Source organism: Dendropsophus ebraccatus, chromosome 1 (assembly GCF_027789765.1).
Source record: "Dendropsophus ebraccatus isolate aDenEbr1 chromosome 1, aDenEbr1.pat, whole genome shotgun sequence".
NCBI classification, from domain to species: domain Eukaryota; kingdom Metazoa; phylum Chordata; class Amphibia; order Anura; family Hylidae; genus Dendropsophus; species Dendropsophus ebraccatus.
Window position 1 is genome coordinate 138,563,416 of NC_091454.1, and position 241,119 is coordinate 138,804,534.

The 241,119-nt window shown below is 42.9% G+C and overlaps 6 protein-coding genes, 1 long non-coding RNA gene and 4 other non-coding genes across 21 annotated transcripts in view; 7 read left to right on the top strand and 4 right to left on the bottom strand.

The window, feature by feature from the left end:
- IMPDH1 (inosine monophosphate dehydrogenase 1) overlaps positions 1–4,582 on the top strand; it is a 110,686-nt gene extending 106,104 nt beyond the window's left edge. For all 4 annotated transcript variants that reach the window (XM_069979526.1, XM_069979536.1, XM_069979531.1 and 1 more), the window contains one exon: positions 3,006–4,582. In XM_069979526.1, the coding sequence (XP_069835627.1) occupies positions 3,006–3,027 (22 nt within the window). In that variant the 3' untranslated portion in view covers positions 3,028–4,582. The remainder of the gene's footprint in view (positions 1–3,005) is intronic.
- Positions 4,583–13,644: 9,062 nt separating this feature from the next.
- Positions 13,645–31,060, bottom strand: LOC138777359 (uncharacterized). Its single transcript, XR_011360829.1, has 3 exons — positions 30,770–31,060; positions 26,577–26,687; positions 13,645–13,726 (listed from the first exon to the last, which is right to left on the bottom strand). It is a non-coding gene; the product is annotated as an uncharacterized lncRNA (long non-coding RNA).
- Positions 20,233–20,304, top strand: TRNAP-UGG (transfer RNA proline (anticodon UGG)). Its single transcript has one exon. It is a non-coding gene; the product is annotated as a tRNA-Pro (tRNA).
- Positions 20,473–20,544, bottom strand: TRNAP-UGG (transfer RNA proline (anticodon UGG)). The gene has a single exon. It is a non-coding gene; the product is annotated as a tRNA-Pro (tRNA).
- On the top strand, positions 23,449–39,161 carry OPN1SW (opsin 1, short wave sensitive). The gene is made up of 5 exons (XM_069956288.1): positions 23,449–23,794; positions 30,760–30,928; positions 34,316–34,481; positions 37,543–37,782; positions 38,811–39,161. Exons 1-5 carry the CDS (start codon positions 23,449–23,451, stop codon positions 38,937–38,939), a joined length of 1,050 nt encoding a protein of 349 aa, XP_069812389.1. The 3' UTR covers positions 38,940–39,161.
- On the top strand, positions 31,442–31,515 carry TRNAT-AGU (transfer RNA threonine (anticodon AGU)). Its single transcript has one exon. It is a non-coding gene; the product is annotated as a tRNA-Thr (tRNA).
- TRNAP-AGG (transfer RNA proline (anticodon AGG)) lies at positions 35,717–35,788 on the top strand. Its single transcript has one exon. It is a non-coding gene; the product is annotated as a tRNA-Pro (tRNA).
- Positions 39,162–42,342: 3,181 nt separating the features above from the next.
- Positions 42,343–58,137, bottom strand: CALU (calumenin). 2 transcript variants are annotated; one of them, XM_069979589.1, is made up of 7 exons: positions 58,030–58,137; positions 55,700–55,936; positions 47,220–47,413; positions 45,908–46,074; positions 45,163–45,223; positions 44,582–44,781; positions 42,343–43,434 (listed from the first exon to the last, which is right to left on the bottom strand). In XM_069979589.1, the coding sequence occupies exons 2-7, from the start codon at positions 55,918–55,920 to the stop codon at positions 43,330–43,332; spliced, it is 948 nt and encodes a 315-aa protein (XP_069835690.1). In that variant the 5' UTR covers positions 55,921–55,936; positions 58,030–58,137; the 3' UTR covers positions 42,343–43,329. The 2 variants fall into 2 exon arrangements, with proteins under 2 accessions (XP_069835690.1, XP_069835681.1); XM_069979580.1 differs by lacking the exon at positions 47,220–47,413 and adding an exon at positions 47,468–47,661.
- Positions 58,138–58,243: 106 nt separating this feature from the next.
- GCC1 (GRIP and coiled-coil domain containing 1) lies at positions 58,244–89,101 on the top strand. 2 transcript variants are annotated; one of them, XM_069979570.1, is made up of 4 exons: positions 58,244–58,292; positions 82,967–83,461; positions 85,134–85,656; positions 86,768–89,101. In XM_069979570.1, exons 2-4 carry the CDS (start codon positions 82,989–82,991, stop codon positions 87,878–87,880), a joined length of 2,109 nt encoding a protein of 702 aa, XP_069835671.1. In that variant the 5' UTR covers positions 58,244–58,292; positions 82,967–82,988; the 3' UTR covers positions 87,881–89,101. The 2 variants fall into 2 exon arrangements, with proteins under 2 accessions (XP_069835671.1, XP_069835663.1); XM_069979562.1 differs by lacking the exon at positions 58,244–58,292 and adding an exon at positions 80,142–80,237.
- Positions 89,102–108,955: 19,854 nt separating this feature from the next.
- Positions 108,956–161,259, bottom strand: DENND6B (DENN domain containing 6B). Of its 4 annotated transcripts, none has more exons than XM_069979655.1 (21): positions 161,118–161,259; positions 153,995–154,033; positions 152,533–152,575; positions 152,206–152,315; positions 146,838–146,918; positions 146,259–146,364; positions 141,543–141,622; positions 139,826–139,885; positions 138,994–139,035; positions 138,083–138,138; positions 135,581–135,703; positions 134,687–134,782; positions 134,510–134,604; positions 124,862–124,927; positions 123,444–123,508; positions 120,731–120,820; positions 120,123–120,176; positions 119,077–119,186; positions 118,236–118,338; positions 115,052–115,126; positions 108,956–110,546 (listed from the first exon to the last, which is right to left on the bottom strand). In XM_069979655.1, exons 4-21 carry the CDS (start codon positions 152,281–152,283, stop codon positions 110,424–110,426), a joined length of 1,503 nt encoding a protein of 500 aa, XP_069835756.1. In that variant the 5' UTR covers positions 152,284–152,315; positions 152,533–152,575; positions 153,995–154,033; positions 161,118–161,259; the 3' UTR covers positions 108,956–110,423. The 4 variants fall into 4 exon arrangements, with proteins under 4 accessions (XP_069835756.1, XP_069835746.1, XP_069835731.1 ...); XM_069979645.1 differs by lacking the exon at positions 161,118–161,259 and adding an exon at positions 160,572–160,891; XM_069979630.1 differs by lacking the exon at positions 161,118–161,259 and adding an exon at positions 154,278–154,644.
- On the top strand, positions 161,025–226,102 carry PPP6R2 (protein phosphatase 6 regulatory subunit 2). Of its 3 annotated transcripts, none has more exons than XM_069979609.1 (24): positions 161,025–161,297; positions 172,671–172,787; positions 174,197–174,442; positions 182,749–182,935; positions 184,397–184,534; positions 185,838–185,903; positions 188,401–188,513; positions 191,101–191,214; positions 193,828–193,957; positions 196,158–196,310; positions 197,684–197,884; positions 199,220–199,284; positions 201,919–202,034; positions 203,148–203,233; positions 203,498–203,578; positions 203,768–203,865; positions 206,713–206,770; positions 207,713–207,834; positions 210,241–210,428; positions 211,224–211,389; positions 213,669–213,757; positions 214,374–214,578; positions 221,861–222,016; positions 222,867–226,102. In XM_069979609.1, exons 3-24 carry the CDS (start codon positions 174,216–174,218, stop codon positions 222,916–222,918), a joined length of 2,811 nt encoding a protein of 936 aa, XP_069835710.1. In that variant the 5' UTR covers positions 161,025–161,297; positions 172,671–172,787; positions 174,197–174,215; the 3' UTR covers positions 222,919–226,102. The 3 variants fall into 3 exon arrangements, with proteins under 3 accessions (XP_069835710.1, XP_069835702.1, XP_069835718.1); XM_069979601.1 differs by having other exon boundaries at positions 161,025–161,272; XM_069979617.1 differs by lacking the exon at positions 161,025–161,297 and adding an exon at positions 171,728–171,795.
- The last annotated feature ends 15,017 nt before the right edge of the window (positions 226,103–241,119 follow it).

The window sequence follows — 241,119 nt, forward strand, 5'->3', positions numbered from 1 at the left end:
CTATACATAGATAGTGATGTCTCGATACCAGAATTTTGAGTTCGATACCAATACTTGATTTTTTAGTTCGATGCTCAATACCAGTTCGATACCTCGAAAAAAAATACAACCCCCCTCCTCTCCTGACATCCTCTGTGCTGCTGTGACCTCCCCATTAAGATCAGCACCCTGCTCTCCTGACATTCTCTGTGCTGCTGTGACGCTGTGACCTCCCCTATAAGATCAGCCCCCTCCTCTCCTGACATCCTCTGTGCTGCTGTGACCTCCCCTATAAGATCAGCCCCCTCCTCTCCTGACATTCTCTGTGCTGCTGTGACCTCCCCTATAAGATCAGCACCCTCCTCTCCTGACATCCTCTGTGCAGCAAGGGACCAAACATTGTGTTTATTGGGGACAGCATGGGGGGGGCAGTAGTGGGCGGATTGACGGGGGGGGGGGGGGGGGGATCCAGGTTGGGTGAACAGCCCAGGGCCCAGGGTACATTTAATCCGCCACTGGGTACAGACTACAACCCCCACACTGCAGGGAGCTGGTGAAGGCTGCCAGGTCTGGACGGACAAGAGAGGGTTACTCTGCCTGGCAGGTCAGTTCCTGTCAGAGGGCAGGGGTGTAAGGGCAGGAATGTTAGGGGCACACCAGAGGGCAGGGATGTGGGGGGGGGCACACCAGAGGGCAGGGATGTGGATGTGGGGGCACACCAGAGGGCAGGGATGTGGGGGCACACCAGAGGGCAGGGATGTTTGGTATGTCTGCACACGTCCCCTACTCTCACTGCGGTACCACTCAAAGCATGAGGCTTGTCAAAGCAGAGGGGAGGGGGGATTTGTAAAGGGAGTTTAAGGTGGAACAGACAACCTGAACCTCAGCCAGCAGGAAGATTAACCTTTGCTGCTGGCCAAGATTCAGGCTATCTGTTCCACCTTAAATAAGCTCCCAGCTGTCAGGTCTCCGTTCCTCCGTGCATATTCATGTGAATATGCATAGGAACAGCTCTGCAGATGGACGGAGAGCAAGCCGGCATCAGTCAGTCTCACCAACCTCACACTGAGTGCAGCCCTAGACGCAGCTCCTCACACCGGCTGCATGACGGGGGACAGGAGGCTGAGGTGTGACGGGCTGCAGGTCATTAGCAGCGGGGGTCTGTTACACATAGTAGCCGACCCCCACTGCTTCTGGAGAGGCTCAGGATGGGTCAGATGCCGCTGTCCGTTGTGACAGCGGCATCTGCACAGTTATATAGCCGGCACTAGCGATCGTTATGTGCCGGCTATAACTTCTCACTGCAGTGAGCGGAGGAAGGGGCGGGCGGAGGAGGAAGTGACGCCAGGGGGCAGGGGGCGGCACACAGAGAACATGGCCGGCGCTTTGCTAGTCGCCGGCTAGTCTCTGCTCTATACTTTATGTTAAGCTGCGTTATTAGGCAGCTTAATATAAAGTATCGATACCAGGAAATCCTGGTACCGAATAGTTTTTTTGCCCGAAATATCGATAGTAGTATCGATATTTCGGTGTATCGTGCATCCCTATACATAGATCGCAGATCCGACAGGATGAGGTAAGGAGCTTACCCCCATCTGTCGGCACATGCGATCGGGACCCCCGCAGCCTGTCACTCAGTGACAGGTGCTTGATCTGTCACGGAGTACCTTTAAACGCTGCGATTGCTGCGTTTAAGGGGTTAATGAGTTGGCTGCAGGATTGCAGCTGACTCTCATTACCTGTGGCCCCCGGACACAGATGAGAGTGGGATCGCTCTCCCTGCAGCACTCCTGCACACATCAGAAGCCCTGTCATTGCAGGAACGTATGTATACATTCCTACTGCACGGGGTATGTGCAGAAGGAACTTATTTATACAGATTGCTGATGGGAAGGGGATATAAAATAACAAAGCACCACTCTGTCCACAGGTTAAACTGGTATTGAAGCTCCTCTTTTGAAGTGAATGCCATTGAACTGCAATACCACTGCAACTGCAATACCACATACCACATGCAATACCACCTGTGAAGAGGTGTGGTTCTGTGGAATAAAAGCGGACATGTTTTGGACAAACCCTTACAATTCCCACCCAAGGAAAACCACTAGAGGAGTGGGGACTTGTCAGACTCCTATGCCAACAGTTCTTAAGTCCTGCATCAGTCTGTTCTTACTGTTCCAGCAGTGATTTAATCACACCTGTGGTCAGAGATGGGCTGCAGTGGTTGCATGCCATGCTGACACATCAACTGATCCAGCTTGTGACTCTGGAAGCATTAACATGGAAGTGACTAAATGATTATTACTCATTTTTGTTATCTCACACTAGTTTGTTTGTGGAGGGGGGGGGGCACACACTCACTCACACACACTCACACTTCAAATTTTAGGGCATGTAAAGTTTAAAAACTCTCAAGTTTTTATACACACTGCTTGTAGTCTGCTACCAAGGATCATGTAAGAGCTCATTGTATGCACCTTGAGCTTCTTAGAGCCTGTTCCTCAATTGGTTATATACATGTATTTGGAATTTTAGTTTACATCTGAAAACCCATAGTATAAACTTGTGTCAGGAACTGCAGAGGCCAAAACTGGTGCGAAGAATAGCTGGTGAATAGGGAAGGGGGAGGGAGTTACTAAACAAGTGCTGGAATTAGTGAAGCACCAGCTAGACAAGCATGCTGGCAACAATGTCATCTTGATCTTAATGAGGTCGTCTTCCCATAGAAAAAAACAATAATTTGTACGCCTTACCTTACAGCAGATACGGTTTTAAGCATTCCAATCTAAGCTCTGGATATTATTACTCATGGCTCTTCTTACTTGGTAGATATGTAATGTTGAGTTAAATTATGAAGCCATGAGTATATTAGGATGTGTGGCAATATGCTGGTAATATATGGGCTGCAGCATTCCGTTAGGGTAACAGTTCTATGCTACATAACAACATAACAAGTGGATTTATTAAAGCAAAACAAATATTGCTTATCTATTGTGCTGTGTTCATTCTTTCTCCTTCCTCTGCAGTTACGAGAAGCGGCTATACTGAAACAGGGAGACGTAGCCATCGCCAGTCTACCCCCAACATCCCAACTCTGGTCCCGACCAAACCTACGTGATGCTTTGAAGAGTACCTCCTCTGTTCCCCAAAGTTCTTCGCCTTTACCCTTCTCCCTATGATGCAGGAAATCCAACTCGGCAATGTTTACCTACTCACTGCGTGGCATAGTATTTGCACTAAGGACACCATTCTATGAGTGTATGAGAGAGACTTTTAAAGAATGGAACACCAAACTACTGCCATGCCGACCTACTCGTTTGTTTTCATAGATTAGCAATTGCTAATAGTTTTGTTACATTTGCAGCAGCTGCTTGTTCTGTGTATATACATTGATGACCATTGGTGTTAAGGCCTTTTCTAGGCATTGAAAAATACAGTGCTATTTGATGGCTGCAGTAGGCAGACTCTCTTTTTTTTTTTTTCTCACACTCCTAATGTGAAGTATTGGAAGTGATACAATACAATAATGCTGACAATCTGCTGGCTTTATTTCCCGTGTTTTTGTCCTATGTTCTGGGTTTAGAATTGTCAAAAGTAATCTATCTCCTCACAATGTAGTACTGCAGACATGGGGACAGTGTTCTATAGTATGCACCAGTGGTGGTAAACCATATCCCTTAAAGGGAATCTGTCAGCAGTTTTTGAACCCTATGTAGAGAGCATAGGGAGGGGAGTGCCTCAGAGGCAGACCTGTATGTTAAGCACCCAGGAACTGAGCCCTCTCATAGGGCTATTCAATGTGGACACTAGAGCTCACTCGACCCCTAGAAGGGCCAGAGAAGTGCTCCGCTATAGCCACTGTACATAAAGAGGCTACTGGGCACTTATAAGGCTAGTTTCACACACAGTAAAATAAAAGCTATACTAAAAACTTTAGAGTAAAAATGTTTGAAGATATGAAAGAAAAGTCTGTATTTTTCAAAAATTAGGTCATCAATGAGCATGTTAATTTTTTTAGAAGATCGTAATGTATAGTGGTGTATAATGTATATTGTGTGTGAGTTGTTGGCTAATTTCCCAATTACTTCAATTGAGCGCATAATTATATTGAAAATGTCTGTACTTTACCTCAAAATTTACAGTGTGTGAACATAGCCTCTTAGCGATGCACAGGACACAGGTTTTTTTCTTTTTTTCTAAATGCCCCTCCCCATACTTGATATAGGACTGTTGGCAGTTTTGAGGGCTGAAAATTGCTGATAGACTCCCTTTAAACATCCATGACTAATTTTATGTGTTTCTTGTTTAACCAGTCATTGTTCTAGAGATGTGCAGCAGGGTCTGTACACAGATCAGCTGTAAGTTGTCACTTCCTTGGTCACTTTGCTAATTACTGGAATCTTGTTATTTTAAATGAATGTTACAAGGTAGAGACGAACTTTTTAAGAAAGACCTTTAAGAAACAGTAGTTTCATTACATATTGTTTTTCTTAATGTTGCAATTCTTTACATCTAATGAATTGTGAACAATATATATAATATATTTATTACCATGTCATTAAGCTGATAAACATCAAGCAATAAATCTGAGCTTCGCCTGCCAGTGTCTTCTGATATATATACTGTACTATTTGAACAGTCGTTTCTACATAATGCTACCAGGGCATCTCGAAAATTTCTGTTGGCACTTTACTACTTGTATTGTTTTTGATAATGTCTGTGTCCGTGGTTTTTTTTTTAAATGGCCCCTGAAGTGGCTAATACGTATTTTCATTCCCGCTGGAGAAAAGTTTTTGCTGGAAGCTGGTTGGAACAACTGAAAGCAAGGATTACTTTCAGTAAAGCTTATAAGATACTGCTCCAAAGGTAGAGTGTTTGTTTGTGTTTGGTAAACTATATTAAACAGCCGTGCAAATATCAGTTGGGGGGAAATGAATTTATATTTTTTAAAAAGAAACTCAAAAAAAAAAAAACTCAATCGTTGTCACTTTCATAGAATATCTGTAAAAGACTAAACTCAAAGATATCCATATGGAATTTATCCATACATCCATGCTTGTAGACACTAAAGGTCCTATCCGGTACAAGGTAAAATGTTAGGTCTTTTGTGGCATTATAAAAACACAAGCAAAAAAACAAACAGCTGTAATTATAATGCTGTTCTCCGCTTCATTGCCATCTGGGGCACTCCTTGCCTTTTCAACATTTCCACAATGCATGTTCAGTACAACAATGGATACCATTGGATGAGAATGAGCATAATGCACATTATTGCCCAGTGCTTGGGGAAAATAACTAACCTATACTATGTATTGTAAAAGAGAACCTGTCAGATTGCCAGGGCCTTACAAACTAGCCCTAGGACCTGACCGGTTAGGAGACCAGTGTTCCCCTGCTGTTCTTTTGAGAGCATGTGATGTGAATGTAAGCATAGCCTAATATTTAACAATCACAGGGTAATTCACACTGTTTCTAGTGCTATCTAATCTATCACTATCATATTGTAGAGCAGAAAGAACTGAGCAGACTTATTATCTTTGTGGGAAAGGATTCAGTATAACTTTGTATAATTCTGTGTTAAAGGGGTTATCCAGCACTACAAAAACATGGCCACTTTTGCCCCACTCTTTAATGGAACTGAATTTCAAACTACACCTGAACTGAAGAGTGGGGCAAAAGTGGCCATGTTTTTGTAGCGCTGGATAACCCCTTTAAGGAGTCCAGTAAGCGGTCTCACTTAATGGACTGGACTCTTTAGCATGGAAACATCAGATTTCAATCAAAAAATTATACTGAATCTTTTCCCATAAAGATAAACATCAATCTGCTTAGCTCCTTATGCGCTAGAACATCACCATGAAAATACAACCTAATTGCCATCATGTTTTCCCTTTTTAAAGGAAATGTTAGTTATCTATCTTAAAGCCCCTATTACACAGGGCAACTGAGAAGTGTAAACTAGCACTGTTAGCGCTCGCTTGCTCTTTGTTCCCCGCTCTCTGCTGGCGCTATTATACGCCATGGGGAGCTGGGGGGGGGGGGGCTGCCCGGGTGATCTCTATGCACTGCCCAGGCGATCTAGTGGATAGTGGTGGTCTGCTGCCGCAACTCCTATTCCATGTAGCGACTGCAGCAGATCGCTGCTATCACAGTTATTTATCTTTCAATGTGTTGCAAGACAAATGATCAGCCGACATCAATCATGACGGCCGATTCAACATGCCTTTCTCTGCCTGGCGTAATCTTTTGTGGGCCCTGTCTTGCAAAAAGTGGTGGGTTGGAATAACTTCTGTGTGTGTGTGGGAACAATTAAATGTGTTTTCTGATTAAAACTTGTCCCCTATTCTCAGGAAAAAAAAGGGCAAGTAAGAAATTGCAGGGGATCTGAACTCCATGTTCTTTGGCAATCTCCAGATTGGCCCCCCAGCTTTTTTGTTTTGAATAGAACCGTGGGTTTACCTGTGACCTGCAGCTTTATTCATTCTCTATGGAGCCACTGGAAAGAGTGGAGTGCTGTGCTCTTTATTCTATATGGAGCCACTGGAAAGAGTGGAGTGCTGTGCTCTTTATTCTATATGGAGCTGCTGGAAAGAGCATAGAACTGTGGGTCACATGATGACCCGTGGCTCTATTAAAAAAATAAGTTTATCAGAAAAGTTTTTATTTTAAGTACATTTTACTCGGATATGTAGTACAATGTGTACTGAAAGATGGCTTCTCCAGCAGCTTCTGTTTGCCCCATCAACCTATGATACATTTTTCCCTGTTTGTGTATAGGTAGAGATTCAAGGCTGGTAGGGTGGGCAGAAGCTGGCAGGGACCACCCCAATGAAATTTATGACTGGTTCTTTTTTAGCTTGATCAGGTGTACTGTGTAAACTGGAAAATATGACAATGTTGGGCTGCATTCCCACGTTCCGTGATCCTGACCGTTCACGGAAGTTGAATGCATGTACCGGAGACCCCCGCGCCTGGACAGCATCTGTAATTAGATGCTGGGAGCGGGGGAGACTGTATTCATAAGCGCGGCGCTGTAATGAATCAGCCACACGGTGCTGTTACTACAGCGCGGTGCTTATGAATATTGTCTCCCCCACTCCCAGCATCTAATTACAGATGCTGTCCGGGCGCCCTCCGGTACATGCATTCCACGTCCGTGATCCGTCAGGATCACATAACGTGGGAATGCAGCCTTAATGTGATTAGATGTTAAATGGCTTATAAAAGGTCAACTGAAAACTCTTCTATATCTATAAACAGCTATCAATTAGTTTTGCATGTTAAAGCCACCCTAGATAAATATTTATATAGCATTTTTATATAGGATATGTTCACACTGAGGAATCGTGCAGCTGCCTCTTAAAATTCCGCCCATAAAATATTGAACAGAGCAATGTCCCTTGTGTTCAATGAGATTTCTGCTTTGTTGTTCACACTGCAGAATTTTCCAACATAGATGCGCTTTCCACCCAAAGAATTGACGTGTCAATTCTTTTGGCGAATTCCACTAGAGAAATCTTATAGAAGTCAATGGGGCTTGAATTCTGCACCTATTCTGCCAGAGCTGAATAGGTGAGAAATTTAAAGCAGAAAACTATCCTCTTCAATTCCTCAGTGTGAACATACCCTTAGGGCCCTTGCACACAGAGCAAAAGAAGTGGAGACTTCAAGTGGAGCCTGTGCCATGGACGCAGATTGAAATTCTGTGCGTCCCACTGATTCAATTTATTTTTTAATGGGCATGAAAAATCCCACTGAATCAATGAGACAGGCAGAATTTCAAGCAACGTGGGCTCCACTTCGTTTCTGACTTTTTTTTTTTTTTTTTTTTGCTTTGTGTCCATGGGCCCTTAGTGTGCAGACAATTTCCATACCACTAGCTGTTGCATGCAGAAAAATGGCGGGTGAAAGCAGTTTATGATTAACCTTTTATAGCTGTGTTTACACATCGTTTTATTTTGCATTGATGCCACAAATTGTGCAATTTGCTGAAAAGACTCGTGTGAACATAGAGTGTAGTTCTCCTGCATTGTTACTAAAAGAACCAACCTCTTCCCTGGTGGAGAGTGATCTGGCCCCAGTACCTTTTTATTGCGAGGTATCAATTTAACTTTTTTTTTTATCTTTTAATGCTTTGTCCTGACTCCCAGTAACTAGGCATGAGGGCGGAGCTGAAATGCCATTTAGTTACACAGTCTCTGCCCTCTTCCCAGCCACTCATGCTTGATGGGCAGTCTGAGTGTTGCCTCTGCACAGTTTCCAATGGTCAGGCTGCCATTCAAGTGTGAGTGTCTAGGAAGAGGGTGGAGATTATTGAAGCCAAAGCCAGGACAGACTATAAACAGAACAGACCATAAAGTATAGACTTTTCAAATTTATTTCTGGATTTGGCTGTAATAATCAGATAAGTCTATGTAAGTCTGATAAGTCTTTGTAAGCACACAATTAGACCCACTCCTAGTTTTGACTTGCAAATACCAAAATATGGCTGTGTGAATGGGATCAAAGAAACGTCCTAATCTGGTTCCTATATTTGTTTTTCCTGTTTGAACTCCTGTCCTGTAATGTGTATTTCTATTAAATTCATTTATTCCAAAGCTACTAATGGGTCCTTTTTTGTACTTTTTTAAAATTAAGAAATAACGAAAAAATAAATAAAATAAAAAGCCACCCATCACATGGTGTCCATGACAGGCTTTCAGATTTCTTCTTTTCAAAGTTGGGAACTTTTGATTGGTGGTGGATGCTCCATGTTGAACTATCCAGAGCAGGAGAGGTTTTCTATGAGGATTTGCTACTTCTGTGGACAGTTCCTGACCTGGACAGAGGTGGCGGCAGAGAGCACTGTGTCAGACTGTAAAGAATACAACACTTCCTGTAGAACATACAGCAGCTGATAAGTACTGGAAGGGTTAAGACTAGAGATGAGCAAACCTCGAGCATGCTCGAGTCGATCCGAACCCGAACTTTCGGCATTTGATTAGCAGTGGCTGCTGAAGTTGGATAAAGCCCTAAGGCTATGTGAAAATCATGGATATAGTCATTGGCTGTATCCACGTTTTCCAGACAACCTTAGAGCTTTATCCAGCTTTATCCAGCTGTTAAGTTCAGCAGCCACCGCTAATCAAATGCCGAACGATCGCCCCATAGCCACTGTAATTCAGTATAACCTGACCTGCTGGCCTTTTAATATAGAAATGGAATAAAGAATTGGACTTTTAAAGGGGTTGTCCGGCGCTAAAAAATTATTCACAGAATAACACACATTACAAAGTTATACAACTTTGTAATGTATGTTATGTCTGTGAATGGCCCCCTTCCCCGTGTCTCACCACCCCCACCCGTGTACCCAGAAGTGTGGTGCGCTATACATACCTGTCACGTGCCGACCACGGTCTCCGATCCTCAGCAGTGACGTCTTCTTCGGGAGGCCGGCGGATCTTCCCGAGTGCCGGACGCCCTCTGCAGCGTTATCCGAAGCTCAGCCGCGATTGGCTGAGCATAACTGTGCTCAGCCAATCGCAGCTGAGCAGCTGATGACGTGGCCGCGTCATCAGCCGCGATTGGCTAAGCACAGTTATGCTCAGCCAATCGCGGCTGAGCTTCGGATGACGCTGCAGAGGGCGGCCGGCACTCGGGAAGATCCGCCGGCCTCCCGAAGAAGACGTCACTGCTGAGGATCGGAGACCGTGGTCGGCACGTGACAGGTATGTATAGCGCACCACACTTCCGGGTACACGGGTGGGGGTGGTGGGACACGGGGAAGGGGGCCATTCACAGACATAACATACATTACAAAGTTGTATAACTTTGTAATGTGTGTTATTCTGTGAATAATTTTTTAGCGCCGGACAACCCCTTTAACTAACAAGCGCTGATTGCTGCTTTGAAACATGGGGCATAACTGCTGTGAATCTTATTCTCCCCAGCTGCAAGACTCAAACTTAGAATGTAAAGCAGCAGGTTGATTGCCGGACCCGCTGCTATATAGTTAGGCTCCATTCACCCGGAGTAAAACAGGCGGAATCCTGCCAGTCTCCGTGTCATACTGGGAGTCTATAGGAGACTTGCGTGCCTCCTCTCTCTACACTAAAGAATGGACGTGTCAGTTCTTCAGTGCCGAGGCACACAAGCCTCCCATAGACTCCCTGTATGACACAGAGGCTGGCGGGATTCCGACAGTTTTCTTCCATGTGAACGGAGCCTTAAAGTGTAGCAGCAGGTCCTGCAATCACCCTGCTGCTTCACACTCCAAGTTTGAATCTTGTAGCTGGGGAAAATGAGATTCACAGCAGTTATGCCCCATGTTTCAAAGCAGCAATTAGCATTTGTTAGTTAAAAGTCCAATAGTCTATTCCATGGGTCTCCAAACTGCGGCCCTCCAGATGTTGCGAAACCACAACTCCCATCATGCCTGGACAGCTAAAGCTTTGGATTTGGCTGTCCAGGCATGATGGGAAATGTAGTTTTGCAACAGCTGGAGGGCCGCAGTTTGGAGACCCATGGGTCACTCTATTCCATTCCTATATTAAAAGGCCAGCAGGTCAGGTTATTCTGAATTATTGCTGTTGCCATTGAACAGCAATCAATGGCTGTTATTGGACATGTGACTCTGCTGTAATAACAGCGGCTGCCATGTATCCCGCTGTCATTCTCCTAGGTGTACTTGTATGCTGGTTTGATAAATGTCCCACTCCGTGCCTATTTTGAGACAGTGGGCTTTACCTTAGTTGCTTAAAAGTTATTTTATGAGGCGCAATTGTACCGTATTGATGAATATGATAGAGGCTGACATTCTTCAGAATATATTTTAAAACAAATTTGAACAACTCTGGGTAAAGAAAAATTACATAAAAAAAAACAAAAAACCTGTTCAATGATGTCTCCAGGGTTATCTCATTTTCTTTTCCTATTAGGTCAGAAGAAAAACGCGCAAGAAGATTTAGTAAGAGTAACCAGTTAGGGAGTAGAGTCCTTTTAGCATTGATGTTTACATCCCTTGTGTTGTTCTGCCAAGGGACATCATGGTAAGTTTCAATTTACTCACCAAAATTTCTTCTTTCTATTACTCCCAAGGCAGCACAATTCCTCTCAATAAATGCATTGCTGCATACTTCATATTGGAGCAATAGCTGTGAGGAGACAAAGGCAGGTATCGCTTACTCCTTTTTTATTTTAACTCTGTCCCCACACAAATAAAATGTTTTGAGGGTTAAACAACTATTGAATAAACCATTGACTGATGAACAATCATACTCGATGCTTGCAAAGTGTGTGCTGGGAGAATGATTTAACATCCCTAGAAATGACCCTATTTTGAAAACTACACCCTTAGGCTATGTTCACATGGTAAACTGTGGCCGCTGTATTACACGTTCCTGCGTCCTACCCCTATCGGCTGTAGGAGCATTATCTTTTTTCCCTTTTAGGCTGCATTCACACGTTCCGTGTTCTCTCCGTAAAAACAGGCAACGCGGACAATGAATGCATGGCATGGACTTTTTCTGCGCACAGTATGATGTATCAAGATCATGCCAAGAGTGGGGATTCAAACTATTTCCCCGCTCCCTGCATGATATTGATACCCCATGTCGTGCAGGGAAACAGGGAAAATGTCCAGGATAGACATTTACGTCTGTGTCATCTTTGTTTAATGGAGAGAACACAGAACGTGCCTCTATCGGGCACCTTTGGGTATACCCACAATCCAATAAAGCATCGGCCAGAAGCCGTACTTTACATTGTGTCCACAACTATTTTCTTCGGCGGTAGTTCCACAATGGCTGTAATGTATACTGTGTGTATACACTATGGCCATTGTTTCATTGAAATCAATGCAAACGTATTAATTTAATTACCAACACATTTTTTTCACTGAAAAGAATGGCCGTTGTTAATTAAATTAAAACATTGTGTGGGCATAACCTTAAGGTATTCATATAATGGTAAAGTAAATAGTCTGAGCACACATTTAGTTGTAAAAATCAAGCAAGGAAAACAAAATCTATGTTATTTCAGTGTTTTTGTACTATATATTGCAATCTGATAATACACATTGTAAATGTAACATTTCTATTTGTATTAAACGGAAACACACAAAATGTGACCCAATAGTATTAGGCATATACTGTAAATTCTAGGAAGTTGTAGTTTGTATACTGATCTTAAAGCTTGAGTTTCCCTAATAACTTAATCTCTAAGCTGCTTTTTCGATTGCGATTGCCATGTTTACTTGCTTTAAATAGATCTTCTAACCTTAAATGGCAGTTTGCCTAGGATTGTTAGCATACTAAGGGTGTTAGCATTTTAAGAGAATTGTCAATGTCAAAACTGCATTTTAACAACTCTGTAGGCCCAAAAATTACATAATTTTACATATCACATGCGCTAATTTCTTGGATGATATAAACAAACAGGTTTGAAACTTTATATGCATTTTAAACGATTTTTTATCCCAATTGGTACTAGATCTATATTGTAAACCTCTAAGGAAGCTGTTATGATAAGAGATGAGCACGGCTTGAGCACGCTCAAGTACAAATGTTCGACATTTCAATACCGGTGGCTGAAGAAGTTGAATGAAGACCTAAGGAGTCCTGAAAAAAAATGGATACAGCCATAGGCCATGTTCACACTTTGTATAACACCGGCTGTTCTGTGATCCACACACACTCGCTCCATTGTGTGAACTGACAGGTTCTCTGTGGCCGCTATTCTTTAAATATGTCAGCTTCCTGCGTGGCCGCTAGCGATCCTGGCCGGAGTGTATACTATGTGTATACACTCCGTCTGGGATTCCCTCTAGCTGCAGCACAATGTAAGTTAAGTATTAACCACGGCCGTGTTGCAAATCGGCAACAACAGCTGTGATTAGTAAAGCTAAATCAATGGACAGGCACACATGATGATAGATAAAAATAATGATGAGTCAGCACCCAAATATTAGTTTTTCTGATCGCTTTTGTGCATTTCTATTGCTTCTATAACCAAAAAAGTGACTCTGTATATACAGGTATATATAATAGCTAGGCAACATATAGAACTGTAGGTGTAGAATCATAGATGTTTTGGGGCTGAATGCCCTTTCCTCAGGCCACTATGCGGATACCTCATTCCCAGTTCCTTTCCACCTCCATGCAGGTGGTTTTGCTATATCTACTTGTATTAGACACTTATTCTTTAATGGCTCTAATTGCCTGAGGAACAGTATACGGTCCTGAAACGTTGAATGTTGTTACTGTTCCATCTGTTACCTAGCTATTACCTGTATATACACAGTCCCTTTTTTGGTTATGGATCAATAATGATGCACAAGATCAATTGGAAAACTCACATATGAGTGCTGACTCATCTTTAATTTTTTTTATATGTAGCTTTGGTGGTATACAGTTGAACCACCAGTGTTGTGCACCTGATTAGTCTATCACTATAGCCTAGAGTGCTGCCATTCAATGTATTTGGGCACACATGTTCAGTCACTGTTCCTGTAGGCAGTTTTTCTGCATAGCAATCCTCTGTTCTTTACAGGGCAACCAATATGAATATCTTTCTGCCTGTCAGAGAAGAACTAGAACCTGTGCAGTAGCGTCTAAATATAAGTGAGCAGATTCCTTTGGCATGGGAAGTAAAGAGTGACTATATTATAAACTGCTGAAGAGGGAAGGAGGCTTTATTTCACAACTTCTCTCTGTAAATCCTGCTGGCCACTCATCCTTGGCTCTTCACTTTTCCAGCACTCTTTCCTCTTCTATTAAAAAAAAAAAACATAGTTCCTCAGTTGGTAATGATTATGCATATATCCCCTACACAGACAGAGTCTTTCACACAGTAACAGTGACATGATTCTGTGCCCCCAGACAGTAATAGTTTCCATTTTTCTGCCACAAAAAGTAATAAGCCACCACACAGTAGTTAGGCCCCTTATGTACCCCCATACTAGGGCCTCTATGAACCACTCTTCTCCTCTTAACCATTGAATCAAGTATTATTTTCTTTTTTGCACAATTCATAGCAAAAACTACACACAGCTAGAAGCTGTGATGCACCAGCTACAGCTTAGGCCTTATGCACACGTTCCGTAATTTTTTCGGGTCCGGAAACCACCCGCTAAAAATTACGGGTTGGACATCCGTATTGCTTCCGTATTGCATCCGGAAGCACGGAAGTCTGATGATGCCTGCAATCACCACCGAGCACGGAACCATCCCCAGTTGCCATGGTGATCGCAGGAGGACACTTCTGTGCTCGGTCTTTACAGGCATCATCAGACACCTCCTGCGATCACCATGGCAACCGGGGACGCTTCCGTGCTCGGCCGGGATTGGCATCATCAGACCCCCTCCTGCAGCATCATCAGACCCGTCCTGCGGTAATGATGCGATCTCCTATGCGATCCTCCTGTGCCGTTCTGCCTTCAGTGCTCTTAATTAATTAATTGATACTTTCCTAACTACATTGTAAACACCCCAATTTATTGAGGTAATTGGTACTTGTACCTTTGTAGCCCAGCTGCCAATCATCATTACCAATTAGCACAATAAATTGGTGTTTACTATGTGGTTAGGAAAGTATCAATGAATCAATTAAGAGACTGTGAGCAGTGAATGAATGGCCTGTCAGCTAAATTCGGCACAATATAATAGATCCCAGCACTTCTATATACTGCTGTGCAAATAGGAGCATGAGTTATCCATATTTTTCTACGGAAATACGGATGCCAAACATGTTGCAATCCGCAAACAATCCGTAGACAATTGATGTCAATGAGAGCATCCGTGAAAAAATCTGGGTCCGCACCGGGTCCGCACTAGGACATGTCCTTTTTTTTTACGGATTGATTTTCATCCATTTCTGCTACTGATCGTGTGAATAGCCCAATAGACTTCAATGTGCACTAACTCGGATACGGAAATACGGATCCATAAATTACGGAACGTGTGAATAAGGCCTTAGAAGAGCCAATCAGCAACTAAAACCTTAAGGACCTTTGCATGAGAAAGAGGATGAAGGCAATGAAAAGTCTGTAAGGAAGCTTTGCTAAAGGGAAAGTGGGTCACAGAGACAAGTTGGGGGTGCTGAGAAGGGGTCTAAGAAAGAAGTCTGTATGAGAGAGGGGAAACCATAAGCATGAATCAGGGACCTTGGAGTCTAATGAGTCTAATGTCTACATTCTAAGCCAAAATTACAAGTCAACATTTTAAGCCTATATTCTATGTCAACATTCTAAACCTACATTCTATGTCAAAATTCTAAATCTACATTCTATATCAACATTCTAAACCTACATTCTATGTCAACATTCTATACCTACATTCTATGTCAACATTCTATACCTACATTCTATGTCAACATTCTATATCAACATTCTAAACCTACATTCTAAAACTACATTCTATGTCAATATTCTAAAAGTACATTCTACGTCAACAGTCAACATTCTGGGGGAGATTTATCAAAGCGTATAAAGTAAAACTGGCTCAGTTGCTCCTAGCAACTAATCAGATTCCACTTTTCATTCTTCACAAATTCCTTGGAAAATGAAAGGTGGAATCTGATTGGTAACTAGGGGCACCAGTTTGAAAAATCTTCCCCTGTAAGCCTAAATTCTATGTCAAAATTTTAAACCTACATTCCATTTCAACATTCTATGACAGCATTGCATGTCAGAATGTTGACATAGAATGTAGATTTAGAATGTTATGTCAACATTCTATGACAGAACGTTGGCATGGTATGTTACATAGTAACATAGTAACATAGTAAATAAGGTTGAAAGAAGACAAGAGTCCAAGAGTCCAACCTAGGGAAACCCTACTGTGTTGATCCAGGGAAGGCAAAAAACCCCACTAGGGAGACGACAATCACCCCACCACAGGGAGAAAACTCCCCCCCCCCCCCCCCCGAATCCAATGGCAGCCAGAATAATCCCTGGATTAACGTATCAGCGGAAATCTAATGCCCATAACTTGTAATATTATATTGTTCAAGAAAAGCATCCAGGCCTCCCTTGAACTTATTTAATGAATCGGCCATGACAACATCATGTGGCAGAGAGTTCCACAGTCTTACCGTTCGTACAGTAAAGAACCCGCGTCGATGCTGATGATAAAATCTTCTTTCCTCTAGACGTAGAGGATGCCCCCTTGTCATGGTTACAGACCTAGGAGTAAAAAGACCACTACAAAGATCTCTGTACTGTCCATTCATATATTTGTACATTGTGATCAGATCGCCCCTAAGACGTCTTTTTTCTAGCGTAAATAACCCCAAGCTTGATAACCTGTCCTGGTACTGTAACCCACCCATTCCCTTAATGACCTTTGTTGCCCTCCTCTGCACCCGCTCCAGTTCACCTATGTCCTTCTTATATACCGGTGCCCAAAACTGTACACAGTATTCCATATGTGGTCTGACTAGTGATTTATAAAGAGGCAAAACTATGTTCTCATCTTTAGCATCTATACCTCTTTTGATGCACCCCATTATTTTATTAGCCTTGGTAGCTACTGCCTGGCACTGATCACTAAAGTTGAGTTTACTGTCCACCAATACCCCCAGGTCCTTTTCGGAAGTAGTTTTACCCAGTGTTTTATTATTTAGCACATAAGTGTATTTATTATTTCTATGGCCCAAGTGCATAACCTTACATTTATCCACATTAAACTTCATTTGCCATTTCACCGCCCAAGCCTCTAGCTTCTCCAAATCCCTCTGTAATATGATATTATTATCCTCTGTACTGATTGCTCTACCCAGTTTAGTATCATCTGCAAAAATGGAGATTCTGCTCTGTAGCCCCTCATAAAGATCATTAATAAAAATATTAAAAAGAAGTGGACCCAACACTGACCCCTGTGGTACCCCACTAGTAACTAAAACCCAATCTGAATATGTTCCATCAATGACCACCCTCTGTTTACTGTCACACAAATAGTTACTTACCCATTTGCATACGTTTTCCCCGAGTCCCAGCATCCTCATTTTGTAGACCAACCTTTCATGCGGCACAGTATCAAATGCCTTTGAAAACTCCAGATACACAACATCCACAGCCTCCCCCAGGTCCAGTCTATAACTTACCTCTTCATAGAAGCCGATCAGATTAGTCTGACAGGATCGATCCCTCATAAATCCATGCTGGTGCTGAGTCATAAGATTATTTTCATTAAAATACTCCAGTATAGCATCTCTTACAAACCCCTCAAATACTTTACCTACTATAGATGTTGTTATAGAAGCATGACATAATTTTCAAAACCTACATTCTATGACAACATGCTGTGACAGAATGATAATGTCATGTTGCCATATAATGTTGTCACAGAATGGTGACATATTATATAGGTTTACAATATTGTAAGGCAACATTTTAAAGCAAATGTACCACTAGGTACATAGCTTTGTGTTTTTTTGTGGTCTGTGACGTGGCTCCATTAGAATCAATGGATCCACGTCACAAAGGGGAGGGGGGATTGTCACACTGGGGGCCAACCGGCCAGCCCCCAGTGCTTCATGCCGGGCCGGTACTTGGGAATAAATTGGCGCTTTGCACAGGAACCTGGCCACGGTTAAAAAAGAAGGACTTCTGCATCAGCATCCCCGTGCCGGTCCAGTCATGTAAAAAACCTTAAAGCGACGTACCTAGTGGTACATTTGCTTTAAGCCTACATTCTATAACAACATTCTGTGTCAGAATGTAGGCTTAGAATTTTGAATATTCTAAATCTACATTCTTTGTCAACATTCTATGACAACATTCTAATGTTGTTATGTGGGCTGGTGGGGTAGTTTGTGTGCCAGGGCTGATTTTTTTGTCCCAGTCCAGTGCTGCCCCACACTGTAGTAAGACCCCCTTTCTCCGCCCCCGCCCCCCTTCACACACACACACACACTGTAGTTTGCAGTCTGTACCTACAAGAAGACACTACAGTGCAAAACTTCTGTTTTGTGTGATTTATAGTCATATGTAATAGTGGAACTATCCCTTCAAACAAATAAAGAAACCAAGGTTGCATCCCATACACATAGTGGCATACATACATATGTAATGATAGGTAACAAGATAACAAACAACTGCCGGATTATCCAGCTTTGCAGAGTGGGATTAATTAACCCAAAGACTCTCTAAGTATCTTACAGGCCAAAATCAGAGTGGTCTACAATAAACTTAGTACAACCATTATCTACGTCAGATTCTTGTAATCCAGTAGTACAGCAGCTCAGGGACGGCTCAGTTGGAATAGGATTGTTTACTCAGTTATCATAAAATTAAACATTGGAATAAATGAGACAATTTGTCTCCAAAAGATTATTTCTGACGTGTTTCCTTTCCACTGTGATTGGCAGTACAGGATAACCATTACAGAAAATGAGAGCAGCTCTTCGTGAGAATCTTCACAATAAGAGGATTTAAAATTTCTACATTTGCTTACAGGTCAACCTTCAGGCTCCTCAGCTCCCCAGGTAACACGTCTCATTAGATAACACAAAAGTCTGAATTTAAAAGAACATTAAAAAAAAAAAAAAAAAAAGAATTTTTGACATTTGGTTTTTATTGCATGATCCATACACCGCAGAGATGCAATGCCCTGATTATTAGCCTATACAGTGCTGGTGTCATATACAGTCGTCCCCATAACAGCACCACTTGTTTGGTATGTTTTATAACACCACATATTTCCTTCTATACAGCCCATTCCTTCTAATTAGAGATGAGCGAACCGGGTTCAGGTTCGAGTCGATACGAACCCGATTGTTTGGCATTTGATTAGCTGGGGCTGTTGAACTTGGATAAAGCTCTTAAGGTTGTCTGGAAAACATGGATACAGCCAATGACTATATCCATGTTTTCCACATAGCCTTAGGACTTTATCTAAGTTCAGCAGCCACTGCTAATCAAATGCCGAAAGTTCGGGTTTGGATCGACTCAAGCATGCTCCAGGTTCGCTCATCTCTACTTCTAATCAAAGTGTATGAAAATGACCATACGGCACTTAGTTCACATTTTAGTTTAACTGTACGCACCCCTTCCCATGTTCATGACAACCTCTCTCTAGTAGGCCCCAACTCTACTAATGTAGCCCTGCCAAATGACTGCCACCATCGCAACAACGCCTGCAGGGGAAAGGCATGGTAGCCCTGGTGTTACCAGGTTATGCCCTCTTGGTTCTAGAACACATCACCCACAGCAACAACAGCCATCACCACACAGTGCCTCCACCTAGTAAACAGATTACTAAAGTTCCCTTTTTAATTTGCTACAGCACAAACATATTGGGGGAGATTTATCAAACATGGTGTAAAGTGAAATTGGTCCAGCTGCCCCTAGCAACCAATCAGATTCCACTTTTCATTCCTCACAGACTCTTTGGAAAATGAGAGGTGGAATCTGATTGGTTGCTAGCGGCAACTGAGCCAGTTTCACTTTACACCATGTTTGATAAATCTCCCCCAATATTCTTACTTTCCCATGCTCCCCGGTGTCCTCCTGCAGCGTCTCAGGGCCCCCCTCTGACCACAGCCCCCGCCACATCCCAGATGAACTCTGCCAAGAAGGCAGTGACGCTCCACTTGGCCAATTACTGGCTGCAGTGTATGGTGGAGCATGGAGAGGTAAGAATAAAGGGGGAGATTTATTAAGACGTACTGATACACCAGTCTTAATGGGGTTATCAAGCGCTATGGGGTGATCCGTGCCACGATCTGCAGTAGGACATGACCTATTTTGTTGCCGTGCAGGTGACGGCACGGATCATGTGAATGGCTGCAATCACTTTAATGCTACCAAAAATTGTCCGTGGTTGTGAATCTGTGACCATGGACAATCTTACAGTGTGAATGCAGCCTAAATCATTATAAATCAGCCTCAGAAGAAGGCCACGTTCCTCCCCACCTAGGTGCGGTCTTTTTTTTTTTTTTTTTGTATTTTTCAAGCCATAAAAGCTGTGACTGTGCTGTTTAGAACTGGAGGTTACATTTTTTGTGTGCTCTGAGCTATACAGACATAAACATTTTCTTTCCTTTTCCTATCTGTATGAGTGGGGGGAGGTGACTTCCAATATCCTATATTGTGCCAATGCTGTAATGAAATCCCCTTGTCATGTGTTCTCAGCTGGATTGTGTTCTATGAGCAGCAGTGACTACATAGTGTGCGGAGCAGACAGCTCACTGCAGCCGATGGGGTTATTATGGCGTCAGTAATCTGATAGGCAGATGAATATAATCTTTATGGGGATGATTTCACTTCTATATGATGGCTCGTTGGTCTAGGGGTATGATTCTCGCTTTGGGTGCGAGAGGTCCCGGGTTCAAATCCCGGACGAGCCCTATTATTGCTTTTTTTTTTTTTTTGCAGTTCTTTAAATACAACTCTTTTTCCTCTCTAGCTCTAATGTTAAAGAGAGTTTTGATTTTAAAACATACATAAGATTAGTTACAATAAAGAATTTACAATTTAGGTATACAATATGTTCTCTTTTAAAAGACAAGAAAACAGGGCTCGTCCGGGATTTGAACCCGGGACCTCTCGCACCCAAAGCGAGAATCATACCCCTAGACCAACGAGCCGCTCATACAAATCTTTAGGTTCTTGAGCTTCCCGTGATACATCCCTTTCTCAAGCTTCTGGTTATGCTACTGTATATAATCATATATACCTGCTGTGAGGTATGCTGCTGTATTTAATCATATATATATATATATATATATATATACCTGCTGTGAGGTATGCTGCTGTATATAATCATATACACCTGCTGTGAGGTATGCTGCTGTGTTTAATCATATATATATATATATATATATATATATATATATATATATACCTGCTGTGAGGTATGCTGCTGTATATAATCATATACACCTGCTGTGAGGTATGCTGCTGTATTTAATCATATATATATACCTGCTGTGAGGTATGCTGCTGTATTTAATCATATATATATACCTGCTGTGAGGTATGCTGCTGTATATAATCATATACACCTGCTGTGAGGTATGCTGCTGTATTTAATCATATATATATATATACCTGCTGTGAGGTATGCTGCTGTATTTAATCATATATATATACCTGCTGTGAGGTATGCTGCTGTATATAATCATATACACCTGCTGTGAGGTATGCTGCTGTATTTAATCATATATACCTGCTGTGAGGTATGCTGCTGTATGTAATCATATATACCTGATGTGAGGTATGCTGCTGTATGTAATCATATATACCTGATGTGAGGTATGCTGCTGTATTTAATCATATATATACCTGCTGTGAGGTATGCTGCTGTATGTAATCATATATACCTGCTGTGAGGTATGCTGCTGTATGTAATCATATATACCTGATGTGAGGTATGCTGCTGTATTTAATCATATATATACCTACTGTGAGGTATGCTGCTGTATGTAATCATATATACCTGCTGTGAGCTATGCTGCTGTATATAATCATATATACCTGCTGTGAGGTATGCTGCTGTATGTTTCTGTATATAATCCTACTGTATATACCTGCTGTGAGGTATGCTGCTGTATATCATCATATCTACCTGCTGTATGCTACTGTATGCTGCTGCTGTATATAATCATATATACCTGCTCTCATGTATGCATACAATCTTATATGACTGCTGTGATGTATGCTGCTGTATACAATCATACATACATACTCTCTGGTAGCTGCTGTATACAATCATACATACATACTCTCTGGTAGCTGCTGTATACAATCATACATACATACTCTCTGGTAGCTGCTGTATACAATCATGCATACATACATACATACATACATACAGTACATACTCTTTGGTAGCTGCTGTATACAATCATACATACTCTCTGGTAGCTGCTGTATACAATCATACATACATACTCTCTGGTATGCTGCTGTATACAATCATACATACTCTCTGGTAGCTGCTGTATACAATCATACATACTCTCTGGTAGCTGCTGTATACAATCATACATACATACTCTCTGGTATGCTGCTGTATACAATCATACATACATACTCTCTGGTAGCTGCTGTATACAACCATACATACATACTCTCTGGTAGCTGCTGTATACAATCATACATACATACATACATACTTACATACATACTCTCTGGTAGCTGCTGTATACAATCATACATACTCTCTTTGTAGCTGCTGTATACAATCATACATACTCTCTGGTAGCTGCTGTATACAATCATACATACATACTCTCTGGTAGCTGCTGTATACAATCATACATGCATATATACATACAGTACATACTCTTTGGTAGCTGCTGTATACAATCATACATACTCTCTGGTAGCTGCTGTATACAATCATACATACATACTCTCTGGTAGCTGCTGTATACAATCATACATGCATACATACATACAGTACATACTCTTTGGTAGCTGCTGTATACAATCATACATACTCTCTGGTAGCTGCTGTATACAATCATACATACATACTCTCTGGTATGCTGCTGTATACAATCATACATACATACTCTCTGGTAGCTGCTGTATACAACCATACATACATACTCTCTGGTAGCTGCTGTATACAATCATACATACATACTCTCTGGTAGCTGTATACAATCATACATACATACTCTCTGGTAGCGGCTGTATACAATCATACATGCATACTCTCTGGTAGCTGCTGTATACAATCATACATGCATACTCTCTGGTAGCTGCTGTCTACAATCATACATACTCTCTGGTATGCTGCTTTATACAATCATACATACTCTCTGGTATGCTGCTGTATATAATCATACATACATACTCTCTGGTAGCAGCTGTATACTGCTGCTGTATATAATCATACATACATACTCTCTGGTAGCAGCTGTATACTGCTGCTGTATATAATCATACATACATACTCTCTGGTAGCTGCTGTATACAATCATACATACTCTCTGGTAGCTGCTGTATACTGCTGCTGTATATAATCATATATACCTGCTCTCAGATCGTCATCTTGAACATCACAATACTTATAATAAGTGCAAACAGTAAATATAATTTGCTTTCTCCCAGTGTACTACCAGCAGCCAATATGACATCCAAAAACTGGTCAAACAGATGCATAAACTGACACACAGATATCTGAAGGTCACAAAAAACACTACAGAGGAGTTAAAAGTTATAAGGCAGAAACCTTCCACCTGACTCCATCTACGCTGTAATAAATGGTTTCTACAATGTTATAATTCTTAATTTGTATCCTGCAAAGTGGCTGGTAAACACTTTACTCCCATTAATGGCTCCAATCCTAATCCGCCCTCCGGCAGACATTACTTCTACTTCTACAGCCATAAGACCACAACATCCATAAATCCTTGGGGTGAGTAGGATTATTGGCTGATCCTGATGAGGACTTAAAGGGATCATACAGAGAGTTGTCCCTATAAAACAGTGCAACAGGGCAACCTGAGGATAGACTGTGTGTACACAGAAAGGGTGGGATGTTGGGGGACGAAGATTTCTACCTCTTTAAGAACATTTCTGATGTTAGTCCTTGGGATGGCCCTCAGTATCATATTGCACCAAAATGGGCATTCCACCTACAGGCCATTTTTATGGGGGTGGTGTTCATCTTTGGCACCCCCTTAAACTCTGTTGTTCTGGTGGTGACGGTAAAGTACAAGAAACTGCGACAACCACTCAACTACATCCTAGTGAATATCTCGGTGGCCGGGCTCCTCATCTGTATCTTTTCTATTTTTACTGTTTTTGTCTCCAGCTGTAATGGCTATTTTGTCTTTGGAAAGATCGCCTGCGCCATTGAGGGCTTTGTCGGCACACTCTCAGGTAAGACCATGCCATGCTGCAGAAACCTCCCGAAATGTGTTGCAATGTCTTTTGTTAGGCACTGTTCACTTATGCGTCAGAGGCTCGGTGGTTTTTTCCATTCATCTGAACCCGGCCTAAGGCAAGGTTGACACTTCTCTCAAGTATCTGTCTGCATCAGTTGGTGTCCGTTCTTGAATGGACCATCCAGTTCTGTTGTGTGGCGCCAAATAAAGTCTCTTTCTGAGGCTCCTCAAACAGAGCTGCAGTGGAAGTGTGAACACAGCCTTAACAGGGTCCATCAGGTCTCCGGGATGGTGTATGTCATTTGACTGGACAATAAAACACTATATGCTGGTTTTTTTTTGTCCAGTATTTTAAACAGATTCCAGACGGAGCCTCGGATGCAGATGTCAGCATTGCCTTCTGTATATTCTTTGCACAGGCTAGATGAGGAAACGTGAGAAAAGTTGATGGCTCTCACTAAATAAGGCCAGTGTATATGATCCTGGAGAGATGTGTGACTAGGATTGGACCAGGGCTACACACTGTCATCACTATAGTCACTCATTGCAGCTTCCCAACAGCCGCAGCTCCACAGCTTGGAGACTACCGGCCTAGATCAATAGACTATCGAAAACTCCAGTGTGGCAGAAGGCGCATGTCCCCCCCACATTGGATCTAAATCCACTAAGGATTTGGGGGCTACGCCTGCAGGATTAGCCCCCCTGTCATTCATTGGGAACTCTGTGGTATTTCTGTTGGAAATAAATGATATGCTTCTGATTACCGCAGTGCATTTTCCCAGTGACTGCAATAATCTGTGTATAAATATTCAGCTGCATGTGAATAGAGTCTAGAAAACCCCATTGACATGCTTGGGATGTGGATTGCCGTCAGATCTGATGCAGGTTGCATGTCCAATCTGAGCTGTTTGAAGGTACCCTCAGGGTATTTCCATACACAGCAGGAGTGCTGCATACATTGCTGGGCCTGTCTGCTTTATTTACATGAGGTATGCCGATGGACAGTAGCAGAAAGCAGCACAAGAGTGTGACTATGAAAAACTGATGGGCCAGAATCTTTTTGGGTATTGGCTAAAACAAGCACAGATAAGTTTAATGGGAGGCGGCATAGTTAGGTTTAATAGGGGACAGCACAGTAAGGTTCAATAGGGACACTACAGTTATGTTCAATAGGGAACAGTACAGTAAGGTTCAATAGGGGACAGTACAGTTATGTTCAATAGGGACAGTACAGTAAGGTTCAATAGGGGACAGTACAGTTATGTTCAATAGGGGACAGTACAGTAAGGTTCAATAGGGACAGTACAGTAAGGTTCAATAGGGACAGTACAGTTATGTTCAATAGGGACAGTACAGTAAGGTTCAATAGGGGACAGTACAGTAAGGTTCAATAGGGGACAGTACAGTTATGTTCAATAGGGACAGTACAGTAAGGTTCAATAGGGACAGTACAGTAAGGTTCAATAGGGACAGTACAGTAAGGTTCAATAGGGGACAGTACAGTTATGTCCAATAGGGACAGTACAGTAAGGTTCAATAGGGACAGTACAGTTATGTTCAATAGGGGACAGTACAGTAAGGTTCAATGGGGAACAGTACAGTTATGTTCAATAGGGGACAGTACAGTTATGTTCAATAGGGGACAGTACAGTAAGGTTCAATAGGGACAGTACAGTTATGTTCAATAGGGGACAGTACAGTAAGGTTCAATGGGAAACAGTACAGTTATGTTCAATAGGGACAGTACAGTAAGGTTCAATAGGGACAGTACAGTTATGTTCAATAGGGACAGTACAGTAAGGTTCAATAGGGACAGTACAGTTATGTTCAATAGGGGACAGTACAGTAAGGTTCAATGGGAAACAGTACAGTTATGTTCAATAGGGACAGTACAGTAAGGTTCAATAGGGACAGTACAGTTATGTTCAATAGGGACAGTACAGTAAGGTTCAATAGGGACAGTACAGTTATGTTCAATAGGGGACAGTACAGTAAGGTTCAATAGGGGACAGTACAGTAAGGTTCAATAGGGACAGTACAGTAAGGTTCAATAGGGGACAGTACAGTTATGTTCAATAGGGGACAGTACAGTAAGGTTCAATGGGAAACAGTACAGTTATGTTCAATAGGGACAGTACAGTAAGGTTCAATAGGGACAGTACAGTTATGTTCAATAGGGGACAGTACAGTTATGTCCAATAGGGACAGTACAGTAAGGTTCAATAGGGACAGTACAGTTATGTTCAATAGGGGACAGTACAGTAAGGTTCAATAGGGACAGTACAGTAAGGTTCAATAGGGGACAGTACAGTTATGTTCAATAGGGGACAGTACAGTAAGGTTCAATGGGAAACAGTACAGTTATGTTCAATAGGGACAGTACAGTAAGGTTCAATAGGGACAGTACAGTTATGTTCAATAGGAACAGTACAGTAAGGTTCAATAGGGACAGTACAGTTATGTTCAATAGGGGACAGTACAGTAAGGTTCAATAGGGGACAGTACAGTAAGGTTCAATAGGGGACAGTACAGTTATGTTCAATAGGGGACAGTACAGTAAGGTTCAATAGGGGACAGTACAGTAAGGTTCAATAGGGACAGTACAGTTATGTTCAATAGGAACAGTACAGTAAGGTTCAATAGGGACAGTACAGTTATGTTCAATAGGGGACAGTACAGTAAGGTTCAATGGGGAACAGTACAGTAAGGTTCAATAGGGACAGTACAGTAAGGTTCAATAGGGGACAGTACAGTTATGTTCAAGTATAGTTACTTACATAGGACACTATGGTCAGGCTCAGTAGGAGACAGGGCTGCACATTACGGCTTATGGGGAACACCAGGATCAACAGGGGACATCACTGTCAGGTTCAATAGGGACAGCACAACTAGGATGGAGAGAGCACAGAGTAGTTGGGTTCAATAAGGGACGGCACAGTAGGAATATATAGGGGACAGCACAGTAGGAATATATAGGGGACAGCACAGTAGGACTATATGGGGATATATAGGGGACAGCTCAATAGGACTATATGGGGACAGCACAATAGGACTATATGGGGACAGCACAGTAGGACTATATGGGGATATATAGGGGACAGCACAGTAGGACTATATAGGGACAGCACAGTAGGACTATATAGGGACAGCACAGTAGGACTATATGGGGACAGCACAGTAGGACTATATAGGGGACAGCACAGTAGGACTATATGGGGATATATGGGGACAGCACAGTAGGACTATATAGGGACAGCACAGTAGGACTACATGGGGATATATAGGGGACATCACAATAGGACTACATGGGGATATATAGGGGACAGCACAGTAGGACTATTTGGGGATATATAGGGGACATCACAGTAGGACTACATGGGGATATATAGGGGACAGCACAGTAGGACTATATAGGGGACAGCACAGTAGGACTATATAGGGACAGCACAGTAGGACTACATGGGGATATATAGGGGACAGCACAGTAGGACTATATGGGGATATATAGAGGACAGCACAGTAGGACTATATAGGGGACAGCACAGTAGGACTATATGGGGACAGCACAGTAGGATTATATAGGGGACAGCACAGTAGGACTATATAGGGACAGCACAGTAGGACTATATAGGGACAGCACAGTAGGACTACATGGGGATATATAGGGGACAGCACAGTCGGACTATTTGGGGATATATAGGGGACATCACAATAGGACTACATGGGGAAATATAGGGGACAGCACAGTAGGACTATTTGGGGATATATAGGGGACATCACAGTAGGACTACATGGGGATATATAGGGGACAGCACAGTAGGACTATATAGGGGACAGCACAGTAGGACTATATAGGGACAGCACAGTAGGACTACATGGGGATATATAGGGGACAGCACAGTAGGACTATATGGGGATATATAGAGGACAGCACAGTAGGACTATATAGGGGACAGCACAGTAGGACTATATGGGGACAGCACAGTTGGACTATATAGGGACAGCACAGTAGGACTATATGGGGATATATGGGGACAGCACAGTAGGACTATATGGGGATATATAGAGGACAGCACAGTAGGACTATATAGGGGACAGCACAGTAGGACTATATGGGGACAGCACAGTAGGACTATATAGGGACAACACAGTAGGACTATATGGGGATATATGGGGACAGCACAGTAGGACTATATGGGGATATATGGGGACAGCACAGTAGGACTATATGGGGACAGCACAGTAGGACTATATGGGGACAGCACAGTAGGACTATATAGGGGACAGCACAGTAGGACTATATAGGGACAGCACAGTAGGATTATATAGGGGACAGCACAGTAGGACTATATAGGGACAGCACAGTAGGACTATATAGGGACAGCACAGTAGGACTATATGGGGATATATAGGGGACGGCACAGTAGGACTATATAGGGGACAGCACAGTAGGACTATATGGGGACAGCACAGTAGGATTATATAGGGGACAGCACAGTAGGACTATATAGGGACAGCACAGTAGGACTACATGGGGATATATAGGGGACAGCACAGTCGGACTATTTGGGGATATATAGGGGACATCACAATAGGACTACATGGGGATATATAGGGGACAGCACAGTAGGACTATTTGGGGATATATAGGGGACATCACAGTAGGACTACATGGGGATATATAGGGGACAGCACAGTAGGACTATATAGGGGACAGCACAGTAGGACTATATAGGGACAGCACAGTAGGACTACATGGGGATATATAGGGGACAGCACAGTAGGACTATATGGGGATATATAGAGGACAGCACAGTAGGACTATATAGGGGACAGCACAGTAGGACTATATGGGGACAGCACAGTAGGACTATATGGGGACAGCACAGTAGGATTATATAGGGGACAGCACAGTAGGACTATATAGGGACAGCACAGTAGGACTATATAGGGACAGCACAGTAGGACTACATGGGGATATATAGGGGACAGCACAGTCGGACTATTTGGGGATATATAGGGGACATCACAATAGGACTACATGGGGAAATATAGGGGACAGCACAGTAGGACTATTTGGGGATATATAGGGGACATCACAGTAGGACTACATGGGGATATATAGGGGACAGCACAGTAGGACTATATAGGGGACAGCACAGTAGGACTATATAGGGACAGCACAGTAGGACTACATGGGGATATATAGGGGACAGCACAGTAGGACTATATGGGGATATATAGAGGACAGCACAGTAGGACTATATAGGGGACAGCACAGTAGGACTATATGGGGATAGCACAGTAGGACTATATAGGGACAGCACAGTAGGACTATATGGGGATATATGGGGACAGCACAGTAGGACTATATGGGGATATATAGAGGACAGCACAGTAGGACTATATAGGGGACAGCACAGTAGGACTATATGGGGACAGCACAGTAGGACTATATAGGGACAACACAGTAGGACTATATGGGGATATATGGGGACAGCACAGTAGGACTATATGGGGATATATGGGGACAGCACAGTAGGACTATATGGGGACAGCACAGTAGGACTATATAGGGGACAGCACAGTAGGACTATATAGGGACAGCACAGTAGGATTATATAGGGGACAGCACAGTAGGACTATATAGGGACAGCACAGTAGGACTATATAGGGACAGCACAGTAGGACTATATGGGGATATATAGGGGACGGCACATTAGGACTATATAGGGGACAGCACAGTAGGACTATATGGGGACAGCACAGTAGGATTATATAGGGGACAGCACAGTAGGACTATATAGGGACAGCACAGTAGGACTACATGGGGATATATAGGGGACAGCACAGTCGGACTATTTGGGGATATATAGGGGACATCACAATAGGACTACATGGGGATATATAGGGGACAGCACAGTAGGACTATTTGGGGATATATAGGGGACATCACAGTAGGACTACATGGGGATATATAGGGGACAGCACAGTAGGACTATATAGGGACAGCACAGTAGGATTATATAGGGGACAGCACAGTAGGACTATATGGGGACAGCACAGTAGGACTATATGGGGATATGTGGGGACAGCACAGTAGGACTATATGGGGACAGCACAGTAGGACTATATGGGGACAGCACAGTAGGACTATATAGGGGACAGCACAGTAGGACTATATAGGGGACAGCACAGTAGGACTATATAGGGACAGCACAGTAGGATTATATAGGGGACAGCACAGTAGGACTATATAGGGACAGCACAGTAGGACTATATAGGGACAGCACAGTAGGACTATATGGGGATATATAGGGGACGGCACAGTAGGACTATATAGGGACAGCACAGTAGGACTATATGGGGATATATAAGGGACGGCACAGTAGGACTATATGGGGATATATAAGGGACGGCACAGTAGGACTATATAGGGACAGCACAGTAGGACTATATGGGGATATATAGGGGACAGCACAGTAGGACTATATGGGGATATATAGGGGACAGCACAGTAGGACTATATGGGGATATATAGAGGACAGCACAGTAGGACTATATGGGGATATATAAGGGACAGCACAGTAGGACTATATGGGGATATATAGGGGACAGCACAGTAGGACTACATGGGGATATATAGGGGACAGCACAGTAGGACTACATGGGGATATATAGGGGACAGCACAGTAGGATTATATAGGGGACAGCACAGTAGGATTATATAGGGGACAGCACAGTAGGACTATATAGGGACAGCACAGTAGGACTATATAGGGACAGCACAGTAGGATTATATAGGGGATATATAGAGGACAGCACAGTAGGACTATATGGGGATATATAGGGGACAGCACAGTAGGACTATATGGGGATATATAGGGGACAGCGCGGGGTGATGGGGTGTCAGCACTCTGGCTCTCTGCTCTTCCATCCTCCCCCTTGCTCTCCCCTCAGGTCTGGTCACCGGATGGTCTCTGGCATTTTTGGCCTTCGAGAGATACATCGTCATCTGCAAACCCATGGGGAACTTCTGCTTCAGCTCCAAGCACGCGCTGGCGGTGGTCCTGTGCACCTGGCTCATTGGCATCGGGGTCTCCGTCCCCCCGTTCTTTGGCTGGAGCAGGTAAGACACGCCCCCCGCCTGCTGTCTGCTTGTCTGTGAGAATCGAGAACTACGTCATAACAGATATTACTGTGACCGGTGATGACTGCAGGTGACGTCATCATAAGAGCTATTACTGTGACCGGAGATGACTGCAGGTGACGTCATCATAAGAGCTATTACTGTGACCGGAGATGACTGTAGGTGACGTCATCATAAGAGCTATTACTGTGACCGGAGATGACTGCAGGTGACGTCATCATAAGAGATATAACTGTGACCGGAGATGACTGTAGGTGACGTCATCATAAGAGCTATTACTGTGACCGGAGTTGACTTTAGGTGACGTCATCATAAGAGCTATTACTGTGACCGGAGATGACTGCAGGTGACGTCACAAGGAGAGATATTACTGTGACCGGAGATGACAGTGTAGGAGCTCACGAAGCGTGTGGCGTACAGCAGGGAGAGAAGAGCCGGCAGCATGCTGCTGTGTGTCCGTACTACATTAAAAGAGGCGGGCAGGGAGTGTGCGGCGCTGTGGCTTAGTTGGTTAAAGCGCCTGTCTAGTAAACAGGAGATCCTGAGTTCGAATCTCAGCAGTGCCTGCTATTTTCCTCATCATTATATTTTGTTGAAAGAATTTTGCTGGCAGGTTTATTGTAACACATTTGCGTTATTGCCTAAACATTTCCCTATCCAAAGAGGTCTGATGCGCTCACACAGACTGTACATAGCCCTAGGACTGGTCTGTCTGTGACCACATTAGTCTTGGGTACAAAGGAGAGATAATGTATAACTGGAATCTATTGTAAACAAAGTTATATCGGTACAGTATTTAAAGGGGTTCTCCGGGCAAAATGTGTTTTTAAATATGTTATTACATAAAGAAAGTTATACAAATCCCTAATATACACTAATTATGGGAATTGCACATATTCTGCTATTTCCCTCACTTTAGTAGGTCAGGCAGGGTCACTTCCTCAAAAAAATGTGACGTCACGTCTCAAGTGTATGCAGCAGCAGGGGGCGCATGTAGAAGTATAGAAAGGGAATAGACGTCTATTCTCCATCCCTCCCTCCCTCTGTCCCACCCCCCTGCCCAGTCCTATTATACTTGCTGCAGTGGCTCACCCCAACTAGCTGCCCCCTCTGAGCCCATCTCTCCCCTGGCCGGTCCCCTGCAGGAGCACTCATCCGCCTCCCCGTTTGGGCGGGGTGAGAGCTCCTGCACCTACCCCCAACTTGCCGCCCCTCATCTGAGCACTGTGTCCAATCCCTTGCACGAGCGCTCACCCGCCGCCCTTCGGGGTGAGCGCTCATGCTCCCCTCCATCACAGCCTGCTGCCTGGCCCCGTGCAGAACGCTCAACCACCGCCGCCCCGTCCCGGCGGGGTTAGCGCTTATGAACCAGGCGGGCGGGTGAGCGCTTGTGCAAGGGACCAGGCACAGTGCTTAGATGAGGGGCGGCAAGTTTTGGGTAGGTGCAGGAGCTCTCACCCTGCCGGAACGGGGCGGCGGGTGAGTGCTCCTGCAGGGGACAGATGCGCTCAGAGGGGGCAGCTAGTTGGGGTGAGCCACTGCAGGAAGTATAATAGGACCGGGCAGGGGGGTGGGACAGAGGGAGGGAGGGATGGAGAATAGACGTCTATTCCCTTTCTATACTTTCTATACTTTTCCCTTTCTATTACTTTCTATAACTTTCTTTATGTAATAACATATTTAAAAACACATTTTGTACTCTGCTGCTATTATTATTATTATTATTATTATTATGATTATTATTGCTCCAATACACCTGTTACTACAAATAACTCTTGACATCTCATCAGAGGTGTGAAAAGTTAGTGATCACAGTGGGTCTCACTGCTGAGACCCACCCTGATCAGAAGATACAGCCAGGGAGAGATTGCAGCAGTGCCAGCCACTGATTGCATCAATATTTTCTCATAGGCTTACAATGACAAAGTATTGACGGGATGAGTGGCCAGTCAGGGAGTTGATCACGATCTCTGCACTGCTATATCTTTGACCTATGGTGCATTTACACAGATTGATTTATTTGTCAGATTTTTGAAGCCAAAGCCAGGAACAGACTATAACAGGGAATAGGTCATAAAGGAAAGACTGAGATTTCTTCTCTTCTTAAATCCATTCCTGGCTTTGGCTTCAAAAATCTGTCAGATAAATCTCTCTGTGATCAATAACTTTTGACATGTCTAGTGACAGTGTCCATTTAAACATCAGAATTACCATTTTAGACTTTACACACACATTTATCACATAACCAGATTTAAAAAGAGAAATTTTAAAGTATGTCCCTACAAATTATTGAATGCACTTTGGTAAGAAATATGTCACTAAAAGAACTTTTGACATGTCAAAAGTTATTGATCCCACTGGGTTTCACTGCTGAGGCCCACTGTGTTTGGCAAATACAGATGGGAAGAGACCACAGCAGCTGTGCCATTCACTTCCTGGGCGTATCTCTTTTACGGCTGAGTCCTTCAATTGAAGTCTATGAGACTACCTAGGTGGACAGGGCTGGTGGATAGTACTGCTGCTGCATCCTCTCCCCAGCATCTCCTGATTCTACCCCACCAGCCCACATAACAACATTAGAATGTTTACATAGAATGTCGACATACAAAGTGGGCTTAGAATGTTATGCCAACATTCTAAGCTTACATTCTCACATAAAATGTTGCAATAGAATGTTGTTAGTAAGCCAACAGACTTAAAATTCTATGACAACATTTTATGGCAACTTGACATTGACATTCTGTCATAGAATGATGACATAGAACGTAGCTTCTATAACAACATACTATGCCAATATTTATTCATAGAATGTTTACGTAACATTCTAAAGCTACATTCTATGTCAACATTCTGACTTAGAATGCTGTCATAGAATGTTGACATAGAATGTACATTTAGAATGTTGATATAGAACGTAGGCTTAGTATGTTGACATAGAATGTAGGCTTAGAATGTTATTCGACCTCTGTACCCCCCTGTGATCGCCATATTGGCTTGTGGCTCCTTTGTTTGGAATAGGGCCGTGGGTACGGCACGTGACCGGTGGCTCTATTTATTCCTATGGAGCTGTTGGAAAAAGCCACGCTGTACTTGTCTCTCTCCAGCAGCTCCATTTATTGACAAACTATGCAAAGTGCTGTGGAATCAGTTGGAGCTATACAGGTAAAAGCATTATTATGGATACAGCCATAGGCTATATCCACCTTTTCCCAAGCCCTAAGGCTGCACTAACTTCTTCAGCCACTAGTGTTCAAATGCAAAACGATCAGACTAAAGCATGGCAAAGTTGTGCTCATCTCTGCTCTTTATGCCATTGTTTATGTTTTCCTTCTTATTGTCCTCATTTCATGTTCTATTCACACCCAGGTATATGCCAGAGGGTTTGCAGTGTTCCTGTGGTCCAGACTGGTACACTGTTGGCACTAAATATCGCAGTGAATATTACACCTGGTTTATATTCATCTTCTGTTTTATCATACCCCTGACCCTCATCTGCTTCTCATATGCACAGCTCCTGGGAGCACTTCGAGCGGTGAGTGAAATAATGATGGAACTATATTACCGTTGTATTGGGTCACTATATCAGAGGGGTCCCTTAATCTTGTTTTGAAAGAATCCTTAACATGCCGGCTGTGAGTTTGGGCCTTGTGGTACAATGGTGGCAGCCTGTAAAATAGCTGGTAGGTCAAGGAGACACACAGTAACTACCATAATGTAGAAAATGCTTTTATTCTCTGCTGCAAAGGGGGCTGTCCCCATCTCCCAAAGTGCAGCAAGCTAGAATGCCTCATCTCCCCATCCCTGTCCCTGCTTGATTGACAAGAACGATAATTCGCTCAATCGTACGATTAACAATGTTGGAGTAACGTTTTTTTTCGTAACGATCAGCGTTTGGACGGTACGATATATCGTACGGAAATTCGTTTTCCGATCATTTCGCGATCGCTTAAATCTCACACATTAGTTAAATCGGCGAACGACTGTTCACACAGAACAATCTGCAATCATACTGTATCATAAAACAGGAAGTGCCGTGTTTTCTATGATAACTGAAAAAAAAAATAATGAATGTAAATTGCAAACTTGCTTTATATCACATCTACTGCTGATTTAGATTTTGAAAGATTAAATTTTTTTATGTGACACTTTAAAATATAAAGGGCACAGGTCTATGAGTTTCTATAGGAACATTGGACATAGTTTTCCCCGGTTGTGCCTGCAAAGGTTGAGCACACAGCACAGAAATGTTGCCAAAAGAAAGTCCCACTAATGCCGCAGCTTGTAAAGTAAGATAGATGTTACCAATGAAAAATGATGGACATGGCAATCTGCAGTAAGCTAGCTCCCCACCAACCAATTTTTGCTAAATTCCATAATAGTGGTATGGATAGGCAACTTTAAAGTTGTTTGGCTAATATCAGATCAGTTTTTTAATCTTATGACAGACTATATCTTGGTGTAATACCTGTGCAAAAGTGACACCAATTTGGTGATAGGGACAAGGTTACTGGAGTGTAATTTCCTTTCATAGGCACAATTCAGCATGCAGTGACCTTAGAATGCTGCTGTATAATATGCTGGTGCTACAGGCATAATGGATAGTAATAATAACAACATAGAAGATAAGATAAGTTTTAGCTTCATTTTATTGAGGCTATACAACTATCTACTTCCTTGGGGAAGAAAAAAAAAAACAGTCTGAAATGCTGATGTGGCATCCAGATGTTTTAGGTTTCTGAAAGTCATAGAATCCTGACTTAAGTATCTGGCTCGTTGGTCTAGGGGTATGATTCTCGCTTAGGGTGCGAGAGGTCCCGGGTTCAAATCCCGGACGAGCCCTTATTTTTGTTTGAAGACTTATACAGTGGTGCCTTGGATTATGAGCATAATAAATTCCCGGACCACGCTTGTAATTCAAATCACTCTTAAACCAAAGCAAATTTTCCTATAAGAAATTAATGATATGCAGAAAATTGGTTCCACACCCTAACAATTATGATTTTTAATAAATTCCGAATAACATGTAAAACAAATGAAACAAACGTTTAGAAACTGCTAAATATGTCACATTATAATTTACTTTACAGTATAGCAATCAGCATGTGGAGTATAATGTATAGTAAGTGCATACACCTGAAAAAACAGCAGCAGTTTACAGATACAGGATGGAGCTGCAGATCCCCATAATGCAGTAGTGTAGTACAAGAGGCTAGAATAAAGAAGCAGGGCTGCTGTCAGAGGTCTGTGTGGTCACATGACATCGATGGGGATGGGGTGTGTTCAGCATGGACCAATCAGGAAGTGAGAATCACAGAGCTGTGCAGGAGGACAGTGACAGAAACTTTTCTATACAGCAGTGTGAGTGGCTGAGTGTGAGTGCAGGCACATAGCAGCAGTGTGTATAGCTGAGTGTGAGTGCAGGCACATTATAGCAGGAATGGAGAGGATGGGAAACACAAGGGCTAACAGAGACTGCAGGGAGCATGAAGGAATGAGCAAGGCAGATGTGGGCACATACATGCAGCACTCTCTGTCTGGGGAGAGAGGGGTTACAGCTATGGAAAGATTACCTCCGCAGTCCTGTCCCCTGATGTGTGCCCCAGCCTGAAGTGGATCTGCTATGATTTGGAAGGTGAGGGAGACTTCCTTGGTCCAGTGATGTAGACCCTGCCCCTCCCCCACTCCCCCTCACACCCAGTACAGGGAGCTCTTAAACTAAAGCAATGCTCTTAAACCCTGTTACAATTTAGAAAAACTGTGAGCTCTTCTTGCAAAACTCTCTCAATACAAGTTACTTTTAAACCGAGGTAGCATTGTATGTGGTTTTTTTTTATTTATTTTATCAGCTATGAGTTAAAGAGGATGTACCACCAGGTACATCCTCTTTAATCTGACACAGGAATAGAACGGCGCCGTCACGGACAAGCCTGTGCCGTGGTCCGTCTTTCGATCCGCGGCCTGGTTCCCGTACGGCGCCATTGTATCCACGGGTCCCGGGCCAGTGCTCAAGCACTGGAGGCGGGCCGGCCCACCCCCAGTGGGAGGGAATTCCCTCCCCTGTATGACGCAGCTCCGTTAGAATCAATGAAGCCGCGTCATACAGGGGAGGGAATTCCCTCCCACTGGGGGCGCGCAGGCCCGCCACCAGTGCTTGATTACCGGCCAAGGACCCGTGGATACAACGGTGACGTACACGGGAACCGTGCATTGCCCACTTAGCCAATCATTGTCTAATGGTGCATTTACACAGGCAGATTTATCTGACAGATTTTGAAAGCCAAAGCCAGGAATGGATTTGAAAAAAGGAGAAAGCTCAGTCTTTCCTTTATGAATTTGCATGGATCGGCTGATCGGTGCACTGAGGAATTGGGGAATGCCCCCAGTGCACCAAACTACCTGATTTAAATATTTTGATTTTGCTCAAAATAAAAATGTTGCAATAGATTCGGCAACAAAAGGTATAGTATGGATCAGCAAGTAATGGCATGTATGTTCAAACCTGCTGTTAGTTTCACTTCAAAGCTGCCCTGTATATTTGCATCCTAGTTCTGTTGGATGCTGTTCTTGTATAATGCTCTTGTTTTCCCTTCTAGGTTGCTGCACAACAGCAGGAATCTGCCAGCACCCAGAAGGCTGAAAAAGAAGTTTCTCGCATGGTGATAGTCATGATTGGGTCCTTCTGTCTATGTTACGTTCCTTATGCAGCTATGGCCATGTACATGATAACTAACAGAAATCATGGGATGGACTTGCGCTTTGTAACCATTCCCGCTTTTTTCTCCAAGAGTGCTTGTGTTTACAACCCTATCATATATTCCTTCATGAACAAACAGGTAAGTAGTAGGATATTGCCAATATAACTGTGTCTTATCTCTCAGCAGCTTTAGGCTATGTTCACACTATGTAAAAACAACGGCTGTATTTCATAACAACAGGTGTTGCGTAAACAATGGCCGTTGTTTTTACAGTGTGAACATAGCCTTATGCTGCCCTCTGCATTCTGGTGGCTGTAAAGTATCAGTATAGTGGAGGCTTTATAGCGAATCCTACAAATATAACTATTAGCCAAGATCGGAATACCCCTTAAATGCGCAACTCCACTGCTCCCTAAGAGTCTTTTACATGGGCCGATTAGGCCAGGATCTCTGCTAGAAACACTCCTTCGAGCGATAATTGGCTCTTGTAAAAGTGACAGCGATCAGCGGAGGAGCGGGAAAATGCCTGATACTTGGTTGATCGCATCTTTTGCATTGCTTTACAATTCATCATTTTCTGCCATACATCTCCCCAAGGAAAACTGACAGCATAGATATGCATATATCCGTGCTGTCAATTTTCAGATCACACAGGCAGTGGATATAGTCAGCAATGCTGTGTTATCTGGCACTGTTAGCTAACGTCCTGCTCTGTGGCTGCCTGTAGTTGCAACAGAGAGTAGGATGGTAGCTGACAGCGCCAGATCTTACAGCAGCCCTTATGGTAAGTATGCACTGCATGTGTCATCTGGAAACTGACAGCATAGTTTGCATGGCCGCACGAACAATACAAGGATAGTTTGTGCGGCCAGGCCACACTGCAAACGAGCACTGAACTTGACATTGAGGGTAGCTTCACACATACCATATGGTAGGGGATTTTCTGCTGCGGATCCGCAGCAGATTTGACTAAATGAATGAACACAGCATGTAATCCGCAGCAAATTTAATGGTGCAGATTTGATACCGTGTCCATTCATTCAGTCAGATCTGCTGCAATATGGTATGTGTGAAGCTACCCTAAATGTGTAATGTAATAGGATCCTTAGCATACCTTCATAGATAAATGACACATTGTGATAATTAAAATAAACACTCTCTTTTAGTTTCGGGGATGCATCATGGAGACTGTATGTGGCAGACCTATAACTGATGATTCTTCAGTTTCCTCTACCAGCCAAAAAACGGAGGTGTCTACAGTATCTCACAGCCAGGTCAGCCCATCTGGAAGTTAATTTCCAAGAAAATTACCTTGATACCCGGCATCAAAGATGGTAGTCTACATGTTGAAAACTGATCAGCATTCAAGTGGCGCTGCGGTTTTTATACTGCCCGATGGATCTACCTCACTGGGCACTATTAATGGATCAATATTTATTTTCTGCAACTGTACATGTAAAAAATGACATTGCATTGTATAAAATAAATTGTTCTGCTGTCACTTTAAATTCACAGAATGTATCTTTATATTGCTAGGATATACCATTAGGTTCACTTGGGGTTCAATTTCTTGGCACTCTATGTTCCAAAGGAGGGCCTCCACTTTCTGCACAGCAGCCACTTTAAACCTGACTGTATGCGGAATTCCGCCTGATTTACTCAGTGTGAACATACCCTTACTAAAGGGGAAAAAGGAGTTTTATTCCGGTGCACGAGACCAGGTGAGTGGCACTGTCAGCGCACTCTGCTGCGATGATTAAAAGACAGAGGCCACTAACCAGTCTCTCTGCCTGTCAATCAACCCTGCAGAGCGTGCTTACAGGCAGTCATCTGGGCTCTCCACCCAGATGACTAGTTGCCCCCCTCTCCTGGCTCGCGCAGCAGAATAAAACTCATTTTTCCCCCAATGTAACGCTACCGCTGCAGGCGTGACTGGTATATCCATGAGCTGCACAGTAGATCTATACGGTGCAACTGGGAACCATATCAGCACAATTATACAGATTTTTTTCCCTTTAAAGGGGCTATCCAGATTAAAAAAAGAATAGGTGATTTGTACTGAAAACAGTGCCACACTTGTCTGCAGATTGTGTGATAGAACTGAGCTGCAATACAACACAGGGACAAGTGTGGTACTGTTTATAGTACAAAACTGCTATTTCTCTAAATATCAAGAATCCCTTTAAGTGATTCACCAACAATTAAATGTGTATGGGAACAGCCTAAGGCTGCAGTCTCACACTGCAGGGTTTTTCTTATTATTAAAATTTTTAGCAACAAAACCTGCCATTAGTCACAGGGGTAGGGAAAGGTGTGGGAAATATGGAATGGGAGAAAAATGGGGGTGGGGAGGGAAGTATGGCGTACATTTACAGGAAATAGGTTCACTCGCAAAATATGTAATTTCAAGTCTCAAAATAAAAATGCGTAAACACTGCCGAAAGAGAGACCTTGTCTAGTCCTCAGTTAGCATACCAGGTATGAGAGCAGAATGTCTACATGCAGGGCCGTATTTACCACTAGGCACCCGTGGTCCGGTGCCCAGGGCAGCACCTTGCAGGGGGGCAGCACCAGGGAGCAGGGGGAAGGAAACAACTTTTGTTTTTATTTTCTTAGTCTCCCATCTCCCATTCAGACTTGCCAGTAAATCTGGTGTCTTTTTAGGGGGGGAAGGGAGGTGGGAGGTTATGGTGGTATTCAGGTGTAGTGGGGCGGTGTTAAATATGACGCCTGGAGCGATCAGTTACCAATCCTGTGGTGAAAAGTTGTTTATGTTTTAAGCAGTTAAAAAACATGAAAAACACGATTCAGACAATGTTTCTGTGTAGAAATGCATGTGGCCGAAACCAGGTTCCCATTTCTTCATGATGCTAACTGGTGCGTGAATATGGGGCGCCTTTAGGTTTAGTGCCTAGGGCGGCAGCAGCTATTAATATGGCCGTCTACATGTAAATTTCTGAAGCCTTACTTGCCTTACCCGGGGAGGCAAACATAAAAAAATATAAACCAGTAATGTAAACCATAATAACAAAAAGTGCAGGGAGCACAGTGTGGGAACAAGAAGAAGAAGAGGTATAAGGTAGGGGTAAAGTTTTTAACTTTAAAGTGTGACTGTTGTTTGGAAAAACGTTTGACATGTGATCAGTCGGGGTCTAAGTCTTTAGATCGGGAGAAGGAACAGGGAGAGAACCACACTGTAGCTATCCGCTCCCTGCTCTGTGTCAGATGGAATCAGTCAGGCTCCATAGATTTACATAGGCAATCAGAAGGAGCCCAATTCCACAAGTGACGTGTAATGTTCGATTAATCTGTAATCTGGATCATTGGGGATCCAAAAGGTGAGATGGGTAATGGCATACCAAACGTACATGCTCTTTAAGGGTATGACAACACATACCATATGTACTGCAGATTTTATGCTTTGTTCAACTATTTATTTATATTGATCTACACAGCACTAAATCTGCAGCATATACAGTACGCATGAAAATACACTAAAGTGATAACTGAACACCCTAATCGTAAAGAACAACAAAAAAGGAGTATTTCAAATTTCTTTTATTTGTAAGTCATGTGTGGAGTTCAACATGTTAGGCTGTTTTAGCCGCCATAAAAATACTGCAGTTTAACAAATATGGGTGTAAAAGTGTTAAGTAGTGACAATGAGCAATCAGAGTTAATGATTGTTGGAAGGGTTTGCATAAACATCCACTCTCAATGTAGGCCAACGTAAATTGTTCTTATAAATACATATAAGTGAATCTGTCTGCTGCAATTCAGGGTTCAAACTGCTGACACTGTTAGATAGCTGTTAGGTCATGGAGACACATGGTATCTTTCATGTATCCTGCTGTGCTTCCAGGATGTAGAGAAAGGGTTTTATTCTTCAGTGTTAACATTTAAAGAGGCTTTCTTAAGCTCCTGAAGAGCAAGTACTGAGGGCTCTAATGCCTTTTTGCCTCCCTTCCCTGCTTCATTATCAGTAAGTGCTAAGCTTCATGCAGGAATGGGGCTGGGCAGAGGAGCGAGGAGGCTTTAGGGACCTCAGTACTTTCACTATAGGAGCTTGGGAAAGCCTCTGACTCTCTGCCCAGAAGAATAAAAGCATGTTTTACATTCTGGAGGCACAGATGGATATATGATAATTATCATGTTCCTCCCAGTGTCAGCAGTTTGAAACATGACTTGCTGCTGACAGATTCATTTTAAGGCCAAATTTACAGCGGCAGTTCTGTGACATGGCCGCTGTCTGTGAAGTTCAGCCCAGCCGGTACTACAGTACCATTCAGACGAACCTAATTTTTTTAAAAATTGGAATGCGGGCACATTTGGGTGTTCCCGCACTCCGATTAATCATAGGAGACAATGTAAAGTGTGGCTGGAGCCGCACTTTACATTGTCTGTACTGTCAATTTCATATAGTGTATACAGTGTGTATAAACTCTGGCCGGGATTCCATAGAAAACAATGCAATTGTCCGCTGTCATTAACCTGCAACAACGACCGTTGTTTAATGAAAACTTATGTGAACATGGCCTCACACATGCAGTCTGTACTCACACATGCAGTTTTTGATGCACGTCTAAGCCAAGCGTGGATATGGAAGAGACAACTGCATGTGTCATTTCAGGCAAAATTCCAACATCTACACTGAGTTTATTAATTTACAAGAAAATATTTTGGACAAACATAAGTGGATAAAGAAAAATTACACATTTACTTGTGGCTGATCGGCTTATGGCTGAAAACCGTTAATAGTTTGATGTTCTGTTACTTTCCATTGTATTTAGTTTATTCAATCCGTATGTAATTATAACTAAATAGCCGACAGAAAATGGTACATTAATAGCCCTCTAAAATAATACTGGCAACATTGAGGTTAACTAAACTTATATTCTATAAGATGACTTCTAAAAATATGCATGAAAAAATAAAAAATAAAATTCCCTGCAACATCTTGTGTAGATTACTGGACTCACTGTGTAATAGTCTAACTACAATAACCTAGTGCTCTGTGCACAGAAAAACAATATACATATAAAATGAAATAGGGGCGAGAGTTTTGGACTTGTAATCCCAAAGGCCATTCAGTAACATAAAATTTATAAAAATAATGTAGGCAGCAAAAGTGACCTCTATGAAAAGGATTAAAATCTCACGTAATACTCTGAGCAAGCATACAATACTAATTCACAAATAAGGCTCTAGGTTTTGTTTGGGCGGTGATAGAAACACATCCCTCACTCAAGATCTGAATCTGGTATTGGTCCCTGACGACTAGGAAAATTCCACATCAATTTGTTCTTTATGACGTTTCTGGCAAATTTATTACAAAACATTAAAAAAAGTGTCATTAACAAAGACACTTTTGGATTGCCAACCGATTTCCATAAATCTAGACAATGAGCATAACATGGGACACCAATAACCACTGAAAATGTATGCATCTTAAACACTGCATAATAATAATCCCAGGGATACAAAAAAAAAAGTAGTGTCATCATTGTGAGGCAGCCTCAAGATTACACAGATTTGTGTGTGCACATGTCCTTTTCTCTCTCCTGTTTCAGAAAGTCAGTTTACAATAAATTACTTTTGTTCAGAGTTACACTCTCCACCCGCTGAAGCCCTACAAAAGGGCGAGGTTCCTGGATCACTGGAGAGATAGATAAGTCATCCTCATAGTTAGAATTCATCATGTCTGACCAGTGCCTCTCCAAAATCTGTAGCCTGGCTACCCACGAATAAGTCATATTTATCCACAATCTCTTCTCGTGTCAGTTTTCCATCCTGTAAGGTAAGTAAACGCCTGTGTAAGTAGCCAATTTCCAATCTTTTAATGCAAACAATACAAGACAATAATAAAAAAAGACAGACATGATAGGTCCAACAGAAACTATAGCAATGAGCTGTTACTATTCCTACTAATGACTGCATCAGTCTTCATGAACTTTATAGTTTTATTTTTAAGATATCACCCTCACATACTACTTATTCTATGTATACCACACAGTGTTTCAAAAAGGTCTCTGGATTAAAGCGTTGGACCTATTACGTCTGTTATTGGTAAATTTGTCACCAATAAACTGCTCCCCTTGATTTCAATAGCACAACGTGATACTATATACATCCTTTCTACCATGTTGTACAGTAGATGGACCATGACAATGCTGTGTATTTCCACTGCAAGAGTATCCGAGTGTGACCCTTCCACAGTTTTTTTTTTTAATAATAAAGAGAATCAGTGAACAGAAAGGGATCGGACTGGATTCTATGGGGAATGGTACCTTTATGTCAAAGCAGCTGTATGGTAAGGACAGGCATGTTTTCCACCACTCATTACAAACATCTTAAACTTATCAAGGCTTGCTTACCAGATTTCTGGCATGAATTTTCAGTACTGTGAAAAACATGCTTTTTAAGTATGTTTTTTGGTGTAAGCATTAATAAATACATAGGATCTATAGATTTCAATACTTTTTATCCAAGAGGAATTTGCAACAGGTAACAACCAAGTGAACCACAACTACAAAGAGTTTTCGATGTTGCCTCTAGCAGCAGATTCCCAGTTTCACTTCATCAAGGCATGAAGTCAGAATAGGGCAGAAAGTCAGATTGTTAAACAATAATGTTTTACACACCCTGTATATCATCATCATGTTCTGTTTTGGCCAAAGTTATACTGTTAGCTCTTCAGGGCATGGGCGAAGTGTTTGGCTGTTTCTATACAGAAACTTACATAGCTTAAAGTAATAAATCTTTTATGGCCTGTTTTCGCTCTACCTGCAGTTGATGGCATGTTAACACTACTCTTAAAATATGTATGAAAAATTTTTTAAAATAAAAATATAAGTCAGTGTTAAAAAGTGTTGTATCTTCCTACACGTGCACCAGAGAGTAGAGCGCGTCCTACCACACACACTCTAATAACTGTTACCTTGTTTTGATCAGATTCATAAACAAGGTGTCGAGCTTCAGCTTCAGCGTGGTCATAGTCAGATGGTAGGATCCAGTCTTTGGTTTCCTCTTTATCCATTTTGCCATCACGGTTCTTGTCCCTGAACTCCACAAACTGTTCCCTCTCTGTTTTCACCCACTCTGGCTCATCAGCATCTCCATCATGGTTGTACATGTCACCTGTGTAATACATAAAGTGCATAACAATCTCTTTGAATATTTTGTATAATTGCTGATCAGCACTAAAGGAAGTAGACTAGTGCTCACTTTCTTTTATTTACATACTGCAATTACAATGCAAGCACATAAGATGTGATCAGCCAAGGAACAAGCACTTGCTCATCTATAGACTGATGGCTGGTGGGTTTACATTTGGCAATTATCAGGAAACCTTCATAAGATTTTTTGCCCAAACTGAAAGGCCTTAAAGAATATATTCATAAAGGTTTTGCAAAGAAAATTAAGTAAGTAGTGACAACACTTCTTTAACAGTGTGTGAGCCTGAAATTTATTTTTGTTGCCGTTACATTTCCCATTATGTATTTGTGTGTGACGGCTCACCTATATATTCATCCAAGTCAATCACGCCATCTCCATTTTTGTCAATATCTTCCATTGTTTCCTGTACAGTATTAAAATACAAAATTTTAGGGAAAAGTGATACATGGTAATGCTTTATTTTTGTGCATGTTGGGAATAACAAGAAAGTGTAAGAGTCTAAAAACACACAGTAAGGATTGCAAGGCAGTTTGGGATTTTCAGGACACCCAACAATCAGGAGAATGAGCCAGAAGCAAGCAATAGCCCATTTTATTATCTGACTTGCAGCAAATCCATCAAGGCAGTTCCATTCTAAGCCTATAGAGCTACCTACATGGAGAGGATTGCCAGTCAGGAAGAGCAGCACGCTAATCCCAGTTAATTCTCCTGATCTCCTGGGGGGCCTCAGTGATGTCCTTCAGAAGTTTATTTATTTAAATTTATTACAACAGGTACACTTTTAACAGAATGCGCCGACAATGGTATAGTCAACATAAATGCTTCCTATTATATATATATATATAGCAGCTCAGTGTTTAGTCAGCAAGTATAGTATATGTTTGAATGCGTCTTTTAATACTACTTTTACCATGCACCAGTTGCACAGAGACACCTGTGTAATAACATTTCCAGAAGTTAAGGAAGCTGAATAAACACTGAACACCTCATTATATGGTTTCATTCTGAGTAACCGTGTTCAACTGAGAATCACTCCCAACTTCCATATGTAAGTAAAACTATTTAATAAAAGCGTAAAAGTACTGACCAGCACAACTATATCTTTCATGTAGTCATACTCTTCAGGGTGAAGGAAGGCAGTGAACTCCTCTTTTGTAGCAATAAGATCACCATCCTTATCAGCCATTTTAAAGCGACGCTCATCTCGAACCATCATCTGTTTATAATTGAAACTGTTGTCAGGATCTGGATCATCTGGAAAAGGAAAATGAAAGCAGCAATTACAGGCTGAATAGACTAGGCCTACTGAATAAATGGTCAAAGACAAATACTTAACATTATATTTGTCAATTACCAACCTGAAGCCCAATATGCTATTTAAGGGTATGTTCTAACTGAGCAAATGTGGCGGAATCCCGCCTGCCTCAGTGTTTCTATGGAAAGGCGCACGTGCCTCCGCTCCCACTGCTTTCCGCAAAGAATTGACATTTGGCCAATACACAATTAACAGAGAGAACTGCTTTCAGCCTGTTTAGTGTGTAGTGCAGGCACCGAACAGTAGATCAGTGGGGGTGCCGGATATGGCAACCCACCGATCAGTGACTGAAGAGCTATCCTAGGGATGGCTCATCAATATGTTTTGCCTAAAAGAAAAATCCCTCCTTCTATGGTTGACTGCTGTTAGTAAAGACATGGATGCTAGTCTGATTGAACAAACAAGTGTGCGCTGTTACACACCGTCAAAGATACTATTCGTACATTCTAACCTGCTGTTGTTAGGTACCTGTATCAGCTGAGCTGATTATTCCGGCGAGCTTCTTTCTTCCCTCAGGGGCGCAGTTTTCCAGTAGTTTCATCAGAAGCAAATATGTAAATTATTCTATCTGGTGCACTAGAGGTGTTCTTCAGGCCCTCGGTGCACTCCCCCCCCCCCCCCAACCTGCCAAGACTAGAGAAAGAGAGAGTGTGCATGTGTGTGCACGAGGGGACGAAGGAGGCAGCAGTGCACGCCCAGTGCACCGAACAGAGTAATTTACATATTTGCTTAAGATTAAACTACTGGAAAACTTCACCACAGAGGGAGAAAGAAGACTGGTGCCGAAATCACCAGCTAAGTAAGTACAGGTACATATCAGCGGTTTTCGTATGTACCTGTATGTTTCCCTTTAAAAAACACATTACCTACAGATGGAAAGACTAAACTGAGAGTCTTGTTGTTAAATAACATGTTCAATGTAATGGTTCCCAAAATTTAAAATGTTGATTCAATTAGGACACTCTGAAAAATTAAATTGTCAACCTTTTTACCTAAAACAGAGCAGTTTACAAGTGAACTTTCCTTTGTCAGCCTAGGCACTGTACCCATCCTTTATCTAAATTTCGCTCTCCTTCTCCCTTACCCAGGTAAGTGCCATAGGTGACATTTCTGTACTCTTCCCATGATATGAGTCCATCCTGGTTCATGTCAAACTCCTGCCATTGTCGCTCCACGTTGTCGTACACATATCTCCTTTGAGCTTTCTTGATCCATGCTGTGAGTTCCCCCTCCGTCACATACCCATCATTATCCAAGTCTATTTTACTTACAATGATTCTACAAAGACAAAATAGCACGAATAAAGGTGATGCAACAAAGACAAACACCTACCGAGTATGTAACCATAGGTGGCATTTTTATATTCTTCCCACGACACCAGGTTGTCACCATTGAGATCATGACCCTTCCACTGTCGCTCAACGTCCTCATAAATCCACCTCTTCTGTGCAAATTTTATCCAATCCCTTAGCTCCTCGACTGTTACAAGACCATCCTTGTCTGCATCTATCTTAACCACAATCTTTCTGTGGGGCCATAGCAGCACCCAACAAGAAAAGAAAGAAAATGTTAGAAGGCATTAGGTATGATGCTGGAGAACATTGTTTCTCAATGCAGTCGTCAAGCACCCCCAACAGTTTATGATTTCAGGACTATAGAGAACAGCTGTGGTAGTACCTGATGCACAGACTTGAATTATATCTAGTGAAATACCTACAAACATGACCTGTTGCGGGGAGACTAGAAGACTGGAGTTGAGAAACCGTGCTGTAGAAAGAATAGTAAGGAAGGACAAGTGACGATATGAAACACAGAAGATCGCACAAATCAATTTAGTTTTATGTGCACCTAGGGCTGGCCGATTAATTGAAGTAAATTGATTAATGCGTCTTTAAAGGCAGCAAATTTGTTTTATAAAGTGGTGAAGCCTATATGGGGGGGGGGGGGGTTGCCTAAAGGTGGGTCCTGTCTACAGAGGGGGCATTACCTACAGGTGAGGGTGTAAGGATCACCTACAGGGGGAATACAATATACTGTGGGGCTAACAGCATGGGTGTTTTTACTTACTGGGCAGGCTAAAAACATGGTGAGGGGTCTACCTACATTGATGCACACAAGGGCCTAACTACGATATGGATGCACAAAGAAGGACTCTTATACTATATGGGGGCGCATAGGAGGCTTGACTACTATATGGGGGATGGCCTAAATATTATTTGGTGACACATATTGAACATAACTGCTTATATAAGGACCAGAGAGGGCACTGTAACGGTGTGAAGCGATACAGTTGCTGCCTCACCATTAAAACAGTATCTGAGGCGCCTGCAAGGAGAAAAACGTTCTGTTTATTTAGCAAAAATTAATATTGAGATCTAAAATTGTGCTGTGCCCATGTTAAAAAATATATATTTTTTTTTTTGGCCATATGGCCCAGCCCTATCTGTGCCCTATGTATTCATATTGTTACTTTACCAATAAAGCGTGCTTCTTGTCTAATATTAGTACAAGCAAATATTTTTCTAGTTTAGTACAAGATAGATGTTACCGTTAATACTCTTTAAAAGCAAAGAATCAATATATTTAGATTAGTCAATACTATTATAAACTACATACAAACGTTTAGCCAGATTTTTAAAAAATATGCATTTACTTTAGATAGCAATAGGAGATCAAAAAGTGTTCTAATATACATATAAATATCTTGAACTGAAACAGACTAAACATAGTGTCAGTCATATCATCTCTTCCACATCAAGTGTGGGCTTGTTTTGGCAGGAATATATGTTGTTGTTTTTTTTATCCCGTTCCCCGATTATATGTGACTTCTTAATTTACAGAATACTATACTTTATGTTTTTTTTTTAATATATATATATATATATATATATACACACACACACACTTTTTTTAACCTTCATCAGTGATCTCCTGATCAATACACCGTACTAGTGTCTTCAGCATAGCTGTATAGGAGCATATAGAATACAGGGCAGGCCTGGCGACTGGCCTTACATGACCTTATTCTGATCCTGCAGTAAAATGGCCCCCTTAGTGACTGCCATAAAAAGGCATAATAATAATAATTTATCTGTATAGCGCCAACAGATTTCACAGCGCATATTGGCCTCATTGGAGGTGGAGAAGAATGTATGATTTGCTTCTACATGGATAGGTTGAGATACAGTTTCAGAAAGTAATACTAAGGCCTCCTTCACAGTCCTTTATTTGTGAAACACTTAATGGGTCTTTGAAAAGTGCTGATTCCATCCGTATACTGTCCATATTTGCGCATTGTTTCTCTAGCAACCTCTGGATGTTCCAAGGCTGGGACAGGCTATGCACATCATTGCAAGCATTCCACTGTTATTTAAAGTGTCACTGTCGTGAATTTTTTTTTTGCAGAAATCAATAGTCCAGGCGATTTTAAGAAACTTTGTAATTGGGTTTATTATCCGAAAAATGCATTTTTATCATGAAAAAGCAGTTTGAAGCTCTCCCCCCTGTCTTCATTGTTCTCCTATGGAGAGAGCTAAAGAAAAGACCAAAACAGGACAACAAAGAGTTAATCTACAAATCCCTCACCCGTTATCTGTTCTGACCATCACCAGTGACCTGTCTGAGCTCGGATTACAGCTGTCACCCAGCTCTGTGCCTGTAATCCTCTGTTATCTGCTTTCTGCTGCCGGCTAACTCCCTCCTTCCTCCTCCCCCCTCCCCTCTCCCTAGAGCAGACAGGGCACGTCTCCTGCAACAAGTCACAATTTTCAGATTTTTCAGAGTGGATGAAAAAGAGGAAGGAGGGGGGGACCTGGGAAAAGGCTTTTTACATGCAGATAATGGCAGATTTGGCTAATAAACCCAATTACAAAGTTTCTTAAAATCGCCTGGACTATTGATTTCTGCAAAAAAAAAAATACGACAGTGACTCTTTAAAGTGTCACTGTCGTTTTTTTTTTTTTGCAGAAATCAATAGTACAGGTAATTTTACCCTTAGGGGACACAGCCAGTTTTCATTTTTCGTTTTTTCCTCCTTGTGTATATAAGGCCATAGCGCGTGCATTTTTCCACCTAGAGACCCAGATAAGCCCTTAATTTTTGCTCCACTAAATGAACTTTGCAATGGCAGACGTAATTTTTGCCTAATATATGCCGTGAAACCAGAAAAAAAATTATGTGTGTGTGGTGAAATGGAATTTGTAACTTGTATAACATTTATTTGATGGCTTTTAAAAAATTAAAACTTTTAAAAAAATATATGTTCCTTAGGGCCCTATTCCACCGGACGATTATCGTTCAGATTATCGTTAAATCGTTCGAATTTAAACGATAATCGTTCGGTTGAAATGCAGTTAACGATTAACGTCCGAACGAGAAATCGTTGATCGCTTTATAAGACCTGGACCTATTTTTATCGTTGCTCGTTCGCAAAACGTTCGCATTGATACGAACGCAATAAATAGCAAAGAAAAACGATCGCAATTACGATCGTAAGTAACGATTATCGTTCCATGGAAATGAGTGAACGTTTTCAGGTCTTTCGCAATAAAGGTCGTTTGAGATCGTTAATCGTTAACGATTATGCAAACGATAATCGTCCGGTGGAATAGGGCCCTTAAAATCTCTCCATTCCCAGGCTTATAACACTTTAATCCTTTGGTCTATGGGGCTGTGTGAGGTGTCATTTTTGCACCATGATGTGTTCTTTCTATCGGTACCTTGATTGCACATATGTGACTTGTTGATCGCTTTTTATTACAATTTTTTCGATATTTGATGTGACCAAAAATGCGCAATTTTGCACTTTTGAATTTTTTACGCTTACGCTGTTTACCGTATGAGATCGGGAATGTGATAATTTATTAGTTCAGGCGCTTACGCACGCAGCAATAACAAACATGTTTATTTATTTTTACCCGGGATCGCAGCACGACCCCCTTCTGAACTCCCCTAGCAGCACCAGGACGTTCAGTAACGTCCTGGTGCTGCTAGGGGTTAAGAAACTTTGTAATTGGGTTTATTAGGCAACTATGCCATTATCTGCATTCAAAAAGGTCCCCCCTCCCTCCTCTCTCTCATTCACTGCTCATTATCAGGAAATCTGGACTCTTTTACATCAGTCGAGTCCTGTGTAACCTATGGAGAGGGGAGGGGGGGGGGGGAGAAGGGAGATTAGTCGCCAGCTGAGAGCAGAGAACAAAGAATTACATAGCAGGACCTGTTTGAAAGCTGGTATTCAGAGGTCAGAGAGGTCAGTGCTGACTTCAGAGGAGGCAGCCCGGTGATGTCGCAGTAAATTAACTCTTTGTTGTCCTGTTTTGGTGCCTCATCACCTTCAACCCCTCCCCAATGAACAGTAAAAACAGGGGGGAGAGCTTCAAACTGCTTTTTCATGATAAAAAAATGCATTTTTCTGCTAAAAACCCCCGAATATAAAGTTTTTAAAAACTCGCCTGTACTATTGATTTCTGCAAAAAAAAAAATTTAAATGACAGTGAGACTTTAAGTGCACTTCCCCTTTTTTGCAGATCTGCAAATATAGATGCAGGATGGACTCAATACAGATTTTTTTTTGTGTGTGTATCACAAAAGAAAAATGTGGACAACAGATCCACATTGTGCAAAGCACTCATGGTCGTGTGAAAGAGGACAGTGTAAACTGAGGCCTGGAGGATACCAACTGGAAGGTGCGGGGGAAGAGAGGCAGGCTCAGCGGCAGCTCCCATAGGAGACTTCTGCCGCAGGGATGCCGGCTCTAAGGTAAGCGAGAGACAGTTGCCCCAGTCCCCTCTCCTTTAACCCTTAGGTGACCCTGGACGTACCTGTACGCCTACGTGTGTTCAGAGCGGGGCCGCGGTCCCGGGTGCGGCATGTAGCCCGGGGTCGCGGCTATTAGCGGGTACGGTCCGATCGCCGTGCTCGCTAATAAAGTAATCGGATGTAGCTGTCAAAGTTGACAGCTGCATCAGATTACTTGAATGCAGCCATCCCTGGTGTCTAGTGGGATGGATCACTCCTCCAGCGATCCAAACATCCTACTCCTGCCAGGCCCAGCGCCGTAATGGCGCTGATCCCGACACGGCATTCAATTGCTTCCGGCTGCAGCAGCCGGAAGCAATCAAAGTGCCTATCTCATCGATCTATCCTGCATTAGTATAGAGGATAGATCTCAATGAGAGATCAGTGTACTTATACTAGAAGTCCCCCAGGGGACTTATACTAGAAGTCCCCCTGAATTGTATCAGGACCGACGACGACTCCAGACTCCTGCTTCTTCATAAATGGCCAGTCATATACCAGGGGAGGTATTTATCACACTGGCTTAGCAGCTTCTCCCTAATGTCCTACATGATCCTGGGGCAACTTCTGAGTGAATAAAGGAATACTGTATATAAAGCACATTCTCCTGTGTGTGCAGTGGATGCAGCCAGTCTCCAGCCTCCATGTCCTGAACTACTCACAACTACACTAGATGAAGCAGGTAGTCTTTTCCTGCTGACAGTCTTCTAAGTTTCTAACTAAATATTCACCATACTTAAAGAAGCACTGCTAACAATGCCAGATACCTGTAATATAGAGGTCAGCCATAGTGATATACAGGGGGTCACACAGTGATATAGAGAGGGGTCACACAGTGATATAGAGAGGGGTCACACATAGTGATATAGAAGGCCACTGTGGGGGCACGCAATAGCACGCACACGCGCACACACACACACACACACACAGCCTGCTGCAGCCATAGCATACACACACACACAGCCTGCTGCAGCCATAGCACACACACACACACACAGCTTGATGCAGCCATAGCGCACACCAGGCACACACACACACTGCTTGTTGCGGCCATAGCACACTGCTTGTTGCGGCCATAGCACACATACACACAGCCTCCTGCAGCCATAGCGTGCGTGCGTGCGCACACACACACACACACACACACAGCCTGCTGCTGCTATAGCATACACACACAACCTGCTGCAGTCATAGCAAGCACACAGCCTACTGCAGCCATAGCGCGTGCACACACACACACTAGAGATGAGCAAACCTGCCAAGGTTCTGGTTCGTATAAACATGAACTCTCGGCATCTGATTCCCGCTGTCTGCAGCCTCCGTGAAGAGGGTGTATACAGCCGGAGGACCGCCTGGAAAACTGGGATACAGCCATAGCCATAGGCTGTATCCCAGTTTTCCAGGCGGTCCTCCGTCTGTATCCACCCTATTCACGGAGCCTGCAGACAGCAGCAATCAGACGCCGAGAGTTTAGGTTTATACGAACCCGAACCTCGGCAGGTTCGCTCATCTCTAGCACACACACACAGCTGCAGCCATAGAACACTGAAGAAAAACACACAATCTTCTCCCAGAGAGAAAACACCACACTGAGGACAGAGGTTACCGCTACATTACTTATGTCTCCTCCTCCTCTATATTACACAGGATATCTTCATATTACACTGCTGCTCATATACAGTCATCCAGGAAGAGAACAGCACAGATCTCCCCCCACACAATGGACTCTTCCAGCTCAGAAACAAACTGCCAAATAGTGACCGACAACTTTTCCATGACCACCCTTAGGCCTTATGCACACGTTCAGTATTTTTTTCTGGTCCTGAAACAACCCGTGAGAAATTGCGGATTGGACATCCGTATTCCATCCGTATTTCCATTTTTTTTACTACTCATTGCTTTTCAATGCACTTCATCCGTATTTTTTTGCGGAAATACGGATGCCAACATGTTACAATCCGTAAACGTTCCGTAACCAATTGATTTCAATGAGAGGATCCGCAAAAAAAAAAAAAAAAAAAAAAGGGTTCGCTCCGGGTCTGCACTAGGACATGTCCTTTTTTTTTTTATGGATTGATTTTCATCCATTTCTGTTACTGATTGTGTGAATAGCCCAATAGACTTCAATGTGCACTAACTCGGATACGGAAATACGGATCAGTAAATTACGGAACGTGTGAATAAGGCCTTATGTAATAGGGCCAGTGTCCTATTACTGATATATTCCCCGACCACCCTTATCTAATAGAGCCAGTGTCCTATTAGAATGTTGCTCATAATATATATTTATGAGCAAAACTTGTAAAATTCATATCAAAGTTCAATTCTACATTTTTTGAAGATTTTTTTTAAAGCTGGAGTCGGAGTTGGTACTTTTTTTTCCGACTCCAGCCAAAACTAGCTTCAACTCCACGACTCCGACTCCAACTCCACAGCCCTGAATAAAAGTTTGAATCACCCCCCTTTTCCCATGTTATAAATAATAATAAATAAACAAACAAACATGTTTGGTATCGCCGCGCGCGTAATCGCCCGAACTATTAATTAATCACATTCCTGATCTCGCACGGTAAACTGCGTAAGTGTAAAAAAATCCCAAAATGGAAAATTGCACATTTTTGGTCGCATCAAATCCAGAAAAATTGTAATAAAAAGCGATCAAAAAAATCGCATATGCGCAATCAAGGTACCGATAGAAAGAACACATCATGGCGCAAAAAATGACACCTGACACAGACCAAAGCGTTATAAGCCTGGGAATAGAGCGATTTTAAGGAACATATATTTGTTAAAAATTGTTTTGAATTTTTTACAGGCCATCAGAAACAATAAAAGTTATACATGTTATATATCGTTTTAATTGTAGCAACTTGAGAAACATATATAACAAGTCAGGCGTAAAAACGAAAAAACCCCAAATAAAAGAAATGCGTTGGTTTTTTTTTCAATTTTACCACACATTGAATTTTTTTCTGGTTTGCCAGTGTACTTTATGCAAAAAATTCAGCCTGTCATTGCAAAGTACAATTAGTGGCGCAAAAAATAAGGGCTCATGTGGGTTTCTAGGTGAAAAAATGGAAGTGCCATGGCCGTTTAAGCACAAGGAGGAAAAAATGAAAATGCAAAAATTTAAATTGGCCCGATCCTGTGGAGAGGTAGAAAACCGCCTCCTGTCTCAAAGAACAAGAAACAGAACTGGCATTGAAGGGGCGGATCCAGGTACTGTTTCCTGTCCAATAGGAGTGGGAGGTGGACCTCTCCATGGGTGCTGCCATAGGGCCAGGAGGAAATATTAAATAAATGTATTCCTGTCACAGACAAATCTGTATAACTTTCTGACACCAGCTGAGTTGAAAGAAATAAGAGTACTCTTTTAAAAAGCAGCTGTCACCTGGAAAACCATTAACAAACCACCAGAGGCAATGACAGCAGAAGGGAAGGTATTACTAGTAACCTTTTTTTCAGGATCTCTGTGACAATGCCGGCAGTTTGTAATGCTTTTGCTGTATAAGACAAGTACATAGTTTATATTAAGCAAAGCTAAACTGAAATACCAGTGTCAAAAGAGTGTGATGTCCTTTAACAACAAAATGAACTGTGAACAGGTCAGGTTTGTATAAAGACTGCAAAAATTAGATAAAAGTTTGGTAGTGTTATTGATTCTAAAAACGTATTGTATTAGTAATCCTTTTATATGTCTAGAGACCTGTCCTACTGGTCAGTTAATATGGTATATTTAGTACACAAATATATCAGTGATCATACCCCAGCCTTTCCTTGCTCTCCTCTGGTGTCAGCTGGTCAAATGTTTTGGCTTCTTCCGCTCCAAGAAAAGCATCATGGTCATAGTCAAAGTTCTGTGCATCATTATGCGTCTTATCACTCAGCTGTGGGTCATGATGAACACGATCTTTCTTCTCAGTAGGTTTGGAAAGAGTAGAAGATGCCCAAAGGCCAAGGCACAAGAACAGGTAAATGTTTGCCATTACTTGCCAACGTGACCTGTGAAACAATAAAGTCCACTTAAAGTGAATCTGTCAATGACCCAGGAAGCATTAAAGTGATGACAGCTTCACTTTACATTCTGTGTACAGACAGATGTAGTTGATGTACCAAGACGCCTTCAGGGCTCAAATCCAGACAAAGTACAGGAGGGTGGCCTGGTAACACCATGTAGTGTAATGTACAGGAGGGTGGCCTAGTAACACAATGTAGTGTAAGGTTCAGGAGGGTGGCCGGGGAATACAATGTAGTGTAATGTACAGGAGGGTGGCCTGGGAATTCAATGTAGTGTAATGTACAGGAGGGTGGCCTAGTAACGCGATGTAGTGTAATGTACAGGAGGGTGGCCTGGGAATACCATGTCGTGTAATGTACAGGAGGGTGGCCTGCTAACACAATGTTGTGTAAGGTACAGGAGGGTGGCCTGGTAACACAATGTAGTGTAAGGTACAGGAGGGTGGCCGGGGAATACCATGTCGTGTAATGTACAGGAGGGTGGCCGGGGAATACCATGTCGTGTAATGTACAGGAGGCTGGCCTGGGAATACAATGTTGTGTAATGTACAGGAGGGTGGCCTGGGAATACCATGTAGTGTAATGTACAGGAGGGTGGCCTGGAAATACCATGTCGTGTAATGTACAGGAGGGTGGCCTGGGAATACCATGTAGTGTAATGTACAGGAGGGTGGCCTGGGAATACCATGTCGTGTAATGTACAGGAGGGTGGCCGGGGAATACCATGTAGTAATGTACAGGAGGGTGGCCTGGGAATACCATGTCGTGTAATGTACAGGAGGGTGGCCTGGGAACACCATGTCATGTAATGTACAGGAGGGTGGCCGGGGAATACCATGTCGTGTAATGTACAGGAGGGTGGCCTGGGAATACCATGTAGTAATGTACAAGAGGGTGGCCTGGGAATACCATGTAGTAATGTACAAGAGGGTGGCCTGGGAATACCATGTCGTGTAATGTACAGGAGGGTGGCCTGGGAATACCATGTAGTGTAATGTACAGGGGGGTGGCCTGGGAATACCATGTAGTGTAATGTACAGGAGGGTGGCCTGGGAATATCATGTAGTGTAATGTACAGGGGGGTGGCCTGGGAATACAATGTCGTATAATGTACAGGAGGGTGGCCTGGGAATACCATGTCGTGTAATGTACAGGAGGGTGGCCTGGGAATACCATGTAGTAATGTACAAGAGGGTGGCCTGGGAATACCATGTAGTAATGTACAAGAGGGTGGCCTGGGAATACCATGTCGTGTAATGTACAGGAGGGTGGCCTGGGAATACCATGTAGTGTAATGTACAGGGGGGTGGCCTGGGAATACCATGTAGTGTAATGTACAGGAGGGTGGCCTGGGAATATCATGTAGTGTAATGTACAGGGGGGTGGCCTGGGAATACAATGTCGTATAATGTACAGGAGGGTGGCCTGGGAATACCATGTCGTGTAATGTACAGGAGGGTGGCCTGGGAATACCATGTCGTGTAATGTACAGGAGGGTGGCCTGGGAATACCATGTCGTGTAATGTACAGGAGGGTGGCCTGGGAATACCATGTAGTGTAATGTACAGGGGGGTGGCCTGGGAATACCATGTAGTGTAATGTACAGGAGGGTGGCCGGGGAATACCATATAGTAGAGAAGCAATTGTCATATCTAGAAGCAGAGACAGGACTACAATAGACTTCGGAAAGCCAGGGTTCAGGTTCTTGCCCTAGCCCGCTGATTAAAGACGCAATACAAAGTATATAAACCACTGCCTCCCTGTATACACCCAGAGTACACCCTAGTATATATGAGACGGACTACAGAATCAGGACAAGTGAAAGGACGTCTCACAATTCCTAACAGTGTACTGGAATATAGGTAATATATGTAATATAGTATATTGTAAAGAATGAAAGTCATTCCAGCCTACAGCCCTGCACCATTCCAGGACATACAGCCGCCTATGGAAGGTGCCCTGTACCACTATAACCGAGCATACACACTACAGTAATAGCCAGCACTACAATCACCCCATACGCCTGGCCCAAGCACATAATAACAATACATGAGCCGGAGAGCTACCTGTCCCGTTACCTTAACTGTACTGTACAGCACAGCTCCGCCCGTCCTGCCCTCACACGCCGACACCGGAAGCGGCTGCTCTGCTTTGTGGGCGTGGCTTCCTGCGCCAACGTTGCCCCGATAGCCCACGCTCATTGGTGAATGTCTGGAAATGGGCTGGTCGCATTTGCTGGTTGGTTGGGGAGCGCCACGTCCACACGGGAGCGCGCAGAGACCAAGGGTCCGCGAGCGGGGCCTGTGCGCGTTCTCGCTTGGCGGGAGATTTGTGAAGCGGCGTAGGGGACAGCACAGGAGGGAGCGCCCAGAAAAGCTTCGCCCTCCTGTGGCGTCTTACTCTTGTTGAGTCTCAGTAAAATATCGTTCTTCTTATAAAGCTCAAGGCTTTTATGGTTAAAACGGCGCAGACGTTCTTAATTCCATTGGTGTAGCTGAGTTATACTGCACCGGAGGCAAAGTTTTCACTGCAACCTCCTAAATATAATAGTGCCACAAACTGCACTTCCTGAGTATAAAACTGCACCCTCTGAATATAATCCTGCTACACACTGTCCACTGAATATAATCCTGCCACACACACTGTCCACTGAATATAATCCTGCTACACACTGTCCACTGAATATAATCCTGCTACACACAGTCCACTGAATATAATCCTGCTACACACAGTCCACTGAATATAATCCTGCTACACACTGTCCACTGAATATAATCCTGCCACACACACTGTCCACTGAATATAATCCTGCTACACACTGTCCACTGAATATAATCCTGCCACACACACTGTCCACTGAATATAATCCTGCTACACACTGTCCACTGAATATAATCCTGCTACACACTGTCCACTGAATATAATCCTGCCACACACACTGTCCACTGAATATAATCCTGCTACACACTGTCCACTGAATATAATCCTACCACACACTGTCCACTGAATATAATCCTGCTACACTGTCCACTGAATATAATCCTGCTACACACTGTCCACTGAATATAATCCTGCTACACACTGTCCACTGAATATAATCCTGCTACATAATACCCACTGAATATAACCCTGCCACACACTGCCCACTGAATATAATCCTGCTACACACTGTCCACTGAATATAATCCTGCTACACACTGTCCACTGAATATAATCCTGCTACACACTGTCCACTGAATATAATCCTGCCACACACTGTCCACTGAATATAATCCTGCTACACAATACCCACTGAATATAATCCTGCTACACTGCCCATTGAATATAATCCTGCTACACTGCCCACTGAATATAATCCTGCTACACACAGTCCACTGAATATAATCCTGCTACACACAGTCCACTGAATATAATCCTGCTACACAATACCCACTGAATATAACCCTGCCACACACTGTCCACTGAATATAATCCTGCTACACACTGTCCACTGAATATAATCCTGCCACACACTGTCCACTGAATATAACCCTGCTACACACTGTCCACTGAATATAATCCTACCACACACTGTCCACTGAATATAATCCTGCTACACAGTACCCACTGAATATAATCCTGCCACACACTGTCCACTGAATATAACCCTGCTACACACTGTCCACTGAATATAATCCTACCACACACTGTCCACTGAATATAATCCTGCTACACAGTACCCACTGAATATAATCCTGCTACACACTGCCCACTAAATATAAACCTGCTACACACTGTCCACTGAATATAATCCTGCCACACACTGTCCACTGAATATAACCCTGCCACACACTGTCCACTGAATATAACCCTGCCACACACTGTCCACTGAATATAACCCTGCCACACACTGTCCACTGAATATAATCCTGCTACACTGTCCACTGAATATAATCCTGCTACACACTGTCCACTGAATATAATCCTGCTACACAATACCCACTGAATATAATCCTGATACACACAGCCCACTGAATATAATCCTGCTACATAATACCCACTGAATATAATCCTGATACACACTGTCCACTGAATATAACCCTGCCACACACTGCCCACTGAATATAATCCTGCTACACACTGTCCACTGAATATAATCCTGCTACACACTGTCCACTGAATATAATCCTGCTACACACTGTCCACTGAATATAATCCTGCCACACACTGTCCACTGAATATAATCCTGCTACACAATACCCACTGAATATAATCCTGCTACACTGCCCATTGAATATAATCCTGCTACACTGCCCACTGAATATAATCCTGCTACACACTGTCCACTGAATATAACCCTGCCACACACTGTCCACTGAATATAATCCTGCTACACAATACCCACTGAATATAATCCTGCTACACACAGCCCTCTGAATATAATCCTGCTACACACTGTCCACTGAATATAACCCTGCTACACAATACTCACTGAATATAATCCTGCTACACACAGCCCTCTGAATATAATCCTGCTACACACTGTCCACTGAATATAATCCTGCTACACACAGCCCTCTGAATATAATCCTGCTACACACTGTCCACTGAATATAACCCTGCCACACACTGTCCACTAAATATAATCCTGCTACACACAGCCCACTGAATATAATCCTGCTACACACAGCCCTCTAAATATAATCCTGCTACACACTGTCCACTGAATATAACCCTGCCACACACTGTCCACTAAATATAATCCTGCTACACACAGCCCACTGAATATAATCCTGCTACACACAGCCCTCTGAATATAATCCTGCTACACACTGTCCACTGAATATAATCCTGCTACACACTGTCCACTGAATATAACCCTGCTACACACTGTCCACTGAATATAATCCTACCACACACTGTCTACTGAATATAATCCTGCTACACAGTACCCACTGAATATAATCCTGCCACACACTGTCCACTGAATATAACCCTGCTACACACTGTCCACTGAATATAATCCTACCACACACTGTCCACTGAATATAATCCTGCTACACAGTACCCACTGAATATAATCCTGCTACACACTGCCCACTAAATATAAACCTGCTACACACTGTCCACTGAATATAATCCTGCCACACACTGTCCACTGAATATAACCCTGCCACACACTGTCCACTGAATATAACCCTGCCACACACTGTCCACTGAATATAACCCTGCCACACACTGTCCACTGAATATAATCCTGCTACACACTGTCCACTGAATATAATCCTGCTACACAATACCCACTGAATATAATCCTGATACACACAGCCCACTGAATATAATCCTGCTACATAATACCCACTGAATATAATCCTGATACACACTGTCCACTGAATATAACCCTGCCACACACTGCCCACTGAATATAATCCTGCTACACACTGTCCACTGAATATAATCCTGCTACACACTGTCCTTTGAATATAATCCTGCTACACACTGTCCACTGAATATAATCCTGCCACACACTGTCCACTGAATATAATCCTGCTACACAATACCCACTGAATATAATCCTGCTACACTGCCCATTGAATATAATCCTGCTACACTGCCCACTGAATATAACCCTGCCACACACTGTCCACTGAATATAATCCTGCTACACAATACCCACTGAATATAATCCTGCTACACACAGCCCTCTGAATATAATCCTGCTACACACTGTCCACTGAATATAACCCTGCTACACAATACTCACTGAATATAATCCTGCTACACACAGTCCACTGAATATAATCCTGCTACACACTGTCCACTGAATATAATCCTGCTACACACAGCCCTCTGAATATAATCCTGCTACACACTGTCCACTGAATATAACCCTGCCACACACTGTCCACTAAATATAATCCTGCTACACACAGCCCACTGAATATAATCCTGCTACACACAGCCCTCTAAATATAATCCTGCTACACACTGTCCACTGAATATAACCCTGCCACACACTGTCCACTGAATATAATCCTGCTACACACAGCCCACTGAATATAATCCTGCTACACACAGCCCTCTGAATATAATCCTGCTACACACTGTCCACTGAATATAATCCTGCTACACACTGTCCACTGAATATAACCCTGCTACACACACTGTCCACTGAATATAACCCTGCTACACACTGTCCACTGAATATAACCCTGCTACACAATACTCACTGAATATAATCCTGCTACACACAGCCCTCTGAATATAATCCTGCTACACACTGTCCACTGAATATAATCCTGCTACACACAGCCCTCTGAATATAATCCTGCTACACACTGTCCACTGAATATAACCCTGCCACACACTGTCCACTGAATATAATCCTGCTACACACAGCCCACTGAATATAATCCTGCTACACACAGCCCTCTAAATATAATCCTGCTACACACTGTCCACTGAATATAATCCTGCTACACACTGTCCACTGAATATAATCCTGCTACACACTGTCCACTGAATATAATCCTGCTACACACTGTCCACTGAATATAATCCTGCTACACACTGTCCACTGAATATAATCCTGCTACACAATACCCACTGAATATAATCCTGCCACACACTGCCCACTGAATATAATCCTGCTACACACTGTCCACTGAATATAATCCTGCTACACGCAGCCCACTGAATATAATCCTGCTACACAATACCCACTGAATATAATGCTGCTACACAATACCCACTGAATATAATGCTGCTACACAATACCCACTGAATATAATCCTGCTACACACTGTCCACTGAATATAATCCTGCTACACACTGTCCACTGAATATAATCCTGCTACACACTGTCCACTGAATATAATCCTGCTACACAATACCCACTGAATATAACCCTGCTACACTGCCCACTGAATATAATCCTGCCACACACTGTCCACTGAATATAATCCTGCTACACAATACCCACTGAATATAACCCTGCCACACACTGCCCACTGAATATAATCCTGCTACACAAAGCTTCAAACATGCCCTCAAAACACATCTGTTCAAGCAGGTTTACCAGGTTCCCTAATTTTGACTCAACCCTCAACCCCCCCCCCCCCCCCCCCCACACACACACACACAGACACATACATACACACAGGCTCGGACTGGGCCACCGGGGGGCCGGGGAAACCCCCGGTGGGCCCCGAGCTGGAGTGGGCCCCCCCGCTCCTAGAGGGGCCGGACCTCCCTTTTTAACTGGAAGCGATCGCAACAATCGCTTCCAGTTAAATGTAAGGAAGTGTTCTGATTGACAAAGCGGGAAGCCGTAGGCTTCCCGCCCTGTCAATCACTCTTGTGACCGCAAGCAGAGATTTGCTTGCGATCACAAGAGTGTCGCAAGCTCCGTTGCGAAGTCCCGGCAGCGTCATCACTGACCTCAGTGTGCGCCGCGGCGGCTAGGACTTCCGGTTCATGGAGCGAATACCGGAAGTCCCAGCCACCGCGGCGCACACTGAGGTCAGTGATGGCGCTGGCGGCACTTCGCAACGGAGCTGCTCACCTGTCAGGAGAAGAGAGAAGAGGAGGCCGGCGACCGACAGGGGATCGTGTGGTTAGGTGAGTAGTCTTGTGTTTTTTGTTTTTTTTTATCAGAGGGGGTAAGATAAGGGGGGGGGGGGGGCTGTATACAGGGGGAGGACAACATAGGGGGTATATACAGGGGGAGGACAACATAAGGTGGGGGGGCTATATATAGGGGGAGGAAAACATAAGGGGGGGCTATATACAGGGGGAGGACAACATAAAGGGGGCTGTATACAGGTTGGAGGACAACATTAGGGGGGCTGTATACAGGGGGGACAACATAAGGGGCTGTATACAGGGGGAGGACAACATAAGGGGCTATATACAGGGGGAGGACAACAGAAGGGGGGGCTATATACAGGGGAGGACAACATAAGGGGGGCTGTATACAGGGGGAGAACAACATAAGGGGGGCTGTATACAGGGGGAGGACAACATAAGGGGGGCTATATACAGGGGGAGGACAACATAAGGGGGGCTGTATACAGGGGGAGGACAACATAAGGGGGGCTATATACAGGGGGAGGACAACATAAGGGGGGCTGTATACAGGGGGAGGACAACATAAGGGGGGCTATATACAGGGGGAGGACAACATAAGGGGGGCTATATACAGGGGGAGGACAACATAAGGGGGGCTGTATACAGGGGGAGGACAACATAAGGGGGGCTATATACAGGGGGAGGACAACATAAGGGGGGCTGTATACAGGGGGAGGACAACAGAAGGGGGGCTGTATACAGGGGGAGGACAACATAAGTAGGGCTATATACAGGGGGAGGACAACATAAGGGGGGGCTGTATACAGGGGGAGGACAACATAAGTAGGGCTATATACAGGGGGAGGACAACAGAAGGGGGGCTATATATAGGGGGAGGACAACATAGGGGGGCTGTATACAGGGGAAGGACAACATAAGGGGCTATATACAGGGGGAGGACAACAGAAGGGGGGCTATATACAGGGGAGGACAACATAAGGGGGGCTATATACAGGGGGAGGACAACATAAGGGGGGCTGTATACAGGGGGAGGACAACATAAGGGGGCTATATACAGGGGGAGGACAACATAAGGGGGGCTATATACAGGGGGAGGACAACATAAGGGGGGCTATATACAGGGGGAGGACAACATAAGGGGGGCTGTATACAGGGGGAGGACAACATAAGGGGGGGCTGTATACAGGGGGAGGACAACATAAGTAGGGCTATATACAGGGGGAGGACAACATAAGGGGGGCTGTATACAGGGGGAGGACAACATAAGGGGCTGTATACAGGGGGAGGACAACATAAGTAGGGCTATATACAGGGGGAGGACAACATAGGGGGGCTATATACAGGGGGAGGACAACATAAGGGGGGCTGTATACAGGGGAAGGACAACATAAGGGGGCTATATACAGGGGAAGGACAACATAGGGGGCTATATACAGGAAAGGACAATATAAGGGGGGCTGTATACAGGAAAGGACAACATAAGGGGGGCTATATACAGGGGAAGGAAAACATAAGGGGCTATATGGGGCAAGGACAACCTAAGGGGGCTATACGGGGGAATAGACAACATAAGGAGCTATATGGGGGGTAGGGATGGCCAACATAAGGGGGCTATCTATATGGGGGGATGGATTACACAAGCGGGCCAGTTATAAGGGGGATAAGACAGGGAGCCATCTATAAGGGACACTGGTTGGGGGCAATTTATAAGGAGGACAACACTGAGGAGGCATCTATAAAGGGCACTACACAGAGGGGGACAACAATGTATAAGGGTAACTATACTGGGTGCGGTGTGTATACAATAGGGCATGCACAGAGAGAGGCATCTACTTTAGTGGACTACACAGAGGGGTCATCTATAAGGGGACTACACAGAGGGGGCTATATACTATAGGGCAGGAATAGGGAACCTTGGCTCTCCAGCTGTTGCAAAACTACAGCTTTAGCTGTGGCTGTCCAGGCATGATGGGAGTTGTAGTTTTGCAACAGCTGGAGAAGTTCCCTACCCCTGATATAAGGAATGCACAGAGGTTGTCATCTACTGTAAGGGGATTACACAGAGGGGGATCTCTACTATAGTAGAGGCACACAGGGCCATCTATATGGAGAACTGAACAAGGGGCCATCTACAAGGTGTGTACAATATATATATATATATAATATATATATATATATATATATATATATATATATTATACACACACATACACACGCTACAAATAGTCAGGGCTAATCACTGAGAGAAGGTGTAAAGGGGCCAGTACAGATGTGCAGTGTGTAGAGAGATGAGGATGGTGACAGAGTGAGGAGCCTAATATATTTCTCTGGCAGATTCTGTGGATTCGTGGCTCGGAGAAGTTCTCATAAGGGCCCAGGACAGATGGAGAAGAAGATGAAAAGGGAAGAACTCCGATCAGAGAAGACGTCCCCTGTGAGTCACTAAATCTATGTGCACTGTAACGTATATAGTGTAGAGCTGGGGCTACCTCTATATGACTGTATGAGGGGATATTTATCTTTTGTTCAGAGGATTTTATTCAGTAGCAGCGGTGGTGTTAGTCAGTATTTGGTGGTGTTAGTCAGTATTTGGTGGTGTTAGTCAGTATGTGGTGGTGTTAGTCAGTATGTGGGGGTATTATTTGTTACTTGTAATCTGGTGTGGTGTTCATTGGTCTTAGTATACCAGATTTGGTCAGTAACAATATGGTAGCAATGGTTGTGGTGTTGCGGTAATATTTCCCCCTTGTATACTGGTAATATTGGTCTCAGTATACAGGATTTGGTCAGTAACAGTATAGCGGTAATATGTATGGTGATACTATTTCCCTCCTGTATACTGGTTTATTGGTAATATCGGTCTTGATAGACAGGATTTGGTCAGTTACTATATAGCGGTAATATGTGTGGGGATATTTGCTCTTTGTATACTGGTGTTATTGGTAGCTGTATGACTTGTATCTAAGTATACAGTGCTATCATGCAAAAAAAAATTGTCTTATAGCCCAATTACAGCGGCCAATAATCGGTAACAAGTGCTCCTAGGAAGTCTATTCAGCCGATGATCGGCCCATGTAAAAGTGCCAGAGATCTGCTGACATGCAAGCAAATGTCCCATAGTCGACTGATTTGATCTTTTGTGCGGCTAAGATCATTGCTGTCGGCTGCACATCACCTGCCCTGCTGATTAGCAATCATTTGCAGCCCTACACTGCCCCATATCACCCCATGTTAATGGACCCTTATTAATGTTACCATAGATAAGTGCGGTGGCAGAAGGGTGGGCCCCAAGAATGATTTCCCCTGGTGGGCCAAGGCACTCCAGTCCGACACTGCATACACACACACACACACACACACACACCAAGCATTTAAGCACTTAGACCTGTGCATGCAGGCATTGGCTGGTGACAGGTTCATCCCCCCTTACCTGCACTCCCTTATTTATAAAGATGGCCATAAGACCATAAGAACAATGATGCACTTTGCCCCTCTGCCATACTGTCTCAAACCCCCTCCCGTTAGTGTGTAAACTCCTGCATGTGAGCAGGGACCTCACTCCTCATGTATGGATAATTATATGTATCTCTGTAATGTCTATTTTTTGTCTATGTATGTACCCCCAGAATTGTAAAGTGCTGCGGAATCTGTTGGCGCTATATAAATAAAAATTATTATTATTATTACACAATACCCACTGAATATAATCCTGCTACACATTACCCACTGAGAATAATCCTGCTACACACAGCCCACTGAATATAATCCTGCTACACAATCCCCATTGAGAATAATCCTGCTACACACAGCCCACTGAATATAATCCTGCTACACACTGTCCACTGAATATAATCCTGACACATACTGTCCACTAAATATAATCCTGCTACACACTGTCCACTGAATATAATCCTGACACATACTGTCCACTAAATATAATCCTGCCACACACTGTCCACTGAATATAACCCTGCTACACACTGTCCATTGAATATAATCCTGCTACACACTGTCCACTGAATATAACCCTGCTACACACTGTCCACTAAATATAATCCTGCTACACACTGTCCACTGAATATAATCCTGCTACACACTGTCCACTGAATATAATCCTGCTACACACTGTCCATTGAATATAATCCTGCTACACACTGTCCACTGAATATAATCCTGCCACACACACTGTCCACTGAATATAATCCTGCTACACACTGTCCACTGAATATAATCCTGCTACACACAGTCCACTGAATATAATCCTGCTACACACAGTCCACTGAATATAATCCTGCTACACACTGTCCACTGAATATAATCCTGCCACACACACTGTCCACTGAATATAATCCTGCTACACACTGTCCACTGAATATAATCCTGCCACACACACTGTCCACTGAATATAATCCTGCTACACACAGTCCACTGAATATAACCCTGCCACACACTGTCCACTGAATATAATCCTGCCACACACACTGTCCACTGAATATAATCCTGCTACACACTGTCCACTGAATATAATCCTACCACACACTGTCCACTGAATATAATCCTGCTACACTGTCCACTGAATATAATCCTGCTACACACTGTCCACTGAATATAATCCTGCTACACACTGTCCACTGAATATAATCCTGCTACATAATACCCACTGAATATAACCCTGCCACACACTGCCCACTGAATATAATCCTGCTACACACTGTCCACTGAATATAATCCTGCTACACACTGTCCACTGAATATAATCCTGCTACACACTGTCCACTGAATATAATCCTGCCACACACTGTCCACTGAATATAATCCTGCTACACAATACCCACTGAATATAATCCTGCTACACTGCCCATTGAATATAATCCTGCTACACTGCCCACTGAATATAATCCTGCTACACACAGTCCACTGAATATAATCCTGCTACACACAGTCCACTGAATATAATCCTGCTACACAATACCCACTGAATATAACCCTGCCACACACTGTCCACTGAATATAATCCTGCTACACACTGTCCACTGAATATAATCCTGCCACACACTGTCCACTGAATATAACCCTGCTACACACTGTCCACTGAATATAATCCTACCACACACTGTCCACTGAATATAATCCTGCTACACAGTACCCACTGAATATAATCCTGCCACACACTGTCCACTGAATATAACCCTGCTACACACTGTCCACTGAATATAATCCTACCACACACTGTCCACTGAATATAATCCTGCTACACAGTACCCACTGAATATAATCCTGCTACACACTGTCCACTGAATATAATCCTGCTACACACTGTCCACTGAATATAATCCTGCCACACACTGTCCACTGAATATAACCCTGCCACACACTGTCCACTGAATATAACCCTGCCACACACTGTCCACTGAATATAACCCTGCCACACACTGTCCACTGAATATAATCCTGCTACACTGTCCACTGAATATAATCCTGCTACACACTGTCCACTGAATATAATCCTGCTACACAATACCCACTGAATATAATCCTGATACACACAGCCCACTGAATATAATCCTGCTACATAATACCCACTGAATATAATCCTGATACACACTGTCCACTGAATATAACCCTGCCACACACTGCCCACTGAATATAATCCTGCTACACACTGTCCACTGAATATAATCCTGCTACACACTGTCCTTTGAATATAATCCTGCTACACACTGTCCACTGAATATAATCCTGCCACACACTGTCCACTGAATATAATCCTGCTACACAATACCCACTGAATATAATCCTGCTACACTGCCCATTGAATATAATCCTGCTACACTGCCCACTGAATATAATCCTGCTACACACTGTCCACTGAATATAACCCTGCCACACACTGTCCACTGAATATAATCCTGCTACACAATACCCACTGAATATAATCCTGCTACACACAGCCCTCTGAATATAATCCTGCTACACACTGTCCACTGAATATAACCCTGCTACACAATACTCACTGAATATAATCCTGCTACACACAGCCCTCTGAATATAATCCTGCTACACACTGTCCACTGAATATAATCCTGCTACACACAGCCCTCTGAATATAATCCTGCTACACACTGTCCACTGAATATAACCCTGCCACACACTGTCCACTAAATATAATCCTGCTACACACAGCCCACTGAATATAATCCTGCTACACACAGCCCTCTAAATATAATCCTGCTACACACTGTCCACTGAATATAACCCTGCCACACACTGTCCACTGAATATAATCCTGCTACACACAGCCCACTGAATATAATCCTGCTACACACAGCCCTCTGAATATAATCCTGCTACACACTGTCCACTGAATATAATCCTGCTACACACTGTCCACTGAATATAACCCTGCTACACACTGTCCACTGAATATAATCCTACCACACACTGTCTACTGAATATAATCCTGCTACACAGTACCCACTGAATATAATCCTGCCACACACTGTCCACTGAATATAACCCTGCTACACACTGTCCACTGAATATAATCCTACCACACACTGTCCACTGAATATAATCCTGCTACACAGTACCCACTGAATATAATCCTGCTACACACTGCCCACTAAATATAATCCTGCTACACACTGTCCACTGAATATAATCCTGCCACACACTGTCCACTGAATATAACCCTGCCACACACTGTCCACTGAATATAACCCTGCCACACACTGTCCACTGAATATAACCCTGCCACACACTGTCCACTGAATATAATCCTGCTACACACTGTCCACTGAATATAATCCTGCTACACAATACCCACTGAATATAATCCTGATACACACAGCCCACTGAATATAATCCTGCTACATAATACCCACTGAATATAATCCTGATACACACTGTCCACTGAATATAACCCTGCCACACACTGCCCACTGAATATAATCCTGCTACACACTGTCCACTGAATATAATCCTGCTACACACTGTCCTTTGAATATAATCCTGCTACACACTGTCCACTGAATATAATCCTGCCACACACTGTCCACTGAATATAATCCTGCTACACAATACCCACTGAATATAATCCTGCTACACTGCCCATTGAATATAATCCTGCTACACTGCCCACTGAATATAACCCTGCCACACACTGTCCACTGAATATAATCCTGCTACACAATACCCACTGAATATAATCCTGCTACACACAGCCCTCTGAATATAATCCTGCTACACACTGTCCACTGAATATAACCCTGCTACACAATACTCACTGAATATAATCCTGCTACACACAGCCCTCTGAATATAATCCTGCTACACACTGTCCACTGAATATAATCCTGCTACACACTGTCCACTGAATATAATCCTGCTACACACTGTCCACTGAATATAACCCTGCCACACACTGTCCACTAAATATAATCCTGCTACACACAGCCCACTGAATATAATCCTGCTACACACAGCCCTCTAAATATAATCCTGCTACACACTGTCCACTGAATATAACCCTGCCACACACTGTCCACTAAATATAATCCTGCTACACACAGCCCACTGAATATAATCCTGCTACACACAGCCCTCTGAATATAATCCTGCTACACACTGTCCACTGAATATAATCCTGCTACACACTGTCCACTGAATATAACCCTGCTACACACACTGTCCACTGAATATAACCCTGCTACACACTGTCCACTGAATATAACCCTGCTACACAATACTCACTGAATATAATCCTGCTACACACAGCCCTCTGAATATAATCCTGCTACACACTGTCCACTGAATATAATCCTGCTACACACAGCCCTCTGAATATAATCCTGCTACACACTGTCCACTGAATATAACCCTGCCACACACTGTCCACTAAATATAATCCTGCTACACACAGCCCACTGAATATAATCCTGCTACACACAGCCCTCTAAATATAATCCTGCTACACACTGTCCACTGAATATAATCCTGCTACACACTGTCCACTGAATATAATCCTGCTACACACTGTCCACTGAATATAATCCTGCTACACACTGTCCACTGAATATAATCCTGCTACACACTGTCCACTGAATATAATCCTGCTACACAATACCCACTGAATATAATCCTGCCACACACTGCCCACTGAATATAATCCTGCTACACACTGTCCACTGAATATAATCCTGCTACACGCAGCCCACTGAATATAATCCTGCTACACAATACCCACTGAATATAATGCTGCTACACAATACCCACTGAATATAATGCTGCTACACAATACCCACTGAATATAATCCTGCTACACACTGTCCACTGAATATAATCCTGCTACACACTGTCCACTGAATATAATCCTGCTACACACTGTCCACTGAATATAATCCTGCTACACAATACCCACTGAATATAACCCTGCTACACTGCCCACTGAATATAATCCTGCCACACACTGTCCACTGAATATAATCCTGCTACACAATACCCACTGAATATAACCCTGCCACACACTGCCCACTGAATATAATCCTGCTACACAAAGCTTCAAACATGCCCTCAAAACACATCTGTTCAAGCAGGTTTACCAGGTTCCCTAATTTTGACTCAACCCTCAACCCCCCCCCCCCCCCCCCCCCCACACACACACACACAGACACATACATACACACAGGCTCGGACTGGGCCACCGGGGGGCCGGGGAAACCCCCGGTGGGCCCCGAGCTGGAGTGGGCCCCCCCGCTCCTAGAGGGGCCGGACCTCCCTTTTTAACTGGAAGCGATCGCAACAATCGCTTCCAGTTAAATGTAAGGAAGTGTTCTGATTGACAAAGCGGGAAGCCGTAGGCTTCCCGCCCTGTCAATCACTCTTGTGACCGCAAGCAGAGATTTGCTTGCGATCACAAGAGTGTCGCAAGCTCCGTTGCGAAGTCCCGGCAGCGTCATCACTGACCTCAGTGTGCGCCGCGGCGGCTAGGACTTCCGGTTCATGGAGCGAATACCGGAAGTCCCAGCCACCGCGGCGCACACTGAGGTCAGTGATGGCGCTGGCGGCACTTCGCAACGGAGCTGCTCACCTGTCAGGAGAAGAGAGAAGAGGAGGCCGGCGACCGACAGGGGATCGTGTGGTTAGGTGAGTAGTCTTGTGTTTTTTGTTTTTTTTTTATCAGAGGGGGTAAGATAAGGGGGGGGGGGGGCTGTATACAGGGGGAGGACAACATAGGGGGTATATACAGGGGGAGGACAACATAAGGTGGGGGGGCTATATATAGGGGGAGGAAAACATAAGGGGGGGCTATATACAGGGGGAGGACAACATAAAGGGGGCTGTATACAGGTTGGAGGACAACATTAGGGGGGCTGTATACAGGGGGGACAACATAAGGGGCTGTATACAGGGGGAGGACAACATAAGGGGCTATATACAGGGGGAGGACAACAGAAGGGGGGGCTATATACAGGGGAGGACAACATAAGGGGGGCTGTATACAGGGGGAGAACAACATAAGGGGGGCTGTATACAGGGGGAGGACAACATAAGGGGGGCTATATACAGGGGGAGGACAACATAAGGGGGGCTGTATACAGGGGGAGGACAACATAAGGGGGGCTATATACAGGGGGAGGACAACATAAGGGGGGCTGTATACAGGGGGAGGACAACATAAGGGGGGCTATATACAGGGGGAGGACAACATAAGGGGGGCTATATACAGGGGGAGGACAACATAAGGGGGGCTGTATACAGGGGGAGGACAACATAAGGGGGGCTATATACAGGGGGAGGACAACATAAGGGGGGCTGTATACAGGGGGAGGACAACAGAAGGGGGGCTGTATACAGGGGGAGGACAACATAAGTAGGGCTATATACAGGGGGAGGACAACATAAGGGGGGGCTGTATACAGGGGGAGGACAACATAAGTAGGGCTATATACAGGGGGAGGACAACAGAAGGGGGGCTATATATAGGGGGAGGACAACATAGGGGGGCTGTATACAGGGGAAGGACAACATAAGGGGCTATATACAGGGGGAGGACAACATAAGGGGGGCTATATACAGGGGAGGACAACATAAGGGGGGCTATATACAGGGGGAGGACAACATAAGGGGGGCTGTATACAGGGGGAGGACAACATAAGGGGGCTATATACAGGGGGAGGACAACATAAGGGGGGCTATATACAGGGGGAGGACAACATAAGAGGGGCTATATACAGGGGGAGGACAACATAAGGGGGGCTGTATACAGGGGGAGGACAACATAAGGGGGGGCTGTATACAGGGGGAGGACAACATAAGTAGGGCTATATACAGGGGGAGGACAACATAAGGGGGGCTGTATACAGGGGGAGGACAACATAAGGGGCTGTATACAGGGGGAGGACAACATAAGTAGGGCTATATACAGGGGGAGGACAACATAGGGGGGCTATATACAGGGGGAGGACAACATAAGGGGGGCTGTATACAGGGGAAGGACAACATAAGGGGGCTATATACAGGGGAAGGAAAACATAGGGGGCTATATACAGGAAAGGACAATATAAGGGGGGCTGTATACAGGAAAGGACAACATAAGGGGGGCTATATACAGGGGAAGGAAAACATAAGGGGCTATATGGAGCAAGGACAACCTAAGGGGGCTATACGGGGGAATAGACAACATAAGGAGCTATATGGGGGGTAGGGATGGCCAACATAAGGGGGCTATCTATATGGGGGGATGGATTACACAAGCGGGCCAGTTATAAGGGGGATAAGACAGGGAGCCATCTATAAGGGACACTGGTTGGGGGCAATTTATAAGGAGGACAACACTGAGGAGGCATCTATAAAGGGCACTACACAGAGGGGGACAACAATGTATAAGGGTAACTATACTGGGTGCGGTGTGTATACAATAGGGCATGCACAGAGAGAGGCATCTACTTTAGTGGACTACACAGAGGGGTCATCTATAAGGGGACTACACAGAGGGGGCTATATACTATAGGGCAGGAATAGGGAACCTTGGCTCTCCAGCTGTTGCAAAACTACAGCTTTAGCTGTGGCTGTCCAGGCATGATGGGAGTTGTAGTTTTGCAACAGCTGGAGAAGTTCCCTACCCCTGATATAAGGAATGCACAGAGGTTGTCATCTACTGTAAGGGGATTACACAGAGGGGGATCTCTACTATAGTAGAGGCACACAGGGCCATCTATATGGAGAACTGAACAAGGGGCCATCTACAAGGTGTGTACAATATATATATATATATAATATATATATATATATATATATATATATATATATTATACACACACATACACACGCTACAAATAGTCAGGGCTAATCACTGAGAGAAGGTGTAAAGGGGCCAGTACAGATGTGCAGTGTGTAGAGAGATGAGGATGGTGACAGAGTGAGGAGCCTAATATATTTCTCTGGCAGATTCTGTGGATTCGTGGCTCGGAGAAGTTCTCATAAGGGCCCAGGACAGATGGAGAAGAAGATGAAAAGGGAAGAACTCCGATCAGAGAAGACGTCCCCTGTGAGTCACTAAATCTATGTGCACTGTAACGTATATAGTGTAGAGCTGGGGCTACCTCTATATGACTGTATGAGGGGATATTTATCTTTTGTTCAGAGGATTTTATTCAGTAGCAGCGGTGGTGTTAGTCAGTATTTGGTGGTGTTAGTCAGTATTTGGTGGTGTTAGTCAGTATGTGGTGGTGTTAGTCAGTATGTGGGGGTATTATTTGTTACTTGTAATCTGGTGTGGTGTTCATTGGTCTTAGTATACCAGATTTGGTCAGTAACAATATGGTAGCAATGGTTGTGGTGTTGCGGTAATATTTCCCCCTTGTATACTGGTAATATTGGTCTCAGTATACAGGATTTGGTCAGTAACAGTATAGCGGTAATATGTATGGTGATACTATTTCCCTCCTGTATACTGGTTTATTGGTAATATCGGTCTTGATAGACAGGATTTGGTCAGTTACTATATAGCGGTAATATGTGTGGGGATATTTGCTCTTTGTATACTGGTGTTATTGGTAGCTGTATGACTTGTATCTAAGTATACAGTGCTATCATGCAAAAAAAAATTGTCTTATAGCCCAATTACAGCGGCCAATAATCGGTAACAAGTGCTCCTAGGAAGTCTATTCAGCCGATGATCGGCCCATGTAAAAGTGCCAGAGATCTGCTGACATGCAAGCAAATGTCCCATAGTCGACTGATTTGATCTTTTGTGCGGCTAAGATCATTGCTGTCGGCTGCACATCACCTGCCCTGCTGATTAGCAATCATTTGCAGCCCTACACTGCCCCATATCACCCCATGTTAATGGACCCTTATTAATGTTACCATAGATAAGTGCGGTGGCAGAAGGGTGGGCCCCAAGAATGATTTCCCCTGGTGGGCCAAGGCACTCCAGTCCGACACTGCATACACACACACACACACACACACACCAAGCATTTAAGCACTTAGACCTGTGCATGCAGGCATTGGCTGGTGACAGGTTCATCCCCCCTTACCTGCACTCCCTTATTTATAAAGATGGCCATAAGACCATAAGAACAATGATGCACTTTGCCCCTCTGCCATACTGTCTCAAACCCCCTCCCGTTAGTGTGTAAACTCCTGCATGTGAGCAGGGACCTCACTCCTCATGTATGGATAATTATATGTATCTCTGTAATGTCTATTTTTTGTCTATGTATGTACCCCCAGAATTGTAAAGTGCTGCGGAATCTGTTGGCGCTATATAAATAAAAATTATTATTATTATTACACAATACCCACTGAATATAATCCTGCTACACATTACCCACTGAGAATAATCCTGCTACACACAGCCCACTGAATATAATCCTGCTACACAATCCCCATTGAGAATAATCCTGCTACACACAGCCCACTGAATATAATCCTGCTACACACTGTCCACTGAATATAATCCTGACACATACTGTCCACTAAATATAATCCTGCTACACACTGTCCACTGAATATAATCCTGACACATACTGTCCACTAAATATAATCCTGCCACACACTGTCCACTGAATATAACCCTGCTACACACTGTCCATTGAATATAATCCTGCTACACACTGTCCACTGAATATAACCCTGCTACACACTGTCCACTAAATATAATCCTGCTACACACTGTCCACTGAATATAATCCTGCTACACACTGTCCACTGAATATAATCCTGCTACACACTGTCCATTGAATATAATCCTGCTACACACTGTCCACTGAATATAATCCTGCCACACACTGTCCACTGAATATAATTCACAATTGGTATAATGCACAGTGCCCCCTTATGGTATAATGCACAGTGCCCCCTTATGGTATAATACACAGTGCCCCCTTATGGTATAAAGCACAGTGCCCCCTTATGGTATAATGCACAGTGCCCCCTTATGGTATAATGCACAGTTCCCCCTTATGGTATAATACACAGTGCCCCCTTATGGTATAATACACAGTGCCCCCTTGTGGTATAATGCACAGTGCCCCCTTATGGTATAATGCACAGTTCCCCCTTATAGTATAATACACAGTGCCCCCTTATGGTATAATACACAGTGCCCCCTTATGGTATAATGCACAATGCCCCCTTATGGTGTAATGCACAGTGCCCCCTTATGCTGTAATACACAGTGCCCCTTTATGGTATAATGCACAGTGCCCCCTTATGGTGTAATACACAGTGCCCCCTTATGGTATAATACACAGTGCCCCTTATGGTATAATACACAGTGCCCCCTTATGGTATAATACACAGTGCCCCCTTATGCTGTAATACACAGTTCCCCCTTATGGTATAATACACAGTGCCACCTTATGGTATAATGCACAGTGCCCCCTTATGGTATAATGCACAGTGCCCCCTTATGGTATAATACATAGTGCCCCCTTATGGTATAATACACAGTGCCCCCTTATGGTATAATACACAGTGCCCCCTTATGGTATAATACACAGTGCCCCCTTATGGTATAATACACAGTGCCCCCTTATGGTGTAATACACAGTGCCCCCTTATGGTATAATACACAGTGCCCCCTTATGCTGTAATACACAGTTCCCCCTTATGGTATAATACACAGTGCCACCTTATGGTATAATGCACAGTGCCCCCTTATGGTATAATACATAGTGCCCCCTTATGGTATAATACACAGTGCCCCCTTATGGTATAATACACAGTGCCCCCTTATGGTATAATGCACAGTGCCCCCTTATGGTGTAATACACAGTGCCCCCTTATGGTATAATACACAGTGCCCCTTATGGTATAATACACAGTGCCCCCTTATGGTATAATACAAATGTGCCCCCTTATGCTGTAATACACAGTTCCCCCTTATGGTATAATACACAGTGCCCCCTTATGGTATAATGCACAGTGCCCCCTTATGGTATAATGCACAGTGCCCCCTTATGGTATAATACACAGTGCCCCCTTATGGTATAATACACAGTGCCCCTTATGGTATAATACACAGTGCCCCCTTATGGTATAATACACAGTGCCCCCTTATGGTATAATGCACAGTGCCCCCTTATGGTATAATGCACAGTGCCCCCTTATGGTATAATGCACAGTGCCCCCTTATGGTATAATACACAGTGCCCCCTTATGGTATAATACACAGTGCCCCCTTATGGTATAATGCACAGTGCCCCCTTATGTTGTAATACACAGTGCCCCTTTATGGTATAATGCACAGTGCCCCCTTATGGTATAATGCACAGTGCCCCCTTATGGTGTAATACACAGTGCCCCCTTATGGTATAATACACAGTGCCCCTTATGGTATAATACACAGTGCCCCCTTATGGTATAATACACAGTGCCCCCTTATGCTGTAATACACAGTTCCCCCTTATGGTATAATGCACAGTGCCCCCTTATGGTGTAATACACAGTGCCCCCTTATGGTGTAATACACAGTGCCCCCTTATGGTATAACACACAGTGCCTCTTATGGTATAATACACAGTGCCCCCTTATGGTATAATACACAGTGCCCCCTTATGCTGTAATACACAGTGCCCCCTTATGGTATAATACACAGTGCCCCCTTATGGTATAATGCACAGTGCCCCCTTATGGTGTAATGCACAGTGCCCCCTTATGGTGTAATGCACAGTGCCCTCTTATGGTATAATGCACAGTGCCCCCTTATGGTATAATGCACAGTGCCCCCTTATGGTATAATGCACAGTGCCCCCTTATGGTATAATACACAGTGCCCCCTTATGGTATAATACACAGTGCCCCTTATGGTATAATACACAGTGCCCCCTTATGGTATAATGCACAGTGCCCCCTTATGGTATAATACACAGTGCCCCTTATGGTATAATACACAGTGCCCCCTTATGCTGTAATACACAGTGCCCCCTTATGGTATAATACACAGTGCCCCCTTATGGTATAATGCACAGTGCCCCCTTATGGTATAATGCACAGTGCCCCCTTATGGTATAATACACAGTGCCCCCTTATGGTATAATGCACAGTGCCCCCTTATGGTATAATACACAGTGCCCCCTTATGGTGTAATGCACAGTGCCCCCTTATGCTGTAATACACAGTGCCCCTTTATGGTATAATGCACAGTGCCCCCTTATGGTATAATGCACAGTGCCCCCTTATGGTATAATGCACAGTGCCCCCTTATGGTATAATACACAGTGCCCCCTTATGGTATAATGCACAGTGCCCCCTTATGGTATAATACACAGTGCCCCCTTATGGTATAATACACAGTGCCCCCTTATGGTATAATGCACAGTGCCCCCTTATGGTATAATGCACAGTGCCCCCTTATGGTATAATACACAGTGCCCCCTTATGGTGTAATACACAGTGCCCCCTTATGGTATAATACACAGTGCCCCCTTATGGTATAAAGCACAGTGCCCCCTTATGGTATAATACACAGTGCCCCCTTATGGTATAATGCACAGTGCCCCCTTATGGTATAATGCACAGTGCCCCCTTATGGTATAATACACAGTGCCCCCTTATGGTGTAATACACAGTGCCCCCTTATGGTATAATACACAGTGCCCCCTTATGGTATAAAGCACAGTTCCCCCTTATGGTATAATACACAGTGCCCCCTTATGGTATAATACACAGTGCTCCCTTATGGTATAATACACAGTGCTCCCTTATGGTATAATGCACAGTGCCCCCTTGTGGTATAATGCACAGTGCCCTCCTTTGTGCCTCCTACTAGTGAGCTATAATGGATTCTGTCCTTCCCCTATGAGATAGACAGGTGATATCTTCTCTGAGTTTCCATTTTCGTTGCCAGCTGTCCTTGCCTGCCATGATGAGTATTTGCAGGGACTGTAGAGCCAGTCCTCGCAGTATATACATATAAGATATATAAGATGCAGTGTTCATGAACCTCCTTCATTGGGGTCAGACAGCTCTAACCAATAGCAGGACAGAGACTCGTCCACCACCGCCCTCCTATCAATCACTCCCTATGCAGCCACTGCAGAGACGGGACCGGAAGTCCACTGGCGGACATATTGGTACACCCTGACATGAAGTAACCGGAAGTATTACATACCGGAGATGGATCCGGGTAGGCACAGTTGACCGGCCGGGGAGCGGACACGTAAGTTTCACGTCCCCGGTGCTTACAGTCTTATGGGAGGCCTAGGAGGTAAGGATCAGTGTGCAGCACCGCATCCACAATATGGTGTCTGGTTTAGCGACATACATTAACGAGAAAGACAAGTAGAATTCCCTTGTGGACGTCATGTATAGGAATTGTACCTGATGGAAGGGGATGGTGGTCCTGTGTACCCCACAGGGCTCTAGTGACAGCTGTGTCTGTCTCATCTATCATCTATCTGTAATGAATGTGTATATTGTATGGTGTGTAATGTATGTGGGGGGCCTTATATAGGGGTGGGAGGGCAGGCTTCACACAGAGCTTCTCCTAGAATACAAGTGTGCATGTGTAATATAGCATGTGGGGGTGTACAGTACAGTATATAGCATGTGGGGGTGTACAGTACAGTATATAGCATGTGGGGGTGTACAGTATATAGCATGTGGGTGTGTAATAGATCTTGTGGGTGCATACAGTATTTAGCATGTGTGTGTGTGTACAGTATATATCATGTGTATTAAATTATGTAGGTGTGTACAGTATATATCATGTAGGTGTGTACAGTATACATCACGTGCATATGTAGTATATTGTGTGGGTGTGTACAGTATATATCACATACATGTGTAATATATATCTTGTGGGTTTGTATAGAATATATCATGTGGGTGTGTACAGTATATATCATGTGGAGGTGTATTAAATCATGTAGGTGTGTACAGTATATATCATGTAGGTGTGTACAGTATATATCACGTGCATATGTAGTATATCGTGTGGGTGTGTACAGTATATATCACATACATGTGTAATATATCTTGTGGGTTTGTATAGAATATATCATGTGGGTGTGTACAGTATATATCATGTGGAGGTGTATTAAATCATGTAGGTGTGTACAGTATATATCATGTAGGTGTGTACAGTATATATCACGTGCATATGTAGTATATCGTGTGGGTGTGTACAGTATATATCACATACATGTGTAATATATCATGTGGGTGTGTACAGTATATACCATGTGGGTTTGTATAGTATATATCATGTGGAGATGTAATATATCATGTGGGTTATCTTGCTATTGTAGTACCACCATCCCTGGCGGTGCCTATAAGCAGTATATGGAGTAATAATGTCTGTTGTCTGTGCTCATACATTTGCCCCAAAGTCTATAGAAGAAACATGTAAACTAGTAACTTTCCTTCCCTACAGTTATCACAGACATCAATGTTGTGAAGATGGTAGAAAGCACAGTCATCAAGATTGTGGGCATACCTTTTATATCTCCTTTCCAGTGCTGAGATATATACCTGATGCAAACATGCTGGTTGTTGAGAAGCTCTTCACCTCATCCCCGCCATGCGTTTCCACGGAATGCAGGCAGTCATAACACAGGTCAGAGATGAGGTGGAGAGCTTCTCAACAACCAGCATGTTTGCATCAGGTATATATATAATCCTTGATAGTTTTGATGTATATGCAGCACTGAGTATATAGAGGACTCAATAGTGAGTTACTCTGTTAGACAAGGACCTGGTGCATGATACAATTGTCTGTACTACCATCATTGCTGAGAGCTGCACTCTCTCCATCTGAGTTCTGAGTGGTACATGGGTTTTTAATAGGGGTTGGAAAGCATGGGGATCTTGTTTGTCTGATGAATTATAATAAAGTGATTTAATGTAAACTTGTGCACACTCAGCACAACTAAAGTCTAGGTTAGCCTACCAATCTCATCCTTTACATATTAACAGGCTTAATATTAAAAGGCTTTTATGTCGGAGAAGACTATAGAGTTAAAAAGGTGTGCCTCAAATCCTGATTAGAAGCCCTATGTAGCCATAGACTTGAGATCATGGTATACGGAATCAGGCTAATTGGGGCAGATATTGCTTTATGTAATGAATGCAACGATCAGCCTAAGAGCTATCTAGCGTCCTCTCGCTGGCTGATTGTGGTTAAAATTTTTTCTCAAGCTGGTACCTTCGTAAACAGTAATAGCAGAGTCACGTGTTAATTGGGATGGTGCTTCCAGTGGGGACCAGAAGTGGCCGTATACTCACTACCCAGGGAGCATCAAAGACCTGCTGGTAAAGTGTCCAGAATAATGCAGTGACTGGTGCTGGACACTACAAATAAAAACAAAAAGGGAGTCGTATGAGAGCCCTGCTCAAGCTGTGTTATGTAAGGTAATGCTTTGCCATACTTACTCTAACAGCAGGAAACAGCTGGTACCTTTCAACCTTTGTCTTTTTTCCTCATACGTTGCATGTTATGGTATCTAAAAGGACTTCTGGTCCTTTTCCACCCATTCACCCAATAATCAGCCAGTGTAAAATGGCCAAAGATGAGGTGGCGAGCGAACAAGCTGATTGATTTTTTGTGTGGCCAAAAATCATTTTTGCTGCACGGGTCTTTGTCTAAGCAGGAGATGTGCGTCCAATAACAATACATTTGAAATGGCCCCACAAACGATACATTGTTTGAAGCCCATTTGAGGCTGCACATCGGGCTGTCTAAATGGACTCATACACAGGCCAGTTTGTTGGTGCAAATTGAACATGAATTAGCTAAGTATCCACCACCAGTTTCTTTTCTTCTACTACTCTGTTCTCTGTGACATAGCTAGCAATTACTTGAAGTGTGAAGTGGTTGCTACTGTTTTTTTTTTTAATGTATTTATTAAAAAAAAAAAAATTATAAACCAAAAAAATGAGGATAAAATATTTCCAGCAACTGGGATGTGTGACCCTTTTTGCTTTATTTTTCTGCAGGTTGAGGAGTTGACTAGCTACCATGGAGAAGCTAGGCATGAATTTTGGAGGTGGTCCCAGTAAGAAAGAACTGCAAGAGTTGGTGGAGACTCAGAGAAAGCAGCTTCTTCAATATCAGACTCGGCTTAAAGATGTTGTGCGAGCGTACAAGAGTCTCTTGAAAGAAAAAGAGGCTTTAGAGGCCAGTCTTCATGTACTGTCAACTTCACAGGAGCCTGCAACACTATCCACAGATGTTGAGGAGTCACACGATGACCAGCATTCTACACACAGTGAAGATAGCATAGATACAGCAGGGAGCCTACCCAGTGCTAGAGGGGGAGAGACCAGTGAAGATGAAAGACAGGAACCTGCTCAGCCAACTGGTGGTATAGAAGAGGCAAGTGGTTCAGAAAGTGGGGTCAGCACAGCCAGCGGAGATGGTGGTCCTTCTACTACAGCAGATACAGACAGAAGGATAGCGCAACTGAAAAACCAGCTTGCCACTCTAACCAGGTGACAATTAATTTGCATTTACAGACCTCCCTTTATGTTTTGTTATTTAAAAAAAAAAATCTGCAAAAAAATTCAGCAGGCATTCAGAAAAGTGTGGAGTTTACCAGACCAGCAGGAATTCTTTTAAAAAGTGTTTTGTTTTTTTTTTTGGTTGTTTTTTTTTTGTTGTTGGAACCCCCTGCGTGTTTGAAAGAGAATTTAGAGACATTATTTGTGTGTACATTTATGGTTTTATAGACTAAATTCACTTGCAAAATTTGTCTCCCAACCATAAAATATACAAACTGCTGCATTTAAGAGGACAGTCATCCCTCTCATGTCTTTACACAGTTTGTCTATATAGTGCTGGCCAAAAGGGAATGTGTCATTGGAAAATTACCTGTAGTTTAAATCAAGTTCATATGTGTCTCTTAAGAATATTTTATAATAATTTTTTTTTTAATTCTGAAATCTTGCAGTATTTTGTCTGTCCACTAAACTTAACAATAAGCTTACACTTCCTGCTCTGTAGAGAAAACCTCTCAGTAGTCTACATCTTTACACGCAGGATTACAATGAAAGGTAACACCTATAGGCTATGTTCACACAACGTATTTGATGTAGAAGTTACGGCCGTTGTTGCAATTTGCAACAATGGCCGCGATTTATACAGCACACACGTTGTATGTGAAAGTATAGAATCCTTTTCGGAGTGTAGACACATGGTGTACACTCCAGCCGGGATCCCTAGCGGCTCCGCAAAAAACTGACATGTCCGTTTTCTGTGGCTTTTATTTATTGAATAGCGGTCGCAGAAATCCTGTCAGTGCACACAATGGAGCGTGCGGCTCCGGCCGCATGCTCCATTGTGTGCAGTGGCGAATTCGATGCGGGCGCACGCGGATGGGCCGCATCCGAATTCAGCTGCAGTAAAGATCATCCGTCCGGTACTGCAGTCACGTAATGGCTGGTGTCTTACAGAGTAGGAACATGGCCTTATTCTGTATAAATAATGCAGGATCCACAATGGATGATCCTGGCTCCTGCTTCTTTTGCGTTGAATACTCACGCTTCGCTCCAGAAAACAGGATCCTATTGTCAATGTGGCTTTTTTAAACATATCTTTGAATACTGTTAACATGAGCTCAGGCAAGATGGTTGCCCCCATAATCATGTACAGAAAACGGAATAAAGAAAATCTATAATCAGAAAATAAATACAGAATAGGAAAAAAAAGTGTCGTCATCTGGTTTAAATTGGTAAATAAAATGTATGGGATGCATTCTCTTCAAGATCCTGCTTTTAATGGTCTCCGTATCAATCGCAGAAGGGGCTTTTACAGCATTCATATTGAAGGCCTATCCCTAGAATAGTCAGTTCGTAAGGGATTGGTGCACCTGTATGTTTGGCTGATTTCAGGAACACTGACAATTTTTTTCTTTTTTTTTTTTTTTTTTTTTTTTTTTTTTCTTTTTGTGTCAGTCTACAGTTACATTAACTGTCACAGTTGGTTTCATGAGAAATATAATGACTATATTCTTAACCTACAATAGTTCTACATTCTTTTTTTCCCCCCGCTTTAATTTTTCTTCAATGCTTTTACATCCTTACTTTCTGTGACATCTAAAGATGGGATTGTAGGTAGAAGAACATTTTGGCTGTTCTCAGTTCTGATAATTTTTTCTTCCCTTAGTGCTTTGGCCACAGTTACGCAAGAGAAGTCTCGAATGGAGGCCTCCTACCAAGCAGACAAAAGAAAAGCAAAACAGGAGATGGAGGAAATGGCACAAAGAATGGAGGAAGAACATAACAACTTACGAGGCGAGATTCAGAGCTTACAAGTCCAGTTAGCGGAGAACAGGGCCAAACTTATCAGTCACCAACATGACCGTGCACTAGAGCAGGCAGATCATGCAGTAATGCTGAAGGAGTTGCAATGCTTAGTGCAAGGAGAGAGAGATCAGAGGCAAGAAGTGGAGCTGCGCTTGGAAGAAGCTAGGCAAGAATTGGCGGGCAGAACTGAACTAACAGTTAGAGCTGAGACAGCGGAAGAACAAAGTAAAAAGCTGCGCAAAGAAATTGAAGACTTGAAGAAGGAACTTCTTGAGGCAAAAAAGCAGAGAACAGAGCCTGATCCGATAGTTCAGAAGTTGCAGGAAGAACTTTGTGCAGTGAAGAAAGATCTGGAAGCTCTATTACAAGAGGAGAGACGTAAGGTATGCTCCATGGAACCTGTTAAAACTAAGGGATTTAGCAGATTGCCAAGGTCATTACTGATACTACAAACTATATTAGACAGCTGCATTACTACTTCAGAATTCACAATTAAAGTTTATTGGTGTATAAAATGTAAATCCTTCTTAGTTGCTCCTAGCTAGTCTGTGAGTGGCTTTTCTCACAACTGATGCATGGATTTCAAATGCTGTATGTTTGAGAAAGATGTTAACTACAGTATCATTCTGCTTAGTAATTTTCAACATGTGGATTACTGTTCTACATCATACTATTAATCATAGCTAGATTTTTCTAGATGACATTCAGTGTTAAATATGACTTTAGTGTGATATTGTCACCCCTTACATTTAATATATACCAGTTTAACTCTTGTCTGTGTCTTCTCTCTGCTCTAAATTTCTTCGATTTTCTCGATGGACAGTGGCAGCTGGGCTCTATATCCCGGGTGAGTAGAGGGCCTAACTGCCATGAAGCCCCACCTAGGTGCCACCTTTTATCCATCGATAAAAGGAAGCAATTTTAGAGTAAAAAGAAGAAGCAGACAAGTGATATTCAGGTATATGTTGAATGTGCAGCATTTAAGCTTGTGGATGGTGTGGAGAACTGCACATAGAGTAAGGGGGTGACAATATCACTTTAAGTGATTATAACAACTAGCACTTTTGCAAACGACCTGAAATCATTCACCATAATACACGGAACAACAGTCATTAGTTGCAATCATAATTACAATAGTTAGTATACTCTAGTATACAATCAATTGTACTAACAAAAAAGTGATGTGTATATACACCTAAAGATTTGCAAACAATTAACAATAATTTTATGGTCCGCTTAGACGATGTGATCAATGACCCACAAAGTTGTTTGATCGTTGCCTGCACACAGATGGAAAGATTATCTCTTAAATCTGGACAATGTAACGATTTTTCACACAATAATCTTTCTGTGTAATGGTGCCCTAGATGGGGCATAAATCTTGTGGACAAGGGAGTTGACAACCCGTCTTATTTGGGAATACTGTGCAGTTCTGACCATCAAAAGCACTCATAATCTTTCATTTTCTTATTTTCCTTGCTTTATTTGTTCCAGAGGCTGGAGGAGGATCAATATAATCAGCAGAGATTCCTCCAAGAGGAGGAAAGAATACGCACTCTGGAGTCACAAGTTTCTGAGCTATCTGAGCTCTTGGGAGCAGCTGAAACAGCCAAACAGAGGGACCAAGTTACAATTCGTAAATTGCGAGAGCGCCTTCTGCAGTTAGAAACTGAGAACAAAACAATTGCTATGGCCACCTCCATGCATCCACCACCAGAAACCCTAGTCATGAAATCTTCAGTAGGTGAGGATACTGAGGATAGTCCAGAGCAGCGTGGATCAGCTCTCTTTTACCAGCAGGAACTTCAGCAGGTAAAAGAAGAGTTTGAGCGTTACAAAGCTCGAGCTCAGGGAGTGCTGAGAACCAAAGGGGCCCGTGAAGGAGAGTTGGAAGCTGGCAAGCAGAAGTTAGCAGAGTTGAAGGAAAAGTACCTTGCTCTGAGATTGTTTTCTGAGGAAGCAGAGAATAAACACAAGGCAGAAATGGAGGCTGCCCGCAAGGAACTTATGCTAGTAGCTCTGACTCACAGACAAGAGCTGGAACAAGTGCGGAAAGAAAGTCGTGAGAATATGGCACGAATGGAGGAAGAGTTAAGACAACACAGAGAACGTGTTTTGGCTGTGCTAAATGAAAAGGAGCAAGAACTGGAAAGGCTCAGAGAAACCAAGATTCCAGTTAGCATATGTCCACCTTCACCAGACCCTTTGGATAATGGTCTGGAGCTTCCTCAAAACAACTCTTCTGCTTTCCTTGTATATGTAGATCAGCTGTCTCGGAAAGAAGCAGAAATTGGGACTCTACGACGTAGAAAGCATGAACTAGAGGCAGAATTGCAAGGCATGCAAGAACGGCTAGCAGAGAAAAACGAGGAGACTCGTACTTTACGTGAACATGTTGATAAGGCTATGCGAGACAAAAGCAGGGAGGGGGCAAACATGGAGTATCTAAAAAATGTTTTGTTGGGATTCTTGACTCTTCCAGATTCCCTCGGTAGACAGCGTACATTAAGCGCACTTCTAACGGTCCTGCATTTCTCCCCAGAGGAAAGAAATGCGGCCCTTCGAGCACAGGATGGGAGTAGCTGGTGGGCAGGGACTAAGAGGTGATGGAAGGTACTACACAAGGAGTGTTAACACATTGTCATTAACAGCACTTTTAACAAGTGATTTTGATATTTCTGGAACTATATGGTGTTTTATCTAGGGGCCATGAATATTACCTGACAGTAATTGATGGTGGGAAATACTGTGTAACATAGAATACAAGTGGAAAATACTTGTATTATAATGTAGCTCTATGTTTTACATCCTCCTGCATGTAGCATCAAGTTGTATGAGATTGTGTACTGTATGGGCACAACTTCCATTAGTGTTGAACAACACAGCCCAGTTGCAGAGCATTATTTTACCTGATTCTGTGCAGGGAGGAAGACCAAAACACCTAATTGAATCTTATAATGGACCTAAAATTTTCTCACCTAAAATATTATTTTTTTATGCATTGCTCTGGCATATTTTGAAGATATTATTTTGATTGTCCTTAAGTTATTAATAGCACAACACAGAACTATGTAAAATTACCACCTTGCTTCTTGAAAGTCTGGGTTATAATACAATTTTAATTGTGCAAATGGATTAAGGGTTGTGCAACACAGAATTGAAGATTTTTTTCATATATGAATTGTATTAAAGCTGGAAAGTGTTAAGCTAGTGCTACACAAAGTCTGGTCATTCAGTTATGGACTTCCAGAGAAAACACACTTTATGGAGATTATTAGATTTTTTTTTTACAGTATTAGAAAAAATGGTTGCATTCTTTCACAAACAGCACCAAACTTGTCCCCAGTTCCCATGTAGTATTGCAGCTCAGCCACAATACTGGACACTACCCATAAACAGGTGTAACACTGTTTTATGGAGTAAAACACCATGTTTTCTAATCCTGAACAAACCATTTAATTTTTCGGCAACCTCTGATTACAAAGGTGTTGACGACCAAATGTGGCAACTTAATGATGATCAGATACCTAAAAGATACGCAGCCAAGTAGCATATCTGACTGTGACCAGAAACCACACAGCCAGTCATTGTTTAGCCTTGGCTTTACAATTTCTATAATCCAAATTCAGTTGCTCATCTTCAGTCATAGTATAGTCTTAACCTAAGTTTTTATTTGTGACACTGTTAGGCTGTGTTCACATGTATTAACTGCAGCGTGTCCCAGATATTGGCATAAACTATTTCAATGTATACTGCAGCATATATGCAGCAGGCCTGTGATAGGCTAAATTTAGTTTATAGCTTATTTCCACACAAAAAAAACAAACAACGAACCACATTTGGGGTAAAATCAAGAGGTTTGATGCAGCATACATCAGAATACCTTTTTAAGGTATTCAGATATATTTCAGCGACAATGCCGTCAATAGATGTCAACATAGCCTAGTTAATTTTAAGAATTTTTTTTTTTTAAATAAAGTATTTTCTGCTACCTGGGTAATACATTGATCAGTCAGCATTATCTGTAAATATAATAAAAGGTTACATGATTTTAATGTACAGTTGTTTGTGTTAATATATCAAGCACAGTAGACAGGTTGATGACCACTCTTTAAAACTTTCAGCATATCTACCACCATGTATTTAGCCATATCTTTAGAAGCTTGAAATCCTTTTTTCCCCTAAGATTACAAAGTATTGTTAAACAATGGCCCAGATTTATCAGTCTGTCTGAGAAAAAACTCGGACACATATTTATCAGCGAGATCAGCACTCATTTGCGGTGCCTTTACACGGCAGGAGAAATCTAGTGGCCGGGCTGCACAACAATCCCATGTATTGTTCATGCATGAGTGCACGGATATACATATGTCTGTGCTGTCAGTTTTCATATCACACAGCAGTATTTACTGCTGCTGGTGTCCAGCTCACCTCCTCCAGAATAATTGACAGCTGGGGAGGGCGGGGCCTGAAGATACAGCGGCTGGACGGAAGAGTCAGGGAATATGATGTGTTCTGCTCTGTGATATGGAAGCTGACAGCACAGATATATGTAGGTTTACACAGGAAGATGTGTGGCCGCTTACAATAAATTTGAAAGCCTGCTCTAAACAGATTATCAGCTAATGATCGGGCATTTTGCCCCTCCTCAGCTGATCGCTGTCACTTTTACACTGGCCAATTATTGGCAAAGAAGCGTTTTTTGCAATGCTCCTGGCTGATAATCTTCCTGTGTAAGGGTACGTTTACACAGAAAGATTTATCTGACAGATTTTGGAAGCCAAATCCAGGAATGGATTTGAAAACAGGATAGATCCCAGTCTTTCCTTTATGACCTGATCCCAGTTTATAGTCTGCTCCTGATCTGTCAGATAAATCTGTCTGTGTAAACGCACCATTAAAGGCCCTTTAGACATCTAACAACCAATCACAGTCCATTCTGAGAAATGAAAGCTGAGCTGTAATTGGTTGCTATTTGAGACAAAAATCTGAAACATTGACCCAGATTTATCAGTGTGTAACACGGAAGAGTCATCTCATCAAATCCTACTGGGGGTCATCCATCATGAGTAGCTACTATGAGGGGATTTATCAATCTGGTGTAAAGTAGAATTTTCTCAGTTGCCCCTAGCAACCAATCAGATCCCACCTTTCGTTTTCCAAGGAATCTGTGAAGAATGAAAGGTGGAATCTGATTGGTTGCTAGGGGCAACTGAGCCAGCTCTACTTTACACCTCTGATAAATTTATTTAATTTCCCCCTATATGTGTCCCTCTTCCAGCTGTTGTAGCTTTAGGATGAAGCCATTAGCACTCCAGTGTTGCCATAACATCTTGCACAACTAATTGCATCTTGCAAGGTTCTTGAGATGCGCAAACAAAAATGTTTACAATAGAATCCAATAAAATAGATGATTTTATGCCAATAGAGGAATGCTTGTGACTCTTAAAAGGGAATGTGTCACAAGTTTATATATAAAAAAAGGATATGACTAAATATGAAAAATGAACTAAAAAAGTTTTAATAATTCACAATGATGGCCACTGGCACAGCACTAGCAGAAAACAAGTCTTTTATTGCATCCTGAAATTACGGTTGCTGAAAAGGAGGCTTTCTCTGCTGTGACGTCACTGCCTCCCTCCTCAAAGAGGGGGAATACCTCAGCAGTCTTAAATTAAAGTAGGACTGCGGCCAAAACGATAAGTACAATGTGCGCAGGTGGGTGCGGAAACATAATATTCAATACTTACCTATCCCCATGCCCCGCAGTGCCACATAATAGGCTTACCGACTGCCACTGGGCCCCAGTTTCTCCCGGTTTCCAGTGTTGTCACAACTCTGTGAAAGGGGCCCAATCAGCCAGTCAAATTGTTCAGCAGTATCCTGACAGTCAGACTGTGACATTGCAGGAGATACAGGAGGCCAGTGGGAGTTTGGGAGCAGTGATGCAACTATATGGGGGCACAAGGATGGGTAAGTATTGATTTTTTTATTATTTTCCTGCACACCACCTGCCACCACAAGTGGCAGACTTCCCCTTTAAAGGACAACTCCGGCCAAAACGATTTTTTTAATATGTTATTACTTATGGAAAGTTAGACAACTTTCTAATGGACATTAATTATGGGAAATGCACATATAGGGCTATTTCCCTTAATTTAGTAGATCAGGGAGACTTCAGATTCTCTAAAAAAAAAAGTGACGTCACAAAGCAGGGGTGTAATTACAATGAAGTGTCCAGCAGGGGCGCACTATATATAGAATGAGTACCATTGACTTCTATATGTAGTGCGCCCCTGCTGAACACTCCATTGGAATTACAATGGGTGTGTATGTAAATGTAATATACAGTATTTTTGATTGAATACATTTATGGAATACTTTGGGGAGCAAGTGTCCTTGCTCACCAAAGTATTCCATAAATGTAATCAATCAGTACATCACAGTAAGCCCGCCGAACCGCTGCCGCTATGGACTACACTCAACTACTACTATCATCACCTGCTCCTAGCATGAGCAGGTGATGGGAGAGTAGTAGCTGGGTTACATTGCGATGAGATCGCCGCCGCTGATGCTGCGCAGGGGAGCCGCTCATCACTGTGCAGCTATCATCCCCCTCTGCTCCCCCCTCCTGCTTCTTCTTCCTGGATCTGGCCAAACTTTACACTATGTGATGGCTGACTCCCCGCCCGGCAGCCGCTCTCCGATCACACATGCCGGCTCCCGGTGCTTCCTGGTGTCCGTCACGTGTGATCGGAGGGCGGCAGCCGGGCAGGGAGTCGGCCATCACATAGTGTAAAGTTTGGCCAGATCCAGGAAGAAGAAGCAGGAGGGGGGAGCGGAGGGCGATGATAGTTGCACAGTGATGAGCGGCTCCCCCTGCGCGGCATCGGCGGCGATCTCATCGCAATATAACCCAGCTACTACTCTCCCATCACCTGCTCATGCTATGAGCAGGTGATGATAGTAGTAGTTGAGTGTAGTCCAGAGCGGCGGGCGGTGGTTCGGCGGGCCTACTGTGATGTACTGATTGATTATATTTATGGAATACTTTGGGGAGCAAGGACACTTGTTTCCCAAAGTATTCCATAAATGTATTTAATCAAAAACACTACATTTACATACACATCCATTGTAATTCCAATGGAGTGTCCAGCAGGGGCGCACTATATATAGAAGTCAATGGTACTCCCTGATCTACTAAATTAAGGGAAATAGCCCTATATGTGCATTTCCCATAATTAATGTGCATTAGAAAGTTGTCTAACTTTCTGTAAGTAATAACATATTAAAAAATAGTTTTGGCCGGACTTCTCCTTTAACTAAAAAGTAACATTTATTAGTAATAAGGAAATTAGCCAATAGAAAATGTCAGTGTGAAAAGTGGCAGTAATCTTATCTAGCTTATATCTGCTAGTAATGCTTTACACTTTTGTCATTTAGACCGAACATCCAGTAATATAGTTCTGCCATTCTTACCAGAATTGTTTACAGTATTCCTACAACAAATTTTATGAATATGACCTGTGTCACTTTATTCAGTAATAACTTGGGAGTGCTTTTACCTATCCAGCTGATTCTGAGATTGTTTTCTCGTGCTATATGGTACTTTCCATTTCTGGTAAATTGGAGTCGATACTTTTAACGAATCTTTATGAAAAAAACAAAATGGTGAAAAAATGCATTTTTCCAACTTTGAAACTTTTCTGCTTATACAGAAAATAGTTATGCCACATAAATTATATATTAAATAGCATTAGCAACATGTCTACTTTATATTGGCAGCATTTATTAACCCCTAGACGACCCAGGACGTACAGTTACGTCATGGAAGTCTGTCACCAGACGACCCTGGACGTAACTGTACGTCCTGGGTGTTTCTCCCGGTATGAAGCGCGCTCCGGAGCGGAGCGTGCTTCATAGCAGGTGGGGGCCGGCTGCAACCAGCAGCCGGCACCTCACCATTCATGACACGCTGCAGCGTGTCATTAACTCCTTAAACGCCGGCGTTTAAGTGTAAGTGACAGGGGGAGTCCCCTGTCACTTACCGATCTGGACCCCCGCAGTGTGACTGCGGGGGTCCCGATCATTGAAACGGACCGCCGGAGGTCTCTCACCTGCCTCCGTGCGGTCCGATCGGCGATCTGCTTCACTGAGCCTGCACAGGCAGGCTCAATGAGCAGATCGCCAATAGCACTGATCAATGCTATGCCTATGGCATAGCAATGGTCAGTGTAGAAATCACACTAGTGTATGTAAAAGTCCCCTAAAGGGACTTCAAATGTGTTAAAAAAAAAGTTAAAAACAAAATTGTCCGATCTATTAAAATATAACAAGCGTCATTGTGAACGGCGTACATGGAAAAAGGGAAAAAAGTGCGCGGATTACCGATTTAATGGTACATTATATATAAAAAAAAATTAATAAAAAGTGATCAAAAAGTCCGATCTTCACAAATATGAAATTAATAAAAACTAGAGATGATGGCGGAAAAAATGACACCACATACAGCCCCATAGGTAAAAAACTAAAACCGTTATAAGCGTCACAATAGGCCCATTTTATTAATAATTAATTGCCAAAAAAAAGATTTCATAAAAAAATATATATAACATTAGAGAATCTTGTGTAAACCTGCATATGGTTGTGTTTGGACTGACCTATAGAATAATAGTATAATGTCGCTTTTACCATATAGTGCATTACGTAGACACAGGAACCCTCCAAATGTTACCATATTGCATTCTTTTTTACGATTTCACCTATTTATATCTCCATAAATAATATATTTGGGATTCCATCATACATGTTATGGTAGAATGAAAGACGCCATTACACAGTACAACTATTCCTGTAAAAAACAAGCACTTACATGGCCCTGTAGATAGAAAACTGAAAGTGCTAGAGCTCTTAGAAGGGGAGGAGTGAAAACAAAAACACTAAGATCAAAATTTGCACGGTCCACTGGGTCATTTTGGGCCTGGTCCTCAAAGGGTTAAACTATCTTTCATTTTTTTAGACAATAGAAAGCTTAAAACTTTAGCAGTAATTTTCCAAATTTTCAGTAACATTTCAAAATCAGATATTTTTAGGGACCTGTTCAGGTTTAAAGTTTATTTGAGGGGACTGTATGTTAGAGAGTCCCACAAAGCACCCCATTTAAGAAACTGCACCCCCCAAACTCTGCAAAAGCACATCCAGAAAGTTTTTTTAACCCTTTAGGGGAGTCACAGAAATAAAAGCTAAGGGTGTAAGAAATTTGACAATTTTAATTTTCTGTGCAGAGATTTTATTGTAATCCAATATTTTTCATAATTATAAACCTATTGCCAGAGAAATGCACCCCAATATTGATTGCCCCGTATCAACAGTTTATAGAAATACCCTATATGTGTCCCTATTGCGCTATTTGACGCAACCACAAGCCTCAGATATAAGGGAGCGCCTAGTGAATTTTAATGCCTCCGTTATATTTGGCCATGTTTGACTGTACCACTTCAGGTTGGCAGAGGCCCTGGGGTGCCAAAACCTAAAAAACACCCCTAAAGGGCCACCATTTAGAAAACTACACCCCTCGAGGAATGTAACAAGGGGTGCGGTGAGCATCTGGACCCCACAGGTGCTTCACAGATTTTCAGAACAATGTGGCGTGAAAAAGGAAAAATTCAAATTTTTACACTAAAACATTGTTCTAGCTTTCATTTTTTCATTTTTACAAGGGGATACAAGAAAAAAAAACACCAAACGTGTAGCGCAGTTTCTCCTGAGTACGGAAATACCCCACATGTGGACATAAATAGCCAAGCAGGCGCAGGACAAGCCTCCAAAGGGAAGGAGCGCCAATTGGCCTTTGGAAGCTGAATTTCACTGGAATGGATTTTAAGGGCCATGTCGCATTTACAGAGCCCTCGTGCTGCCAAAACACTTTACACCTCCCCCCACAAGTGACCCCATTCTGGAAACTACACCCCTCAAGGAATCTAACTAGGGGTGCAGTGAGCAAATGGACCTCACTGGTGACGGCCACAAATGTGAAACAATGTGACGTGAAAAGGAAAATTTTCATTTTTTCACTTTCATGGCACAAATGTGCCCGTCATCAAGGGGTCCATATCCTCACTGTACCCCTTGTTAGATTCCTTGAGGGGTGTAGTTTCCAGAATAATCCGGATAACCTCGCTCCATAGACTCCGGGATCGGGTGAGTATAGTACACTTACACTACACACACCTGTTCTGCACCCCTCAGCTACCTAGCTGAGGGGTACAGAACCCGGCAACACTTTTTTTTTACACTTTAATCGCCGTGATGGGCCGGCCGGTACTGTCCGGCCTATCGCGGCGATCGTGGGGGGTCACCGGCGCCATCTTTTGCTGGGTCACTAATGGCGAATGGTGCTGTCTCGGAAAGCACCAATCGCCATTGCTTTCCGGGTCACCAATTACCCGGAAAGCTGTTTAAAGATGCTATATGCTGATCTGTATTGATTAGCCTATAGCAGCGATCGTCGGCATGGGAGGGGTGAACCACCCCCCGTGCCGACAAGCAGAGATGGCCTGCTATACATTATAGCAGGCCATCTTCCCCGATCGCTGTGTGTGTACACACAGCAATCAGGGAAACATCGGGCGTAAATGTACGTCCGTTTGCATTAAAGCCCACCCTGCGGGGGCATACATTTACGCCCGATGTCGTTAAGGGGTTAAATAAGCATACAACAAGAACAAAGGACGTTGAGTCCCCAAAATCAAACATTAAAAACAGAAAAAATTAATCAAGGGTAGTACCCATACATTTCAAATTAGGAGTAAATATCTAATTGGGTACAATCTGAATATAGTATAATCCAAAAATAAATACAAATATATTAACAATAGGCATGGTCCGAACCGAGTTCGGTTCGGGTTCGTACGAACCCGAACCCTCGGTAATGATTCCCGCTGTCCGCGGATCCAGCGGGAGGACCACCTGGAAAACTGGGATACAGCCATAGCCATAGGCTGTATCCCAGTTTTGCAGGCATTCCTCCCGCTGTATCCGCCCGCTCCACGGAGCGGGCAGACAGCGGGAATCTTCTGCCGAGCGTTCGGGCTCATACGAACCTGAACCTCGGCAGGTTCGGACCATCCCTAATTAACAAGATGACTTCTCAGGTGTGTCCAGAATAGTAGGCTATATAAATCACTATGACATATGCTACTTGTCAGAAGCAGAAATGAGTCAATTAGAGGACATCCTGAAGGTGTCCAATTAGGCTAGATGAACCATAACAACTTATGTGAACATAGAAAATAATATCATGGAGTTGTATACACCCATGAAAACATAGAAAGATGACCTATCAGGAACAAATAAACATACCTAGGACAGGATCAACTGCGAAACACTATGAGAACAACATGGGACAAAGACAAAATCAAGGAAAAAAGAGGAGGTGAGGGTTCCATTACTCAGTGAGATGATGTATATTATATTTGTGGTGGAAGACGATAGGAAGATCTGATCAGCGATGCCCACCACAGAAGCAAAAAGAACAAAGAAAACTAGGGGGGAGAGCACACCCCAGGAAAGAGAAAGACTTTATACGGTCGTAGCTCAGTAGGAGTCAGTGAAGCGAAAAAGTAACCATGGGCTCCAGGTGGTGGTGTATTTCTTTACGGCATTTGGAGTAACGGCAATGACGTTTTCCATACCATGGGTCTGGGTAACCTCACCGTACCAGTCATCCAGAGTTGGGGATTCTGTGGACTTCCACCGTCGGGATATCACTGTCTTTGCTGCCTGGGACTTCTTAAAGCGGTATTGGGCAGTGGGAAACCTGTAACTGTGTGAATAGTATGGAAAATAAAGGACCAATCTCTGTGCAGTCATGGGCAGTTCCATTTGATATGCGTCATCCAGCCTTCCCACCTCCAGCCTCATCCAGTTCCACCAGATTTGCGTCATCCAGCCTCCCCACAACGCCAACACTCATCAGGCACCGCAGGGTACCACTTCTGTAGAAGAGCAGGGACACAATACCATCGGGATATAATCTCGTAGCTGGTTTCCTGTGCTTTTCAGGCCAGCGCTGCTTTGTGCGAGAGAAAGAAGGCTTTAGACCATTGTTGTGGCGTAAAGCTTTTCCCTAATTCCGACTCCCATGCAGAACAGAATGATGGTAAGTGCTGGAAGTCTATGGACAAAAGCTGTTTCAATGTGTGTGTGTTGGGTGGTTGTTCCAGAAGATCATTGAAGATATTGGACAATACAGCAAATAGGTCAGATGAGGCCACGGATTCAGGGAGGCCACGAATCCTGAGGTTATTACATCTGTTGCGTTTCTTAATGTCTTCCATGTGTTGCTGGAGAACAAATAGTTGGTCTGAGTGCAATTGCACAGTATTTTGCAAGGCAGAGTGTAGTAGAACACTCCTGAGCGGTTTCCAATATCTCAACTTTGGATGAAACAGCTGTGAGTTCTGTGCAGAATTGTGCACATTCTTGTTTACATTCATCCACCAATTGCTTGGCTAAAGTGGAGATATCATTCTTAGTCGGGAGAGATTGGGTAAGAACTCTGAGGTTCTGCCAACGATTCTGGCCTGTTGTCATCTAACATTGAGGAGTGGCTTGAAGATATTGGCAATGTCAGTCCTGGGACCGCAGAGACAGCGGGCTGGGAATGTGACCGAAAGATAGGATATTATCAACAGAAAGGGGTATATCTGGCAGCCGCCTAGGAGATATGGTGAGATCCTTAGGTGATACAACTGTGGCTGGAGCGTGGATTAGAGCCACTGTATGGGTTATAGCGGTAGCATTATCTGAGGGGGAACTTCCCCATGATGAGCCTGAGGACCAGTGGGGTAATGAGGCTGTGGATAATCCTTTCTGTGCTGATGGTATCAGAGTTAGGAGTCCTCCAGGCGGGGTTGGGGGGAGACACCGGAGGCGCAAACCAGGAGCAGTCTGCATTGTTATACGCCCATGTTGGCACTTGCGGGTTAAGAGCTGAGGCGGTGGTGTGTGAGGTAGGATCTTGGGCTGTGCTAGTGGGGGAAGGTACCTGTCGGACACCCGTGTCCACATGGTGCGGTTTCTCCGCCAATAAACCCTGGGTACCATCGGGTTCCGAGGCAAGATGGCTGCCGGAGCACATGATGAGCTGCATGGACGGCTGTGGGGGGAGCGGGGCGGCTAGGTCCAGCTGCTGCAGAGAAGTGTCGGCGTCATCTGATGTGTCGTGCAGCGATGTGGCTGTAGATGATCTTTTACGAGCCGCGGCAGGGAGATCAGGTGTCGTGTCTGCATGGCGGCGGCCATTTTCTGGGTCATGCAGCTCCGTCCCCTGTGAGAAAGCAGACGCCTCCAGGCGTACAAAATAAGCCTCAATATCTCCCTGGGGAGAAGAGGAGCAGGTGGATGAATGTCCCCTGTTCTTTTTAGCAGTTTTCCCCATGATAAGTAGGGGCTGATGCCTGTGGATAAGGGTCTGGGTCTGGAGAAGCTCAGAGTGATGCGTCCTGACAGGGCCATAGCTGGTTACGCCCCCATCGGCATAGATTTTAATTGAATTCTGAAATTGATGTTTACCTTTAGTTTAAAGGGGATAGCCAGGATTTTATTATTAATGGCCTATTCTTAGATGTACCATCAATATTGGATCAGTTGTAGTCCAACTCTTGGCATCCTCACCAACCAGCTGACTAAAGAGGCCACAATGCTATTGCAAGTGCTACAACATCTACATTATTTACCAGACATGGATAGTGGCTGTGCCAGGTAATACAGCTTTCTGCAGCTCAGTTCCATTCAAGTGAATGGATTCAAGCTATGAATATTAAAATCTTGAAAACTCCTTTAATTAGTCATCTATCATATTAGTTTGTATACTGCTTTTTTTTAGCTTCCTTTTTTTTTTAAACTGTTTATTTTCACAATTTTTCCATTTTATAACATCAACACACAAAGAGGTGCCATACTCAGTGAGAGCAGTTCTCAAACAAATAACAAGAAAACAAGGCAACATATTACAGCTACAGCATAGGTATTACCCTTACAGTCATCCTGATCTTATACTAGAAAATGTACCCGGCGCTGCCCAGGTATAAAGTGTCAGTGTGTTAATTAGATTTGTTCTAAGGTGCCCAGGAGGCCAAGCTAAAGGTATTGTTTCATCTGAGTTAATCAGTGAAATTAGTGTATACCTGTAGTGCATAGTTGGAGGGGTTCTGTATACCCACAATGTATAGTTTTTAGGGGTCTCGCATATCTGTAGTGCATAGTTGGGGGGGCTGTATACCTATAGTGTATAGTTGGGGGGGTCCTGTATACCTGTAATGTGTAGTTGGGGGGGGCTGTATACCTGTATTGTATAGTTGAGGGAGGTCCTGTATACCTGCAGTGTACAGTTGGTGAAGGTCCTGTATACCTGTACTGTATAGTTCGGGGGTCCAGTATACCTGTAGTATATAGTTGGTGCTGTATACCTGTAATGTATAGTTGGTGGAGGTCTTGTATACCTGTAGTTTATAGTTTGAGGGTCCTGGATACCTGTAGTGTATAATTGGTGGAGGTCTTGTATACCTGTAGTATATAGTTCGGGGGTCCTGTATACCTGTAGTGCATAGTTTGAAGGTCCTGTATAACTGTAGTATAGAGTTGGTGGAGGTCCTGTATACCTGTAGTGTATAGTTTGGGGTCCTATATACCTGCAGTATATAGTTGGTGGAGTTCCTGTATACCTGTAGTATATAGCTTTGGGGTCCTGTATACCTTAAGTATAGAGTTGGTGAAGGTGCTGTATACCTGTAGTATATAGTTGGTGGAGTTCCTGTATACCTGTAGGGTATAGTTCTGGTATGGCGGTGTTATCCAGTCACAGTATGGCGGTATTGGTCAGGTCTGGTGTGGCGGTGTTCTCCAGTCACAATGTGGCGGCATTGGTCAGGTGTGGTATAGTGGTGTTATCCAGTCACAGTATGGCGGTATTGGTCAGGTGTGGTATGGCAGTGTTATCCAGTCATAGTATGGCGGTATTGGTCAGGTCTGGTATGGCAGTGTTATCCAGTCACAGTATGGCGGTATTGGTCAGGTGTGGTATGACAGTGTTATCCAGTTACAGTATGGCGGTATTGGTTAGGTCTGGTATAGCAGCAGTTTTTTCCAGTGATAGTATGGTGTTATTGGTCAGGTGTGTTATGACAAAGTTATCCAGCACAGTATGGCGGTATTGGTCAGGTCTGGTATGGGAGTATTATCCAGTCACAGTATGGCGGTATTGGTCAGGTCTGGTATGGTAGTGTTTTCCAGTCACAGTATGGTGGTATTGGTCAGGTCTGGTATAGCGGTGTTATCCAGTCACAGTACGGTGGTATTGGTCAGGTGTGGTATGACAGTGTTATCCAGCACAGTATGGCGGTATTGGTCAGGTCTGGTGTGGCGGTGTTATCCAGTCCTGGTATGGTGTATTGGTCAGGTCTGGTATAGCGGTGTTATCCAGTCACAGTATGGCGGTATTGGTCAGGTCTGATATGATTGTGTTATCCAGTCACAGTGTGGTGGTATTGGTCAGGTGTGGTATGACAGTGTTATCCAGCACAGTATGGCGGTATTGGTCAGGTCTGGTATGGGAGTATTATCCAGTCACAGTATGGCAGTATTGGTCAGGTCTGGTATGGCAGTGTTATCCAGTCACAGTATGGTGGTATTGGTCAGGTCTGGTATAGCGGTGTTATCCAGTCACAGTATGACGGTATTGGTCAGGTCTGGTGTGGCAGTGTTATCCAGTCACAGTATGGTTGGATTGGTCAGATCTGGTATGGCAGTGTTATCCAGCACAGTATGGCGGTATTGGTCAGGTCTGGTGTGGCAGTGTTACCCAGTCACAGTTTGGTATACCTGTAGTGCCCTGTATATACATGTCCTGTATAGATGGAGTAGGGGGCCCTGTATATATATGTACTGTATAGATGGAGTAGGGGGCCCTGTATATACATGTACTGTATAGATGGAGTAGGGGGTCCTGTATATACATGTACTGTATAGATGGAGTAGGGGGCCCTGTATATACATGTACTGTATAGATGGAGTAGGGGGTCCTGTATATATATGTACTGTATAGATGGAGTAGGGGGCCCTGTATATACATGTACTGTATAGATGGAGTAGGGGGTCCTGTATATACATGTACTGTATAGATGGAGTAGGGGGCCCTGTATATACATGTACTGTATAGATGGAGTAGGGGGTCCTGTATATACATGTACTGTATAGATGGAGTAGGGGGTCCTGTATATACATGTACTGTATAGATGGAGTAAGGGGTCCTGTATATACATGTACTGTATAGTTGGAGTAGGGGGTCTACCAGTTATTACTGTGGATGTTGTGAGGCAGCTTCCCAAGCAACCACAACTCCCTGTGAAAATGAAAGCAGTAATCCTATTGGTTGCTAAGGCTCCAACTGCCGTTTTCTCTGGGCAAAGCTGCAGCTAATTATATCACCTGTGTTTGCAGTGAGTAGATTTTCCCATTCATCTCTATGGGGCGCTCTTTCCCCTCCCCCTCCTCTCCTGTACATCTGGTGGGGACGGGACCTTCGCTAAAACCTTCCCGGGCACCCAATGTATCTGTGTGCCAAATTTGGGGTCAAATGGTTCAGGCGTTTGGAAGTCTATTTGGGACAGAGAGACAGACAGAAAGACAGACAGACTTTCATTTTTATTATATAGACTAGAAAATGTACCCGGCGCTGCCCGGGTATAAAGTGTCAGTGTGTTAATTAGATTTGTTCTAAGGTGCCCAGGAGGCCAAGCTAAAGGTATTGTTTCATCTGAGTTAATCAGTGGAATTAGTGTATACCTGTAGTGCATAGTTGGAGGGGTTCTGTATACCCACAATGTATAGTTTTTAGGGGTCTCGCATATCTGTAGTGCATAGTTGGGGGGGCTGTATACCTATAGGCTGGGTTCACACACTGTATACTTCAGGCAGTATTTGGTCCTCAAGTCAGGTCCTCATAGCAACCAAAACCAGGAGTGGATTGAAAACACAGAAAGGCTCTGTTCACACAATGTTGAAATTGAGTGGATGGCCGTCATATAACGGTAAATAACTGCCATTATTTCAATATAACAGCCGTTGTTTTAAAATAACAGCAAAAATTTGCCATTAAATGACGGCCATCCACTCAATTACAACATTATGTGAACATAGCCTTTCTGTGTTTTCAATCCACTCCTGGTTTTGGTTGCTATACAGCCTCACAAATACAGCCTCAAATATACATAGTGTGAACCCAGCCATAGTGTATAGTTGAGGGAGGTCCTGTATACAGTACCTGCAGTGTACAGTTGGTGAAGGTCCTGTATACCTGTACTGTATAGTTTGGGGGTCCTGTATACCTGTAGTATATAGTTGGTGCTGTATACCTGTAATGTATAGTTGGTGGAGGTCTTGTATACCTGTAGTTTATAGTTTGAGGGTCCTGGATACCTGTAGTGTATAATTGGTGGAGGTCTTGTATACCTGTAGTATAAAGTTCGGGGGTCCTGTATACCTGTAGTAAATAGTTTGAGGGTCCTGTATAACTATAGTATAGAGTTGGTGGAGGTCCTGTATACCTGTAGTGTATAGTTTTGGGTCCTATATACCTGTAGTATATAGCTGGTGGAGTTCCTGTACACCTGTAGTATATTTGGGGTCCTGTATACTTGTAGTATAGAGTTGGTGAAGGTGCTGTATACCTGTATTATAAAGTTGGTGTAGGTCCTGTATACCTGTAGTGTATGGTTTTGAGGTCCTGTATACCTGTAGTGTATAGTTTGGGGTCCTATATACCTGTAGTATATAGTTGGTGGAGTTCCTGTATACCTGTAGTGTATAGTTTTGGGGTCCTGTATACCTGTAGTGTATAGTTTGGGGTCCTGTATACCTGTAGTATATAGTTGGTGGAGGTCCTGTATACCTGAAGTATATAGTTGGTGGAGGTCCTGTATACCTGTAGTATATAGTTTTGGGGTCCTGTATACCTGTAGTGTAAAATTTGGGGTCTTGTATACCTGTAGTATATAGTTTTGTGGAGGTCCCGTGCACTTGTAGTGTATAGTTTTGGGGTCCTGTATACCTGCAGGGTTGTATTTACCCGTATGGCAGTGTTATTCAGTCACAGTGTGTCGGTATTGGTCATGTCTGGTATGGGGGTGTTATCCAGTCACAGTATGGCGGCATTGGTCAGGTCTGGTGTGGCGGTGTTATCCAGTCACGGTATGGTGGTATTGGTCAGGTCTGGTATAGCGGTGTTATCCAGTCACAGTATGGCAGTATTGGTCAGGTCTGATATGATGGTGTTATCCAGTCACAGTATGGTGGTGTTGGTCAGGACTGGTGTGGCGGTGTTACCCAGTCACAGTTTGCCGGTATTGATCAGGTCTGGTATGGCAGTGTTATCCAGTCACAGTATGGCGGTATTGGTCAGGTCTGGTATGACAGTGTTATCCAGCACAGTATAGCGGTATTGGTCAGGTCTGGTGTGGCGTGTTATCCATTCACAGTATGGCGGTATTGATCAGGTCTTATATGACAGTGTTATCCAGTCACAGTATGGCGGTATTGGTCAGGTCTGGTATGACAGTGTTATCCAGTCACAGTATGGCGGTATTGGTCAGGTCTGGTGTGGCAGTGTTATCCAGTCACAGTATGGCGGTATTGGTCAGGTCTGGTGTGGCAGTGTTATCCAGTCACAGTATGGCGGTATTGGTCAGGTCTGGCGGTGTTACCCAGTCACAGTATGGCGGTATTGGTCAGGTCTGGTATGGAGGTGTTATCCAGTCACAGTATGGCGGTATTGGTCAGGTCTGGTATGGAGGTGTTATCCAGTCACAGTATGGCGGTATTGGTCAGGTCTGGTGTGGCAGTGTTATCCAGTCACAGTATGGCGGTATTGGTCAGGTCTGGTGTGGCAGTGTTATCCAGTCACAGTATGGCGGTATTGGTCAGGTCTGGTGTGGCGGTTTTACCCAGTCACAGTATGGCGGTATTGGTCAGGTCTGGTATGGAGGTGTTATCCAGTCACAGTATGGCGGTATTGGTCAGGTCTGGTATGGAGGTGTTATCCAGTCACAGTATGGCGGTATTGGTCAGGTCTGGCAGTGTTATCCAGTCACAGTATGGCGGTATTGGTCAGGTCTGGCAGTGTTATCCAGTCACAGTATGGCGGTATTGGTCAGGTCTGGTGTGGCGGTGTTACCCAGTCACAGTATGGCGGTATTGGTCAGGTCTGGTGTGGCGGTGTTACCCAGTCACAGTATGGCGGTATTGGTCAGGTCTGGTATGGAGGTGTTATCCAGTCACAGTATGGCGGTATTGGTCAGGTCTGGTATGGAGGGGTTATCCAGTCACAGTATGGCGGTAGTGGTTAGGTCTGGTGTGGCAGTGTTATCCAGTCACAGTATGGCGGTATTGGTCAGGTCTGGTGTGGCAGTGTTATCAGTCACAGTATGGCGGTATTGGTCAGGTCTGGTGTGGCGGTGTTACCCAGTCACAGTATGGCGGTATTGGTCAGGTCTGGTATGGAGGTGTGACGTTATCCAGTCACAGTATGGCGGTATTGGTCAGGTCTGGTATGACAGTGTTATCCAGCACAGTATGGCGGTATTGGTCAGGTCTGGTGTGGCGGTGTTACCCAGTCACAGTATGGCGGTATTGGTCAGGTCTGGTATGGAGGTGTTATCCAGTCACAGTATGGCGGTATTGGTCAGGTCTGTAGGGGTTATCCAGTCACACTATGGCGGTATTGGTCAGGTCTGGTGTGGCAGTGTTATCCAGTCACAGTATGGCGGTATTTGTCAGGTCTGGTGTGGCAGTGTTATCAGTCACAGTATGGCGGTATTGGTCAGGTCTGGTGTGGCGGTGTTACCCAGTCACAGTATGGCGGTATTGGTTAGGTCTGGTATGGAGGTGTTATCCAGTCACAGTATGGCGGTATTGGTCAGGTCTGGTATGGAGGTGTTATCCAGTCACAGTATGGCGGTATTGGTCAGGTCTGGCAGTGTTATACAGTCACAGTATGGCGGTATTGGTCAGGTCTGGCAGTGTTATCCAGTCACAGTATGGCGGTATTGTTCAGGTCTGGTATGACAGTGTTATCCAGCACAGTATGGCGGTATTGGTCAGGTCTGGTGTAGCAGTGTTACCCAGTCACAGTTTGGTATACCTGTAGTGCCCTGTATATACATGTACTGTAAAGATGAAGTAGGGGGTCCTGTATATACATGTACTGTTTAGATGGAGTAGTGGGTCCTGTGTATACATGTACTGTATAGATGGAGTAGTGGGTCCTGTGTATACATGTACTGTATAGATGGAGTAGGGGGTCCTGTATATACATGTACTGTATAGATGGAGTAGGGGGCCCTGTATATACATGTACTGTATAGATGGAGTAGGGGCTCCTGTATATACATGCACTGTATAGATGGAGTAGGGGGTCCTGTATATACATGTACAGTATAGATGGAGTAGGGGGTCCTGTATATACATGTACTGTATAGATGGAGTAGGGGCTCCTGTATATACATGCACTGTATAGATGGAGTAGGGGGTCCTGTATATACATGTACTGTATAGATGGAGTAGGGGGTCCTGTCTATACATGTACTGTATAGATGGAGTAGGGGGTCCTGTATATATATGTACTGTGTAGATGGAGTAGGGGGCCCTGTATATACATGTACTGTATAGATGGAGTAGGGGGCCCTGTATATACATGTACTGTATGGATGGAGTAGGGGGTCATGTATATACATGTACAGTATAGATGGAGTAGGGGGCCCTATATATATATGTACTGTATAGATGGAGTAGGGGGTCCTGTATATACATGTACTGTATAGATGGAGTAGGGGGTCTTGTATATACATGTACTGTATAGATGGAGTAGGGGGTCCTGTATATACATGTACTGTATAGATGGAGTAGGGGGCCCTGTATATACATGTACTGTATAGATGGAGTAGGGGGTCCTGTATATACATGTACTGTATAGATGGAGTAGGGGGTCTACCAGTTATTACTGTGGATGTTGTGAGGCAGCTTCCCTAGCAACCATTGCTCCCTGTGAAAATGAAAGCAGTAATCCTATTGGTTGCTAAGGCTCCAACTGCCGTGTCTGCTGCAGCTAATTATATCACCTGTGTTTGCAGTGAGGAGATTTTCCCATTCATCTCTATGGGGCGCCTCTCTTTCCCCTCCCCCTCCCCTCCTGTACATCTGGCGGGGACGGGACCTTCGCAATAACCTTCCCGGGCACCCAATGTATCTGTGTGCCAAATTTGGGGTCAAACGGTTCAGGCGTTTGGAAGTCTATAGAGGACAGACAGACTTTGATTTTTATGATATAGATATAGATAATGCTGGTCCGTGCAGAGGACCTGATAGGCCTCAGAGCTAGTGTTGACCCCTCAATCAGGAAAACTTCTGCAGCTGTTATGCTAATGGATTCACACATCTTAACCTAAACAATAACCAGAATAGGGCCTCCAACACGGGTCTTTTTAGCTGCCCTTTAAAGCAGTGGAATATTAGATATTAACATTTAACATTAACATTTTATTAGCATGACATGCATACAAGAATGAAAACAATGTCCTTTGAATGAATTATGTAAGTACTGTTAATTATTTGGAACATATGTTTTTATTTTAAAAGAATTGAATTGGCAGTTTTAAAGCATGCATACAATGTAATATACAGAACTACAGAGCACATAGTACTACTAATAGCATATCATTACAATTGTATATGATTTATTTTTAAAGTTTATGAATCCCTGGACAACCATTTAAATCTAAAGATATAACTTTAACCTATTTAAAAAGCCTCTATTTTAAAGGGAATACACCATCAGTACATTTGCTTTAAGTTTTGCACATGAATAAAACGGCGCAGTCCCTTTTTTGAACCGCACCCGGTTCCCGTGCAGCGCCGGTCTATTACTGAGCACCAGTCCAGGCTGAAGCACAGGAGGTGAGCCGGGCGTGACAGTGTCACTTTAAAGCAGGGATGCTTAAAATAAAATTTTACTTTTTCACTTTAAAGCAGGGATGGGAAATAAAATTTTATACATATATATATATATATATATATATATAAAAGCAGGGATGGGGAACTCTCAGCTCTTCAGCTGTTGCAAAACTACAATTCCCATCATGCCCATCAGCTCTACACAGCTGTAAAGCCTAAATTCTGCAGTTTTCATACCTTACTTTATAATACATTTATTGGTGCTTGGTCCATTCGCTTTAAAGAAACACATACCAGTAAAGGCAAACAATATTATCAAGAAAGCTGATAGACAATTATAAATACTGCAACATGTATAGAGCACATATGTCTGACTCTGAGTGGTATTATTGTGCTAGGTTAGCACTAGTAGTACATGTCTCCATGAAAGTATATATGCTTTTGCAGTGGGTAGAAATAGTCACCATAGTTATATATAAGGGGCACTGATTTTTATATTCAAGAAGATGACATACCAGGGAACTTCACCTTAAGGTTACAAACCCACTTGGCGGGTCTGCAGCGAGTCTCCATGCTGCGTTTTTGCAGCGAGACTCGCTGCAGATCCCGGCCCTATGCTTTTAATGGCAGACAAACACGCAGCAGGGATGTACATCCCTGCTGCGAGTTTGTCTGCAGCCCTCCCCATTAACCCCCCGGCCGCCGGAGCTGATACTTCACCTGATCCCGGCTCCGGCGGTTCCCGATGTCTTCAGCAAGCCGGAGCGGGGACCAGGCGGGCGGCCGGGGCTGCGGGGGGCGGCCGGGGCTGCGGGGGGGGCGATCGGGCGGCCGGGGCTGCGGGGGGGTGATCGGGTGGCCGGGGCTGCGGGCGGCTGGCTGAAGCATATACTTCACCTGGTCCCCGCTCCGGCTTGCTGAAGACATCGGGAACCGCCGGAGCCGGGATCAGGTGAAGTATCAGCTCCGGCGGCCGGGGGGTTAATGGGGAGGGCTGCAGACAAACTCGCAGCAGGGATGTACATCCCTGCTGCGTGTTTGTCTGCCATTAAAAGCATAGGGCCGGGATCTGCAGCGAGTCTCGCTGCAAAAACGCAGCATGGAGACTCGCTGCAGACCCGCCAAGTGGGTTTGTAACCTTAAAGCTTCATTTTTATTGTATTCAAAAACACATAATAGGATGCTGTTATGTGGAATGCTCACTCCATGCCGACTGTTTCATGCTTGAGAAAGCAATGAGGATGAAGATTTTAAGGTGAAGTGTCCCGGTATGTCATCTTCTTGAACTTATCTTATACTTATATGGACCTATGTGTTAAGCTGAACACCACCTGTAGCACGCCTGTACAAACGCCTGGGACCAGTATTGCCGGTGAGACATCTATGTGTGAACACTGACTTTTATTATTATACCTAGCAAAGAAAAGTGAGATTAAACTAAATAAGGAATATATCAGGAAATCTGCTGCATGAGAAAAAAAAAGTCTCTTAAGGGTATAAACCCACACACCGTATATGCAGCAGATATGCAACAAAAACGCAGAGGATTTGTTGGTACAGATTTGATGCTGTGTTCAGTTATTTAGATCTAATCTGCTGCGAGTTTGCTGCGAGTTTGCTGCGTATCGCAGCAGCAAATACGCTGCATATACGGTGTGTGGGTTTATACCCTAAAAGAGAAGTCCCATGAAATAAAAAGACTGGCAGGCAGGGGGGGGGTGCGGGAAATTAATAGATAATGCACCAAACTGCCTCATTGCAAATGGAATAAACTCAAGATTTGCCCAAAACAATGCTGAGGATCAAGGTAAGTAAATATACTTCATTCTCAGCCCCCTGTGTGCTATGGGAACATAACAGCAGAGACTTCTAACCTGCTGTTAGTTTCTCGCTAAAGCAACATGAAGCAACATGAGATCATATTATTGGAAATAGATGCTTGAAACAAACTTCCAGCAGATGTGGTTGGTAAATCTAAAGTAACTGAATGTAAACATGCCTGGGATAAACATATATCTATCCTAAGATAATAAGAAGGGAAGTAATACATGGACGGACTAAATGGACCAGGGGGTCTTCTATTTTTTTGCTGACAATCTTCTGTTTGTAGGAGGGGCAGCAGGAATGATTGTTCATTTGTTCATGTGGCTGTTCACGTTTCTATCACTGTCAGCAGACCAGCCCCCTATTTACACATGGAAAAGTGCTGCCACCAAATAATTTATACTCACATAAAACATGCAATTAGCTGACCAACACATATTTGCTTGTTCATACAAATACAGTATACAAATATATAGTCTTATTTGTAAATGAGCCTTTACATGAGTCTGTTAATGGCATACAGTCACTTAAGATCCCTAAAAATCGAAAAAAAAATGGGGCACTAAGGACCCTATTCCACGGGACGATTATCGTTCAGATTATCGTTAAGTTGTTCAAATCTAAGCCAAAATCATTCGGTTGAATAGCAGTTAATGATTAACGACCGAACGAGAAATCGTTGATCGTTTAATAGTACCTGAACCAATTTTTTGTTGTTGCTCGCAAATCGTTCGCATTGAATAAGACGTTGTTCGGTCGTTCGCAGTACTGACGAAAGCAATAGCGACGACAAGACGACCGCAAGAACGATCATAAGTAACGATTATCGTTCCATGTAAATGGGTGAGCGATTTCAGGTCTTTGGCAATAGCGGTCGTTTGAGATAGATTATAGTTAACGATTATGCGAACAATAATCGTCCCGTGGAATAGAGCCCTAAGGTCCATAATGAAGTTCTGATCTTAATATTAAAGTAAAAGGGAAAAAATGTGCAAAGATTTTGACTTCTGCATATGCTCTATGGAGTAGTGTCTACATGTAACAATCAGCACAGCAATGTTCTACAGATGTGCATTAGATGGCTATTCCACATCAGTTTTGTTGTGCTTGTCATTTCAGTGAAAATTCATATAATTTTCTGCAATATGTTCTGTGCTTTATTGTAGTTACTGTAGTTGCTCTGCAGAAAATCGTCTCGGAAAAGAAATTACCATTCTGGATTCCGTATTGATGGTTATGGACCAGAAAGATGTATAGTAATATCACAATGGAGATATATGGTATACGCTGATGACTGGTATATTTTGGGATGTGCTAGTATTCAGTGAGGATGCAAAATACTTTGAAGGTCTTCAGGGAGGGAGCCAATAACTTCATCAATATGAAGTTTCAGTCTGTTCAGTGAAACAGGGCTGACAGGAAGATGTTGTCTATGGGCCCGAACCTGAAAATAGAGACCATTAATACAAGTCACAGTTAATTTCTCATCGGATGTAATGTGTTAAAGATACTTTGAAGCAGGGATGGGGAACCTTAGTCCCTCCAGCTGTTGCAAAACTACAATTCCCATCATGCCTGGACAGCTAAAGCTTTGGATGTCCAGGCATGATGGGAATTGTAGTTTTGCAACAGCTGGAGAGCCGAAAGTTCCCCTTCCCTGCTTTAAAGTGACACTGTCACGCCCTTTCTGTATGTGGACTTCTCTACACAGCTGTAAAGCGTAAATTCTGCAGTTTTCATACCTTACTTTATAATATATTTCTTCGTCCTTGGTCCAGTGAAAAATGCTTTTTATTGTTGGAGGATTGTGCCACCTGGGTGGGGCTTCACGGGGGATGTTCCAGTTTGCCCCGCCCACGGCGGCACTGTAGGCCCCACCCTCCATGACATCATCGGAGTCTAATATGCAAAAGAACACTGCAGAGACACCATCACATGTCTCGACGTCAGTGAACTAGCCAGACCTTCCCTCCAGGAAGGAACAACCGAGCCAAAGGCGTTCCCCAGTCAAGGAAACCACCTCAGCAAGGTATCCATCCACAGACAGCTGTTTCGGGGTTTTTGCCCCTCATCAGTGTGGAGTAGGTTTCTGGCTAGTGGGAGCAATGACTAGTAAGTTCATGCAAAAGGACGCTGGTTGACCTCCAGGGAGATCAACCAAAACACCGCAGAGACACCATCACGTGTCTTAACGTGAGTGTATTCTAGAACTTTGCCCCCTGGAAAATCAAATATGCAAAAGAACACTGCAGAGACACCATCACATGTCTAGACGTCAGTTAACTAGCCAGACCTTTCCTCCGGGAAGGAACAACCAAACCACTGAACACTGCAGTGTTCTTTTGCATATTTGTTTGCATATTTGTTCTTTTGCATATTTGATTTCCCAGGGGGCAATGTTCTAGAATACACTGACATTGAGACACGTGATGGTGTCTCTGGGGTGTTTTGATTGATCTCCCTGAGGTCAACCAGCGTCCTTTTGCATGCACTTACTAGTCATTGCTCCCACTAGCCAGAAACCTACTCCACACTGATAAGGGGCAAAAACCCCGAAACAGCTGTCTGTGGATGGATACCTTGCTGAGGTGGTTTCCTTGACTGGGGAACGCCTTTGGCTTGGTTGTTCCTTCCCGGAAGAAAGGTCTGGCTAGTTGACTGACGTCGAGATATGTGATGGTGTCTCTGCAGTGTTTTTTTGCATATTTGATTTCCCAGGGGGCAATGTTCTAGAATACACTGACGTTGAGACACGTGATGGTGTCTCTGCGGTGTTTTGGTTGATCTCCCTGAGGTCAACCAGCGTCCTTTTGCATGCACTTACTAGTCATTGCTCCCACTAGCCAGAAACCTACTCCACACTGATGAGGGGCAAAAACCCTGAAACAGCTGTCTGTGGATGGATACCTTGCTGAGGTGGTTTCCTTGACTGGGGAACGCCTTTGGCTCGGTTGTTCCTTCCCGGAGGGAAGGTCTGGCTAGTTCACTGACGTCTAGACATGTGATGGTGTCTCTGCAGTGTTCTTTTGCATATTTGATTTCCCAGGGGGCAATGTTCTAGAATACACTGACGTTGAGACACGTGTTGGTGTCTCTGCGGTGTTTTGGTTGATCTCCCTGAAGTCAACCAGCGTCCTTTTGCATGCACTTACTAGTCATTGCTCCCACTAGCCAGAAACCTACTCCATACTGATGAGGGGCAAAAACCCAGAAACAGCTGTCTGTGGATGGATACCTTGCTGAGGTGGTTTCCTTGACTGGGGAACGCCTTTGGCTTGGTTGTTCCTTCCCGGAGGAAAGGTCTGGCTAGTTCACTGACGTTGAGACATGTGATGGTGTCTCTGCAGTGTTCTTTTGCATATTTGATTTCCCAGGGGGCAATGTTCTAGAATACACTGACGTTGAGACAAGTGATGGTGTCTCTGCGGTGTTTTGGTTGATCTCCCTGAGGTCAACCAGCGTCCTTTATCATCGGAGTCTAGGCCCCGTCCCCTTGGCAACCACTGGAATGGGCCGGCCTAGGCGGCGATGACATCACGTAGGGGCGGGGACTACCAATGTTGATGGGCGAAGTGGCACAGCGGTTGTTAGGCTCCACCCAGGTGGCACAATCCACCGATGATAAAAAGCATTTTTCACTGGACCAAACACCAAAAATCTATTATAAAGTAAGGTATTAAAACTGTAGAATTTAGGCTTTACAGCTGTGTAGAGAAGTCCTCATACAGAGAGAGGGTGACAGTATCACTTTAAGGCTATGTTCCCATACAGTATCTTGGTCAGGATTTTGCAACCAAAACCAAGAATGGATTGAAAACACAGGGGGAGATTTATCAAACATGGTGTAAAGTGAAACTGGCTCAGTTGCCCCTAGCAACCAATCAGATTCCACCTTTCATTTTCCAAACATCTGTGAGGAATGAAAAGTGGAATCTGATTGTTTGCTAGGGGCAGTTTCACTTTACACCATGTTTGATAAATCTCCCCCACAGGCTATGTTCACACACTGTTGAAATTGAGTGGATGGATGGCATTTAATGGCAAATAATGTCTGTTTTTTTTAAATACCAGCCATTAATTGCCATTAAATGGTGTCCATCCATTCAATTTACCTATAAAATGTATGTTAAAAATTGTCTAAATAAAAAACAATCGCCACCAAAATGTTATTATAATTTTTTTTTTTCTTAACAAGCAAAAAGAAAAAAAAAATGCAACAGAATAACTAAAAGCAGTATTCCATACCCTACTTTGTCCACAAGAGAGGGGATAAGTGTCCAATTGTGGGGTCTGACCTCTCACCACCCCCCTTCCCATGCTATACGCAGATCGTGACCCCGACCCTACCCGCTACATAGAACAGTGGATTGTCTATGAAGGTGATGGAGATACTAGAGACAATGCATGGAGCATGTGCTGACAAAATGCCCCATACAGCAGGGAGTTGGGCCCTCCACAATCAGACACTTATCCCCATCCACCTTCTAAAAAAATAAAAATAAGAGTTTTAAAGGGGACTACTGCGCATGGGGTGCTGAGGATGAAGGTACATGTAAAAGGTATGTTACCTTTAATTCTCAACGCTTCTCCTGTGCATTTTTTATGTAGTGCTTGCTCCGGTATAGCTGTTTGGAGCACTGCCCTGCCCGGCCCTGGAGCGTAAAGCCGTCCGTCCCTGGCCAGCTTACTTTTTCAGTGGGGTGGGGCAGTGCTTCATATGGCCTTACCGGACAGAGCACCACAATAAAACTACAAGGGAACAGTGCCGAGGATTAAGGTAAGAGGGAGCTATCAGGTTAGATTTGTCTAACCTACTGATAGTTCCTATTTAAAGTGTCACTGTCGTGAATTTTTTTTTTGCAGAAATCAATAGTCCAGGCGATTTTAAGAAACTTTGTAATTGGGTTTATTATCCGAAAAATGCATTTTTATCATGAAAAAGCAGTTTGAAGCTCTCCCCCCTGTCTTCATTGTTCTCCTATGGAGAGAGCTAAAGAAAAGACCAAAACAGGACAACAAAGAGTTAATCTACAAATCCCTCACCCGTTATCTGTTCTGACCATCACCAGTGACCTGTCTGAGCTCAGATTACAGCTGTCACCCAGCTCCGTGCCTGTAATCCTCTGTTATCTGCTTTCTGCTGCCGGCTAACTCCCTCCTTCCTCCTCCCCCCTCCCCTCTCCCTAGAGCAGACAGGGCACGTCTCCTGCAACAAGTCACAATTTTCAGATTTTTCAGAGTGGATGAAAAAGAGGAAGGAGGGGGGACCTGGGAAAAGGCTTTTTACATGCAGATAATGGCAGATTTGGCTAATAAACCCAATTACAAAGTTTCTTAAAATCGCCTGGACTATTGATTTCTGCAAAAAAAAAAAAAAAAATACGACAGTGACTCTTTAAGGCTATGTTCACATTACGTGAACAACTGGCCGTTCCGTGACCCCATTAAGTACCGGCCGGATGATCTTTCCGGCTGTGGAGCTCTGATGCGGGCGCATCAGTGCGTGCCCGCATCAGAGCTTGCGATTCACTGCATTCCGGCCGCAGAAAACTGACCTGTCAGTTTTTTCCGGCGCCGCATGGGCTCCCGGCCGGAGCGTGTACGATGTGTGTACGCTCCGGCCAGGATCCCATTGCACATAGGTCCCACCTATGTCCCACCCCGTAAAACTACGGCCGTAGTTCTGCAGCGAGAACTACGGCCGTAGTTTTACGCAGTGTGAACATAGCCTAAATGTAATAACATACCATAAAAAATGTGAATCTGCCTGTGACATACAAGATGAAAATTAGAAATGTGATTGAATGTTTGAGACATCTGTCGGTGATCCGTGACAGATTATTCAAATGGCAAAAGTCTGATCTGAACATAACCTAATGATAATTCTTGCTATTCAGAATACTGTGAAAAATGTGACATTAACCGAGTAATTGAATTTAGAAACAATACCAGTTTGTCTCTTAGTTTCAGTACTAGATCCACAATCTCCACCTCTGATTTGTTCTTTATCCATGCTGTTATATTCTGTGTAAAATGCACACAAAAAAAAAAAAAATACATCCGTTATATACATATCATGTCATATTTGTTTATATCATCCAGGATTTCATTGTACAGTGGTACCTTGGTTTAGGAGTATATTAGATTGAGAGCGTCTTGCAAGAAGAGCTCACAGTTTTTAAAAATTGGAACTTGGTTTAAGAGCATTGCTTTGATTTAAGAGCTCCCTGTACTGGGTGGGAGGGGGAGTGGGGGAGGGGCATGATCTGCATAGTGGTGTCTACAGCACTCTACTCTGACCCATCCTTTCCATCCCTGCTATAATCTGCCTGCACGTACACTCCGCTATACACACTGCTGCTATAATAAGCCTGCACTCACACTCCGCCATTCACACTGCTGTATTGAGAAGTTTCTGTCACTGTCCTCCTACACAGCTCTGTGATTCTCACTTCCTGATTGGTCCATGTTGAACACACCTCCTTCCCTATTGCTGTCATGTGACCACACAGACCTATGCTACTACATTATGGGGATCTGCAGCTCCATCCTGTATCCCTGATGCTGTTTTTTAAGGTACATTATACACCACATGCTAATTGCATCGGGGTGGTGGCGTCCCGGAAAAGTGCGATTGTCATTGACTCATAGGTAATATGTCTATCCTGTCCCAAACCTTTGCGGGGTAATAGAGATTGAAGGGCGAAATGTAGTCCAGCTATATCAGTGGGAAGTGATGTGAAGTATGTAATTATTTGCATATAGCACTTTATACATTGAGACTCCCAGGTAGCTTATATTTTTTTGCACTTGCACTTTATTCTATTTTGATATGGACCCTGTAATGATATGTGTGATATGATGCCCTAATTTTTGCAGCTTTTGAAAGGTGGGCAATAATATTGTATTTTGAACTTTTATATAACCTCCGGGATTGCCACTATCTTTTTAATGCATGGTTTTCCCTCTTTTTAATAAATTGTATTTTTAATGCTATAAAATAAAAGATTTATTTGCTACTGAAACTTAGTATTGTGTGGTTATATTTGACCTATATTAAGAAAACCAACCAACCAAAAATTACATTGCATTACCAATTACTTGGTAATATGTGATAAAGAAATACCCTTAAGGGTGGGTTCATACTGAGGAATTCTCGCGGATAATGTCTGGAATTTCGCTGTCTGTCCGCGCGCACGGCCGCGCGCCTTTCCGCCGGCTCCATACACACCATTCTATGGGCCGGCATATTCCGCTATCCGCCGAAAGAAGCGACATGTTACTTCTTTTGGCGGATAGCTGAATACGCAACCCATAGAGTGGTGTCTATGGAGCCGTCGGAAAGGCGCGCGGACAGACAGCGGAATTCCGCGGATATTATCCGCGAGAATTCCTTAGTATGAACCCACCCTAATAGTAGTTTTCATGGATATGCAGGACAAAACTCTGTCCCTGTTACATGCAAAATCAAAGACTCAATAGCACTGAGATAAAATTAAATGTCACAAGAGAGAAGAAGGATGCGCGCTGATCCGCCACTAATCCACAATACAGGTAAAGCGGTTCCATCAGCATCCAAGTAGGGAAAATCTTCACATCTTTATTAGAAATCCAAGTACATACATGCTGTATTCTGACTTACCAGGGTCTTTATGAGGTAAAGACCTTGCTAGGCTAAAATATGGCATGTATGTACTTGGATTTCTAAAAGAGATGGGAAGATTTTTTCTACTTGGATACTGATGGAACCACTTTATATGTGCCTGTGACATGTCAAAGGTTCTTCTAAATCAGGGGTCTCAAACTCGCGGCCCGCGGGCCAACTGCGGCCCTCGGGACACTAGTTTGCGGCCCCCACCTCAATGGTAGCTTTTCTGTAAGTGCGGCCCTCATCAGCTGCTCAGCCGCGATTGGCTGAGCTTAACTTTATGCTCAGCCAATCGCGGCTGCGCAGCTGATGACGCGGCAGAGGGGGGCCGGCAGTAGTGGATTACAATAGGGGCGTTCCGGGCGGCAGCCCGGGGCCCTGAGCTCCTGGGGGGCCCATGACCACCCAAAAAAGACTTATACTTTCAGTGGTGTACTGTCTCCTGGCTACACTTCCGCCATGATTTGCAAAAAAATCACTGTTTTTTTTATGGCAATTTTGCACAAATCAGGACATCATGACATTATCTATACTGTACTATGAACGCCAGCCTAGTGCCGCCATAGTTACAGTGGGCTGGGGGGGCCCAGGCTTGGTGAACAGCCCGGGGCCTATGGTAAAGTTAAGCCGCCCCTGGGGGCCGGCATCAGGGACGGCTGCAGCTGTTTGGCCGGCCTCCCAAAGACGACGGAGAGGTGGGCGGCGGTGGTGGTGGGAAGGGAGGTGTGCAGTGCAGGGGCCTACAGCCGCATAGCAGAGCCGCCGCCGCTAGCGTCCATGCCGCACATGCAGCTCCCCGGTCTCTGGAGGAGGAGGCCGCAGGGACTGCAAGGTGATCGCATTGCTGCAAGTCCTGGGGCTGTTCAGCAGGATCGGGGGATGTAGTGCAGACCCCCGATCCTGCTTTACAGCCCCAGGACTTGCAGCAATGCGATCACCTCACCCTGCAGTCCCCACGGCCTCCTCCTCCAGAGATCGAGGAGCTGCATGTGCGGCTGCGAGGAGAGCGCCGGTGCCGGGAGGAGGAGGGGTGTGTACCCAGCTCCCCCCAGTCCCCTGTGTCACCCCCAGTCCCCTCTCAGAGACCCCAGTCCCCTGTGTCACCCCCTGCTCCCCCCAGTCCCCTATGTCACCCCCTGCTCCCTCCAGTCCCCTCTCAGAGACCCCCAGTCCCCTGTGTCACCCCCAGTCCCCTGTGTCACCCCCTGCTCTCCTGTGTCACCCCTACTCCCCCCAGTCCCGTGTCACCCCCAGTCCCCTCTCAGAGACCCCCAGTCCCATCTGTCACCCCCAGTCCCCTGTGTCACCCCCCAGCTCCCCCCAGTCCCCTGTGTCACCCCCCAGTCCCCTTCTTGTGGAAAACCGGATGCGGCCCAGCCTCACCCAGACTCTACCTACAGCGGCCCCCGGGCAAATTGAGTTTGAGACCCATGTTCTAAATGTTATAAATGACAGTGCCCATTTAAATGTTGTAACAACACTCACTGCTTCACAGATGACTTTGAGATGTGCGGTTTCAAGTCTTTCTCTCATCTCTTTTTGCTTATGCCGATACCAGCCATCAAAATGGGGAGACTTTAAGAACCGTCTACAATAAGCATGGGATCAGAGACAGTCAAGCAGTTTAAACAAAACAGGATCCTACTAGAATATATTATTTGCAACGGCCGTGATTAATACAAAATTTAAGTTGTTCTGCAGTCAGAGGGAATCCCAGCAGGAGTGTATACATATAGTATAAGCACCGGCAGGGATCCCTAGCGGCCGCACAAAAAAACTGACATGTCAGTTTTGTGCAGCCACTATTCATTGAATAGCGGCTGCACAAGCCTGACAGGTCACACAATGGAAAGTGCGGCTCCAGCCGCACTCTATTGTGTTCAATGGTGAATTGGGGTGCAGGCGCACACGGATGCGCCTGCATTTCAATTCAATAGAATTGAAGTTTATCAGGCCAGCACTGGCCGGGATAAACTTCACTGACACAGAACGCCCGGTGTTTTACGTAGAATGAACCCGACCTCAATGTGGACAATTGTTCAGCTGACAGTTCTCTCTCCTGACTTCCCCAAACACAGGAATGTTCAGCACAACCAAGCATTTATGTGTTCTCTATGAGGAGACAGCTCTGGTGGTAGTTTATCTATCTGAATTTACATCACGCCCAACCCCTATCTCTATGGACATCATCTGTCTGTGTCAGTTTTTCCATACACTTTATACTAATGTATGAAGACTTTAATGCCCTATGAAGATTTAGATCTCCCTTGTTCTCTGCTGGTAACAATAACATCCCTTGTTGCATCTAAGAATCTTCCCGACTCACCTGTAGAGTCCAATCCAATCCCCCTTTATTGTTGAGGTATACTGTGGACCTGTATGTTCTAACATCTTCATTAGCTCTTCTTGCTGAAATGGCCGTACTTGTGGGGGATTCTGTGTATCCAGACAGAGATTTACAAATGTAGTCATAATTTCTCACCATGTTAGCACAATATGATATACTACATGAACATAAGAACTGAAATTCAGTAAGGATCACTGGTGGAAGAGCCCACACTACAAACTAGGGGACTGGGGAAGGTAAGCTATTGATGTTAAAAAGAAATTATTTTTCAGCTGTGGAATTTTAAAATGCAAGAGTGGTACATAAAGTAGTAAATAAAGGAGCAATTTCACAGTTTTCAGGGGCTGCTGTGTCCATGTTTGCATGGCTCTGCTCATTGTGTAGCAGCTCAGCTTACACTTATTTGAACATAAACAAAATGGATCGATTAAAATCGAAAAAAAATTTTTTTTTTTTTTTCAGAACATAAGTAGATGCTGCTTGCATACAGCAGCATCTATTCTTTGCATCCATTTTTACTTTTTAACATATTTGTTAAATGGACAGCAAAAACACAGTGTGACCCTCACCTAACAGACAGCAGCTTAACAGTTTGATTTTCAATGCATTGTTATAATAAAAAAAAACACCCTAAAAAGTCCTCCTATTTATACAGCTGAAGGCTAGGTTCACACTACGCATATTTCAGTTAGTATTGTGGTCCTCATATTGCAACCAAAACCAGGAGTGGATTGAAAACACAGAAAGGATCTGTTCACACAATGTTGAAAATGAGTGGATGGCCGCCATTTAATGGCAAATATTTGCTGTTATTTTAAAACAACGGCTGTTATATTGAAATAATGGCCGTTATTTACTGTTATATGGCGGCCATCCACTCAATTTCACCATTGTATCAACAGAGCCTTTCTGTGTTTTCAATCCACTCCTGGTTTTGGTTGCAATGTGAGGACCAAAATACTGAGCAAAATACTGTGTGTGAACCCAGCATAGTGCATTAAGTAGAGAATAGTGCAGTGACTAACCTTCCAGGGTGTAATGGCGCTATGATGTGGCATTAGGCTTCCCATATAGCGTTCCTGAAACACACAGAGAAATGCTTTAGGGTGTGTTCACACAATGGGGGAGATTTATCAAGATGCATCCTAGGCGTATGCCACAGAAGAGGGGCAGATTTGCCCATTTTCCGTGGCATATGCCAACCGTATCCTCTGGTCGCCTTATAGATGGGCACAGAGGGCTCAGCAAAGTGAGGAGAAAACATGACCTCCTCCTGCTCCTGATTTATCACGATTTACGATTTCACAGGTGTAAATCATGATAAAAATCTATATCTTCTCCTGAGCAGGTGTAGATTTGTCGCGCAATGCCTGCGCAAGGCACAGGGCTGGCCAGAGGCGTGGGCCTCTTAGTAAGTCCAGCTAGAAAAAAGGGGCAGGGATCTTGATAAAAGCCCCCCCCCCCTGAATGTTTTTTGAGGTGAAAATATGACTGTATGTTGATATTTATGGCATGATAATAACTATCATGATTATCAAAATACTGCCATATTTTTACATCAAAAAACATTGTTTGGACATACCCTTAGACTGCATAAGCTTAAAACAGAATAGAAAATGAAGCTGATTCTTACCAGGGGGAGAATAAAGCTCTGGGTTAAATCAAACATATGTTTCTGCAGCAATGAGCTGAGTGCGGAAGAAGGGAGTTTTTTCTGCAGACCCTGTAAGGAGAAGTCCAGTAGTTTTAAATCAAATATATCTATCTATATACAGTGTATAACTAATAGATTGATGAAAATGTGTTAATAGAGATATTTATGACTCCGGCTGCCATCCAAGAAAGTCACTAGCAACTAGAGGCACCACTTCTCCTTTCTTCCCACCACCAGTAGTATACTTGGTTGACAAAGGTCCAAGTGACCGAAACGCCCCAGGATTGGGTATACTAACACTGTATGAAACGATTGTTAACTAACAAGTAATGTCTTGAAATATGGCTTTTAACTTTTAAATAAAAAGGTGGCGTAATAGGCATAAACTTTGGAGTCGAGTGCAGTTGTTATATACCATATATTTGACTACTATTTAACCTGCACCAACCTAACAGAGTGCATGGACATGCTAAACCTAAATCAAATAACTAATTGTTGATGATTGGTTTAAAAAGTTGTCGTTTGTAACTTTATGACAAGTAACTTTAAGGGGACGTTCACACTTACCGGATCCGCAGCGTATTTTCTGCTGCGGATCCGCAGCAGATTTCATTTAAATAACTGAACACAGCATCAAATCTGCTGCGGATCTGCTGCAGATCTGCTGCGGATCCTGTAGGTGTGAACGCACCCTAAAGTAACTTTTTGACAGAATTGTCTGTCTGGGAAAACATGGTCTCACATGTAATGTGCCTTTAGTCAATCTGCTACCTGCTGTTCTCTTTTCAGAGACCTGGTTACGGAAGAGGAAAAAATTATTGTTGAGTCTAATATTACCACTTGTTATTTGCAGCGTTTTAGGTGAAATATTAGTGCAGCTCCCTGTCATTCCTCTATTTCTTTGTAAAATTAGGCTCAGATATGACACATCCATTTTGCAACAGATCCTGACAGTTTCAAATGACTAAGGTTACAAACCCACTTGCCGGATCTTCAGCGAGTCTCCTTGCTGCGTTTTTGCAGGGAGACTCGCTGCAGATCCCGGCCCTATACTTTCAATAGCAGAGAAACTCGCAGCAGGGATGTACATCCCTGCTGCGATTTTGTCTGCAGCCCGCCCCATTAACCCCCCGGCCGCCGGACAGTATACATTACCCGGTCCCCGTTCCTGCTTGCTTCGGGGCTCCCGGTGTCTTCACGGCCCGCCCGGCCAATCAGTGCGCTGCGGCGGGGCAGCGCACTGATTGGCCGGGCGGAACGTGCCGGGAGCCGCTGAAGCAAGCAGGAGCCGGGATCAGGTAATGTATATCCTGCCCGCCCCCCTGCAGCACGATCGCCCCCGGCCGCACGATCGCCCCCAGCCCCGCAGCCCCCGGCCGCACGATCGCCCCCAGCCCCGCAGCCCCCGGCCGCACGCTAGCCCCCAGCCCTGCAGCCCCCGGCCGCACGATCGCCCCCAGCCCCCGGCCGCACGATCGCCTGCAGCCCCGCAGCCCCCGGCCGCACGATCGCCCCCAGCCCCGCAGCCCCCGGCCGCACGATCGCCCCCAGCCCCCCGCCGCCCGATCGCCCCCAGCCCCGCAGCCCCCGGCCGCACGATCGCCCCCAGCCCCCGGCCGCACGATCGCCTGCAGCCCCGCAGCCCCCGGCCGCATGATCGCCCGCAGCCCCCAGCCCCGCAGCCCCCGGCTGCACGATTGCTTGCTGGGGGCGATCGTGCGGTCGGGGGCTGCAGGGCTGCAGGCGATCGTGCGGCCGGGGGCTGCGGGGCGATCGTGCGGCCGGGGGCTGCGGGGCTGTGGGCGATCGTGCGGCCGGGGGCTGCGGGGCTGGGGGCGATCGTGCGGCCGGGGGCTGGGGGCGATCATGCGGCCGGGGGCTGCAGGGCTGGGGGCGATCGTGCGGCCGGGGGCTGGGGGCAATCGTGCGGCCGGGGGCGATATACATTACCTGATCCCGGCTCCTGCTTGCTTCAGCGGCTCCCGGCACGTTCCGCCTGGCCAATCAGTGCGCTGCCCCGCCGTAGCGCACTGATTGGCCGGGCGGGCCGTGAAGACACCAGGAGCCCCGAAGCAAGCAGGAACAGGGACCGGGTAATGTATAATGTCCGGCGGCCGGGGGGTTAATGGGGCGGGCTGCAGACAAAATCGCAGCAGGAATGTACATCCCTGCTGCGAGTTTCTCTGCTATTGAAAGTATAGGGCCGGGATCTGCAGCGAGTCTCCCTGCAAAAAAGCAGCAAGGAGACTCGCTGCAGATCCGGCAAGTGGGTTTGTAACCTAATAGTGGATCCATAACATTTCTGTCTGGCTTGTGTTTTCTATTCTGGAAAGAATAGCATGCTTTAAAGGGGTTATCCAGCACTACAAAAACATGGTCACTTTCCCCCTATTGTTTTCTCCAGTTTGGGTGGGGTTTTGAAACTCAGTTCCATTGAAGTAAATGGAGCTTAATTGCAAACTGCACCTGAACTGGAGACAACAGTAGGGGGAAAAGTGGCCATGTTTTTGTAGCGCTGGATTACCCCTTTAAGATTGTGTCTATAAAATGACATTGAGTGCCCTCTAGAAAAAAAAATAGCATGTATGATGAGTTGTGCATCTTTTGAGAGTAGCCAAAAGGCCTAACATAATAAACGAAGGTAAAATTACCCTACATAATACTATACATTTCTATATCCCCCAGTGGTTACCTTTAATAACTGTTTAATAAGGACCTTGTCTTTGTGAAGAAATGGCTTATAGGAGGTGTACATCCCTACAGAGAATGAAAATAGACAAAAATAAATTTTAGTTTACTACAGATACAATATCAAACTCCCTACTCTCCATGTGCTAATACACTGTTACTACATGCTAACACACTATGCCACTGTGTTGTGAGAAACAACTCTAATAAAGCACAATTGTGGGAATAACTGAAAACATAACCTTTATTATATTGATTAAAATACACTCTATTGTGAATCCATCATCATCACCAACTAAATATGCTGCTTATATCCAAGCTAGATATAGTACACCAATTGCAAATGATGTGAATCAGCTCAGGTATTGCCAACCGTATACAATTTATATCATACAATAAACCACTGTAATGCTTCAAACACTCTCAACGCATTTCTACCACAATTTGGTGGTGTCATCGGGGGAAATTATACAAGAAACACATGAAGCAGTAAGCATTTATTCTCAACCATAGTATTACATAGCAAGGGGGACAGTAGTTATAAAATGCCAGGGGCATGTGAGGAAATAGAATGCACAGCCCAGTTGCTTATGTTATTGCCGCCAGGCGGCTACTCACTGACTCCCCAGTCCACCAACAGAACCTCCATAGGAAGGCTGAATTGTGTCTCTGCACTGCCTCGTACTATTCATTATGCAATGGCAATGAGTACTTGGGTGGGTTCTGTGAGTAGGATGCTTTTATCAACGATTCTCCACTGCCCCCACTGCTATGTATACAAGGGGAGGTTTGTACTACCAGCGTACATGCTCCCAATTGAGCGCAAACATCGCTGTTATCCTTGATCTGTATATAGAGAACACATATTGGTGCTAAAGTGACATTATATGTTATGCGTGCATACATATTTGGCACTGCAATGCAGGGAAAACTAGTGGACTCGTTTTTGAGGTAAACATTAATCATTCAACAAACAGCCATAAAATATATCATGAAAAAAATCTAGAAAAATTATATTTTGTGTCAAATTTCTGACCACTTTTCCCATTAATACCCGCAAAGATGGCTGCCATTTTTAGGTAGTGGGAACATAGCCTAAGGGTGTACCATTCCAAAAGGGTAAACTTAATTTTGGTCACAAAGGCCCAAAACAGCTCTGGCCATGGAGTTGTTAAACATGGTTAGGTGCAACTCTATACATAACCCCTGGCTACTTATGCTGAATATTCAAGACCCTTTAAGTAGTTCTAATTTTTTAGACCGTGTTGCCCATCTGAACTAATTGCAGCTTTATCAGCATTTTGTATACCAGTTGGTAGTCCATTTTGTAGTACAGTTTGATTCATAACATAATTTACTTTGATCTCCTTACGAGACTATAGGTACAAGGTTAGAATAATAGTTTGAAGTATTCAATCTTACCCATTTTTGTGTCCAGTGTCTTTAACTTTGTTATCTTCTTTAACTTCACTTGTTTTGGCAAATCACCTACAGGTAAAAATAAATTCACACTGCATTTACTATTTTTATATGGTTTGGGTGAATTGTTTATTGCATTTATTTCTTACTGATGAAAACGCACAAAAAAATTGTGCTCAGCCCGGTTATCTGCTAGTCAGACGTGTAATATGAAGTTCCTGGGCCTCCTACTAACAATGGTGAAATAGATTCTGCACATTGTCAATGTTTGGGTCCAGAAAGCAGTAGGCATGCGATATTCCACAAGAAAGTTATGTAAAGCATCATACAGGACTGGTAATCCGGTAAGTTTTGTTCAAGAAACCATGTAGTTGCCTAAAACAATCCTGAATTTAATATGTGACGACTAGTGTCTTATGATTGGAAATTCTTGATGTGATTCTTTTTGTAGAGAATACCTGGCATGTGTTTTTAACTCTCTTGTTTCATGGTATTGTTTATTAACATCAGAAAATGGGACATTATTCAGCACTGCACTCCCGAGAATGCCACTTCAGAGGATGAAGTCTTTAGGCTCCTCTCTCTCCAACATCTGCACTAATCACCCTATTCCAGTCTCTCTCCCCTGTTGCTACTACCCAACTTACTAAAATATTCAACCTCTCTCTTTGATCTCTTTGATCCCTCTAGGATCTTTCCCTCATCCTTCAAACATTCTATTACAATCCCTGAAAAAAAATCCCTGGACCCATCCTGTGCAGCTATCGGATAGGTCATTCCATCTGTCTCTTGGAATGCCTGGTCTACTCTCAACTAGTCTGCTTTCTATCTGATAATTATCTTCCCAACCCCTTAAAGGGGTACTCCGGCCAAACACTATAATCAACCTCTTAAAAAGGATGTACCACCTGGTACATCCTCTTTAACCTGAATCCACGGATCGATAGGCGCCGACACGGGGAAGCCGGTGCCACGGCCCGTTTTTCGGACCACTGCCCGGTTCCCGTGCACGGCGCCGTTCGATCCAGTGGTACCGGCCGGTGCTGAAGCACTGGAGGTCGGCCGGGCCGCCCCCAGTGGGGGGGAATTCCCTCCCCTGTATGACGCGGCTCCATTCATTCTAAGCGAGCCGCGTCATACAGGGGAGGGAATTCCCTCTCACTGGGGGCGGCCCGGCCGACCTCCAGTGCTTCAGCACCGGCCGGTACCACTGGACCGAACGGCGCCGTGCACGGGAACCGAGCGGAGGTCCGAAAAACGGACCGCGGCACCGGCTTCCCCGTGCCAGCGTCAATCAATCAGTTGGTTCAGGTTAAAGAGGATGTACCGGGAAGGCTTGTAAAAGGGGTGGGGCTTAACCTGTTAAGGACCAAGCCAATTTTCATTTTTTGCGGTTTTGTTTTCTCCTTGTGTTTAAAAGATCATAGCACTTATAGTTCCATGAGATCAGTACTTGATTACTATGGGCTGCTGGAACCCATAGTAATCAAATGCCAAGCCGGAACCAGTGTCATTGCGGCACAGAGCCCCGGCAACAAGCAACAAGCACGGATCACCCCTCCACGATTGCATTGTGCATTTAAGTGTCTAATTGGTCGCGTTTGGCAGTGCCCGGCAGTTCAGAGCGGGGTCTCGGCATGACCCCTATCTGAACTCCCCTAAGAGCACAATGATGTACGGGTATGTCATCGGTCCTTAAGGAGTTAAAAGGGCGGGGCTTGTTCATATGGAGCTACCTATGGCAGGAAAGCTATAGAGAGCATGAGTAAACCCCCACACAGCAGTTGCGGAGTTTGCAAGGGGCGGAGCTTGCTCAGAAAAGCTTCCGCGACAGCTGTATGGGAATTTGCTCATGATCCATATAGCTTCCTCACGCCCGCCCACACTACCCCCTGGGGCAGGACGCCCGCCCACATCCAGTAACTCCACGCTGTGACGTCACATCCCAAAATGGCATGAGACGTTTTAGAAAAAAGTGGGTAAGGACACCACACTTGAAATGCATGTACATTACAAAGTTGTATAACTTTAGGTTATGGTCGCAATACTTATAGTGTTTGTCTGGAGTACCCCTTTGACATTTGTTTTCTGCACTCTACATTTCACAGAAACTGTAACTGAGGTGTCAAATGACCTCCTGACAACTAAATCTCAAGGCAGCTATTTTATGATATTCTTCTTAGATCTTTCTGCAACATTTTGCACTGTAGATCACCAATTCCCCAGTTCTATTGGCCTCAAGGATTCTGCTCTCTCTTGTTTTTTTCCTACCTGACCACTCCTTTAGTGTATATTAGCTGGCTCTACTTTTTCTCCTCTTCCCCTTACCATTGGGGTTCATAAGAGATTAGGGCTGGGCGATAATGGCCTAAATCAATATCGCGGTTTATCGTACATGTAGCGGCGGTAACGATAAATTGAACAATAATTACGACACGCCCCTTTTAAAAGCCACACCCCTTTTGAAAACCCCATTTTCCGATGGTAATACAAACGTGGATTTATTCCATATAACAATGTGCAGCAAACTTCACAAGTAGTACACAACGTTTTGGCATCTCCTACACCATTTAAAAGTGCCACTTGAAAATGGTGTAGGAGATGCCAAAACGTTGTATATTACTTGTGAACTTTGCTGCACATTGTTATATGGAATAAATCCAAGTTTTCACGTTTGTATTACCATCAGAATATTTTTACTAGCTGACTTGATCCAAGGTCTGGGATTCATCTGCTGCCACCCACAGTTTGTTTATTGTGCTGCCTATATTTTTTGCTATATCTATCTATATACTGTGGGGTAGATTTCTCAAACATGGTGTAAAGTGAAACTGGCTCAGTTGCCCCTAGCAACCAATCAGATTCCACCTTTCATTTTTGAAAGAGACTGTGAGGGATGAAAAGTGCAATCTGATTGGTTGCTAGAGGCAGCTGAGCCAGTTTCACTTTACACCATGTTTGAGAAATCTACCCCAGTGTGTGTGTGTGTGTGTGTGTATATATATATATATATATATATATATATATATATATATATACACATACACACACATACAGATAGGAGATGGATAGATAGGAGATAGATAGGAGATAGATCGATAGATAGATAGGAGATAGATCGATAGATAGATAGGAGATAGATCGATAGATAGATAGGAGATAGATAGATACAAAAAAAGAGAAAAAGCAGCACTGCTCAATTGGCGTTGGGTTGGTGCCAGCGGACCTAGGTCTTGACTCTTGACCGTATTCAAATAGTAAGTAGATAGCCCACTGCACTCAAAGCGTTAACGGTGCAAAACGCAGATTTATAAAAAAAAAAACGATGTGCTGCACTATGGTTTTTTGAATAAATCTACAGTACATTACGCACCATTAACCCTTTGAGTGCCGTGGGCTATCTACTTACTAGATAGATAGATAGATAGATAGGGGATAGATAGGAGATAGATAGTAGATAGATAGATAGGTAGACAGTATATAGATAGATAGATATCTCCTATCTATCTATCTATCTCCTATCTATCTATCTATCTATCTATCTATCTATCTATCTATCTATCATTACATCTATCATTTATCTATCTCTCTAGCTCCTATACCTTTCTATCTAATATCTGCCCCCAGTCACCCCCCCCCCCCTCTCCCGCACATACAGTTGGGGTCAGCTATAGGTCAGCACCTCCATGCTCCCCCGGCCTCTCTCTCCCGCACAGGAAGGAATCCTCTGCCCCCTGTCACTCAGTGCTGTAGCACATATATCTGCCGGCAGCGTCCCGGGCAGATCGTCACACACGGCTGCTTCACCACTGCCAAAAGATGAGGCGAGGAGGATTCCTGTGCGGGACAGAGTGCGGTGCCCGGTGGGGGGAGGATGTGCTGACCCATACCTGACCCCAGCAGCCACTTTATGTACGGGAGAGGGGAGGCAGGGCACACCGTGCAGCTTCCAGAGCCGCCCGGAAGCAGCAGCAGCACTGAGCACACAGCACGCCTGTGCGCAGCCTGTCACATCTCCAGTCTTCCTCCTCAGGAAGATTAACAGAGGGGAGCAGAGCATGCGGCCGCAGGGTGAGGAGGAGGGAGGGGAGAAATACCGCAGATACCGTCCTGACAGAGTTGAGGTCGGTTAACCGACGCCAGAGACGGTATCGGTATTTTGACGGTATACCGCCCAGCCCTATAAGAGATCACTCCTGGATCCTTTCCTGCTTTCTTTTCACACATGCCCTATTGGACAAAGTTGATTTGGCTTTCAGTATCATCTCAACATTGATGACACCCAGCGATATACCTCTTCCAATTACATTGCTCCTGCACTCCTACAAAACACCAGTGATTGTCAGTCCACTGTTTCAAATATCACATCCTATCTAAATCTGAGCTTCTTGTATTTCATTTTTCTACTTACTCACCTACTGACATTTACATCTCTGTTTGTAGCACTACCATAACTCCTAAGCAGAATACCAGCTGTCTTGGGGTTACGCTAGACTAGGCCTCTTCTTTTAAACCTGTATTCAGTTAATTCAATGCTCTTTTCACCTACACCTCAAAAACACCCGCCTTTGCTTACGGTTAAAAACCACGAAAACTCATGCTGATGCTTTGATTTATTCTTGTGTTGAACACTGAACTCTTTACTAATTGGCCTCACCCCCCCCCCCCCATGTCAGCCATTGCACTGGTTACCCATCAAATTCAGAATACAGTACAAAATCCTCACCCACAAAGCTCTCCACACTGCCCCTCCCTGCATCTCTCTCATTTCTATCTACCTCCCCATTCTTTGTGTTCTTCTAAAAATCTAAAACTAAAATCATCCATATTCTGAACTTCTCATTGCCACCTCCAAGACCTTTCTCATGCAGCACCTGTTCTCTTGAATGCAATACCCAAACACTTAGGCCCAGATTTATCAATCTGTATGAGACAAGAAAAAAGTTACTTCTTTTCCTTTAGTAGTCCATCACAGCCCAGCTTTCATTTCTCAAACTGTTCTGGCAAAATGAAACCTGAGCTGTGATTGGTTGCTATGAGCAAGGCAGACACTTTTTGTCTCATGCAGATTGATCAATCTGGGCCTCAGACTCATTCCCATTACTTACAGTTTTAAGCATACCCTAAAGTCTCATCTTGTTAGGCAGGTTTATAACATTTCCTAAATGGCTTTCGTTACCATCCCCTCACCTTTCAGTCAGCAGTGTTCCCTTATGTTTAATGGACTTGCATCGCCACACAAATAAAATCCTTTCTGCTTTTGTCCTAACCCCATTCATCATAGACTGTAAGCTTTTGGGAGCAGGGCCCTCATTACTCATGTTTCAGTAAGTAGGCTCTGTTCACACGGAGCAAAACTGGCGGAATTTGGTGGCGGAGAATCCCGCCAGCCTCCGTGTCATAATGGGAGTCTATGGGAGGCTTGCACGCCTCCTCTCTCCGCGCTGAAGAATGAACATGTTGGATGAGTCAAGTGACATGTTGTATATAGTGTATGATCATGATTGCATTATTGTGATATATTGGCCATAATGGAGTGTTCGCCGAGTGGGACAGTTTAACATTATATTGGATTTGGATCTTCATTTCTAACATCATGGGATAGATTGCGCATGAGATAGAGAATACTGACAGTGACAATGACAGTAGCTGACAATGACAGTGACTTTCATGCATTCATTTTTTGGTATTGTTCCTGTTGCAGTGGGATATATTGTTAAAATTATGAAATCTAATAGATGCGCAAGCGTTAACCATTAAATGTATAATATAACAAAATATACATATATATAAGTATTACCTATATATAAATAAATAACATAAGATAAGATACATAGTGGTACTTGGTTGGTATGAATATAAGATGGTTAAAAATATGAAATGCATCAGGGAATACAAATGGGTCCGGTCATGTGACGGGTAGAAGGCTGTATATGAAAACAAGTATGGAACGCACTGTAAAACGCATATATTTCCAACCATAGTCTTTTAGATGTTCAGTTGTTTAATTAGATGATGCAACATTTTATTTACTCATGCGCATTAGAGAGCATAGACGCTAATGGCGCCATTTTGATTTGTAATAGATTTTGAAACGCATAGTGGAACGCTGTTTAGTTGTTCAATCAGGTGATATATTGTCTTACTCGCACATGCGCACTGGAGGACACAGACGCTGATAGCGCCATTTTGATTATGGTTTATATGTAATAGATGTTGAAACGCACAGTGGAACGTATGAGCTCATTATTGGATAACACTTTTTGTTCTACTCATGCACACCACAGCACTTGGACGCCACTGGCGCCATGCGGACCGCCATGGTGCACGCTCCATGTCTTTTGGCCACTCAGGTATTTTTTTATGTATCATTATGTAAATTGTATCATGAATTCTATGTATAATGTTGGGTATAAAAAGGACACCGTAGCAACTAATCTCCACCCCTGACGAAGTCACTGTGTGTGACGACACGCGTTGGGTCTCCACCAGGTCATCAGTGTCACGGCCGCGGCGGTGTCCCGTGTTCCGGGCCACCGCCGCGACCTCCTCCTGCCCCATGCAGCCGCGGGGGTCCTTGTGCAGGGACCCGGCGCTGCTGCTAGTTCGGCCCCTGGGGGCGCCTCACCTCTCCTCCGCTCCTGTCTCCGTCTGTGCCGGCCGGCGCGCGCGTCCCCGCCTCCTAGGGCGCGCGCGCGTGCGGGCTGTCTCAGATTTAAAGGGCCAGTCCGCCCTTAATTGGTTAATTGCACCTATCACTCCCTATAAATCCCAGCATGCCCTGTCCCTTGTGTTGGAGCCTCTACATGCTTCCCATAGCGTTTGGCCCAGCCCCCTGTTGTTCCTGTTTCCTATCCGCTACCTGGTCCCAAGTCCTTGTTCCTGATTCCTATCCGCTACCTGGTCCCAAGTCCTTGTTCCTGGTTCCTGCTCCCCTGTCACAGCATTGCTCCTGTGTTCAGCCTGTCACCTGCGGTTACGCCTGCAGACCTCTGCCAGAACCATCTCCTGCCTACTGCTCCTGCCACGCCTCGCCTGCCGTCACTAGCAACCAAGCCAGGAGTAGCGACCTGGGGGTCGCCTGCCGCAGCAAGTCCATCCCGCCTTGCGGCGGGCTCTGGTGAAAACCAGCGGCCCCTTAGACTCCGCTCCCTGGTGAGGTTAGTGCCATCGCTGGTGACGGTCCAGTGGATCCACTACTCCAGATGTTACAGTAGGCTCCAACCATGGATCCCGGCGAGGTGCCTGATATCCGTGACATAGCCCGAGTGGTCGCCCAACAGGCGCAACAGATCCAGCAACTCACTGCCGCCTTACAGCAGCATACTACAGCCCAGCGCACACCACCTCCTGCTGCTTTTTCTACACTTCGACTGGCTCTCCCAAGCAAATACGCTGGTGACTCCAAGTTGTGCAGAGGATTCCTGACTCAGTGCACCATGCATATTGAACTTTTAAGTAGTCAGTTTGCCACCGAGCGCTCTAAAGTGGCTTTCATCATCAGCCTATTGGAAGGAAGAGCTCTGGCCTGGGCCACACCACTGTGGGACCGTGATGATCCTGTGGCTGCTAATCTCCGAATTTTCCTGGCCGAGTTCCGCTCTGTCTTTGAGGAACCTGCCCGTGCCTCTTCAGCTGAAACTGCTCTCCTCAACCTCTCTCAAGGGAGCTCCTCTGTTGGTGACTACGCCATCCAGTTCCGCACCCTGGCGGCAGAATTAGACTGGAATGAGGCCGCTCTAATAGCCACCTTCAAGAGGGGTCTGTCCAGTCGGGTGAGAGACGTGCTTTCCGCCCGAGACCTACCTACCTCCCTGAACGAACTCATCCTACTGGCCACCAGGGTCGATACTCATTTTTCTGAGAGGGAGGAGGAGGTCTGGCATGAACGGCGACTAGGCCTGTCCCGTCGCCATCACCAGCTAGCGCCGGTCTTCCAGTATCCTGACGTTCCGGAGTCCCAGTCGACTCCTGAGATTCCTATGCAGGTGGAACGGGCTCACCTGACGCCTGATGAAAGACTTCGTCGTCTGGAGCTGAATCTCTGCCTCTACTGCGGTGGTTCGGATCACTTTCGGCTGAGATGTCCCCAACGTCCTCAAGCGTCCGGGAAACTCCAGCACCTAGGTCCGTTGGGAGAGGTCTCCCTGAGTGTGAATGCCACCTCTCCAAGTTTGTCTGTGCCAGTTTCCATCCAGACACCCTCAGGACAAACTCACCAAACTACTGCCTTTCTCGATTCTGGGTCAGCAGGCAATTTTATTGCAGCTACATTGGTCCAGAGATGGCGGCTACCCGTGACCCCACTAGCCAGACCCCTGTCTATCTACTCGGTCACAGGCGAGATTCTTACCGACCATGTGCACTACCAGACCGCACCTCTAGTCCTCCAGGTGGGCACTTCACATCTGGAGAGGATCTCCTTCTACGTCCTGCCCCATTTTTCTTCCACCATCCTCCTGGGACTCCCTTGGCTGCAATTACATGCCCCTAAACTGGACTGGAGAGCCGGGAAGATTCTCAGTTGGGGTCAGGACTGTTCCAACCAGTGTCTGAGGTCACCTCAGCCTAAGCATTCTATGTTGTCACCCGAGCCCGCCAAGCCTTTGTCCGCCCTACCGGCGGAATACCAAGATTTACGCCTGCAGACCTCTGCCAGCACCATCTCCTGCCTACTGCTCCTGCCACGCCTCGCCTGCCGTCACTAGCAACCAAGCTAGGGGTAGCGACCTGGGGGTCGCCTGCCGCAGCAAGTCCATCCCGCCTTGCTCTGGTGAAAACCAGCGGCCCCTTAGACTCCGCTCCCTGGTGAGGTTAGTGCCATCGCTGGTGACGGTCCAGTGGATCCACTACTCCAGGCGTTACAATCAGTTCCCATGGGTGTAGGGTGATTAGACCATTGTTTTGTGCATACATCTCTGGCATTTTTAATTAGTACCTATATATTGTTCATTTGTTTCTTCTTTATTGCAAATTGAATTTATTGGGATTATATTGTATTTTGGATTGGTTTTTAAAGGACATGTATTTAATATTGATCATCACTTTTTTTCTCCTCCGATCTTGTTATTCAACAACATAATTTAATGCCAGTTTTTGTACAGTTTTTTTTCACAGCAGGATTAGGGACATATGTTTGTACTTGATTTTGATCATGAGCACAAGATGATTAAATGAGGCCCTGGTGTAGTGGGAGGATCATTATATCCTCTCACTTCTGGTTTCCATATATACCTATGTGGTTTTTTAATTGTTTTTAATCATGGTTGTTATGGTGTTTTCATTTTTGTTGTTCTTTTTTTGAATCATGTAATAATAAAATTTGATTATACTTGATCTGGAGGTGTGCGCTCTGATAGTGTCTGGCTTTTTTCTTTGGTTTAGTCAGTGTGGAGAGAGGAGGCGCTCTAGCCTCCTATAGACTGTCATTATGACAAGGAGGCTGCGGCGGAGAATTCCGCCACGGAATTCCGCCTGTTTTGCTCCGTATGAACGGAGCCTTAGTGTGTGTAATGTGATTACATATTTATATACCCTCAGTATTGTAAACTGCTGCAGAATTTGTTCCATATTAAGTAAATAAAAATTATTTTTATTACGTAGAGATGCTATAAGAATAGGCATGCTGCGTCACCACTGCTCTTTTCTTACCTGACACTCGGGGTTCCCCAACACGAAGGATGTGAGGCCAATGCTGCAATGTCTTGATGAAGAAAGGATTTGTTACTCCAAGTAACAAGCTAGGGCTGCAGAGTGAAAAAGAACCATAACTATTCTAGAACTTTTCTTGAGAATAAAAATAGGAAAGTAGCATAAACATTTACTCACGGCGCTTGTGTTTTTGTTGTGTACTCTTTGAATTCACTGTCATGAATAGTGAAATATGGGCGGAAATCAGAGCAGAACTTTAAAGGAGAAATGCATCTGTAAATACACAATCCACAAACCAATCAGTTGTTGAATACAGTTTATGCATTTGTATTTTGTATTTCAGTTGTTTATGGGTTGTCTCACTCCGATAGAACCTTATAAATAGTCTTAATAAAGCATTGCTGCAGCATAATTGAACATTAGAAGCTGGGTCCTTACAACAGTGACTGCTATTTGCAATAAGGCATGGAAGATTTGGGGATTGTAAGGATATGTACACACAAAGGGGGAGATTTATCAAAGGGTGTAAAATTTAGACTGGTGAAACTGGCCACAGCAACCAATCACAGCTCCTCTTTCCTTTCACCAGAGCTGAAAGCTGAGCAGTGATTGGTTGCTGTGGGCAGTTTGCACCAGTCTAAATTTTACACCCTTTGATAAATCTCCCCCAAAGTGTAAAAATTACGCTATGGAACTGTCACAAATCTGCAATGAAATCCACATATGTTACATGCAGAAATTACTGTGTATGTTGGTGTATATTTAGCAGTGGATTTCGTTTACTGCAATTAATGAAATATAGTGCATTTCCACAACAGATGGGACATTCTGTAGACCATAAAGCAACCAAAGATTATCAATGCTACCAAAATGTAAAATTTCTAGACTACAACAACAAATCCCAGCATTGCTGGAAAGCATACACCTCCTCTAGAGGGGCTGATTCAATAGAATGCCTCAGTTTATTTGTATTGATGAAGTGCATCTGTAAAAGCACCTTGTGCATTAAACTCCAACAATTAAGCTATTGTTTGTCACATGAAATTGATATAAAAATAAGGAACTTATTACCCAGTCAAAGCTAGTACAATTTCAGATGAAATAGTGGGCGAAGGAGCCATAATAACTAGTGGCTCTCCTAGCAGGACCAACTCCCACAACAACTGGAGGTTCATCAGAACAGACTGCAGGGCCCTAGGTAAACACAGAGAGGGCATTACATACAGAAGTAATACAAAATCCAAGATTAAACTCTAAATGTTAATGTGTTTTCCATTAGTCCCATTAGCAGTACATTAATGGGGTATTCCCACCCATGTGAACTCACAGGACAAGAGAAATGTTAATAAACAGAAAAAAAGGAAAAGTCCAGCGGATTATAAAAGCCGGCAGCCAACAGGGGGGAAATTGATTACAAGTACAGTGGTACCTTGGTTTAACAGTAACTTGGTTTAAGTGCGTTTTGGTTTAAGAGCTCACATTTTTTCAAAATTGTGACTTGGTTTAAGAGCATTGCTTTGGTTTAAGAGCTCCCCGTGCTGGCTGGGAGCGCGAGTGGGGGAGGGGCATGGCCTGCATAGCGGGGTCTACAGCACTGTACTCTGAACCAGGAAGTCTCCCTCACCTTCCAAATCATAGCATATCCACTTCAGGCTGGGGCATACATCAGGGGACAGGACTGTGGGGGTAATCTCTTCATAGCTGTAACCCCTCTCTCCCTGGACAGAGAGTGCTGCATGTATGTGCCCACATCTGCCCTGCTCATTCCTTCATGCTCCCTGCAGTCTGTCAACCCTTGTGTTTCCCATCCTCTCCATTGCTGTACAGTAACTTATAATATCACATATTCTGCTGTTTCTGAATGTTTGTTTCATCAGTTTTTCATGTTATTCAGAATAATAAATCATTATTTTTGGGGTGTGGAACCAATTGTCTTCATTTCTATGATTTCTTATGGGGAAATTTGCTTTGGTTTAAGAGTGGATTTGGATTACAAACACGGTCCCGGAACTAATTATGCTCGTAATCCAAGGCACCACTGTTCTAACTTACCTCTCCTTGTGCCCGTAGTGAAGGGCAGGACTAACCGCGGGACCCCCGCTGGGCTTTGGGATCTCCAGAGCTGACACATCACAACCCGGCTGATGGACTGGCTGCTTAGAGATAAGTTAGTACTTGTTATTTTCCCCCCTGCCCCTGCCGGTTTTTATAATCTGCCAGACTTCTTTAATCAAAGAGTCACTGTCTTTAAAAAATAACTTTTCATATGTTATCAGGCATGTCAAAAGTTAAAGATTGCAGTGGGTCTCACTGCTAAGACCCCCTCTGATCAGATTATATAGATGGGGAGAAAGCGCAGCAGCAGCAGCACACTACACTCCTCAGCCATATCTCCGTAACAGCTAATTACAACAATGTAAGGGCCATAATACACCAACAGATTTCTGACCACTTTATCTGATGGATTTTTTAAGGAATGGATTTGAAAAGAGGAGAAATCTCAATCTTTCCTTTATGACCTGTTCTCTGTTTATAGTCTGCTCCTGGCTTTGATTTCAAAGATCTGTCAGATAAAGTGGTCAGATATCTGTTGGTGTAATAGGCCTCTAAGTCTATGAGACTACAGTGTCAGAAATAGTGAGCAGTCAGGAGTTAGGAAGCAATCTAAGCAGGACAATATCTGGTAGAAAGGCGTTAAACAGCTCAAAAAAGAACCCTCTATGCTCAAGTGACTGCTAGGAGTAGAGCAGTCTCTAGGAGCATGTATCTTATAGGAACCTTCTCCAGAGGTTCTAAGGACTGTGAACAAAAACATTTCAGGACTAGATATAAGTGCCACTGTGTAACTTGTCTGGTAAGACTTGGCCGCAGACAAGAAATCACTCGTAAAATTTCACCTCCTGGACCTGTAGAAACGTTATTACACAAATAATATCCAAGATATCATCGGAATTAGCGGAAAGATGTAAACTAGTGAGAATGACCAACAAATGGACATGGCATCCACAAATGCAGGGTGGAGTTTGACCTGCAACACAAGGATAAGAAAAATACTCACTGGCCAATAGGGCTAGTTATCTTATTTATGTTCATCAAAACTTCTCTTGTCTTGTGAGCTTACATGGGAGAAAACACCCAATAACTGCACTGCTGGGGGACCTAAGGGAACAACCTCTCACTTGAACAGATAATAAGGGGTGTGTAAAGGCGATTATCGGCCGTATTTGGCCGATTATCAGCCATTATGGACGTTAATCGCTTTGTGAATTAAAAGGCAACGATCAGCTGACATGCACAAAGTTGGCTGATTGTTGTCTTTTAACATCTGTCAACATGTTGAAAGACGAAAGACAACAATCTGTGCAATAGGAGCGGCAGCAGACCGCTGCTATCTCCTATGGGCTGCCCGGACGATCCCCGCGCCCCCCACGCATTTACCCACTTGCTGTTGGCGTGTGTAATAGCGCGAGTAGGGAACAAGGAGCAAGCTTGCTCTCGGAGATTGCCCGGTGTAATAGGGGCATAAAGATATATTAAGGGTTGTATTACTTATCTATCAATTACACCTTTTACCTGAAAAGATCTAACTCATGAATGCTGGCGATGTGGCACGGAGGGTCAAGCCGATCCTGTGTATCAAAAAAATGAAAGTACATTCAGTGTATCTCAAATTAGACATCATGCAATACATAGCTTTGTTTCAGTATAAACTTTCTCTATTTTTGGGGAAAAGGTTTTTATCTAATGATGGAAGCAAATAGCTTTGTGTTAGAGAGCTGTTCCTAAATATATATTAATGGTAAATGTTTGCTAGGGCAGCATCTTAAATGATCCAACACAGTAGGTGGGACTAATATGTATTAAATGGTTTTATTAGGGTGCATTTACAGAGAGATTTATCTGACAAGGCGGGAGAAGGTGTGGCCTCCTCCTAGCCGGCGTAAATCATCGAGAAAATCTATGGCTGCTCCGGAGCAAGCATAGATTTTTGCACCTGTCTCAGGGTAGCCAGATTTACTAAGAGCCTTAGGGCCCTTTTACACAGAAAGATTATCTGACAGATTATCTGCCAAAGATTTGAAGCCAAAACCAGGAACAGACTATAAACAGAGACCAGGTCATAAAGGAAAGCCTGAGATTTCTCCTCTTTTCAAATCCAGTCCTGGCTTTGGCTTCAAATCTTTGGCAGATAATCTGTCAGATAATCTTTCTGTGTAAAAGGGCCCTTAGTAAATCCGTCTCAGTGCAGGTGGATGGGGATTTTCATTAGACCGGCCCTAAGTCTATTTCTGAAGTTTTCCTAATCAGTGCTGCAAAAATCCAAGGATTCTTTACTTTATCTTACTAATGTATATGAATGTATTTATCAGGTGTAGTTGTGTATACATGCAGAATAGAAGATGGATGACAGTGATCACATGATGTGTTATGACCACATGTGCAATATGGGAAAATAACCAAGTGCCTTAAAAAAATGCTGTTACCATCTGTAGAACACTTTCATTTGTTGCCCTGGTGAGCTCACCCTATAAAAGATATAGTATCGGCTACCAATTAAAACATACATACTACATACTCCTATGTGTGGATTGTATGTGAATATGTAATCCATACATTTTACTCAACATTTTTAGGACCCATTCTAATTTACTTATCGTCACTTTTTTTTGTAAATTGTTTTTATTATAAAGTTTTGCAAAGACGTGTGTAAAGCATTGCCAAGTACACACAACATAGCATTAGGACAACTTGCAGAAAATTAAAAAAAACCTGGCTATGAAATGCGTGCTTTTTTAAATCACAAATTCCCCATTTTTGCAATGTTATTTTCAGCCCCATAGCAAGTACAGATAAAGTGTTGCGCTGTTAAAAGCTGCATTGCAATACAGCACAAATTTGGTTTGCCATGAGGTTCCACACAAAAACAGATACACTATGTTTATGGGCTTCCTTAGAGATACTGAGGATTACCATAACCGCTGATACTAATTACAACATGTGCCTGGCAAAACAGATGAGTTCTTTTAGAGGGATTGTCCTGGTTTCTCCTATCTTCTGATTCCTGTGATATCATGTCAACACAGGAATTGCCTGTTCAGTCAGTAAATATTGTGGGACATTGTTGCAGCCACTGATTGGCTGAGCAGGCAGTTCCTGTGGAGATGTGACATCACAGGAACCGGGGCATAGAGAAGAGCAGAGAAGGATCCAGAGTGTGGAGGTTGCTGTCTTTCAATTTTTTTATTTTGCTCAGTCAACCTGCTTAGGTTCTGGTTACATAGCTTATGTAGCTTGCATAGCTTATGTATCACTCACCTTGGGGTGATCAGTAATAACGTTACTTTCCATTATATCAGTCTGGCTTGGAATTTTGACCTAAAAAATTATAAAGAAAAAGGCATGTGACTGCACTTTATCCACAGGATATGTCAATAATGTCTGAAAGATACAGGCCCAATTTTGGACCTGCTATAATCTTGACAACGGGGCTGTTTAACCCCATTTGGCCTGGTTGTCATAGGCAGAAGTGGCCGGGCGAAAAAAAAGCAGTATAGTAAAAAAAAAAAAGGAAGCTGGATCTCCTGTTGTAACGCTGCTCCACAAAAATCTCTGAGAAGCACATAAAATGAATGCACATAAAATAAATGCATGTTTTAATTGTGTATAAAAACACAGAAAAACATTAAAACAATAAAACCCAATCTATAGGGGATAAAAAAGGTTTCAGATAATGTGTTTCAGGACCCAACATCCCTTTATATCTATAGAAGATTGGTATAGTAAATGTATTTATAGGTGACTAAGTATTTAAAAAAGGGCGTTAAGACGACCGCTAGAGTGATGCAGTATAGTCTCAATGAAAAAGGACTGTGTATGTGCAATTATGCCTAAGGGACATAACTCATTTAATAGAGTATTAAATTGGTATAGGTGATACAATGAGTGAAAGAGAGAGTGATCGGAACATCGCTAACTGTAGCATCCCGAAAGCGATGTTATAAAAAAGGGGTCACAAGACCAAGCGATCCCAACAGGAAAAGAAAAGAGCAGAACTGGCTGTCCTGTGCTGTATTCTCAACTGAACAATGTATCTTCCTACAGTAGGTAGTCTCTCCTGAACAGGACACAGTATTCCAGATGTGGTCTCACTAGAGCTTTACACAGCGGGATCACAATTTCCCTCTTCCTACTGGATATACCTTTAGCTATGCAGCCAAGCATTCAGTTTGATTTCCCTACAGCCTGGTTGCATTGGTGACTCATTTTGACTCAGTCAGAAATCACTACCCCTAAATCCTTCTCTTCTGAAGTCTCCGATAACACAGAACTGCCAATACCACGTTAGTAAAGCAAAACATACACATCTAGGAACATCAATCCTATTGTATTTTGCATTACTGAGAAACAAGCAAAATTTACTTACCAAACCTTGTCCTATCACTGAACTATACAGCGATTAAATCCAAGCTTCAATAAATTATCCATCAGCTGTATAAGGAACTATATAACTCTGTGATAGACACATCTAGACCCATTGCCTGACTTTTTAGTAACTTTAAATGGGCAAGTTCCCCTAAAACATTAGTTTCCAATAAAAACAAGAATAAAACCTAACTCTTACAACTATAGGTAAAACCATGCCCAAACACATAATCATTTTGATAACCACCGTCTGAAAATTCTAAACAAGTGTAGCTATTGAAATTGTCATGTACTGCCGTATCCACATCAACATATTTATTTCCACCTTACTATTTTTTGTAATGCCAGTTTTTCTTTGTTATTTCTTTCTGTCCCTAAAATATCTGAGCTCCTCCCTCTATAACTTATTTGCCTATTTCCTTCCCTAAGATGCTTTAGCAGTAATGTTTTATACACCTCTCTATAAGATACACTTCCACTTCCTTTATACAAGACATATAAATCTTCTTTTGAACAATAAATTGATCAAATTTCAAACTGCATGAAACTTTCTGATTGTATAATAGTACAAGATACATGTGGGGTTATAGGTAGCCATTTAACTCAGTACCTGCAAGACAATTCCCATGATGGGTAATGACAATGAAAGTCCTGGCTCAGGAAACGGCCATCGATCAATCTGATTACAAACTGAAGCAAATGAAAATAATGTTATTATGCTATATTAATAATTAGTATAAGGTTAATAAGACATCCAGTTTACAATTTTTAGCCCAGCAAGTTATCATCACTGAAGAAAATGGATCTAGTCTTGCAAAAGAGTAGTTTTCAATGGATCTGATGTACAGTACAGAAGAAGGAGAACCAGATCGTATAGGTTCTTCTAATTCATTTCTCATTACCGGACTCCGCCTAGATAAAAACTGTCACTATGACATACAAAACATTTTTATATAGTTTATAGGTACTCCACATTTACTACAGTTTAAGACACTGAGAAACACCAACATACAGTACATATGTAAATGCAGGCTAGGGAAACACAGCATTAAAACTGCTCACAGTTTAAGGCTCCGTTCACACAGAGCAAAACTGGCAGAATTCTGCAGCAGAATGTTTCGCCAAGGAATCCTGCAAGCCTCCATGTTATAATGACAGTCTATGGGAGGCTTGCGCGCCTCCTCTTTCCGCGTCTCTCCGCACTGAAGAATGGACATGTCCATTCTTCAGCGCAGAGAGAGGAGGGGTACGAGCCTCCCATAGACTGTCTTTATAACATGGAGGCTCTTTATAACATGGAGTGTGAACGGAGCCTTATGGCAATCCTTGCACACATAGTAATGGTACCTGATGTGCCTTGGGCTACATCACCTCTCTCTGCTCCACTACCATGTCACTGTCACATCTCCAGGACACTTTGACCAGCTGAATAAAAGCATTTATTCATGTTTGGGACCCAAGGTCATAAACAATAAAGGTACCATTAGTCTGTGCGAGCATCAATATGAAACTGCTTACACAGGTTCACCTTTTACGTGAGAGTTACCCTTTAAATGTTTCACATTAGTGAAACAATTGGAACTCCCTCTATTAGCCAGCACAGCATTACACCATTTAAATGGACTATCTGGGGTTAACCCTTTGAGGACCAAGCCCAAAATGACCCAGTGGACTGCGACAATTTTCATTTTTGCATTTTCGTTTTTTCCTCCTCCCCTTTCATTTTTCTATCTACAGGGCCATATGAGGGCTTGTTTTTTTCAGGAATAGGTGTACTTTGTAATGGCATCTTTTATTCTACCATAACATGTATAATGGAACCCCAAAAATATGATTCATGAAAATTTAAACTGGTGGGGGGTTCCTGTGTCTACGTAATGCACTATATGGTAAAAGCGACATGATACCATTATTCTATAGGTCAGTCCGAACACAACCATATGCAGGTTTACACAGATTTTTTTTTTAAATTAAATCCTTTTATTGCAATTAGTTATTAATAAAATGGTCCTATTGTGACTCTTATAACTATTTTAGTTTTTCCCCTCACCTATGGGGTGTCATTTTTGCCCCATGATTTCTAATTTTTATTAATACCCTATCTGTGTAGATCGGACATCTTCATCACTTTTTATTAATTTTTTTTATATATCATGGTAACAAAAATTCTGCAATCCCAGCACTTTTTTCCCTCTTTTCGTTTACAATGTTCACCATTTGCGATGACGATTGTTATATATTAATAGATCGGACAATTACGCACGCTACGGCATATATATAATATAATAATATAATATAATAATATATAATATAATATAATAATAATATAATGTTTATTTATTTAATTATTCTATATGTTTTATTTATAAAATGGAATAGGGCGGTAATTTAAATTTTTATTGGAGGAGGGGCTTTAGGGTATTTTTTTTTAACTTTTTTTTTGTACACATTTTAGGTCCCCCTGTAGGAACTTTTACATGCAATCATCAGATTGCATTCACTGTACAATGCTATGGCATAGGCATAGCATTGATCAGTGTTATAGGCGCTCTGCTGATGGAGCCTGCCTGTGGCAGACTCAATCAGCAGAGCGACGATCAGACCGCACGGAGGAAGGTAAGAGACCTACGGCGGTCCGGCACAGTAATTGGGACCCCCGCACTGTGACCCGATCGGTAAGTGACAGGAGCTGCTCCTGTAACTTACACTTAAATACCGCAATCGCGCCAAGATCACAGCATTTAAGGGGTTAATTAAAGGCTGCAGCGTGATCACTGCAGCCTGTTATTAACGGTGAAGGCCCGGCTGCTAAACAGCTATGAAGCGCGTTCCACTCCGGAGTGCTCTTCATAGCTCCTTAGAGACCCAGGACATACAGTTACGGCCAGGGCTGTCTGGTGACAGACACCTATGACGTAACTGTACGTCCAGGGTCGTCTAGGGGTTTAAGGGGTTATGCGGCATTAGAAAATTATTTATACAATGCTGCCCTGTTGGAAAACATAATAAACATCTTACTGCTTATGCCCCTATTCCACGAGTCGTTTGGAGGAGCAAACGAGCGCTATTAGCGCTCGTTTGCTCCTCGTTCCCCGCTCGCTGCCACCGCTATTCAACGCGGCTGCAGCGAGCGGGTGAGTGCGGGAGGGGCTGCTCGGAGGATCGCTGATCGTCCGGGCAGCCCATAGGATATAGCAGCATCTGCTGCCGACGCTCCTATTCAACGGAGCGACGGCAGCAGATCGCTGCTATATCAGTCGCTTATTTTTCAACATGTTGAAAAACAAGCGACTGCAACGATCAGCCGACATGAACGATGTCGGCTGATCGTTGCACTCTATTCCACGGGATGAATATCGTTCGTAGCGGCCGATATCGGCCAAATACGAACGATATTGCTCCTTTAAACGACCCGTGGAATAGGGGCTTTACCCCTCTGAGCTCCCCTGGTGTCATATTACGGTGTTTCCATTGTCTCTGCTGATGCCTCTACTTCTGAAACAAACTCGTCTCGGGTGTGACAGCCGTCTTAAGGCCCTATTCCACAAAACGATTTTCGTCCGCATTTGGCCGATATCGGCCGCTACGGACGATAACCGTCCCGTGGAATAGAGTGCAATGATCAGCAGACATCGGCTGATCATTGCAGTCGCTTGTTTTTCAACATGTTGAAAAACAAGCGACTGATACAGCAACGATCTGCTGCCGTCGATCTGTTGAATAGGAGCATCGGCAGCAGACGCTGCTGTATGCTATGGGCTGCCCGGACGATCAGCGATCACCCGGGCAGCCCCCCCTCAGCTCTCCGCCGCCCCTCCCGCACTCACCCGCTCACTGCCGACACGTTGAATAGCGGCGGCAGCGAGGAGCACCTCTAGACGACCCGTGAAATAGGGTCTTTAGCCAATCACTGACTGAGATGGGACAGCACTGCAGTCAGTGATTGGTTCAGCGGGCTGTCACTCCTGAGATGAATCTGTCCCAGAAGTGGTGATGGCTGCAGTCAGTGGGGACAACCTGGAGATGCATCAGGACACAGGGGGAGCGTGGAGAGGCATAAGATGTTTATTATGTTTTGCAACAGAGTCTCTTTATATAAAATGCCGGGTAACGCCTATAAGTAGTTATAAAAGTTCTACAAAATGGTGATATATGCTTAAAGATATTTTAATACCTTGTGTTTTTGCTGCTTCCTTTTATCTCCTCATTATGGCAGCTAACACTGCTCACTATACACCAACACTTCCTGGTTCAGGGAGTGTCAACAGTTCCTGCTCCCTCCACTACTCCTCCTAGCAGTCTGCATCCCCACCTAACTCATCCCATTGGCAAGATGGATCTATCACTAGAAATATCATGCGCTGCACCTTTCAGACTTTAGGCTGTGTTCACACTCGTCGTTGTGTCTCTGCCCATAGGCTGCTTTATAACAATTCATGCAGTGTTAATGTCATATTAAAAGGAAAGAGTGTAATTTTACAGTGATCTGCATAACTGAGCTAAAAGTATTGCTTACAACTATTGTGAAAAAAAAAACTGTTTGGCAAGCTGTTGCAAGATTTTCTTGTGCAAACCCCTTGGGTTGTGCCAATCTATGCTGTGTGCACCAAGTGGGTAGGGGGAACAAAACCCTTCTTTTTTTTTAACGTACACAAAAATAAGGTCAGCTACATTTTTGTACATGTTAAGAAATAAAAACAGATGGGTTTTGATCCTTTTATTTGTAATGGAAGTGAATGGAAAAACGGATTAAAATGAGTTCACACAAATGTATCCATTCTTCATCCTTTTTTTGCAAAAACATATGAAAAAATGTATGAAAAAAAACATAGTGTGAACCCAGCCTAAAACAGAAGCAGATTGAGATAGCAATGGGCAGATGCTACAAGATGAGGCAGATACTTGTCAGTTAGCTCTGTGTTGCAATACATGCTGGGAGATGTAGTTTCCTGGCCGTCTCCATCTTGTATATAGACTGACTTTTAGAAAAACCTGTAACTCAGGAACGACAGCAACTAGCAAGACAGGAGATGGCTTAAAATACTCAGGGGGGGCTTAGTGAGTAAGCTAGTGATAAGCTAGGTTTGGGAGCATTTCATTTTTTAGCTTTTAGGTGGAACACCCCTTTAAAACTAGTTTATGAAATACCAGTCTTAGCAAATTCTGGCAGTCTGTTTAAATATGCAATCAGGTTTTTAAAGGTAAAGTGGCTAGATAAAAATATTTATCTGATGAGTGTTTCTACAAAGAGGTTATAGAAAAGAGACACATGAATTTATAAAATTCACCCCATAACCCCATAACATTTCTCTATTCACATTCTTACCAGCTTCAAGACAGGGCTCCAACTTATTAAAATATTCTGGTGCTATGAGTTGCAGGAGTGTGTGAAACAAGTTGTTGTAAGGTAAGCTGGAGAGAAGAACTAGAGACTGAAAGGAAGCAGACAAATATGTTTCAGGCAATTTGACAGGTACTTATTGCATGTAAGAAGCTGTTCATTACATAGAAATGGTATGCAATGCAAAACCAGATTCCCTAGTAGTATGGAATGGTTGAAAGAACTATGGACTTGCATAGCTGAAAAGATTATAATACTGTATTTGAAATATGTTGTAAATTTTGCTTTGCAAATAATCTTTTCTACTGTAAATACCCCTTATCCTACCCTTCTTTAATTTCTGTTGCAAGAGCAAACAGGGTCTGTGCAGCGGTTTCATCCATACAACTGCAAAGCTTACATGATGAGCCTGCAGAAGTAGTCACACAGTGTGCAGGTCAGCCCAAGTATGCCTACAGATTTATCCATAAACGTAGAAAAAAGATTCTAAACCTCTATAATACTCATGTCAGTTTTGTTAATGTCTGTTTGCCAATTAACATTATTGAAAAGATAACTACTCACCTTCTGAAAGTATCCTCTCTTCACAGAGCTGTCTCTCACCTGTCGGAAGTATACATACCCAAAGTAATGGGCAGTATCCCTCTGTAAGTCAAAATCAAACAAATTTTCAGCTCACCCTTTCTCAGCTGTTCTTATCTTTGTGCAGTTCTCCTGTTGGGAGCACGTGGAATAATAGAGCGGGCCGTGCTCCGTATTCAAATATAGTCAAAGATCGTGGATCCACAGCTCCATAAAAGTTATAGACTTTATTGAAGGTACATTAAAAACTTCACACAATTAAAAGTGCGCCGACGCGTTGCGGAGGCTCCCCTCCTTAATCATGGCTGAATCAAACAATACAATGAGAGATTTTATCTTGTGAAATGTACCTCCCCCAGTCAGACACTCCCACCTCCGTGGGTAGTGCTGGTGAGGAAACCACATGACTCACATAACAAGTGGCTAAAGGGAATGCAAAAAACATGAACACCCGAAAAAGTTAATGTATATAAAATAAATCTGTTTTAGGCTGGGTTCACACACTGTATACTTCAGGCAGTATTTGGTCCTCAAGTCAGGTCCTCATAGCAACCAAAACCAGGAGTGGATTGAAAACACAGAAAGGCTCTGTTCACACAATGTTGAAATTGAGTGGATGGCCGTCATATAACGGTAAATAACTGCCATTATTTCAATATAACAGCAAAAATTTGCCATTAAATGACGGCCATCCACTCAATTACAACATTATGTGAACAGAGCCTTTCTGTGTTTTCAATCCACTCCTGGTTTTGGTTGCTATACAGCCTCACAAATACAGCCTCAAATATACATAGTGTGAACCCAGCCTCAAGGTTCATGCCCATTGGGAATCTCGTTGCTAGGTTTAAAATCCAAAATGCTTCCCTTTTTCTGAGTAAATGTGTCCAATCCCCCCCCCTCCGGGGTTTATGCACCTTCTCAATAACACTAACCTTCAGGCCCTCTGTCTCTCCATTATGGGTCTCTAGAAAGTGTCTCGTAAGACCTGACATGGCTTTTTTCTTAATACCTATGTTTATCTGAGTACGGATATCCGAGAGGTGTTCACTAAAGCGAGTTTTAGCTTTTCTAATAGTTGATCCTATATATTGGACACTACACTTAGTGCATTCTGCTAGGTTTATCACATGCGCTGTGTCACAATTAGTGAAATTTTTTATTTTAAAAGTTCGACCCGTGTTGGATGATATGAACACATCCTGTTTATTAGCATAAGGGCATATAGGGCATCTGGATGTTGCACATTTATAGAAACCTACTGTTTTTAGCCAATTGGTTTGTAAACCGGCTAACTCATCAATATTTTTTAGTGTACTTGGGGACAACATATTACCTATAGTCACTCCTCTTCTTGCTACACATCGTACCCCTCTAGCTAGAACCCGTTCACACTGACTGTCTTGGAACAACATAGGTATATATTTGTTTATGATTTGTTGTATTTGTGAAAACTGAGGACTGAATGGTGTTGAAAAAGTAAGTGGAGTAGAGGTTTTCATATTGCTGTGATAATGTTTTTTATGTTGTTTATCTCTGTCCTGTAAGTGATATGTTCTATCCTTACTCTCTGCTATTTTCCTTGCCCTATTTATATAATATTCTGTATAGCCTCTCAATCTCAACCTATTTGTAAGGTCTATGACCGTTTGAGTGTAAGTCGCTTCGTCTGAACAGCTCTGACGAGCCCTGATAAATTCTCCTATTGGCAAGTTTTTTATCACATGAGTTGGGTGCTGACTCTGTGCGTGTAGGATCCCATTACTTGAGCATGGTTTCCTATATTGTTTGGTGATAATTTTATCCTCCTTTAATGTTAAAGTAATATCCAAAAAAGCTATTGTATTTTTGTTGTATTCATGTGTAAATCGTAAGTTTAGCCTATTACCATTTATATATTTTACAAAATTTTCTGCTTGTTCTTTGTCACCTGTCCACACTAGGAGGAGGTCATCCAGGTACCTGCCGTACCATTTAATAAATCCCTTGTAAGGATTGTTGGCACAGTACAAGATGACCTCCTCCCAGTACGACATGAATATGTTAGCTAGCGATGGTGAAAAAGCAGCACCCATAGGACAACCCTTTATCTGTAAAAAAAAATTGTTCCCCAAATTGGAAAAAATTGTGAGAAAGAAGAAAAAATGCAACATCCAAAATGTATTGACATAAAGACTCATCGTAGTTGCTATATTTATGTAAATGGTATGATAGTGCAGTCAATGCTGTATCGTGTGGGATTGATGGATAGAGAGCGATCACATCACAGGACAACCATGATGCGTCTTCAACTGGTGGTAATGTATTTAAATTAGCCAACAGGCTTTTGCTATCTCTTATATATCCTATGCCCCTCTTGGCTAACGGCTGTAATAAGTCATCTAGCCATGTACACAACCGTTCTTGTAGGGACCCGATACCTGATACAATTGGGCGTAGAGGGGGGGGGGAAGATTCCCTTATAGATTTTGGGTAGGGCGTGGAAAACCGGTATTCTAGGATACTCTGGCAATAGGTATTCCCGCTGTTTTTCAGTAAGAAAACCCCCCTCTACACCTGTATCAAGGATATCTGTAAGTTTTTTCGTCACTATTTTTGTGGGGTCAGAAGAAAGCGGCCGGTACGTGTTATGGTCCTGTAAAATAGTCATCACTTCCCTCACATACAGATCTCTATCTAAAACCACAATCGCACCTCCTTTATCGGATGGGCGTATTACCAAATGTGAATTAGCAGCTAGTTCTTTAAGCGCCTGTTTTTCCCCTCTAGTCAAATTATTTTTACTTTTATTATTATGTGCTTGGTTGGATAAAGCGGTAAGTTCCTCCTCAATTTTAGTTTGAAAAATATCCATAATGGGGACCCTAGAGTTAAGTGGATAGAAATTGGGATTAGGGATCCGTCTTATAGCTGTATCTTTAATTGTGTTACCCCCCATATTTCCATCCCCCTGTAGGTCCAACAATGTTTGTATAGAAACCTGTTCATCAAAAAATATATTTAATGGAATTTCATTTAAACCAATGTCATTCAGGGCTGCATTCACATTAGTATCCTGATTATATATATTTGAGTCCACCTCCTCATCCATGTTCAAAAAATGTCTCTTTACCGTGAGTAACCTCACAAATTTGTTAACATCCTGCAAGGTAGCATATAAATCAAATGTCTTAGTAGGCACAAAATTAAGACCTCTCGACAGTACCTTTAGTTGGTTCTCTGATAGAATACCTGCAGAGAGGTTATAGACATCGCTCGTCTCAGTTTTCGAGGTTATCTCCACCGACTCGTTGTGCGATCCCCTCGGCCGATGTTTCCGCACAGCGCATGTGATATACCTAGCAGAATGCACTAAGTGTAGTGTCCAATATATAGGATCAACTATTAGAAAAGCTAAAACTCGCTTTAGTGAACACCTCTCGGATATCCGTACTCAGATAAACATAGGTATTAAGAAAAAAGCCATGTCAGGTCTTACGAGACACTTTCTAGAGACCCATAATGGAGAGACAGAGGGCCTGAAGGTTAGTGTTATTGAGAAGGTGCATAAAACCCGGAGGGGGGGGATTGGACACATTTACTCAGAAAAAGGGAAGCTTTTTGGATTTTAAACCTAGCAACGAGATTCCCAATGGGCATGAACCTTAAAACAGATTTATTTTATATACATTAACTTTTTCGGGTGTTCATGTTTTTTGCATTCCCTTTAGCCACTTGTTATGTGAGTCATGTGGTTTCCTCACCAGCACTACCCACAGAGGTGGGAGTGTCTGACTGGGGGAGGTACATTTCACAAGATAAAATCTCTCATTGTATTGTTTGATTCAGCCATGATTAAGGAGGGGAGCCTCCGCAACGCGTCGGCGCACTTTTAATTGTGTGAAGTTTTTAATGTACCTTCAATAAAGTCTATAACTTTTATGGAGCTGTGGATCCACGATCTTTGACTATCCCTCTGTAAGGACGGCAGTAAACGGTATGTACGTTAACACATGGATAAGGTGAAGATGGCGTGTTAAATGAATAACATGGTTTTAGGATGTTTACTGTAGGTTAGACTATACCATTTACAATTACATCTAAACCATTCCTGCCATTTGTAATAACTTTTGATTAAAGATGAGTGAACCTGCCGAAAGCATGAACACAAAGATTGGAATTTAAATCAATTTGCCTGGAGAAGGTGAATGCAACCTGAGAACTGCCTGGAAAACATGGATGGGATACAGCCTATGGTCCATGGCTATATTCATATTTTTCGGACAGTCCTCGGGCTGCATCCACCTGCTCCAGGCAGCGGGATTCAAATGCTGAGCATTCAGGTTTGTCAGAGCCTGAACTTTTGGCAGATTCGCTCATGTCATCAAACATGAGATCCTCAGATACAGCCCAGGAGGCGCACTGTCAATAAAATCAACCTCTTTTGCTACATTATAGTCTATAAAACTAAAGAGTCGGATCAACAGTTATTACAAATGACAGTTAAAGTGATACTGTCACACCCTTTTTGCATTCTGACTTCTATACACAGGTGTAAAGGGTAAATTTAGCAGTTGTCATACCTTATTTTATATCATACATCATGGTGCTTGTTCAAGTAAAAAGTGATGTTTTATCAACTGCAGATTGTCGTGGGTGGGGCTTCAGGACAGCAGCAACACTTTGCTCCGCCCACTGCACCTCCATAGGCCCCCACCCCTCCATGACATCATAGGCACATAGGACCTGCCCCTCGTCGACCATTGGAACAGGCTAGCCTAAAGGTCTAGGCCCCACCCACTCTAGGTCGGCCCATACCAATGGGCGTCAAGGGGCCTATGTGCACTTGACATCACGGAGAGGTGGGGCCAATGGTATTTTCTCTATATTTTGTCGGTGTGCTCCTATATATGACATATCTCTGTTCTCTTAGTGGTTTATGCATATTGGTTTTGTCTTAGGAAGCACCCTACTTTCCTACTATTCGGTAGTGCAGGCCCCCTATTTTTTTTTACATAAAATAAGGTATGAAAACTGCTAAATTTACCCGTTACACCAGTGTAGAGACATTAGAATGCAAAAAGGGGGTGACAGTGTAAGTAACATATTAAGAGGCAATACATCCTTAGGCTCTGTTCCCACTGGCATACATGTTTCCAGATCTGTTTTGATTCATTTTGTAACCTTTCCTAATAGATTATATGACATATAATGGGTTTATCAGCTTTCTGTGGTTTTTATACCATGAAGTACGGCAGAGTTATTTGGCGGTAAAAGAAATTACCACCAGTGTGAACATGGCCTCACCAATATTAGCTGCATTATATGGTTATATCATATCTGGCTGGGTATGGTCAATAACTGAGCTCACCTGCAGAGTAACAGGAGCTTCCAGATTATATTTCTCAACATCATGAAGGGAATTTCTATGTCCTGCTGAGCGACGCATACGAAATGTGAACTGTGTATCACCAAGACAACCTGTAGCAGGAATACTGTTATAAGTAAATGGCAGCACATTGCTTTCTGTAATGTAGGGGTTATGCAGTAACTAACGTGTGTAAAAAGGTGGGACAGTAAGGGGTGGGGACAGTGGGAAGGGGTGGGGGGTCAGGGTATTTTTTTTTTATTCTTAATTACTATATATAATTTTAGTGTCCTTTAGTTGACTGTGTCCTGAAAAGAAAGGTCTGCCTACCTGAATAAGAGTCTGGGAAGGACAGATAGCAGATACTGGTTTTCTGAAACACACAAAAAAAGGGAAAGGTTTTTAGCATAAGATAGACATCACGATCTGATAGCTGACCATAAAGGCTATATAAACAATATACATTAGTGGCAAATTTTTAGCTCCTCGTCCTTTTAAAAATAAGTTCTTGAGCAGCTGCAAGTGTTGTACAAAACTCTTTTGCAAAGTAACCTAATTCCACACCTTAGATGCTGCAGCACTTCTTGAAAAGATTGGGTGTGTTTCATATACATGTTAAGGTCATGTTCACACTAAGTATTTTATCATTAAACAATGGGCGTTGTTGCAGGTTACAGCGGCTGATTACATTACAGCCTATGGAACCACAGCTGTAGTGTATACACACTGGGGACATGTATGAAAAAGCGTAAATGCCTTTTTTTAGGCACAGATGGGGCAGATCAGCGTAAAAATATTCGCAAATGGTAATTTTGTGAATTCTTTTTTCACATTTGCCCCATCTGCGCCACCTTCACCAGTGGGGCGGAGAGGGGGCATTATGGGGGTGCGGCAACATGCAGAGGGGGCATAGCCTCTGCGTGCGCTGCATTTATCATTTTTCCATGGAAAAATTATACTGAAACCTACGCCAGCTCTGAGCTGTTGTAGGTTTCAAAATTTTCACACGGACGGGCTCCGTGCGATCGGGATTTATGTATAGGCAATGCGCCTCTACATAAATCCCCTGAGCTCCAGAGCTGCGGGGACATTTGTAAGCCCGGCGTAAGAAACACCGGACTTCATAAATGTCCCCCACTGTATACACTATGGCATGGTTTCTCTGCGGCCACACAAAATTACTGACATATCTATTTTGTGCAGCTGCTATTCATTGAACAGCAGCTGCACAAGTTAGCCTGTGCACACAATGTAAAGTACAACTCCCGGACGTACTTTACATTGTGCTCTATGGCTAATTGGGGTGCGGGCACACTTGAATGTGCCCGCATTTCAATTAAAATGAAGTGATGTGAACATCTGAGACATCGGACGTTGTTTGACACTGCAAAGAGCAGCAGTGTCAATTAACGGCCGATTTTCTCACTGTGCGTGAACACGGCCCTAAAAATGTTAGTAGTTCGATGTGCTGTCTAAACCACAGGGCCTGCCATTTTATTCTTTTAAATGAACGTGAAGCATTTTACTGTTCTTCTCATTTACAACAGGGGTGACATTTCCCATATATTACATGTAGTTAGAGTAGAATGATATGTGTTCCCTGTTATCAGCCATTTCAGAAAGAACATCTGGACAATATTATGATCCAAGCAAATGACTGACCAGAAGTCCATTAAACATATTTTTATATTAAACTATTATTTCGGCTGGGTACATTTCTATGTATAATTGTGAGTATTGTGGCAAGCTGTGGCTTTTGGTCTATACCTAGATGGGTCACAGCAATGCTTACCTCTTTTTCTGTGATCTGGGTGTTGTGGGGATACACCAGCTGGAAAGAAGAGAGAATAGTGTTACCAGTAGTTCTCTTGCTGGTACTTGTAGTCCCCAGCTGTGGGCTCCCTATCAGCAGCCCTGCACACAGCCTGTATCCGGAGGCAGCCTCCATCTTTCCTGCAGCTCCGTGCAGGCCCCTGCCCACCTATTCCACTCACACTGCCCAGGCCCGATACACATGCCAATCAGTGCTCGTGTAATAGGAAGACTATGGTCCATGTCCCCCGCTCTCATGTTACCTCCATGGCCTGGCCGAGCTCCAGATCGAAGGTAACAACGCACACCCCGTCCAGCCATGCTGAGAAGCACTCCCAGGGCAGGCGGCCTCCTCTCGGGCTCTCGGGTCCCTCCATGATTGCTCTCTGCGCCCCCTCTCCAGCCCACTCAGCGCCGAGCATCCTGCCGGGTTACCATAGTGAGAGACCCACCCTGGTCCTGACAGTGACAGCTCTGGGCGGGATACTACAGCTCCACCGCTAGGGGGCCCTATCACAGCAGTGATGTCTCACATATACACGCGGAGAGCCTGTGCTAGAGCGGGTCACGGAGGCTATAGGCGGTGCACATCCCTTGTATCAGATGGAGGAAACCATGAGCTCATCTCCCCACATGTGAGCACAGGATCACGGCAACCAGATCCTAAGGAATCCATGGGATTTACTGCTTTGCTAGAGGTCAATAATAGCTGATCATGTGACCAGATAATGGGGTACTTTTATTAATGCACATGTCATTTATTGTGTCATTTATTTCTCATTTTATGCAGTTTACATATAGAGAATCCTTCCTTGTAAAGCCTTTTCCTAAATGCCTAATATGTGCAGGTTTTTTGGTTTTAGGTAATGTACAATCTATAAAATGTTTTTTTACAGTAAATAATGACTTTTTTGTTGACTGTTTACTTCTTTGCTATTCAATTAATGTATTACTATTTTACAGCTTTTTTTATACTAACATACATTATACTCCTGTATACTTAGTGATGATATGACACCGACTGCTGCTAGGGCTGACAGAACAGACAGGCCTGGTGTGCCACCTAGGTCTTCAGGGCTGACTGCAGAGAATTTCCTCAGTTCCTGGGTCATTGATCAGAGCGCTGAATCCCCTTTGATCACAACAGTCACAAACCATGGCAACCAAAGAGTTAATGGGATCTTGCCTGTGCTCAAGAGGATGCCTATGGCCTGGAGCCGTCATTTACAGCTTTGGTTCTTCGTGTTGTAGTGGCCAAGAAGCCAAAACTTAGCTGCACCAACACCAAAATACATTGTTATAGATAGAGTTCACAAACTGCTCTCCATCAAATCATAGAAGGTAGTGTTGAGAGGACTTGCCAAACTGTTCGGGTTCGGCAACTTTCTCCTAACCAAATGCTCGGCATTTGACTCTTGGCGTCTGGAGAAATTGGAGGCCGCCCTAGGGAGTTCTGGAGGCCATAGGCTGTATCCATGTTTTCCTGCATCCAACTTCTCCAGCCATCAGTAATCAAATACCAAGTGTTTGAGTTTGGAGAAAGTCCTCTCATCTGTAATTAGTAGGCAGATAAAACACCAGTTTTCTGACATATTTCCAATAACCCCTTTATGGAGCCAGGAAGCTAAAACCAGCTGAGCTGTTAAAGTTGCAATTTTCTGTGCACTCACTTCATTGTGCAAAAATTGGTGACTCACATAGTTCTGGTTGTACGTATATGTTCAGTGCATCTGATTTAAGAAATGCACCTTTTTACTTTAGCGCACAAACCAGCGCAAATTGGTACAAAAGAGTACAAATCCACTCTAGCCTGCACCACAGTTACAAATGGCATAAGTTGTGCCTTAAAGGAGAAGTCCGGCCAAAATTATTTTTTTATATGTTATTACTTATGAAAAGTTATACAATTTTGTAATGTACATTAATTATGGGAAATGCTCATATACTGCTATTTCCCTTAATTTAGTGTATCAGGAAGTGTTAGAATTCTCTCAGATCCAGTGACGTCACGATGAAAGGTGTAATTCCTATAGAGTGTCCAGCTGGTGGCGCTCTTTATATAGAAGTCAATGGGTACCATTGACTTCTATATATAGTGCGCCCCTGCTGGACACTCCATAGGAATTACAGTGTATGTAATGTAATGTTATGCACTGTACTTTTGGGGACTTTATGAATACATTTATAGAATACTTTGGGGAGCAAGTCCTTGCTCCCCAAAGTATCCCATAAACGTATTCAATGAATAGATTTGCTGGGCACCGAGCAGGGAGGGAGAGAGGTGCAATCTACCTCCCCCCTCCCTGCTCGGTGCTGGGAACATATACAAAGTACTACTCCCCCATTATCTGCAGATAATGGGGGAGTAGTACCTGTGCTATCCCTATCACCGCCGCTCACACGGGCTGCCTCTGACTGCCGCTCACTCCCACCCACCCGCCTGCGCCGCTACTTACTATCCAGCCGGCCGCGCCGCTCCTCACTATCCCTGACTGCCGCCCGCACGCCCCGTTCCTCACCGCTCCTTACACTATCTGGCCGGCCGCCGCGCTCTGCTCATGCATGACGGCCGCGTCAGCCCGCCTCCACCCCGGCCGGGAGCACGGCACTTCCTGGTGTCCCCAGCCGGGGTGGGGGCGGGCTGACGCGGCCGTCATGCATGAGCAGAGCACGGCGGCCGGCCAGATAGTGTAAGGAGCGGTGAGGAACGGGGCGTGCGGGCGGCAGTCAGCAGTCAGGGATAGTGAGGAGCGGCGCGGCCGGCCGGATAGTGAGTAGCGGCGCGGGCGGGTGGGAGTGAGTGAGCGGCCGGCTGGATAGTGAGTAGCGGCGCGGGCGGGTGGGAGTGAGTGAGCGGCCTGCTGGATAGTGAGTAGCGGCGCGGGCGGGTGGGAGTGAGCGGCCGGCTGGATAGTGAGTAGCGGCGCGGGCGGGTGGGTGGTAGTAAGCGGCAGTCAGAGGCAGCCCCTGTGTGAGCGGCGGCGGCGGTGATAGGGATAGCACAGGTACTACTCCCCAATTATCTGCAGATAATGGGGGAGTAGTACTTTGTATATGTTCCCAGCACCGAGCAGGGAGGGGGGAGGTAGATTGCACCTCTCTCCCTCCCTGCTCGGTGCCCAGCAAATCTATTCATTGAATACATTTATGGGATACTTTGGGGAGCAAGGACCTAAAAGTACAGTGCATAACATTACATTACATACACTGTAATTCCTATAGAGTGTCCAGCAGGGGCGCACTATATATAGAAGTCAATGGTACTCATTGACTTCTATATAAAGAGCGCCACCTGCTGGACACTCCATAGGAATTACACCTTTCGTCGTGACGTCACTGGATCTGAGAGAATTCTAACACTTCCTGATACACTAAATTAAGGGAAATAGCAGTATATGAGCATTTCCCATAATTAATGTACATTAGGAAATTGTATAACTTTTCATAAGTAATAACATATAAAAAAATAATTTTGGCCGGACTTCTCCTTTAAAATGGCGCCAATGAAAATATATGACGGTGGTAAATTTATTAATTAACAATAAGTACACTCAAAGGTGTCATAATAGAGAGCCCTCTATGTACCAAACGTTTGTGAATAGGAATAACTAAATGACCTTTATTAATACAAGGTAACAAATCAATTAAAATCACTGCCCAGAAGAGATCCATACATGTTACAATGCTGTAGCACCTAGTAGGTTATGTCTGGAAAGCATCCTACAGCAGTTATACATTGGCCTTTCCTAAATGCTCTAAAGGCAAAAGGCATAATATAGAACACTTTCTATTTAGAACAATTTTGTTTTAAAATCAGATATTGCAGGGGCTACAAGTAAATTAGATATATTTACCCCTATGTTTAGTCAATCAATAGTCAATTGGTCGGTGGATAGGTCCTGCTCTGGCCTCTTATCTTTGAAGCAGAAAGAGAGGAAGACTGGAGGACCAGAAGAAGCTGAACAGGAGCTGCAAGGGACCAGTGATGGAGCAGCGAGTAGACAAGCATAGTTTTTTCTTTTTTTATGCAATCCCAGCAATATCTGATTTAAAGCATTTCATAAATCGTTAGATATAGCCAGGCGAAGCACATGGCTGTGCGCTTTACTCCCTGGCTCATCACTGGACTGACTCACTGTGGTAGAAGGGCTCAAAAAAATTATAATGAAGCCCATCTCCTACAATAAGTAGGATCAAGTGGTCAGCCAGGCTGTAAAGCTTACACCTGTGTACTTCTCCTGGCTATGTCTAAAGATTGTGGGTGTCTCAGCATTCTGAGACATCCAGATATGTTGTTCTTGGGAAAACCTCTTTAAAGCGACTCTGTACCCACAATCTGTCCCCCCCCCAAACCACTTGTACCTACGGATAGCTGCTTTTAATCCAAGATCTGTCCTGGGGTCCGTTCGGCAGGTGATGCAGTTATTGCAGAATCACGTATAAAATCTAACTTTTATTAGATATGCATTAAAAGTAAAAAATCTATTAAAACAAGTGTTCTACACATATGAAATAGGCACTTTACAACAGATCTAGGGTGTTGACCCTCTGATAGACTGGTATACTTAGGGATAGATTAGCCCAGATATATAAGGATAAAACCAGACTTCAGAAAAAATTGAGATAAACAAGTATCTCTGTCTCAATCCAAGTCTCTACGCGTTTCACCCAGATATATCCCTGGGATCATCAGGAGACCTTCACAAAACACAGTGGTTACTGTTTAGAGATTATATAGAATTGTTGTGTTTAAATAAATAGAAAAATCAAATGAATATAGAAAAGGGTAGGATGTTCAACCTGGCCCGGCCTACGATAAGCACTTGGAGCGACAGGTCAGGACAACCCCAAGACACAGACAAACCACACACAATCAGGAGTACACTTTTATGGCTGCAGTATAACACGTCAGAAACTGTATGTATGACAAATAGGAATAGCAATGACCCTCAGAGACAGTCCTTTGGGGTTCAGGTTAGATGCCAGTATCCTATGATGTCACAAGCCACATGTAAATATGATAACATACATAACCTCTATGATAATCTATGGCAACCATGCATATACTAGCTATGTCTGCCAAGTACTAGAGGAACATCCAATCCTGGAAGATGAAAAAGGTCTCATACAGCAGGTACAATCACAGAAACTGGCAAGTGCATGAAGCATATATACTGACAGTGTTTGCCAAGACAGCCATCATGATAGAAAGTCACAGTGCAGATATGGTGCACTCATCCCCACAAGGATTACTCACTACCCCCAGCATGCCCAGGATGGTGATTCTGGTGCCAGAATGAACACCTGACGCACGCACAGAGTACACACACTATATATACCCCCACTTGTCTCCTACCCTTTTCTATATTCATTTGATTTTTCTATTTATTTAAACACACCAATTCTATATAATCTCTAAACAGTAACCACTGTGTTTTGTGAAGGTCTCCTGATGATCCCAGGGATATATCTGGGTGAAACGCGTAGAGACTTGGATTGAGACAGAGATACTTGTTTTTTGCAATTTTTTCTGAAGTCTGGTTCCATTGGTATAGTTTACCAATTGATAAAGGCCAGGTACACCTCCACAACCTGATTATTTTTTATTGTTCTAATAAATCTAAAATGAAAAATGGGGCAATGTTGCAATGGGTAATAAACATGTCATATTGTTTAGTTTCCACAGCTCTAGCATCTTCAAGGTAACTTTCTTCCATTGCCCCCTAGTTGTAATCCTGTATGTGGTTGGTTAGCCAGAAGTAAAGAAGAGACAAGAGTAGGTTCACACAGGGGGATATTTATCAGGTCTGGTGTGTTCATAAGCCAGTGTTAAATGAAGCCCTGCGTCCTATTTACCTGGACGTATTACTAAGGGGTCATTCACGTCTGCAAACTTGCGGACAATACGGATGGGGAAGTAATGTCATAGATTTATTCCCCGCCAGTGTCAGTATCATACCGGCAGCGGGGAAACTCTTTGAATCGCCCCAGCACTGTAGTGAGGACATTCCATGACATTCCTTCCCTGTCCGTAACGTCCACAAATTTGCAGATGTGTGAATGCCCCCTAAGGCCATGTTCACACAACGTATCTTTTGTATAAGTCACAGTCATTGTTGCAATTTGCAACAACGGCCATGATTTATACAAAGCATACGTTCTATTGTAATGAATAAAATCCTGGCCAGAGTATATACACATAGTATACGCTCTGGCTGGGATTCCATCCAGCCGCAAGAAAAACTAACATATCAGTTTTCTGCGGCCGCTATTCATTAAATAGCGGCTGCAGAGAACCTGTCAGTTCAATAGAGCGTGCAACTCCGCATCTGAATTCAGCAGAAATCATCCGGCTGGTCCAGGGCGGGATGATCTTCAGTAACACGGGCCGTCCTGTGATCCGGCTGGGTCACAGAATGGCCGGTGTTATACATAGTGTGCACATGGCCTAAGAAAGGTATGCCTCTGCATCTCTGGAGCAGGTGTAGATTTCTGCTTCTTTCCAGACATAAACCATGATACATTAGGTGCAGGAGGCCATGGCTCCTTCACCTTACCAGGACAAACAGGAGTGGGACTACAGGGTCGGCTTGTTTGTTGTCTGTTACCATGGAGACGCCACCTTGTAAAGTTGAACACTTTTCATTGTAGATTGATTGGGAAGATAAGAGCCCATGCTGTGCTGGTGCAGGGGGCTATACCGGGGGGAGGGGGCTATACCTGGGGCATTCTGTGGCGGTGTCTGGGTGCCTAAGGGATTTATTACTGGTTAGATATACAGTTCAGTATTTCCTATAACAGACATGGGCAAAGGACACCGGGAGGACGTTCTCCGCGCCCGCTCACAGTGCCCCCCAATGTCCCCAGCTGGGGGTCCTCCTGCAGCATTCCTCCCCCGGCGGTAGGGTGCCACCATAGCGCCCCCCGACATAGCACCCCGTCATTCCGCGCTCCTCAGCATTCAGCGACTCGTCGTCCTCTCCGCTCTCCCTCCCCCGTGATGTGGCGCCTCCCCCGTGTCCGCCATCTTGCGGCCGGTGACTGAGAGAATCTCGGCCCGTGAGAGTAGGACCGAGCTCACACTGAGTAACCGGGGATCTCACCGTGCGCCTCCGCCACCATCACCAGGGAAGCAAACCCGGCTGCAGTGACCCTACCCGGACTCCTCCTCGTACACAGGGCCGGCGGAGCAGCACCGTGCCACACGGAACCTTCAGACCGGGGAATAAAGTTCCGGCGAGGCCGAGCACCGCTCCCCGTATGTGTGTCTGCACAGCAGCACGGTATTTATGGCGGCGTAGTGCCCGGCTGTTGTCGGCCGTCAGTCCTCTGGAGAGGAGGGCTATGGTTGTGTGACTGTGCTCCTAGTCTCCGCTCACATATTAGGATGGAGGGGGTGACGGCTAGCAGTGAGCGCAGTCACTAGTGCCCATAGTGCCCGTAGTCACCACTGCCTCCCCAGCTCTGTGCTGCATCCATTGTGCGGGGGGATCACTATACTACATCTGGCTGAGCACAGGTGACAGCACTGTCACATATATACAGCTCTTCATGGTTCTCCCCATCCTCCCAGCTGCCACTGCAGGGAGAGATGGAGTTTACTTTTTTTCAGTTCTATTTATCCTGCAACATTGTTCTTCTTACCTCAGTATTTATCCCGCAACATTGTTCTCCTTACCTCAGTATTTATCCCGCAACATTGTTCTCCTTACCTCAGTATTTATCCCGCAACATTGTTCTCCTTACCTCGGTATTTATCCCGCAGCATTGTTCTCCTTACCTCGGTATTTATCCTGCAACATTGTTCTCCTTAGGGTGGTATTACACGGCCGAGCAGGGCCCAATAATACCTGTAAACGAGCACCGATCTGCTAGATCGTCGCTCGTTTACTGGGCCTATTACACGGCCCGATAATCGTTTAACAAGAGCTGCGAGGACATCGTTACCAATGTCCTTGCAGCCCTTGCTAAACTGGCATACATTATCCATCCACGTTCCAGGGCTGCTCCTGCCGTCCGCTTCTCCCCGAGTCTCACGCGCGCTCTAGCTTCACAGCGGCCTGTCAGCTGGAACGTGGATGGGTAATGTATATCGTTAGTCGCCACCCGTGTACCGCTATTACACGCAGCGGAGCGCGGTCGGCGCCCGAAAAAAATAGGTTCTAACCTATATCAACGATCAGCCGATAATCGTTGTCATCGGCTGATTGATGCATTTATTACACGGAGCGATAATCGGCCGAATCGGGCCAATTCGGCCGATTATCGGGTAATAGTACCCTTATCTCAGTATTTATCCCGCAACATTGTTCTCCTTACCTCGGTTTTTATCTATTTATCCTGCAACATTGTTCTCCTTACCTCAGTATTTATCCCGCAACATTGTTCTCCTTACCTCAGTATTTATCCCGCAGCATTGTTCTTCTTACCTCAGTATTTATCCCGCAACATTGTTCTCCTTACCTCAGTATTTATCCCGCAACATTGTTCTCCTTACCTCGGTATTTATCCCGCAACATTGTTCTCCTTACCTCGGTATTTATCCCGCAACATTGTTCTCCTTACCTCAGTATTTATCCCGCAACATTGTTCTCCTTACCTCGGTATTTATCCCGCAACATTGTTCTCCTTACCTCAGTATTTATCCCGCAACATTGTTCTCCTTACCTCAGTATTTATCCCGCAGCATTGTTCTCCTTACCTCGGTTTTTATCTATTTATCCCGCAACATGTGAGTCATCTCTGGATGGGATTTCAGTCTCTATTGTTTGTGGTGATCTTAACTTTTGAGCTTGGTCTGTTCTTCTGTATTAAAATCTCTAAGAGTAGTGGAGATTTGTGAGCACAGTGACTTTTAGGCCGGCTTACACTAGCCTTATTTAGTCTCAAGCCCTGGCCTGACCTAAATTGACAGCAGTGACATCTGGTCAGTGGGGCCAGGACTTGCAGGCCTAATATAGATGTAAAAATGATTCTTGCTTTAGTTATCACCTTTCCTGTTTTAGCTGATTCAGAAAAATATGGATTACAGATGCAATACAGATGAATTTTCTTGCAGATTGCGGACCATTGCAGACTATGGCTGGGTTCACACTACGTATATTTCAGTCAGTATTGTGGTCCTCATATTGCACCCAAAACCAGGAGTGGATTAAAAACACAGAAAGGATCTGTTCACACAATGTTGAAATTGAGTGGATGGCCGACATTTAATGGCAAATATTTGCTGTTATTTTAGAACAACGGCTGTTATATTGAAATAATGGCCGTTATTTACTGTTATATGGCGGCCATCCACTCAATTTCACCATTGTGTGAACAGATCCTTTCTGTGTTTTTAATCCACGCCTGGTTTTGGTTGCAATATGAGGACCACAATACTGACTGAAATATACGTAGTGTGAACCCAGCCTATATAAGGTGTGAATGTGGCCACCAGGTTTCGCATGATGTGTTACGTGCAATATATTCAATGGATACATCAAAAGAAAGTAGGCATATGGTAAAGAAGTACACAGATTTTGGAACTTCTTTTACTAGATACTTTGACGTAAACTGCCACTATATAATGAGATGTGGACCTAACCTTATCTGTAGAGAAAAAAAAAAATTGGCAGCACCCCTATGCCTCTGTTCACACTGTAGGTTGCATGCTGCATGTGCATTATTTTTTTTAACACCTATAGAGCAGGTTTTTATCATGTGTACGCAGGGGGGAATATGTGCGGAAAGCATTTGCACCTTTAGGTTGCTGTTGCACTTTCAGTTTTTTCATCTGTACCTACAGTGTGAACAGAAGCACAGTGATGCTGCCAATTTTAATTTTTTTTTTCTGTTGTATGTGGGGGGTGTTGCTACCTCCTATTGGCTTGCACTCCACCCATGTCCTGTGGGAGCTATAAATAGAGATTTGGCTCCTATCTGCCAATTTGTAGGCTTGTTAGTCCAGGAGAAGCCATTGCTATTGTGAGAATGCTAGAGTAGGACCATGTCTCTGAGGACACCTTTAGGCCCTGTTCACACAGAGCAAGAACGGCGGAATTTTCATTCCCCTGCAGATATGTGACCTGGCCCCTTTAACCCCCTGCCGCATGCAGCCCCGGCCCAAGAGCATACATTACCTGCTCGGTGCCACGGCTGTGTGAGGCTCCTGGATCCCCTCGCTCCCTGCACTGATTGGCTGATGGGGAGCTGGGAGCATCACACAGCCGCGGCGCCGAGCAGGTAATGTATGCATCGGGGCTGCGGGCGGCCAGGGGTAAAGGGATCGGGACGCACATCTGCAGCGGAAAGAAAATTCCCCTGGGGGTATGTGACCCCATAGAACTTCACTATACTAGGATCCGCAGCGGATTTCACTGCAAACTTGCAGCGTGAAATCCGCTGCGGATCCGGTACGTGTGAAGGCACCCTTAAAAGGTTTCCCTGCTACCGGCATGATATTGTAACATCATGCAAAACTGGAAAACATTCCATGACAGGGCTTCCCTGTCCATAGAGCTCGTAATTTTTGGGACGTGTAAATGCAGCCTTAATTATTAGCCAGAGCAAAAAGAAACAATAAAAAGGTTCAAAAATATAAATATGGTGGTTCAGCTCTCCTTGGCGTTTTCTGTTTGCAGCAGAAGGTGCACGGGCGGGCGGTGGTGGCCAGGCACTGGTAACGTGACAGTTCAGTCAAAGTATAGGTGTGAATCCCGGCACTACAAATGTGGTAGTTAAAATGTAACTTTTAATAAAAATAAGTTAAAACGTTGTCAAAACAAGCTGCCCCACACATGTACTATAAAAAGGATCCTTCCTTTCCTCATTTACACAGACTACTCTATTATTTTAAAAAAGAAGTCTTGTGAAAATAAAAAAAATCATTGGCTGGCAGGAGGGTGCCGGAACGTAAGAAAGAATGTATACCTAGCCATCCCCGTGTTCCCACAGCACTGCCTTTCTTATCTCTTAGTCGCTTGCCTCCTGAAGCTTCTGCTGCTGCAACGCAACATCTATTGTCCACCCAGCCAATCAGTGACTGGGGCAAAACACCACTGTAGTCACTGACTGGCTAAGTGAGAGATCAATCAGTGGTGCAGTGAGGTTGCCGGAGCTGGGTCTGCGATGTAGCAGGAAGCCATGAGAAAATGACTTCCGATGGTTGCGAGCAGCGCTACCGAGGCACAGGAACGGGTAAGTAAAATTTTTATTATTTTTTATTATTTATTATGTTTCCGCACCCTCCTGCCTACTGGTGATTTTTTTGTTTTCACAGGACTTTTCCTTTAACTGCAAGTTGTGTAATTGTGCTCTTACATTAGTGGTATTAGGGTCCTATTCCACGCGCCGAGGAGGGCCCGATCAACGATCTAAACGAGCGGCGATCTGCTAGCCGTGCCGAATGTCACTGTGTTTGGGAAGGAAGGGCAGCAGGTGGGAGAGGTAAGGGTCCATTTACACAGAAAGATTATCTGACAGATTATCTGTCAATGATTTGAAGCCAAAGCCAGAAACAGACTATGAACAGAGATCTGGTCATAAAGGAAAGCCTGGGATTTCTTTTCTTTTCAAATCCATTCCTGGCTTTTGCTTCAAATCTTTGGCAGATAATCTGTCAGATAATCTTTCTGTGTAAATGGGCCCTAAATGCCCTATTACACGGTACGATTATCATGCGAAAAATAGTTGGAATTTAAACAATAATCGTTCTGTGCAATTGCAGGCAAAATCGTTCGGATGTCGTTGATTGTTGATTTAGATCTGAACCTAAAATTATTGTCAATCGTTCGCTGTAATTCCACATTCGTTCGCACAAGTTCCGCATTTGTTCACTAATTGTTCAGTGTAATTGCACATTGTTAATTGTTTTGCTGGGATCAGAAGAAATAAACCATCGTAGCAATGATGGTAACTAACGATTATCGTTCTGTGTAATATGGTGAACGATTTCAGGTTAACGATAAACAATCTCGTTTGTGATCATTTATCGTTAATCACTAAAAATCGTGTAATAGGACCCTAACTTTCTAATTGTTCGGCTGTCAGTTTTTGAAGTTGTATGGCCAGCTCGAGATCCCAGTTATATAGTATCACTAAACAGTATAACAGTATATTTCTATTTCATTTTATTTAAAGAGTCACTGTCGTATTTATTTATTTAATTTTTTTTTTGCAGAAATCAATAGTCCCAGATGATTTTAAGAAACTTTGTAATTGGGTTTGTTAGCCAAATATGCTATTATCTGCATTCAAAAAGCCTTTTCCCAGGTCCCCCCTCCTTCCTCTTTTCCATTCACTGCAAAAAAACAGGAAATGTGACTTGTTGCATCAGACACAACCCAATCTGTTCTAGGGAGAGGGGAGGAGAGAGTTAAGACCCTATTCCACCAACAGATCTGACAACAGATTATCTGCCAAAGATTTGAAGCCAAACCTAGGAACAGACTATAATTAGAGAACAGGTCATAAAGGAAAGACTATTTTCAAATCCACTCCTGGGTTTGGCTTCAAAACTTTGGCAGATAATCTGTCGTCAGATCGGTTGGTGGAATAGGGCCTTTAGCCGACAGCAGAAAGCTGAGAACAACGGATTGGAGCTGGGTGAACTCTGTATTCAGAGGTCAGAGAGGTCAGTGCTGACTGTCAGAGGAGATAGAGGGTGATTTATTTGTAGATTAACTCTTTGTTGTCCTGTTTTGGTGTTTTATTTCCATCTCTCCATAGGAGAACAATGAAGACAGGGGGAGAGCTTCAAACTGCTTTTTCAAGATAAAAATTCATTTTTCAGCTAATAAACCCAATTACAAAGTTTCTTAAAATCGCCTATACTATTGATTTCTGCAAAAAAAAAAAAAAATCACGACAGTGACACTTTAAAACTTTAAATAAAACACAATGCTCCAGGAAGGTTTACTTTAGGGGAAAAACAAACCCATAATGCTTCGCCATACGGTGGCACAAAGCCAAGGGGATCTCTTAGGGTCCTATTACACTAAGCGATTTTTAACAATTAACAACTATATATAAACGATCGCAAACGAGATTGTTTATCGTTAACCTGAAATTATTCACCATATAACACAGAACGATGGTCGTTAGTTACAATCGTTAATGCGATCATTTTTGCAATCGTTACAATGATTGTTTATGTTGTGTATATCGTGTATCTGTACCTAACTTTGCACCACCCCCTCCGTCCCTCCTCCCCGCCCTCTTCATCATTAGGAATGCCACTGGAACATTTACCCCTGTTTGAACATTGCACAGGTGTCTTAATGATCCAGCCCATGTGCTGTGGTAACACAGGTGGGGAATAGGAAGCAATCTAACTGGAGCATTCCTAATGATGAGGAAGAGGGACGGAGGGGTGGTGCAAAGTTAGGGCACAGATACGCCCATAGGGCTGCAATTTTAAAAGTAATTTTTTATGACAATAACTGCATCACCTGCCAAACGGACCGCAGGACAGATCTTGGAATAAAAGCAGCTATCTGAAGGTACCAGCGGTTTGGGGGGGGGGATTCAGATTGTGGGTACAGAGTCGCTTTAAAGAACTTGGGACTGATTTTTCATGCTATGGATGTTTACAATAAGAAGATAAACCATGCATTGATCTACTAAATAAGCCAGATGCTTTCTAAAAAGCTGCATTAGAAAAAAGGACTTTGAAGATATATTTTCAAAGGTTCTGTTAGCGGATACAAGTGTATAGGCATCTGCTAGTGAATTATGAATTTATAAAGCTCTGATTGAGAATAGATGATGTTACTAAAACATAAAAGTAATTGGTGAAAACATATGTATGTATGCTACCCACAACCATATGTGAAGGGAGGTAATTTTAGTCAGTAATAATTTATAAAATTGCATGTATTAACCCTGTAGAAAGCATGTCTCTCTTTCTCCCCCAATAGCCACGCAATACTATAGGAATTAATGGCGCCATTTTACTGCTATTGGAGGAGAAAGGGTGTCCCACAGTTTGTTTGGATTACACTCGTATGTGGAAACACACCCTCGAGGGAGATTTACATGTGACCTATTTATTTTTCCACTGTGAATTTGGCTGCACTTTGCAAACCGTGGTATCCATAGGAAGGTTAAAAAAATAACACATCCAAATCTGTATGTAAGGGGGCATTCACGTGTCTGCAAATTTGTGGATGTTAAGGACGGGGAAGGAATGTAATACATTTGTTCCCCACCCGCCATGATGTGTCAATATCATGGCGGCCGTGGGGAAACTCTTTGAATCACCGCGGCACTGTAGTGACAGAGTAATTTTTCTTACATTTTCAAAGTGTGTGTTGTGTCGCTATATTCTGAGAATATATATCACTTGAGCAGTGGGTGGGGATGTTTATTTTTTTATATAATAAAAAAAACAGCAATTGTGGGATTGGTTTATTGTGTACAGGATAAATTAGTTGGTATTTTGAATTGTAACAGATGTGACAATAGCAATTATTTTCTTGTTTATATTTTTTAAGTAATGAATGGGAAAATGGTTTATATTTGGATTTTTATGTTTTAGAACTGTAACTTTTTTGGATTTTTTTCCCATTAGAAAACTTTCCTTCTGTTGCATAATGAACTTCAGTATTTATGTACTGCAGTGTGTTGTGAATACCACATAACTTACTTTCACTTTATTTACCTTCCTCTTTCTTCTTGAGCTTGTAGTGACTTAGGTGTCTTTAATCACATGGTGTGGTAATGTGATGCAGCAAATGTACTGTGTACCTGTCATAACAAATGAGAAAAAAAACAAAACCTAAAATATATAGTTAAAGGAAGTCAAGCCAAGTCATATATTTAAGTAAAAAAAATTATACAAATTCTCAATATACACTAAATATGGGAAATGCACATACAGTGCTTTATTCCCTCATTTACTAAAGCTGGAAGTCTTGTATTCCTAGTAAAAATGGTGATGTCACCACCCACTGTCTAACATACAGAGGTGCGGGCTGGGCTGTGCGGCGGCAGTGACGGGAGCGTGAAGCAGGGTAACCTCTGGTAACAGCCCGGTGCGGACAGGAGAGAGACCACCAGATGATGTGACATGTGAATCATCCTTATCCCTGTGGTCTCTCTCCCATCCCTGCCCTGGAGCTGTCATTATCTGTATTGTGTGGGCGGCCAGTAGACCTGGATAGACAACTGCTCGGGGAGCTGCTCTCACAAGGCCTCCTCTCCTCTGTTAGGGCCGTATTACACCAGCAGATTATTTTACAGATTTTTTGAGCCAAAGCCAGGAATGGATTATATACAGAGAACAGGTAATAATGGACAGACTGAGATTCCTCGTCTCTTCAAATCCACTCCTGGCTTTGGCTTACAAAAACCTGTCAGATAATATGGCCCACCTGTCAGCCCGTGCTCTGTCCCTGCTGCCCATGTAGCTGACCCGCCATCTGGACCTTCTGTGTTGCTTTGCGCTTGGTGAGAGAGCAGGCTGTGGCCGGGGAGGAATGGCACAGCCTGCCGTCTCCCGAAGTGCAAAGTGATGCGGCTTTGGGGAGAAATAAAGGAAGGTCCGGGCGACAGATGTAAATCCAGCCTAAATCTACTATGGCAGTGTTGCGTGAGCAAGATATATAAAGTACTTAGGGGTTGGGACCATAAAATATACCTTAAACTATGTTTATCAGTCAAACATTACACAGTATTAAAAATGTATGCATACCTGCATATGATACACAGTATTTACAGACCTGTGACGCCTTCGGTGCCCTGCAGTATTTTTATTTTCAGCCACATGATGTGTGTTATTTTACCGTCTCACTTCCCGTAACTTGATATGATCATATGATTTGAAAACAGCAAGGCAAAGATTTAGTAAGATCAGAAAATAGACACGTAAGCATGTGTCATACACCTGTACTCCAGGGTTGTCTGATTCCATACTTTTAATTTATTATTATACATTAGAGAAAATTGCTGCTGTTGAAAACTACAGGATTGAATAATCGTTTTCTTTGATTTTAGTAGATAGTGGGTCTCTAGGATTTGAATATACAATGGTCGTTAAAAGGTTGCCATTGTTTCACCAAACATTGTATAAATCAGGGCTTCTCAAACTTTGTGTTCTCAGTCCTAACTAGGCAATCCATATTGATGCTGGGGCCTTACCAACGAGCACATACTACTATGCAGCATCAGATACTGCCAGGTAGTCACATAGTATTCCAGAGCCACATAGTGTTAAAATAAGTACTGTTCCACCTGTGTAACTCAACATCACACTACATGATACATACTGCACCATATTACACCAAAAATTATTGGTTGGAATGGCCAGTAATCAGCCAAATACGTCCGATAATTGCTTGATGTAATAGGGCCCTTACTCTTCCTGTATTTACCTCTTATTTCCCACAAAAGCATACAGAGTTTTCTTTTTCTGTTGAATCCGTTGTAAGCCATACTGTGGAGTTGTTTGTTTCTAGTAGTATTGTATCTAGAGGAGAATATAACATCATATGTTCTGTCAAGATACATGTATGATGGCACTCATCATACAGCCTCCTGAACGCTGCTCAGCAATTTTCATGAGGACCAAGAAGAATTTAACCTGCTGATTTCTCCCTATTGCGCATAGTGCACTAGGATTTTCTTACCTTTATCCACTGTTTCCGTGCTATAAGCAGTTAAATCTTTATGCTAATTAAGCGTGAATTCACATGCATCGCTCTGGGTCAGGGCTGCAGGCAGCGGGGGGTTAAAGGGGACGGGTCACATATCCGCAACGGAATGAAAATTCGGCTGCGGGTATGTGACCCCATAGACCTTCATTATTTTGCTGCAAACTCGCAGCGTGAAATCGGCTGCGGATCTGGTACTTCACCCTAAAGGAGAAGTCCAGGGATTTTTTTTCCCGACAGTTCCTCCCCACATGTAAAGTTATATTACTTTTCAATGTACACTAATTGCCGATTTCACAGCCTTCACTGTCGCCGCTGTAAGTTGTGTAGTTCAAGTTTTTTGGGGGACATCACAACAAGCAGTGTTACACGGGCACCACCTTGGGTTATGACGTGGAGCCAGCAACGTGACGATCCAGGGCGTTCCTCACTGTGGCACTCACTCCTCTCTTTCTTCTCTGCACGCCTCCCAGACGACAATGTCACGGCCAGGGGCGTTGCGTAGGCGTTCCTCACTCTCTACATAATACACTCTGTGTATTCCTAGTTGTGCCCTAGCCCGCCATCTCCAGCATCAGCCTGCCTGCAGCACTAGAAGCTCCAGCCTATCCTCACCAGCTCGCCATACAACAAACATCTGCCTGTCCTCCCCTGGATCAGGCCGCCCGCCGCACTAGAAGCATACTTTTAACGGACACGGTCCACGGCAAGGATGAGTGTGTATGGTTCTTGTGTATTAGGCGGGCAGTGCTGACACTGGGGTGGACGAGCTGGGGCTTGTAGTGTGGCGGGCTGACACTGGTCCTGTTAGGCTTGCAGACAATGTACCAGGACTGCAACTACAGAAGATGCCGGAGGCTGGCATACAGCCTGAGAAATAAGGCACACAAGGGGGTGATAACATTCAGGGGTGGGTGGGACAAAGAGGAAGGCTTAATTGAGTGGGCTGGACAAGGAGAAGAAGCAAGTGTACAGTGGGTGTGACAGAGAGTAACTGAAACAAGGAAGAGGATGCTGGGAAATTTAGTAGAGGTGCTGCAGGCTAGTGCAGCTCAGACAGGAAGTGAGTGGAGAACAGCTGAGGAGCAGAGCAGCTGATGTGGGGAACGGAGAGCAGCTATTCTGGGTTCAGGCAGTTACTACACAAAAGGTATACATAATCCCTTATTTATTTTTTGATTGTTTTTTTTTTACTAGACATCGGACTTCTCTTTTAAGCACCAGTGCACCAATCCACCCCATCTAATGAATATGAGCGGAATGAGCTGTCCTCAGCGGCCGTGTTCAATAGGGAGATATCAGCAGGTTAGGTTCTTCTAACCTACTGGTAGTTTCCCTTTAAGCAACATTCCACCATGCAGCCTGGGATATTATCAGATCATGCTGGCTTTGCTCAGACTTGGAGTCAATGCATTTCAAGTGCACATTGTAATTAATGTACATGTCATTTCAAAATGTTTTTAAAAGCCTGCATGGTTTTGTTGGATTAACCCTTTAATTAGTGGCAAGGTGATTTTAGTGCTCTCACTGTTATTCAGCCCCCGGGAGTCCCTCCTTTCCCTTACTTCTCTGGACAGTCATAGCACATACTCCTCTCTGCTATACTGTGCTGGAGAAAATGCACTGACTGAACTAAACAGTCTGGAACTGTGCTAAGCTGTTTTTCACAGTAACATACTAGGTGTCATGTGGGGAAGAGAAGGGGTTACTTATGCATTGGGTTTGCAAGGCGCTATTTGAGCATAAATAAAAGAAACAGCAGCAGCAGAGTCACAGCAAGGAAAGGGTTACACTAAGCACTGAATTGCTACTGTTGTTGAAGAAATTCATTGACAACAGGTAGTAGACAGCAGACCGCTAAAAATGGAGACTCCTAGCAGCCAAGATTTAAGAGCTGTTTTTTAGGCTATTTTATTTTTTTCATGGCTGTGCAGAAATTGCGGGTGTGTAAATAGGCACATTTTGGCTTTAATAATTCAGTATGTATATATTTTTTTTACTAAAACAATATTATTTTTTTTATAGGATATTTGTGCTGATATACAGTATTGTCCTGGTTGTGGCAGCTCTAGACTAAGCACAAATGTGTATGTATGGTCACATATACAAACTCCTTTGAGACCTTATCTGTGTTTTTCCAAGGTATGTTGCACAGCATTACACATTTTTATAGTAGTTGATATGTGTTAATATATTGAAATTTATATACATAAGCATTTAAATCTAGCAAAGGTAACGGACAGAGTTGTGGTGAGTTAATAAAATGTGTCAGTGCACCAAGTCAATTCTGCTGCATCATTATTTCCATAGACATGCAAAAAAGATACTGATGCATCAGAGTCAGGGTTCATGCACACTACAGAATCCAGGCGGATAACCCCTAGCGGATTATGCTGCTCGCGCCCCGTGCCATAGACCCCATCCTATGCACAGGTTCATTCTTTTTGCAGTCAGGGAATCCGACTGTGTATAGAATGGAGTCTATGGCAAGGGTAAAGATGCGCGTGAGTGGGGGTGATCGTTGAGTTCTCCGCTTTAAAGAGGTTGTTCAGGATTAGAAAAAAAACAGCTACTTTCTTGCAAAAACAGTGCTACTAGGTTCTGTATGGTATTACAGTTCAGCTCCATTCACTTCAATTGAACTGAGCTGCAAAGCCACATCCAGACTAAGGATCGGAGCAGTCATGGAACAAAGCAGCCACGTTTTTCTAGGCCTGGATAACCCCTTTAAGCTCCATCCTCTTACCAATCCCCCGGCATTGTGCACAGCAGAATGAAGCACCTGTCCATAGATGGGGTCTTATGGGTAGCGGGGGCATGTGCCTCCTCCACAGCAGTATGCTGCACAGTGGTGGAGACAGTCGCCATTGTACATCACCCTGCCTCTTCCACCAAGTCTGCACTTATACCCTAAGTGCAATGTATTTCTGTGGAGGAGGCAGAGTGAAGTGTAAGCCAGATGCCATCTATGGACAGGAGCTCTCTTCTGCAGCGCAAAATTACTAACCAATATAACTGCATATCGGTCGGTAATTGATACAGCATTAAAAAAAAAAAACTGTGGAAATGTTGCCAATTCCTTTAACCCACTAAGTCTGACTGTTAACTTTTACATAATTTTGCTCACAAACATTTTTCAGTGCAGTTTTTTTTAAATCACAGCAGGTTCTGCTTACTGTATTTTCCACAGAAACGTTGGCTCCCCCCTCCCTACCAATATATTTCTATAGGGGGGTAAATATGCCAGAAAAAAAATACCTTATGTCTGTATGTAAGTTGTCGTGTTTTTTTCTGGCATTTTCATCACAATTCGTCAATGGAAAACCTGGAATCGCATGATGAAGAATTACATGACCTGTATTGAAAAATAAATGCAGCAAATAAAATGCCAGAGATAAAAAATACCTATTACCTATATGAGAAAATGCCAGAAAAACTGCCAGGGCTTTTTTGTCTATCTATATTCTATATTTCTACTGTATGTGTTGTTTATCATGTATGATTATTAACAATTTAAATCATTTTTTTCCTACTTTTTTATCTCATAACAGTCAGGAGTACTTTGCTACCATGTTCTGGAAGTTTGACCTCAACACAACATCACATGTGGACAAGCTCTTGGAAAAGGAGGATGTAACCCTCCTAGAATTAATGGACGAAGATGACCTGCTCCAGGAGTGTAAAGCTCAGAACCAGCGGCTCCTGGACTTTCTGTGTCAGCCACAATGCATGGAGCAGCTTGTACAGCTCATCACACAACAACCACCTGATGATATGGATGAGAAAGTCCGCTTTAAGTGAGTAAAATTATAATTTATATTATTAGAAGGTGCCTTTAAGTTAAATAAGCATCTGACATGTTTTAGCAACATGTCAGATTTGTATATCAGTTGGAGTCTGGGTGCTGAGACCCCCACCAATTGCTATACACCCTTTTGTCTACTGGCAGTCCTGTAGGCTTCTATTATAACCATAGACCGCTCACATTAGTGGTTATGGCGTAGGTTAAGTGGAAGAGTTCACCCTGCGGAGAGAGTCTGTCCCTTTATTCTGGTCATTGGCAGAGGTCTCAGTGCCAATACACACTTCAGACATGTCGCAATGACATGTGAGAAGTTTGTTTAAATGATAGGTATGTTTTAAGGCATTAGTGCTGCTTATGAATTTGTTACTCTAAAGGTAACCATACACATTAGATAGAAGTAAGTCGTTGGTTGAATGACAATGGAACATACATTCATTTTGTGAAGATACAACTGTACACATTTTACTATATATTGGCCAAAGTACCATATATTTTTACAGACACAAAATGAAGTCTTTAAGGGAATGCTAGCAGAATATGCTTGAGGAAACATTCATATCCACAAAATTATCCATCTATGGTATTTTGGTTGAAGTCAGTCATTTTCATCAAGTTTAACCATTCCTCAATATTTGACATAAATGTATGTCAAGATGTTGAGAACAGGAGTATGGAGTGGGTTCGGAAGCTCAGCATGTTTTATAAATGATAAGTTTGGGCTATGTTAAACAGCTGCCAGGCTGCTAGGATTAAGGCCTAGTGAGAACCCCTAGGCCTGTTATCTCAGTACACGCTGCTAAACGCAATACAGAGGTATTGCAGTTTATTTAGAAGGTGATCACATGTTCCGGTTCCCTGGGGGATGTATGTATGTATGTATGTATTTGTCTATATATAACTTATGTCATCAGGAGTGCTGAAACCCCAGCTTCTGGTAATTTAACCCTTTCCATGCCACAGTCAATCATAACTTTGACATACAAGAAATCTATAGGGCTCTGTTACCACATGGGCTGTCCACCAACACAATTCCTGGGTGCTAATGGGTTTCTTTGGCAGCCAAGGGCCTAATAAAAAAAAACCAAGCCTGCCATGTAAATTGCCGCTATACAGCTGTGCCCATACCTCCCACCCAAGTGTCCCTCTTTTAAAGGGACAGTCCCTACTTTTGAGCCAAGTCCCTCTGTCCCTCTCTGCCCCTTACATGTCCCTCTTTTTGACCTAGGAATTAGATTTGCATTAATTAACCTCCTATGTTGCTCTAGAAAGTGTCTGGTTTCTTACTGTATAATAGACCCAAATGTGCATATTATTCTACCATGTGGTACAAGTTGGATCCTAATAAATATTATATTCAGATGAATTATGTGACATTACGGCCCGTCATATCACACATGCGGATCATACACACAGCTGTAGGTTTTATGGATCCGTTTTGGGGCCATGATCTGTGCCACAATAAATTATTAAGCCATTGTGCATCTGTGTCACCTATAGGACAGTGGGTCCCTGCATATGAGGACATTTACTGAAACACATTTTTGATTCTGTCCGGAGTTGTGGGTCTGTAATTCCAGACAAGGTTACTGATGTGTGACCGGGACCTAAGGATGCAGCCACACATACAGAATCTGCAGCAGATTTGCAGATATAAATGTAACTGAATGCATGCTTCAGTCTGCAGCAGATCCTGTATGTGCGGATGCATCCTTGAATTAAAAAGTATGGAAATGTCTGTAAAATTTTCCTAGGGTGAACCACAAGTGTCCATCTTTGGCCGTCCAAAAAGTTAGGAGGTATGGCTGTGTCAGAGGCATGGGCGCATATATTATGTGTCAGAATGAATGGGAGATTTAAAGGACAGACCTCTGGATCCACTGCTTCTTTTTCTCAAAAATTGCATTGGCAGTTTTCCAAAAAGCTTCAATTTTCTATGGCAATCTTATGCTGACAGACATGAAACATTGCACATCAAAAGTAGTGTAGTGTTTTATAAAAGTGATTAGGAGGTTGCAGTTGATATTACCCTTGTTAGTACAAAAAACAAGCAAACAACTAAACAGTGAAAATAATATAAATGCCATTGCCAAAAATGATTGTAATGGAAAGGGGTTAATAAAAAACGGTGAAATACAGCGGTTGTGCAGGGAACGTTATGATTAGCAGCACTTGTGCTCTTTATATTCAGACGAAGATACTGATTGAGATGGGGCAAATTGATTTTTATTTCTATTACTAATTTATGTCAGTTGAGCATTTACAGAGTAAATATGTGGAGGTGAATTTATTTTAAAGTTTCTTTTACCTTTCTGGCCAGGAAAGCCTTTTGTGTGTGACCTAAGAATATTATGAGGTTATCCTTGCATATTGTTGGCTTCCATGTTTTGCCTAAACTTAAAGGAGAATGCCAGACGTTAATACAGTGCAGGCAGGGGTGGGGGGAACATAATGTATACTTACTGAATGTTGCCCCCCCCCTCCTGATCCTGGATCCTGCCAGCTTCCTCCTGCTCTCCTGTGCCAGAGTTATTTCACCTTGAAATTCTTTTTCTAAAACTCCCATTGCCCAAGTAAAGTATGAAGTATGTCTGCTGTGTGGCTCCTTAATTTCACATCTCGCTGTTTCCTCCTTTTTTTACTCCTGCAATGCTGATATCTTTTTTTTCAGTACAGAAATTGCATGAATGTTTCTGAATAGCATGTCACGTGTCTCATAGAGGATAGCTGCAACAAACTCAGCCTGACAAAAGTCAAGGGCATAAAGTATCAGTATCCAGTGAGTAAGAGATGATTGAAGTCTGACAAGCAGTGAGGTTCAGCAGCACAAATAAATGGGGACATGTCCGCTTTCTACCACAGAGAGCACCACTCATCCTAAAGGCCCTATTACACCAAGTGATTATCTACGAATAACCTCTTGGTGTAATAGCTCCTGTTAAAAGGCAACGATCAGCCGACATGCAAAATGTCTTGTTGAAAAAACTTAAAGGAGAACTGGGGCCAAAGTCTATTTTTTTATATTTTATTTCCTAAGCAAAGTTAGACAAATTCCAAATGTACAATAATTATGGGAAATGCACATATAGTGCTATTTCCCTCAGTTTAGTAGTTCAGGCAGGGTTTAATTTCTCTCTAAAAGAAAAAAAAAGTCACGACCCAGGTCTATACCTGAAGTGTCCAGCAGGGAGCACAGTATATGTAGACATTACATGTAAAAAATAACAGGGCACAAAATTCAGTACATGTAAGGGCTAACTGAGCCAGTTTCACTTTACACCATGTTTGATAAATCTCCCCCTATGTGTGTATTTCCCATAATTAGTTTAACTCTGCTTAGGAAATAACATATTAAAATAGATTTTGGCCTGAGTTCTACTTAAATGATAGCAAAGGTCTGCTGGTCAACGCTCTATGTAATAGGAGTGGCAACAGGAGACTGCCGCTATCTGCTATTGCCTCCTTGGATAATCCAAAGATTGTCTAAGTAGCTCCTCCCTCAGCTCCCCGTGGCCCTCACTCTTACCCGCTTGCTGGGCTCATCTGACAGATCGGCACTCGCTTGCTCCTAAACATTGGCCTTTGTAATAGGGCCATACATTGTACATTGTACATTTAAGTACTGCACACAACCTGGGGACAAGCGAGCACTGTTTTTAGAATATGATACAGTCATATGATACAGTTTTTTCAGCTGCTTTGCAGTGGCCACTAATACATGGCACAGTGTGCATGACACCAACTGAATGAACCTACTGCACTGGTCTACCTTTCTACATTAATTATATGAAGACTTCTGTGAATAAAAATAAAGTTAATCAAGACATAGCCAGTAATATGAGCAAAACATTGCTAGGAGATAATGCAATTTGTCTAAATAAAGTAATTTTAAAAAAATTATATTTCTTAGATGCTGTGTTTTGAGATTGGTCTTCCATTGTAAGAATACTCCTTTGAAAAGAAAATGTGTTACTTCATGTTTTGGAATTTGAATGCTTAAAAATGATAATTGTGGGGAACTGCTCAAGGCTATGTTCACACACTGTTTTTTTTTTTTACTGTATTTGTTAACTGTAAAAAGAAAAAAAACCAAAACATAATTTATAATATAAAAAAACTCTCTTTTGGGAGGGACAGTATTTCATGTTTTAATTGATCTGTTAGAAATATCACAATTTTTAAAAAACATTTTACAGCCAATAGAATAAAATCATGTGTGAACAGGTATAAAAACTGCAGTTAAAATAGATTTAAATATTGAGCATGTTAATCAATCAGGGACTCTTTCAGACTTTGCTTGTTCTACATTTCATAGTAACAGAAGGCAACGCCATTGATATCATAAAAACTAACAGAGTCGATTTCCGGGGAGAGAAAAACAACAATGTAATTGTATGAACAAAACTATTTCCAATATTAGTCATAAGGGAGATGAAACTATTATACAGCATGTTTACAGAAAGAACAGTTGTGGAAATTACTGCTATATCTTGGGGAGAGTGGAAAAGACATTTATGTTGAAACATTCTCAGTAGGAAAATAAAGTAATTTTGACTTTTCTGTCTGACTATTATGTTGGGTTCTGAAAGATGCAAAAAGTGCTCTCAGCATTACATTACAGCAATAGCAGTGCATAAGCCATGATCCGTAAGGTGGGAGCCATCGTATTAGTAATTGACCAGTAGAAATACACAAAATACTGCCTAAAAAATAATACCTGTCAGAAGCTTGTAGCTAAATGGACAATCGCTTTACTTCACAATTAAATTTATACATCACTGACCATAAATTAAAGGAAGAGTTATAGAGGTATTCCCATCTGAACTAACACAGGTAAATTTGTAGGGCTCAAGTTAAAGGGAATGTCCGCTGCAAATCACATTCTAACCTAATCATGGCACTGTAGGATAGCAGTAAATTAAAGGAGACACATGGTACCCTCCTTGTATGTGCCTGTGCTTCCAAAACATAGAATAAATGCTTCTACTATTTAGTGCAAAGCCCCTGAACTGATCTTGTTTTTTAGCTGACACCAGTACATGTACTTAGGAACACCTGTTTGACTCTTTGCAAAGAAAAAAATTTTTTGTTCATCTTTTTTAAAAGTAAATCTGTCAGATGTAATTCACGTCCTAAACTGCTGACACTGTTAGATAGCTGTTAGGTCAAGTAGACACCCTGTCCTTTTCATATATCCAGCTATGCTTCCAGAAGAAAAATGATTTTATTCTCCTTTATGACTTTATTCTCTTGTGAAAAGAGTCATAGAGGCCCAAGCTCCAGATATTCTCTAGGGGTCCTTTTACACACACAGATTGCCTGACAGATTTTTGCAGCCAAAGCCAGGAATGTATTTGAAGAAAGGAGAAATCTCCATCTTTCCTTTATGACCTGTTCTCTTTGGTTTAAAAAATCTGTCAAATATCTGTGTGTGTGAAAGGACCCTTAGGGTCCTATTAGACAAAATAATTTTTAACAATTACCGATCAATAAACTATCACAAATTAGAGCTTTTAAGAACGACCTGAAATTGTTCACCATAACACACAGAATCTTAGTTGTTAGTTACTATCATTACAACGATCATTTACTCCTGATCTCAGCAAACAAAGGAACCATGTGAACATACACAGAAGATTAGCTAACATTTACAGAACATCCAGCGAACCAATAACAATGATTTTATGATCAGCTTAAAAGATGCAATCAACGACACTGGGGCGATTTTTCGATCATTGCCTGAAATCACACACAATTTTTTGCACTATAATTGTCCCGTGTAATAGGGCCCTTACTCTGCTTGCAGCTGACTGTCAATAAGGAAAGGTCAGGTATGGGAGCAGAGAGTGAGGAGGTATTCTAGCTTGCAGCACATCAAGAGCTTGGGAAAGCCTCTGACATTTTTCACTGGAGGATAAAAGCATGCTGTCTAAGGACCCTGTTACACACAAAGATATCCAACAGATTATCTGACAGATTTTTGAAACGAAAGCCAGGAACAGACTACAAACAGAGAACAGGTCATAAAGGAAAGACTGAGATTTTTCCTCCTTTCAAATCCATTCCTGGCTTTGGCTTCTACTAGGATACTATTACATGGCCTGATAGAGGCCCGATAATAACTGTAAACGAGCGCCGATCTGCTAGATAGGTGCTTGTTTACTGGGCCCATTACACAGCCTGATAATCGTTTAACAAGGGCTGCATGGACATCGATGTCCTTGCAGCCCTTGCTTAAACTGCTTACATTACCTATCCATGGTCCAGGGCTCCTTTTGCGGTCCACTTCTTCTCTGGTCCCACGCACTGTAGATTCAAAGTGGCCTGTCTTAGCTGATAGGCCGCTCAGCCAATCACTGGCTGCTGCGGTCCCGGTCAGTGATTGGCTGTGTGGCCTGTCAGCTAAGACGGGCCGCTCTGAAGCTGCAGCGCGCAGAACTTGGGGAGGTGCCCTGAACCATGGATAGGTAATGTATGCACTTTGCAAATCGTCAACCACCGGCCACGCATCGCTATTACACGTAGCGATGCGCGGTTGGTGCCCAACAATTATAGGTCCAAACCTATATCAACAATCAGCCGATGATCGTTGTTTATTACACGGAATGATAATCGGACGGCTATGGCCAATTCAGACGATTATCGTTCCGTGTAATAGGGCCCTAACAGTGTTGCCAGTTTTGAATACTTTTGCTATTGCATTCATTAGCAAACTTTCTTCCTTCCTAGTTCATTGTTTAGGTTGCAGCCCACCACTCTGGACTAAAAGCAGTCTGGCTCTAACAGTTTATACACATTACAACTCTATGCATCTACAAAAAAAAAAATACCATTCAGTAAATATCAGGTGTTGGGATATATTATATAGCATATAGGATGGATTGGCAAAGTGTATTATAACTGCATAAAGATGGATTGTTTATCTTAAGGCCCTATTCCACGGAACGATTACCGTCCGTATTCGGCCGCTACGGACGATAATCGTCCCGTAGAATAGAGTGCAACCAGGTGAAGTATATGCTCCAGCCAGCCGCCCGCAGCCCCTTTAACACCTCCCGCAGCCCCGGCCGCTCGTTCACCCCCAAACCCAGCACCCCCCGCAGCACTGATTGCTCCCCCACAGCCCATATCGCCCCCAAACCTAGACCCTCCCAACCCCTCGCTCCCCCACAGCCCCAATCGCCCCCCTGCAGCCCCAGCCGCCTGATCGGGGGGTGGGGGCAATCGGGTGGCCAGGGCTGCGGGAGGTGTTAAAGGGGCTGCGGGCGGCTGGCTGGAGCATATACTTCACTTGGTCCCCGCCTTGGTCCCCGCTCCGGCTTGCTGAAGACACCGGGAACCGCCGAAGCAAGCCGGAGCCGGGATCAGGTAAAGTATCAGCTCCGGCGGCCGGGGGGTTAACGGGGCGGGCTGCGGACAAACTCGCAGCAGGGATGTACAACCCTGCTGCGTGTTTGTCTGCCATTAAAAGTATAGGGCCAGGATCTGTCACTGTTGTCCAGTGTAAATTGATAAATTATCATACTACAGGGTACATAAGAGAGTTGAGTTGTGTACTTACCCACTCTGCTGCAGCTGGTGTCTGCTGCTATGCTTTTCTTCAGAACTTCCGCAGATGTGCCATGCAGACCGGAAATGACTGCTCAGGACAGACTGTATACATCTCTATGCACTCTGTGCTAAGCGTTCATTTCCTGTCCACACAGCAAGTGGGCTGAAGTTCTGAAGAAGAGGGCAGCAGCAGACACTGGCCAGCCTGGGAACCAAAAATTTTTTTGAGTCTTTTATAAAGTTTTTTTTTTTATTTGAAAACCACTTATGCTGTATTTACTTTAGAATGCACAACCCTGCAAATCTCCAGCACTAATGCTGCGTTTACAAATATAATTCGAACGATAATCGTACGTGTAAACGCAGCGAACGATCAACATGTTCTTAAATCGTTGTTCGTCGTTTGCAAAAAAATCGCAGATCGTTCCATGTAAACAATCGCTCACCGATTTTACTTATGTGCGGGATAGGCTTAAGCGATCGCAAAACGATTTTTCCGTACGATATATCGTTCCGTCTAAACGCTGATCGTTCTGAAAAATAAAACCATTGTTCTTTCAATATTGTTAATCGTACGATCAGGCGAATTATCGCTCCGTGTAAACGCAGCATGAGTATAGTCCAGAAAAAGTCCTGGCACATGATTGAAGCATTGCACCTGTTTGTGACCTGGTAACCTAGTGCTGCCTTTTTCAGATGTGCTATAGGGTCATTTTTATTTTTTAATAAGCAGGTGTTATGTTTTTGTAGGTATCCTAACATAGCCTGTGAGCTGCTCACCTGTGATGTGCCACAGATTAATGATAAACTAGGTGAGGATGAGAACCTCTTGAACATCCTATATGACTTTCTGCAACAAGAGCCTCCACTTAATCCTCTGCTGGCCAGCTTCTTCAGCAAGACCATTGGAAATCTGATTGCAAGGAAAACTGAACAAGTAAGAAATAGTTTCTTATGTTTCCACTACTGATATGTAACTGGTAATAGTTGAAGGGGTTATCCAGCGCTACAAAAACATGACCACTTTTCCCCCTACTGTTGTCTCCAGTTCAGGTGCGGTTTGCAATTAAGCTCCATTTACTTCACTGGAACGGAGTTTCAAAACCCCACCCAAACTGGAGACAACAGTAGGGGGAAAGTGGCCATGTTTTTGTAGCGTTGGATAACCCCTTTAACTACCCTTTTTCCTGTTGTATATACAGGAGTTGCCTAGTATAATATAATTCAAGAAAAATCTTCACATTTAATTCAAAACAGTTTGAGAAGTGTTGGCCCCTTTGCAGCTGAGCATCAAAATTACCATTCTGTCCACACTCCCTGCAGGCTGAGGCCACTGCAGAGCTTTTATTTTTAAATGGGTTTTGTACAACATATTTAAACATGTTATGCTGGTTGTGGTGATGAACATCTGGCAATCAGAATTGTGCAACTGCTTGAACGTGCGGTCATTCTTAATTTTCTTAACAAATTTGTCAAGATAATTAAGACCCCCCCAAACACCTACCAATCTGTTATGCAGCACAGTACTTGGAGGTTATCCAGGTAGGTACTAAGAGGTTATCCTTGGATTATAACTTGGCACCTACTACAGGATGGGTAATAGGTATCTGTACAGCGGAGCTACAACTGCTAAAGGTTGGGGATTACAGTGCTCTGGATAGATAAGTTGTAATTTTAGGATGACCCCTTTAACAATCATACCCTAGTGTCTTCTGGCCAATGCAGTAGAGTATATAAAAAGAACTTCAAAAATGCAACACAACCTTCCTAGAAGTCTCAAAGACTTTACTCCTAGACCTCACAAATTCCATGACTGCTATATGCTCACCATGTAGGAAATCAGGTGCCACCTAGGTCTAGGTGTGACGTAGTGCTAAGATGTCAATCAAACTTGGAGGAATGTGCTTATGGAGTGCCTGACTCTTCAGGATAACAGCAATTCCCAGATAACACTTTCAAGGTAATATGAATATAGTGCAATCTGTACTGAAAGTTCTTTATCTGTATTCTGCTGCATTGGTCAGTTTACACTAGGGCATTTTTGCAACTTGTTTGGCGGAGGATTTAGAGTCTTATTTTTCAAGACAGGTTCCTTTTAGACACTACAATTTAACATGTATTACAGATATACACCAAGAATTCTTGTACCTTTAGCTAAACTAAAGGCCCTATTACACGCCCAGATTTATCTGACAGATCACTGAAACCAAAGCCAGGAACAGACTATAAACAGAGAACAGGTCATAAAGGAAGGAGTAAGATTTCTTCTCTTTTCAGATCCATTCCTGGCTTTGGCATTAAGAGTCTATGAAATCTATAAATCTATGTGTAACAGGGCCTTAAGGTAACAGTCAAAGTAATAAATTAATTTGTTATGTATTCACTATATTTTGTTTAGGTAATCGGATTTCTGAGGAAAAAGGAAAAGTTCCTTACATTGGTGCTGGAACACATTGGTACTTCAGCTATGATGGACCTTTTGCTTCGTCTCATTAGTTGTGTGGAGCCGGCTTCACTCAGACAAGAAGTGCTAAATGTGAGACCATGTTGAATGCATATATTAAACAGAGTTAACTGTAAAAGCAGTCTTTAAAGGAGTAGTGAGGAGTTTAAATATTATTCACTAAATAACACACATTACAATGTGTGTTACGTAAATGAATGGCCCCCTTCCCCGTGTCCCCCCACCCCTAGAAGTGTGGTGAGCTGAGCAGCTGATGTCTCGGCAGAGGGGGGCCGGCATGAGGAACGGCTGGAGCGGTCCGGCCGGCCTCCCGAAGATGACGTCGTTCGACCAAAGATGACGGCCGGGGTCGACAGTAATCTGGTGAGTATACTGCACCACTCTTCCAGGGGTGGGGGGACACGGAAAAGGGAGGCATTCACTTACATAACACACATTACAAAGTTGTATAACTTTGTAATGTGTGTTATTTTAGTGAATAATTTTTAAACGCCGCACTACCCCTTTAATGTGATGAAATAAACATTTTAGCATCTTGGTGACGTTATATGACACAAAAAAGCAAAGGGAAGCAATAACCGAGTATTAAAGGGGGATTCCACTAAAGAAATTATTTGCAATATTTAATAGTACCTAAAAAGTTAAATATTTATGCAATTGGATGTTATTATGGCCTCTGCACCATTTTTGATCTTTTTTAGGTGTCTCACCCCATGTCAGCACAAAAATGCTGTTACACTGAGACTTCTCTGTCTTGTTTACAAGACAAGGTCACATGTCCTCTGTCTCTGTTTTGGGCTGGGTTGTGTAAATATTTACTGCTGCTAACCCAGCCCACTGCAGACACACAGGACAGTATAGACATGTCTGCAGTGTGAGGGGTGACAGGAGATACATTTCCCCAGCACAGCAGCCCCTGTGCACAGATGGATGAGGGAGGGAATTGGAGAGAGGTGAATGCAGGGAGGAAACAGCAATGCATGAGGGAGGTAATGAGAGAGGGAGGGAGAACGCAGGGGAGGAAACAGCAATGGATCCGGGAGAGAGGGAGAAATTATGACAGGAGGGGGAGGGAGACATAGGAGGTGTGGTGCATGCTGGGAGTTGGAGTCTCCTGGCCAGGGCCATATTAAAAAGCATGACAGAATTTTAAAAACTTTGATATGGAGAACAAAAGCATGCAGAATTGCAAGAATAGTGTCAAAACGCCCAGGGGACACAGTACAGTGAGTTTTTTAAACTGCATTGGGTGGAATACCCCTTTTAAGCAACTAATATTGCTAATAATAAGACCAATTGATCAATTTATTTGTAAATGGACCCTTATTTTACTTATTGCTACCTTTACATTTGTACATTTTATTTGTTGTTTTAGTGGTTGAATGAAGAGAAACTTATTCAGAGATTAATAGATCTTATCCAGTGCAGTCAGGATGAAGATGTGAGTATTGATATTGCAAAGTAGCTATAAAAATATGAGAGTTTAAATAGAATTGTTGTCAGAAAATATGCTATTGTTTAAATCAAGTTTTTATGTTAAGCATCTTTTTAAAAGTTTCTCCCCCACACATTTTCCGTTCCTCTGTATATATTATAAAGTAAAGTGATACTTCCTGCTCTATAGAGGTGACTTAACAGCAATCTCTTCCTTTTCACAGAAAAGATGATGATGAAACATGACACCAGTATATAGATAGGATCAGATCTTTGACAATAATTGATGCTCAGAGTTTAGACCCTCCCTAGACAATGACCTTTGCACAGGTCACAGGGCATTCTTTCGTAGAATAAGCATGGCCCCATTCAGTGTATGTGCCTATGCCCATTGGGCTTGCTGTAAAGCATATCTCTAAATGCTTTTAAAAGCAGCTTAGACAACATGACTGCCCACATAATGATGTATTGATGCCCTTTCAAGCTTTTAGGGGCACATTTCTAAAATGATGTAGAATGACGTAAATCCATGCAACATAAGGCCCCGTGCACACAGAGCAAGAGCGGCAAAATTGTCCCCCAGCCTCCGTGTCATAATGACACTCTATGGGAGGCTCGCGCGGTGCATCTCTTGGCGCTGAAGAATGAACATGTTTATTCTATAGTGCGGAAATGGAGCCGCGCGAGCCTCCCATAAAATGTCATTATGACACGGAGACTGGCGGCATTCCGTGGCAGACAATTCCACCGCGAAATCCTGCCGCTCTTGCTCTGTGTGCACGGGGGCCTATCCATTCTGACCTGAGAGTGTCAAAGGAGGTCATGATTTCATATTTCCAGACTCTTCTGTTTGTCTGACACCTGAAATGCCACATTAAAGGGGAATTATAAGTAGTTTAGACAAATCTAACCTGCTGATAGCGCCCTATTGCGCATGGTGCCATATGGCCATTGACTTTCATGCACACTATGGCCAGCAGGACAGGCACACAGTGTGTAAACAGCCTATTTTCTACAGACGTTGTTTGCGAACTGCGGATGAACAAAATAAACATGTTCATTATTTTATACAGCCGATGTAAAGAATGGCCGTAGTTGATGCACTGTGTGCACAACAACAGACATTGTTCTATTGAAATCTATATAACTTAATGCATTCGGAAACCTACAGTCGTTGTGACCCACTACGGTTGTAGGTTTCTGAATTCATTACACTGTGTGAACATAGCCTAAATCTGTCCAGTAAGGCCATTTGGAGCACTGCCAGCCTCGTGGAGCAGCGCTCTAGGGGCTCCATACGGCCTTACCGAAGAGAGTACTAAAGACATGCCTTCATCCTCAGCGCCCTGTGCACAAAAGGGAGCTATCAGCGGGTTAGATTCCTTCCCCTGTAATATCAAGACTTTCCTATCTGCAATGTTGTTGCCAGGGCCACAAGCAGTTCTGTCCTTTTAAGCCCCTATTGCACAGGGGAACAGAGAGGAGCAAACGAGCGCCGTCAGCTCTCTGCCGTCGTTATTACACGTGGCGGAAGCGAGTGGGTGAGTACAGCGGGGGCCTCCCCGGGTAATCACTTGATCGTTCATGTCGCCTTATCGTTGCCTTCCATACACAAGCCGATTATCGCCGATAATCGTTTGTATAATAGGGCCTTTAGGTTTTATTGTGTGACGATGAGACTTAATTTTTTCTTGAGTCTCTGCACTGTTTTATCTACAAAGAGACCCCCCAGTATGACGTTTAGTACACAAAATTAAATAGACTACATTTGGGGTGATGTAGGTGAATATCTGGAAATATATATTTAAGGCGCTGGTCTTTCTGTAATATTGGGTGTCATTTTCATGCAGCTTCCCTCAGTGAATCTGGATGTGGGTTGTAGGTGACTACCAGAGGTTTCCAGATTCAGATTTTTGTTTCTTGTTTGTTATGTAGGAGCTCACTTCCTGGGATTCTATTGGTTCTGGCAGTTTGGTTCAAAATCATTCTTGGGTGATATTCTTGATTCTGAAATGTTTTTTTTTTTTTAGACTACAATGGGGTTTGTGCCTATCTGCAGAGTCAGAACATATGATACCCGATGGTTTGACTCTGTTTGGGATGGAAAATGTCCCATACAGGGATGTCTTTGTCTTATTGCCCTGTATTGATAATGTGTCTGGAAAGCTTACAGAAGTTTAGTTTCAGGTTGATGATAGGATAGAACTGACTAAAATTTTAATTAAATATTTTTAGTTGTTGTTTGGATTCCAAGCAGACAATTAGGATATTGCGCATATAACAATTGTATGCTCCCCCGCTCCCGCTATCTTATTTTCCATTCCCAGCTGAATTTCCCTTGTGCTTCCAATAATGTCCCTGCAAAACTTCAAATCCACCCTATTCATATTCACTCTATTTTCAAATTTTACAAAGATTTGCTTATTATATATTACTAAAGTATCAGTGTATGCTGGTCCTGCATTTTGTGGTCTCTTCACTTTTCATTCCTTTTATTTTTTTAGAGGCAGTCGAATGCGTCCCAAACCCTATGTGATCTTATTCGCCTAAGTAGAGATCAGTGCAACCAGATGCAGGAGATACTGGAGACTGATCCTCTTCTGGTAACGCTTGAATCGTGAGTGCCATGCACCTCTTATCTAATTCAACAGAATTTGTTTAAGGGTGGGTTCACACATATAGGAATCACAGCGGATTTCACACTGCAAGTTCACAGCGAAATCTGCTGCGATTCCCACACTGTCAGTTTGAATAGGATTACATCTAGCTGCAAGTATGTAAATGGCGGCCCATTGAATACTTTACCCGTCCACGTTCCGGCTTGCTTCTGTGGCTCCCAGCATCCTGACCTCTCACTCAGCCAATCAGTGCACTGTCCTGCCGCAGCCACTGATTGGCTGAGTGGGATGTCAGGATGATGGGCACAACAGAAGCAAGGCAGAGCGCGGACTGGTAAAGAACTCACTGGGCCGCTGCAGGTTAAGGGGGACAATGTTTACATAAGTGCAACGAAATGAAAATCTGACTGCAAGTATGTGATCTTATTCATACTGACGGTAAGGGAATCGCAGCAGATTTTGCTGCAAACTTGCAGTGTGAAATTCGCTGCGATTTTGTTATGTGTGAACCCACCCTAAAGAGGTATTCCACTCAAAAATGACTTTTCACATGTTGTTGCCCATGGTGAGACTAACAATTCATTCAGTGCTTGTTATTATCTATTCCATGGGTCTCCAAACTGCGGCCCTCCAGCTGTTGTAAAACTACATTTCCCATCATGCCTGGACAGACAAATCCAAAGCTTTAGCTGTCCAGGCATGATGGGTGTTGTAGTTCCGCAACAGCTGGAGGGCCGCAGTTTGGAGACCCATGGTCTATTCAGTCTCCTTCTCACAGTTCTCAGCTGCTGCTTTCTGCTGAAGACAGAAACTCTGTGTGAGCTATTCTCTCCGTTTCCCCCTCCATTCTGAGACAGCTGATGTAAACAAGTCCCTATCTGTAACTTTGTAGTGCCAGGAGGGATAATCACAGTGAGTTCATCAGCAACTTGACCTCAGATTAACCCCTTCCAGCATTATTAAAGGCCCTATTCCACGGGCCGACGGAATCCTCGTTATCCGCTCGCTGCCGCTGCTATGGACGATGTCGGCTGATCATTGCCTTCTATTCCACGGGACGATTATCGGCCGAATACAGCCGATAATCATTCCGTGGAATAGAGCCTTAAGAAGCTACAAGGTTTTTTATAAAGCTGGCCAGGGACTTGTTTACATCAGCTGTCTCTGGGAGGGAGATGGGGAAGGGGGGACGGAGAGAAAAGTTCACACACGTTTTTTTGTGTCTTCAACAGAAAGAAGCTGCTCTAAACTTGATGGACATGTGTCTTTTTTCAACCATACTTACTATGCAAAACTAGTGACAGGAAACCGCTAACAATACATGTACATGATCATAAATTTGCTCATTTGTTATGACCATCAGCAGGCTGCTGTGTACCATGAAAATCAGCTATGATGTTAGATGTTTTTATTGAATTTTCAATAATAAAATTAAAATAACAAAAAAGATTGCAAACTCAGCAAAATCCATGACAACAGTTAACATAACCCACAGAAAGGAAAAGGCTCAAGGCTTACATGATTATAACAATAAGAATACTGTCCCCCCTTAACCACCCCCTCCTCTCATGCTCACAGAGTGACCCAGGGTGACTAGGCAATTTTCGATTTTTCAAGGGAGCTTCACAGGTCTGCCTTTAAGGGACTTGTCCAGGGAGCAGGAAAGGTCTTACTTTGCATGTTGTGCACATTGTGTGCAGGCTAAACTACGCCTACATACGATGTCCAATAGCTGCTCAATGTTGCTGGTATTGATGCAATGTCAGGCACTTATTGAAGATTATATGCAGGCCTAGAAGGGAGTTATCCTCAGAGAGCACATATGAAAATATATATGCCTATAAAAAAAAGTTTTCTATTTTTCTGAGAAAAAGTCTTAATCTTCTTTCCTTTATTCTGTAGTAGATTTTATTATTCTAAGTTTAGTGTTCCTTTACAGTGTAACTCCAGCGTTATGCGTCCACTGGAACTTACAGTCAGTGCTAGGAATTATGCCCAGGGATTTTTATGCCTAGGCCCTGTAATTTAAAGCTTGTGCCAAAAATGTGTAGAGTGTTATACGATTGCATCAGAAACTGTACCACCGCTTTTTGTGCAGCTGCATCTCTCTGCCCCAATGTGATGGTCAAATGGGGAGGTACATAGGTTTAACAATTTCATTTGGTTACAGAATAAGAATAATAGTATTTATTTATAAAATGCCAACATATTGCACAGAATAGTTTTTGGGGCACACAATCAGACATTATATACTTAATTATTAAAAAAAAGAAAAAAAAGAAAATTCAGCAATGGGGTTGATAATCAAAGGATGAAAGTGTTTTATTTGTTGAGTGGTCTTGCCATCATATTTAAAATTATTGATGGGATTGCTTTATGGAGATTTTTAGTTTTAGATTGTTAGCTGAATGTAGAGCCAAGGTAGTATAGTAGACAGACATGAGGAAGGAGATGTAGGGAGGCACAGCATTGTAGAGAGCTTAGTGGGTAAGTGTGGAGTCTAATACATATACCTTCATCAAGTTGTTGGTAATTTTACATTTTGTTTTTTTAAATGTAACAGCATGGTTTGTTTTGTACCTGTAGACAACAGTGTGTAGAGCAACTTTTGCACAACATGTTTAATGGAGAGCCATCTGAGAGCTGCATTGTGTGTGGGACTCAAATTTTGCTGACATTACTGGAAACTAGAAGACCAAGGTTTGTCAATCTATAAAGTCTACTGTAAAGCAAGCTTTTATTGATGTCAATCTTAGGCCCTGTTCACACTACGGAATCAGCGCTGAGATTCTGCACGGAACCCACCCCCCAAATCCCCCCACCCCCCCTCCTTCTCTGCACCGAATCCTGCCATCTATCAGTTTGAATAGGAGGGCTTGTGCGCCTCTGCTCTCCATGCCTCTCTGCTGAGAGAATTGACATGTACAGCATGGGGCATCTTAACAGCATTATGGGCCCCTGGGCAGGCTGTGAACTGGGCCACCTCCCCTTAACTAAACAGTGAACTCCCCCCCCCCCCCCCCTTAACCAGAGGCAACAACATGGGTCATACATAGCTAGAGAGGGGCAACAACATGGCTCATATATAATAGGGTCCCTGTATACTGTAATATACAGTACACTGTACACAGGGATACAACATGAATAGTGGCCAACATTTAAAATTTTATCTTACTTCAACTTTAGCGTTGGCAACAAGGGGTGTGGCTTATTGTGATTGGGGTCTGTCATGGGTGTGGTTTGCGGGGTGTGGTTTGTCATCAGTGTTTTTTTCCAGAACTTTCCAGTTAAATTTTACAATAAGAACAACACAGAATGAGCATTACACACCCCAGTATAAGGTCACCAGCACTAAATATAATATGAGTGGATTAGATACAGCAATGTGGTAGACCAGGGGTGGGGAACCTCCGGCCCGCGGGCCGCATCCGGCCCCTGAGACCTCCCGATGCGGCCCGCGGCCCGCAGCTCCCCTGTGATGCGCGCCGCTCTGGAGGAGGAAGGAGCCGGCATACACAGCATCTTCCGGTGTCTGTGACAGCTGCCGGACACAGGAGGATGCTGTCTATGCCGGCTTCTTCCCCAGCAGAGCGGCGCGTGTCTTCAGTCTCCTGCGGGCCGCGCGCGATGACGTCATTTCATCGCGCGCCGCCTGCAGGAGAAGACCGACACAGAGGACCTGGGACAGAAGAGGACCTGGACAGCGTGGGAGCGGAGGTAAGGTGAGAGGGATGTTTATTTTTTTATTTATTTGGGGGTTAACTAGGCTGCCAGGGACAAGACTGATGGGGGTGATAACTAGGCTACCAGAGACATGCCTGATGGGGGTGATAACTAGGCTACCAGGGACAAGACTGATGGGAGTGATAACTAGGCTACCAGGGACATGCCTGATGGGGGTGATAACTAGGCTACCAGGGACAAGACTGATGGGAGTGATAACTAGGCTACCAGGGACATGCCTGATGGGGGTGATAACTAGACTACAAGGGACATGCCTGATGGGGGTTAACTAGACTACCAGAGGCATCACTGGGGGGGTTAACTAGACTACAAGGGGCATCACTGGGGGTTAACTACAATAGCAGGGGCACTGGGGGAACAATACTTTGCCTTGCCCCATGTGCTGCAAACCCACGCTACTAACTGCCGCGCACAGTATGCGGCCCTCGAATGATTTTATTAATGCCCGACCGGCCCTCGACATGGAAAAGGTTCCCCACCCCTGTGGTAGACAATATCATACTGGGTAGGATTGATGGCCCTCCCATCATCATACTACTACCCGCTTTGTCATCCTTCTGCCCCTCCATCATCATACTACTACCCCTTTCATCATCCTGTCTCTTCATTATCATACCACTACCCCTTCATCATCCTGCTTCTCCATCATCCTACTACTATCCCGTTCATCATCCTCCTGCCCCTCTATTATCATCATACTACTACCCTCTTCATTATCTTATCCATCCATCATCTTACTACTACCCTCTTCATCCTCCTGCCCCTCCATCATCATCGTACTACTACCCTCTTCATTATCCTTTCCCTCCATCATCATACTACTATCCCCTTCACCCTCCTGCCTTTCCATCATCATCATCCTTCTGCCCCCTTCATCATCCTCCTGTCCCTTCATCATCATCATCATCATCATACTACTGCCCCCTCCATCATCTTCCTGCCCCTCCATCATCATCATCATACTACTACCCTCTTCAGCATCCTGTCCCTCCATCATCATACTACTTATACCACTAGTCTCACATCATTGTATACAAGTGACAGCTCTGATTACCAGTCTCCTAGTCTTGTATACCAGCCTCTCACACCTGTATGTATAGTTTATTTCTCCTTTTAGCATAATCCCCCTCATGTGGGGCGTCTCATTACCTGGCTCCTTGCAGCACACAGCCATCTTTAATTCCTTCAGGCTCTTCTAGCTGAGAGCAGAGTGATGTCTCTGCCAGGCCCTGTAGAGGGGGGAGAGAGCAGCCGCTAGTGGCTGGAGGTAGAATACACAGGCAATAAGTCAGCTGCTGCTGTATTCATCTACCTGCCTGTGCCTTTAACTTTGGCATCGTTCATCATAAGGCTGGCATGATAGAAACACACCTCTTTCTTCACTAAGTGTCCCAACAAAGTTTTATATTCCCTAATAAATATCTATATTTATTTTGATGATGCTGTAGGATGTTGACATAACTTAGGGGGCAGGGCTTGATCTCAGAGAGAAGATCCAGCCAAGCCTCCTAGTTTGAGATTCTGCTGTTGCTGTGCATCTTACTCTTTATTTTTTCTTTTTGTCTGCAGTGTGGATCCTTTATTGGATTCATTTCCTCAGGGATATGAGAGGCCGGGGGCAGTGGTCAGTAGCAGTGTTCTTCAGGGCATAGAATCACGTCTGAAGGACTTTCACCATCTGCTCCAACACCCTCCTAAGGTAAGTCCTTCTGCATACATGAATTAAAGAAGTATTGCCAGGTGGTCAGGAAGCTAAAAATAGCCGAACCAGGTGAGTTACTTAATTTGTACAAATCTCATTGATTTTAATGGGAAATGCTTAAACTGGGCAGGCTCATGAGATGCACTGTTTTTGTAATTTCTGGAGTTATGCAAGAAGTGTGGCTCGTGGGGCTACATTGCTTGGACAGCTTCCATTAAAGTCAATAGGAGTTTGACACAATTTGCTTTGGCTGTTCTCAGCTTCCCGGTGACCTCCAGGGCTGAAAACAGGCCAAAGGGGGCTAGGAAGTTGAGAAGATGAGATGGAAATAATCCTTTTCACAAGATGTTCACATTATTTTACGGTTCATGTTCAATGACTTTTAATATACATGAGATCCTGCTACAATCTTTATTATAGTTCAAAATAGTTGACACTTTTAGTTAGAATGAATCTATATAGAATAAAAAGCATGGTAGGAAGTATTTTGAACTGCAGCAAATCTTAGTTTTTTCTGGTGGACTACCACGCTACAGAGATGAATCGTGAGAACATTACTCTGGAACGTAAATCTGTTATTAAGTACACAGGGATACAAGTATCACCAGTGTTTTCAGTTTTTGATCATCTATATTTAGATCCTCTGCAGATGTTGAAGTTCAAGTTTAAAAGGGAGGCTTGGTAATAAACTGCCTTTAACTGTGGTGGGTTATGGATCTCCCAGTAGCTATATACAATACATATCTCCACTGTGTGGACACTGCTTCCGCTCATTTATAAGGTTAGTCATGTTTAGGGACCTGCAGGGGAATTACAAGAATGAGGTTAGAATATTTACAGAGGAGTAAGGATAGTAGTGGACTGGCAGTTTCAGATTAATGTACTTATTACATAGCAGCCAATTTACAACATCTCGGATGTTGTGACTTCAAGGGCCTTTTACATGGGCCAGTTATTGGCCAGGTGCATTGCTATAAACACTCCTTTGGCCCATATTTGGTCCCTCTTAAAATGACAGTGATCAGCTGAGGACCAGGAAAACGCCTGATCCTCGGCTGATCAAATCTTTTGGACTGCTTTAAAATGTATTGCTATTGGCTGCACATCTTCCTGTGTAAACTGACAGCACAGATATGTATATATCCATGCTGTCAGTTTCTAGATAACACTTGCAGTGCATACATACCTAACACACTGGTGTGTGATCCAAGATCCCGCTCTCCGTCTTTCTTGTCCTGTTGTCTAGCCACCGACAGTATCTTCAGGCCAGAGAGTAGGACGGAAGAACCAGAGAATGGGATGCCGCATCACATAGCAGCGCACTAGATATGTATGCACTTCTTGTGTGGTCTAGAAAGTGAAAACATGGATATATAATGCCTTTATTTGTTTAGCGCCAACTGATTCTGCAGCGCTTAACACAATCTGTCAGTTATGGTCCCTGTTCCCATTAGGGCTCACAATCCAAACTTGCCTATCTGTATGTTTTGGATGTAAGAGGAAACGAGTACCTGGAGGAAACCCACGCAAACACGTAGAGAAAATACAAACTCTTTGCATATCTGTGCTGTCAGTTTCCAGTTTGACAGATATGCTTTAACAATAGACAGAATATTTTACGTATGAGATGGTTCAGACACTTAGATGGGGAAAGGAAAGGGAGTAGGGCTGTTGCCTGTGTAGATAGTATGTGAAACCCCGATGGTTGCCATGTTCACATAGTGATTTTACAGAAAAATCCACCAAGGATTTGCAAGAAAATCCAAGACCAAAATGCAACACTGACCCATGACTAAACACTGCTGCAGATTTTCAGTTTGATATAACTGCGATCTGCATGCATATTAGAAAAATCTGCTTCAATAAATGAATTGTCTCTACCTCTATTTTTTTTCTGCAGCATAAATTTCAAATCCATTCCATTTGAACAGCATTGGGTGCCAATAAAATCAATTTCAGGCACAATTACCACACTGAAATCCCTATTTAAAAATACTCCATGTGAATATACCTCTTAATGCAACAGAGTTGTCTGTAAATCAATTTTATTATTTGCAGAATAGAAACAGCAATGTATTTAATAGGAAATTAAAGCATTATCATTAGGTTGTAAGATTTATACCTGTTTTATTGTAGCCTTAAAATGAAAGTTTGGAAAGATGTATTTCAGATTAAATATTTTATTTTTTAAACGCAGAGAGAATCTATCTTGACCACCATCGGTGTTTTGGAAGAACCTTTAGGAAATGCCCGTCTCCACACAACTCGCCTTCTTGCTGCATTGCTTCAAGCCAATACATCCAGTATTAACCAGGAGCTCTGCAGGCTTCGGACCATGGATCTGTTACTTGTAAGCTCTTCTGAATCTAAATGTATTGACGAGATAATAATATATGTTTTGAACAGGGTAGATACAATAAATGTGTGTATTAAATGTGAAAAAGGAATTGAAAACAGGGATTTCTTTACTACTGCCAAATGTCTTTTTTTGTCTAACCTTTTAAGCGGTGTAAATATGTTTATTGACCGTAGTTTGTGAATTTAAAATATTGTCCTGTACTGATGACACAGTTCACTTAAAGCGATTCTGTACCCACAATCTGACCCCCCAAACCACTTGTACCTTCGGATAGCTGCTTTTAATCCAAGATCTGTCCTGGGGTCCGTTCGGCAGGGGATGCAGTTATTGTCCTAAAAACAACTACTAATCTTGCAGCGCTGTGTCTAACAGCCGGGGCTTACATTTGTATATGCAATAGGCTGGCACACCCGCTCTGTCCTTCCTCCCTACCCTTCTCACCATTAGGAATGATCCAGGAACATTTACTGCTGTTTAAGCATTGCACAGGTGTATTAACGATCCAGCCCATGTTCATTATACACACAGGTGGGGAATAGGAAGCAATCTGCCTGGATCATTCCTAATGATGGTGAGGATGGGGAGGAAGGACAGAGAGGGTGTGCCAGCCTAATGCATATACAAATGTAAGCCCCGTCCGTTAGACACAGCGCTGCAGGATTAAAAGTTGTTTTTATGACAATAACTGCATCCCCTGCTGAACGGACCCCAGGACAGATCTTGGATTAAAAGCAGCTATCCGAAGGTACAAGTGGTTTGCGGGGTCAGATTGTGGGTACAGAGTCGCTTTAAACTTCAGAAATGTGTATAATTCCAGGCCATCTCTAAGTCGGCAAAAGCTTTTTTTATATCACCCATTATAGTTCCCTTGTCATTTGAAAAAACTTTTGACATGTCGTGATTGGTCGTTAGTCTTAGGGCCCTATTACACCAAAAGATGTCTGACAGATTATATGACAGATTTTTTCAGCCAAAGTCAGGAACAGACTATAAAGAGAGAACAGGTTGTAAAGATAAGACTGAGATTTCTCCTCTTTTCAATTCCATTCCTGGCTTTGGCTGAGAAAATCTGTCAGATAATCTGTCAGACATCTTTTGGTGTAATAGGGCCTTTAGTCTTTGGAGCCCATACTCTGGAGCAAGATTGGAAGAGCAGTGAGCAGCAGAATGAAACACTTACCTGCGCACTTCTCCTAGGTCATTCTAGCAATTGATGGGGGCCTGAACACCCAGACTCCGACTGATCAATACCTTTGCAATGTATCTGTGATTTGTCAAAATTTTTCTAATGACAAGGACACTATAAGACTTTACTTTGCAAGTAATAGTAAGTACTTGAATTTTTATTTCCATCTTTACTGCAGGACTTATTTTTTAGGTACACCTGGAATAACTTTTTACACATCCAGGTGGAGATGTGTATAGCAGCAATTCTTTCACACTCTCTGCAAAATGGAAAGAGTTATGGAGCTATGGAAGAGAAAACCAATTTGGAGGCCCCTAATGGAAACACGGAACATTCTGAGGCTTTAGTTCCTGAGCAAGAGGATCTTATGATTACACATGTAAGTCTCTATAACAATCCTAAAGATGCTCCTTGTTCGCTTTTTTGCATTATCTGGGTATCTTCAAAAATTTCACTTGAAAGCATTATAATGTTCTATCTTTTATTTATATTCAATTTCCATCACGGGCTAGTATGTTAGCCATCACATGTAGCAATGGATTTTCTACTGTTTGATCGTGTACACTTATAAGACCATAGGTTTCTTTACTGATGCATTGGATAAAACAGTTGATTTAGAACTTACAAATGCACATATATGGTAAATCAGATGTTAAAGTAGCAGTCCAAGTGCGGTAAAATGTTGTGTTTTTTTCATAGCATATTGGGGGCAGACTTGCAGACTTGCCGAACTGTTCGGGTTCAGCAACATTCTCCGAACCCAAACACTCTTAGTGGCTGGAGAAGTTGGTTGCCGCCTATAGCTGTATCCATGTTTTCCAGCACTCCTTAGGACCGCATCCAACTTATCCAGCCACCGGGATTTTAAGAATCTCATTCACAGTTAAGGGGTACTCCGAGCAAACGTAAAAAAACAGGGAGGGCAGGCGGTGGTGGGAACATACTGTAATAATGAAGTTATACTTAACTACTCTGGTGTCTCCGAAGCCCAGCACCACCACTCACTGTCACCCGCTGGTCTCCTGTATTTCCTGATCCTAAAACGTCACAGCCCCGCTCAGAAACCAGAAACGCCTGCTCGGCCAGTCAGTAACTGAGACAGGACACCTATCTAGTCACTGACTGAGGGGGTAGTTACTGTGTTGTCGTGACGACACAGAAACCAGGAGATACAGGAGACTGGAGGGTGACAGTGAGCCGTGATGCTGTGGCTATGAGCACCAGGGCAGGTAAGCATCACTTCATTATTATGTTCCCACCACACCCTGCCCTGCCTGTTTTTTTTTTTAAGTTTGCCTGGAGTTCACCTTTTAACAACTGATATAAATGCAATTTTTTATAATTTAAAAAAAATAAAATAATCAGCACAAAAAACTAAATCTGAAAACGGCTCTCAAAGTAAAACATACATATAAACACACTCAATGTCGGACTGGGGTACCTGGGGCCCACCAGAGGAAATGATCCTGGGGGCCCACCAATGAAGAACCAGTCCAAAACTGAGCACACTATTGAGTTTTGTTTAACATATGTAGGGCTACTTTATGTAGAAATCCTGCTTGTTCTTTAAATGATCCTTCTCATTAGTTAAGAGGATTCTTTTACACTGGTCAACATAATCTTCTAAGGCTTCTCTTTGGATAGGCAGTCTTAGCTTTGCCAGTTTTTTTGCATCTACGTAGTTAAAACAACAGTATGTTTGTATCTGTTTCAGCTCTTTCAGGACTGCTGCTTGGTTCAACGAATTTTGGATGCATGGGAAACTAATGACAAGATCCAGTGAGTACTAGAGACTTAACATATGTGTGAAGCATACCTACATGACATAGTTTCCAGTGAAAATAAAAATTATTTATTGTGCCTGTAACTACAATATGGCCTTAAAGTGTAACTGTCATTTCAGGGTAATTTTTCTGAAAACATTAAATATCAACAGTACAAGCGATTTTAAGAAACTCTGTAATAGGTTTTATGTACTAAAAGAGTTCTTCTGTACTGAAAAAGCAATCTCCCAGCCTCCCCCCTCATATCAAATGAAGCAGGATTTCTGTGTCCATTATGTGGCTATGGAGAGGGGAGGGGCTGTTAGGAGTGACTGAGCACGGAGCAGTCCTGCACAGCACAACACCCTGCAATCTTCTCTCAGTAAGTTCATAGATAAGCACTGACCTTTCTGACCCCAGAATCCTGCGGTTTAGGTGCCCAGAGAGTCTACAAACAGCTGACCTTCATGTCACCTCTTCCTGCTCCCTCATCTCCCTCAGCCCCTCCCCCCTTCATAGGCTTACAAAGGAGAGAGCAGAGCCCGTCTTCACTGGCTTCTCTGTAATGAAGACGTGTTTGTCTGATAATGCACAGATAAGAAGTCGGGGGGAGGCTGGGAGATTGCTTCTTGAGTACAGAAGGAGGCTTTTTTGGCTGATGAAACCTATTACAGAGTTTCTTAAAATCGCTTATACTACTGATTTCTGCAATAAAAAAAAAAACATGACAGTTACGCTTTAACCTCTTAAGGACATAGGACGTACCGGTACGTCCTATGTCCTCATTAGCACTTCAAAGCGGGGCCGCGCGGCGGCCCCGCTTTGAAGTGCCGCGATCCCGGGTGCCGCGTGTAGCCCGGGACCGCCGCTATTAGCGGGCACGGTCCGATCGCCGTGCCCGCTAATTAGCTAATCGGAGGCAGCTGTCAACTTTGACAGCTGCCTCCGATTACCGGAGGCAACGTTTCCCTGGTGTCTAGTGGGGGAGATCGCTCCTCCGGGACCTTGTCCCGGAGGAGCGATCTCCGTTACTGATGCCGGCCGGGGACGCGTCCAAGATGGCGCCGTCCTCGGCTCGGCACTCGTTTGTTTCCGGCTGCAGCAGCCGAAAGCAAACGAGTGCCGATCTCATGGATCTCTGCAGCATATCTATGCTGCAGAGATCTCAATGAGAGATCACAGTGTATATACTAGAAGTCCCCCAGGGGGGCTTCTAGTATATGTGTAAAAAAAAAAAAAACGTGTTGTTAATAGTAAAAATCCCCCTCCCCTAATAAAAGTCTGAATCACCCCCCTTTCCCCAGGTTTTAAATAAAAGTAAACAAATAAATAAATAAATAAACATGTTTGGTATCGCCGCGTGCGTAATCGCCCGAACTATTAATTAATCACATTCCTGATCTCGTACGGTAAACGGCGTCAGCGCAAAAAAATCCCAAAGTGCAAAATTGCGCATTTTTGGTCGCATCAAATCCAGAAAAAATGTAATAAAAAGCGATCAAAAAGTCGTATATGCGCAATCAAGGTACCGATAGAAAGATCACATCATGGCGCAAAAAATGACACCTCGCACAGCCCCATAGACCAAAGGATAAAAGCGCTATAAGCCTGGGAATGGAGCGATTTTAAGGAATGTATATTGGTTAACAACGGTTTGAATTTTTTACAGGCCATCAGATACAATATAAGTTATACATGTTATATATCGTTTTAATCGTAACGACTTGAGGAACATGCATAACAAGTCAGTTTTACCCCAGGGCGAATGGCGTAAAAACACATTTCCCCCAAATAAAAGAAATGCGTTTTTTTTTTCAATTTCACCACACTTTGAATTTTTTTCTGGTTTCGCAGTGTACTTTATGCAAAAATTCAGCCTGTAATTGCAAAGTACAATTAGTGACGCAAGAAATAAGGGGTCATGTGGGTTTCTAGGTGGAAAAATGCAAGTGCTATGACCTTTTAAACACAAGGAGGAAAAACCGAAAACGTAAAAACGAAAATGGGCCATGTCCTTAAAGGGTTAAGCATGCTTCTCTGTTGATGTGTGTATGTATTACTGGCATAAACCTTTTGTGTGTTTACACAAATAGTTTTTTTTATTTTTTTATGTTAACTCTGAGTTTATTAAAGTTTTCCAAAATTTTTAAACATACATACACAATCTGCATTGTACAAACAAAGTACACTCAAGCATAAAACAGAGAAGCTATGCGCTGATACAAAGACTTAAAGAGTAAGAAACACATAGAAAACAGTCAGCTTGATACAAATGGTGAGTCCAGGTTAAACAAATGAACACACACCTCGTCTGGACAAAAGCGAAGCCTCAGGAAAAAGAAAGCACTCAAGAAATATCATGAGCTCTCAGCACCAACTAGCGAGTCAGAGCCTGGACCCCTTGCTAGGGAAAAATAGGACACACACAAGACAACACATTTATGACGAAACGTGAAACGAACGTACTTAAGACCAAATACACTTTAACGAGACCGGGTAAAGGGAAGGGTAGGGGGGAAGGGTACACAAATAGTTTTTCTGTTGTCCTATGAACTGAGGGACTGATTGCATTTCCCTGCTTGTGTGTATATTGATTGTTTTGAGACATTATCTTGTAAGTGATGTTTATACTGTGTTTCTTTGTATGCAGGGCTGAGGGAGGAATGAGGAGGGGAAATATGGGTCACTTAACTCGTATTGCCAATGCAGTTGTACAGAATATGGAGAAGGGACCTATTCAAGTACAGATCAGTGACTTTATTACAGGTAATATCCTTAAACTGTTATCCTCATTCATTATGGCACGTTTATAGTTTACATCCTGCAATAATAATCTGTCTGTACAGAGCAGACATCAGAACATCAATAACATTTCTCCTAATAACTATTATACACGTGGCACAATGTTTTTTTTGTGAAGCCCAGAGGACCTGTTTTTTTATTAAACAATACTCATGCTAGAAAGCCACATACTTATTTATTACAGAGGATCATCTCTACTCACTGTCGTCCCGGGCATCATATCTTTAGGTTGTATTTCAGACATGGGATATTGGCGTCCATATAATTGTTTGCACATATATGCATTTTATCTGGTCACCACAGGCATTATGAATGCAGGTTATTGATGTATTTTTCTGCACTCGGGCAGCTCATAGTGGCATATTGTGCCCTATAACAGTGCTGTCACACATCCCTTACCAAGGGTTTGTAAAAATGTGATTTATTATTATTATTATTTTTTTTTTTTTAATTTTGTAGCCAGTTTCAATAAAGCTTAATATATATGGGTGTGCATTCTGATTTGTGCTCAGCTTTCTCTCTTCACTTGTTTAGTACTACTTCTTTGACACACAGGTGCACCCCTTCACTTCTTATTTTATTTATTTAGGGGTGCCCACCAAATTTCATTATGTTTAAAATTATTAAAGGGGTACTCCAATTTATTTTTAAACTTTACTGCAGCCTGCTACCTTTACAGCCTGCTGTAAAGTAACAAATTACTGAATACGTTTTCAGTTTCTGTGTTGGCGCTTCAGTCCGCCTTGTGCCTCTGTTTACTTACCTTGATGACACAACTTCCAACTGTTGTGCATGTATTCTGAATCCAGAGCAGCCAGTCAATGAGACTGTAGTGGGTTAAAAATGTCATCAACAGATCAGGGAGATCGTTTCATCAGGGAAAGAAAACAGAGGGGCGGACTGGCACTGGCACAGGACAAGGAAATGTTGTTTACTGTACACCACTAGCAGGCTTTTTAAAATAAATTTGAGTACTCCTTTAAGCATATAAGTACAGAGTATCAATGCAAAAAACATTTAGTGACATTGAATGTTATGTCGAATGTTACACTGCTCTCTATTTCTCTGTCTCTCTAGAGCTCCCAGAGGACTGTAGGGGGAGGTGGGAAACGTTTGTTGAAGAGACATTGACTGAAACAAACCGAAGAAACACTGTGGACTTGGTAAAGTTATCTTCATATTCTTGTCTAATTAGTATACTTTATTGTGTCCTACATTCAAAAAGAAGAAGAAGAAAGAAAAATCTATTTATGTATCTGAAAATATGAATAAATGAAACTGAAAACTGCACTGGCATATAGCATGATTATACATACATATATATATATATATATATATATATATATATATATATGTATAATCATGATATGTGCCAGTGCAGTTTTCAGTTATTTATATATTTACTTGGTGTATCTTTCAATTTTCAGGTAAACACCCATCATCTACGCTCTTCCAGTGAAGATGAAGACATTGACAGTGCTTTTCCCAATGAATTGTCTGTGCAGCAAGTGAGTTGTTCAGCTGGTGAATATTTGTGGGTTCAATATGGAAGACGTTAATGCATTTCTTATGGGTTTGCCTTTTTGTGTGTCTTTTGTGTGCTTAGAATCTTTAGTGGCTTATCAACATTAATGTTTCTTGTTCCTTTGTATGCCTATTAATCTGCTGTATGTTTGATGCTCACATCTGAATTTCAGGCCTTTTCAGACTACCAAGTTCAACAGATGACGTCTAACTTTGTTGACCAGTTTGGTTTTAATGATGAAGAATTTGCAGAGCAGGAAGACAACATTAAGTAAATTACCTCCTTTTTATCCTATATTGTGTACTTTTTCAGTTAAGGTCTAGAGACGAGCGAACCGGGTTCGGGTTTGAGTCCATCCGAACCCGAACTTTCGGCATTTGATTAGCAGGGGCTGCTGAACTTGGATAAAGCTCTAAGGTTGTCTGGAAAACATGGATACAGCCAATGACTATATCCATGTTTTCCACATAGCCTTAGAGTACTATTTCACGGGCCGAGGAGGGCCCGATCAACGATGTAAACGAGCGCCGATCTGCTAGATCGCCGCTTGTTTACTGGGCCTATTCCACGGCCCGATGATCGTTGAGCGAGGGCTGCAGGGACATCGTTACCGACGTCCTTGCAGCATACATTCGGCCCGATTCGGCCGATTATCGCTCAGTGAAATAGAACGATCAGCCGATGATCGTGTCATCGGCTGATCGTTCATTTAGGGCCAGACCTAAAATCATCGTTCCCCCACCGCACATCGCTACGGTTGAATAGCGGTGCACGGCGGGCAACCAACGACTTGAGAACCACAGCATACATTACCTGCAGGGCTTCTCCTCCGCTCCGTCTTCCTCTGGCTTCAGAATAGCCTGTCAGCTGAGGGGGTCCCGGCCTGTGATTGGCTGAGCGCTCCGTCAGCTGACAGGCCATTCTGAGGCTAAAGCGCCCGGGACCCGGGGAGGAAGACGGAGCGGAGGAGAAGCCCTGCAGGTAATGTATGCTGTGGTTCTCAAGTCGTCGGTCGCCCACCGTGCACCGCTATTCAACCGTAGCGATGTGCGGTGGGGGAACGATGATTTTAGGTCTGGTCCTAAATGAACGATCAGCCGATGACACAGTCATCGGCTGATCGTTCTCTCTATTTCACCGAGCGATAATCAGCCGAATGGGGCCGATTATCGTTACTGTGGAATAGGGCCCTTAGGGCTTTATCCAACTTCAGCAGCCACCGCTAATCAAATGCCGAAAGTTTGGGCTTGGATGGACTCGAACAAGCTCGAGGTTCGCTCATCTCTATTAAGGTCCTTTTAGACTGAACAATCTTTGGCCATCTGCGGCTGCAAATGGCCTGCATGCAATGATCTAGATGTAGTACTCACCCCTGCCCCTTAGAATTCTTTTTTCGACCCGGAGGCTGAAGTGGAGTGCAAGGAGGAAAGAAAAGTACTGCTTTTTCTCCTCCTGGAAAACTCCTTTAAAGGGTCCTTTTACACAGCCTGAAATGTGGCCCCACAAGAACGCAAACGAGTACTGTTCAGTGAAATTGGTGCTCGTACACAACACAATTAATCGAGCGGCCAAACCGCACAAACAATCCCTGTATCTTTTGTGTGGCCATTTATCATCCACACATCCCCTGTTTACACAGGAAAGATGTGCGGCCAGTAAGCAATGATTTGTAGGTCTGCTCAAAAGTTGCGATCAGTCGATGAGAAGGCACCTTCAGCTGTTTGCTGACACCTTTGCACAGGCTGGCTGAATGAGTGTTTTTACCATCGCTTATTGCTGATAATCAGTCAGAGTAAAAGGGCCCTAAACCATACACATTATGGCTGGGTTCACACTACGTACATTTCAGGCAGTATTTGGTCCGCAAGTCAGGTCCTCATAGCAACCAAAACCAGGAGTGGATTGAAAACACAGAAAGGCTATGTTCACACAATGTTGAAATTGAGTGGATGGCCGCCATATAACGGTAAATAACGGCCATTATTTCAATACAACAGCCGTTGTTTTAAGGTAACAGAAAATATTTGCCATTAAATGATGGCCTTCCACTCAATTACAACATTATGTGAACAGCCTTTCTGTGTTTTCAATCCACTCCTGGTTTTGGTTGCTATACAGCCTCAAAAATACAGCCTCAAATATACGTAGTGTGAACCCAGCCTAAGGCTGGGTTCACACTATGTATATTTGAGGCTGTATTTAGTCCTCATGTCAGGTCCTCATAGCAACCAAAACCAGGAGTGGATTGAAAACACAGAAAGGATCTGTTCACATAATGTTGTAATTGAGTGGATGGCCGCCATATAACGGTAAATAACTTCCATTATTTCAATACAACAGCCGTTGTTTTAAAATAACAGCACATATTTGCCATTAAATGACGGCCATCCACTCAATTACAACATTATGTGAACAGAGCCTTTCTGTGTTTTCAATCCACTCCTTCTTTTGGTTGCTATACAGCCTCAAACATACAGCCTCAAATATACGTAGTGTGAACATAGCCTAAAGTCAGTTAAACTGCTTGATTTAAGTAGGATTAAGTAGTCAATCCCAATGAACAGCTGTTATGGGTCCTCCCAACTTTCCCCAAACAGAAGATCCTTTTGCTCAGAATACATCGTCAAATCAAACATGCATGTGTATTTCGACATTTTCAGGCATAAAGGCCCATTTCCCAAACCAAAAAAAAACAAAATAGCCCCTAAACACTAAGAGAATTTTCCATCAAACCGTAAATGCAGGAGGAGCTATGATCTATCCCTTCATAGCCACCAGACAATTATTTGTGTCTGATCTGTTGTTTCTAAAAATATATATATTTATCTGTAACAATACCACATTGAAACATTAGAAATAAGCTCTGTAAGGAAGATCTGAGTTTTCACTGTTGGTTTCTGCCATGGATTGTGCTGAAAATCCCTGTAGTATTTGCCTATTGGAGAACATAGCTTTATATCTGAATGCTTTCATAAACTATTTACCTCCTATGTTATGTTTGCAGCATGCAGATTCACACGATCCATCTAAATTTTCATGTATTATGCTTCTCAACACTCCTCATCTAAAACTTGTAATGAGACCATTTAATTTAGTAACTCTTTCCCTATGTTTTAGTGCTCCCTTTGATCGGATCACAGAGATTAATTTTAATCTAGAAGCTGAAGATGAAAATGTAAGTACCATGGAATCTTCATTTCTTATTTCTTTGCCATGCCCATTAAACATTTTCACATTTTTTGTAACAGAATTTGACTGCATGCACACGCTCCGTAGAGTACAGACGCTGGGAGTTCCCGATAAAGGCCCACAGCTTCACCCTCCGTAGCATCCGTGATCTACAGAGCGTTTGCTTGCAGCTTAACTTGAAATATTTCCTTCAGGACATATTTTTAATGAATAAACTCAACAAATCTCAATATTCTTTCTTTTGTGTTGTCACATTATACATGTGTTTCACAACGTCTAACAATGACTGCACACTAGGATTATCTTGGACCACCTCTGTATGTAAAGTACACCTCAGTATCAGTTTAAGCGTACGTTCACACTAACCGGATCCGCAGCGTATTTTCCGCAGCGGATCCGCAGCAGATTTCATTTAAATAACTGAACATAGCATCAAATCTGCACCATCAAATCTGCGGATCTGCTGCAGATCTGCTGCGGATCCTGTAGGTGTGAACACACCCTAAAGCACATAGCATCAACAAAACATAACTTCCACTTCAATACTACTAGTAGGTCAATACTCTATAGACCAACCTGAAGCAAAAGTGTACAGCACAGTAGGTCTTAACATCTATCTTACAGTGCAGTTGCTCACATATCGACACATTAATGTTCACTTTTTCTAATCAAGCATTGATCTATTTAAAAGATCACTAATTTATACAACCAATGAAATTAACAACTATGTGTATAGTCCAAAGGCATTACAACTAATATTAATAATGTGGCCACCGGCAGAATACCCTAGAATTAAACATATGAAAGATGAAAGATACATACAATTAAAGGCTTCTTCCCCAACTTACTGTTCAAGTCATCCTCACATTTCATCCTTTATATTTTGTATACATTTTTTACATTTTATATACATTTTTCTTTATTTAAGCCTAATGCTGACCTATTTGAAGCTTGCTGCAATGAAAGAATTCATCAGTTTGATGATGAAGAGGAGGATATTTGGGAGGAAAAAGAGATTGGTTATGGTACACAGGTCAAGTCTAGAACTCGGTAAGTTGCATATTTATCATTTACTTTTCTATATCATTCTTGTCCTTGTAGCAGAGTTCTAATAGAAATATTTGTTTACTTTTCTATGTTACAAAGTATTTGGATTATATTTGTTTTTGCTGAATTTGAATGGCTTTAAACCTGGTTAAGGAATTTAACTTATCAGCCAAATTATGTGCCTGGGTCATCTATTTTTTTTTTTTTTTTTTATAATTACAGTTAAGCGTGTGTGGCCAAAATATATATTTTTATTGCATTTGGCCATGTCATAGTCTGTATTTCTCTATTGATGAAAGCAGATAGATTGCATTATTGCTTTTCGTGTAGGTATCGGGGTTGACTTATACAGTCATCTTCCAGTTCTCTGACATCGATCTGCAGCTGGCTTGCATGCAGATACTAATGCAAGCCAAGCCCACACCGATTAAATAAATGTACCACTTATCTTGAGCAGGTGGGGAAGGGAGAGAGAGTGAAAGGATAAATAACGACACCTAGGACAAATCGTCTGGTGTACAGCTAAAGGCCCTATTCCACGGGCTGACTGTGAGGAGCAAATGAGCGCTGTCAGCGCTTGTTTGCTTCTCGTTCCCTGCTCGCTGCCACCTCTACTACAGCAGCAGCGAGCAGGTTAGTGCAGGAAGGGCCGTGGGAAGCTGCGGGGGGCTGCCCAGTTGATCACTAGATCGTCCTGGCAACCCATAGAGGATAGTGGCGGTCTGCTGCCACCACTCCTTTTACACAGAGCGACGGCAGCAGATCGCTGCTATCACAGTCTATTACTAAGATTTTGATTTTAAATTAATAAAGTCTTCCAATTGCCTGAGTTTCCTGAGTTATTTCAGCAGCCCTAGCAGCAGCATGGCACATTTGATCAGCTTTCTGCCTGACCTGAGTTTCCTGAGGTGGTTCCAGAAGCTCGAGCCGTAGCATGGTGCATTTGATAAGCCTGCAGATGTGCCTGAATTTGCTGAGGAGTCCCTGCAGCTTATGATGCAGTTTTTCTCATGGCCATGCTAGATCTCCTGCCAAATAAGCAAGTTTTCTTTGGAGGCATTTTGCCAAATTGAAGTAAATGTTAGACCCTAAAGATGTAGTGGTGTCTCAAAAGCAAAGTACAATACATTTTACAAATGTAAAACTAGATTTGCATTTCCAGGAAAATACATAGGGGGAGATTTATCAAAGGGTGTAAAATTTAGACTGGTGCAAACTGCCCACAGCAACCAATCACAGCTCCTCTTTCCTTTCAGCACTGCCTAAAGCTGAGCTGTGATTGGTTGCTGTGCGTAGTTTGCACCTGTCTAAATTTTACACCCTTTGATAAATCTCCCCCATAGTGCTTAAAAAGAGCGCCCCTTTAACGGTGACATCCCTTTAAGAGAAACTGTAACCCTTGATACCCTCCCTTTAAGAGCGACTTTGGTACAGTCCCTTAAGGAGCAATTTTGGTGACAATGCTTTGAGTAACCTATATACTGTCCCTTTAACACCAGCTTAAGTACTGTCCCTTCAAAAAAGACTTAGGTACCATCTTTTGAAAACCAGCTTAAGTACTGACCCTTTAAGGGCGACTTGGGTACTGTCCCTTTAAGAGCGACTTGGGTACCGTCCCTTTAAGAGCGGCTTGGGTACAGTCACTTTAAGAGCTACTTGGGTACCGTCCCTTTAAGAGCGGCTTGGGTACTGTCCCTTTAAGAGTGGGTTGGGTACTGTCCCTTTAAGAGCGAGTTATGTAATGCCCCTTTAAGAGCGACTTGGGTACCGCCCCTTTAAGAGCGACTTGGGTACCGTCCCTTTAAGAGTAATTTGGGTACCGTTCCTTTAAGAGCGATTTATGTAATGTCACTTTAAGAGCGACTTGGGTACCATCCCTTTAAGAGCGGCTAGGGTACCGTCCCTTGAAGAGCGACTTGGGTACTGTCCCTTGAAGAGCGACTTGGGTACTGTCCCTTGAAGAGCGGCTTGGGTACCTTCCCTTTAAGAGCTGCTTGTGTACCGCCCCCTGTGAGGTAAAATCACAAAGACAGGACTGTCACTCTAACCTTCCCATGCATCCAATGTACCTGCGTGCCAAATTTGGGTTCAAACAGTTCAGGCGTTCAGAAGTCTATAAGGGACAGACAGAAATTAATTTTTATTATATAGATAAAGAGAAAGAAGATTGAAATGAAGTGAAGATTGATTGTATATTTGTGTTAAAGAGCCCAGTTACACATGCTGCAGATGACAAGCACCAATCTCACAAGTATAATAATATAGTATCTGTGTCCTCAAAAAGTAAAAGAAAAATCTTCAGGAGAATATTGAGTTCTGATTCTCATTGCTTTGCATTTCACTACAATTGCAAGGAGAAAAAAATAGTGGTTTTGTTCTTTTCTCTCCTCATTGGCCTGATATTTTTAGTTGCAGGTTTGGAGTATCACAGTCTTCCGAGGATTCATCCCGCAGTGACTTGGAGAATGGAGAGCCAGAGGGCAGCCCTGCAACTGATGATGAAGGGCAGGGAGGTTGTCACAATGCAGAAACACCGCCTAATCTAAGTCCAATCAGTGGTAGTCCTCCAACGCATAGAGAGAGCACAACCTCAGAAGGTAAAAACTAAAACTTTTTTTCTTTAATTAAAAAATATTGCGTCAGCAGACTATGACACATGTTTAAAGGGGTATTATGATTCCACAATAGATGTTGCTTTTTGCATAATAAAAAGTTATGCACTTTACCAATAAAGCGCAGTGCACTTCTCCAACCAGGGACTCACCTGTGCAGGGATTCTCCACGTAGTAAAGGCAGCCGGGATACAAATAAAGAACTTAACATCCAGCAGCTTCGTTGTGTCTAGTCCGCTTATATTTATTAGAACATAAAACCACATCCCATATGCACAAAGGATGCCAATCTGACACATTTCGGGTTTGCTAACCCTTGGTCATTGCTGTGACTAAGGGCTAGCAAACCCATAACATGTCAGATTGGCATCCTTTATGCATATGCAATGTACTGTCATTTGTGCTTATGGGATGTGTGGTTTTATATTCTGATAAAGACAAGCAGACTGGACACATCAAAGCTGGATATTAAATTCTTTGATTGTTATTGGCTAGACTGCACAATAGCAGAAATCACTAATCTGGGGTTGTTTAAGAGGATTCAAACTATTGGACTGAGCTACTCAGTATGCATGACTCGCGATCTCTGACACACGAGGTAAGAAATCAAGAAAACACAGGGGTATCAGTAATATTAAGACACATGCATTTTTTCATGATTCCAAATGAAACATTAGTGCATTTTGTATGATCTGATAGAAAACAAAAAGTAATGTTTATTTGTGGAACAATGCAATGCAAAATACATCTGATTTCTTTCACTTGTGTTTTCATACTAAGAGACTGGATGGACTGCTGTGTTTGATGAGCATGTGAACTCCAAACCTCCCACTCCTTGTGTAGCTTTGGATGTAGGTTCTAGTGTGTGGGATGCACCTGCTCCAGAGACGTCCACTCCTGAAGAAAAGGGATGGGCCAAGTTTACTGACTTTCAGCCATTTTGTTGGTAGGTTGCTCAGAACAAAACTGGAAACAACAGAAGAGATTGCACAAATCGAATAGAAAAATATAACAAAAATCTTTATTGGAAATTATAAATTAATAAAATTACACAGAGTAATTACACTTCACACACGTGCGCACTACTCACTCATTCACTTTTTTTTCACTTTTTTTTGGGTGTATACCAACAATGCATCTGTGTTCCTTATGTGTGTGTATATATATCTGTGGTAAATGAATTAAGTCCATTATCTCCTGATGAAGTGAGCGAAACGTACGTCGGGCTTTTGTGCCAGGCGGGTGGTAGGATTTCAGTGTGGTATTGTCTGTGTTCACTGAGTTACTTGTATTATGGATGTAATGTACTGATTTTACTGCTTGGTTTTTCACCAATATTTCCATTGGGATTAGCCTGTGGAGGGGTTGCATACAGCCCCCCTCTTCTTTAATGTGATTTTTTGTAGCCTATGATTTTTTTCAGGCACCTCCCTGGGTTTGTGTATTCGGCTTATAGCTTCCATACCATTAGTGACCACTAGATGGTGCTGTTGTGATAATAATTATCTCACCCACTAAATATAATTGGGTTTTCACGGACAAGTACCACGCTGATATCTTCCTCCCTGCCTGGTTTTGACCTCTGTGTTTTATCCCATACTATACTCTGTGTAATTTTATTAATTTATAATTTCCAATAAAGATTTTTGTTATATTTTTCTATTCGATTTGTGCAATCTCTTCTGTTGTTTCTTGATTTATATGTTGCACTATAAAACGTATGTGGCAGGACTTTTTTGGAGTTGTCAGAACAAAACTGGGTAAATTATATAGTTAGAACTAGTAGATTAATCTCTTATGGGGCTACCAGCACTAGCTAGGATGATCCCGGGAAAATATATACTATCCTGACGAGCTCCATGACACCAAAAAATTGTGCTTATACAGTAAAACCAGTGATGGACAGTATGCAACCCCCCAGTGCTGTTTTTTTTATTGTTTAATTTTTTGCAGAGGGTTAGGATCTAGGTATGAGAAAAGTAAAGCTCCTCACACTATAAAGTATCTTAAGACATTAAACAACACTGAATTTTATCCTAAAACAATATTGAGTTAAAACAGTTGAGTTAAAACAGTGAGACTGTTTTACTATGTACAGTGCCTTAATATAATGGCTTATTCCAGGGTTAGGGAATCTTCGGCTGTCCAGGCCTCATGGGAATTGTAGTTTTGCAACAGCTGGAGGGCCAAAGAAAAAATAATAATTGACCTGGCTTATATGGTCATTTCTCATAAGTAATTGAAAGAGAAATAAACTAAACACAGTAAAAGGAAGCCCAGATCATTAAAATTCAAACTTTATCCCATAAAACCTGTGACTTGCTGCAGTCGTAAATTGCTTACAGAACTTGGCATAAAATAGTTATCAAAAATGTTATCCCCTTCTATGAGACATAACTTTTAATTCATATAGTAAAAACACTTTTCCAATTTTAAAATCTCATAATACTGACTCTCTGCCGTTTACAGAATACTTATATTATCATGCAGAGTGTAGTCCAGGTGACATTGGAGGTAATTTTAAGTGATTGATTACTGCAAAGTGCTTCATAGAGGTGTCTATTCCACAGTTCCTGTCAAAGTCGTAATCAAAACACCCCAATGCATGGCGTTATCCACTGTACCTTTGTGACCCTAGTAATTCATTAATGGAGAGCTTACTCTAAAAAGGGGGATTCTGGCCCTTTTATGAGCACCTTAAATCACTCGCCTTAGCTTGTTCAGCCCAAGTGCATTTTATCTGAGATTGTCCCCAGTGTCTTTAGTGGTTAAGAGATGCTGTTGGGTGAGATACTTATATGGAGCATCAAAAATGGAGCTCCCATATAAGATTTGCCCCTTTTTGCTTTGAGATTCTACAGCTGTAAAATACAGTTTTACTTGTTCTTTGCTGCCAGAGCATCCGGGGAAATTAATTATGCCATTTGCTAATATTCAAAGGCCCCTTGTCTAATGTTTTAAGGGGTTGTCTAGTTTGAACACCCTGGTATGATAGAGGTCAACTCTTAAAGATGTGACCTTAAGCCACTGGGGCTTAACAAAGAAATGCAGTGTTGCCAATTGAATTCATTAGAAATATTATTTTAAATTAAATTGTACTTGAATATTTAACAAGAATATTTAGTGGCTCTTGTATTGACTAATCTTACAAAATGTCTTAAGATTTATGCTGTTAGTACAACAGAAAAGATGATATTGCTTATTAACTATTACTTCTGTTCATAGTTCTGAATCTGGTCCCCGATGCAGTTCACCAGTGGATACTGAGAGCAGCGCGTCAGAGGGACATTCTAAGCAGAGTCAAGAAAAGTTCTGTAAGCATGTGTTTGGCTGATTTGTAGAAATTGTTGCTACCTTTGTATGTACAAGTAATCACTGTTTACAGAGCATTGCTGGATGTGCTCATGAAAATCAGTCATGTTTAAATGTAAACACCCAAGGACAGTCAGCCTATCCCCATAAACATTAAATTGTCGCAGTGTCAATAATCAGTGAATATACTGTATAATTCTGGATACATCAGTAGAAATTTGCTTCCCTTTATGGTATGTCATGTCATAAGTAGTGTTAAGTGGAGAGGCCAAACTGTTTGAGGGTGGAAGCATGTGGGGAGCTTTATTAAGCCTTATAGTCTTATAGTAACATTTTCTTTGTTGCCCATAGCAAACAAAGCTCAGCTTTAATTTCTCATATTGCCCATAGTAATATGAAACCTGAGTTCTAATTGGCTGTTATAAGCAACAAAAAGAATCTCACAGTTTTGATACATGAGGCCCTAATCAGCAACCAGAGAAATAGAATTGGAAGAGAGTTTGGAATAGATTGCAGCATTGCATGATTGAAACTGTAGTCTCCACTGACTCTTGCTGTACTGACTCTCCACTGACTCTTTCATTTACATGAAATGTTTTGCTTCTCTTGGCTCTACAGTCAGTGCCACGTCCCCATGTGTGTGGAATGTATGTGCAGCTAGAAAGGCTCCGGTAATTGGTTCAGATAGCAGCTCTTCTGGTGGTTCTGACAGTGAAGAAGACGATAAAAACAATATTATTACCGAAACCATAAGCACTGGAGCTGGACATGAGACTATCCGACTCACCATGGACACCAAGAATGAGAAGGCTACATTTAGTAGGTAAATGCGTAAATTTAATGTGACAAATTTTCTGTGTTAAACACATAACACTTAGTTTAGAAACAGAGGGTAAGTCCACACATTAGATATTTATGTTACATGCAAACTAAAAATCCATTTTAAATCCACTGTGAAAATCTGCACCAAAATAGACATGCAACTGCCGGGGTTTTTGAAAACTCCATCCACATGCATTGTTCTGTGTAGTCAGATTTTTGGAATGGAATCTTGAGACAAGTCTTTAGGGTGTGCAAACAAAAAACCTTCCAGAAGGAAGACAAATGCCTTTATTTTCATTTGCTTTTATTTTCTTTGTAAAGTGTCAAAGAGGCTTTCCCACGCCCCTGATTTTTTGCAAGCTTTAATACCTCCTCATATACCCCATCCCTGACCAGCCGAAGTCCAGCTTTGGAAAGCCTCTCTGACACTTTGCACTGGAGAATAAAAGTGTTTTTTATGTTTTATGCGCACAGACACATATATGAAAGGAGCGTGTCTTCTTGTCCTAATAGCTATCTAACAGCGTCAGCAGTTTGGAATTTGAATTGCAGCTAACAGATTCACTTAAATGTGCACTAGAATGTTGAGCCATATTCTGACGTACACTGTAGCACCTTAAGCCACACCCTTTTTGGATTTGGAAAGGTGTCTAAAATACCTAATAAATGTGGAGAAAGTTCCAATGGCCAGCTTTTGGACAAAGTTTTGGCACAGACACATTAGTACATCTGTTAGATGCAAAATGTGCCAGGCAAAAAGTGCCAAGAACACTCAAAATGGACAGTATATTAAATGAACAAATTACTAGTTCTACTGAATTGTTTTATACAAAAAATATATATCAGTTTGCACAGCTTATTTTTATTGTGATGGGTTCCCTCCAACAACATATACAATTAAAGAGAACCAATCGCAAGAAAATCATACATGCAGCTATAAATACAGTGTTATATAGTCCCAAGTACTATTTCCAGCCATATAAGTAATCACTATCAGCGTTACTAATATGGGCTGAAAATGTACTTTGTAAATGTCCCACGCTGTATGTAAATGATACCTGTGTAGGTATTGGGGTGGTCCCCAGCAGCTAAGTATTCACGGATGTCGGAAAACATCTTTAGTAATTAAGCCTCCTCTTAGCATAGGAGACAGTAGCCATCGCTGAGTGCTGACACCTCCAGAGAGACGAGATTACCGAAAATCCTTTAACACCACAAAATGTTTTTAAAACAAAGAAAGGTGCAGAACCCTAGTTATACACTTGTTTCATTCTTCATCTTGCTTTGTTGCCCAATATGCCTTAAATGATTGCCTGTCATTTAGATAAACCTTTGACATTTCACAGGGACATGTCAAAAGTTTTGATGATTCGGGGAGAACAACATGGAGAAGCACGCAGTAGCGCGATTCACTCCCCCATTGTCAATTATCTTCATCCTCCGACCCCATAGACTTGTAATTGAGCAACAGGACAGTGAATGCTGAGGTGAAGAGTTAAATGCGCTACCACGTGCTTCTCTTGCCTCACTCTTCTGATTACTGGAGGTCTCACCCATGAGATCCCAACCAATACCTGCGACATGTCAAAAGATTTTTTTTTTTTTTCTTTAACTGGCAGTGCCCATTTAACTTCATGTAGCTTTAAAGCTACGTCTTAGAGTCACTGGTTATAGAACATTGCCCCACAAAAATAAAGCTAGTGGAAACTTGGTAATAAACAAAATTGCACTCTGATAAATGTAATTCCCACTGTGTTAGTTTGTCAGTTAATCACCCATGATAGTTTTGTAGTTTATAGATCGTTTTTATGGTGCGTTCACACCTACAGGATCTGCAGCTGATTTTCTGCAGCAGATTTTATTTAAATAACTGAACACAGCATCAAATCTGCTGCAGATCCTGTAGGTGTGAACGCACCCTAAACATAAATTTCCTACATATACCTCATTCCTTTTTGAACACTTAAGCTTACATCATATTCAACCTGTCCTCACTATTTATTTTACTGTTTCCTCTATATTTTCTCTTGTGTCATATCCTGTCCTTCTCCCTTGTCTTCTCTCCTGTTGTGGTTACTGCTCAGAATCTTTACACCTGCAGGGTATGTACAGCATGCCAGGTCAGGATTCAAGCACCTCAAACACCCAAAGGAGCAGGGAGAGTCTCATTTCTTTTTACCACTCTCATTAAGTGCATGGTTTACTCATTCTATATGTAACTGACTCACCACGTGTCCTACATATCAATTCATTGCTGTCAGATCTTTTTATTTCTTATATTCTTTTTATCATTTGCATTTAAAGCAACACAGAACACAGGCAATAATTGTGGATCTATACATTGTAGCCGTGGAAAGGCTATGGGCATGGACATCTTTGCACTGATTTATGATTTTTTATTTTATTTTTTAAATACAGTGGTGCCTTGGCTTACGAGCATAATTCGTTCCAGGACTATGCTTGTTATCTAAATCCACTCTTAAACCAAAGCAAAGTTTCCCCTAAGAAATCATAGAAATGCAGACAATTTGTTCCACATCCCAAAAATAATAATTTATTATTCTGAATAACATGCAAAACTAATAAAACAAACATTCAGAAACAGCAGAATATGTGATATTATAAGTTACTGTACAGTAATGGAGAGGATGGGAAACACAAGGGCGGACAGAGACTGCAGAGAGCATGAAGGAAGGAGCAGGGCAGATGTGGGCACATACATGCAGCCCGCTCTGTCTGGGGAGAGAGGGGTTACAGCTATGAAGAGATTACCCCCCACAGTCCTGTCCTCTGATGCAAGCCCCAGCCTGAAGTTTATCTGCTATGATTTGGAAGGTGAGGGAGACTTCCTGGGTCAGAGTACAGTGCTGTAGACCACACTATGCAGGCCATGCCCCTCCCCCACTCGCACTCCCACCCAGTATAGGGAGCTCTTAAACCAAAGCAATGCTCTTAAACCAAGTCACAATTTTGAAAAACTATAAGCTCTTAAACCAAAGCAATGCTCTAAAACCAAGTCACAATTTTGAAAATCTATAAGCTCTTAAACCTAAATTCTCTTAAACCAAGTTACTCCTAAACCAAGGTACCACTGTATATAAAATGAAGCAACTTTCTAAATAGTGTTCATTAAAAATTTCCTACAATTTATCTGGACTTTCGGAGTGACTTTGGGCCCTATTACACAGAGCGATCATATGCAGAATGAGGCCAGTTGGGCAGATCATCGCTGCGTGTACTAAAGACAACGATCAGCGGATGACCACTATCATCAACTGATTGTGACTTTAGGTCCTGACCTAAAATTATTGGCCACCAGGTGCGCATCACTACATGTAATAGTAATGTGCGGTCAACAGCTGATGAATTTGTAAAGAAAAATAAACTGTGAACGTTACCTCTCCATGCTCCGCAGTGTCTTCCTGGGTTCTCTTTGCTCCCCACAGCCGCCAGTACAACTTCAGAGAGCAGCTCTGAACTTGTATCAGAGGCTGCACGGAGCAAGGAGAATCCAGGAAGCCACCGGAGAGCATGGAGAGGTAACATATACAGTTTATTATTTTCTTTACAAATTCATCAGCTGTTGGACACACATCACTATTACACATAGCGATGTGCACCTGGTGGCCAATCATTTTAGGTCAGGACCTAAAGACACAATCAGCTGATTATTATTTGTTAATTATGTCTATGCAGCCCTTGTGCGCTAATCGAGCCTTGTAATAGGCCCAGTAAACAAGCATCGATCTAGCAGATCAGTGCTCGATTACTAAAGTGATCAGGGTGTATAAGGGTCCATTTACACAGAAAGATTATCTGACAAAGCCAAAGCCAGAAACAGACTATAAACAGAGATCAAGTCATAAAGGAAAGCCTGAGATTTCTCTTCTTTTCAAATCCATTCCTGACTTTGGCTTCAAATCTTTGGCAGATAATCTGTCAGATAATCTTTCTGTTTAAATGGACTCTAATACAACTTTTACTCACCACCTCAGGCTGTGGAAAGGGGAGAAAGCACAAACCAAGAATCAAAAAAGTATTTTTGAAGGTGTTCATAGCCATTATTTTTTTTATTTTACTGTATAATCTGTTTGTGTTGGTGCACTTTATTGCAAATGCAGTGCAAATTTTTGTAACAAAAATACACAAAAAGTCCTAAATCTTTAATTGTTTCATATTTTTCAGACTATATGATGTACCCCTGCGTCATACTAATTTAAATGTGTCTTGTGGTCCAGTTAAGTGGAGGGGTTAATGTCGCCAACTTTGGTTGTCTAGGGTAGAGGAGGTGTTAGTATTTTATACCTTTTTGTATGTATTTTATTCTACCAGGTAATCCTTTATTATGAGGGCAAAACATTAAAGATTTTCCAGCAGTGTATGGAGCATGGTGGAATGAAGGTGTGTGTGTGGGTGTGTATGTAAATATCTTACTCCAAGGTCCTATTCAACTCCAGGCCCTGCCACAATTACTGATGGCTCTGTCCAGTAAAAAGACGTTTTATGCATTGCTTAATCATGCCAGAATCCCATATAGCAGTGTTCAGAAGTGAAGGGGAACAAAAGTGGTAAATCCATCTCTGCTGCAGTGCAGATACTCTAAGGTTATGTTCACACTGAGTAAAACAGGCGGAATTCTGCCTGTCTCAATGTGTCATAGCCTGTTTATGGGAGAGCGCACGCTCCCCCTTGCCGCTGCTCTCTGCTCAAAGAAGTGACATGCCACTTCTTTGAGTGGAGAGCGGCGGCTGCGGAGTGCACGCTCTACCATAGACAGGCTGTGGGACACTGAGAGAGGCGGGATTGGGAATTCCTCCTGTTTTACTTAGTGGGAACATACCCTAATGGTTCCTGCTGAACATCGTTTATGTAACTTGAGTAGTAGCATGTGATTGGCTACACCAGGCACATCATTGACTATGGAATTTAAAGAAGGACAAACCAGGACCACCAGAGCACTGGCTCCAGACAAGTAGGGAATTTAACGATGACTGTTATTGTTTTACATTTGTGGCTGCTTGTTTTATTGTTATTATTATTGGGATAACACCTTAAAGAGTCACCACTCGTGGCCTGTCTGTTTTAGCACATACATACAATGTCTGTGAAATAACAGTTCTGGAACTGGATCTTTTGTCATGGCTCTGATGTCCTGTTTCTCTGATATTTTTACTAAAAACATATGACTAAATAACCAACTGGGTGTTACCGATTGGGGCATGTCCCTTCACTGTCTAACACTATCCAACCAGACTGTGTAGCGACTTGCCCCTTAATTCAGTCTTTGTTATTCAGTCATATGGAGATGAGGTGGATGTATGCTGCTGCAAGCTCTACGCGCCCACCACCACCACCACCACCACGTTTGAGTGCTACAGTATGTAGTATTTTATTCAGATGGAATAGTGTGTGGCAGTATTATATTGAGGGGGCAGAGTGGGTGGCAGTGTGAGGAGCACAGGATGAGGGTTTGCTGTAAAAGTTTGAAGCTATTGATGTCTAAGTGTCAAACCTGCAGAGGTAAAATGCAGCACAACGAGGTCATTGTAATCTGGACCAGATGGAGAAGAAAAGGAATTACAGAAAAGGTGCCATTAGTACTGTATTCACTTGTAGGACCTATCCCTACATTAATGGCTGGAAACAAGGGGGGCTTCCAGCGATGCTTGTTTTGCAGTCCTAGCCCCCATTTTTAAGATTGGGCCCTGTACCCTGTATGTTAATAAATCGCTGGGTAGCCGTCAGGGCTTGACAGTCAGCAACTCACTGCAGGTGAGGTTAACACGCAGTCTGTGATACTGTCCAGTCAGATTGTCTTGCAAGTATTGTCCGTGAGATTTTCTGTCAGAAACAGGGAAAGGGCTACGTTGGCAGGACAAGTATTGCAACTAGGTGAGCCTCCTGGTTTCCAGCAATGAATGTAGTGACAGGTCCTCTTTCAAAGAATATAATGTTATGGTGTGTGCGACACAATGGGAATCTCTCACACCAAGTAGGGAACCTGTTATTACAAATGTGAATCCCACCCCTGTATGTAGGACCTGTGTATACGAATATTTGTCTGATGTTGAACAGAGGATCAGGGTTCTTCCTATTCACTTACTTTTGCAGCTCATTACAATGTTACAAGCCCCTGAGATTCTCCCTCCTCCTGGCAAGCATTTGAAGTGTGCTGAATGTTTTGAAGACTTTAGTCTGCCTGAACTGCATGTGTTCTATATCTATCTTTGTACTGCTTTGCATGGTGGGCATGGTTTAACTAAGAAGAGCAACTAGCTTTTGTGAAATGTGCATACTGTCTCCTATAGAACCGATTGAAACAGTTTAGCCACTTTCCTTTACTGAAAAAAAACATTTTTGCTTTTCTTGCACATAGTTTGTTTTGTAAAGTGCAGATTATTTCTTTTTTTTATTGCAGAATCTATGTTTCTTTAATATAAACATTTTTTTGCTTCCTTCCTTAATTCATAGCCACATATGTTAAAGGAGTTATTCTGCAGAAATATTTTTCTTTCGAATCAACAGGTTTTAGAAAATTATATAGATTTTAAATTTACTTCTATTTTAAAATCTCAAATCTTCCCATACCTACCAGCTGCTGTATGTCCTGCAGGAAATGTTATCTTTTCAGTCAGTGCTGTCAGCTGACATTTCTGTCCGAGACAGGAGCTGTCCAGAGCAGGAAGATTTTCTATGGGAATATGCTCTGGACAGTTCCTGTCTCGGACAGAGAGCACTGTGTCTGACTAAAAAGTAAACATCTCCTGCAGGACATACAACAGCTGATAAGTATAGGAAGGCTTGTAATTACAAATCTGTATAATGTTCATGTCTCTGAAGGCTTACTTCTAGAAAGTGGAAGTGAGTGCCAGGGAACAGAAAGCTTCAGTCCTTTTCTGCTTCGTGAACAATCCCTTTAAAGTATGTGCTAAATATATATAACACTCTTGTGATTAGAGGCACATGCTCTCTCACACTGACGTTTTACCCCTATGTGTTGCATATGAGATCTGTGACATCTTGCCAGTGGTGGATGAGATGGTAATAAGACTGCCATGTACTGCCTGTGTTGCTTACCAACATTGACTTCAATTTTTCCCAGCTTTTTCATGAATATTACATAATACATATGTCATGTCTACACCAAAACAAGGCATAAACACAGACAAGGCTGTGAATAAGTGAATTTACAATTTTTTATAACTAATTGTCCTTGGTTTGCCTTAGTAACTAACCATTATCTATTATTAAAAAAATATTCTTGGTACCCTCTACTTCTACAGTAATCCTGATGCCCTAGTCATTGATCAGTTGACAATTGCTGATACCAAATGTGCAAATGAAAAATCCCCTTGCAATGCCAGTGCAGAAGACCAATCACAGGAGCAGAATTTGATTCCAACTTGCACAAATTCACAGGGCCTTTGTAAAGAGAAGAGGTAAGTGCAAAATCTTTAGAAAAGCAATCCATTTTTACTCAAACACTAAATTTACATCACTGACTTTAAAGAACAAGATGATGTTCATTAGTTTACATTAAAGGGAATCTTTCCCTACATAGAGAAGCACTGTGGAAAACAGTACTCTATTGAGTAATATAAACCTTTTTATTCTAGTGATGCAAATGGGTTTTGTTCTCCATTGTAACTATCCTTGAATTACTTAAATGCATGCGGGGAAGCTGAATGTAACCCACCAGGAAACTGGCATCACACAGATCTTGATGGTCTTGGAAGTGATATTCTTCAGAGACTCTGCCAGTTCCATTTTTGCAGTAGTTTTTCTAAAAATACTTTTGCTCAGCTGTTGACTACAGAACGTTCATGCTCTTTAGTTTAAGATATTTATGAGCCTCCACTTCCCTCCGGCAGATTTATGCCTATACCATTAAAAAACAATTGAGGAATAGAACTCATTAAAAAATACCCATAAAGCTATGTTAATTTACAGATAAAAAAAAAAAGCTTTCTGATGGTGGCAGTGTAAAAAAAAAAACATTTTTACAAAAAATTAGCAAAAACAGTAAATCATCAGGGCCCGTGTCACAACACTGGCAGTAGGGCATCAGGCAAATGAGAAATGCTTATTTTCCAGTATTTTTTTTAAAATAAAATGATGCTGAAAAACATCCCTTTCCATCTATTTTTGCCTTCTTCATTGCTCATTATTATCCAGTGAGTGCATACATATTGATGGTCCACAGTAAGCTACTAAAAACAGTTCTTCCTTTTTAGGGTTATTATACAATAACTTATAGGTCTAGGTTGCTAATTTCCTTTGTACTTACAGTCATGAAGATCTTACCCTGAATTCTGAAGCATCATTAAATGGGCCTGCATGACAAAACATCAGCTCCAAATGACATTGGGCGTGAGGCGGGACCTCGAATTCCCAGAGACCTTTGTGAAGATACAGTAACATCTGGTTTGTTTGGAGAACCCTATGCCAATTATTTGTGCACTGCAGGAAAATAGAAAAAACTGCTGGATGTGCAGCAAGCGGAACTGAGAACTTAGAAATACAATTCTGGGTGTGTTTCTTCAGACCCTTGTGATGCTTTGAAAGAAATACTGCCTCCTGCCACTGCAACTTCTTCCGTATCATTCTATCATCATACCTGTTGAAAGTACAAGGCAGCTGGGAAATTAGCATGAATGAAGTAGTGTTTCTTTGTCTGCAATCTTTGCAAAAACTTTATTATTTTAGCAATAATTCTCCAAACATTAGTTCAAATTCTTCAATCTGCTTGCAGACGTGATACTTTTCAGCAGTACACAGCAGTCCAGATCACAAGCAGGTCTAGTGTGTGGCGAAAACACTGGACATAAACTGATACAGACGGGTTACAGTCTTCTGTTTCCGTGCACTTTACCTTCTGATCCTTTTCAACAACCTTTGATTTTGAAAAGGACACATTTTTAGTTTAATATAGTAAAAGTCTATCTCCTTTATTAAAATATGACCTCTGAAAGTTAAATCTGCAGTTCATACCGATCAGGTTCCTGCAGTTTGTGACCATTACAACAGCTATTACTCTGTCGTCTGTTGCAGCAAAATATCTCTACCTTTTGTCTGCCGGCACAATTTACTTGTAGTACCCAAATGTCTGTTCATGTCCGGTTCTTCTGATCATGTACCCTATGAAGAGAAAGTCAAGAAAGGAATAACCGTGTTGATTCTGAATAGTAGGGTATATCTAAGCACTTGATCTTACGAGTCTACTCTATATTCTGCTTGTTTGCACTCCGCACTATTTTACCATTATATTATATTGACACTTCTTTAAGATAACCATCCCAAATTGCATTGTAAGATGCATGGTTCTCTCAAAGATGTCCACTATATGTGCAGTATATGATGTCACAGCAGATCCAGTTCTGCTAATGGCATGGTCATCTATAGAGGTTTTTGCTGTAGTTCTCTTTCAGACATTTTTCACACATGACAGTCTCATATGTACAAACCAAGCATATTCTTTACCCCTCCATTCTTAAAAATATGTAGGGAAAAATCAAGTTGTCCCATACTTTTAAGTAGGATTTTCAAACTACAAGAGCAATTTTAGACTTTTAGACTTTGTTTTTAGCTTTTTTGTTCTTTTAAATTATTGTCTTTTTAAACGTGATAATGATTTTGAAGCATAATTTGTTTTTTAGGATACTGCGTTGTCAATAATGTTTTTTTTTTTTTAATCGTCCTGCTTCTCAAATTTTATTTTAATTTTTTTAACAATGTCACTGAAAACTCTGTGCCATAGTATTTTCTTAAGACATGTCATTGTTGACTTTTATGATAAGGTTACATTTCAACAAATTTTGTTTTTCCTTTATTTTCATGTGTTTGGTAAATTACATTAGATCGGTATGAAAACCTAGGTTCAGCTAGTAAAATTTCATGTTTTGTTTTAGGTTATTACTTCACTAATGGAAATATAAGTGGAAATCGTATTCGCTACTTCAGTTTAAAGTGAAAGTGTTGGGTCTTCCATGTTGGGTCTACCTAAGGGCAGGATAGAAGTGGGGAAGATGGAAACCTTGTGGGGGGAGGACACATGACTTAAATCCCGATTACATTAAACCTTTTACTTAAACCTGATAAGATAATAGAAAATAATATGCCAGAGCTTAGCATCTCTGCCTGTATCCTATAATCCTTTATCATAGAAGACCATCACATTTTCTTTGCCCATATGTTAATTGTTTCTGCTCTTTGAAGGAGAACCTCAAATTGATAAATGATATAGCCCAGTAAATAGATCTGGATTACTACAACCAAGAAAGGCTAAGGTGAGTCAGTGTTGCCATATCCTCAGGAATTGTTCATGGCTGCTGTTCAGAAAGTTTTATATGTTATCATAATTATTATTTTATCCATAGCATGTTGCACCTTTTTTTTCCCGTCTAAACTTAACATCTGAAGATGAGAGGTCAATAAATAGAGCTATGTTTTTGGAATAAATGAATCACAGTGATATTTTTTTTTTAAATGCTTTGTGGCAATGAAAGGCATTGTATGAGATTAGGGTTTATTGTTTTTGCTATCATTCTGGTACTACACACTAGACCTTTTCACTTAAATGGTCTGAATTTGCAGTTCTAGCTACAGACCATGTACAACAGAAGAGCTGTTAAGGTAGGTTAACACTACAGTTGGGCCTTTCAAGGCATGCCTACTTCAGCTGCCTGTGAAAATGGGTTGGTAATGTGTACGTGCACGGGTTAGCACATTTGCCACTGACTTCATTGTCCCAAACATATTTCTCTTTTGTCTACTTCTTGATCATTTCTTGCGTGTATGTAAGTCTTTAACTCAGACTTTAAAGTGCTGTGATCCTTGCTTTTGAGTCTGAGGCAAAACATGTGCAGGAAATTACCCAAACGTACAGGCTTGTGCTGGTTTAGGGCATGTACAGTATACATCAGCCATTTGATAGTTGCCAACATATATGTGCATTAGAGAGCACAGTCATAGTGTGAACCTACCTTTAGGCTGCCTTCACATGTGGCAGTTTTTGAGACAAAGCGTGAAGTGGATGCAGCAGGAATCAGAAGTATAAGCCCTTTTTTTTTACCTTTCCCATTCCATTCGTTCATTCGATTTGGCTAAAAAAACTTCAATGAAATCTTTCCCAAAAACTGTTGTGTGTGAGAGTAGCCTTAGGCTGGTCACACGTAGTAATTTTTTAGAGCGCTCCCACTCAAGTTTTTGAGTTAAAAGTCAGGAGTGAATTCAGAAGAAAAAGGAAGGGCTTATACTTCTTCCTGCTGGATCCATTTCTGGCTTTGATTCAAAAACTACAGTGGTGGTTCTCAAAAATTGTGATTCTACCCAAAAAAGACAAAAGAAAATAGTCTTTTCCCTAGTCTTATGCAAGACTTTTAAGGTATTAATCTGGCGGTGCACTTTATAAATGATAGCTGAGCTGTGTTACATTGATAGGCCCTGTCTACATCACAGTGCCACTTTAAAAAGATCTTAGAGCATTTCTAATTGTAAATGGTATTTTCCTCTTCCCTTATCCAATTACAAATGTGCACAGGCTTTAGAATTCAGATATTGAAATGATAAGGTAATAAAAACATTTTTTTCCTACGAGTTCACATATTAGGAAATTGGAATATCCATTTTATATAGGTTGGGGGTGCTCTGCGATTTTGGCTGTCATATAGCCCCAGCCTTAATGCTATAGTATAAAACACAGTATCTTGAGCACGTTATGTTCACACATAGTATTTCCATCAGTCTTTTGGTCAGTCTTTTTTCAACCAAAGCCAGAAGTGGGTTGAAAATGCAGAAACTGTGCAAATCTTTCCATTATAGTTTTGCCCTGTCAGTTCCTCTCCTGGTTTTGGTTAAAAAATATAATGACCAAAAGACTGACAGAAATGCAAAAATACATATTTAACACACTTGAATGAAACCAGCCCTAAGCTGCATTTTGTCATTGAAACTGCACCTTGCATAGTCATGTCAGTATGGGGATAAAAACACATAGGCTTAGAACATTAAAGAAACTCTGTACCCACAGTCTGCCCCTTCCCCCCCAAACCCCTCCCCGGATAGCTGCTTTTGTTCCAAGATCTGTCCTGGGGTCTGATCAGCAGGTGATGCAGTTATTGTCCTAAAAAACTTTTAAACTTGCAGCCCTTTGTTAAATTGGTGTGGTCTGATGTGTCTGCACAGACACTGTAGGCTACACCAGTTTGGCACAGGGCTGCAAGTTTAAAAATAGTTTTTTAGGGCAATAACTGCATCACCTGCCAAACGGAAACACATACTGTGCTCTGAACTTGTAGATTAACAAGCAGGCATGTCAGGGCAAGTGGAACATAATAGTGGAAGAAACAGTAGAGAAATCTAGTAACAACATGGTATAACTTGAATGTCTCCAAATATATGTATCTAAAGAGATGTCCAAGGCAGCAATGCACATATGCGTTAAGGTTTATGTTAAAAACATATGTTGTTCTACTATTGTCACCACAGAGTGCCAGGAAGCAAGTTTATATAGCTGCATACTTAGTAAGGTTTAAAAAAAGATACATTTCCATCAAGTTCAACCAATCAGCTGAAGATAAAGATGTGAATTAAGCTGCTGAGATTATATATACATATATATATATATATATATATATATATATATATATATATATATATACACACATATATATAAAGTGAACACTTAGATTAGGAGAGGCATCTCGCTGTTAGGCTAAAATCAAAAGAGTGAATCTAAAACATAGAGAAAGCATTTTTTTTTTTTTGGGGGGGGGGGGGGAATCAAACCTCCCCACCCCCATTGCATGCATATTTCAGGAGCATTGTTTTACTGTTCTTGGTGTACCTTCCTCTACCACTGCTTCTCAGTGTTTTATTCTATTGTTCTATTACCTGTTTATTCCTCTTTTTGTTGCTAGCTAATATAATAGAATTGCGCTGAGTCGGGAAGATACAGCAACATGACATTTTGCTGATTTGACTGTTTAGTAAATGAAGCATTTAAGAAAGGTGGATACCCTACAATGCAATGCAAAACCAAATCAAACATAGATACATGTATAGAATATTATGTGTGTACAAGTCTTCCATGGCATGCTGCAGAAGGTGTGGAACAGACATGGCAGATAAAAAGCCTTACTTATTTGTTCAGTAATTGCAGAAAAGGCTTTGTTATTCCTTTTATATGCAAAAGTGAAACCTTTTTTAAGCACCTTAGTTAGATGTGCTCTTCATGTTATCTTTTTGTGTCTCTCCAGGTCAATACACAAAATATATAAAACTGACATATATGCACAAATATTAGAAACAACATGGTATTTCAGTGATTTGGGGACATAGAGGCATATAAGTTGTTTTATTGAACACCGGTTTGTCTTGGAGTTGGCACACACCATTGTAAAGTTTACCTATGGATTTAACCTATGTAGCTAGCTGTACTATGTACATAGATAAATTACTAGTACCAATTCTAAGTAAAGCTGGTCATACACATTTAATCAATGTTAGCTGACAGCCATCTTACCTGACTTTCCCATACATGTGCTCACTTGGTTCAGGGGAGGATGCATGAGAAGATTGGAGAAAGTCACTGTCAGAGTCCTCTGGTGGCTGCTTACTTCCAGATCGAGTATGCTGTAATTTCATTGTTACCCTTGGCTGTCGGGAACCCCCGTACACATTAGATGATTGGCTCCCCTGTCCACATCTCTGAGTTCGGCCACCAATAGTGTGTATACCTTTTTATGTTAAAATGTCTGTCTTGCTGAGTGTCTTTACAGCTTCCTGTAGCAATATTCATTTTGGGAAGTGTAGTCTTTTATACTATAGGCACGATACAGTGGTCTGTAGTATAAGATTGCATCTATACAAATGAAATGTAGCAGAAAAAGTTGCACTGCTGAAGCCATTGTGGCTGTGTCTGTTGATTCAATCCAACGGCGGCCTGCAGAATAGTTTTGGGTTATAATATTTCATTTAATGGGGTTATGAGCTTAATACATTGAAATGGATGAAACCTGAAATACATGTTGAACTTATTCTTGCTCTTATATGTTGCTCTCATACTTTGCGCATCAGTATGATATATTTGACACTTTTGATATTGGCATAAGGGAGAAAGTATAGTGAAAAAAGTGCACAAATGATAAACTCTGCTGTGATTTTCATTTCCTCACCATTTAGGATGTCTGCTCCCTGTCAGTGAATAGAATTTTAATTGCTTAGATCTGATGCTGAAAACTCATACAGACTTAACACAGTTCAATATGTTTTACAATGTTCAAATAGGCTGTAAAAATAAAAAATAATAAAGTGATAAGTAAAAGTAATGATAAAAGATAAGTAAAAAAAACCCCACAAACCTATGCTTTTCTCATAAACAGCACCACCCCTTAGGTTGTAACTGGTATTGCAGCTTAGCCCAATTTAAGGGGTGTTCTGGTATTCAGACAAAATTGCAGGGCCATTGCACACAGAACATAATGGGAAAACTATTGCCACATCCTAAACATATACAATTACCTTTTGGGCTCACTGTTGTCCCCCATTAGCTCCTCCTTAGTGCAGTCAGCACTTCAGCAGCAGTCCAGGTGGGTACAGTTTCCATCGTGCATTGAGAACATCTACTCCAGGGTATTCCCCACACTCCCAAACAGCAAATCTACACCCCTTTGTGCACTTCTTATTGTGCGTCCTCTAATTTCTGAGCATCTCACATTAGTTCTTAGCCTAAATTCTCTGCGGTTTCATAGACATACAGCTTGTACACTTTTGGTGTGTTTACACAGACAAGTTTATCTGACAGATTTTTTGAAGCCAAAGCCCGGAATGGATTTGAAGAGGGGAGAAATCTCAGTCTTTACTTTATGATCTGTTCTCTGTTTAGTCTGTTCCTGGCTTTAGCTTCAAAAATCTGTCAGATACATCTGTTTGTGTAAACACAACATTAGTTAAAGTGTGAAACCTTATGCAATCAGCAATCACATTTTGGGCTAGCTAATGGTTAAAAATGTGTGGGAAATTACTGAAAATATTTATTTACTATATACAGTACTGAGGATCTTGAAATAAGTGAGGTTTTGTATACTGAAATACCCCTGTAACTTAAGTGTAATAGAGCTGCAGTAATTGACACTATACAGGGACAGATGTGGTGCCATTCCTTAGAAAAAAACAGCTATGTTTTTCTAATATAGCACAATCACTTTAAGTGAACATCAACCTGGTTCCTAGAACAGGCAACAGTATAGAGCTACAGTACTTGCCTAGGTTTGTGTAGACTGATACAGATGTGTCGACCCTTAATCTTATTTAAACTGTGTATTTGTACAATTTATAATTATGCTAATTCAATACAATCTTGCACTGTCTAGTAAATAAAAAGTATATGTTAAACATACAAATACATAAGCATACTGTAGGAGCCAATGAAGAGAAGGTGGGCAACCTATGGCATCCATTGCATGTATATGTTTTGTTTCATGTTAAACATTCTGTACCATACATCTTGGGTTTAGAGACAAGTTAAGGAAGGACACATCTGTAGTTTACAGCAAACTTGAGATGGATAATAGAAACACAAAGTATATAAAGAAGCAGCATTACCTTTCATTATGCAGTCATTAGCCTCTACAAAAGACTAGACAGCATCTTTAACACAAGACTAGTAAATGAATGTATTTACAAGGATTTTGTACTTGCAACATGGTTTTCAAAGGTGAATCTGCTGTATAAGTTGTAGAATCTAATATAATCATATGCAACAAAAGGTTTGATTAAATTGACGAGAGGGTTTTTTGTTGAATTTTTTGATGGTCTTAAAAATTGCTGAATGCAGTTGAAATGTATGTATATAAAGAATTAAAAAGGGTGTTCAACTGGAGGCATTGTCATATGTGGGATGTATCATTTTGGGTTAAACATGTACAAATGTACTCTGACTAAATGCAGATGATCACTGCCATCCCCGAAGAAAAGCGTGTTATGTACAGGTTAGGTCCACTATTGTGTTGAAAGTTGAGAATTTAATAATTTTCATAAAAAGTACAGTTTATAACCAACCCCTCCCCCCCCCTAATTGAAATAGCTTTGTTGTTTTACATAATGACATATGTATAAATATTCAACTTTTACTATAAAAGTGCGAGAAATCACCTTGGTTCAGAGTCAACTGTTTTATTAGCTGATTCTCACAGAGATAAAGAATCTTGAGAAGCAAATCCTACTTTTTTTTTCCTCTGTCCCAAGAAAATAGTTTGGAAGGCAAATCCTATTCTCTTCAAACCTCTGAATGAGAAAGATGTTCACAGTAATTATGATACTGACCTCCAGCAAAACAGGTTTACTGTGTGTGTGTGTTTTGTGTATGTATATGTGTATATACATAAATGATATATAGGTTTCATGTGTTCTGCCTTCTCCTTGTTATATTTTTCCTATATATACCTCGGTGCAATCTGTTTTATATATTTGTATATACATATTATATATTATAATTCATTGTAAACATGCTGCTTGTGGTGCAAGTTTGTTTTCCTTATAAACTATGTTTTGTTTTGTAGTGAAGACTTGATTCCTTATTTAATATTGAAACAAAATGTTGGCTGATTTCTTAGATCTGTCCCTGGTTTTACTGAAGTTACTGCAGACCTTTTTTGTTATTAAGTAAAGAAATTGTGTGTAAACCACAGGATGGATTTGGTAAGGGATTTATAAATCAACTTGAGAGAAGATTTTCGAACTCTACAGTAATGGGTTTTAAAACCACTTTTTTCACTTGTCAAGCTTTTGTGTCTGGAATGTCATTCATTTGTGTTTTAAGCTTAATAGATTGACACACAGATATTATAAAAATTAAATACAAAGCGACAAGTGAATGAGAATATATAAAATAACAATTTACTGTGTGTGAAACTGCCCAGATTATTACAGTTTGCTGGGTTCATATTATCTGCTAATAACCTCCTATACACTACTGTATAACCCAGGTATGACTTCAGAGCCTGCGTTAAAAAGATAAGATACTAAACTTTCTACCAAAGCAAAAGACTTAAAAGGGGCATTCCTCCCAAGAGGTAAAAAAATGGAATGTTCCAAACCTAGCTGGTCTTACCAAGCCCCCCTGAGTTTTTTGAGCCATCTCCTATCTTTCTAGCTGCCGCCATTCCTGAGTTGTAAGTTTTTTTAAAAGTCATCTATATCCAAGATGGCGCTGGCCAGGAAACTACATTTCCCATAATGCATTACTTCTCCCTGATTGGTTCTCTAACAGCAATCTTTGATCCAAAGCGCTGCAGCAGTGGTGTGGAGCTGGTTGTCTCTGTAGTGCATGAACACTATGCTGGGAGTTGTAGTTCCTCAGCAATCAGTAATATGAAGCTCTCTGGAGTCATATTACTGATAGCTCCTGAGGAGCTACAACTCCCAGCACAATGCTCAGCAGGATGAAGCAAAGCCAAACCTTATACTACTATTATTGCTTGTGTACTATAATTGCCAGCAACTACTATGCTGGGAGTTGTAGTTCCTTATATAGTGCAGTGAAATGGCTGTGGGTGGGGGTTGCAGCAGCCTGATGACAGGGGTCTGGGGCGTCTGAATGGCTGAGGTCTTGGTGGTGGGGGCATAGCTGATGACAGAGGCTGGTAACTTACTGCTGTGACTGACAGCCTCCTGCAGGCCTACAGCGGCCAGCAGGAGGCTGCTTACTGCTGCTGTGAGGCACTTGTATTCCCAGGGGGATGGGCGGCGAGCAATGATGTAAGCAGAAGCATCAGGTGCTACTGCTGCGTACATGTGTTGGGTGGGGGGTCAGGGGGATGCGTGCAGCCAGCGGGAGGCTGATTACTACTGCGGGCGATAATTCCAGCAGGAGGCTAGTTACTGCTGCTGCCACTTGGTAATTAGACACTTATGACAGTACCAAAATATATCCAAAACAGGGAATGGACATAATATGCTAGGTGCTTCAGTGGATTAAAGCTACTCAAGATAGCCAGCAAAAGTGTTGTTGGGAACAGTGACACAATTAGCACAGTGCCACACATTAAATCCAGGGTAATGATGTAACCTGCAAGCGCTCCAGTGGGTTAACTGACACAGTGATTGACAGCTCCTACTCTAAAGCAGTCCTGCCTCACTGCAACCAACTCCAAATTGCCCAGCCTAAAGCTATAATCTCCCTTTCTCTCTCTGTCCCTCACTGAGACCAGCACCTGAATGATGACTTCCTATTCCCTGCTACACTTTATAGAACAGGAGTGGCCATCAATAGGAGGGGACATTGAGCAGAAATTACACTCACAAAAGAGATTAGCGATAATCCCTTGCTTAAGCAACTGTCCTAAAGCACCTGAAAAACTTTTTACTCTGCTATTTTGTTAAAGGTTCTATCCAATTTGACCAAAAGTCAAACCCGGGTTCATAAGGTTCGGTTCACTTATCTCTACTTCTTGTATAGATGTTATGTTACTTTCTCAAATTTTAGGGGCTGGCATTCTTTGAGGCCATGTTATTAGCGTTAGATGTTTGTTGCAGTGCTGATTTTGACACTATTCTACACACAAATATGTTGATAACAGGTTTGCCGGTTGTTGGGTAAAATCATGGAAACTGACATAGGTTAACCAAGTGACATGTTTAACTTATAGGGCGGGTTCAGACTACAAAATTCTCACGTTATTCCCTGTCATGTCTCGTGTTCCCTGTCATGCAAAATTTGTACTATGTCCTATCTTATGGTCATCCTGGGAGAATGTGACACATTTATGACTATTATAATACTACAGTTACTTTATTCTATGTCTTCGCTGGCCTGATATTTGGGCTTTTTGATATTAATTTTTGTGTGTGTTTGAATCATTTATGGATGATGTTTAAAGTGCAAATGTTACAAACAAAACCTTTTTGTTAAAAAAAAAAAAAAAAAAGGGAAGACAAGCCCTAGAGGCAGCAGAGAGAAGCCCACAGGGCTGTGCATGAGCTGAACATGTTGCGCAGAGCGCAGAGAATGTCTATCGAGGAGCTAGAGGTGGATGGATGTGAGTACAGGGGTGTTGTAGGCAAGCGCTGGGCTTTTGCATCCAGGGGGAACAGCACATGGGCTTTTGGAGCTCATGTCCATATTTAAGAAAAAAAAAAAAAGACAGCAGCGGAGAGCTCAATCTGCAAAAGCAAAGTATGCATGAAATCAGACATAGAAGCCCTATATGACCATGCACTTAATTTAACTGCCTTAAACCTAGTGACAGGTCTGCTTTAATAGCCAAAATTGTATACATTGTCACCTAGTGTTCAACATTAGAGATGAGCACAACTCGAGAATGCTAGTCCAATCAATTGCAATTTCAATACTGGTGGCAGAAGAAGTTAGATGCAGCCCTAGGGACTCAAGTTGCGCTTGGATGTTTAAGTTTTTTTTGCTGTATCAACCATGGCACCCCCCTTCTAGTGAGAAAGGATATGTGTCCCCTTTTGAAGGAATGAGAAGACAAGCATTTGCTCATTTAATCAACCTCAGTGCCTTAAGGTCATATATAGAGATGAGCGAATCTTGAGCATGCTCAAGTCGATCCAAACCCGAACTTTCGGCATTTGATTAGCCGTGGCTGCTGAACTTGGATAAAGCCCTAAGGCTATGTGGAAAACATGGATATAGTCATTGGCTGTATCCATGTTTTACAGACAACCTTAGAGCTTTATCCAAGTTCAGCAGCCCCAGCTAATCAAATGCCGAAAGTTCGGATGGACTCGAACCCGAAACCCGGTTTGCTCATCTATAGTCATATAGGATAGCCCAACCTGCCGTGTAAGCGAGCACTGATCTGCTGTACAGACCCCTATTATATGGCTTGATAATCATATAGCCATGGTTGCATGACCACTACCAGTGATCTTTGTTCTGCCCTTTCCTATCAGACTAACTGTCTCTTCCTACACAGAGAGATTTACAGCTGACGGTGAATTATTTAATGATGTTTTTTAAAAACTGCGATCAGCCGATGAGCATGCACAGGAAGGCTGCTGGGTGACTCTACACTTTAACAGACTTTTATCTATGGAATCCTACATAGACACATTTAACCCCTTAGTGACTGCCTGTATGCGGTCATTAATGGGCCTTATTCCGACCCGTATGCCCTTCTTATGGCACATTCTGAATAAGGTAAGGCACATCTTTCACACTGGGATCATAGGATATTTGCTGTCAATATGAAAGCTGAGCTCATGCTCTAACTGGCAGTCTGTGCCAACAGGGGTTATACAATGTAAAAAAAAAAAAAAACATGGCGACTTTCACCACCCTTGTCTCTAGTTTGGGTGGGGTTTTGCAACTCAGTTCCAGTGAAGTGAATGGAGCTTAATTGCCAACCACACATGTGCTGGAGACAAGAGTGGTGCTATCTCAGGAAGAAAGTTGCCATGTTTTTCTAATACTGGATAACCCCTTTAAATTGTTGGATTGGTGATACAGTGACAAAACATCATCCTCTGATGTCACAGGAGTCATAGCTAGATCTTTCTCTAAACTCTAGCCCTACCCCCTGAGTGATTCACCATCTCAGACCAGCCTACATCACTATCTCTCTGAGCAGACAAGGAGTGAAAGAAGCCATAGGCTGTATCCATGTTTTCCAGAACTCCCTTTTGCTGCATTCAACGGTAATTAAATGCCACACGCTTGGGTTCGGACAAACATAGGCATGCTAAAAGGAAAGCTCCAGTGCTGATTAAGAAAAAAAAAAACACCCAATCACAAACCGTTTTCACATTCACCATCCCTCCTGAGTCTCCATTTGAATTTTCTGCTGTTTGCAGGTCCCCAAAGCTCCAGTTGGTGTCTTCATTTCTTCCTCACTTCCTGGTTTGGCCTTCCCATGATGCACTTCACTTTCTGTGATGTCTAAGGCCATCCCCCCAACACACACACACACACGTTAAACCTGATTGCCACTAGGTCAGGGCTGCAGGGCTGGGGGAGAGATCAAATGGGAGTCCTGTGTAGTTGCTTGGTATGCTGGGAGACAGGCAGCAGTGACAGAGGAAAGAGCAAATGACTCATTAACTACAGAGCTCTGGGAGAGAGGAGGGTCCCATGTTACTGCTTATCTGCAAGGAGAAAGAAGATTCATATACTCACTGACAGTACTGGGCACCGGGAGAGAGGAGGATGGGGGTTCCTGTAAGGGTACACTACAGAATCACTATGGAAAACCCGTAGCGGATTTTGCAGCTCACACACGCTCGCATACTCTGGTGAATGCGTGCATTTCCACCAGTGTCATAAAACTCCATTTTATGCATGGGCGGATTCCGCTGTCTGTTCAAAGAATGAACAGGTTTTAAGTATTCTCTGCTCTGTGCTGCTCCTCCCCAGGTGCTGGAAAAAGATGGATCAAGTCCTGGGAACTGGGAAAGGTTTCCAAGGACAGGAAGAATCTTTTCCCAGCACCCAGGGAGGAGCAGCACGGAACAGACTTCAAAGCCTGCAGCCTGATGAGCAGAACTGTAAATTCCCTCTTTACTTACAACTAGACATGATGAACATCTGGATTTTGCAGGTTCGATCTAACTTGAACCTGCAGCATTTGATTCCTGATGTCTTCCCGGTCCGTGGGGAAGGTGGAGCAAGCCTGGGTACCACCTGTAATTCCGGGATTTAGCCTAGAACCTGCAAAATACAGATGTTCAATCATCTCTACTTAAAACGCCATGAATAAAGATAACCCTGACTAAGGAATGCAATTCTGAGTGGTTTGACACATGGTATGAGGAGATTGAGAAGTTTGTGGAGAAATGGTTTTGTCTAATGACAAATTAAACTAAATTGCAAGGTAAATCACAATTTAGGTCCAGAAAATCCTCACTCATGTGACAAAAAAGCAGTCAATTTACTGGGGCTCAATGTCTGATGTGGACTGTCTGCAGGGGGTTTAAATTTCGCCATTCTTTTTGGAAGAGACAGCCACTGGCACAGTGTACCTCAACATGCTTCACACACCTATTTTTCTCACCTAATTACCCCAAACTGAGACCTCTCAACTCATACCTATAGGGAGATCAGTGAAAAAAAAAATCCAATGAAGTACTCAGTCAAAAGTCTCCATTGATACATTGTCCTCCATAAATTTATATTTGCAAAAAAAGTGTGTAAAGAGAGTGTAATAATATGGGAATAGCCAGATATCCCTCCAGGGAAGGAAAACCTGTTGCCAAGGGGTGTCCCCCAGTGGGGAGATAACCAAACCAACCCGACATGTAGCCCCTTAAGTTCCACTAGGTTGTGAGTATTGGAACATAAATAGGGAAATGCCAGGGTGGTCCATTTTGCATCAAAGTCTAACTCTGTTGTGTGTATTGCAACATGACAAGGGTTTACCAAAGCCAAGCATCCATTCACAGACAGCTGTTTCAGGGTATTTGCCCCTTGTCAGCGTGGAGCAGGATTCTGCCTAATGGGGGAAATGAAAAGTAGACCAACAAAACAGAGCAATCACTAAAGAGTTTCCATTGGCTATTCCTGTTTTTAGACTCGCATCTAAGGCTCAATGGACTCCTTTTTTACATATTTAAATTTATAGGGGGCAATGTATCAATGGAGAATTTTGAGTGAGTACTTCATTGCATTTTTCCTCACAGAGTTCAGCGATTGCTGTGTTTTGTTTTGTACTCTTCATTGCCCCTGTTGGCCAGAATTCTGCTCCACTGACGAAGGGCAAATACTCCCGAAACAGCTGTCTCGCAACAGACTTTGATGCAAAAGGGACCACTCTGGTATTTCCCTATTTATGTTCCAATACTAACAGAGTGGGACTTAAAGAGACACTGTCACCGCCTTTTTGCATTCTGACGTCTCTTCACAGTTTTCATAACTTATTTTACATAATACATCATGATGCTTGTTCCAGTAAAAAGTTATCTTTTTTATCATCTGCAGATTGTGCTAAGTGGCTGGGGCTTCCCGTCAACTATGGCACTTAGCCCTGCCCACAGTGCCACCGTAGGCCCCTCCCCTGTGACGTCATTGTCACATAGGCCCTTTCCCCTCGACGCCTAGACCTTTAGACCAGCCTGTTCCAATGGTCGGCAAGGGGGCGGGGCCTATGCAGCAATGTAGTCATGGAGGGGCGGGACCTACGGTGATGCTGTGGGCGGGGCTAAGTGGCGCAGTTGCCGTGAAGCCCACCCACTTAGCACAATATGCAGATGAAAAAAAGATCACTTTTTACTTGAACAAGCACCATGACGTATGATGTAAAGTAGGTATGAAAACTGCTAAACTTACCCTTTACATCTAAGAAAAGAAGTCAGAATGCAAAAAGGGGATGACAGTGTCACTTTAAAGGAGTAGTGCTGCGCTTAACTAAATAATTTAAAAAAGCCTATACACATGCCAATATAGATTACCAGCACTGTGGAACCTTGACACGCCGTTCCCAGCCTCCGGCCCACTCCCGGCTTGGTTTTCAAAAGTCATGCACTTCCTGTCTAGGTGGGCTGGGCACACGCTGCACTTTGCCTACATCTCCGTCAATCTCTACGTCATTGCATCACTTCGCCATCCCCTCTAGCCGCCCGTCCTAGCTATAACACGCCCACTCTGTCTTTATTCCTCCTATTTAGCCTATGCACTCCCCCTGCCCTAAACTGTCCGCCCCTTGTCCCAGTGACGTTCCGTAGCCAGCTCCTCTTTGTTTCCGTATTCACCCTTTCAATCTGTAAACAGAGCCACATTGACAGAATAAATCTCTGAAAGCCGCTAACAGGACAAAAAAAAATGCAGCAATAAGCAAAGTATGCATAAAGTCCTATTTGAGGTTGCCTTTGCAGAAATAGAGAGCGCATACAGAAAAGACATACTCAGGAAATCCCGACCGGAGAGACAGGGGATTCCCCTTTCTGCAGTTGCTGCATGCTGGCCAGGCAGGGTGCCAGTGTGGCAGAAAGAATGTGTACCTGGGGCACATGCTGTCTCACCCTGTAATCGCTCTCTGCAACAACATACAAATCGCAGGGACCAAATACAGAGCGCAGACACTCTGGGATTCAATACAGGAGATGCTACCGATTCCAATACAGCAGCACATGTGCGCCCGAGACTGAGGAGATGCTATTGGATGGGGGCGGTAACATGTGGTGCTGCATGATGGACAGCAGAGGGTTTGGGAAGCCCAGTACAGCCCAGCCCACAACATGTAATGAGCTGATGTGTTGACACAAAATGGGCACAGGACCTATGTGTCGACGCAGTGAAGAAAGAGCTAGGACTACAGAACTTCTGGCGGTCAGCGGGACACGTGAGAAGAGGCAGAAGACAGGTAGGTAAGAGCAACACATTACAAAGTTATATAACTTTGTAATGTGGTGCTAGATAAAAATAAAAGTTGAGTGCTGCACTAACCCTTTAAGGGGCTACGACGTATTAGTGTGGTTTGGTGATCTCCCTATTGGGAGGCACCCCTTGGCAACAGGCTTTTTTTTCCCCTGGAGGGATATCTGGCTATTCCCATGTTTTGAGGGACTCACAACTGAGGCTCCACAGACCCCTTTTTTGCATATACTGTAGAAAACCAGCTGTACTACAGCAAGAAATTAGAGCACCAGTCATTAGAAAAAAAAAACTTTTGACATAACAAAAGTTGTTATCGATTGGGATCTGAGTGTTGAGACCACGATCGATTAGGAGAATGAGTAGGAACTAGAGATGAGTGAACCAGGTTCAAGTCGATCCGAACCCGAACGTTCGGCATTTGATTAGCTGGGGCTGCTGAACTTGGATAAAGCTCTAAGGTTTTCTGGAAAACATGGATACAGCCAATGACTATATCCATGTTTTCCACATAGCCTTAGGGCTTTATCCAAGTTCAGCAGCCACCGCTAATCAAATGCCGAAAGTTCGGGTTCAGATGGACTCGAGCATGCTCGAGGTTTGCTCATCTCTAGTAGGAACCCAAACAAGCTGCCATGTGGAAGTGAAACTGCTTTATAGACTTACACCAGTGCTTCTCAATTCCAGTCCTCAGGCCTCACCAACAGGTTATGTTTTGAGGATTTCTTTAGTATTTCACAGGTGATATAATTATATAGTGCATCAGGTATTCTCAAAGGGGTTCTTTTTATGGGAAATCCTCAAAACATGACCTGTTGGTGAGGCCCGAGGACTGGAATTGAGAAGCACTGACTTACACTATGCACTAATCCTGGATTTCTCCTGGCTTAGGGTCCTATTCCACAGAGCGATAATTGGCCGATTGGGCCCGATTATCGCTTCGTGAAATACAGACAATGATCAGCCGATGATCATGTCATTGGCTGATCGTATATTGAGGTTCAAACCTAAAATCATCGGGCACCAACCGTGCATCGCTGCATGTAATAGCGATGCGCGGTGGCTCACCGACGATTTCCCAAGCAACATGCTTTACCTAAGCATGTTGCAGGTCTTCTCCTGCGCTCCTTCTTCCTCCCAGTCTCGCACGCAGCAGCGTTGGTGCAACCTGTCTTAGCTGACAGACCGCTCAGCCAATCACTGGTCAGGACCCCCGCGGCCAGTGATTGGCTGAGCGGTTTGTCAGCTCAGACAGGCCGCACCAAAGCTGCTGTTGTGCGCTAGGAGTAGGAGTGCAGGAGAAGACCAGCAACATGCTTAGGTAAAGTATGGTGTTTAAGCAAGGGCTGCAAGGACATCGGTAACAATGACCCTGTAGCCCTCGTTAAACGATTATTGGGCCATGTAATAGGCCCAGTATACGAGCGCAGATCAAGCAGATTGGCGCTCATTTACATTATTGATTGGGCCCCCATCGGCCAATGGAATAGGACCCTTAGACTCCTGATCAGTGGTGTTTTGAGTTCCCAGATCCCGACCACTCAAAACTTTTGACATCTCTCATTGGCATACAACAGTGGCCATTTAAAGTATTATGCAGAGCAATAAACACTAATCAGCACAGTTGTTTGCTGAATTCAGAAGACTGAAAGTTAATACTGACCACTTAGAAAGCCTAACGCAATTGAAGACATACAAATAACAAATAACTTTGATGCCCATACAAATCTAGTGATGCAGCTTTTATGTAGCTGTTTTTCATGTTAAGTGAAAGTCTATATATCTGCATTATATGGGGATTTTTAATGGGATAAAAAAAAATGAAATTATGTTAGATTTGTCAGTCTCATGACTAGAACAGGTGGTTATACACTGGAAGTAAACGGTGAAGGTTCCCACTGCTAATAGAGATAGGGAAAACGGAGGATTTGTCAGAAAAAGTCAGATAATGGCTAATACAATCATTGTTTTCCTCAAAATTGGGAATCCTGTGTAAATAATACATTAATACATGAGGTAGTATTTGCAATACTACTCTATATAGTATACTACTATGCTTTCTAATAATGTGGATACTCTCATTAGGTTTTTCCTTACACAATTTCAGCAGACACAAAGACAAGTTTTCGATATAAATATGTCACATCATTTTAAAAATTGTTGGTTAGTTTCATTTATTTGTCTGGATATATTCCTGTTACCATATATCTAGGCACA

Coding starts and splice junctions, on each gene's coding strand:
- OPN1SW (XM_069956288.1), top strand. CDS start 23,449: ATGTTGGGGGACGAAGATTTCTACCTCTTTAAGAACATTTCTGATGTT. Junction 23,795..30,759: donor CTTTGTCGGCACACTCTCAG/GTAAGACCATGC, acceptor CTCTCCCCTCAG/GTCTGGTCACCGGATGGTCT. Junction 30,929..34,315: donor CCGTTCTTTGGCTGGAGCAG/GTAAGACACGCC, acceptor ATTCACACCCAG/GTATATGCCAGAGGGTTTGC.
- CALU (XM_069979589.1), bottom strand. CDS start 55,920: ATGGCAAACATTTACCTGTTCTTGTGCCTTGGCCTTTGGGCATCTTCT. Junction 47,414..55,699: donor GAGAGCAAGGAAAGGCTGGG/GTATGATCACTG, acceptor TTGTCTTTGTAG/AATCATTGTAAGTAAAATAG. Junction 45,224..45,907: donor TGAAAGATATAGTTGTGCTG/GTCAGTACTTTT, acceptor AATACTGTACAG/GAAACAATGGAAGATATTGA.
- GCC1 (XM_069979570.1), top strand. CDS start 82,989: ATGGAGAAGCTAGGCATGAATTTTGGAGGTGGTCCCAGTAAGAAAGAA. Junction 83,462..85,133: donor CAGCTTGCCACTCTAACCAG/GTGACAATTAAT, acceptor TTCTTCCCTTAG/TGCTTTGGCCACAGTTACGC. Junction 85,657..86,767: donor TACAAGAGGAGAGACGTAAG/GTATGCTCCATG, acceptor TATTTGTTCCAG/AGGCTGGAGGAGGATCAATA.
- DENND6B (XM_069979630.1), bottom strand. CDS start 154,436: ATGCTCGGCGCTGAGTGGGCTGGAGAGGGGGCGCAGAGAGCAATCATG. Junction 141,623..146,258: donor GGAGCCCTGTCTTGAAGCTG/GTAAGAATGTGA, acceptor CATTTGCTTCAG/TTTGTAATCAGATTGATCGA. Junction 135,704..138,082: donor CATGAGTTAGATCTTTTCAG/GTAAAAGGTGTA, acceptor GTGTTTACCTAG/GGCCCTGCAGTCTGTTCTGA.
- PPP6R2 (XM_069979609.1), top strand. CDS start 174,216: ATGTTCTGGAAGTTTGACCTCAACACAACATCACATGTGGACAAGCTC. Junction 174,443..182,748: donor GATGAGAAAGTCCGCTTTAA/GTGAGTAAAATT, acceptor ATGTTTTTGTAG/GTATCCTAACATAGCCTGTG. Junction 207,835..210,240: donor CAGGTCAAGTCTAGAACTCG/GTAAGTTGCATA, acceptor TGATATTTTTAG/TTGCAGGTTTGGAGTATCAC.